Below are 288358 nucleotides of genomic sequence, written 5' to 3' on the forward strand. Positions count from 1 at the left end.
CGCATTCTAGTGTCTTGGGGTTCAGCTAGCCTCACTAGCCAATTCGGGATTGGCCCAGTGAATCTATTGTCTGAGATCATCGGGGTATTCATCTTTACCTCCCCAAATCTAACCATTTGTAATCCATGTGTACCTGGAACAAAAATATTTGCATCTCTGCAAGCTTTTATAGCATCATGAATAAAAATACTGAAAAACCTTTCACAAGGAATGTAAGAACTCCTTGTTTTATCCACTTGAGCTTGAACCAGATCCCACAAGAGTTCTGCATAATCTGGGTTTTCCACTCGTGTGAATGAGTAGAAAAGCTTAAGCATTGGCACTGTCAAGCTATCTGATCCACTCCTTGTCATCAGCAAACATCTATTGATGATCGAGAATATCACATACCACTGGGAGTGCATGTACTTCTTTTTCAACTTAGCCGGTGGAACATTATTAGTTCCACTATAATCAAGCTGAAATACTGAGCTCATAATCTACTGAGTAGATGGAAAAGCAGGAGCATTCTGTACAAGGGGAAGCTGAAAGATCCTCCTGAAATCAGCTTTTGTAATTCTCCTCAATCTTTGTACGCCTCTCAGCACGAATTCAAATCTAACAGGATCTCCCTGTGGATTAGCAGCTGTAGTTTGTGTAGTCTCAACAAACTTGATAGATCTGTACAGAAGTTCTAAGTCTGTAACTGGCACACTAACAGTTGAGCTTAGTGCAGGCCATAAAGTATGCCTCTCTAGAATTGCAATCCAGTAGTTACATGGAATGTTGGTTTCAGAATTGATAAAGTGATTGTTCGCCATTTAGCCCTATAAATAAGAAATAGAAGACCACAAGATTTTATCATAAAGCACATATCTATATTCTTATATCCTTTGAAATCCTTTGTATTTTTCAGATTTTAAGATTTTTATGGATTTTCTAATTTATAAAAACCTTTTATTCCAATTATGTACAAACATTTGACTAACATGATATTAAAATGAGGTTTAACACATTACAAAATCATCATGCATAATCAAATATGTAACATAGAGAATCAGAACAACACTTAGTTAATTTTCAAAACATGTCAAGCAGATTCGGTATTCATGAAATACTTCAGATTCGGTAACCAAAATTGCTTGTTCATTCATTTTAATGATCTAGAATAAGCATGCAAGTTTTTCCAATTCAAAAAACTATTTCAAAGTACCAAACACCAGACTCGGTATCAAGCCAAGAACAGATTCGGTAACTTCAAAATTCACAGATAATCACTTAAACATGCATATTCGGTCTCATAACATTCAAACTCATAACCAGAATCAATTAACAACTCAAATTAATTAGAAAAGCATGTTAGTTGTTTGAACAGACTCGGTACTGTAGCACGAACACATTCGGTATATACAGAATCCATCAAACCATCAATTAATCATGCAATCAGGCTCAGTCAATTGATAGATCAATCAATTTAACATAGGTTAGACAAGATTTCATGTCAATCAACCAAACTAATTGAGTTTAATCAAGGATTTAACTTTTCAGACTCAGATTCGGTATAATCAACATCATTTGAAAATTAAGTGTCAAAATCTTGTTGTGTTTGATCTTTTCTGGTTTATAATCATTCATTTATCTTATATCTACAACATGTGTATCTTAAACTTGATTATAACAAAGAAATACCGAAGATTTGAAGAAAGAGAAGGACGGACTCAGTAGATTAAGCAGATTCGGTAAGGTTTAATCAGACTCGGTAAGCAATTAACACAATGTGAGAGAAATTTTGACTTTGACCCTCCTATTTATAGATACCGAAGATATGTAAAACATTTGGGCCTTACCGAATGGACCTATTTTACCGAATGGACCTATTTTACCGAATGCAGTCCATTTTCAAAATTTAAACAATTTGACTTCAAATTTTGACAAACCTTTATCAAAAATTTTACAAGTTTATCATAATTTCAATGAAAAACATTTCTGAGACATTCTTGAAAGTTTTGAACTTACCGAATCTGCACTGTTGGTTGTCAGATTCGGTATAGTGCTAAAAATAGCATTTATTCAGTAAAATTCAATTCTTTTTGGATTTTATATTTTTCAATTTTTAAGAATTTTCTAAATTCAAGATTTGTACTTAGAAAATTTTTAAATATGTACGAAGTACAAATCTTCAATGATATCAATTTTAAAACGGGTTGCATACTGAGATGTATACAAGCCAAAGTGAATATTTTCAATTTAAAATATGAGATTTATGAATTCACTTTTTGAAAATCAATTTTTTTTTTAATTTTCTTCCTTTCTCCTCCTCAAAATGTGATATACAATGAAGTTAATCACCATTTTGATATTCCCATGAAAATTGCAATAACTCTCCCTTGAAATATGATATCAATCAGTTACCTCCCCCTTTCATAACTATTGAAAAATAAACTCAGGAAGTTATTAGAAACTTAAAGTCTCCCCCTTGAAAGATAATATCCAAAGCATATGGTATCAGTTGCTCCCCCTAGAAAAGTATAACTCCCCCTAAACACAAGATCCCAAGTGTAAGTCCCAATAGAGCTAAGGAATGTTAAGCACTATACTCTACCATGCCAATTTCCTTTATTAAGAACTTTAGCCTAAGTTCATCTAAGGGTTTAGTGAACATGTCAGCTAATTGCACTTTGGTAGGCACAAAGTATACTCTACATCTCTTTTTTCAACATGGTCCTTAATGAAATGATAACAAATATCTATGTGTTTAGTCTTAGAATGCTGGACCGGGTTGCTAGTAATGGCGATAGCACTTTGTGAATCACAGTATATCGAGGTCTTAGTGATCTTAAAGCCATAATCTAGGAGTTGAGTTTGCATCCACAAAACTTGTGAACAACAATGAGCTGCAGCAATATACTTAGACTCAGTAGTTGATAAAGAAACACAATTTGTTTCTTAGATGACCAACCAACTAACCTATTCCCCAACATCTGAATTGATCCAGATGTACTTTTTCTATCAACATGGCAACCGCCATGATCCGCATCAGTATAAGCAGTGAGATTGAAATCAGATCCATGTGGATACCAGATTCCAAGATCAGGAGTTCCTTTTAGGTACTGGAAAATCCTAACCACCGCTTTGGAGTGGGATTTCTTAGGGTTTGACTGAAAGCGGGCACAGATAGTTACAGCAAGTGTAATATCTGGTCTATTTGCATTCAAATACATTAAAGAGCCAACCATGCTTCGATAAAGCGTAATGTCAAAGGGTTCTTCATTAGCATCAGCATCTAGTAATGTCCTCATTGGGGTTGTCATTGGTTTTAAAACAGTCATTTTAAAACATTTTAGCATATCATTGATATACTTTGTTTTACTGATAAAAATCCCGTTTGATAATTGTTTTACTTGTAACCCCAAGAAGAAATTGAGCTGGTCAAGCATGCTCATTTAGAATTTGTTGGCCATAATGTCACCAAATTCTTTGCATAGGGCCGGGGACGTGGAACCAAAAATAATATCATCAACGTAAATTTGAACCAAGAGAATGTGACCGTGGTTTTTACGGATGAAGAGTGTTGTATCAATCGTTCCACGAAAGAAGCCATTATCTAGCAAGTACTTTGTCAAGGTCTCGTACCATGCACGTGGTGCTTGCTTCAAACCATACAAAGCTTTCTCCAAGTAGTATATGTGGTTTGGATGAATGGGATCGACAAAGCCTTCTGGTTGATCAACATACACTTCCTCTTGAAGATGACCATTCAGAAAAGCAGTTTTGACATCCATTTGAAACACCGTGAACTTCATATGAGAAGCAAATGCAAGGAATAGACGAATAGCCTTAATCCTAGTAACCGGAGCAAACGTTTTGTCATAATTAATACCCTCTTGTTGTCGATATCCCTTGGCCACAAGACGTGCTTTATTTCTAACCACAATTCCATCAGAATCCTTCTTGTTCTTGAAAATCCACTTAACCCCTATTGGTCATTGACCTGCTGGTCTTGGAACTAATCGCCATACTTTCAAACGTTCAAATTGATTGATCTCTTCTTGCATTGCTACCACCCAGTTCGGATCTAGTAAAGCTTGAGCAACCGTTGTTGGTTCAATCTTACTAAGAAAGGCAGTGTATAAACACATATTTCAAGTAGACCTTCGAGTTGAAACTAGAGTAGATGCATCACCAAAGATAAGATCAATTGGATGACTTTAGTCTATCGGTTGTTATGTGGAAGAGGTTGTACATCAGTGGTATCCATTAAAACATCAAACGTTGTTGACGTCGAGACATGATCCTCTTGTGTTGATGTGACATTGTCTAATAGATTCATTTGAGTATCTAGAGAAACAAATGGAATTGTATCCATGGATGTATCTTGAATTGGTTCAAGATGATCATCAGGAGGTGGGAGAGAGGATGAAGAAGCAACAGGTGAATCAGTTGGTGTTGTATCTTTATCATAGAGACTTGGTTATGTCTCCACAGTAGTTGACTGTGATGGTGTAATCGGTACGGCTTGAACATCTGAATTCCATTGAGGAGCATAAAGACTATCAAATAAGATATCTAGTTCCTCTGTTGTAATCGTCGGAACACCTTTCTTCAAGAAAATTGAATTTTGCACGGAAGAAGTAGTAGCCAGGTTAGGATCAGGTTTTGAACTGAGTTCTTCAAAAGCCATCCCCGATAACTCATCGAACTTGACATTGATGCTTTTCTTGATCGTCTTTGTCCTTTTGTGATAGACACGATAAGCAACTTTGTTCGAAGAATAACCGAGAAATATGGCTTGATCACCATGAGGATCAAACTTTCCGAGGCTATCAAAATCGTTAAGCACATAGCATATACAACCAAAGACACGGAAATATTTGACATTCGGGCGTCTACCATATAGTAACTCATAAGGAGTTTTTTCAAAATGTTTATTAATGATATAGCTATTTTGGGTATAACATACAGTTGAAATGGCCTCCCCCCACATTTTTGGAGGTAGATTGTAGTAGGAAAGCATTGTTCGAGCTACCTCGCACAACGTACGATTACGTCTTCGACTACTCCATTCTGTTGGGGGGTTCTTGCAGCAGAGAACTGATGTTCAATGCCTTCGTCTTTCAAATAATTATCAAACAAGTCATTCTTAAATTCCGTCCCATTATCAGTTCGGATGCTCGTAACATGTTTGTTAAAAGAGTGTTGAGTCTTTTTGATGAACTCAATGATAATGGTGGGTGGTTTCAGATTTAGTCCTCAATAGAAAAACCCATGTAAAATGTGTATAGTCATCTACAATGACAAACACATGTTTCCGGCCACCGAGGCTAGAAACTCTCATGGGTCCACATAAGTCCATGTGCAATAATTGCAAAGACGATGAAGTACTAGGGTGTTGCTTAATCGGATGATTAGTCCATTTCAGCTTACCCATCGCACATGATGGACACACATGATGCTTATCATATTGAAAGCTGGGAATACCATCAACTAAGTCTTTAGAGACTAGTCAATTAATACCCTTGTAATTCAAGTGTGACATCCGGTGATGCCATAACCACAAATTTTCTTTTGTAGAACAGGTAGCCACACACATGTTTCCATGTGATGGTGCATCATTGAGGTCAATAGTATATAGTGAACCACAACGTTTACCAACAAGGAGATCATTTCCATCGGTGGATTGCACCGAGCATTGATGACGTTCAAATAGAATTTTGAGATCTACGTCACAAAATTGGCTTACACTAAACAAACTGCACTCCAAACCCTCAACATAGGAGACCTGTTTGATCGTTACGCCATTTTTTTACATAATCTCCATAACCCGTTATCGCTGCAATCTTGTCATTTCCAAAAGTAACCGTTCCTAGGAATTTGTTAACAAAATTGACAAGCAAGGATTTATCGCCCGTCATGTGTCGAGAATAACCGAAGTTGATGTACCACACACAGACGTCGAAACCCTATCAAAGTTAATTTTCCTAGAGTTTAGGTACCCAAAGTTTCTTGAGTCCTCTACGGTTAGTACCAACAAAAAACTTTGGATCACAGATTAATGTATCACGTAAAGCAGCATGCAATTTAGACATTAAATCATGATCTAAAGCCACATTACATGAAGCATCACAAGCGATATCAAGTTTTACATCATCACCAGAAGTCTTTACACACAATTTATTCCAAGTAGATGTTTTGTTCACACAAGAGAATTGAAAAACATGCGATGACTTCCTAGGTCGACTAGCAGATTTCTTGGTTTGATTTGCTACTTTCTTAGTCGTGGACTTAGGAACCCATACAGACTTGTAATTCAAGTTAGTATTATAACCTGTGACACGAAAAACGCCTTTTTAGTGAGACGTCCAAACTTTTTAGTTGACATTCGAGTATTTTGATTTTACAAAATTTCCATTTTTATTATACGTTCCTTTGCATCATACTCACTCAAATCAGGTTTTGGACTCGTGTTTTGTATTGAAGACTTCTTTGATTTTGTTAAAAGACTTTCCTTTATATGTTTTGTCATTAACATCAGAGGAAGTTTTTCACTTGAACAAGAACCATCTGGATGATGTACCTTCTTCACAATGAATTGTGGTGAAGGTGTAACCTTTGAAACTCTTTTCTCAAATTGAGAACGTAAAGGATTTTTAAGAATACTAATGGGTTTTGAAGCTTTAGAAATATTTGATTGTGATTTACCCTTAACCTTCTTATCCATCCTGCCAGCACACTCAGACACAGTATTCATACACTTAGTAAGCATTTGTGATGTGTGTGCTTGCATAACAATCTGTTGTGTTGTTGCCTATTTTAGTTGAACAATCTTTCGATTCAAGCTTTAAATCTCAAGACATAAATCATCAGCAGACACTAAAACTTCACCTTCCTTAAATTCATAAGTGCATTCTTTCTTAGGAAGTTTAGGCAATTGTTCACACAATTCAAGCATTTGTTTCAAGTGTTTACATCTAAGTTGCAATTCTATGTTCTCTTTTTCAAGTATGTCAACTAGATGAAACAGATCTAATTCTTCAGGCTTTTCCTCTTTAGGTTCTACCTTAGGTTTAACTTTTGGTTCTACCTTAATATCAGAATCCGTTTGACCTAGTGATATTGACTCAAACAAGACAGTAAGTTCATGTGCTAGGTCTTCACAAATAAAATCATCAGAAATAGAACATGCAGGTAAAGTTGGTAGCATTGGTTTTACATCAAAAGTTGGTTCATTAAACACCTCATCTATGGTAATAATGCTAGAACTATGTTTGTTAAACACTTCATTCTCAAGCATTAAGATGTATTTCTCTAGCATGAGTGTACGAATATAAACCAATCTACGTTTATGCACATAGTTTGTATGTTGCATATTCCTTTCAGATTCAACAAGTTCCTTCAAGAAATCAGGATTTGATTTACCCATTTTAGCATTAACTTTCTCATACATTAAGCTAATTTGATGGTATTTTCTAGATTTGCGATTAACAATAATATCATCAAAATCAGCATCAGATGCATGCACAAAATGAGATGGTAACCCAGCTTGGAAATAATCAGAATAATATAATCCTGGAATATTTTTAGAAGCATCGTCTAAGATCTTAGGATCTTCATAACCCAACCCCCACTTATCACCATGAATCATTTTTCGTCTATTCATGAAAATTGTTTGTTTTAAAAGTTCCATATCAATGATAGCTTTAGATTGCTCTGTTCGATAGAGTTTTTCCTCATATCGAGCAAGTTGAGCTTTTATTCGAAGAGACTCTTTTGATAATGAATAAATTTCAGTGTTCTTCTCAATTATGGTGTCTTTCAATTGAATAATTTTCTTGTTTAGCTTTGAAAGTGTGGGTTCATGTTGGCTTTTTAAATCGGAAAGGTCCTTCTTTAAGAATTGAACTTTTTCTGCAAGACGTTCTGATTTTAGACGATAATCAGTTCGTTCAAATTTATTCGGATGAATTGATTTTTTAAGTTCTTCCAACTTAGTTTTCGTAGAGCTGAGTTGAACTTTCAATCTATTCATCTCCGATTGTGATTTAGATGATGAAGGTTTGGTCTTATTAAGTTTAATTTTATCTTTTAAAACCTTGTTTTCGAATTTTAAACCTTTGACTTCTTTTGACATTGAAACCAAATTCTTCATCAAGTCATTTTGCTTTTTGACAAAATTAGGTGAGATTTCAGTTGATTGTACCTCATCATCTTCATATGCTGAGTCAGAATTCTCCATTGCTTCCTTTGCTTTGATGAGCTTAGTCACCTTGCAGACATTTGCATATTCTACCTCTGAATCTTAATCGTCAGTCCAGGTAAACCAAGTATCATCAACCGGTTTCAGCCCTCCTCCAGTTTCCACAATCTTTGCCATCAACATTTTCTTCTTGTAGTAAGCTGCGTCTTTTTTCTTAGGCATCTTGCACTTACAAGAGTAATGACCAGCTTTGCCACAATTGAAACAGATTGAGTCATCCTTCTTGGAATCATCAGCATGTTTATGTTTTGATTGATCAGGTTTCTTGTAATAGGAGGAAGAAGATGAGTTCTTGCGTTGATTGCTTGATTTTCCTTTGAATTTGTGTTTGTTCAAGGCTTTGGTGAACATGGCTACCAGCTTGACTAATTCAAGGTGAGAATCATCAACATCAGAAAGATTCAACTCTTCAGAATCAGTTGATTCTTCAACAAGCACTTTCTTGGATAAGCTTTTGGAAGTAGTATACGATTTGCTCTTCTTTTTGGCAATGAGGGCAAGTGGATCACCTGGAGAAAACTCTTTCCATTCCTCTTGAAGTTTGGACACTGCCAGTTGATGATGCATAAGAACTCCAACAAGCTCATGAATAGTCATCTTGTCAATCTCTTTGGTAGATCGAATAATGGTTCCATAAGAAAGTCAATCAACATTGAGCTTTTTGAGGAACTTCATGTTGATTTCAGCGTTTACTTTTGTAATCTTGCACCTTTTCACCTCATTGAGAACACCATTGAAATGACCGTAGGTTTCCTTGAGTTGTTCTTCTGGTTCCTGCTTGAAATCTTCATAAGATCCCAGAGCCTTATTCAATTTAGTAACATCGGACATGTCATAGCCTCCTTATTGTCATTTGATCTCATCCCATATGTCTTTTGATGTGGTGCTGCTATCAACATTTTCAAACAACTCATATGGAATGGCTTGCATAACAATGTTCTTAGCTTCTATGTCACCTTGTGCTCTCTCACGTTTGTCTCCAGAAAATTCATAGACTGGAATTGGCATAGCGGTATCCGGATGATACTCTAAAATTGGACCATCTCTCAGAGAAGCCCGTATGTATTTTGCTTTTTCACCTTGTAGTCTATGTACTGAGTGATACGGTGGAGCCACTGAGTGTATTTGCCATCAAACGACACTGGAGGTCGGGAATCTGATCCAATGATCATTGTATCTTGGGTAGACATCTTAAAATTGAGGTAGATTCGGTAAAGATTCGGTATTACATAAATCTAAGATGAAGGTTTACAAAAATCTAACAAAAATGTCAGATTCGGTATTTGGTTCAGTACTGTAGCAGACTCGGTAAATGGTTCGGTACTGTAGCAGATTCAGTAAATATTCGATAAAACAGATTCTGTACCAGAAACTGATTAGTAACACAAGTATCACACCCAGATTCAGTATAGATTCGGTAACCACGAGACTTGAAGCCTTAGAACACTTAAAACCAAAGAATTAAGTGATACCGAGACTCTGGTTCGATATATGACTCGGTAGTCAAATTCTGTAAAACTTTGAACTCAAACACAATCCAATTCTTTTGAATTAGATTTGGTAATCTTGCTGCACAAGAAAACAAGTTAGTAACACACATAATATCAATGATACCGAATGTCAACTGTAGCAGTTGACAAACCGAGTCTAAGAATAGAACTTAGAAATTCAATCGAATCCTTTCTCAAACCACACCAATTAGCTGCATATGATCAAACCGAATGTGACAGAATCACTAACACACCACAATCTGCAACACTTAATATGAATTATCAACTTTGAAGCAGACTTGGTATGGCAGTTACGATACCGAGTGTTGATCGAATCTTCAAAACTTGAAGAATTGATGAAATTGAACCGTTAAAAATGTGATTAAAAACCCCCACGAACACAACTGAATCCAAAAACCTTAACTAAAATACAGAATCAAGCTGGAGTTGATCAATACCGAGAATCTTAGCCACGAACTCTAAAAATCAACTTGATTCTCCATAATTGTTGTTAAAAAGCTGTAATGATGATCGAAACTCTTTCTAATCAATCTAATAAACCTTCACTGTACTTATCCCATGAATCTGAACGTCAAATTATTAAATTCGAATATACCAAATGTGATTCAATCTAACCGAGAGTGTACAGATTCTGTAATCTTCAATCTCTGAATCGATATTGTGATGTAGAATCACTTCCTGTAAGCTCTGATACTAAATGATAATTCAGATCATAGTAAGATTAGAACATGTGATGAGTTAGAGTGAGACTCGGTAAGTGAAGAACAGATTCGGTATTATAGAGAATCGGTAAAATTACATTCCACAGCTTCTTAAACTCAGTTACAATGCAATGGCTATCTAATTAGGACTACTTAGGTTCCTTATATAGCCCTCTTCTAAGGAACCTTCATTTAGGCATGTTTTACATTAACACTATACATACATCGGGGTCCTAACAAAGGCATATAGACAAGTCAGTTATAATATCATAAGCATTAGTAAACAAACGGGCAGCATAACAGCTAGAAAATCAACACTTAGTAATATATTTCACTGCCAAAGACACTCGGTCGACTGTCAGAGATAGTCGGCCGGCTGTCTACACTCACTCGGCCGAGTGTCTAGTCACTCGATCGATGGTCTCTCACAGACAAACTCGGCCGTGGGTCTTACTCACTCGGTCGATGGTCGAGTCGGTCGGTCAAGTGTCAGGAGACACTCGGCCGACTGTCTTTTTCTGCAGGTGCTGAAGAACAAAGCTACGAGTTTCACCCAAAATCAACCAATTCTTGCTCTAGAGCTCGATTACGACCTCAAAACTGATCAAATCAAAGACAATAAACATGTAGAAACATAAACCCACAAGATTTTGACTCAAACAACATCAAATCTAACCATTTTGACCCAAATTACACACTTTGTAACATAAAAACCCAATTTTCTCCAAGACTAGAGCATGAAATGCTATGATTCTTACCTTGATAGAATCAGTAAATCACAAAGAACAAGATAGTGTAAAAGATTTGAGCTCAAGAACAAGGATTTAAGATTAGGGTTTGATGTAGGTGAGAGTGAAGATACGGTTGTGTGTGTGTGTGAATAATATGGAAGGATGGAGAAGAAAGGAATAAAACACAGCACTAGTCACTTAAGTGACGTTAATTCCTACACTGTGCAACACACGAGTATTTATCGATTATCTAATATCTTTCGTACGTCATTTGGTGACCCAAACGAAGTCCAAATTAAATAAACAAGCATGTTCTATGACCCTTGTCACAAACTTGTCCTAACCACATCATTACATAATAATAAATATTAAATAAAATAAAGCATAAAATAATGCAACACAAACTTAAGGGAAAACTAGTAATCTTACAGCTAGGTCCAATTGAGGATGTTACAAATATACCCCCTTAAGAAGATTCCGTCCTCGGAATCTGGACAAGGTCGAACAAATAGGGATAGAGCGCCCTCATTAACTCTTCGGTTTCCCACGTCATGTTGGCACCTAAACTGTGCCGCCACTCCACTAATACAATTGAGATCTGCTTGTTTCTTAACTTCGTGACTTTCTTGTCTACTATTCTAATCGGCTCTTCGACTAATTTCTTGCTCAAATCCACTTTCAAGTCATTCAATGGAAGAATTAAACTTTCATCATCTACTTTACACTTTCTCAAATAACACATATTGAACTTATTGTGAATTCCTACTAACTCTGAAGGAAGATCTAAAATAACGGTTTGATCATTTAAAATCTCTATGATCGGAAATGGTCCAATAAACCTCGGCGCTAGTTTACCACGTTTACCAAATCTGATCACTCCCTTCTATGGTGAAACTTTCAAATACACTCGATCACTTACATTAAATGTCACTGGTCATCTACGCGGATCAGCATACATCTTTTATCGGTCTCTAGCTACTTTTAATTTCTCACGTGCAATTTCAACCTTTTCTGCGGTTATCTAAACAATTTTGGGACTTGCGAATTATTTCTCACCTGCTTCTAGCCAACATGTAGGAGTTCTGCACTTAAGACCATACAATATTTCCTACGGCGACATTCCTATACTCGAATGATACGGATTGTTATAAGCAAACTCTATCAATGGAAGATGCGAATCCCAAGAACCACCATATTCTAAAACACACGCTTTCAATATATCTTCTAGTTTCTGAATAATTCGTTCACTCTGACCGTCTGTTTGTGGATGATAAGTTGTACTTAGATTCACACGTGTACCCAAATTCTGTTGTAAACTGTTCCAAAAGTTCGATACAAATCTAGTATCCCTGTCGGAAACTATTGATAATGGTACACCATGTCAACTAACGATCTCTTTCAAGTACAATTCTACCAAATCACTCAACGAAGCGGTTTCACGAGTAGCTAAGAAGTGAGCACTTTTTGTTAAATGATCCACTATCACCCAGATCATGTCGTGTCCTTTCTGGGTTCGGGGTAACTTGGTTACAAAATCCATCATTATATGTTCCCATTTCCATTGAGGAATTTCTAACTATCGTAGAGACCCATACGTCTTCTGATGTTTTGCTTTAACTTGCGCACAAATATGACATTTCTCAACGCAACTTAAAACATCTGTCTTCATTGTCGGCCACCAATATAATGTTTTCAAATCTCTATACATCTTTGTACTACCTGGATGTACTGTCAGTCTAGATTTATGCGCTTCTGTAAGGATTGAATCCCTCAAATCTCCAAGCAAAGGCACCCAAATTCGGTCTTTATAGGTCTTTATTCCTCTAGAATAATTGCAAAGGTCAAATTTTCTTTTGGTCACGTGCTCAGACTTTAGGTTTTCATCATTCAATGCTGCTAACTGAAAGGTTTTCAATCGATCGATCAAGTCTGAAACTATCTCAATTCACATAAATCTGACATTTTCGACTGTTTTCTTGCGACTCAAAGCATCTGCGACCACATTTGCCTTTCCTGTATGGTATTTAATCTTACAATCATAATATTTAATCTGTTCCTGCCATCGTCATTGACGCATAATTAATTCTTTCTGTGAAAAGATATACTGAAGACTCTTATGATCTATAAAGATTTCACAATGCGTATCATACAGATAGTGTCTCCAAAGCTTCAAGGCAAACACAACGGTAGCTAACTCTAAATCATGAGTAGGGTAGTTTCGTTCATGATCTTTCAACTATCGTAAAGCATACACTATAACTTTATTTCTCTGCATCAAAACACAACCCAGACCAGCGCATGACGCATCACAATAGACCATAAAATCATCTGATCCCTCTGGTAACGCTAAAATCGGCATTTGACATAACAATTGTTTAAGAGTCTAAAAAGCCTTTTCTTGTTCATCAGTCCATCGAAAGGCTACATCTTTTCTGGTTAACTTATTCAGTGGACCTGCTATTTTAGAAAAATATTTGATAAACCGGCAGTAATAACCTGCTAAAGCCAGAAAACTTTTGAATTCTGTCGGCATTTTCGGCGATTTCCAAATCATTACAGCCTCTATCTTAGACTGATCTACTTAAACACCATGTTCACAAATTACATGGCCCAGAAACTGCACCTCCCGCAACCAGAATTCTCACTTGGAGAACTTAGCATACAATTGTTCCTATTTCATCAGTTCTAATAATAATCTCAAATGTGTAGCATGAACTTCCTCTGTTTTCGAATATATGAAAATATCATCTATGAAGAAAATCATAAACTTGTCGAGATATTGGCGACACACCCTATTCATTAGATCCATAAACACTGCTGGCGCGTTTGTTAACCCGGATGGCATAACTAGATATTCATAATGACCATATCTTGTTCTAAACGCTGTTTTTGGTATATCGGTCTCGGCAACACGTACCTAATGATACCCTGAACGTAGATCATTCTTTGAAAAATAGGAAGCACCCTGTAACTGATCGAATAAATCATCGCAATAACGAATACTTATTCTTCATTGTTCTCTTGTTTAAATCGTGGTAATATATACACATCCGAAGCGACCCATCTTTCTTTTTCACAAACAAAACAGGAGCACCCCACGATGAAGAATTTGGTCGAATAAACCCCTTATTTAAAAATTTTGAATCTGAGACATCATTTCTGAGCTAATCTGTAAAGAGCTTTTGCAACTGGCGTAGCGCCTGGAACTAAATCAATTTTATACTCTACTTCGCGTACTAGAGGTAACCCTGGTAAATCATCTGGAAACACTTCAGGAAATTCTGACACAACTGGAATGTCGGTCACCTGCTTCTTTTCTTTCTTAACATCAATTACATATGCTAAAAATGAATCACACCCTTTCGACATCACTTTCTGAGCTTTCATTAGGGAAACCATAGGAAAGTTAAATCCACCGCGCTCCCCCTAGCTATTACTCGGGACCCATCGGCTAAACGAAAAGAAATCATCTTCTTATGGCATTTAATATTAGCCCTATTAGAACTTAACCAATTCATGCCTATGACTACATCAAAGCTAGGTATAGGCATCAACAAACAGGTTAAAGGGAAAGGAGGGCTATCAATTTCGATGGTAACTTCAGGCACAGATGATGTGCATGGAACCGTTTTACTATCAGCTACTTCTATTCCTAAAGGCGCATCTAACATCCTAATAGGCAACTTCAACTTATCACAAAAGCCTAAGGACATAAAAGATCAATTCGCTCCTGAATCAAATAACACACGAGCTAGCAAGGAATTAACCAAGAACATACCGGTAATGACATCATCAGTAGCGATTGTAGCATCTACCATCATCTGAAATGCCCTTGCCTCTGCTGTTGGAGGGTTCTTTCTATTCTGCCCGGCAGTAGAAGCAGAAGATCCCCCAGAAGATACTGAGCTCGCCCTTGACCCTGCCTCAGAACTGGCTCTTGACGCAGATGGACAATTTGCTGATCTATGCCCTTCCTGATGAAAACTCCAACAAATATTAGATTTAAAAGAACAAGCTGTTGCTTCATGACCTAACACTCCACATTTCAGACATCTTCTAGTCATTGGAGAACTTGGGCCGACATGGGTTGACTTACAAACATTACACCAACCAGACTGACTAGAACCCGATCCACTCATACCCGACTTACTTATTTGTTTAAATCCACCTGACTTTTTACCACAAAAACCTGATTGCTTACTTGACTGTTGAGCAGAATGACCACCTGTTTGACCCTCCGATTTTCCCCCAAATGATTCACCTTTCGAACTTTCTCTTTTCGCTGCCATTACATCACCTTCAGTAACCTTGGCCATCTCATGAGCCTGCGCCAAGGTTGTTGTAAATCTCGCCACTGTTCTATATTTCGGCTTAATCACCCGCATAAAATGTTGAATCTTATCCTTCTCAGTCGGTACCCATTGTTGAACAAACCTGTAACAACCCAACCCGTTATCCAACCAATACACGCTTACTTTTTTTTTTTAAATCAAGTTTACAGGCAAATGGAGCGCCGCTCCATATAGGGGCGCGCCGCTCCGATCCCTGCTGTCCCATATGTCGTTTTCCCGCAAAAAGATCTCCCGCTTCCGGATACTTTTAGACGAAACGGTTTTCACAACATTTAATAATAGTTAAAACTAACACGTTTCAATAATAAAATGAGTTATACGACACCGGGCCCACATATGCCCAAATTACCCTTTAAGTACAAAATACAAGTTCGACCCCATGATTTTAATACAATATAAAGACTGAGCATGGTGATTGGGGATACACTACCCAATCCTAATCGATCCAAAAGCACATCCTCTAAAGCAAACTACGCATGTCCACTAGTCTCCACGCTTACCCGATCCATCGTCTCCATGCAATCTATAAAAAAGTAAACAACGAGAGGGTAACCTAACGCTTAGTGATTGAGAATATACTACATACATATATATACATAAAATGGACACGCCATGCAATAATAATCAAATAGCACATACCGGAGCATCCAAGCCTAAAGGCAAGCTAATCTAAGCATACCGTACGACCGCTATAAAACAAGCTAAAATATCAACAACGTAAGTTCACCTACGACGATATGAACAACGCCATCAAGCTACACCCGGAGGGTTAGCTACATCACAACAATACGACAAACATCGATGTTCACAACATCCACTAGTATTCAAGATCTCAAGGCTAGCCGAACGAATGGTACATCGAACTTAATTCCCATCCGTCCTAATAAATGCGGCATCGTCACATCGAACTTAAACCGACATATGAGATATCGTCAACATCGAACTTAAACCCTCATCGAATGAATTAATGTGGTATCATCAACATCGAACTTAAACCCACATATGAGGTATCGTCAACATCGAACTTAAACCCTCATCGAATGTCACTACAATAGTGGTATGGCTTCGTCAACATCGAACTTTAAATCCATACATGAGGTATCGTCAACATTGAACTTTAACCCTCATCTAAACAATCAAACAATTTACTCTAGGATATGGTATCGTCAACATCGAACTTTAACCCATACCCCACAAATAAATAAATCATATACATACATATATAATTATTCCACTCACAAGCCCATGTGATAACGTACACACGAAGTGTGCATCTCGCCAAAGGTGGTCAACCAAAACGCACAACCGTGCCAATTGAACATGTACACAAGTCCATCAAATCCACCTATATGTGAAGTGAGCTCTATAGCCGAGGATCACTTCACCTGACCCGCACCAATCCTACACATACATATGCACATAGGATATTAACACTCACCTTGTCGCCTTGATGAATGCCACTGAATAATCCGCAACTCGCCGATGGAATGTACCTATTCCATTTATCACAATACATCAACGCAATTAGGGTGGATTTACAAATCAACCCAAATTGACAACTAGTGCAATTTCGACCCAAATGCACTTCCAAGCACAAACCGCGCCCAAACTAACCAATAATCACTAACACAAGTGAAAATGGTCCTAATACACCGATTGAACACGAACACAAGTGTTAAACACGTGTCTCACCCATTTTGACACCAAAACCCTAATTTTGACCCATTTACACAACTTTACTCTTGCAATCATCCAATCGCTATAGCTTATCAACTTCCACCTAGTCACTCATGTACCTAAGGGTTTCTCTCCGGTACCCTAAGTACAATGTAACCGTAACACAATCGGAGTCGAATACTACGCTAGTAGGCATGAAAGAGGCACCTAACGTCGCGTCATGTAGACCCATTTACCAACATACATCGAGACCAAACACTCGATCTCAAGGGTTTCATCCACCTGACAAACCTCATGGTTCATCGACTTTAACACAAGAGCGAACACGCTCTAACATCCGAACACCAAAGCCCACACACATGGCTTGGTAGAAACATTTCCCAAATACTAAGGAATGCTTGGTTGCACCAAGTCTTACGCCCTTCGCCCGTCAATCAGAACGTCACCATAGGGTACTTCCATTAGGAACGTCACCCATAACAATAACATGCACTACCAATGCATTTAACAAAGCCAAACTCAAACGGCACATAATAAATAATCAAAGGACGTATTTATCAAAACAAAACACACCTTAACGTCTCCTTACCGCACCCGTCCCCGCTAACTCGGGACACTCCTACTTACGATGTCCTTCTTCTTGGCAATTGAAGCACACCGTGCCATCACCCTTTGGCACCGAACATTCCCAAGACTTGTGACCCCTCACGCTACAATTGTAACACCTAGATGCACTAGAATCAGATATACTCGTCCGTGCACCACCTATGCTCACATTTGCACCCTTACTTGGAGCACCATGCGAAACAACCCTTCTCTTATTTGAAGGTTCACCAATCTTTGATCGCGAATACGATTCGAAACCCCTAGCCACCGCGAATAACTCCACAAACGACTTCGCGTAACCCCGGCTAATTTTATTCTTCAAGTCATCATTCAAAGTCCGATAGAAATCTTCCATCAACAAACGATCATTCCCCATATACTCCAGGCAAAAACGAGCCTTCGCCATAAAGGTCGTCTTGAGAGTATTCAAATCCATAGAACCCTGTTGCAAATTTCGAAACTCATTACGCAATTTCGAAAAATTGACTGAAGTTCGGAATTCCTCGAAGAATTCCTTCTTAAACTCGTCCCACGATAACGCCATAAACGGTTCACCACCGACAAGATCAATCTTACCATCCAACCAATCCTTCGTTCTACCCCGCAACAAGCTAGTAGCGAGTCTTGTCCTCTTCTTGGGAGGGCAATCAATAGTACGAAAACACCCTTCGACATCCGAGATCTAAGTTGTGCTTACCAAAGGATCCGGTTTCCCGTCATACATCGGGGGTTTAGACCTCATGAAGCTCTTAAGACAACGCTCCATTTCCCCACTACTTTGAAGTTCAGAATACTTCCTATCCATTTCTTCTCGAAACGCACTCATTTGCTCCACAACGGCTGCCGCAACTCTAGCGTTAAAATCAACGTCATTCGTCTTGATCTCGTTTCGCATCGTCATTTTAAAGAATGCAAAACGATTAGTCCACGAACGTATAAATCCACATGCACAACACCGCCCCATCTACTAAACACTCGTCGTACATCACTTGTTAGACACGATTTGCACCCGTAATAAGGTTTTCAAGTCCTTATTACGCACACACACCGTATTAACTTGTTTGTACAACGACCGCCTCGCTCGATGATATAAACCAATACAATAAAAATTTTGTGCGATATAACATACGCAAGAATTATATCACAACACAAGCCAAAAATCCAAGTTAGTCCACCTACACGCTATGGCACTAACCAAGTTCCCATTCCGACCCGTACACCTACAAGTCCCGCAACAAATAAGCACACACACAAAAGTCTAAGTCTAGGCACCTATCTCAAGTCACCTAAATCCCTTAGACCATGCTCTGATACCACTTGTAACAACCCAACCCGTTATCCAACCAATACACGCTTACTTTTTTTATATTTAAAAATTAAGTTTACAGGCAAATGGAGCGCCGCTCCATATAGGGGGGCGCCGCTCCGATCCCTGCTGTCCCACATGTCATTTTCCCGCAAAAAAATCTCCCGCTTCCTGACACTTTTAGACGAAACGGTTTTCACAACATTTAATAATAGTTAAAACTAACACGTTTCAATAACAAAATGAGTTATATGACACCGGGCCCACATATGCCCAAATTACCCTTTAAGTAAAAAATACAAGTTCGACCCCATGATTTTAATACAATATAAAGACCGAGCATGGTGATTGGGGATACACTACCCAATCCTAATCGATCCAAAAGCACATCCTCTAAATCAAACTACGCAAGTCCACTAGTCCCCACGCTTACCCAATCCATCGTCTCCATGCAATCTATAAAAATGTAAACAACGAGAGGGTAAGCTAAAGCTTAGTGAGTGAGAATATACTACATACATATATATACATAAAATGGACACGCCACGCAATAATAATCAAATAGCACATACCGGAGCATCCAAGCCTAAAGGCAAGCTAATCTAAGCATACCGTACGACCGCTATACAACAAGCTAAAATATCAACAACGTAAGTTCACCTACGATGATATGAACAACGCCATCAAGCTACACTCGGAGGGTTAGCTACATTACAACAATACGACAAACATCGATGTTCACAACATCCACTAGTATTCAAGATCTCAAGGCTAGCCCAACGAATGGTATCGTCAACATCGAACTTAATTCCCGTCCGTCCTAATAATTGTGGTATCGTCCACATCGAACTTAAACCCACATATGAGGTATCGTCAACATTGAACTTAAACCCTCATCGAATGAATTAATGTGGTAACGTTAACATCGAACTTAAACCCACATATGAGGTATCGTCAACATCGAGCTTAAACCCTCATCGAATGTCACTACAATAGTGGTATGGCTTCGTCAACATCGAACTTTAAATCCATACATGAGGTATCGTCAACATCGAACTTTAACCCTCATCTAAACAATCAAACAATTTATTCTAGGATATGGTATCGTCAACATCGAACTTTAACCCATACCCCATAAATAAATAAATCATATACATACATATATAATTATTCCACTCATAAGCCCATGTGATAACGTACACACGAAGTGTGAACCTCGCCAAAGGTGGTCAACCAAAATGCACAACCGTGCCAATTGAACATGTACACAAGTCCATCAAATCCACCTATATGTGAAGTGAGCTCTATAGCCGAGGATCACTTCACCCGACCCGCACCCATCCTACACATACATATGCACATAGGATATTAACACTCACCTTGTCGCCTTGATGAATGCCACTGAATAATCCACAACTCGCCGATGGAATGTACCTATTCCATTTATCACAATACATCAACACAATTAGGGTGGATTTACAAATCAACCCAAATTGACAACTAGTGCAATTTCGACCCAAATGCACTTCCAAGCACAAACCGCGCCCAAACTAACCGATAATCACTAACATAAGTGAAAATGGTCCTAATACACCGATTGAACACGAACACAAGTGTTAAACACGTGTCTCACCCATTTTGACACCAAAACCCTAATATTGACCCATTTCAAAATTAGTCAACCAAACACACCCAAAAGCGTTCCAACACTTCCATAATCACTAAACCTAGTGACTAAACTCAAGATCAAAGCCTAATCAAGGCCAAATCGTCAACCAACCCAAAACCCGCCAAGTGACACGAATAACTAGTCACCATAAACCCATTTCATCGTCTAAGAGGGTTTCGCAACAAATCAAACTCAAACCCTAACTTGAATATCAAATCTAACAAATGAAATTCGGAGTTTGAACTTACCAATACTACCACAACGTAGCTAGAAGCGAGATAAACAACTTTAAAACCCGAGCTTCGGTGAGAACCGGGCTTCTTCTTCCTAGATCGGAGCTTTCTCACACTAAAATCACCCTCTCTCACTAGAATATGTTGGGAGTATTTTGTGTGGGTGAGAATGAGCTCCAATTGAGTTCTAGATCAGTTTTGATGATCCCAAACCGACCCCAAATGAAAAGACCAAAGTACCCCTCATTTAAACCCTTTAAAAATGCTGAAAAACGCATCAGATGCAATCAGAGCATCGCTCCAAAGGGTGGAGCGCCGCTCAACCCTACAGGTACTGGTAACCGAGAAATAACAGTTTTTAGTAACTTGTTTTGGCCATAACTTTTTGACCGTAGCTCCATTTTCGATGAATCAAATATCGTTGGAAACGTAATAAGATATTCTTTCCAATGGTAAGGCTTTGAAACATCAACTCACACATTATTTGGAGTTGAAATGATATGTACACACCTTGTAACTTCAGACAACGTCCAATTTTCTTCGCCGTTCAAGCAAGCAATGCGTACATGCTTCGTATACTACATACACGCATCGTACACCATAAATACATTATGTACAATAAATATTTTGGTCTTACAAAACCTCAGCTTAGATGTAAAATCTCTGAAAACCACATCAATCATCATACTTTCCATCATCTTCATATTTAGACACTGTGTTTTCAATCTTTCTCTCAAACTCAGAACAATATTGTGCACGAACTTTAGCAGAAAATTGTTCCCAAGTGATTTGACTGATCTGTTCTCTGGGAAAATATGCTATAATAGAATCCCACCATTCCATTGCGTCACCTTTAAGAAGTCTACTAGCAAACAACACCGTGGATTCAGGTTCACAAAAACATGCTTCTAATGCCCGCTCCACTTATCTTAACCAATTATGTGTCATTGTAGGGTTTGTATGACCGCTGTACTCTGGAGGTTTGCAGTCTAGGAACTGTTTATATGTACACTTCTTTCTTGTCTCAGGGACTTGATAGGTAGTTTGAGGAAACTGTGACTGAGAACTGCCTCCAGCTTGTGTATAGAAGTTCGGAGGAAAAGTTGTGTTCAATGTGGTGGTATTAGGGTTCCATTGTGCCCGTTCTTGTTCCAGTTCTTTAATTTTTTATTTAGCCCCTAATAAATGACTTTGGAGATTTATAACTTCTTGTGAGATTTCCTCTTCTGAAGACACATGCCCATCTTCGTCACGGGCTCGGAAAGTTCCAGTTCCAGGGACAGTAGGGCTAGTAGCGTTAGCTTCATTATCTACCATTTATGCACTACCACAACACTCACACCAAAGCTTAGTATAAACTATGTTAGTACTAACAACTAACCCATCTCCTGTCCTAACACTCACTTAACCCGACCCCAGCATGTTATGTTTGACATGACTCTACTAAGTTTGGGAACATAGCATTTACATCACAATGTGCATGCTGCCAAACTATGCTCTGATACTAACTTGTAACACCGCTAAAAAAAAAAATTTAACATGGCGGAAGCATTATATTAAATCAACACGATATGATGGATATCTAACATTAATACTGTTCAAACCGATGTCACGTGTCATTATAACAAAATACATATTTAACCGGAAAAGACGTAATTACATTATGTTTACAAAAGAACACAGTTTAACAAGGTAAGACCACATCAGAGTTAAATCCTATCAAACATAACATCACTATGCCCGTTTGCTCCCCAAAAAGCGATATCTACAAAGGCTAACAACCTCCAGGGAGGAGATAGAGGGGAATTAGTACGAAACTAAGTGAGTACAACTAACTACAGGTAATAGCATACAAAACTGTCATACTAATCATGTCGCATAGTCTAACACATAAACATCACCCAATAGTGCAGTCGATAGAGACTCCAGCGGTTCGGCCAAACCATTAACCACCAGTTGATCGGGCTGGGGTTTACCAGAAGTTCCTCCTACATACTGTGCTGCATAAATCATCCACACGTGATTAACACATCATTCAAACATATACCACATGGATGCAAATATGCTACCACATGAGGAACCCAACCCGCAGATTGATCTCTCCTATCAAATTAGGCTACCACAGGATAGGGATGCACTGGGCTCCATCAACAAATAACAACTTGCACAGAATCATCTCAGTAATAACTAACAGTAGTAGCATGTTAATTCTAACAAACATGGCAATCATAAAATAACAAGCTACTCTATACTGTTAATCTCCAGTTAGTCCCACTCATCGATTACCAGCAAATGAGAAGGTGTTCAGCTATCTAATCACTAAACCTCCTCTTTATCCTTTTCTCCTAAGAAAGACATATACACAAGTCTGTTATAATATCATAAGCATCAGTAAATAAACGGGCAGCATAACGGCTAGAGAATCAACGCTTAGTAAAATATTTCACTGCCAAAGATACTCGGCCGACTGTCTACACTCACTCGGCTGAGTGTCTAGTCACTTGGTCGATGGTCTCTGACAGACACACTCGACTGTGGGTCTTACACACTCGGTCGATGGTTGAGTTGGTCGGTCGAGTGTCATGAGACACTCGGTTGACTATCTTTATCTGCAGGTGCTGAAGAACAAAGCTACGGGTTTCACCTAAAATCAACCAATTCTTGCTCTAGAGCTCGATTACGACCTCAAAACTGATCAAATCAAAGACACTAAACATGTAGAAACATAAACCCACAAGATTTTGACTCAAACAACATAAAATCTAACCATGTTGATCCAAATTACACACTTTGTAAAACCTAACATAAAACCCCAATTTTCTCAAAGATTAGAGCATGAAATGCTATCCTTGATAGAATCAGTAATCACAAAGAACAAGATAGTGTAAAGGATTTGAGCTCAAGAACAAGGATTTAAGATTAGGATTTGATGTAGGTGAGAGTGAAGATACGGTTGTGTGCGTGTGAATAATTTGGAAGGATGGGGAAGAAAGGAATAAAACACAGCACTAGTCACTTAAGTGAGGTTAATTCCTACACTGTGCAACACACGGGTACTTATCAGTTATCTGATATCTTTCGTACGTCATTTGGTGACCCAAACAAAGTCCAAATTAAATAAACAAACCTGTCTGTGACCCTTGTCACAAACTGGTCCTAACCACATCATTACATAATAATAAATATTAAATAAAATAAAGCATAAAATAACGCAACACAAACTTAAGGGCAAACTAGTAATCTTATAGCTAGGCCCAGTTGAGGATGTTATAGTTTAGTCGCAGTGTAAGACACCACATCTGTCGTAATGGGTATGTTTAGTCGCAATGTAAGACACCACCCAGGGGTTAGTGATACAAAGTATATGTACACTAATGGATGTTGTGAACATCGATGGTCATTCGCGAGTACCATTCCCTTATGCTATTAGTTAACCATGGTTGTGTGATTTTTGTATTAACATATTATATTGTGATGAATATATGCTTTTGGTAATGCTAGCTTGTTGTGTATCGTGATTATTTAGCTTTATACATTGTGATTGCATGCTAATTAGATTGCTAACTTGTATGTGGTATTTGTGTAAGTGTTTACCAGTTAGGTAAATTATATATGTATATGTATAATTATTGCATTCACTAAGCATAAGCTTACCCCTCATTGTTTTTACCTTTTTATAAGTACCGAATGTTAGGGAGAAGACTTCTAGTTGCTAGACAAGTTGCTTTTGGGTTGCTTGAGATTATGACGGGGTAGCTTTTGGATTTCAAACGTGGATTGGGGACTTGGTAAATCGCCAGAATTATGCTCTCGGTATCGGGTTGGGTTATCGAGTCTTAACCCGGATTTTTGTGTAAATGGCTCTTAATTACCCACTTGTTGTGTAACGGGTCGAAGTGAACATTTTGGACTTGGTCATATGTTAATCATGTGTTTTATTATATATTGGGCACATTAAAACTAGTGTTAAACGGATCGTGCATTTTGATGTATTTAACTCTATATATATATATATATATATATATATATATATATATATATATATATATATATATATATATATATATATATATATATTACCGTTTTTGGATAAACAAATTTGGGTCATTAAAAGTTGGTATCAGAGTATGGCATAAGGGATCTTGGTGACTTTGAGATATGTGCCTAGACTTAGACAGAATTGTGGACATATTGTGTGCGGGACTTGTAGGAATACTGGTCGAACCTGGAGACGTTAGTGCCTTAGCGTGTAGGTGAACAAACTAGGACTTGTGTTTGTCCAAAGTGTGACTAAGTGGGTTCTTATTTCGTATGTAAATTGGTGTCTTAGATAGCTAGTGCCTAATGTAAGTAGGAGGACTTGGGCGTTGTTTTGCTGCTAGTCGCCTAGGGAGTAGGTTGACTTTTTGTTGCATTGTACGTATATGTATATGTTATTAAACTATATATAGTGTACGGTGTCTGAGTGATGAGTTTGGTGGTGGGACTTGGGTACATGGGAGTTTTGGGTAGTGTAGTATAATGAAGGACTTCGATTGTTTGAAGGTACTAGTGGTATTGTGTTTTGTATTGTGTGAATCTTGCGTTAGTCCGGGTAAAGTACTTTGCGCGACCATGTGAAAATGGTAAGGTACCCAATTATAATATTGACTGATCACCATTATTACAAACGTATATCTTGACACCAAGCATGACATGACAAGTACCGAACAGAGGAAATGTGGCATGGTTGGGGTAGATTCGGGACAAATTAAGAATCATGTATTGGTTCCTAGGATATATTGGTCTCGGGTGATGTGCTTGTGTCACATCGGGTTCATTGTGAGTCGGGAAGTGTTACAGTAAATTTGGTTATCTGAGGTGAGTGGGCGAACTCACGAGTTTGGTGCGTGCTTAGTCACCTAAGTAGTGGGTGCACTATTGAGATTGTCATTGGTTGTAGTTACCCATCGTAACTAGGATGACCGATTAATGTATGTGTGTGTGTGCGACGAGGACTTAAATTCTGTAATGGGATGCGACAAGTCTAATGATTGTAGTATTGGGTTACACTCGGTAGAGGATGTGGTTGGAGAATCGTGTAAGGATTCCAGTTGTGAGTCCCCTTGGAATTGGCGAATCAAGGGCCTTCGGATCGTTAAACTCATGGGAGTGAAACCTGTATGACGATGATTGTGTTAGTTTGTTAGAGTGTTGGGACTCATAGGGTAACATTCCTAACGGAATTTCTCGTGTATTAATGGTTGCGTCGGTTTGCGGAAGGGTGTAAGACTCGGTGTTCCCGAGCATCTCCCTGGTGTTTGATGAAAGGTTTCGTTAGGCTATATCGTTTGGCCTTGTAAAAATTTTGAGTTGCGTGTGATCGCTAGGAACTTTTGTTAAGACAATAAACCGTAAGGTTTGTCGGGTAGGTATGACTTCAGGTCATTATTGTGGAGAGATGGGTGACATCAGGAGTATGGAACCCAAAGATCGAGTTTATAAATCTTGGTAGATTGTGGTGGGAGTGTGCATGACACTGTGTCAGGTATTATACCTGCTAGTGTAATGTTTAACTCCAGTAGCGATGTGATCACTTGTGCTTAGGGTGCTCGTGAGATACCCTTCGAAGCAATGGATATTACAATAGTTATCAACGAGTGATAGTAATTCGACGGTTGTGGAAGTCGAAGTTTAAGAGCATTGCGGTAAATACTTCTTATGAAGTGAAGGATGATGAAAGAACTTTCATTATCCTTGTTACGCGCAATCCGGAGTTGTGATGAATATCGCATGTTTGATGAGCTTATAGGGTGGGAGAATCTTGTTTCTCTTAAGTGATTGACGAATAAAGATGATCGGTGAGTTGGTGATGGACTAAATGTTTGGTTAGGCCGAAGGTTATGAAGTGTTGATATTGCGGTTGACGTAATTATTGTGTCGCATTGGTGACACTTCTCCATGAGAGTGAGCAATTGTTGATAAAGGTTCGTTGAGTAGAAGGTTGGGTGATCTTGACTGAGAAGCACGACGAATTAAGCGAAGTGGCATATGCCTAGGCTTGGAGGCGTATGTAGGACTGTGGTGTAGTTCGCTTTACAAACGATGAAGATCTGTTAATTGTGATTTGTGGTATGAAGGTGCAATTTCATCGTGTGTACGACATCTCAAGTGATTGTGTATGTCAGCTCTGAGATCCTGAAGTGAACTCGCGGTAATTTGGTGTATATGAGCAACGATGAGAATGGTCATGTGTTTCGTGGAATGACAATTCCGCGGGATGTTATCATCTTGGCGGCGAGAATGTGGAACTGAATCCTAAATGGGGGAGTTTTTACTGCCGCTCGAGGAAGCTTCGATGGAGTGTGTCTAGAGAAGTGTCGGAGTGTACCGTGATAGGCCTCAATAGGGATTTTGAGTTCCGAACGAGGAAGAGCGACGGGTTGTTGATTTTGACTCGAGATCGTGCGTTACGATTGTGAGTTATGATTTTTGATTGTTATGTGTAGATTTTATGATGATGGGATCAAATGAAGTGTAAGTCTTCTTAAGTAAGGTGGTCGTGTAGTACCAAATTGTGGTATGAGACCATATGTGAAACGTAAGATCCCAGAGTGAGAGAATGAATTAATCGTTGCGGGTGCTCTCTTAATGTAAATATGGGTTGATGTGAAACTCTGATAGTACTATTGAGTGGGTACGAGTTCAATATTGGGGTGGATACTTTATTTTCCCTATCAGGAAACGTGATCATGGAAATCATCAGTGGATTGTTCCACTTTATGGACGATTGTGAGGAAGGGCGTGCTGGTTCTGATTGTCTCAAATAGAGACACGCGGATGTTGTTTGTTTGCGAGGGTGTGTTCCCTAGTGATGCGACCCGTTGGTTGCATTAAAATGTCGAGGCCATCCTTAAAGGACGGTCTATGTAAGAGGATTCACCCGGTGTTGGTGGATATTTTGTGGGTCGTATAGCGAATTGCGAATTTGTTGTGATGATAATTCACTGTTGACAGGATTCTAGTATACGAAAAGTTTCCATGCTAGTACTAGGAAGTTGTCTTGTGTGGTTGTGTTGTAGGGTTTAGAAGAGAAACCCTATGTCAAGTGCTGATGTATTGTCTAACACGTGGCGTACTGTTGTTGTCCTGAATTAATTCAGAGACTGATGGTCGTGTGAGGATCGATTGATGGGAAAGTTTTTGTTCCTATTGTGATGATTTGGTGATACCGAAATTTCTTCGTTGAAGGAATAACCCGGTTGTTGTGATAGGGAAGTTGGTTCTTGAGTTAGAGAACATTCTTGATTGATCGGTGTTTATATGGATTATTGCCATAAGTGGAATTTCATTACAATAATAGCCTTGTGCTAAGTGTTGGAGAGCCATTGTAAGAAGTGCTCATCGGAGGAGTGTGTCGACTGCCCTGTTGGCATCGACTTATTAAATTAAGAATTATCGATTTTATGGGGTGGAAAACAAATGCTTGCGCATAAGCGGATGTGCGACCGGTTGAGTGGTGCGTTTATGAATCGATGAAGTATGAAGTTTTAAAGCGGCATGAATCCTTCTCGATTTGGATTAATGCAAGACTTGGTTCACGGCGTAGTGGACCTAGTAGATCGCATTTGGTGATATAGTTATGGACGTAGCTTATTGCTGGCTGTAGCACGATGTGAACTTGTAGGGATACATGGTGTTTTTCGTATTTCCTAATTGGGTGTTTTGGGCGTTGAGTGTAATAGATATCGCTTGTTGCCGTGATGCACTCTAGTGATTATTAGCGTGTGGTGAGATCTTCGGATTAACGGAAGATGTTATGGACATCGGGCTTGATTGGTTGTCAAAGGGTCGTAGAGCGTGGGTCAAGTTTGTAAAATGAAAAGGATCACGGGGACGTGATCCAGTGCAAGTGGGGGAGAGTTGTAAGACACTGATTTTCTAACAGGTTAGAGTGGCATTCCAGGTACAAGGAACCGCATTCCTAGAGCTAGAACGGTGTTTCAGTTTAGAGAACGACGTCGTGTAACAAGGGAAATTGCAAAACCGTAACGCAATGAGTCTAGAGGCCATTTGGGGAACGGTGTCCTTATTTATGGAACGACGTTCCATTTGTTCACAGGAACGACGTTCCTAAAGCTGAAGAACGGCGTTCCTGGTGCCTGACGGGTTTTGTTTTGTTATTTTTGTAAAATCAATGAGGTCAATTGGGTCTTTTCACATGGGGTCAGATTTATACCCCTAAACCATATATCATCTTCATTTATCACCAACCAAAAGCTTCTTAGAGAGAGAAAGGGATTTTCTAGTGAGAGGAAGCTCCAATGATGATAAAGATGGTGATTCTTGCCCAAATTAGAGTGAATTTTGGTTCTTCTTGATGTTTCCAGCTACTAGCGCGGTTTTGGAGTTGAGTTAATTCTTAGATCCAATTTTATTTACTTTGATTTTGATTTTATGTTAGGGTTTGAGTTAGTATTGGGTTATAAACCCCATATCTTATGAAATTGAGGGTTTTGTGGTATGTATTGTGTAATAAATCCGATTATTGTGAGTTTAGGTTTAAATGACGAATTTGGAAGTATTTGTCATGGTTTAGGTGTTAATCACTAGGTTACAAGTGTATTGGTGATTTTGATCTTCATAAGAACATGTTTGTTAGTCAAAATGGGTGTTGAACTTGATTTGGTGTCAAACTAGGATTTGAGGCTTGTGTTGGTTAGGGGTGTGCATGGTATGGGAAGAACCGAAGACCGTACCGGACCGAACCAATTTCGAACCGAACCGATCTTTTTCGGTCCGGTCCTTCGTCCATAATTTTACGGATTTTCTGTCTTCGATCCGGACCGAACTAGACTAAAACCGAAAAAAACACTAAAAGTACCCGAACCGTACATGTGATGGCCCCGTCAATACACTTAACGGCTCCGTTACTTGGTCCCACATTTTGATCGAACTTTAATGAATTTAATAAAAAACATTGCATTCTTTTATTCAAAAAGTTTCCCAAAAAGGAAATTTACCAAAATATGTAGTTTAAACAAACCCAACATATTAAATAACCAAAATTGACATAAAACATTGTCAACCAAACACCCACAAGTTTAAATATCCAAAAAGAGAATGCAATTTTAATGTTTCATAAATTGTTTAACAAAATCTGCCCATATGCATGCAGACACTTCTAACACAGCGAAAGCACCAAACAACTCAAGTACCTGTGAAACATGCGAGTAAACTGTCAACAAAAATGTTGAGTGAATTATAGGTTTAAATAAACGAATAAACTTTAGACCACAAGATTTAAAATGTTAGAAAACATAAAACATTATTCCATTATCAATGAGCTACCTGGTAACCACTTAATCATTTAATTACCCTTGCCAAACACAATATATATATATATATATATATATATATATATATATATATATATATATATATATATATATATATATATATATATATATATATATATATATATATATATATACACCGAACAAGTGTATCTTCAAATAAATACGAAGTACTAACGCATTCTGATTATAAATTGCTAGCACGACTAGCTCAAAATAGGGCTGTCAAGCCCGATAGATCTATCCATAGGATTCGCGTTCACCAGTAGAAACCATTGATTACAGTTATCAGACTAGGGAATATTTTTGTTCAACTCATAATGAATAATTTAAATTTAATTGCCACTTGTGTCTAAACGTAAAACAAAATGCATGTAATCACATCCCAAAAATATACTTTAAAAATTATGAAAAACGGGACTATAACTCACCTTAAAGAAAATGACGTAACCACACAAAAGCGAACAACAAATGAAGAAAAGTGATCAAGAATGACCACAACGCCGACCTATAAATAAAGCAGGTCGATATAAATAACTAACTTATGTCAAGTCTTAGTATAATAGCTAGTACTTGTTGCAAGTAGACATAGAACAACACACAACATGCTTCGGTTTGATCAGAACAGCGTAAGGACACGTACGTTCTATTTTTAGCAGGTTTCCATTTTTGGAAAGTTTCTATTTTACAAAAGTTTCTATTTTTGGAAAGTTTCTATTTTTGGAAAGTTTCCATATTTAGAAAGTTGCTATTTTTGAAAAGTTTATAAGTTAGGAAAGTTTCCTTAATTAGAAAGTCAACAAAAGTCAACCGAAAGTCAACTCAAAAGTCAACATTGGTCAAACATAGTCAACATTAAATTTTAAAGTATAAGTTATATTAATAATATAAGTTATAATGTTATTTAAAGTCATATATGTATAATTATGTCATATCATAAGTTTAATTAATTTAAAATGAATTATTAAAGTTAACATAAGTTTAAATGATATAATTAATATAACATAAGTATTTAATTAATTAATTAATTAAATATTAATCATAATATAAGTATTATTAATTAATAATAAATTTTAATCATATCATAAGTATTATTAATTAATAATGAGTTATTAATCATATCATAAGTTTTAATTAAAATTATTAAATCATAAGTATTTAATAATTAAATTATAATTAAATAATAATTAAGTATTATAATACTTAAAAAATTAATTAATCTTTATTATAAGTCTTATTATAATAATCTCATAACATAAGTTTAATACTTATCATAAGTATTTTTCATTAATAATAAAAGTATTATTAATCATAAGTTTAATTAAATGTTTATTTAATCAAAATGTAATTAATAAATGATATAATAAATATGTATATCATAAGTATTAAATTAAAATAATTACTTTTTACATCATAAGTAATTTATTAATAATGATAATCATTATTTATATCATAAGTATTATTTTATAACCATAAGTTTTAATTAGAAGTCCATTGGGTCATAACTTGAGCCCCGGGTGTCAGTTTTCGAAGAGTCTTATATATATCATCGCCTAACCAAACCACCTAACACATTAGTACACTCAAGAACACCCCAATAACATCCACCAAGTCATGACCAACAGCCCTGATTCAACTTGGAGCTTTAATCCGTTCAAAAACATGTTTTAGTCATAACGGGTGATCCGTGGCTCGGATTTCGATGACCCGAACATGAATGTTCATCCAATCATCACCTCTAACACACTAGTATACCTTAGAGACTCCAAAAATGGTCACAAAGTCGGATCAAACCTGAAACAATTCGTTTTTATATTTTGATTTCAATAAAACACCATTTTAATCATATCTAGAGCTCCGGGAATCGAAATAACATGAATCCGGAGTCTAAAATTAATGTCTCGATGTGATGAACACATATAAACACTTTAATTTAACATTTACATTATTTAATTTTACAAAAATGGTCGAATAAGCTGCTGTCCCAATTCAATCAAACTGAAATCATGCTATAACAAGTGTTTCTATGCATACAATCAACAATACAACAACATACAATCATCATACTATCATAATAACATATAAAAACAGAAAAATTAAAGAAAAATCAAAAAGTTAGGGTTAGGGTTTATACCCTAATCAAGAATTGAATGATATGAGCGTGTAGAGATCGAAGAGATGAACGCGATGATGATTAAAGCTTCTTGATCCAAGTAATATTTTGATTGATAATGATGATGATGATGTTGGGTGTGGTATTCGGTGGCCAAAGGAATAAAAAAGAAAGGGGAGAAAACTTGAGAGAAAATAGAAAGGTAGGTTAGTAGTGAAATGAAAATGAAAAGTGAGAAAATGGGAAAAAATAAAGGGCAAGGCCACCCCCTCTAAGGGGTTCGGCCGAAATTATCATGGGGGTGGGCGCCACTTATCCCAATTTTGTAATTTGATAAAATCCTTGTGGCCCGAATGCTCGAACGAAACCCGAAACTCGAAAATGCTATTACGCGATTAAATAATCGGAGAGATAACAAATACGCGACGAAAAATATATATAAACACTATATATAATCATATGACATTAAAATATCATATTAAAAATAATTTAGATTTAAAAATCCCAAAAGTTTGACCGTTGGCTTGAAAACCGAAAAGATTCGTCGGATAGAAATCCACGACACGTAGAAACGTATGATTTAAAATATGAATACAAATATTCATAAAACACATAATAATTAATATATTATTACTAATATAATAATATAGGTCATAGAAATTACGTGGCACGAATAAAAATTAACGATCGTTAAATAATAAACGGTAAAAGATAACGAAAAAAGTAGGGTCGTGACAGTACCGTACCGAACTGAACCGATAATATTTGGTCCGGTCCTCGGTCCATGTTTTTGCTTCAAATTGAGATTCGGGACGGAACCGAACCGAACAAGTTTGGTCCGGAACCGTACCATGCACACCTCTAGTGTTGGTGAAACAAGTACTTAAGTACTTGGTTTATGTTGTTAATTGGTGGTTTAAGGTATAATCACTAGCCATTAGTGAATTTGGGTTGAATTTGACGTAAGTCAAAGTAGGTTAAGTGTGATATGGGTTAATATTGCACGCATTGTAGTTTTGGTGTAAATGACATTTTGAAATGATCACTACCTAAGTAGTAATCTAGTGTCGGGACCTAGGTTGGTCAATTTGGTGTCAAGTATAATTTGGATTAAATTGTACTTTGTAGAGTGGGTTTGAATTACCACCCGAAGTGGTAATTGGATTGTACTTATTAGGTGTAAAATGGGCGAGTTATGGCAAGCAAGGTGTGATCCCTCGGCTAAGGGATGATTGTGTTAGATTCTCTTTTAGAGAATGTATATTTATGTGAATATTTTGCCTATGTGTGATATTGGTAACTACCTGCTCGGATTTGTGGACGGAGATTATATTACATGACTTGTGCGGGCATTACAAGGTGAGTGGAATAATTATACGTGTATGTATATAGTGTATTTACTTGTGTGGCATGTGATGTTAGTTTAAAGTTTGGGCGTCGATACCATATCATCATGTGTGCATGGGCGTGAAGTGTTATAACGACCCGTCCTAATCCATCTAGACGAATATATTACATTTGGTTACATCGTGAGGTACTTGACCTCTATTTGATACATTTTACAAACATTGCATTCGTTTTTAAAAAAGACAAACTTTCATTACATCGAAAGTTGACGGCATGCATACCATTTCCTAATTTATCCAACTATAATTGACTTAATAATAATCTTGATGAATTCAAAGACTCGAATGCAACGTCTTTTGAAATATGTCATGAATGATTCCAAGTAATATCTCTAAAATGAGCAAATGCACAGCGGAAGATTTCTTTCATACCTGAGAATAAACATGCTTTCAAGTGTCAACCAAAAGGTTGGTGAGTTCATAAGTTTATCATAAACAATAAAATTCATCATTTTGATAGACCACAAGATTTAAATACAGTACACCTATCTAGTGTACGAAACCATTTTTCATAATACTTAGCAGAGTAGGTTCGTATCCTTTTCTCCCCCGTAGGTTACCTCGCGATTTTTAAATAATCGTACACATATCTAGTGCACAAAACTAATACACATAACCTGTGTATAAAAATCATTCTCTCGATACATAACATTCATTTTGATTTCATTGCTCAACATCGTAACCGACCTTAACATATAATGCGCATCAATAATATCCCAAAAACAAAACATCTCGTCTGTATAATATATAAACTTCGAAGTACTAAATACCACGCCCACTAGCTCTTTCGTATAGTGAACATTCTGGGTGGAGGTGTTAAACCTGGTAGCTACCTTTAGGAATCGCGTGAATTAGGGCCATACCCGATTCTAATTCTTAGGTTACCAAGCAATAATAATCAGGGGAAATATTCACATCAATTGGTGGCAATTATCATGTCCATATAATTCAATAATAATCCACAGAACTTCTGTCTGTATAATAATTCATTCGAGGAATGTTTTGCTTGTGTCTATCTTGTCAAACATTTATAAAAGCATTTAATGTATTTGCAGTTTAAAATATATTTCAAAAGCATTTAATAAAGCAGTTATAAAAACAGCGCATGTATTCTCAGTCCCAAAAATGTAAAGAGTAAAAGGGAATCAATGAATTTACAATACGATATTTTCTAGTAAAAATATGCATACGACTGTACTGAACAATGCAAGGTTGGCCTCAGATTCACGAACCTATATCATTTGTATATATATTAACACACATAATTGTAATCGAACAAATGTACATATTATTATTCGTGATGTAATTTATATATATAATAAATTAATAAATTTCATTATCTATATATATATATATATATATATATATATATATATATATATATATATATATATATATATATATATATATATATATATATATATATATATGTTTTCATTTTATATAAAAATATTAACATAGTTAAGTTATGTATATTAAATATTAATGATACTTTGTGATATTGATAATAGTAATGATAATACTAACTTTAATAAACTGACAGATTTAAATAATGATAACAATAATAATAATACTGATAATAATAACTATGTATATAACAATTTTACTATTTATGATGTTAATGATAATAAGTTTAATAATAATGATACTAACTATCATATTAATAATAATAATGATAGTATTAATACTAATACCTATGTTAATAATAATAATAATACATACTAATCATAATATTTATAATAATAATAAATTGTATTGTTTTCATAATAATAACAATAATAATAATAATCATGTTTCTAATAATGATAATAACCATAATAATAATACTTAAGGCTAATACTTACCTGATAATAATATTATTAATAACAATATTAAAAGTAATTATAATTACTATAATCATAATAATAATGATAAATAATAATAATAATTATTATAATACTAATAATAATTTTAATAAAAATTTTGTCATAGAAAACTACCTTCCAAAGCTTTATAAAAAAAAAGTGCCCAGAACCGGGCTCTAACCCACGACCTCCCGCTTATATGTAAACGCCCAAGACCACTCCTCCATACTCGTTTTTCTGATTAAATACTCAGTCTAATTATAATTAACTTTCATTTATGTTCTTCCCTTTTTCTTCTTATTCTTACAAACATTCAATTCGACCTGAGGTTAAAACATTTGTTACATAAAGATATAGGATTGGTTTTGGGTCTTATAAAATAAATGGAAGCAGTTTATTTTGGTTGATTAATTGGAACAAATAAAAAAAAAAGAAACTGTGCAGTTCGTATGAACACAATATAACTCAAAATTGATTTTCGAATTGAAGACGGTTTTAGACAAAGATTATTACATGAAAAAGGTTCTAAATAGTTCGTGTAATCTTTATGAATCATCAATTTATTGTAAAAACATCAAAACGAATTCCAATTTCCTCAAGAACATCTCAGTTGACTTTTGTAATTAAATCTTCGACTCAAAAATTCTAAGCCGTTAATGGAAATTGAAAGTTGTAATTTTCCAGATAGTTTATATAAATGATTTCTAGTAACACTGCATTTATACATTTTAAAATTTCATTCGAATTCAAGTTATTGCAACTTACAGTCAAGAACACTATGAAGTCTAAATCAAATTTCACATTTTAGATTGTTTTAGGTTAAAATTATAACCTGAATTATGTTTTGGATCCTTACTAAAAACTTTAGGAAGCATTATTTAACCTGAAACATCAAAACCATTTTGAATTTCTTGATGAACAATTCTGTTGACTTTTTAACATTTATCTTTGACTCCAAAATTCGTATTCAATATGAAAATTTGACAAATGAAACTTTCCAAATTATTTAAACGAAGTATTTATAACAATACTGCATTAATACATTTTGAAATTCGTTAATAATTTGGACTGTTTGAAAAATCAAAGCAAGAACAGAGTATTACCTGTATTGTTCTAATTTTCTGATTTAATTCGATCAGTTAGGAGTTGTTAATGATCTCTGTGATTTATAAATGATAATGTGAGGTGGTATGGTATGGTATCAATTACAACTGGAGTCGATCGTTTTATAGCCCAATGAAGTTGACAGGGTTATTAATTAGTGATTAAAAATAAGAATAAAATAAAAAGTAGATAATGACTTCAAACTGATTTTGGATGTTATTGAATCCTGTTTGTACAAGTTTTGTGAAAAAAATAGTAGGATAGCAACATGAAACAGATTCGTACGTCCTTAATTTGTTTTGTAGTTTATAAAATATATTCTAATAATTATTAAATGTATTATTAATATTATTACTTATTTTAATAATAATAATAAATTATAATGATATAAATAATGATAAAAATGATAATAACCTTATTATTTATATTAATAACCATAAAATGTATTATTTTCTAATAAATTTTAACATTAACACTAATAGTTATTTTAATAATATTTATAATTATATTAGATAATAATAATGATACTAATAATAAAAATGGTAATGATCATATTATTCATAATACTAATAATATTACTAATTATAACAACATTAATATTATTAATGATAATAATAATAATAATAATAATAATAATAATAATAATATGACAATTTATATACATCAAACTTCATATTATATCATAGTGTTATTAATACAGATATTTATTTTAATAATAATGAAAGTAATAATTTTACTATATCAACTATATTTTGTTTTGTTTTAATATATATATATATATATATATATATATATATATATATATACACTATTACTTAGGTAATATTTAATAATCGTATATAATAAATTTTATTGAATATTTATTATTTATACATTATATATATATATATATATATATATATATATATATATTATATATATATATATATATATATATATATATATATATATATATATATATATATATATATATATATATATATATATAATACAATATAGAAATCATATATTTTTTATATATAACTTCATTTTAAATTACGCTTAGCTATTTTGTATCTTACTTTACATATTTAATTCTATTGTTTAAATTATATTTTATAATTTCAAATTATTAAATATACTTACATTTATATATGTATATATATATATATATATATATATATACATATTTATTTATAAACAGTTGTTCGTGAATCGTCGAGAGCAGTCGAAGGTCAATTGAATATATGAAACAGTTCAAACTTTTTGAGACTCAACCTAACAGATTTTGCTTATCGTGTCGAAATCCTATTAAGATTAGGTTTAAATTTGGTCGAAAATTTCCGGGTTGTCACAGTACCTACCCGTTAAAGAAATCTCATCCCCGAAATTTGATCGAGGTCGTCATGGCTAACAATAAGTATGTTTTCATGACGAATATGTGATGACCCAGAAATTTCCGACTAAATTTAAACTTAATATTTACATAATTCGACACGATAAGCCATGTTTGTAATGTTGAGGTCTAAAATTTTTGAACTGTGCTCATGTATTCGATTACCCTTCGACCATTCCCGACGATTCACGAACAACTTGTAAATAAATATGTATATATTTATATATATATAAATATATTGTAAAATAAAATAATAATAATTACTATCTATATAAATGAGTTATATAAATTCTAGAATTATTAAAAATGTATTTATGAGCTAAGTGTTAAATTTGAACACTTTTCATATTTTACCTAGAATTGAGCACGGACAATGATGTAATTTTATTTGGTAGTTAATAATCAAATTTTATACCATAACGACTAAAATAAAGATAATTAATGTAAAAATTTGAGACTTTTCAGAAAACTTTAATGTATAAACTGTTTAGCAAAGAAGCACGAAATCCAGTCCGTCAAATAAATCTTAAAAAAAATTGTCGGCAGCTTTGGATACCAATTCTCTCCATGTATGTGTGGTAATTATATTTATGTACTATAAAATATGGATCAGGAGTATTATATATATAGATATTTGGATAGTTGGTGATGGACAACTAACCCCACTCACATATCACTCGATTCATGCTCCATACTCAACACTAAACACATTATTTTCACTACTATTCTTTGTATACTAGAACACATACACACATGTTTCTTTTTCCCTTCTTGCATCCAATCTCTGTTGCTATTTGATCGAAGATGTTCATTGATCACACATGACCAAAACGAGCTATCGTCGATCAACCAACACGTGTATTGCATCTGGGGCTACTCGTTTCAAACCTTGACACACCACACGCCACAGCTGCACCTACTGTTTCGGTTTCCTAGTTCGAACCACCATCTACCCGACATCATGGCAATACCATCTTCCACCACTTGCTTGCTACTATTCGATGAAGAGCATCACCTTAAAACAACTATCACCAAACTCATTTTATTTGTTGTTCTAATCTTTTCTGCTCTTCTTGTTCAACACTCATCAAAGGCCATCACCATAATCCACCATCGACACCCCAACCATCGGTTACCCTCAATCTCTTGAAACCCACGATTAAAACACCATTATTGATACGTTTTCCTTGTTATATTTAAACCGAAACCAATCACTACACTAGCCTAAACCGCCAACCACAATCATCTTGTGCTACTATTTGTTACTATTCGATGAGGCACCCAAACAATCACCACTTGAAAAATCACCACCCTACTCAATCATCACCACTCACGGCCACCCCATGACCACCCTTGTAACACCATGAAGCCACAAACACCCGACACCACCGTGAACACCACCTCAACCACCCTCATCATCGACCACATACACTGCTACAATTAATATGTATGTATTTTTCTGTTCCGTTAAAAAATGCATAAACAACCCCACGTAGGCTGCTTCGATTATTTTGATAGAAGAAGAAAAGGACATGTTAGATGTTTGTATATGTTGTTTTTCAATTCTTAAGAAACTTCAATTAGTGGCCGACATTTAGGAGGTAGTGACACATATATGTATTTTTATATATATACTGATGAGGTCAATTCGATATATATATATATATATATATATATATATATATATATATATATATATATATATATATATATATATATATATATATATATATATATATATATATATATATATATATATATATATATATATATATATATATATATATATATATATATATATATATATTAATTCCTCTTCCTATACCGATCCTAGCTTGGGCCGTTTGATTCATTTTTTTTATTTTATTTATTTGGGCCGTAAAAGATCTATTGGGCCATGAGTTCATGTGTCTGTTGGGCCGTGACTTCATGTGACTAATGATCTAAGAAGTTGGCGTTGATAATAATGAATTCATGATGATGCCGAAATGTTGATGAAGATGATGGATCACGAAAACGTTGACGAGGATGAGTAAGCGATGTTGATGTTAATGAAGAAGAGGTAGAGTCAGAAAATGGGTTAAAAGAATTAGTTTGGTTACAAAAACAGAAAATATCAGACAGAAGGATGGTTGAGGTGTTTATGTTTAAACGAGAGGTCATGGGTTCAATCCCTGACTGTGGCATTTTTTTTAGAAAAAGAAGAAAATTGAAACAAATAGAAAATAAGAATAAATAGATTTAAGATGTGATTATATTCAGAAAAGTAAGTGACAGTGTAATGGTTGAGGAAGTTTGGTTTAAGCGAGAGTTCTCGGGTTCGAGACCTGTCTAAGACATTTTTTTTTTTGGAAAAAGCTTAAAGGTAGTTTATTTATTATTATTATTATTATTATTATTATTATTATTATTATTATTATTATTATTATTATTATTATTATTATTATTATTATTATTATTATTATTAATATTATTATTATCAGTATCACTAATAGTATCATTATTTTTAAATTTATCATTTTTATCAAAAATAATATTATTAATGAAATTAACATTTTATTAAAAAAATTAATATTTTTATTAAAATTATAATAATTATTATTATTAATAGAATTATCATAATTTTTATCATAATTAATATTATTTTTTTATCAATATTATTATTAGTATTATTAATATATTAAATAAAGATTTTCTGTATAAAAAGGTATTTATGACATAAGACATAACTATGATAATATCAATATTACATATTAAATAATAATTTAATGAGTAATTAGTATATTAAAATTTAATGTTATAAGTATTACTTATATAAAATATATAGATTAAATATAAATTTATCTATATAACATATAATATAACAAGTTATAATATATATAAACTTATTCGATTACTATTATGTCTTAATAGATATACAATTGATATAGGTTCGTGAATTTCGAGGTCAACCCTATAATTGTTCAATGTCGTCATATGTATTTTTACTACAAAATACATTAGGTGAGTTTCATTTGATCCCTTTTTAATTGCTTTTGCAATATATATTTTTGGGCTGAGAATACATGCGCTGCTTTTATGTTTGACGAAATAGACACAAGTACTTAAAATATATTCTACGTTGAGTTGTACCACCTTGCATATCTTCCCTAATAGCTTGGTAACTAATATTTACATGTTGGAAGAACATGTAAGCGCGAATCTTATTGATAGATCTATAAGGTTTGATCACCCCAACCGGGCTAGCTGCTCTAGTATCGTAAACGGTTGCATAGTACTTCATTTTTACTACACTTGGTACAGTGTAGGGAGATTTCATAATAAAGGGAATATGCCACATTAATTCTTAAGTATGGTTACCAAAGTGCTCAACAACTTATAGAATACTTTTATACACTTGCGAGTGTACATATATTTATAAACAGAAATCTTGTGGTCTATTAATATGTTGAAATGATTGTTATGATAAACCTATGAACTCACCAACCTTTTGGTTGACACTTTAAAGCATGTTTATTCTCAGGTATGAAAGAAATCTTCCGCTGTGCATTTGCTCATATTATATGGAATCGTTCATGGCATATAGAGGTCAGAACCTCGCAATGGGACCAACTGTTAAAGATATCGTCCAGATGGATTAGGCCGGGTCATGACAGGTGGTATCAGAGCGGTGGTCTTAGTGAACCAGGTCTTGCATTAGTGTGTCTAACTGATAGTTGTTAAGATGCATTAGTGAGTATGGACTTCGACCGTGTCTGCATGTCAAAAGTTTTGCTTATCATTTCATGTCGAAAATTACCTGCTTATCATCCTTAGAGAATTACCTGCTTATCATTCTTAGTCTAGACACATTTTACTGCATTGACTGCATAAAAATATATATAGACAAAATTCATATCTTAGCGTATCTGATAATTCATATCTTAGCGTATCTGTTACTGTAAACTTTTCCTGACATATTCCGTAAACTCCTCCGTAATCTACGAAATCTTTTGCACTATATATATAGATATTCTATGTAATTAGAATACCATTCGATAGCCGGAAAATCATTACATATCGAAAAATCCTTTATTCAATCGTACGAAATGGAACTCATCACTAGTTCAATTTCTTCGGAACCCGACAGCTATTCCGACATGGATGTTCACCTAAGCTCCGAAAGCAGCGTCACTAGAATGAATCAACCAATCAGCCATCCCCAATTCATTTGATAGGTTCGTAGTCGACTTAATCAATGGATACACGAAGAAGGTGATCCCTTCCACCAACCAAATCCACCTCTTGGCGATTAACCTGAAGAACATACCGGTAAACCAGTCCGAAACACCATATTCACCCTCATTTCTAGGATATCTCGCAATTATTATATGATATCCCAAATTCTAAACCTTATTTATCCGCTCGTTCCGACCGACAATCATCCCGGAATAATAGAAGAAGTCAACGAACTTCGCGCTCGAGTAATCAATTTGGAAAACATGGTGCAAAACGTACCAGCTTCAACAACATCCCCGACACCAACAGTACCATCAGCACCATAACCAGTACCACCAACAACTCAAGTATCAACAACCCACGTCTCAACATCTCTTTCTTTACCACGAGTATAATCATAGTTCTACGTATCGTTCTACATCAATTACCTTCGTTCTTCATGGCGATTATGTAATCTCTAATGTTTTAGAGATTATGTATTCTAGTTCTAACGGTAAATCAAATGAGATTAATATTATATTAACTCATTAAATCCATGATTACATCTGATGAAAATATATATGTAAGTATATATTCATAAAGATTGTAATTAAAAATTCTTTCGTACAAACTGTTAATGGAGAAAATATTTTAACGGGTAGGTAATACCCGAGGAATATTAGATTTCACATTAATAAGTTACACTGTACATTCTTCGAATCTAATTCAACAGTCATTTACTATCCTATTTACAACCACTGATATACATATCCGTTCACCGCAGAATAACCATTTTCATTCAATTTCATATTTGGATTTTGATCTATCAGAATCCAACAAGTGGCATAATGAAGAAAATATTGGACAAAATAAAATTTGTTAGAAACAAACAATTTAACTATGAGAAGAATTTTGTTAAGAATCCACGCTAACTGTTCCTAGCTAACTGGTTACATTTTATTTACCGCAATTTAATTATCGCAATTTTATTTATCGTCATTTAATTTCTGTTATTTATTTTACGTACTTTAAATACTGGGACACGTATACAAAGTTTTGACATATCATATCGATGCATGTATATACATTATTTGGAATAACCATAGACACTCTATATGGTGTAATGTTCGAGTTCACTATACAGGGTTGAGGTTGATTCTACAATAATATATATACCTTGAGTTGTGATCGAGTCGGAGACATGTACACGAATTCTGTAATTGTATATATGTATAATAATATTCTTGGTACATCCTAATACAATAAGTATACAATACGTTTTGATAAATCATAAGACAATACGTACACAATACGTCTTAGTTAATTCTAAGACAATACGTATACAATACGTCTCTGGGTTGATGCAAAGACAATACGTATACAATACGTCGTGGGATAATTCTAAGATTATATATATATATATAAATCGATTATTGGACTATCAACATTGGACAATTAAAAATGAATTAAAATATCAATTATAACATATGAAACTAAACAATTCTTCAAGTTTGCCACTTGATTTCATCTTAAATCTCAATTGTATCTTAACGATCACAATCTGCATTCAAACCTTTCATGATTCTTGAAAACACCTCGATTGAGAGAATAAACCAACCGCATTTCATCTACGGAAGGAAAGATTTATGCATATAGTTATGCACCTGAAAAAAAACTCTCGGAAATCGAGTAAACGTTTAACACGTAGCTGTGCTAATTCCTTTAGTGTTATTATTACCCAAAATAACTTTGCAGTTCTTCTTCAAAATAGCCAATTTTGTCACAGCTCCAGTAAGACAATTTCGACTTTTCGTTCGAAATAACCTTATTATAACTTTGACATATATGCGTGCTCTTTTATTGTTACCTGAGCACCTTTTATATTCCACCATATTACCATCAGCGTTTAATCATCTAAAAACACAATTCTCCTGAAACCACCTCGAATTGATAACCAATGATTCAGATATCGTTGCATTAAATGTAGAGGGAACAGCAAAATTGTAGATGACCTAAATGGCCAGGAGTTTAATTGTGACGACCCGGGAATTTTTGACCAAATTTAAACTTAATCTTTATTTGATTCCGACACGATATGCAAAGTCTGTTAAGTTAAATCTCAAATTTCTGAACTATTTCCATGAATGCATTTGACTTTGACCACTCTCGACGATTCACGAACAATTGTTGTAAATAAATATTTGTATTATCAATAATATAAATTCTAATGTGGGATATAAAGATATATAAATAAAATCTAATATGCATAAGTTGTTATATTACTATTATTGATATTATTATTATCATTAATAATATTAATATTATCATAACCAATAGGATTGTTATTATAGTATTTTTTTTTTTATGATTACAAAATTTGATTCATTATTATTATTAGAAACTAATACATTTCATTAGTATTAACATTAATAATACTATTATTATCTTTACTATTAATATTATTATTAATAATAATATATCTATTATTGTTATTATTACTTTGATATTATTAATATAATAAATGATAATATTATTTCTATTATTATTATTAGTAATTTTATTATTAGTAACAAAAAAATTAACATTTGTTTATCATTACCATACTTACATTCTGATATTGAATATAATAACCCATTAGGAATCACAAGTAGATTTAAGTGTTCCCTTAACTGCTCCATATCACGATCTCACAATCTTTTTTTTTGTTCTTTTTCTTATTTTCCTTCTCCCACTCAATTCTGTCAATCACCCTTCACAATCTAAATAATTGATCAATTTTTATTAATAACCTAACCTAAACGTTTATCCATCATCATTATTAAATACCAACTATAAACCCTTTTAACTCCTATCTGATTTAAATTTGACAGAATTAGTAAAAAAAGAAAAAGAAAGAGCTCGTAGCTCTGTTACAAACCGATTATACCAAAATCTCGAATTCAAATGAATTGGCAAAAAGTAAAAATGCAGTTTTGTTAGAAATTTAATACTCAATCTTTCTGCAAAAATTGAAGTCCCAATTCTTTTTATTGAATGTTAATTTTGAGGTCAAACTTTATCTTTTAAAAGTCAAATATTTTGTTCTTCCCCAAATTCGAATTCGTTTTTAAGATTTAAGTTAAATTGATGACTGAAAAAGTTTATAGGAAGTATTTAGAACATGTTTCATGTTATAAGTACGACCTATAAGTGAATGAAAATCAAAAATCAATATTTTGTTCTTCATTTTTCTTCGACGAGTAGCAGTAAGCTTTTCTGTTTATTTTTATTTTTTTTCTTCCATTTTCTATTAATACAAACATGAATATTGATTGTTTATAATTACTTTGAAGTATCAAAATCATGGTTGTGATGATTGGCGATGTTTTGGTCGATTATATTTTTTTTATAAAGAAGATGTAGAAGGTAATAGAGGTATTAGTTAAATAAATATGGGATGAGGATTAATCAGTAAAGTTTAAATGGAGTAGTTGGTTAGGATGCTGCCAGTGTAACTGGGTGATCGTGAGTTCGAGCCTGACTTGGGCCATTTTTTTTAAGAAAGTTCTCTAAGGTAGTTTTTATTAGCATTATTAGCATTATTATTGTTATTTTCTTTATTATTATTATTATTATTATTATTATTATTATTATTATTATTATTATTATTATTATTATTATTATTATTATTATTAATACTATTATAATCATTATGATTATCATTAATTAGTATTATTATTATTATGTTGAATATTATTATCAACAAAATGATTATTAAAATACTTTATGATATTATCATTAGAATTACAAGTATTATCATTTAAAAATTTATTAGTATTATCATTTCTAATATTATTGATATTATTAGCATTATTATTATTGTGTTATTATTGTTAGTCTTATTATTATGAATTTAAGGTTATTAAACATGTTAATATCACAATAATATAATAAAAGATGTTATATTAAAAATTAAGGAAATTGGTTATAATTATATGAAAACATGTAAAAATTATAATTGTGATTACAAATTAATGTTAAAAAGAAACTATCGTCATTAGTTATAAATTAAACACGAAAGTTATGATTATAACTATGATTATACAGGTTTTAAAAATATCGATAAGATAATAAATATAGAAATTTTCCTTATAAATATTATTATGGAAATGATTAGAATTTTAATTAAGCGTATGTTTTAATTGAATTATTAAAAGTCTTATAATTACTGTTATCATAATTATCTTTATAAAACTTAGTAGTACTGTTATTATTAATATCATAATTTTCTTTAACATTATTATTATCACTTTTATCATTATATAGTATCAATATTATTACTAACACTAGTATTAATATAATTATTAATTTCATAAATAAATGATCTTCAAATTAAAAAAAAATAATATATTTAATATACATAACTTAATTATATTAACATTACTATATATATATAAGATAAAGATATAAAGATAAGTAATGAAACATATAAATTATTAAAAATAACAATTATATCACTAATAATAATATATAAATTTGTTTGATTACAAATATACGTTTTAATATATATACAAATGGTATAGGTTCGTGAATCCGAGGCCAACCCTGCATTGTTCAATATTGTTATATGTATTTTTACTACAAAATACAGTATGGTGAGTTTCATTACTCCCTTTTTATATATTTTTGGGCTGAGAATACATGCGATGTTTTATAAATGTTTTACGAAATAGGCACAAGTACTAAAACTAATTCTATGTGGGTTTAAACTAGAAATATACCCTTAGCTTGGTAACATTAAACTACTTGTCTATGTACGGTAGGCGCGAATCCTAAAGATAGATCTATTGGGCCTGACAAACCCCATCGTGACTATGGGATGCTTTAGTACTTCGAGGTTATTTTAAACACACCTGATCTGGTGTACTTCAGAGGGTAAAAAATGAACATTAAGGATTGTTACCGGGTGCCTACAACTTATAGAATACTTTTATACACTTGCGAGTGTACATATATTCATAAACGGAAATCTTGTGGTCTATTAATATATTGAAACGATTGTTATGATAAACCTATGAACTCACCCACCTTTTGGTTGACACTTTTAAGGATGTTTATTCTCAGATATGAAAGAAACCTTCCGCTGTGCATTTGCTCATTTTAAGGACAATACTTGGAGTCGATCATTTCTCTGGGATCAAAGGTTGATGACTTCGTCCGGATGGATTAGTACGGGTCTTCACAGTTGGTATCAGAGCGGTGATATTAGTGAACCAGGTCTTGCATTAGTGTGTCTAACCGATAGTTATTTAGATGCATTAGTGGGTCTGAACTTCGATCGTGTCTGCATGTCAAAAGTTTTGCTTATCATTTAGTGTCAAAAATTAATTGCTTATCATCCTTAAAGTCTAGACACATCTTACTGCCTCTATTACCTAGATAGTGTATAGACAGAACTCATATCTTAGCATATCTGCTAATTCATATCTTAGTGTATCTGTTACTATTATCTTTGCCTGACAGCTTCCGTAGATTCCTCCGTAACTTATGGGATTTTAGTATTATATATGCATATGTAAATTATGTATTGCAGGGTACTAATCTACACCCTATAATCTATTTCTTATCGAAAATCCTTCATCTGATCGTACGAGATGAATCCCTCAACCAGTTCAAATTCCTCGAATTTCGACAGCTATTCCGATATGGAGTTTCGCCTAAGCTCCGAAAGCAGTGTCACCAGAATGAATCAATCAAGCAGCCGTCCCCAATTCATCTGATGGGTTCGTAGTCGACTTAATCAATGGAGACGCGAAGGAGGCGATCTTTTCCACCAACCAAATTGCCTCTTGGCGAAGAACCTGAAGCACTTATCGGCGAATCTATCCGAAACACCATTTTCAGCCTCAGTTCCAGAGTAGTTTGACACGATTACATTCTATCCACAATTCTTAACCTTATTCATCCGTTCGTTCGGACCGATAATCATCCCGGAATAATAGAAGGAGCCAATGAACTTCGCGCTCGAGTAATCAATTGGGAGAATATGATGCAAAATTTACCAGCTTCAACAATATCACCGGCACCAACAGTACCATCAGTAACAGCACCAGTACCATCAACAATCCATGCCTCAATATCTCATTCTGTACGTCGAGCATAATCTTCGTTTTACACCTTGTTCTACATCGATTAATTTTCGTTCTATCAAACGTTCTATATCATTTATCTTCACGGAACATGGCGATTATGTAATCACTAATGTTTCAGAGATTATATATTCTTGTTCTAACGGTAAATCAAATGAGATTAATATCACATTAGCTCATTAAATCCATGATTATATCTGAAGAAAATATATATGTATATATATTTTCATAAAGATTGTAATTAAAAATTCTTTTGTACAAACTGTTAATGATGAAAATATTTTAACGGGTAGGTAATACCAGAATATTTAGATTTCACAATAATAAGTTACATTATACATTCTTCGAATCTAATTCAACAATCATATACTATCTTATTTACAACCACCGATATACGTATCCGTACACCACAGAATAATCATTTTCATTCAATTTCATATTTAAATTTTGACCTATCAGAATCCAACAAGTGGCATAATGAAGAAAACACTGGACAAAATAAAACTTGTTAGAAACAAACAAATTAACTATGAGAAAAATGTTGTTAAGAATCCACGCTAACTGTTCCTAGCTAACTGTTCCTAGCTAACTGATTACATTTTATTTATCGCAATTTACATTCTCGCAATTTTACTTATCGTCATTTAATTTTTGTTATTTATTTTTACGCACTTTAAATATCGGGACACGTATACAAGGTTTTGACATATCATATCAACGCATCTATATATGTTATTTGGAATAACCATAGACACTCTATATGCAGTAATGCGGGAGTTAGCTATACAGGGTTGAGGTTGATTCTACAATAATATATATAGTTTGAGTTGTGATCGAGTCTGAGACGTATACGGGTCACGAAACGTATTAATTAATTCGAATATTATATATTAAACTATATATGAATTATTGGACTGTAACTGTGGACTATCGACTGTGGACTAATAATATTGGACAATTAAAATGAATTAAAATATTGATTATAACATATGAAATTAAACATTTCTTCAAGTTTGCCACTTGATTTCATTTTAAACTTCATTTGCATCTTGGTGATTTCAATCTGCGTTCAAACCTTTCATGATTCTTGAAAACACCTCAAACGAGAGGATAAACCAATCACACCTCATCCACGAAAGGAAAGAATGATGCCTATAGTTATGCATCTGAAAAACTCTCGGAAACTGAGTAAACGTTTAACAAGTAGCTGTGCTAATTCCTTTAGTGTTATTATTACCCAAAATAACTTTGCGATCCCTTTTCAAAGTAGTCAATTTTATCACAGCTCCAACAAATCAACTTCGACTTTTCAGTCAGACTAGCCTTACTATAACCTTGATATATATGCGTGCTCTTTTATTATTATCGGGAAACCTTTTATATTCCACCATATTACCAGCAGATATACCATCAACCTCGTCGCTCTTCAGTTTAAATCTCTCCGATAAATCACTATATTTATCTATTGAAGTCTCATCATCTACTCATCTGCATCTGATAAAAGAATTGTCGTACCAAATACCGAGAATCAGCAATCAGTATTTTGAAATCTCGCAGCATGTCTACATCAACAGTTATATGTAAACATATAAGATTTATCTCTTAGAATTATGATCTTCCATTCTGAAATTCTGAAAAGCACCCAGTCTACAAATCAATACTCTGAATGTTGAAAAAGCTAAATGAAGCAGCAGAAACTTTAAACAACCGTAAATGACCTTAACCATCAGAAGTTTGATGATAAAGAATGGAGTGTTAGGAACGCTCGATAGAAAATCTAGTATCGAAAAGTGGATTATGCGAAACTATGAAAGAAGCCGTGGACAAATCACAAAGAATAAGTTTGAATTCAAAGAATCTAAATGATTCAATGTCTGCTGAAGTCTTTAGCGAACATCTTGCTCCTTACTCTAAACTCTTTCGGACAGATTTTCTTCACCATCCTTCGAAATTAGAAATTCCAAGATATCATCATATCTTTTATTATAAATATCCTCCATATTTCTGAAGATATTTTCATAACTATTCTTATCTGAAATCATTAATCTCTTCATGATACCAGTGTTACATCATATGGAAACTGTTAGTTTCTACATTCTATAAACTTTCGAGCTTAAAATATGAATGTTATTGAAGTAATGTTGGGAACTGATGCATGAGTTAGTATAATATAATGACACTTGATCAACGTGATTATATTACAGTAAGTCATGCTGAGTTTCTAAATGGGACATGATGATTCACAGATTATAACGTCATCATGTGCCATGTTACACAACTCTTACATTTTATCTGATATAAAAACATATCAAGAACATATTTTCTTGATAGTTCTATCTTTCTCGGATATTCTGGTAATTTGACGAACCAAGATCGTGCTATTACCATTTCTTTCTTAGAATATTAACTATGTTCATTTCGAAGTTCATATCTATGAATTCTGGACTGTTGCTCGCTTTACTAGAGGTCGAGAGGATAATAAAAAGGCAAAGAGATCCAAAATATAAGAGAAAATATAAAGCCTAATGACAACACCGAAATTACAAACTGTGGATATCAGTACGTATAACAATATAAAGACACGGGAGGATTATAAATACAATAATCCCTAGAACATAATAGAAATAAACAGATTCTTCAGGTAGGAGTTGGAAAAGAAGAACGATCATGGCGATAGTTAGAATAAGAACAAGGATCATAACAGGGTTAAGCATTTTCATAAATCTTTTGAATTTGGGAATTGAGTATAGAAGTGGTGAAAACTAATGGAACGAAAATGGTAAATTTATAAAGGAAATATCGGACAAAGCAATCGAGGCAGGTGGTCGCATTTAATTAAAGAGATCCTAATTTCCTTACTCGCCGAAGAATCAGATCTTATAGATTTCCAAGATTTTCTCTTAAATCCCTTGAACTCCGGAAATCAATCCTACCTACGTCAAGAGATATGACGAATCTACATTTACTCATTTCACTCTTTTATGATAGCTTCATTCGTACTCCTCGATAATCGAATTGTTTTATCCATATTGCTCAATGATGATAAACCTCTATTTATCAACTCATATTCGTCATGAAAACATTTTTATAGTTATTTATGACGACCTCACTCAAATTTCTGGACGAAATTTCTTTAACGGGTAGGTACTGTGACGACCCGGGAATTTTCGACCAAATTTAAACTTAATCTTTATTTGATTCCGACACGATATGCAAAGTCTGTTAAGTTAAATCTCAAATTTCTGAACTATTTCCATGAATGCATTTGACTTTGACCACTCCTGACGATTCACGAACAATTGTTGTAAATAAATATTTGTATTATCAATAATATAAATTCTAATGTTGGATATAAAGATATATAAATAAAATCTAATATGCATAAGTTGTTATATTACAATTATTGATATTATTATTATCATTAATAATATTAATATTATCATAACCAATAGGATTGTTATTATAGTATTTTTTTTATGATTACAAAATTTGATTCATTATTATTATTAGAAACTAATACATTTCATTAGTATTTCATTAATAATACTATTATTATCTTTACTATTAATATTATTATTAATAATAATATATCTATTATTGTTATTATTACTTTGATATTATTAATATAATAAATGATAATATTATTTCTATTATTATTGTTAGTAATTTTATTATTAGTAACAAAAAAATTAACATTTGTTTATCATTACCATACTTACATTATGATATTGAATATAATAACCCATTAAGAATCACAAGTAGATTTAAGTGTTCCCTTAACTGCTCCATATCAAGATCTCACAATCTTTTATTTGTTCTTTTTCTTATTTTCCTTCTCCCACTCAATTCTGTCAATCATCCTTCACAATCTAAATAATTGATCAATTTTTATTAATAATCTAACCTAAACGTTTATCCATCACCATTATTAAATACCAACTATAAACCCTTTTAACTCCTATCTGATTTAAATTTGACAGAATTAGTAAAAAAAAAAAAAAGAGCTCGTAGCTCTGTTACAAACCGATTATACCAAAATCTCGAATTCAAATGAATTGGCAAAAAGTAAAAATGCCGTTTTCTTAGAAATTTAATACTCAATCTTTCTGCAAAAATTGAAGTCCCAATTCTTTTTATTGAATGTTAATTTTGAGGTCAAACTTTATCTTTTAAAAGTCAAATATTTTTTTCTTCCCCAAATTCGAATTCGTTTTTAAGATTTAAGTTAAATTGATGACTGAAAATGTTTATAGGAAGCATTTAGAACATGTTTCATGTTGTAAGTACGACCTATAAGTGTATGAAAATCAAAAATCAATATTTTGTTCTTCATTTTTCTTCGACGAGTAGCAGTAAGCTTTTCTGTTTATTTTTATTTTTTTTCTTCCATTTTCTATTAATACAAACATGAATATTGATTGTTTATAATTACTTTGAAGTATCAAAATCATGGTTGTGATGATTGGCGATGTTTTGGTCGATTATATTTTTTTTATAAAGAAGATGTAGAAGGTAATAGAGGTATTAGTTAAATAAATATGGGAGGAGGATTAATCAGTAAAGTTTAAATGGAGCAGTTGGTTAGGATGCTGCCAGTGTAACTGGGTGATCGTGAGTTCGAGCGTGACTTGGGCCATTTTTTTTAAGAGAGTTCTCTAAGGTAGTTTTTATTAGCATTATTATTATTATTATTGTTATTTTCTTTATTATTATTATTATTATTATTATTATTATTATTATTATTATTATTATTATTATTATTATTATTATTATTATTATTATTATTATTATTATTAATACTATTATAATCATTATGATTATCATTAATTAGTATTATTATTATTATTATGTTGAATATTATTATCAACAAAACGATTATTAAAATACTTTATGATATTATCATTAGAATTACTAGTATTATCATTTAAAAATTTATTAGTATTATCATTTCTAATATTATTGATATTATTAGCATTATTATTAATGCGTTATTATTATTAGTCTTATTATTATGAATTTAAGGTTATTAAACATGTTAATATCACAATAATATAATAAAAGATGTTATATTAAAAATTAAGGAAATTGGTTATAATTATATGAAAACATGTAAAAATTATAATTATGATTACAAATTAATGTTAAAAAGAAACTATCGTCATTAGTTATAAATTAAACACGAAAGTTATGATTATAACTATGATTATACAGGTTTTAAAAATATCGATAAGATAATAAATATAGAAATTTTGGATATAAATATTATTATGGAAATGATTAGAATTTTAATTAAGCGTATGTTTTAATTGAATTATTAAAAGTCTTATAATTACTGTTATCATAATTATCTTTATAAAACTTAGTAGTACTGTTATTATTAATATCATAATTTTCTTTAACGTTATTATTATTATTATCACTTTTATCATTATATAGTATCAATATTATTACTAACAATAGTATTAATATAATTATTAATTTCATAAATAAATGATCTTCAAATTAAAAAAAAATAATATATTTAATATACATAACTTAATTATATTAACATTACTATATATATATATAAGATAAAGATATAAAGATAAGTAATGAAACATATAAATTATTAAAAATAACAATTATATCACTAATAATAATATATAAATTTGTTCGATTACAAATATACGTTTTAATATATATACAAATGGTATAGGTTCGTGAATCCGAGGCCAACCCTGCATTGTTCAATATTGTTATATGTATTTTTACTACAAAATACAGTATGGTGAGTTTCATTACTCCCTTTTTATATATTTTTGGGCTGAGAATACATGCGCTGGTTTATAAATGTTTTACGAAATAGGCACAAGTACTAAAACTAATTCTATGTGGGTTTAAACCAGAAATATACCCTTAGCTTGGTAACATTAAACTACTTGTCTATGTACGGTAGGCGCGAATCCTAAAGATAGATCTATTGGGCCTGACAAACCCCATCGTTACTATGGGATGCTTTAGTACTTCGAGGTTATTTTAAACACACCTGATCTGGTGTACTTCAGAGGGTAAAACATGAACGTTAAGGCTTGTTACCGGGTGCCTACAACTTATAGAATACTTTTATACAATTGCGAGTGTACATATATTCATAAACGGAAATCTTGTGGTCTATTAATATATTGAAACGATTGTTATGATAAACCTATGAACTCACCAACCTTTTGGTTGACACTTTTAAGCATGTTTATTCTCATATATGAAAGAAACCTTCCGCTGTGCATTTGCTCATTTTAAGGACAATACTTGGAGTTGATCATTGCTTTGGGATCAAAGGTTGATGATTTCGTCCGGATGGATTAGGACGGGTCTTCACATTAATGGTAAAGAATGGACTGTTGGGAACGCTCGATAGAAAATTTGATACTGAAAAATGGATTGAGAAAACCCTGAAAGAGACCAAGGACAAATACAAGGACCAAACCCTATATTCAAAGAATCCAGGTAATTCTGGATCCGCCAAAATCTTTAGAGAATATCCTGTTCCGAAGTCATGTTAAAATCTTGCGAAAAATTTTGCTTTATCAACCTTCGAACTTAGAAATTCCAAAATATCATCATAAATATCTTCGATATTTCTGAGGATATTTTCATAAATATTCTTGTCCGAAAGTATCTACCTCTTCATGTTTTCTGTATCCCATTATATTGGAAAATTCTGTAAAATCTAAGTATAAACTATGAATGAATTGTAGAGAAGTGTTGGGAATTGAAGAATGAGTTAGTATAATATAATGGCGCTTGGCTAACGTGATTATATTACAGTAAGTCATGCTGAGTTTCTATTGGAACATGATGATTCACAGATCATAACGTCATCATATGCCATGTTACATAACTCTTTCATTCTACTTAACTTCTAAACATATCAAGAAAATGTATTCTTGATAGTTCTATCTTCTGTAATTTTGATAAATTTGAAAATAAAATCGTGCTATCACGTTCCACCCTGCTTAGAACATCATAATCATTCAAAACTCTATATCTACGAATTCTGGACCATTATTCGCTTGACTTAAAGTCGGGAAGAGAAAATAAGAGCATGGAGCTCCGAAAAATAAAGGAAAATATAAAGCCGATCACAAACACAGGAATTATAAATCGTGTATATCAATGTTTATCGCAACATAAAGACACGGGAGAATTAAAAACATTATAAACCCAAGGGCGAAGTAGAAGAAAACAGGTTCCTCCGGTGCTAATTGGAAAAGGAGAATGATTGTTGCGATAGTGAGGATAAGAACTGGAATCAGAACTGGATTAAGCATTTTCACAATCTTTTGAATTTAAGAATTGAGTATAGAAGTGGTGAAAACTAATGGAACGGGAAAGGTAAATTTATACTGGAAATATCAGACGTAGTAATCGGGACAGATCATCGCATTTAATTAAAGAGATCTTAATTTCCTTATTCGCCAAAGAATCAAATCTTTTAGATTTCGAAGTTTTCTTTAAATCCCTTGAATTCTGGAATTCAAACGTGACTACGTCAAAAGATGTGACGAATCTATACCTACTCAATTCACTCTTTTTGTGATAACTTCACTCGTACTCTGCAAGTAGTCGAATTATCTTATTCATATTACTCAATAGTAATAAATCTCTATTTATCAGTTCATACTCGTCAGAAAAACATTCTTATTGTTAACCATGATGATCTCACTCAAATTTTGGGACGAAATTTCTTTAACAGGTAGGTACTGTGACGACCCGAAAATTTCTGACTAAATTTAAACTTAATCTTTACATAATTTGACATGATAAGCCATGTTTGTAATGTTGAAGTCTAAAAATTTTGAACTGTGCTCATGTATTCAATTACCCTTCGACCATTCCCGACGATTCACGAACAACTTGTAAATAAATATGTATATATTTATATATATATATATATATATATATATATATATATATATATATATATATATATATATATATATATATACAATAATTTGAAATATAAATTGAAATATTATCTGATGTAATTGTTAGAATTAATATTGTAAAATAAAATAATAATAATTACTATCTATATAAATGAGTTATATAAATTCAAGAATTATTAAAAATGTATTTATGAGCTAAGTGTTAAATTTGAACACTTTTCATATTTTACCTGGAATCGAGCACGGACAATGATGTAATTTTATTTGGTAGTTAATAATCAAATTTTATACCATAACGACTAAAATAAATAAAAATAATTAATGTAAAAATTTGAGACTTTTCAGAAAACTTTTATGTATAAACTGTTTAGCAAAGAAGCACGAAATCCAGTCCGTCAAATAAATCTTAAAAAAAAATTTGTCGGCAGCTTTGGATACCAATTCTCTTCATGCATGTGTGGTAATTATATTTATGTACTATAAAATATGGATCAGGAGTATTATATATATAGATATTTAGATAGTTGGTGATGGACAACTAACCCCACTCACATATCACTCGATTCATGCTCCATACTCAACACTAAACACATTATTTTCACTACTATTCTTTGCATACTAGAACACATACACACATGTTTCTTTTTCCCTTCTTGCTTCCAATATCTATTGCTATTTGATCGAATACGTTCATTGATCGCACATGAACAAAACGAGCTATCATCGATCAATCAACACGTGTATTGCATCTGGGGTTACTCATTTCAAACCGTGACACACCACACGCCACAGCTGATGTGCGAAATGTGGTATATGAATTATTGTATGGAAAATACCGGTTTTAAAGATTACACACACTAACGGGCAGTGTACCCGATCGTGTAGTAGTATAGATAATGGTAAAATCCGTGTATCGTTCCAAGGACAGTTATATGTGCAAGTTAAGATTGCATAAACTAAATTGAGTTTTAACTAGATAAAATGAAATCAAACAAATACAAGATATTGGGTTGCCGTTTAACGATGGATAAATCAATAAAGGAATAAGTTTAAAGGACAATATTTTTGGTATTTTAGATTTATAAAAATGAAAAGATAGTTTTTATATCAAATTAAACAAATATGCTCGTCTAGACTTTTTAACCTCGAATGTTGATTGTTGTTTTAGGATTAAGACTGGATTGATTCACTACGTACGAGAACTAATTAATTGGTTTACCAAGAGTAGTCTTGTGCAAACACTCAAACGGGATTACACGACGCAAGTGATGTTCTTGTCATCTAAGACCTCCTATTTGTAATCAATTAATTCAACTAGCCTAAAGACTTGAATGATGATCATGCCAATGATGTGTTGATCTTGATCCACTCCTATGTTAACTAATGGTTTAGCTTAGTTCATTCCCTTGGTCCGGTTAAATGCCCAATTTATCCAACCCAAGTAATCAATTTAATGTAGCAATAGGATCCTTATAAATGTCACTAGATAAGGCAAATTACTAATACCTATTAGTTATATGGAATTAAGTAATGAAAATATGTATAACAGATTCTAGGGAATTGATCATTCTCCTAGACAACTGCACATATCAATTAAGCTATCCGAAAGTATCTACAAGAGTCGTTCTTACATTCCTATAGAGATTAACCGTTTGAACGCAACTTACCCCTTTTGGTCAAAGACGGGCAAACACTTGTCACTAGGTGTAAACCTATATACTAAATCAACAAGATGATGTTTCTTAGTTGAATAAGTATAATAACTAATTGAATCGAAAAGATTAAACTTAACAAGAATGGTTCTTTTATTCAAACATCAAACTATCATTCATAAGAACAATCAATCATCAAAAGTAAACAATCAACATCTCGGTTATTTATCTAGACAAGCATAAAAAGAACTAGCTAACAATCAAAATTAAAGACAATAACAAACTGGGATCAAAGATAGAATTCATTGAACTAACAAGAATCGACCTCTTGAAGCAATCTTGGATGATGATCCTGCTGATTCTTGATTCCGGATTGAAATGATGGATTAGGTGATCCTGGATTACTCCAAGGATCACCTTGAATCGTAACCTCTGCCTCTAAAAATGACTGTGTAGTGATGTCTCAAGAATGAAGCTGGAAAGGGGTTTAAAAAGGTTGAACAGTAGCTGGAAAGTAGGGTGCGCCGAGCGCACAAAAGCACGTGCGTGGCGCGCACTGTTCACCTACCACAATTCCACTTTACAGCTTGAGATGCACGTTCAGATCTGCTTTACACGTCAGAGTGCGCAGAGAAACTGCGCTGAGTGCACTCCTTGGCGCACTCTACTATTCATACTTTTTGACTTGTTTTCGATCCCAGAATTCTCGGATCAAAATTTGGACGAGTGAGCTGAGCGCACACCCGTGGCGCACTCCTTGGCGCACTCTACTATTCATCGACTTTTTAACTTGTTTTTGATCTCTGAGTAGTATCATCCAAAATCTTCCATATTTCTTCAATTACACAATGATTCTAACTATTTTACAATAAAATTGAATACAAACAAAAATACTATGTTTACACACAAAATAAACAACGATAGAACTTGATATTGCGACTAAAGATATGTCTAATTTGAGCAATATCAAATCCAACACACTTAACTCTTACTTGTCCTCAAGGAAGTCTTGTTTCAAAAATACTAATACAAAGCACAAAATAGAATACACACAAATTTATTGGAGAACACAATAATAGGAATCATACTCACACGATATAATACACAAGTTTACACTAGTCACACGAAGTACACGAAACACACACGTTCTTTTAGAACACCAAACTCACGCTATATGAAACACATAATACACAAATGGAATACTCACACGTTGAGGTACACACACAATTTATGAATCACACGTACACATTTGGATTTTTGGGAGAAACGAACTTTGGTGAAAGTTCTTAAAAATTTGGATCCTTAGGGAAAAGTGGATCTTGAAAAAACGTTTTAAGTTTTTTTTTTAAATGTCAATGCTAGTTTTAAACTAGACACGTTTTTCGGTTTTAACCTCAAATTCCGGTTGAGGGTAACTGAATATCGAAGTCTCAGTCGGCGATTAGCAAGCTATCCACCCCCATGATTGTAGTATCATGGAACTCTTAACCGGGCTCCCCCTGACGTGATATTAATATCAGTCTTTCATGAGAATTTGTACATTTTACTTCAACGGTTAAAACTGCGAAGACTAAGCTATCGCGTGGGACAGATCCTGCTCCAGCTTATTCACCGTAATCGGTCTTACACTGGATAGCGACTTGGATTTACCCTACCAAGTTTATTTTCGAGTTTGAAAGTTCAAGACTTTCCCTTCCCACTTTACCTTTATATCGTGAAATGATATTGGTATGAAATGATATAGTTTAGGAAGTTTGCTATATCAAGTAAGGTAACATTAGGAAGACTTTACTTCCTTCAAGGATGGACTAGATACATCCTTTAGGTTTAGTGACATTATTCTTTTTCCTTTCAAGCCAAAAGTATTTTAAACATTTTTCTTAGCAAAATTTGGTGATAGCAATTCGAAAAGATTAGTAAAATCCCCCACACTTGGCTTTTTCGTTAAGACTTTTATTTCAAAAAAATTTTAAAATTTCCCATTAAATTACGAAAATGAGCCAAGTTGAATACTGTTTGAATACCCACGAGAATTTATACCATCCCCCATACTTAAGATTAAGTAATGCCCTCATTACTTAAAATCAGTAAAATTTAAATTTGAGAGGACAATATTGAGAAAAAGGAGTTCGAAAAACCTAGGTTCAAAAACCGGAGATCGTGGAATATAGGTGAGCGATGGTGCATCCTTCATTCCTTGATCTTCATCACACAAATTCTAATTTGATAGGTACCTTACTGAATTTTAATGCTAGTGTCACTAAAACCTTTGAAAAACATCGTGCACTTTTATTAACGCGTCATGCACTTGACTGGACCCCAGAATTTAATGCCTAGTGGGATTAAAATCTTCCACACTTTATCGGACGAGACGTGAAGTCGGTGGAAAAAGTTCCACGAATCAGAATAGTGAGCCAATCATTTACACTTCGTGTGGTGTATATTATATGTGATAAATCCTTTTTTAGTTTCCCGAAAAAGGATGACCTAACCGGAGGGTTAACATACGAATCCTCTCCAAGTGCGGATTTCAGTAAAACTTTTATTCTTATTGGTGGATCTTGGTCAAATAGGTCTTTAAAGACTGTCTTCCCCAAATTGACATCCTCTGAAATAAGCGTGGACCTGCTGTGAATCTCAACTATTGAGCGGGGCTCAATTTACAGCTTTAATTCCTTTAATTCTTCAGTTGTAGGTTCATAACCATTAGCCATGAGAACGAGTAGCAAACCGTCTTCCTCCTTTACCACAATGTCATCTTTATAAGTAGAAGAGTAAGAATGTAACTCGGGGAAATCTTGCAAAAGCTCAAAAAGTGGATCTAAACGAGTACATTTTTCAACAACCAGTTCGTCTTGCAAAATAAGTTGTGAAGTTATAAGTTGTGGAGCTAGACTGGACTCTGTCACATTTGAATATTCCGGAAACAGAATCAATGGTGAATAATGATCGGTAGAGAGTTGCATAGTGGGTAGGGGACTCGAATGTTTTACTTCGGGATTCATGCAACATTGCCAGGACCCATAAAAACACGAGCAGAAACCTTCAACTATCATCCTCTCTTTCATAGACATGTTTTTAGTGTTAACCACAACTTCATCTTCTTCTTTCTCTTGTTACACCTCATTGGTAACACTAGGAGATAAATATAATTCGATTAGTTTCCTTCATTCTACTCTCATTCTCTCACCCATTGTCATATTCTTGTGGTCAACCATTTCCCTGCAACTGAAAAAAACTAGAAAAGAGTAAAAGCACCGACACTAAACAGTGATAAAAAATAATAAAAACTCTACAAAAAAAAAAATGATAAAATCTAAAAAATAATAATCACAACTTAGTTAACAATTCTTATCTTGACACAACTATCCCCGGCAGCGGCGCCAAAAACTTGATGTGCGAAACGTGGTATATGAATTGTTGTATGGAAAATACCGGTTTTAAAGATTACACACACTAACGGGCAGTGTACCCGATCGTGTAGTAGTATAGATAATGGTAAAATCCGTGTATCGTTTCAAGGACAGTTATATGTGCAAGTTAAGATTGCATAAACTAAATTGAGTTTTAACTAGATAAAATGAAATCAAACAAATACAAGATATTGGGTTTCCGTTTAACGATGGAAAAATCAATAAAGGAATAAGTTTAAAGGGCAATATTTTTGGTATTTTAGATTTATAAAAATGAAAAGATAGTTTTTATATCAAATTAAACAAATATGTTCGTCTAGACTTTTTAACCTCGAATGTTGATTGTTGTTTTAGGATTAAGACTGGATTGATTCACTACGTACGAGAACTAATTAATTGGTTTACCAAGAGGAGTCTTGTGCAAACACTCAAACGAGATTACACAACGCAAGTGATGGTCTTGTCATCTAAGACCTCCTATTTGTAATCAATTAATTCAACTAGCCTAAAGACTTGAATGATGATCATGCCAATGATGTGTTGATCATGATCCACTCCTATGTCAACTAATGGTTTAGCTTAGTTCATTCCCTTGGTCCGGTTAAATGCCCAATTTACCCAACCCAAGTAATCAATTTAATGTAGCAATAGGATCCTTATAAATGTCACTAGATAAGGCAAATTACTAACACCTATTAGTTATATGGAATTAAGTAATGAAAATATGTATAACAGATTCTAGGGAATTGATCGTTCTCCTAGACAACTACACATATCAATTAAGCTATCCGAAAGTATCTACAAGAGTCGTTCTTACATTCCTATAGAGATTAACCATTTGAACGCAACTTACCCCTTTTGGTCAAAGACGGGCAAACACTTGTCACTAGGTATAAACCGATATACTAAATCAACAAGATGATGTTTCTTAGTTGAATAAATATAATAACTAATTGAATCAAAAAGATTAAACTTAACAAGAATGGTTCTTTTATTCAAACATCAAACTATCATTCATAAGAACAATCAATCAACAAAAGTAAACAATCAACATCTCGGTTATTTATCTAGACAAGCATAAAAAGAACTAGCTAACAATCATAATTAAAGACAATAACAAACTGGAAATAAAGATAGAATTCATTGAACTAACAAGAATCGACCTCTTGTAGCAATCTTGGATGATGATCCTGCTGATTCTTGATTCCGGATTGAAATGATGGATTAGGTGATCCTGGATTACTCCAAGGATCACCTTGAATCGTAACCTCTGCCTCTGAAAATGACTGTGTAGTGGTGTCTCAAGAATGAAGCTGGAAAGGGGTTTAAAAAGGTTGAACAGTAGCTGGAAAGTAGGGTGCGCCGAGCGCACAAAAGCACGTACGTTGCGCGCACCGTTCACCTACCACAATTCCACTTTACAGCTCGAGTTGCACATTCAGATCTGCTTTACATGTCAGAGTCCGCGGAGAAAGTGCGCTGAGCGCACTCCTTGGCGCACTCTACTTTTCATGCTTTTTGACTTGTTTTCGATCCCAGAATTCTCTGATCAAAATTTGGACGAGTGAGCTGAGCTCACACCCGTGGCGCACTCCTTGGCGCACTCTACTATTCATCGACTTTTTGACTTGTTTTCAATCTCTGAGTAGTATCATCCAAAATCTTCCATATTTCTTCAATTGCACAATGTAACTAACTATTTTACAATAAAATGGAATCCAAACAAAAATACTATGTTTACACACGAAATAAATAACGATAGAACTTGATATTGCGACTAAAGATATGTCTAATTTGAGCAATATCAACAGCTGCACCTACTGTTTTGGTTTCCTAGTTCGAACCACCATCTACTTGACATCATGGCAACACCATCTTCCACCACTTGCTTGCTACTATTCGATGAATACCATCACCTTAAAACAACTATCACCGAACTCGTTTTATTTGTTGTTCTAATCTTTTCTGCTCTTCTTATTCAACACTCATCAAAGGCCATCACCATAATCCACCATCGACACCTCAACCGTCGGTTACCCTCACTCTCATGAAACCCATGATTAAAACACCATTGTTGATACGTTTTCCTTGTTATATTTAAACCGATACCAATCCCCACACTAGCCTAAACCGCCAACCACAATCATCTTGTGCTACTATTTGTTACTATTCGATGAGGCAAGCAAACAATCACCACTTGAAAAATCACCACCCTACTCAATCATCACCACTCACAGCCACACCCATGACCACCCTTGTAACACCATGAAGCCACAAACACCCGACACCACCGTGAACACCACCTCAAACACCCTCATCATCGACCACATACACTGCTACAATTAATATGTATGTATTTTTCTGTTCCGTTTAAAAATGCATAAACAACCCCACGTAGGCTGCTTCGATTATTTTGATAGAAGAAGAAAAGGACATGTTGGATGTTTGTATATGTTGTTTTTCAATTCTTGAGAAACTTCAATTAGTGGCCGACATTTAGGAGTAAAAGGAGGTAGTGACACATATATGTATTTTTATATATATACTGATGAGGTCAATTCGATATATATATATATTTTTTTAATTCCTCTTCCTATACCGATCCTAGCTTGGGCCGTTTGATTCATTTTTTTATTTTATTTGTTCAGGCCGTAAAAGATCTATTGGGCCATGAGTTCATGTGTCTGTTGGGCCGTGACTTCATGTGACTAATGATCTAAGAAGTTGGCGTTGATAATAATGAATTCATGATGATGCCGAAATGTTGATGAAGATGATGGATCACGAAAATGTTGACGAGGATGAGTAAGCGATGTTGATGTTAATGAAGAAGAGGTAGAGTCAGAAAATGGGTTAAAAGAATTAGTTTGGTTACAAAAACATAAAAGATCAGACAGAAGGATGGTTGAGGTGTTTATGTTTAAACGATAGGTCATGGGTTCAATCCCTGACTGTGGCATTTTTTTTAGAAAAAGAGGAAAATTGAAACAAACAGAAAATAAGAATAAATAGATTTAAGATGTGATTATATTCAGAAAAGTAAGTGACAGCATAATGGTTGAGGGAGTTTGGTTTAAGCGAGAGTTCTCGGGTTCGACACCTGTCTAAGACATTTTTTTTGGAAAAAGCTTAAAGGTAGTTTATTTATTTATTTATTATTATTATTATTATTATTATTATTATTATTATTATTATTATTATTAGTATTATTATTATTATTATTATTATTATTATTATTATTATTATTATTATTATTATTATTATTATTATTATTATTATTATTATTATCATTATTATTATTATTATTATTATTATTATTATTATTATTATTATCAGTATCACTAATAGTATCATTATTTTTAAATTTACCATTTTTATCAAAAATAATATTATTAATGAAATTAACATTTTATTAAAAAAATTAATATTTTTATTAAAATTATCATTATTATTATTATTAATAGAATTATCATGATTTTTATCATAATTAATATTATTTTTTTATCAATATTATTATTAGAATTATTAATATATCAAATAAAGATTTTCTATATAAAAAGGTATTTATGACATAAGACATAACTATGATAATATCAATATTACATATTAAATAATAATTTAATGAGTAATTAGTATATTAAAATTTAATGTTATAAGTATTACTTATATAAAATATATATATTAAATATAAATTTATCTATATAACATATAATATAACAAGTTATAATATATATAAACTTATTCGATTACTATTATGTCTTAATAGATATACAATTGATATAGGTTCGTGAATTCCGAGGTCAACCCTATAATTGTTCAATGTCGTCATATGTATTTTTACTACAAAATACATTAGGTGAGTTTCATTTGATCCCTTTTTAATTGCTTTTGCAATATATATTTTTAGGCTGAGAATACATTCGCTGCTTTTATGTTTGACGAAATAGACACAAGTATTTAAAATATATTCTACGTTGAGTTGTACCACCTTGCATATCTTCCCTAATAGCTTGGTAACTAATATTTACATGTTGGAAGAACATGTAAGCGCGAATCCTTGTAAGACCCTAATCAGTTTGTACAGCAGTGTAAATATGTTACATAGAGTGTGGGTGATGTTGTGCAGTTAAACAGAAGTCACTGAGTGAGCTGAGCCTAGTGCGCGTCGCGCACACTAAAGGCAGCGCGCCGCGCACCCTTACTGTAGCCGGGTTCCAGCTTTTTAAATCAGATATTTTGATGGGCATTTTGGTAAATTCACTTATGGACGGGTTAAAGACAGATAGGTCAGTTTATGGAGCACCATTACTCCATTATCAACAACCTTATCACTTTAACTTTAATTCTAGAGAGAGATTGTGATTTTTGAGAGAGAAAGCTTAAATCCAAGTGGAAGGAGCTTGTTTTGGGTTAAAGTTCAAGCATTAAAGTCATTCATCTTATCTCTAGCTTCGTTGTGGTAGTTGTGGTATGTTCTAATTTTATTTTCCTTACTTTGATTTAGTGTAAGGGTTAGGGTTTGAGTAAATGATGAACACAAAACCCATTATTGGTGATTTTGGGTGTTCTTGGGTAAAATTGAGTCTTGAATACAAATTGGTGACTAGACTAGGGTTTCAAAGTATTAAATGATGTTTATGAACCTTAATTGGTGAGTTAATTGCTAACACACCTAGTTATTTAGTAAATGGGTGTTGGTTAGTTAGTGGATGACCCGAAATGGGTGTGTTATCTTAAAATGGTTATTTGGGTAATAAATTGACCTAGTTTGGAAAGATGGGTATGAATTACCCTAATTATGTATTAGTTGGTGTTGTTGGACCTTAATCACTAGCTTTTAAGTGATTAGTGGTGGTCTTGACTTTAATTGGGCGGTTTTGGTATAAATGGGCGATTTAATACATTAAGTCATTAAATGCTCATGTGTAAGTGTTAGTATTGAGTCCACTTAGCTTGTGTGTTGATCAAGTACTTATTATATTAGGTACTTTGCTTTGAAGCTTGTGGAGGTTGAAATCGTCATCTAATTGTTAAGGTGAGTGGAATAATTATATGCGTATGTATATAATGTATCTATTTGTTGTAGCGTGAAAGGTGTAGTGTCGAGGTGTTAAGACACCACGTTTCACGTGAAGGGTGTAGCATCGAGGTGTTAAGATGCCACTCGGGTGTAGCATCGAGGTGTTAAGATGCCACCTAGGAGTGTAGTGTCGAGGTGTTAAGACACCACTCCGTAAAATAATGAGTGTTGCATCGAGGTGTTAAGATGCCACTCGGGGTGATGTGCCGAGGTGTTAAGGTGCCACCCTAGGGGTTAGTGGTGCGAGGTGTAGCGACCCCGACAAATCGTCAAGTGACGGCGTCGGCTACGTGGGTCCCATTACCTGATTATAAGTCTTTTAGATAACTTTTGACCAAAATATGTCGCCTTCATTTCAAAATAAAGATTGTTTCAAAGTTTACAAGAATTGTTCAACCAATAGTTAAGTTACAACGTTATAATACGAATGAAATCTAGGCGACACGGTTTAAAGTAAAGTCAAAAGACGCTCCATGAAATGCACGTATACTCGACATCCAATGCAAGTATCAAATAATGAGCGGAAGCATGTATCACATATCGTGCAAGACCTGAGAAAAACATAGAAATCTGTCAACGAAAACGTTAGTGAAATCATAGGTTTAAGTAAGTTTGTGAGTAAGAGTAAAGTAAGTCGAACCACAAGGTTTGCAAAGTTGAAATAATAGTAATACATTCTAAAAGTTAATATTCACGAGCACCCAATTATCAAAGCTTAACATTCCATCCATTGTATACCCCATCCATAGTGCTAGAACAAACACTGATTCTCGAAAATATATTTCATCCGTAGACGGTAGCGAACCGTCAAAGATGAGGGTTGTCAACCCATATGGCCATATAACATAAGTTCTCGCTTACACCCGTCAAGTGTAACTAATGATAATCGAATTGAGGATTTTTGTTCTAAACTCGTATGTAGAATGTTTGTTTTCCCGTTCTTGTGTTCACTTAGTTCAAAAGAATCGTTTATGTTTTCTCATCCCAAATATAAGTTCAAAAAGAGTAAAAGTGGCACTATGATCTCACCTTGAGTGCGAGAGTTATAAAAGTACTTCAACAAGTAAACGCGTGCAAAGACAAGGCTAGTCTTGACCTAAACATATAGGTTATATCAATAACGGTAAACACAAACGGTCAAAGATGTTCAATTAGTCCTATGGCTCGTTACAACTCGATTATATTAACATGTGAATCAACTAGTCAAGTTTCATGCAAGATACAAGTAAATAATCATGTTAGAAAGGTTGCATAAGTATTTGGTAAAGTTTGACAAAAAGTCAAACTTGGTCGGGTCAAAGTCAACGGAAAAGTCAACGGGGTCGGGTTGGGTATCCGACAATTTTTCTAAGTTATATAATCATATATGAGCATGTTAGCCAAGTTTCATGTTAATCGGAGGTCCGTAGCATAGTAAACATTTTACGTCAAAAGATCAAAGCAAACAGCTCATTTTAGTGTATCAGGACGGTGTCCCAAAAATCAGGACGGTGTCCTGATATGAAGAGTGGGACGGCGTCCCAAATATCAAGACGGCGTCCCAATATGAAGAGTGGGACGGCGTCCCAAATATCAGGACGGCGTCCCAATTGCCTTCCAGGCCCTGTTTGCTGAATTTCTCAAGTGCACGACCCAAACTTCAAACAATCACAATTTATGATCCGCAAACAATTAGAACATGTATTTTATATCATCGGAAAGCTATTTCGACAAGGAATACAACTAACCACATATCATAAATCAAAATCATCATTTAAGATAACAAAAACCTCGTCGAAAGTTCGTTAAACGTTCCAAATCAAGGTTTCAAGTTCATCAATTGCAATTTAAGTTTCGGGAATCCAATTTATACATATGATATGCCGTTTTGAAGGTAATGAAACATGTAATACAACTAAATACTTACTAACAACATTTCATGGCATTCAAATCATCAAAAGTTCATTTAAAGTCTATCAAACTCTAACGAAAATTCACAAAAATCAATAGTCATGAGTTTGATGTTTCCTTAATCAACCTATACATCAAAACGAAGCTAAAGATACTAGTAACACTTTTAAAACATGCACTTTAACAATCTAACAACATTTGATCATCCAAAATCAAGGATTTAGCAATAAATTTTCATATTGAACTAGTTACACCAAAAACAACGAATCGGGCATACAAATTACATACACGACATCACAATGAGCCATAGACACTAATTAACAACTTTATAAGTCAAGAACACGAATTTAAAGAAATCTAGTGTTTTAGAAATGTTACCCAAAATCGAAGTAGTTAGCATCAAATCGAAGAGGATGATGAGAGGATCAAGAATATGTAGTTTGTTTTGATGTTTACTTCCTTGGTGAGATTTGGATGATGATTTTATGTTTGAGAAATGAGAGAGTTTGAAAGTATCAAAAATGGAAAAAGGGAGGATGAATGAAAGGGATGAAGGAGGTTGACTCTTTGACCTAGTCAAAAGTTTGATACTTTGGCAAGTTTGGTCCCTCAACTTTGAATCGGGTGCGGAAAATAACCGAACGAATTATTTTAAGTTACACGGGAGTACGGGAGATATTAAAATCCGATAACGAAAATATTTAAAATGTTACATAACAAAGGATACGCAAATAGATACGAAGGGTATTATTTAAAAAGAAAAAGACGGGCGTTAAAATAATTTAACGGAAAAATGCGGGATGTTACATTATCCACACCTCAAAAGAAATTTCGTCCCGAAATTTAGTTGAAAGTAGTAGTCGATATCTCCTACTCGAGACTTTACGTTGTCAATGCTATGAATAAGTGAAAGTACGTCCTTGAGTGTTCTCATGAATTTGGATAGTCAGGGTTTTACGTTGTATTAAGGTTTGGTTTTACGATCCCCAGTTTCAACTGGTTTTCCCCTATGAAGAGAAGTTTGTCATCAATAGTTGATGTATCTAGCAGGATTGCACGTTCCTGTTCCGCAGGACACGTTTCTAAGTTTGTTACACGAAAAGTAGGGTAAACGGAAACTTAATTGCATCGGAAGTTCTAAACGGTAGGAAGCGGTTCCAATACGCCCCAAGGTTTCAAAAGGTTCAATATTGCAGATATAGCCTTTCTCGATTTCCTAAAATGGATTTCACCTTTCCAAGGTGCGGTTTCTCAATATTACGCGATTACACACTGGGATTTGTGAGGTTTTCATCTAAGTTTGGTATAACTCTTCTGGCGACCATGGGTTGTCTCTAGCCCTCCTCGGACTTGAACGATCTCAATTGTTGTTTCTTGATGGAGTTCAGATTCGGCGATTTGCTTGCCGCATGCTTTGGTTAAATGAACAGGGGTATGACATTAGCGGTCATATAGGGTTTCGGAAGTGCTGCGTTAATATACGAGTGATAGCTGTCGTCGTAAAAGGAACTACTAAAGGTGACAATACCAGTCTGTAACATGTCTTTCCAAGATTGAATCGTACGTTTTCTCGGTTCGTCGGTTATGGGAGATACGCGGTACGTATGTCCAAGTGGGTTTCCAAGGTTTCTTGCAAAACTAGAAGCGATACGAGTATTTTGATCCGAGGTAATTGGCAATGGTACACTGTGTTAGAATAGGATCTCTTAAGATATATTTGAACAAGTCAGTTAGGGTTCGAAAAAAAAATGTTCGTTAGGACTATTCACCCTCGTGGCGAATACTAAGGTAATATGAGGAATTTCTCTATCCATGGAGAAATGTTACAAGGAGTTCCCTTAAACGGAAGTGCGAGCGATAAAGATAGGAGTGAAACGAGGACTTAGAATAGGATGAGCTTACATCTCGAGGTTGCCATAACGTGCCTCTAGTTGTCAAAAAAAAAAAAAAATGAAGTCTGAAAGAGAAACGAGATAGTACACGTAATTGTATAGTTCGGGGTTGAATAATGGTTGGACGATTATCAGCAACGCAAGGGCGTTAAGTCAAAGAAGAGTGAAGTATCGTTGGATTGTGTGTTATCTTAAATTCCAGTAATATCAGACGGTAACGGTGAAATAACATAGGTATGTAGTGTGGTACGTGATGACGAGAAAGTTGATCGGATCCACAATTTAGTATTCGAATTCTTCGCGCAAAATAACGAATTTTAGTTACGTTGATTTTGAGTCGAGAGAGTATGCCTTTCGGCGTTCAAGTAGAAATATTTCCATGTTTGAGTTCCATCTAGTTCTATACGAATTTAGCTAGGAAGGTTGGTGTGAAGAATCACGTTCAAGGCTCAGACATGAAGAGGTTTAAAGTTGTGTAATACGAGAAAAGTCAGAAATGAATCTTCGGTAACAACCGGTGAGATCTAAGATTTTTACGAATACAAGTCTGAGTTGGGAGAGTTTCCTGATTACATGTGGCTTGATTTCGAGATTGATTGTAACGACCTGACCATAAACATCATGGTCTAGAAAATTGGACTTCGTTCAACAGAAATTCTCACTCAGAGACTTTGGTATAGAGTTGCTCTTTTCTCAAAAGTTCGAGCGGGAGATGGTGATGTTGTTCGTTTTCCTTCTTTACTTGGATAGGTCAAGATATCATCTATAAATACGATAACGAATTAGTCTATATGAATTTGCATACGCGGTTCGAGAGGTTTGTGGATACGGGCGTGCCTTGGATAAATCGAATGGTACCAAGAGAGATTTACAACTAACGTTGTGAGTTCGGAAGATGGCTTAGGAGACATCGTCTCCCTTAACCCCCAATTGGTGATAACCGGAACGGAGGTCGATTTGGAATACACACGAGTTTCACGCAAATAATCATGAGGTCATGGGTAAGAGGGAGAGGGTATCGGTTTCCAACCGAAAATTATTTAGTTCACAAAAATCCATACATAATTGTAGGAAAGAAAGAAAAAAAAAATTTCTCCTTAACGAATAGGTTTTGAGCTCCTTAGTTCTATAGGTGTCAAGTCATAATTCTTAACGTATATCCTCTGATAAAATTTATAGGCACACAATATATTCCGTTGGTCACTTAAATTGCCTAAGTAGTGTCTAGGGAAAAAGTGGAGTGCAAAGAGCACGAGTCAAAGACTTGGTTATAAAACGTCTAGCGGTAATGGAATCGAATAAGTATGAAGTATACGGTTTGTTGTGAAGAAACGTACCCGTTACTAGTCCATCGTCGTTCCGGGCATCCTAGGTGTCGATGTTGAAGGTTCAACGGCGTGCGTTGGGGTTGATTTTCTTATTTGGGCACACATTCCTAAAATGACCCAGTTGGCCACATTCGAAGCAAGCACCCGTTCTGTGTGCGTTGGGCATCTTTCGAGCGACGGGTCCTTGGCGCCGGTGGCGAAACCTGCCACATCCTTCAAAGTGATGCTTGTGGCATTCGTTACAAAAAGGTAGTTTTCCGGCATAGCCTTTCTTGTAGTTGGAGGTAAAAGGCTTCTTGGCGGGGTTGTTGTTATTGTTGTGGTTGCTTGATTGAGAGGCTTCCCATGTTCTTTTGTTGTTACTCGGGTGGTTCTCGACCATTGGTGCCGGTGCTTCCATTTTATTCACCGTTTCTAAGGCTTGGCGGGCCATTGTTAAAGCCTCTTGTAGGTTAGTGGGTTGAGATGTCATTACCTTGTGTTGAATGCTCTTAGGGAGGCCATCCATGTAAAGTTCGACTCTTAGGGATTCGGGAGTCATGAGATTTGGACACATCGAGACTAGTTCGGTAAATCGTTGATTATACGCTTCGAGGTCATTTCCGACCGTTTTTAAATTCCTTAGACCCTGTTCGAGCCTTCAAGTCTCGTCGCGCGGGAAGTATTCGGTGATCATTCTTTCTCTTAATTCGGTCCAAGAGAGTGTGTGGGCTTCATCGCTTCCCACTAATTGTACATACTTGTTCCACCATGAGAGAGCAATACCGGTGAAAGTGAGGGTGGAAAACTTGACCTTATCTTGGTCTCGACAACCGCTTGTGTTAAAAACGGTCTCCATTTGTTCAAACCATTGGGTGAGAGTAACCGGTCCCCCGGTTCCATCGAAAGTGGGAGGATTGTACTTCATGAAGTTCTTGTAGGAGCAACCTTCGATTGAATTACCGGCTCCATGATTGTTGTTGTTAGAAAAGTGATCGGCCACGGCCGTACCCACGGCGGTGGTTATCATTCGTTGAAGAGCTTGTTCTAGAGTTTCGAGAGGAGTATTGTGTTGACCTTGGTGAGCCATTGTTCCTTCATGAGACAAGAATATCGTTGGTTAGTATTTTCAACAATACTAACCGTGGCATGGAATAAGGATAGAGAGAAAATTTTCCTTGACTCGCCTTAAATTCTCTATGTCATAATGTCGGAACGTCCATGTGAATCACCGTAATATAATCCCGGAAATTATATTACCCTGATTCTCATGTGCATTTAACATTACTTCATAAAGTCAAGGTGGCGCATCAACAAAATTTATCAACGTAAGATCAAGATCGAATACGAGTTAGATATGATAGAAGAGTTCGAGTATAAATGCACAATTAGTCAAATAATTCCTACTTCAGTCTATATGCCGGTTGTAGTCTAGATTCACCTACGTACCCTATGACTCGGGGTGGACACAAATGAACTCTAAATTCCTACAACCAAGGCTCTGATACCACTTGTAGCGACCCCGACAAATCGTCAAGTGACGGCGTCGGCTACGTGGGTCCCATTACCTGATTATAAGTCTTTTAGATAACTTTTGACCAAAATATGTCGCCTTCATTTCAAAATAAAGATTGTTTCAAAGTTTACAAGAATTGTTCAACCAATAGTTAAGTTACAACGTTATAATACGAATGAAATCTAGGCGACACGGTTTAAAGTAAAGTCAAAAGACGCTCCATGAAATGCACGTATACTCGACATCCAATGCAAGTATCAAATAATGAGCGGAAGTATGTATCACATATCGTGCAAGACCTGAGAAAAACATAGAAATCTGTCAACGAAAACGTTGGTGAAATCATAGGTTTAAGTAAGTTTGTGAGTAAGAGTAAAGTAAGTTGAACCACAAGGTTTGCAAAGTTGAAATAATAGTAATACATTCTAAAAGTTAATATTCACGAGCACCCAATTATCAAAGCTTAACATTCCATCCATTGTATACCCCATCCATAGTGCTAGAACAAACACTGATTCTCGAAAATATATTTCATCCGTAGACGGTAGCGAACCGTCAAAGATGAGGGTTGTCAACCCATATGGCCATATAACATAAGTTCTCGCTTACACCCATCAAGTGTAACTAATGATAATCGAATTGAGGATTTTTGTTCTAAACTTGTATGTAGAATGTTTGTTTTCCCGTTCTTGTGTTCACTTAGTTCAAAAGAATCGTTTATCTTTTCTCATCCCAAATATAAGTTCAAAAAGAGTAAAAGTGGGACTATGATCTCACCTTGAGTGCGAGAGTTATAAAAGTACTTCAACAAGTAAACGCGTGAAAAGACAAGGCTAGTCTTGACCTAAACATATAGGTTATATCAATAACGGTAAACACAAACGGTCAAAGATGTTCAATTAGTCCTATGGCTCGTTACGACTCGATTATATTAACATGTGAATCAACTAGTCAAGTTTCATGCAAGATACAAGTAAATAATCATGTTAGAAAGGTTGCATAAGTATTTGGTTAAGTTTGACAAAAAGTCAAACTTGGTCGGGTCAAAGTCAACGGAAAAGTCAACGGGGTCGGGTTGGGTATCCGACAATTTTTCTAAGTTATATAATCATATATGAGCATGTTAGCCAAGTTTCATGTTAATCGGAGGTCCGTAGCATAGTAAACATTTTACGTCAAAAGATCAAAGCAAACAGCCCATTTTAGTGTATCAGGACGGTGTCCCAAAAATCAGGACGGTGTCCTGATATGAAGAGTGGGACGGCGTCCCAAATATCAAGACGGCGTCCCAATATGAAGAGTGGGACGGCGTCCCAAATATCAGGACGGCGTCCCAATTGCCTTCCAGGCCCTGTTTGCTGAATTTCTCAAGTGCAAGACCCAAACTTCAAACAATCACAATTTATGATCCGCAAACAATTAGAACATGTATTTTATATCATCGGAAAGCTATTTCGACAAGGAATACAACTAACCACATATCATAAATCAAAATCATCATTTAAGACAACAAAAACCTCGTCGAAAGTTCGTTAAACGTTCCAAATCAAGGTTTCAAGTTCATCAATTGCAATTTAAGTTTCGGGAATCCAATTTATACATATGATATGCCGTTTTGAAGGTAATGAAACATGTAATACAACTAAATACTTACTAACAACATTTCATGGCATTCAAATCATCAAAAGTTCATTTAAAGTCTATCAAACTCTAACGAAAATTCACAAAAATCAATAGTCATGAGTTTGATGTTTCCTTAATCAACCTATACATCAAAACGAAGCTAAAGATACTAGTAACACTTTTAAAACATGCACTATAACAATCTAACAACATTTGATCATCCAAAATCAAGGATTTAGCAATAAATTTTCATATTGAACTAGTTACACCAAAAACAACGAATCGGGCATACAAATTACATACACGACATCACAATGAGCCATAGACACTAATTAACAACTTTATAAGTCAAGAACACGAATTTAAAGAAATTTAGTGTTTTAGAAATGTTACCCAAAATCGAAGTAGTTAGCATCAAATCGAAGAGGATGATGAGAGGATCAAGAATATGTAGTTTGTTTTGATGTTTACTTCCTTGGTGAGATTTGGATGATGATTTTATGTTTGAGAAATGAGAGAGTTTGAAAGTATCAAAAATGGAAAAAGGGAGGATGAATGAAAGGGATGAAGGAGGGTGACTCTTTGACCTAGTCAAAAGTTTGATACTTTGGCAAGTTTGGTCCCTCAACTTTGAATCGGGTGCGGAAAATAACCGAACGAATTATTTTAAGTTACACGTGAGTACGGGAGATATTAAAATCCGATAACGAAAATATTTAAAATGTTACATAACAAAGGATACGAATTTAGATACGAAGGGTATTATTTAAAAAGAAAAAGACGGGCGTTAAAATAATTTAACGGAAAAATGCGGGATGTTACACGAGGTGTTAAGTGCCCTAATGGATGTTAAGAACACCGATGGCATTTTTGCGAGCGCCGTTCCCTTGTACTATTGGTCGACCATGGTTACTTGTGTTGTAAGCATATTATATCATTTCGAGTTATATTATTATGCGATTGTTGCTAGCTTGTGGTATTGGAGATTATAGCTTGTTAATGTGACGACAAGCTAATTGTGTTGCTAGCATGTTTGCGGTTTGTGTAAGGATATGCAAGTAGGTATAATTATATATGTATTCGTATAATTATTGCATTCACTAAGCTTTGTTTACCCTCTCGTTGTTTACCATTTTATAGGTTCGGTTTTGGACAAGGGTAAGGGCATCGTATTGGACTAGAGATCCCGCTTGATGCTAGGGGACGCTTTTGGCTTTAGTAGCTCTTGGAGTTTGACCGGTAGTTGGGTAGTTTAATCCCAAACGCCATGCTCATTGTGTAGTTTGGAACTTAAACTTTTGGTGGTCGAAACTCTAAACTTGTATTAAACTTGTATTTTGGGTCGTGTAGGCCCCGCTTGTAAAACATCATTTTTATGTTTGATTCGTGTTAGTTTTACATATATAAGTTTGTTGTGAAAAGCGTTCGGTCTAAAAATGTCGGGAAGTGGTCCATCTTTTTGTGTGTTAAAAATAGTTCGGACAGAAGCTGGAGTGCTCTGTGCGCGCCGCGCACTACAGGGGATGCGCGTCGCGCACTCCCCTGTCCAGCAGCTTTTAAAAAATTTTTTTTGGGGCTGTTTATGGTCGGTTATCGGGTTGGGTTGTTACAAGTGGTATCAGAGCATGGTCTAAGGGATTTAGGCGACTTGAGATAGGTGCCTAGACTTAGACTTTAATGTGTATGCGCTTTTTGCGGGACTTGTAGGAGACGGGTCGGACCGGGGATTTGGTTAGTGCTTAGGTCTATGTGAACTAACCTTGCACTAATCGTTTTGTGTTGTTTTAGCAATCATCAAGCGAGATAGACGTTGTACTAGTAAGTTAATGCGACGTGCTCGCGTAACAATGATTAGCTACCATTGTTACGGGTTCAAGACGTGTCAAACAAGCAATGTACGATGAGTATCAACCAAGATGGGGCGGTGTGGTATATGTATGTCGTTCCTTTTCGTTTCGTTGTTTAATCTATATGCATTCTTTAGAATGAAGACGGAAGATGGAACCGGAACGGACGCGCCTATTCATGAGGGGAAGGATGAGTTAACATTAAGGATTGAGGCGGAGTTCGAACGCTATATCTTGATTTTTGCCAACAAGGTTAAGCAAGTTCTCCAAGAGTCGTTCGAGGGAATAGTGACCGAGATGGTTCGAGACCGAGTGCCTAAGGTCGTGAAGGAAGAGTTAGAAAAGAGGTTTCCTAAACCTCAAGGTGACGGTGACGAAGGAGCAACTATGGGGATTGAATCTCATGCTTCAAAATTTGTTGATCACTCTTTGGGTAAGAGAAAGTTAGAATCAAGAGGTGCTCCTAGTAAAAGGGCGAGAAGTACGCCCGGAGTTGTTGAAAAAGTGAAGAAGAGGAGTAAGACAGGTTATGGGCCTACGTGCTTTCGGTGTGGAGGACGAGGTCATTTTGCACGGGATTGTACGAGTGTACCTTTAAGCACGATCAAGTGCTTTATTTGCCAAAAGAAGGGACACCGTAAGTCGGAGTGTTCCGAATCGTTTGTAGATAGGGTTAGGAGGTTAGAGCGTGACTATCTGATGATCAGTGGAGCGCAAGGGTCCAACGATGATGTTTCAGGTATTTTCGTCTTTGGTACAAATATGCCTTATTATTGTTTATTTGTGCCGATGGATTCGTGTATGTATTAGGGACTTAAACTTTGCTTCGAGATCTATTTTAGACTCAAGTAAACTCGGTGAAGATTCGGTTTGTTGATGGTTTTGATGATAGTGCACCAGGGTAGCGCCTGAGTCGTTGACTCGTGGAAACGCGCCCTGGGGACGAATGCATAGTGGTAATAGGTAGTATTGATGCGGGTGACATTCCTAATGGAAACACCCTATGATGACATTTGTATTGACGGACGAGGGCGTAAGACTTGGTGCAACCAAGCATTTCTTAGTGATAGGGTAAATGAATCCACTAAGCCATGAGAACGAACTTTGGGGTTAGGTTGTGAGCGCGTGTTCGCGTTTGTAGTGAAGTGGGTGAAACCCTTGAGAGCATGTGTGTATCGTTGACCGGATGCTTTCATAGTGGTAACGGGTAGAAAGGATTTGATAGTTGGAAAAGTCTACCTTGCAGGTAGCGGTAATTTCGTTCTAGAAGGATACGTGTTATGTGGACATTGTGTCATCACTTTAGTGGCGCAATCGGGTGACGGTAGACGCTAGTATTTATTATTATCGAATTGAGCTCTCTAGAATTCAGGAAGAGGGACCGACGCCAAGTATGGTCGTGTACGACGGTAAATGGCGAAATCGTTTGACTTTGTAATCTTGACGATTTGATTTAGGAACGAGGTTCTACGTTGGGAAGTTGGTAGTGTTACATCAAAGAAATTGTGTCAACTTTATTAGGATTTATATTCCTACCGAGGAAGCGTAATGGGATTTGAGAAAGGGTACGATGCCTCATTGTCGTATACTTTGGGTAGTAGTTACAAAATAGCCATTTTGTGTACTACGAGGAAATTAGAGATATGTGTTTATTTGGGGTCATCTCTCTGTTGACCGCGTTTGACTTGTGATAGGTAATGAGGGATATCCGGAAGGATTAACTCTTCGTTACCACCCTTGGTTGTGATGGATGGCAAGTGGCTCTCGGGAAGAACCGTTACTTGTATATTTACGATTTTAATTGCCCGTAGGAATTGTGCACATAGCCGTTTTGTGCACATGGTTGTGAGTAATAGTCGGTTTTACTCACACATTGGTATTAATAGTGCGGTAGCCGTGTTTCACACACATATTTTTGGTAGTGTTGCAATAGCCGTTTTTGCGCACTACGGATATATCACGATAGCCGTTTTTGTACACCTTGAGTTTTGTATTGAATAACCTTCTTATTGTTAGTATTGAAAACTACTGGTTGTATACGCCGGTGGTTCGGTCATGAGGACCATGTTGTGTGACTAGTGATACAATAGCCGTGTTCTGATCAAATACTTGTGGTAGATGCGTATTAGCCGTGTATGCGTACTAAGAGGGGTGTTAGGTGGAAGGTGTTATCCGTAAGGATTCATTTTTACTTGGCCTTCATCTTTTGGGTTGTTGACATTAGGTTGAGACTTGGTGGTTTTTAGCATTGTACTTGGTAAGGGTACGCTAGGGGATTGATATCTTGGCACGAGATCGGTTAAGTTCTTCCCGATATAAGGGATTGAGCAAACTTTGTACTCGGACTTGTGGACTTTAGTAAATTGCGGGTGACAATTTGGTTATTAATGTTGACTCTTAGAGAATGATTGCCTAGAGAAGTTGGAAGAATATGTGACGACTTCGCGTATTCTAAGTGATCATTATAGACTTCGGATGTTGTGTGTATTTCACGTTTCGGAATGCGTGCAAGTGTGCATTTAGTTATTGGAATAATCTTCGAATTAATGATTAATTGACGATTCGATTTCAATGGTGGTTTTGTGATTGTGTGGCGAGTGTTGTACGCTCTTGACGGCCACTCTTTTCTTTTATGATTTTGGGGGTGTACGCGGTGTGCCGTTCTAGAGGCATTTCCGTTAATCGCATTCGTGTGCGAGTAGAGTCTTGGTGGTTAACTATCCTTATATATGTAGGTAACCGGGTTAATGGTTAGGACCAAGTTGGAAAGGTGTAAGCCTTGGTGTTCCAAGCGCCTCCTTAGTGTTGAGATGGAATATAAGTAGACTAGCTATGCGGCCTAGGTGGATAGTGACTAGCAGGTGCCACTAGGAAGTCATGAGTGTCAAACCGTAAGGTTCGTTAGATTTGTGTGACCGCGTGTAGTTAGGTGACGTGTGACATCAGGAGTAGACCCCGTAAGGGTCGAGTCTGGGAGACTCGGTGTTAGTAATCGGAGTTGGATAACACAACGTCAGGTGCCTCCTTATACCTACTAGTGTAACTTTTGACCCCGATGATGTGATTGCTTTGATTTTGGGTACCGGTGAGAAACTCGAATTTACAACGGTGGTATAGTGTGATGTTTAGCGTGCGTTGACACTCAAATGATTTGAAAGACCGAGGTTCGAATATTTTATACCGAGTCCTTGGAAGGATTATTTAGTATGACCAACGCCGGAGAATGCGGAAAAGTTCCTATCTAGTAGACATGATGAGCGAACGGGTGTCGCTCATTTAGGAAAGGAAAGCTTCGATGGTCTTCAAAAAAGCCCCAAGTTGGACTTTGGAGTTAATTGCGAAGGTAGTTAGCGACGTGAGACGGTATGGCGAAGTTCCCGATAGAGGGATACGAGAGATTTTCGAAAAGTGTCGGGATGATTCCCGAATATTCCACGATTTATAGGCGTGACGACAATGATTGTCGGTGGATTGTACTACTTTTAGGATGATTGTGGAGTGTAGGGTACGAGTTTGGATACTCGGCGTAAGAGCAAACTGTTGTAGTTATTGGGTCTCGTGGGTTGGTTACCCGATATCGTGAAATGATAGAGTGCTATGGCTTTTGGAAAGATATATTATGATGTTTTCGCGGTTTATTTCCGAGTGAGTGGTGAGAATTTTGATCGAATGGAAGTGTGAAGTACGGTTGTTGTATTATGATGCGTTAGTGTACGAAGTGAGAACCCGAATGAGTGATTGCTACAAGTGTAATTCCGCGTTGGAGACGGAAATGTTCAAGATAGAGTGCTTAACTTCAAGTATTTGGTGCGGATCACGAGGACGTGATCCAATCTAAGTGGGGGAGAGTTGTAAGACCCTAATCAGTTTGTACAGCAGTGTAAATATGTTACATAGAGTGTGGGTGATGTTGTGCAGTTAAACAGAAGTCACTGAGTGAGCTGAGCCTAGTGCTCGCCGCGCACACTAAAGGGAGCGCGCCACGCACCCTTACTGTAGCCGGGTTCCAGCTTTTTTAAATCAGATATTTTGATGGGCATTTTGGTAAATTCACTTATGGACGGGTTAAAGACAGATAGGTCAGTTTGTGGAGCACCATTACTCCATTATCAACAACCTTATCACTTTAACTTTAATTCTAGAGAGAGATTGTGATTTTTGAGAGAGAAAGCTTAAATCCAAGAGGAAGGAGCTTGTTTTGGGTTAAAGTTCAAGCATTAAAGTCGTTCATCTTATCTCTAGCTTCGTTGTGGTAGTTGTGGTATGTTCTAATTTTATTTTCCTTACTTTGATTTAGTGTAAGGGTTATGGTTTGAGTAAATGATGAACACAAAACCCATTATTGGTGATTTTGGGTGTTCTTGGGTAAAATTGAGTCTTGAATACAAATTGGTGACTAGTCTAGGGTTTCAAAGTATTAAATGATGTTTATTAACCCTAATTGGTGAGTTAATTGCTAACACACCTAGTTATTTAGTAAATGGGTGTTGGTTAGTTAGTGGATGACCCGAAATGGGTGTGTTGTCTTAAAATGGTTATTTGGGTAATAAATTGACCTAGTTTGGAAAGATAGGTATGAATTACCCTAATTATGTATTAGTTGGTGTTGTTGGACCTTAATCACTAGCTTTTAAGTGATTAGTGGTGGTCTTGACTTTAATTGGGCGGTTTTGGTATAAATGGGCGATTTAATACATTAAGTCATTAAATGCTCATGTGTAAGTGTTAGTATTAAGTCCACTTAGCTTGTGTGTTGATCAAGTACTTATTATATTAGGTACTTTGCTTTGAAGCTTGTGGAGGTTGAAATCGTCATCTAATTGTTAAGGTGAGTGGAATAATTATATGCGTATGTATATAATGTATCTATTTGTTGTAGCGTGAAAGGTGTAGTGTCGAGGTGTTAAGACACCACGTTTCACGTGAAGGGTGTAGCATCGAGGTGTTAAGATGCCACTCGGGTGTAGCATCGAGGTGTTAAGATGCCACCTTGGAGTGTAGTGTCGAGGTGTTAAGACACCACTCCGTAAAATAATGAGTGTTGCATCGAGGTGTTAAGATGCCACTCGGGGTGATGTGCCGAGGTGTTAAGGTTCCACCCTAAGGGTTAGTGGTGCGAGGTGTTAAGTGCCCTAATGGATGTTATGAACACCGATGGCGTTTTCGCGAGGGCCGTTCCCTTGTACTATTGGTCGACCATGGTTACTTGTGTTGTAAGCATATTATATCATTTCGAGTTATATTATTATGCGGTTGTTGCTAGCTTGTGGTATTGGAGATTATAGCTTGTTAATGTGACGAGAAGCTAATTGTGTTGCTAGCATGTTTGCGGTTTGTGTAAGTGTATGCAAGTAGGTATAATTATATATGTATTCGTATAATTATTGCATTCACTAAGCTTTGCTTACCCTCTCGTTGTTTACCATTTTATAGGTTCGGTTTTGGACAAGGGTAAGGGCATCGTATTGGACTAGAGATCCCGCTTGATGCTAGGGGACGCTTTTGGCTTTAGTAGCTCTTGGAGTTTGACTGGTAGTTGGGTAGTTTAATCCCAAACGCCATGCTCATTGTGTAGTTTGGAACTTAAACTTTTGGTGGTCGAAACTCTAAACTTGTATTAAACTTGTATTTTGGGTCGTGTGGGCCCCGCTTGTAAAACATCATTTTTATGTTTGATTCGTGTTAGTTTTACATATATAAGTTTGTTGTGAAAAGCGTTCGGTCTAAAAATGTCGGGAAGTGGTCCATCTTTTTGTGTGTTAAAAACAGTTCGGACAGAAGCTGGAGCTTTTAAAAAAAAATTTTGGGGCTGTTTATGGTCGGTTATCGGGTTGGGTTGTTACAATCCTATTGATAGATCTATCAGGTTTGACCACCCCAACCGGGCTAGTCGCTCTAGTATCGTAAACGGTTGCATTGTACTTCGTTTTTACTATACTTGGTACAGTGTAGGGAGATTTCATAATAAAGGGAATATGCCACATTAATTGTTAAGTATGGTTACCGAAGCGCTCAACAACTTATAGAATACTTTTATACACTTGCGAGTGTACATATATTTATAAACGAAAATCTTGTGGTCTATTAATATGTTGAAATGATTGTTATGATAAACCTATGAACTCACCAACCTTTTGGTTGACACTTTAAAGCATGTTTATTCTCAGGTATGAAAGAAATCTTCCGCTGTGCATTTGCTCATATTGTATGAAATCGTTCATGGCATATAGAGGTCAGAACCTCGCAATGGGACCAAATGTTGAAGACTTCGTCCAGATGGATTAGGACGGGTCATGACAGAATATGAGTTGATAAATAAAGTTTTATCATCATTGAGTAATATAGATAAAACTATTTGATTTTGTGAAGAGTATGAGTGAAGCTATCACAAAAGAGTGAAATGAGTAAATGTAGGTTCGTCTTAACCGGTGACGTAGTCACAGTTGATTTCCAGAATTTAAGGAATTTAGGGGAAATCTTCGTAATAAGATTTGTTTCTTCGGTAATTAAGGAAATTAGAATCTTCTTTGGTTAAATGCGATGATCTATTTCAATTGCTCTATCGGATATTTTACTATAAATGCACTCCCTTCATTTCCTTTATATTTTGGAGTTCCATACTTTTGTTTTATCTTCCCGACTTTAAGTCAAGCGAATAATGGTCCAGAATTCGTAGGTATGATGTTTTAAATGAACATGATTAGTGTTCTAAGAGAGAAATTGTAATAGCACGATCTTGATTGGTTGAGTTACCAGAATTCAAGAGAAAAGATAGAACTATCAAGAAATTATGTTCTTGATATGTTTATATATTAGATAGAGTGTAAGAGTCGTGTAACATGGCACATGATGACGTTATGATCTGTGAATCATCACGTTCCATTAGAAACTCAGCATGACTTACTGTAATATAATCACGTTGATCAAGTGTCATTATATTATACTAACTCATGCATCCGTTTCCAACACTTTTTCAAAAACATTCATAAGTTAAACTTGAATTTCTCAGAAATTTGGAAACTAAAACAGTTTCTTTTATGATGTAATACAGATAGTGCGGAGAGGTAATTAATATCGGATCAGAATAGTTATGAAGATTTCTCCAGAAATATTGAGGATATTCATAATGAAAGATACGATAATATCTTAGAAATTTAGAATCATAGTGTGATGAAGAAATTCATTCACAATGATTTAGAGCAATTAAGGAGTAAGGTATTCGCTAAAGATTTCATCAGAAATAGAATCATCAGGATTCTTTAATTACAGAGTTTGGTCCTTGTAATTTGTCCACAGCCTCCTTCATGATTTGCTCAATCCATTTTCCAGTTCCACATTTCTGAGCTTTGCCAACATACAATTCGTTATCATCAAACTTTCGACTGTTAAGGTTGTTTACCGTTTTTGCTGCTTCATCAGCACTTTCCAAAATTCGGAGAACTAATTCGTAAACTGGGTGCTATTCAGACTTTCAGAATAGAAGATCATAATTCTAAGAGATAAATTTTATATGTATACATATAATTATTGATGTAGAAATGTTACGAGATTCAAAATACTGATTGCTAATTCCGGGTAATTGGTATGGTCATTCTCGTTATAAGGTGTGGATGAGTATATGATAAGGTTTCAATGAATATAATGATTCTTCGGAAAGTCAAGGATTAATGAAGTTGTGGGTAAGTTTTCTGCTAATGTGGCGAGATATAAAAGGTTCCCCGGTAACGATGATGAAAGGCAAACTTATATATCAAGGTTATAATAAAGTTAATCCGGATGAAAGTCGAAATTGCTTTGCTGGAGCTGTGACAAATTTGGCTAATTTGGAGAGGAATTTTAAAGTTATGTTCGGTAATAACAACGCCAATGGATCATAGGTTCGTGTTAAACTTCTACTTAGGTTCTGAGAGTTTTCCAGGTGCATAACTAGGTGCATAAATCTTTTCTCCCGTAGATAAAGTGCGGTTGGTTCATTCTCTCGATTGAGGTGTTTTCAAGACTCATGAAAAGTTTGAATGCAGATTGTAATCATCAAGATACAAACGAGGTTTAAGATGAGATCAAGTGGCAAACTTGAAGAAATGTTTAGTTTCATATGTTATAATCAATATTTTAATTCATTTTAATTGTCCAATGTTAGTAGTCTACAGTTAGTAGTCCACAGTTAGTAATTCAATAATTCATATATAGTTTAATATATAATATTCGAATTAATTAATACGTATCGTGACCCATTGTATACATGTCTCAGACTCGATCACAACTCAAAGTATATATGTTATTTTAGAATCAACCTTAACCCTGTATAGCTAACTCGATCATTACCGCATATAGAGTGTCTATAGTTATTCCAAATAATATATATAGATGCGTCGATATGATATGTCAAAACATTGTATACGTGTCCCGATATTTAAAATGCGTAAATAACAGTATTTAAATGACAATAAATAAAGCGCGTAAAATAAATAACAGAAATTAAATGACGACAAAGAAAATTGCGAGATTTAAAATTACGATAAATAAATTGTGATAATTAAATGTAATAAGGAAGTAACAGTTAGCTAGGAACAGTTAGCTAGGATTTTGTTAGCGTGGATTCTTAACAGAATTTCTCATAGTTAATTTATTTGTTTCTAACAAATTTTATTTTATCCAATGTTTTCTTCATTATGCCACTTGTTGGATTCTGGTAAGTCAAAATCTAAATATGAAATTGAATGAAAATGGTTATTCTGCGGTGAACGGATTCGTATATCTGTGGATGTAAGTAAGATAGTAATTGATTGTTAAATCAGATTCAAAGAATGTACAGTGTAACTTATTAATGTGAAATCTAAATATTCCTCGGGTATTACCTACCCGTTAAAATATTTTCACCATTAACAGTTTGTACGAAAGAATTTTTAATTACAATCTTTATGAAAATATACTTACATATATATTTTTTTCAGATGTAATCATGGATTTAATGAGTCAATTATGATATTAATCTCATTTGATTTACCTTTAGAACTAGAATACATAATCTCTAAAACATTAGAGATTATATAATCGTCATGTAGAACGAAGATAAATGATATAGAACGTCATGTAGAACGATGATTATTCTCGAGGTACAGAATGAAATGTTGAGGCATGTGATGTTGAAACTTAGGTTGTTGGTGGTACTTGTGCTAATGTTGGCGGTACTGTTGGTGCTGGTGATGTTGTTGAAGCTGGTAAGTTTTGCACCATATTATCCAAATTGATTACTCGAGCGCGAAGCTCGTTGACTTCTTTTATTACTCCGGGATGATTGTCGGTCGGTACGAGCGGATGAATAAGGTTTAGAATTGTGGATAGAATTTAACCGTGTTGAGCTACTCTAGAAATGAGACTAAAAATGGTGTTTCGGATAGGTTCGTCTGTAAGTGCTTCAGGTTCTTCACCAAGAGGTGAATTCGGTTGGTGGAAAGGATTACCTTCTACTCGTCTCCATTGATTAAGTCGACTATGAACATATCCCCAGTTCTTCCAGAATTGGAGATGACTAATTGGTTGATCCATTCCGGTTACACTGCTTTCGGAGTTCGGGTGGAAATCTATATCGGAATAACTGTCGGAATCCGAGGAATTTGAACTAGTGACAAGTTCCATTTCGTACAATTGAGTAAAGGGTTTTTCGGTATGAAATGATTTTCGGATATCGGATGGTATTCTAATTACATAGAATATCTATATACATAGAACATAAGATTTTGTAGACTACGGAGGAATTTACGGAATATGTCAGGCAAGTCTACAGTAACAGATACGCTAAGATGTGAATTTTTGTCTATACAATATTCATGCAATCAATGCAGTAAGATATGTCTAGACTAAGAATAGTAAGCAGGTACTTTCCTAAGGAGGATAAGCAGATGATTTTCGACTAGAAATGATAAGCAAAACTTTTGACATGCAGACACGGTCGAAGTCCAGACCCACTAATGCATCTAAATAACTATCAGTTAGACACACTAATGCAAGACCTGGTTCGCTAAGACCACCGCTCTGATACCACTTATTGAAATGCCCCGTCCTAATCCATCTGGATGAATACATTACATTTGGTTACATCGCGAGGTACTTGACCTCTATATGATACATTTTACAAACATTGCATTCGTTTTTAAAAAAAAGACAAACTTTCATTACATCGAAAGTTGACGGCATGCATACCATTTCATAATATATCCAACTATAATTGGCCTAGTAATAATCTTGATGAACTCGACGACTCGAATGCAACGTCCTTTGAAATATGTCATGAATGATTCCAAGTAATATCTCTAAAATGAGCAAATGCACAGCGGAAGATTTCTTTCATACCTGAGAATAAACATGCTTTAAAGTGTCAACCAAAAGGTTGGTGAGTTCATTAGTTTATCATAAACGATCATTTTCATCATTTTAATAGACCACAAGATTTCCATTTCTCATAAATATACGTCCCATGCATAGAGACAAAAATCATTCATATGGTGAACACCTGGTAACCGACCTTAACAAGATACATATAGAATATCCCCATCATTCCGGGACTCCCTTCGGACATGATAAATTCAAAGTATTAAAGCATCTGGTACTTTAGATGGGGCTTGTTGGGCCCAATAGATCTATCTTTAGGATTCGTGTCAATTAATGTGTCTGTTCCCTAATTCTTAGATTACCATACTAAAAAGGGGCATATTCGGTTTAATAATCCAGCCATAGAATGTAGTTTTCGATTACTTGTGTCTATTTCGTAAAACATTTATAAAAGCAGCGCATGTATTCTAAGTCCCTAAAATATATATTGCAAAAGCATTTAAAAAGGGAGTAAATGAAACTCACTGATAATGCTAAAAACGAACATATATTTCAAAGCATTATCCCTCAAGAAAGACAAGCTTTTAGTAGCAATTGTTCTATTTACAAGTAATATTCGTTTAAATAATAAAAGGTGAAGACAAAAGACAGATTCGACGAATTGAAGACGCAAACGACCAAAAAGCTCAAAAGTACATAGTACAATCAAAGTGGTTCAAATTATTGATGAGAAACGTCTCCAAATTACAAGAGTACAAGACGCAAAACGCAAAGTACAAGATATTAAATTGTACGCAAGGACGTTCGAAAATCCGGAACCGGTATCAAAGTCGACTCTCAACGCTCGACGCAACGGACTAAAAATTACAAGTCAACTATGCACATAAATATAATATAATATTTAAATAATTCTTAAAATTATTTCTATATTATATATTATATTTAAAAACCGTCGGCAGAAGAAAAAAGCTCATGTGAGCTGGAAAAGCAGGCCATGCGATCGCATGGCCTGGCAGTTATAAAGCCATGCGATCGCATGGTGAATAGTACCAGGCCACATTCCTATAAAAGCATGCTCTGGTCGACTGATATATCCATCCTATCTCTCTATCTATAAACGTATATATATATATATATATATATATATATATATATATATATATATATATATATATATATATATATATATATATATATATATATATATATATATATATATTTAATTTTAATTTTAATTTCTAATAATAAGGGTATGTTAGCGAATGTTGTAAGGGTATAAGTCGAAATTTTGTCCGTGTAATGCTACGCTATTTTTAATCACTGTAAGTTATGGTTAATGTTATTTTTAATTTAATGTCTCGTAGTTACGTTATTATTATGCTTATTTAATGCCGAAGTAATCATGATGTTAGGCTAGATACTAAAATTGGGTAATTGGGCTTTGGACCATAATTGGGGTTTGGACAAAAGAACGACACTTGTGGAAATTAGACTATGGGCTATTAATGGGTTTTATATTAACTAAACGACACCTCGTTAATTTAATATATAGACTTATAATTTGACGTATTTATATATAACCACATACGCTTGACTGGGTACGGTGGGCGGGATATCTATAAATACCAATAATTATTCATTTTACCGGACACGGGATTGGATTAATAGTTAATAGACTTGTTGAAACAGGGGTGGATTACATTCAAGGGTAATTGGTGTAATTGTTAACAAAGTAGTAAAACCTTGGTTTACACGCAGTCGATAACCTGGTGTATTCATTAAACAAAATATTAAGACCTTGTTACAATTCGAATCCCCAATTAGTTGGAATATTTGACTTCGGGAATAAGAATAATTTGACGAAGACTTTCGCACTTTATGATTTTAACTGATGGACTATTATGGACAAATCCGTATGGACATATCGAATAATCCAGGACAAAGGACAATTAACCCATGGGAATAAACTAAAAATCAACACGTCAAACATCATGATTATGGAAGTTTAAATATGCATAATTTTTTTATTTCATATTTAATTACACTTTTAATTATCGCACTTTTATTTATTGTCATTTTATTTAATTTCATTTTTAATTATTGTACTCTTTAACTATCGCAATTTTATTTTATCGCACTGTTATTTATCGCAATTTCATTATCGTTATTTACTTTACGTTTTAAATTAAGTCTTTTATATAATTAATATTTTACATTAGGTTTTAACTGCGACTAAAGTTTTAAAATCGACAATCCGGTCATTAAACGGTAAAAACTCCCTTTTTATAATAATAATATTACTTATATATTTTTGTATTTTTATATTTATAAGTTAAAAATATAGCGTTAAGCTTCTTTAAAAGTCTTCATGTGGAACGAACCGGACTTACTAAAAACTACACTACTGTACGATTAGGTACACTGCCTATAAGTGTTGTAGCAGGGTTTAGGTATATCCATTCTATAAATAAATAAATATCTTGTGTAAAATTGTATCGTATTTAATAGTATTTCGTTGTAAAAATAATACTATTTTATATACCCCTCGCATAACATCAAGTATTTTTGGCGCCGCTGCTGGGGACACTAAAACGCCGGAAGCGAAACGCTATATATAAAAAAAAAGATTTTTATTTTTCTTATAAAAATATACGTTTTTAAAAAATAATAATATATACAAAAATATAAAAAAAAATACAATATATATATATATATATATATATATATATATATATATATATATATATATATATATATTTTTAAGAATTTGTTACATATATATATATAAAATTATAAAGTTTCTTTATTTTTATTTTAGTTTTTAAAATACAAGTTTTTATTTATTTATATATTTATTAATATAAAACAAAAAACTGAAAAAAATAAAATAAAATTACTCGGCCCGTACTGTAGCAGCCCATATACTGGCCCGAAACCCTAGCCCATGCGATCGCATGAGCCCGAAGGTAAATATTCATGCGATCGCATGAGGGTACCTGACACGCCAGAGTTGACTAGTTCAGCAATTATTACGTAACTATTATTATTATAATTAAAACCCTAATTAGGGTTATATTTAATATTAATTTAGTTTAGTTTTTAGTATTTAATTTATATATTTAGTTTATTTAGTTTTAATAAATTATAACATTAATAGTTTTATAAAATAAATAATATAAAAATAATATTTTTATAAAATTGTACTTTTTGTATTTTTCGCTCGTATTTAATTTTTGTATTTTTCGCTCGTATTTAATTTTAAGTTATAGTTTTTGCCGTAGTTATTTTTATTTTTAGATTTTTAGGCTTTGCCGTAAAATCCCTTAAGTGCTTTTTCTTTAGACTAAGATTTAGGTGCTTTAGAATTTTGCGACGCCGTTTTATATATTTTAGTACCTTTTTAAGTTATTGCCATTTGGGATATATTTTTTCTTTTAAGCTTTAATATTTTTAGACGCAACTTTTAATTCTTAGTTTTTAGTTCCTTTTTAAGTTTCAACGCGCTACGTTCTTTTTATTATTTTTTGAAGCCTTTTATTTTTTGACGTTTTTCGACGCGCTCTTTTTCTTTCTTATTTTTCGCCACTCTAGTTTTTAAGACTTAGATTTTTTCTATTTCTTCTCTAAAATTTCTTTAAATTTCGACAAAAAATTATTTTAAGCGGTTAAATTGATAGACATCCAAATTTTCTGCTTCGTAGTAATAGTTGGATTTGTTAGTGGCTGAGTTGTGAGCTTCCGATTTAAAGGGTTCTGGCTCCCTGCTGCATCTATTGGATATTCGAGACGTGGGCAAAATCAGAAAAGTCTATTAATTTGATAACTTATATAATTTTTCTTATTTTTATAACTAATAGGATATTCAGTGAATGCACCGAGCAAAACGTTCACCACCTTTTGTACGTTCACCACCTCTAACTCGATCAAGACATCTAGCAAATATTGTCGCCGTTGATTTTTCTTTAGAATCGTCATCCAGTCGACCAAGTACTCCAATTCAAATTTCCGATAATCCATTTTTTGAACACAACCTCACAATTGAGAATCCGGAAGATATTCAGGGACAATTCAGAGATCCTGAACCATTAATTTTTCCTCCGAAACCACCAATCATTCAAACAGAGATTGTCGAGGAACAACCCATTAAATCAGATTCCTATAGTGATTCAGATTCAATAAATTCAATTATGGAGAATCTGGAACCTCTAAGTATGGAAGACCGAATGAGAGCTAATCGCACTGACCAAGGTCACGCAATTACTCAACCTGACATTAATGCGCCAGATTATGAAATCAAAGGACAAATCCTACACATGGTAACAAATCAATGCCAATTTAGTGGTGCACCGAAGGAAGATCCAAATGAACATCTTCGTACATTTAATAGGATCTGCACTCTATTTAAAATCCGAGAAGTAGAGGATGAACAGATATATCTCATGTTATTTCCCTGGACTTTAAAGGGAGAAGCCAAAGATTGGTTAGAATCGTTACCTGAAAGGGCGATTGATACATGGGACGTTTTAGTTAAAAAATTTCTTAAACAATTCGTTCCGGCATCTAAAGCCGTGAGACTTCAAGGAGAAATTGTTACGTTCACACAAAAACCAAATGAAACTTTATATGAAGCGTGGACAAGATTTGGAAAGTTATTAAGAGGATGTCCGCAACATGGTTTAGACACCTGTCAAATAGTACAAATATTCTACCAAGGATGCGACATCACTACAAGAAAAGACATAGATATAGCAGCTGGTGGTTCTATTATGAAGAAAACCGCAACTGACGCTTACAAAATTATTGATAACACTGCTTCCCACTCACATGAGTGGCACCAAGAAAAAGATATCGTTAGATCATCTAAAGCAGCAAGAGTCGATTCTAGCCATGACTTAGATTCCATTTCCGTAAAGATAGATGCTGTCGAGAGACGAATAGAAAAGATGACTAAGGATATTCACTCAATAAGAATTAGTTGTGAGCAGTGTGGAGGACCATATTTAACAAAAGATTGTCTCAGTATTGAACTAACAATGGAACAAAGAGAGAATGTTTCATACATAAACCAAAGGCCTGGAAATAATTATCAGAATAATTATCAACCGCCAAGACCCATCTACAATCAAAACCAGAATTATAACCGAAATGTTCCATACAACAATCAAGAAGGTCCTAGTAATCAAAAAGTATCCAACAATACTTACAATCAGCAAAGACCTATTTTTCCAATTAAAACACAACAAACCGATGATAAAAAGCCAAATTTAGAAGATATGATGTCAAAGCTAGTTGAATCTCAAACGCAATTTTTCACATCTCAGAAACAAACGAATGAACAAAATGCTCAAGCATTTAGAAATCAACAAGCTTCTATTCAAAATCTGGAACAAGAAGTGAGCAACCTAGCAAGGTTGATAGGTGAAAGAAAACCGGGAAGTCTACCTAGTGATACAAATGCTAACCCCCGGAATGAAACAGATAAAGCCATTACCACAAGAAGTGGTATTACACTTAAACCACCTGAAATACCTGTAATTTCTAATGAAGCTATTCCTACTCCACAAGAACCACAATTTGAACAAGATAAGGAAAAAGAACCGGTAGTTGAAAAGGTTAATGAAGATAACACAGTTAAGGCTAAACCTTATGTTAAACCATACCAACCACCACTTCCTTACCCTAGTAAAATGAGAAAAGAGAGACTTGAAGCCGAGCAATCCAAATTCTTGGATATGTTTAAACAAATAAATGTAAATCTTCCTTTCATTGATGTGATTTCAGGAATGCCTAGATATGCTAAATTCTTGAAAGATCTAATCACGAATAGAAAGAAAATGGAAGAACTCTCGGCTGTTACTATGAATGCTAATTGTTCTGCAGTGCTGTTGAATAAGATACCAGAAAAATTATCAGATCCAGGAAGTTTCACAATTCCATGTTTTCTGAGTAGTCTTAGTTCAATAGAATCATTGGCAGACTTAGGTGCTAGTATAAATCTAATGCCGTATTCACTATACGCTAAACTAGACCTTGGAGAATTAAAACCAACACGAATAAGCATACAACTAGCCGATCGATCAGTGAAATATCCTAGAGGGATAATGGAGAACATGCTAGTTAAAGTTGGTACTTTAGTATTTCCAGTAGATTTTGTTATTTTGGACATGGAAGAAGATTCTCGAGTACCTCTCATATTAGGAAGACCATTCTTAAACACGGATAAAGCAATAATAGACGTGTTTGGTAAGAAACTGACCCTAAGTATAGAGGACGAAAGTGTTACCTTTTCAGTTGATCGAGTAATGCAACAACCGCAATCTGCAGATGATACATGTTATTATATTCAAACTATAGATTCACATGCAGAATTGTTAGAAGAATTTCCAGAATTACAAGGAACAGGAGAATGTTCTTTAGGAGAAGGAACTGAACCAATTGATGAAACTGAAATGTTAACTACACTTATGGCTAATGGATATGAACCAAAAACAGAAGAAATTCAAATGCTAAAAGAAGAAGACAGGTATCGATATAAATCATCGATAGAAGAACCGCCGACATTAGAGTTAAAGCCACTTCCAAACCATTTGGAATATGCTTATTTACATGGTGAATCTGAATTACCTATAATAATATCGTCTTCTCTTACTGAAAATGAAAAATCTCAACTCATTTCTGTGCTAAAAGCTCATAAACCAGCCATTGCATGGAAAATTCATGATATTAAAGGAATAAGTCCTTCGTATTGCACACATAAAATCCTTATGGAAGAAGGTCATAAAACGTATTACAATGCCAAAGAAGACTAAATCCTAATATGCAAGATGTTGTTAAGAAAGAAATTATTAAACTGCTAGATGCAGGTTTAATTTATCCAATCTCTGATAGTCCATGGGTAAGCCCAGTTCAATGCGTACCTAAGAAGGGTGGCATGACTGTCATCACAAATGAAAAAAATGAGCTTATTCCTACTAGGACTGTAACAGGATGGCGTGTTTGTATTGACTATTGAAAATTAAATGACGCCACCAGAAAAGATCACTTTCCCTTACCTTTTATTGATCAAATGTTGGAAAGATTAGCCGGAAATAGTTACTATTGTTTTCTTGATGGTTTCTCCGGATACTTTCAAATTCCAATAGCACCCGAGGACCAAGAGAAAACTACATTCACGTGCCCTTATGGTACTTTTGCTTACAAACGCATGCCATTTGGACTCTGCAACGCCCCTGCAACCTTTCAAAGGTGCATGATGGCGATTTTTCACGACATGATAGAAGAATGCATCGAAGTTTTCATGGATGACTTTTCTGTCTTCGGTGATACATTTAAATCATGTCTAGTTAATCTTGAACGAATGCTTATTAGATGCGAACAGTCAAATCTAGTACTTAATTGGGAGAAATGCCATTTCATGGTTAAAGAAGGCATGGTTATTGGTCATAAAATTTCAAAGGAAGGAATTGAAGTGGATAGAGCTAAAGTAGATGTAATTGCTAAATTTTCACATCCCACCAATGTTAGAGGAGTTAGGAGTTTTCTAGGGCATGCCGGTTTTTACCGACGTTTCATAAAAGATTTTTCTAAAATATCCACTCCTATGAATAAACTCCTAGAAAAGGATGCTCCATTTATCTTTTCAGATGAATGCATCAAATCTTTTAATATTCTTAAAGAAAAACTCACTAATGCACCGATCATGATAACTCCAAATTGAAATCTACCGTTTGAACTTATGTGCGATGCAAGTGATTTTGCAATGGGAGCCGTTTTAGGACAAAGGATTGAAAAACGATTTCAACCTATTTATTATGCTAGTAAGACGTTACAAGGAGCACAAACGAATTATACAACTACTGAAAAATAACTCCTTGCTATTGTCTTTGCTTTTGACAAATTTCGTTCATATCTTGTTCTAGTTAAAACGGTGGTCTATACCGACCATTCTGCTCTTAGATACCTATTTTCAAAAAAAGATGCCAAACCAAGATTAATCCATTGGATCTTACTCTTACAAGAGTTCGATATTGAAATCCGAGACAAAAAGGGAGCAGAAAATCTCGCCGCTGATCATTTTTCTCGTCTTGAAAATCCTGAATTAGAAGTTCTAAATGAATCGGCCATACAAGACAACTTTCCTGATGAATATCTATTGAAGATCGATTATAATGAAATTCCATGGTTTGCAGACTATGCAAACTACTTAGTATGTGGATTCCTTGAAAAAGGATTATCGTACCAAAAATGAAAGAAATTCTTCAGTGATATAAAACACTATTTCTGGGAAGATCCACATTCATTTAAAAGTTGTCCCGATGGAATAATACGCCGATGTGTATTCGGAAATGAAGCTAGTCAAATCTTAAACCATTGTCACACAGGACCAACAGGAGGGCATTATGGGCCTCAACTAACAGCAAGAAAAGTTTATGATGCTGGATTCTATTGGCCTACAATTTTCAAAGACGCACACCTTCTTTGCAAATCCTGTGATGCTTGTCAAAGGGCCGGAAAAATAAGTCAACGTGATGAAATGCCACAAAATGTCATTCAAGTGTGTGAAGTATTTGACATTTGGGGTATTGACTTTATGGGTCCATTTCCAAAATCTCATAATAATCTTTACATTCTCGTTGCTATTGATTATGTATCTAAATGGGCGAAAGCACAAGCTCTCCCAACTAACGATGCACGAGTTGTAGTCAACTTTTTAAAACGTCTTTTTGCAAGGTTCGGAACACCGAAACCTTTAATAAGTGATCGGGGTACTCATTTTTGTAATAATCAACTTGAGAAAGTTCTCAAAAGATATGGAGTAACTCATAAAATCTCCACCGCATATCATCCACAAACAAGTGGACAAGTTGAAAATACCAACCGAGCATTAAAACGTATTCTAGAAAAAACCGTAGGATCAAATCCGAAGGAATGGTCCATGAAATTGGAGGATGCACTCTGGGCTTTTAGAACAACCTACAAAACTCCAATTGGAACCACACCTTTTAAACTCTTTTACGGAAAAGCATGTCATCTTCCAGTAGAAATTGAACACAAAGCATTTTGGGCTTTGAAGACATGTAATCTTGATTTACATGAAGCTGGACGTCTACAGTTAAGTCAATTAAACGAATTAGAAGAATTGAGACATGAAGCATACGAAAATTCATTAATCTATAAAGAAAGAACGAAGAAATGGCATGATAAAAGAATCAGAAGTTCAAAAGAATTTAAAGAAGGAGACAGAGTTCTTCTTTTCAATTCACGATTCAAGCTATTTCCTGGAAAATTGAAATCAAGATGGTCTGGACCATTTATAGTCAAAAGATTTTTTCCGTACGGAACAGTAGAATTAATAAATTCAAATGGGATTGAATTTAAATTAATGTTCACATAGTTAAACATTACATACATGGTCCGATGAAATTTGACAACGAAGTTAATCACAATTTCAACACCACATCTAACTAAGTGTGGGGAGGTTCGAATCTTTTTAGGGTAATATGTATTTCTGTTAGAATTAGATATTCTATTTTCGTGTAGTTCTCTAGAATGGAATCCGAATGGTCTTTCCCTAGCAGACCCTAAAGAACTAGTCTTCTCCCCCCATTCTGAATTTTTATTTTTTTAGGTTTTACGAGATGAAGACTTCCTGTGAATTAAACCATGGTCTAATGCTACACGCTTTGATCACTAAACGTAATAATGACACCCTTCCAAGTGAATTGGTATCATTAATCAGAGGTAAATTGGACGAAGTAAGAAAAGAATCCAGGAACGAAAATAATAAGTTACATTTTGGTAAAGGAAAATCAAAATCCGCAGCGAAAAGAAGAGCACGACACCTTGAAAGATGTCACAAATGTGGAAAATGGTCACACGAAGGAAAATGCTCGACGAATCAGACATATTCCAATACGGAATTCGTTACTTTATACAGAGATGGACCGTTCATATGTTTCGAAGAAAAAACGTTGAATGCTCGAGGTTACGCCTATGTAGCCATGGAAAACCAATTAGTCTGACTATCTTATGAGTAGGCTAAAGCAGGTCACTAAGAATTCTATTTCACAGGTAAGTATGTACAGTTTTTATTTTTATTTTATTGCTTTTAACCTTTTAATATTAAACGCTAAATTGTTCGCTATAAAGTATTAAATTGATACTCAATAAAATTAGGTTTTGTGACCGAAATTATTGATATCATACAAAAATTTATTACATCACTGCGAAATTTACCGTTTATTCTTAAGGTATAAATATCTTTAATCAATCAACCCAAAATATTTCAAAAATTCGTCAGGAGTAAAACTAGGTAAAATAGCCGAAATTAATTTATCGAAAAAAGGGGCGTATATTTTTGATAATATTTGATTGATTAAAGTGGGATAAAAGACCAAAAAGATTTTTAATTTTATTTTTACTTTGTTTTTAAAATTAATATATAAATATTAAATTAATATTATAAACTTTTTAAAATCAATATATTTAAATTTGTAAATATTTGAAAAATTAATATTTTTTTATATAAGTTTGTATGTATAAAAACAAAAATATAATATAAATTTGGTATGAATTTTTAATATTACTAATATGAATTTTTAATTTTATGCATTTTAAATTTAAGTTTGGTGTGAATTTAAAAACAAAAATTTACTCTATTTCGTTAAGTTAAAAATATGATTTTTAAAATTCGTCGTGAGTTGAAGACTAGGTCGTTGAACCGAAATTGCTCTACCCAAGGGAGGGACGAGAACTTTTATTATCATTATTTTTAATCTTATTGAATTAAAGTATGCCAAAAACATTTAAAAAACCCAAAAACCTTTGCTTTTAAAACTGCGCTTAAAATTGACAAATTTTAAAATTTTGTCGAGGGACGGACTAGGATAACGATCCGAAACGCCCTCATCCTAAAAAAAACAAAATTTTAATTTTTAATTAATTTTATGTTTTATTAAGTATAAGGTTTTTATAAAAAAAAAAAAAAAAAAAAAAACAAAAGTTACTGAACCCGTACGACGACATGAACTGGAACCCCTATCCAGATTGATATAGTTCCTGTTGGTGATTTCTATAATTTTTATCTTTTTATTATTTTTATTTGTTTATGTTTAAACATATGATATTGTGATACATTAATGTAATGTTTAATATTTTTATTATTTTGTACTAATATTTCATATTTGATTTGAAAGTGGGATTTTAAGTCCCATTTCAAATTAACATGCATGTTTATATTAGTATTGTATGTATGTATATTATCAATTATACACAACAGGGTAAAACAGCGCATTTTCAAAGACTGGCATTAAGTTTAGCAAAAGCTAGTACTTTTGACGACAAAACTAAAAACAAATGTGATGTAACAACAAGATGGAATGAACAAATGATGTGCACCATTTATCATTCAACAAACAAAGGCCAATATGTTTGGAAACTTTGGTAAAATTTAATCGTTTTTCTATGCTAATCACCCTCAATAATTTAAATTGTTACTGATTTCTTGCAAATGAGGGCATTGCAAGATCTTAAGTGTGGGAAGGGGTTAAATTCTTTCGTATTTTTAAAATTTTTGACTTATACACTTGGTTACCATTAAAATGCTAGTAACACAGTAGTTGTATTAGAATCTAGTGCTCTCTGATAATAAAGAACAACCCTAGTCTTATATACTGACTACCCAATTCTAGTAAAATTTTTCAAAATTTTTAATTAAATGAACATAAAATCATGTTTATACATATTTATGAACGATAAAACTAGGTGTTAATGCCGAAATAATTGTTACCTCGGAGAGAACATAAATGGAGAAACAACCCAAAATGTTAGAATTCATTTAAAATGGAATAAAGGAGAATAAAAAGGCAAAGAAATAAAATAAAAAGCTAAGTGTGGGAAGAATTTACCAAGTTCTTCAAAACATATATCACATATTTGTACAAGATTATTGCAGGTACTTTTGCTTTAGATGATTTTAATCAGTTTTACCTAATTTACTGTAATATATTTGAAAGAATAGATGGATCTACACGATGAATCAATTCCATCATTAAAAGGAAGTAAAGTCTTTCGAAAAAGAAACGCGCTTCTTGATTTAGGTCATGAAGTTGTCGTCCAGAGCAGCTGTAGGTTGACGAAAAATCTAGAAAAGTCATCACGAAAATCAGCAGGAAATCCACGGACCTCAGCATCAAACAGGGTTACCAAGTGGTCAGACTTATCCTAACCATGAGAGGATCTGTCTCATACAATGGGGAGGACGCCGTGCAAATTAGCTGGATAAGACTAATGAACCAGACCCCCAGAAAAGGATAATCTCCTTAAAAGATCAAAAATCAGCTTTTAAGCCTGATATTACTCAATCCTAGAGATTGACCTTAAAGATTGAGAATTACAAACTCATGGAATTCGATGATATCTAAACTCGAGCTTGAACTAGAAAATATTTTGATCAAAATTACAAACCGATTTGTTTTCTGAAAAACCCATTTTTAATGCGTTCATTACCATTGAACGTAAAATCCTAGGAATTCACCTGGAATTCATTAGGTCACCTGAACCAAATCGGGTGTCAACCGTAAGAACGGTGGTTGCATAACATGGTCAAAGACAGGACCTTGTGCCAGACCGAAAAAAACTATAGGTTGAGCTTTACTATTGCTCCTACAAAGGATAGTAATTGCATCCGACACGTTATAAACCATAATTAAAAGCATGTCAGGGGACAATGCCTTAACAGTTGCTTGTTCAACGCTTTCCTTTACAACCGGACGGTAGTTTACCGAAAGGTAATATACGGAGCAAGTATACTGGACGTGTTGCTTTCCCAATACAAGGTTAGCAAGTGGGTGACACAAAACCGCAAGTTTTGAGCTAAAATTTTCAAATCCGAAACCCACCAAACCCACAAAAATATTTTGCAAACACCGGTGAAGGGTTATTCCGAAAAACTTATCTAGGGTAAAAGCTAGATCGTATTTTCAAAAGATCAAATGTTTTTATAAAGATCCAATTTCCTTAAGGATCTAAATTTTTATAGTCATGTGGGACTGTAAACCACATCGTTATTACCATTGTTTATACCGCCGTATAGAAATCACTGATGTACAAAGTGTGAAGAATAAAGAAGTGATTCTAGTATTTTTATTTCAAGACTATATTGCTTGAGGACAAGCAACGCTCAAGTGTGGGAATATTTGATAATGCTAAAAACGAACATATATTTCATAGAATTATCCCTCAAGAAAGACAAGCTTTTAGTTTCAATTGTTCTATTTACAAGTAATATTCGTTTAAATAATAAAAGGTGAAGACAAAAGACAGATTCGACGAATTGAAGATGCAAACGACCAAAAAGCTCAAAAGTACAAAGTACAATCAAAGTGGTTCAAATTATTGATGAGAAACGTCTCCAAATTACAAGAGTACAAGACGCAAAACGTAAAGTACAAGATATTAAATTGTACGCAAGGACGTTCAAAAATCCGGAACCGGGACCAAAGTTAACTCTCAACGCTCGGCGCAACGGACTAAAAATTACAAGTCAACTATGCACATAAATATAATATAATATTTAAATAATTCTTAAAATTATTTATATATTATATATTATATTTAAAAATCGTCGGCAGAAGAAACAAGCTCATGTGAGCTGGAAAAGCAGGCCATGTGATCGCATGGCCTGGCAGTTATAAAGCCATGCGATCGCATGGTGAATAATACCAGGCCACATTCCTATAAAAGCATGCTCTGGTCGACTGATATATCCATCCTATCTCTCTATCTATATACGTGTATATATATATATATATATATATATATATATATATATATATATATATATATATATATATATTAATTTTAATTTTAATTTTAATTTTAATTTCTAATAGTAAGGGAATGTTAGCGAATGTTGTAAGGGTATAAGTCGAAATTATGTCCGTGTAACGCTACGCTATTTTTAATCACTGTAAGTTATGGTTAATGTTATTTTTAATTTAATATCTCGTAGCTAAGTTATTATTATACTTATTTAATGCCGAAGTAATCATGATGTTAGGCTAAATACTAAAATTGGGTAATTGGGCTTTGGACCATAATTAGGGTGTGGACAAAAGAACGACACTTGTGGAAATTAGACTATGGGCTATTAATGGGTTTTATATTAACTAAACGACACCTCGTTAATTTAATATATAGACTTGTAATTTGACGTATTTATATATAACCACATACGCTTGACTGGGTACGGTGGGAGGGATATCTATAAATACCAATAATTATTCATTTTACCAGACACGGGATTGGATTAATAGTTAATAGACTTGTTGAAACAGGGGTGGATTACATTCAAGGGTAATTGGTGTAATTGTTAACAAAGTAGTAAAACCTTGGTTTACACGCAGTCGATAACCTGGTGTATTCATTAAACAAAGTATTAAGACCTTGTTACAATTCGAATCCCCAATTAGTTGGAATATTTGACTTCGGGAATAAGAATAATTTGACGAAGACTTTCGCACTTTATGATTATGACTGATAGACTATTATGGACAAATCCGTATAGACATATCGAATAATCCAGGACAAAGGACAATTAACCCATGGGAATAAACTAAAAATCAACACGTCAAACATCATGATTATGGAAGTTTAAATAAGCATAATTCTTTTATTTCATATTTAATTGCACATTTAATTATCGCACTTTTATTTATTGTCATTTTATTTAATTGCATTTTTAATTATTGTACTCTTTAATTATCGCAATTTTATTTTATCGCACTGTTATTTATCGCAATTTCATTATCATTATTTACTTTACGTTTTAAATTAAGTCTTTTATATAATTAATATTTTACATTAGGTTTTAACTGCGACTAAAGTTTTAAAATCGAAAATCCGGTCATTAAACGGTAAAAACCCCCTTTTTATAATAATAATATTACTTATATATTTTTGTATTTTTACATTTATAAGTTAAAAATATAGCGTTAAGCTTGTTTAAAAGTCTCCCTATGGAACGAACCAGACTTACTAAAAACTACACTACTGTACGATTAGGTACACTGCCTATAAGTGTTGTAGCAAGGTTTAGGTATATCCATTCTATAAATAAGTAAATATCTTGTGTAAAATTGTATCGTATTTAATAGTATTTCGTTGTAAAAATAATACTATTTCCTAGTGCACCTCGCACACATCACTCACCTAATGTATTTTGTAGTAAAAATACATATGACGACATTGAACAAGTATAAGGTTGGCCTTGAATTCACGAACCTATATAATTTATATATATATCAACACACATAATTGTAATCGAACAAATTTATATATAGTTATACATAACTTATTAGTTATATCTTATTTATATTAATAATATATTTAGGTTTCATATATTCATTTTATATATGTAAAAAAAATACTTTGTTATGTTGTATGTGTTAAATATATTTATGTATATATATTTTGTTTGTTTATCAAAACAGTAGTTCTAATTATACTAAGTTAATATTAGTAAAGGTAAAAATAATGATAATAACCTTAATAATATACCTATGATAATAATACTAATATTTATGTAAGTACTAATAAATCGTATCATTTTTATAATAATATTACCATTGTTAATCATACTCATAATATTTATAATAATACTAAAATCGTGCGATTAATAATATTAATATTACTTATAATAATACAATTGATAATATTAATAATATTATTACTGAATAATAATACTAGTGATAATGATAATAATAGTAGTCATAATTGTAACTTTTACTTGTATTACTAATAATAAATGATAGCTTTTATTAGTAATGATGATAATAACAATAATAACTAATATTAACAATAATGATAATACTTATAATAATAATAATGTTAATACTAATAATTTCTAAATAATACTGCTAATAACAATAATAATAACAATAATACTTGTATTAATAACAATAATTAATAATACATAACAATAAAAATAGCAATAACAATAATAATAATAATAATAATAATAATAATAATAATAATAATAATAATAATAATAATAATAATAATAATAATAATAATAATAATAATAATAATAATAATAATAATGATTACTACCTTAAAAGCTCCAAAAAAATATCAAACCTCCCAAGCCGGGACTCGAACCCGCGACCTCCCTTAAACCCGCTAACACCTTGAACCATGGGGCTATGGACCGTTTTCTATTTTATAAACACATTTTAATTACTATAACCCGTAATTCAACTGCTGCCCTTTTCATCTTCTTCAACCCATCCAAATTTGACCAGAAACCATATTAATCATACTCGTGAATTGATTGTTAGATTTAGGTGCTTCTAATAGAAACATATACGTACAAGTTGTGTTTGTTTTGGATTAACAGAAAAAAATCAAAACAGCAATAGAAACACCTTCACAAAGAACATCTCAAACTCAATCATCAATTTCGAAATCTAGACAGTTTTGGATCTCATCTTCTTCATGAAATAGGTTTTAAATTCATCCTAGAAACTTTCTAAGTTATCAATTGAACTTGAAACGTCCAATTAATTACGAATTTCTTCAAGAACACAGCGTTTTGACTTTTTAAACCAAAGTTTGACTCGAAAATTAACACTTGTTAGGAAGAGTTGGGACTTCAACTTTTGCAGATAGTTGAAGTATAATAATCTTAACAAAGCTGCATTACCGGATTTTTAAGTTTAATACAAAAACGAGTTTTGAAAAATTTGAACCAAGAACATGGTCGTTTGGTTTAGTCTTCTGTTCCTGTTTTAAAAGTTAACTCACTTTGGACAGATGAACGTGATAATTGATATTGAGGAAGTGTAATTGTTTGAATGTGTCCAAACCTGAGTAATTCATTTATTTATCGAATTAATTGGTCGACAGAATAACAATCATCAGGTACACACAAAAATATAAAAATAAAAATAAAAAGCTGCCAAGAGTTGTTAGCAGAATCATTTGAGATTGTTTTCTAGCACGACAAGAGTACCAATTACGCATAGAATAAGAAGAAGAAAAATTAAAGCGATGGTGATAGTTAACAGAATACATATATGGCTGTAATTAGGTAAGTATATACTGTTTATATATAGATATATATATCTGTGTATGTCTTTAAATATATACATACTGTATTTTGTACATATATCTGATTATAATAAATATATACACGAATTATTAATAATATTAATACTATTAATAAGTAAATAAATAATATTAATATTAATAAAATTTATAATAATAACTCATAATTAATAATTACATAATTTAATAATAATACTAATTATAATATTAATAATGATTTTATTAATATAATTTAACAATTAAATAATACTGTTAATGATATTACTAATTATTAATGATAATGTTCATAGTAATATTAATAATGACATTGATAATGTTATTAGTAAATACTAATACAAATATTACAATAAAAGATTACTACTACTAATAATAATATTGTCTAAATATAAGACTGATATTAATCGTAATACTAACATCATAACTTTACTACTAGTTGAAATGATAATAATAAAAGTGTATCAAATTTCGGTATTATAATTTTAATAATATTACTAATACTAATATTAATTCTCATAATAATATAGTATCTATAGTTAAACTTGTAATTACATTTAATATTACAATTTATAAATTTTGTAATATCTAATACTTATATCATCTATTATATGAATACATCTATTTAACATTTATATGTTTTATATATGTTTCAACATAATACTTATTAATAGAAATCATTTATATATTTTTATCCTATGTAGATTCATAATAATATTATATATATTTTTTTATATATTCACTTCTAATAATAACTTTATTCCTCTGTTTATTATTTTACATTTTTAAATTTCAAATTGATTAAAGTGTATTTTTATTATTTCAAAACATTATATATACACTTATATTTATACATATATAACTTACATATTTATTTACACACAACTGTTCATGAATCGTCAAAAATCGGTTAAAGGTTAAATGAGTCCATGACATAGTTCAAAGTTTTTAAGATTCAGTTTAACAGACTTTGCTTATCGTGTCGAGATCATATAAAGATTTAAGTTTAAATTTGATCGGAAATTTCCAGGTCATCACAGTACCTACCCGTTAAAGAAATTCCGTCCCGAAATTTGAGTGGGGTCGTCATAGCTAACAATAAGAATGTTTTCCTGACGAATATGAGCTGATAAATAGAGTTTTATTATTGTGGAGTAATATAGATAAGATAATTCAATTACTCGAAGAGTATGAATGAAGCTATCACTAAATAGTGAAATGAGAAAGACATGTTTCATCATAACTTTTAACTAGTTATGGTTGAATTTAGAAAATAAGGTTCGTCTTAACTTTTGTTGTAGTTTTGGTTGAATTCCGGAATCCAAGGGATTTAAAGAAAATTTTCGAAATCTAAAATATTTGATTCTTCGGCGAATAAGGAAATTAAGATCTCTATAATTAAATACGGTGATCTGCCTCGATTACTCTGTCTGATATTTCCATTATAAATTAAACTCTTCCGTTCCATTATTCTCACCATTCCTATACTTTCTTTCTTAGTTCATACATCCAAAAGATGGTGAAAATGCTTAATCCCGTTCTAATGCTTGATATTTTCCTAATTATCATTTCTGTCATCCTTCTTTTTAATCTTCCACCAGAAAATCCGTTTACTTCTACTATTACCTTGGGGTGATACTATCGTGTCTTTATATTGCTATTCGTATTAATATCCACGGTTTGTAATCTTCGTGTTGTTATTGAGCTTTATATTTTCTCTTATATTTTGGAGCTCTTTTGCCTTTTTATTCTCTTCTCTACCTCTAGTAAAGCGAGTAATGGTCCAGAATTCGTAAGTATGGAGTTTCGAATGAACTTAATGTTCTAAACGAGAAAGAACGTAATAGCACGATTGATTTGTCAAATTACCAGAATCACTGAGAATAGAACTATCAAGAATATATTTTCTTGATATGTTCAGAAGTTAATCAGAATGAAAGAGTTATGTAACATGAAACATGATGACGTTATAATCTGTGAATCATCATGTTCCATTTAGAAACTCAGCATGACTTATTGTAATATAATCACGTTGATCAAGTGTCATTATATTATACTAACTCATGCATCAGTTACAAACATTACTTCAATAACATTCATATTTTTAAGCTCAAAAGTTTACAGAATATAGAAACTAACAGTTTCTATATGATGAAACACTGATAGCACGAAGAGATTAATGATTTTAGATAAGAATAGTTATGAAAATATCTTCAAAAATATGGAGGATATTTATAATGAAAGATACGATGATAACTTGGAATTTCTAATATCGAAGGATGGTGAAGAAAATTTTTGTCCGTAAGAGTTTGGAGTAAAAAGCAAGGTATTCCCTAAAGATTTCATCAGAAACAGAATCATCAGGATTCTTAATGTACAAGTTTAGTCCTTATGATTTGTTCAGAGACCCCTTCGTAGTTCGCTCAATCAGTTTTTCAGTTTCAAACTTTTTCCGAGCTTTGCCAACATACAATTCTTTATCATCAACTTTTGGATTTTTAGGTCGTTTACAGTTTTTGTTGCTTCATTCAACTTTTCAAAATTCAGAGTATTAATTCGCAGACTGGGTGCTTTTCAGAATTTCAGAATGGAAGATCATAGTTCTAAGAGATAAATGTTATATGGATACATATAACTGTTGATGTGGAAATGTTGCGAGACTCACAATACAGATTTACTGATTCTCGGTAATTGGTATGGCATTTCTCGTTACAAGATGCGGATGAGTTTCATGATAAGGCTTCAATAGATAAATATAGTGATTTGTTGGAGAGATTGAACCTAAGAGCAACGAGATTGCTGGTACGTCTGTTGGTAATATGGTGGAATATAAAAGTTTCCCCGGCAACGAAGGTGAAAAGACAACGTATATATCAAGGTTATAATAAGATTGTTTCGAACGAAAAGTTGAAGTTGACTTGTTGGAGCTGTGACAAAATTGGCTAATTTGAAAAAGGATCGTAAAGTTATTTTCGGTAATAACAATGCCAAAAGAGCTAGCACAGATACTTGTTAAACGTTTACTCAGGTTCCGTGTGTTTTCAAATGCATAACTATACACATCAATCTCTTCTTATGTAGATGAAGTGCGGTTGGTTCATCCTCTCGGTTGAGGTGTTTTCGAGAATTATAAAATGTTTGAATGCAGATTGGAATTGTCAAGATACAAATGAGGTTTAAGATGAAATCAAGTGGCAAACTTGAAGAATTATTTAGTTCCAAATGTTATAATCAATATTTTAATTCATTTTAATTGTCCAATGTTATTAGTCCACAGTCGATAGTCCACAGTTAACAGTCCAATAATTCATATATAATTTAATATATAATATTCGAATTAATTAATACGTATCGTGACCCGTGTTCATGTCTCAGACTCGATCACAACTCAAAGTATATATATTATTGTATAATCAACCTCAACCCTGTATAGCTAACTCGATCATTACTGCATATAGAGTGTCTATGGTTATTCCAAATAATATATATAGATGCGCTGATATGATATGTCAAAACCTTGTATACGTGTCCCGATATTTAAAGTGTGTAAAATAAATAACAAAAATTAAATGACGATAAATAAAATTGCGAGAATTAAAATTGCGATAAATAAAATGCGATAAATAAATTGCGATAAATAAATTGCGATAAATAAAAGGTAATACGGAATTAACAGTTAGCTAGGATTTTGTTAGCGTGGATTCTTAACAAAATTTCTCATAGTTAATTGTTTGTTTCTAACAAATTTTATTTTGTCAATTGTTTTCTTCATTATGCCACTTGTTGGATTCTAATAAGTCAAAATCCAAATATGAAATTGAATGAAAATGGTTATTCTGTTGTGAACGGATACGTATATATGTGGATGTAAGTAGGATAGTAATTGACCGTTGAATCAGATTCGAAGAATGTACAGTGTAACTTATTAATGTGAAATCTAAATATTCCTCGGGTATTACCTGCCCGTTAAAATATTTTCACCATTAACAATTTGTACGAAAGAATTTTTAATTTACAATCTTTATGAAATTATATAAACATATATATTTTCTTAGATGTAATCATAGATTTAATGAGTTAATATGATATTAAACCCATTTGATTTACCGTTAGAATAAGAATATATAATCTATAAAACATTAGAGATTACATAATCGCCATGAAGAATGAAGATAATTGATGTAGAACGATACTTAGAACGATGATTATACTCGAGGTACAGACTGAGATGTTGAGGCATGGATTGTTAATGGTACGGGTGCTGTTACTGATGGTACTGTTAGTGCCGGTGATGTTACCGAAGCTGGTATGTTTTGCACCATATTTTCCAAGGCTACAACTCGGGCGCGAAGCTCGTTGCTTTATTACTCCGAGATGATTGTCGGTAGGAACGAGCGAATGAATAAGGTTTAGAATCTGACTTGTGATATAGTCGTGGTGAGATACTCTGTAAATGAAAGTGAAGATGGTGTTTCGAACTGGTTCGCCGGTAAGTGCTTCAGGTTCTTCGCCAGGAGGTGAATTCGATTGGTGGAAGGGATCGCCTTCTTTGCGCCTCCATTGATTAAGTCGACTACGAACTCATCAGATGAATTGGGGATGGATGATTGGTTGATTCATTCTGATGACGCTGCTTTTGGAGCTTAGGTGAACATCTATGTCGAAATAGCTGTTGGAATCCGAAGAACTTGAACTAGTGGCGAGTTCCATTTCGTACGATTGAGTAAAGGGTTTTTCGGTATGGAATGATTTTCGGCTATCGGATGGTATTCTAATTACATAGAATACTTATATATAGCATAAAGATTTCACAAATTACGGAGAAAATTTCGAAAGCTGTCAGGCAAAGGTAACAGTAACAAATACGCTATGATACGATTTTTATCTATACACTATCTATGCAATAGAGGCAGTAAGATGTGTCTAGACTAAGAATGATAAGCAAGTGATTCCCTAAGAATGATAAGTAGATAATTTTTGACACGAAATGATAAGCAAAACTTTTGACATGCACACACGGTCGAAGTCCAGACTCACTAATGCATCTAAACAACTATTAGTTAGACACACTAATGCAAGACTTGGTTCGCTAAGACCACCGCTCTGATACCAACTGAAATACAGTTGGGGACAACCACCGTCCTACCCAGTGCATTAACTATCCGGCGACCACTGAGTGTACCTCAGATACTGATTTTAGGACCTGCCTCTCGGCTACTGCCAACCCTCGTAAGGGATCGCAAGGAGTAAGAGCCAATGCTTCGCCACAGGTCACACTGTGAGAACCTCCTTTACAACTAACCCACTACACATGGATGCGGTTATACCAGCTCTGATACCAGCTGAAATGCCCCGTCCTAATCCATCTGGACGAATACATTACATTTGGTTACATCGCGAGGTACTTGACCTCTATATGATACATTTTACAAACATTGAATTCGTTTTTAAAAAAATACAAACTTTCATTACTTCAAAATTTGACGGCATGCATACCATTTCATAATATATCCAACTATAATTGACCAAGTAATAATATTGATGAACTCGACGACTCGTGAAACGACCCGTCCTTATCCTCCTGGACGAAGTCATCAACATTTGGTCCCATTGCGATGATCAACTCCAAGTAATGTCCTTAAAATGAGCTAATGCACAGCGGAAGACTTAATTCGTACCTGAGAATAAACATGCTTAAAAGTGTCAACCAAAAAGGTTGGTGAGTTCATAGGTTTATCATAATAATCATTTCAATATATTAATAGACCACAAGATTTTTGTTATCATAAACATAATACACTCGCAAGTGTATGTAAAGCATTCTAAGTGGTTGAGCACTTGGTAACCATACTTAACATTTAATCAACGTCGCATATTCCCTTTATTATGAAATCTCACTACACCGTACCAAATGTAGTCACCAAAACGAAGTACTGTGCAACCGTTGAATACTGGTCGTCCAGTCCGGTTGGGGTTGTCAGGCCCGATAGATCAATCAACAGGATTCGCGTTTACAATACCCACGTAAATAGTAGTTACCAACCTACAGGGAAATATGCCAGTAGTACAACTCAACGTAGAATATATTTTTAAGTACTTGTGTCTATTTCGTAAACATTTATAAAAGCAACGCATTTATTCTCAGCCCAAAAATATATTTTGCAAAAGCAATTAAAAAGGGAGCAAATGAAACTCACCATAATGTATTTTGTAGTAAAAATACATATGACTATATTGAACAAGTGTAGGGTTGGCCTCGAATTCACGAACCTATATCATATATATATATATATATATATATATATATATATATATATATATTAACACACATAATTGTAATTGAACAAATTTATATATTATTTGTTATTTTAGTAAATTACATGTTTTATTTATAACTTAATTAACTATTTTTATTCCATATACTTTAGATACATAGTATTTATTATAAAAATATTAATATAGTTATGTTATATGTATTTAATTATATTTTTATATAACAAATATTTATTTGGTAAGTTAATATTAATAATAATAAATAAAAGGTGTATTTGATTAATAATAATAATAATACTAATAATCATAATAATAATTATAGTGATAGTACTGTTAATAATAAAATGATGATCTTAATAAAAAAATAATACTTTTAATAATAGTAGTAGTTTTTAATAAAATGATAATGAAAATAATTAGTTTTGATAATAATACTTAATACTTAATAATAATAATAATAATAATAATAATAATAATAATAATAATAATAATAATAATAATAATAATAATAATAATAATAATAATAATAATAATAAAGTTAATAATAAAGATAATAATAATAAAAATAATAATAATAATTAATGATAATAATAATAAAATGATGAGGCTACCTTAATAAAAATCGACCTAAAAAGAATAGAGTCCGTCCAGGGACTCGAACCCCTAACATCTCGTTAACCATCCCAACACCCAAACCAGTCCCTCTGCTTTGCTTATCTGATTATTACCACAACCGATTTATATTTAAATTGTATTATTTCAGTGTCATGTTTCTCCTTCATTGATTTACACAGGCCAACGACTAGCCCATCAGGGTCTCGGCCCAACTGAATATTTGGCCCAACAGACATTACCTCAAGCCCAACCACAAATAAATTGGTCCATCATCAGTTTCTTTTAAAAAAAAGTATTGTGGTGTCCTGGGTTCGAACCTAGGACCTCACGTTCACTCATCAAACATCCAACCAACTGAGCCGATTCATTTATCTGTTTTATCACCCATTTGAATTTCTTTTAACTCATATCTGTTTTTCTCTCTTATCCTTCTATAAGTTAATCGATCATCGATCACCATCAACATTCTTTTACGTCTATACTTATATCGTTATCATTATTGTTACTCGCTGCAACAACCTCACTCATCATCACTATGTATGTATCATTATAATTATAAAAGAAGAATAACAAAACGTCACTTTAGGTGACCCATCTTGGTAGGCCATGAAACCCACTTTGTTCCACTTGCTATTTGAAAAAAAACGCCATATTTTAAATACTATGACCAAGTTGACAAAAACTATAGACTGTACCCTTTTCCATCCTTTTCATTCCGTTAAATAGCTCAACAGGGAAAGAAAGAAAAAAAAATATAGCGAGTGAGTGGAGATGGTTAGAGTCACGAAAAGAAGTAGCACAGCAGCAGTAAAATAGTAACGGTTTCTTTGATAGTAAGAACAGGTTTAACGGTGGTTTATGTGGTGTTTTATTTGATCGTGAAGAAGGATTCTGGCTGCACCAAAATAATCGGACATGTACAGAAATTTGTGGGTTTGTGTGGTTGTCAAAAATAGTGAAGCAAAAATAGAGTGGTAGTACAACAGCGTAAACTGCGATTTAATAGTGATGGAAAGTGATGAAGTGGTAGGAGTGATGGTAGCTGACGATTTCCTAATCAAGATTGAAGAGAGATAGATGAGAGAGAGATGACGAGATTGTTGTTTGTTATGTTGAACAGAAACCAGAAAGCAGCTGTAGCAGCGGTCGTGTATGGTGGTATTGATGGTTGTTCATGGCAACAGATGAACAGGAGGTTGTAGCAGCTGTGGTTGTCATAGGAAAAGAAAGGTTTCTATTAACTAGGATGTTCCATGGTGATGCTCGAATACCTTAACAGCGAGAAAGGAAAAGAAAACATAAATGTTTTATGGTGTTGGTGATTCAAGGTTGAATAATAAAGTGATGATGGTGTGAGTGGATGAAAGGTTAGGATGATGAAGATGGTCATAGGGTGAATCAAGATGGTGGTTTTGAACCGAGACATTATAATAGGTAAACGATGGTGGTGGTTAGAGTGAAAATGTTGGTGGGTTATAAACCGGAGAAGAAGGTGGCGGGTTTAGGTGATTCTTGGTGATTGGGTTGTTCATGGTGACCGGAAATGGTGGCGAGTTATGGTTGTAGTGGTGGTGATGGAATCATGGTGGTTGTAATGGCTGCCGAGTCCAAAAGGAAAGGAGAAGGAAGTTTGTGTTGGTGTGCAAGTAACAAAAGGTGATAAGAATGGTGATGAGTTTTCTCCTCTTGTAAATATGATAGTGTATATATATTAGATACGATAGTGGCCAGGTGGAAGCAATAACAAAAACAGTATAAACTCAAATCCCAACATGATGCATAATCAAGTCACGGATATATTTACTATTTATCAATTAAACATAATTTAAAATAGTAACCAGTAGAAGATAATAATAATATAATAATAATTATAAATCATATGATTTACGATATGCAACAGTTCATTTCATCAGCCCTTCTACCTAGAGTTTTGGTTTCAGATATTACATTGTGGTCGTTAAGGTATAAAATTTGATCATAACTTATTAAACAACATTAACTCACTGCTCACTCCCGATCCTGAGTAAAATATAAAAAGTGTTGAAATTTATTAATTAACTTCAAAATATATTTTTAATTCACATAATCACTTATTATATTTCAAATTTATATATGCACCTATTTACAATTAGTTGTTCGTGAATCGTCGGGAACAGTCGAAGGTCAATTGAATATATAAACATAGTTTCAAAAATTTCGAGACTCAACATTTCAGATTTTGCCTATCGTAGCGAAATCATATGAAGATTAAATTTAAATTTGGTCGAAAATTTCCGGGTCGTTACAGTACCCCCCCCCCGTTAAAGAAATTTCGTCCCCGAAATTTGAGTGAGGTCGTCATGGCTAACAATAAAAATGTTTTTTTTCACGACGAATATGAATAGTGTTTTATCATTTTCAATTAAGATGGATAAAACGATTCGATCATGTGAAGCGTACGAGTGAAGCTGTCACAAAAGAGTGAAATGAAGTGATTAGAGGTTCGTCTTAACTTCTGACATAGTCAAGGTTGATTTTCAGAATTCAAGGAATTTAAAGAAATTTTCTAATCAGAAAGAAGATGAAATAGCACGATTTATTAGTAAACTGTTGGAATTACGGAATAACAGAAATATCAAGGAATATTTCCGTGATATACATAGAGCTTAAGTAGAATGAAAGAGTCATGTAACATGACACATGATGTGGATAAGGTCTGTGAATCATCATTACCTTACATTAGAAATTTAGCATGACTTACTGTAATATAACCAGGTTGGCCCGGCGTCATTATATTATACTAACTCATGCTTCAATTCTCTACACTTCTCCAACAACATTCATAATTTTAACTCAAATTTTATAGAAGAATAGAAACTAAAACAGTTTCTTTTAGGATGTAACACAAATAGCACGAAGAGGTATATTATTTCGGACGAGAATATTTATGAAAATATCTTCAGAAGTATTGAAGATATTTATGATGATATTTTGGAATTTCTAAGTTCAAAAGTTGATAAGGAAAAATTTTCCGCAAGATCTTAACGTAGGTACGGAGCAAGATATTCTCTAAAGATTTCATTGGATCCAGATTTATCTGGGTTCTTGGAATATAGGGTTTGGTCCTTGTATTTGTCCTTGGTCTCCTTCATGGTTTGCTCAATCCGTTTTTCAGTACCAAATTTTCTATCGAGCATTCCTAACACTTCCTTCTTTATCATCAACTTTTGGCTTTTAAGACCATCTACAACATGCTGCTTCATCAGCATTTTCAAAGTTAACAGATATGGGTCATCGGTTATCAAACCGAGGTGTTTGCAGGAGAATTGTGTTTTTAGATGATTAAACGCTGATGGTAATATGGTGGTATATGAAAGGTTCTCTGGTAACAATAAATGAGCACGCATATATATATCAATGTTATAATAAGGCAAACCCGAATGAAAGTTGAAGTTGACTTGCTAGAGCTGTGACAAATTTGGCTACTTTAAAAAAGGATTGCAATGTTATCTTCGGTGATAACAATGCCAACGGAGCTAGCACAGATACGTGTTAAACGTTTAATCAGGTTCCGAGAGTTTTTCAGGTGCATAACTATATGCATAAATCTTTTCTTCCGTAGATGAAGTGCGGTTGGTTCAACCTCCCAATCGAGGTGTTTTCAAAAATCATGAAAGATTTGAACGCGGATTGTAATTGTTGAGGTACAAATGAGGTTTAAGATGAAATCAAGTGGCAAACTTAAAGAATTGTTTAGTTTTATATGTTATAATCAATATTTTAATTCATTTTAATTTTCCAAAGTTAGCAGTCCAATAGTCCAATTGTCCAATAGTCCAATATATTCATATATATATTTTTAATTCATTTTAATTTTCCAAAGTTAGCAGTCCAATAGTCCAATTGTCCAATAGTCCAATATATTCATATATAATTTAATATATAATATTCGAATTAATTAATACGTATCGTGACCCGTGTACCGATCTCAGTATTGATCACAACTCAAACCATATATATATTTTGGAATCAACCTCAACCCTGTATAGCCAACTCCAACATTCACATATAGAGTGTCTATGGTTGTTCCGAAATATATATATAGATGGGTCGATATGATATGTCGAAACCTTGTATACGTGTCCCGTTATTTAAAATGCGTAAAATAAATACAGAAATTAAATGACGATAAATAAAATTGCGAGAATGTAAATTGCGATAAATAAATTACGATAAATAAAATGTAATCAGTTAGCTAGGAACAGTTAGCTGGAACAGTTAGCGTGGATTCTTAACAAAATTTCAATTAGTTAATTCGTTTGTTTCTAACAAATTTTATTTTGTCCAATGTTTTCTTCATTATGCCACTTGTTAGATTTTGATAAGTCAAAATTCAAATATGAAATTGAATGAAAAGGGTTATTATGCGGTGAACGGATACGTATATCGGTGGATGTAAGTAGGATAGTAAATGACTGTTGAATCGGATTTGATGAATGTACAGTGTAACTTATTAATGTGAAACCCAAATATTTCTCGGGTATTACCTACCCGTTAACATATTTTCATCATTAATAGTTTGTACGAAAGAATTTTTAATTACAATCTTTATGAAAACATATATACGTATATATTTTCTTCAGCTGTAATCATGGATTTAATGAGTTAATATGACTTTAATCTCATTTGATTTATCGATAATACTAGATTACATAATCTCTAAAACTTTAGAAATTACATAATCGCCATGTAGAACGAAGATAAAGTAGATAGAACGATACGTAGAACGATGATTAAGCTCGAGGTATAGAAGGAGATGTTGAGGCATGTGATGTTGAAACTTGGGTTGTTGGTGGTACTGGTGTCGATGTTGGTGGTACTATTGGTGCCGGTGATGTTGATGGAGCTGTTAAGTTTTGCACCATATTCTCCAAAGCCACTACTCGAGCGCGAAGCTCGTTGACTTCTTCTATTATTCCGGGATGATTGTCGGTCGAAACAAGCGGATGAATAAGGTTTAGAATTTTAGATAGAAGATAATCGTGACGAGTTACCCTGGAGATGAGGCTAAAAATGGTGTTTCGGATAGGTTCACTGGTAAGTGCTTCAGGTTCTTCGCCGAGAGGAAAATTTAGTTGATGGAAAGGATCGCCTTCTTCTCGTCTCCATTGATTTAGTCGACTACGAACTCATCAGATGAATTGAGGATGGATGACTGGGTGATTCATTCTGGTGACGCTGCTTTCGGGGCTTAGGTGAAACTCCATGTCGGAATCTGAGGGACTTGAACTAGTGGTGAGTTCCATTGCGTACGATTGAATAAAGGATTTTTCGATATGAAATTATTTTCGGATATTGGATGGTATTCTAATTACATAGAATACCTATATTTAGTATAGAAGATCCCGTAGATTACGGAGGAAATTAAGGAAACGTGTCAGATAAAGTCTACAGTGACAGATACACTAAGATATGAATTTATCTATACACTATCTATCAAATAAGTGCAGGAAGTCATATCTAGACTTAGGAATAATAAGCAGGTAATTTTCCACTAGGAATGATAAACGATACTTATAATATGCAGCTAAGGTCGAAGTCCAGACTCGCTAATGCATCGTAACAACTATCAGTTAGACACACTAATGCAAGACCTGGTTCGCTAGGACCAACGCTCTGATACCACATGAAACGACCCGTCCTTATCCTCCTGGACGAAGTCATCAACATTTGGTCCCATTACGATGATCAACTCCAAGTAATGTCCTTAAAATGAGCTAATGCACAGAGGAAGACTTAATTCGTACCTGAGAATAAACATGCTTAAAAGTGTCAACCAAAAAGGTTGGTGAGTTCATAGGTTTATCATAATAATCATTTTAATATATTAATAGACCACAAGATTTTTGTTATCATAAACATAATACACTCGCAAGTGTATGTAAAGCATTCTAAGTGGTTGAGCACTTGGTAACCATACTTAACATTTAATCAACGTCGCATATTCCCTTTATTATGAAATCTCACTACACCGTACCAAATGTAGTCACCAAAACGAAGTACTGTGCAACCGTTGAATACTGGTCGTCCAGTCCGGTTGGGGTTGTCAGGCCCGATAGATCTATCAACAGGATTCGCGTTTACAATACCCACGTAAATAGTAGTTACCAAGCTACAGGGAAATATGCCAGTGGTACAACTCAACGTAGAATATATTTTTAAGTACTTGTGTCTATTTCGTAAACATTTATAAAAGCAGCGCATGTATTCTCAGCCCAAAAATATATTTTGCAAAAGCAATTAAAAAGGGAGCATATAAAACTCACCATAATATATTTTGTAGTAAAAATACATATGACTATATTGAACAAGTGTAGGGTTGGCCTCGGATTCACGAACCTATATCATTTATATATATATATATATATATATATATATATATATATATATATATATATATATATATATATATATATATATATATATATATATATATATATATATATATATTAACACACATAATTGTAATCGAACAAATTTATATATTATTTTTTATTTTAGTAAATTATATGTTTTATTTATAACTTAATTAACTATTTTTATTCCATATACTTTAGATACATAGTATTTATTATAAAAATATTAATATAGTTATGTTATATGTATTTAATTATATTTTTATATAACAAATATTTATTTGGTAAGTTAATATTTATAATAATAAATAAAAGGTGTATTTGATTAATAATAATAATACTAATAATCATAATAATAATTATAGTAATAGTACTGTTAATAATAAAATGATGATCTTAATAAAAAAAATAATACTTTTAATAATAGTAGTAGTTTTTAATAAAATGATAATGAAAATAATTAGTTTTGATAATAATACTTAATAATTAATAATAATAATAATAATAATAATAATAATAATAATAATAATAATAATAATAATAATAATAATAATAATAATAATAATAATAAATTTAATAATAAAGATAATAATAATAAAAATAATAATAATAATTAATGATAATAATAATAAAATGATGAGGCTACCTTAATAAAAATCGGCCTAAAAAGAATAGAGTCCGTCCAGGGACTCGAACCCCCAACATCTCGTTAACCATCCCAACTCCCAAACCAGTCCCTCTGCTTTGCTTATCTGATTATTACCACAACCGATTTATATTTAAATTGTATTATTTCAGTGTCATGTTTCTCCTTCATTGATTTACACAGGCCAACGACTAGCCCATCAGGGTCTCGGCCCAACTGAATATTTGGCCCAACAGACATTACCTCAAGCCCAACCACAAATAAATTGGTCCATCATCAGTTTCTTTTAAAAAAAAGTATTGTGGTGTCCTGGGTTCGAACCTAGGACCTCACGTTCACTCATCAAACATCCAACCAACTGAGCCGATTCATTTATCTGTTTTATCACCCATTTGAATTTCTTTTAACTCATATCTGTTTTTCTCTCTTATCCTTCTATAAGTTAATCGATCATCGATCACCATCAACATTCTTTTACATCTATACTTATATCGTTATCATTATTGTTACTCGCTGCAACAACCTCACTCATCATCACTATGTATGTATCATTATAATTATAAAAGAAGAACAACAAAACGCCACTTTAGGTGACCCATCTTGGTAGGCCATGAAACCCACTTTGTTCCACTTGCTATTTGAAAAAAAAATGCCATATTTTAAATACTATGACCAAGTTGACAAAAACTTTAGACTGTACCCTTTTCCATCCTTTTCATTCCGTTAAATAGCTCAACAGGGAAAGAAAGAAAAAAAATATAGCGAGTGAGTGGAGATGGTTAGAGTCACGAAAAGAAGTAGCACAGCAGCAGTAAAACAGTAACGGTTTCGTTGATAGTAAGAACAGGTTTAACGGTGGTTTATGTGGTGTTTTATTTGATCGTGAAGAAGGATTCCGGCTGCACCAAAATAATCGGACATGTACAGAAATTTGTGGGTTTGTGTGGTTGTCGAAAATAGTGAAGCAAAAATAGAGTGGCAGTACAACAGCGTAAACTGCGATTTAATAGTGATGGAAAGTGATGAAGTGGTAGGAGTGATGGTAGCCGATGATTTCCTAATCAACATTGAAGAGAGATAGATGAGAGAGAGATGATGAGATTGTTGTGGGTTATGTTGAACAGAAACCAGAAAGCAGCTGTAGCAGCGGTCGTGTATTGTGGTATTGTTGGTTATTCATGGCAACATATGAACAGGAGGTTGTAGCAGCTGTGGTTCTCATAGGAAAAGAAAGGTTTTTGTTAACTAGGGTGTTCCATTTTGATGCTCGAATACCTTAACAGCGAGAAAGGAAAAGAAAACATAAATGTTTTATGGTGTTGGTGATTCAAGGTTGAATAATAAAGTGATGATGGTGTGAGTGGATGAAAGGTTAGGATGATGAAGGTGGTCGTAGGGTGAATCAAGATGGTGGTTTTGAACCGAGACATTATAATAGGTAAACGATGTTGGTGGTTAGAGTGAAGATGTTGGTGGGTTATAAACCGGAGAAGAAGGTGGCGGGTTTAGGTGATTCTTGGTGATTGGGTTGTTCATGGTGACCGGAAATGGTGGCGAGTTATGGTTGTAGTGGTGGTGATGGAATCATGGTGGTTGTAATGGCTGCCGAGTCCAAAAGGAAAGGAGAAGGAAGTTTGTGTTGGTGTGCAAGTAACAAAAGGTGATAAGAATGGTGATGAGTTTTCTCTTCTTGTAAATATGATAGTGTATATATATTAGATACGATAGTGGCCAGGTGGAAGCAATAACAAAAACAGTATAAACTCAAATCCCAACATGATGCATAATCAAGTCACGGATATATTTACTAGTTATCAATCAAACATAATTTAAAATAGTAACCGGTAGAAGATAATAATAATATAATAATAATTATAAATCATATGATTTACGATATGCAACGGTTCATTTCATCAACCCTTCTACCTAGAGTTTTGGTTTCAGATATTACATTGTGGTCGTTAAGGTATAAAATTTGATCATAACTTATTAAACAACATTAACTCACTGCTCACTCCCGATCCTGAGTAAAATATAAAAAGTGTTGAAATTTATTAATTAACTTCAAAATATATTTTTAATTCACATAATCACTTATTATATTTCAAATTTATATATGCACCAATTTACAATTAGTTGTTCGTGAATCGTCGGGAACAGTCGAAGGTCAATTGAATATATAAACATAGTTTCAAAAATTTCGAGACTCAACATTTCAGATTTTGCCTATCATAGCGAAATCATATGAAGATTAAATTTAAATTTGGTCGGAAATTTTCGGGTCGTTACAACTCGAATGCAACGTCCTTTGAAATATGTCATGAATGACTCCAAGTAATATCTCTAAAATGAACAAATCTACAGCGGAAGATTTCTTTCATACCTGAGAATAAACATGCTTTAAAGTGTCAACCAAAAGGTTGGTGAGTTCATTAGTTTATCATAAACAATCATTCTCATCATCTTAATAGACCACAAGATTTCCATTTCTCATAAATATATGTCTCATGCATAGAGACAAAAATCATTCATATGGTGAATACCTGGTAACCGACCTTAACAAGATGCATATAGAATATCCCCATCATTCCGGGACTCCCTTCGAACATGATAAATTCGAAGTACTAAAGCATCCGGTACTTTGGATGGGGCTTGTTGGGCCCAATAGATCTATCTTTAGGATTCGCGTCAATTAGGGTGTCTGTTCCCTAATTCTTAGATTACCAGACTAAAAAGGGGCATATTCGGTTTAATAATCCAGCCATAGAATGTAGTTTTCGATTACTTGTGTCTATTTCGTAAAACATTTTTAAAAGCAGCGCATGTATTCTCAGTCCCAAAAATATATATTGCAAAAGCATTTAAAAGGGGAGCAAATGAAACTCACCTAATGTATTTTGTAGTAAAAATACATATGACGACATTGAACAAGTATAAGGTTGGCCTCAAATTCACGAACCTATATCATTTGTATATATATCAACACACATAATTGTAATCGAACAAATTTATATATAGTTATACATAACTTATTAGTTATATCCTATTTATATTAATAATATATTTAGGTTTCATATATTCGTTTTATATATGTAAAAAAAATACTTTGTTATGTTGTATGTGTTAAATATATTTATGTATATATATTTCGTTTGTTTATCAAAACAGTAGTTCTAATTATACTAAGTTAATATTAGTAAAGGTAAAAATAATGATAATAACCTTAATAATATACTTATGATAATAATACTAATATTTATGTAAGTACTAATAAATCGTATCATTTTTATAATAATATTACCAATGTTAATCATACTCATAATATTTATAATAATACTAAAATCGTACGATTAATAATATTAATATTACTTATAATAATACAATTGATAATATTAATAATATTATTACTTAATAATAATTCTAGTGATAATGATAATAATAGTAGTCATAATTGTAACTTTTAATTGTATTAGTAATAATAAATGATAGCTTTTATTAGTAATGATGATAATAATAATAACTAATATTAACAATAATATTAACAATAATGATAATACTTATAGTAATAATAATGTTAATACTAATAATTTCTAAATAATACTGCTAATAACAATAATAATAACAATAATACTTGTATTAATAACAATAATTAATAATACATAACAATAACAATAACAATAACAATAACAATAAAAATAACAATAACAATAACAATAACAATAACAATAACAATAATAATTATAATAATTATAATAATAATAATAATAATAATAATAATAATAATAATAATAATAATAATAATAATAATAATAATAATAATAATAATAATAATAATGATGATGATGATGATGATGATGATGATGATGATGATGATGATGATGATGATGATGATTACTACCTTAAAAGCTCCAAAAAAAATATCAAACCGCCCAAGCCGAGACTCGAACCCGCACCTCCCGCTAACACCTTGAACCATGGGGCTGTGGACCGTTTTCGGTTTTATAAACACATTTTAATTACTATAACCCGTAATTCAACTGTTGCCCTTTTCATCTTCTTCAACCCATCCAAATTCGACCCGAAACCATATTATTCATACTCGTGAATTGATTGTTAGATTTAGGTGCTTCTAATAGAAACATATACGACCAAGTTGTGTTTGTTTTGGATTAAAAGAAAAAAAAATCATAACAGCAATAGAAACACCTTCACGAAGAACACCTCAAACTCAATCATCAATTTTGAAATCTAGACAGTTTTGGATCTCATCTTCTTCATGAAATAGGTTTTAAATTCATCCTAGAAACTTTCTAAGTTATCAATTGAACTTGAAACGTCCAATTGATTACGAATTTCTTCAAGAACACTACGTTTTGACTTTTTAAACCAAAGTTTGACTCAAAAATTAACACTTGTTAGGAAGAATTGGGACTTCAACTTTTGCAGATAGTTGAAGTATAATAATCTTAACAAAGTTGCATTACCAGATTTTGAAGTTTAATAAAAAACGAGTTTTGAAAAATTTGAACCAAGAACAGGGTCGTTTAGTTTAGTCTTCTGTTATTGTTTTAAAAGTTAACTCGATTTGGACAGATGAATGTGATAATTGATATTGAGGAAGTGTAATTGTTTGAATGTGTCCAAACCTGAGTAATTCGTTTATTTATCGAATAAATTGGTCGACAGAATAACATTCATCAGGTACACAAGAAAATATAAAAAAAAATAAAAAGCTGCCAAGAGTTGTTAGCAGAATCGCTTGAGATTGTTTTCTAGCACGACAAGAGTACCAATTACGCACAGAATAAGAAGAAAAAAAATTAAAGCGATGGTGATAGTTAACAGAATACATATACGGCTGTAATTAGGTAAGTATATACTGTTTATATATAGATATATATCTGTGTATGTCTTTAAATATATACATACTGTATTTTGTACATATATCTGATTATAATAAATATATACACGAATTATTAATAATATTAATACTATTAATAAGTAAATAAATAATATTAATATTAATAAAATTTATAATAATAACTCATAATTAATAATTACATAATTTAATAATAATACTAATGATAATATTAATAATGATTTTATTAATATAATTTAACAATTAAATAATACTGCTAATGATATTACTAATTATTAATGATAATGTTCATAGTAATATTAATAATGACATTGATAATGTTATTAGTAAATACTAATACAAATATTACAATAAAAGATTACTACTACTAATAATAATATTGTCTAAATATAAGACTGATATTAATCGTAATACTAACATCATAACTTTACTACTAGTTGAAATGATAATAATAAAAGTGTATCAAATTTCGGTATTATAATTTTAATAATATTACTAATACTAATATTAATTCTAATAATAATATAGTATCTATAGTTAAACTTGTAATTACATTTAATATTACAATTTATAAATTTTGTAATATCTAATACTTATATCATCTATTATATGAATACATCTATTTAACATTTATATGTTTTATATATGTTTCAACATAATACTTATTAATAGAAATCATTTATATATTTTTATCCTATGTAGATTCATAATAATATTATATATATATTTTTATATATTCACTTCTAATAATAACTTTATTCCTCTGTTTATTATTTTACATTTTTAAATTTCAAATTGATTAAAGTGTATTTTTATTGTTTCAAAACATTATATATACACTTATATTTATACATATATAATTTACATATTTATTTACACATAACTGTTCGTGAATCGTCGAAAATCGGTCAAAGGTTAAATGAGTCCATGACACAGTTCAAAGTTTTTAAGATTCAGTTTAACAGACTTTTCTTATCGTGTCGAGATCATATAAAGATTTAAGTTTAAATTTGATCGGAAATTTCCGGGTCATCACACCTATAACGACCCGTCCTAATCCATATGGACGAATTCATTACATTTGGTTACATCGCGAGGTTCTTGACCTCTATATGATACATTTTACAAACATTGCATTCGTTTTTAAAAAGACAAACTTTCTTTACATCGAAAGTTGATGGCATGCATACCATTTCCTAATATATCCAACTATAATTGACTTAATAATAATCTTGATAAACTCAACGACTCGAATGCAACGTCTTTTGAAATATGTCATGAATGATTCCAAGTATTATCTCTAAATGAGCAAATGCACAGCGGAAGATTTCTTTCATACCTGAGAATAAACATGCTTTCAAGTGTCAACCAAAAGGTTGGTGAGTTCATAAGTTTATCATAAACAATAAAATTCATCATTTTGATAGACCACAAGATTTAAATACAGTACACCTATATCGTGTATGAAACCATTTTTCATAATGCATAGCAGAGTATGTTCGTATCCTTTTCTCCCCCGTAAGTTGCCTCGTGATTTTTAAATAATCGTGCACATATCTTGTGCACAAAACTAATACACATAACCTGTGTATAAAAATCATTCTCTCGATACATAACATTCATTTCGATTTATTTGCTCAACATGGTAACCGACCTTAACATATAATGTGCATCAATAATATCCCCAAAACAGAACATCTCGTCTGTATAATATATAAACTTCGAAGTACTAAACACCACGCCCACTAGCTCTTCCGTCTAATGAACATTCTGGGTGGGAGTGTTAAACCCTGTAGCTACCTTTAGGATTCACGTGAATTAGGGCCATACCCGATTTTAATTCTTAGGTTACCAAGCAATAATAATCAGGGAAAAATATTCACATCAATTGGTGGCAATTATCATGTCCACATAATTCAATAATAATCCACAGAACTTCTGTCTGTATAATAATTCATTCGAGGAATGTTTTGCTTGTGTCTATCTCGTCAAACATTTATAAAAGCATTTCATGTTTTCGCTGTTCAAAATATATTTCAAAAGCATTTAATAAAGCAGTTATAAAAACAGCGCATGTATTCTCAGTCTCAAAAATGTAATGAATAAAAGGGAATCAAATGAACTCACAATACGATATTTTGTAGTAAAAATATCCATACGACTGAACTGAACAATTCAAGGTTGGCCTCGGATTCACGAACCTATATCATTTGTATATATATTAACACACATAATTGTAATCGAACAAATGTACATATTATTATTCGTGATGTAATTTATATATATATAATAAATTAATAAATTTCATTATATATATATATATATATATATATATATATATATATATATATATATATATATATATATATATATATATATGTTTTCATTTTATATAAAAATATTAACATAGTTAAGTTATGTATATTAAATATTAATGATACTTTATGATATTGATAATAGTAATGATAATACTAACTTTAATAAAGTGACAGATTTAAATAATGATACTTTTAATAATGATAATAATAATAATAATAATAATACTGATAATAATAACTATGTATATAACAATTTTACTATTTATGATGTTAATGATAATAAGTTTAATAATAATGATACTAACTATCATATTAATAATAATAATGATAGTATTAATACTAATACCTATGTTAATAATAATAATACTAATAATTATAAAATGATACTAATCATAATATTTATAATAATAATAAATTTTATTGTTTTCATAATAATAACAATAATAATAATAATCAAGTTTATAATAATGATAATAACCATAATAATAATACTTAAGGCTAATACTTACCTGATAATAATATTAGTAATAACAATATTAAAAGTAATTATAATTACTATAATCATAATAATAATGATATATAATAATAATAATAATTATAATACTAATAATAATACTAATAAAAATTTTGGCATAGAAAACTACCTTCCAAAGCTTTATAAAAAAAAAGTGCCCCGAACTGGGCTCGAACCCACGACCTCCCGCTTATATGTAAACACCCAAGACCACTCCTCCATACTCGTTTTTTTGATTAAATACTCAGTCTAATTATAATTAAATTTCATTTCTGTTCTTCCCTTTTTCTTCTTATTCTTACCAACATTCTATTCGACCTGAGGTTAAAACGTTTGTTACATTAAGATATAGGATTGGTTTTGGGTCTTATAAAATAAATGGAAACGGTTTATTTTGGTTGATTAATTGGAACAAAAAAAAAAGAAACTGTGCAGTTCGTATGAACACAATATAACTCAAAATCGATTTTCGAATTGAAGACGGTTTTAGACAAAGATTATTACATGAAAAAGGTTCTAAATAGTTTGTGTAATCTTTATGAATCATCAATTTATTCTAAAAACATCAAAATGAATTCCAATTTCCTCAAGAACATCTCAGTTGACTTTTGTAATTAAATTTTTGACTCAAAAATTCGAAGCCGTTAATGGAAATTGGAAGTTGTAATTTTCCAGATAGTTTATATAAATGATTTCTAGTAACACTGCATTTATAAATTTTAAAATTTCATTCGAATTCAAGTTATTGCAACTTACAGTCAAGAACACTATGAAGTCTAAATCAAATTTCACATTTTAGATTGTTTTAGGTTAAAATTATAACTTGAATTATGTTTTGGATCCTTACTAAAAACTTTAGGAAGAATTAATTTAACCTGAAACATCAAAACCGTTTCGAATTTCTTGATGAACAATTCTGTTGACTTTTTAACATTTATCTTTGACTCCAAAATTCGTATTCAATATGAAAATTTGACAAATGAAACTTTCCAGATTATTTAAACGAAGTATTTATAACAATACTAAAGTAATACATTTTGAAATTCATTAATAATTCAGACTGTTTGAAAAATCAAAGCAAGAACACAGTATTACCTGTATTGTTCCAATTTTCTGATTTAATTCGATCAGTTAGGAGTTGTTAATGATGTCTTTAATTTATAAATGATAATGTGAAGTGGTATGGTATCAATTACAACTGGAGTTGATCGTTTTATAGCCCAATGAAGTTGACAGGGTTATTAATCCGTGATTAAAAATAAAAAGAAAAAATAAAAAGTAGATAATGACTTCAAACTGATTTTGGATGTTATTGAATCCTGTTTGTACGAGTTTTGTGAAAAAAAATAGTAGGATAGCAACATGAAACAGGTTCGTACGTCCTTGATTTGTTTTGTAGTTTATAAAATATATTCTAATAATTATTAAATGTATTATTAATATTATTACTTATTTTAATAATAATAATAATAAATTATAATGATACTAATAATGATAAAAATGATAATAATCTTATTATTTATATTAATAACCATAAAATGTATTATTTTCTAATAAATTTTAACATTAACACTAATAGTTATTTTAATAATATTTAGAATTATATTAGATAATAATAATGATACTGATAATAAAAATGGTAATGATCATATTATTCATAATACTAATAATATTACTAATTATAACAACATTAATATTATTAATGATAATAATAATATTAATAATAATAATAATAATAATAATAATAATATTAATAATAATAATAATAATAATAATAATAATAATAATAATAATAATAATAATAATAATAATAATAATAATAATAATAATAATAATAATAATAATAATAATAATAATATGACAATTTATATACATCAAACTTCATATTATATCATAGTGTTATTAATACAGATATTTATTTTAATAATGATGAAAGTAATAATTTTACTATATCAACTATATTTTGGTTTGTTTTAATATATATATATATATATATATATATATATATATACTATTACTTAGGTAATATTTAATAATCATATATAATAACTTTTATTGAATATTTATTATTTATACATTATATATATATATATATATATATATATATATAATACAATATAGAAATCATATATTTTTTATATATAACTTCATTTTAAATTACGCTTAGCTATTTTGTATCTTACTTTACATATTTAATTCCATTGTTTAAATTATATTTTATAATTTCAAATTATTAAATATACTTACATTTATATATGTATATATATATATATACATATTTATTTACAAACAGTTGTTCGTGAATCGTCGAGAGCAGTCGAAGGTCAATTGAATATATGAAACAGTTCAAAATTTTTGAGACTCAACCTAACAGACTTTGCTTATCGTGTCGAAATCCTATTAAGATTTGGTTTAAATTTGTTCGGAAATTTCTGGGTCGTCACAAGTGTAGGTTTAGTCGTAGTGTAAGACACCACATTTTACGTTACGGGTGGGTTAGTCGCAGTGTAAGACACCACTTCGGGGTTAATGACGTGTGGGTTTAGTCACAGTGTAAGACACCACATCTGTCGTGATGGGTGGGTTTAGTCGTAGTGTAAGACACCACCCAGGGAGTTAGTGATACAAAGTGTATGTACACTAATGGATGTTGTGAACACCGATGGTCATTTGCGAGTACCATTCCCTTGTGCTATTGGTTAACTATGATTGTGTGATTTTTGTATTAACATATTATATTGTGATGAATATATGCTTTTGGCGATGCTAGCTAGTTGTGTATTGTGATTATTTAGCTTTATACATTGTGATTGTATGCTAATTAGATTGCTAACTCGTATGCGGTATTTGTGTAAGTGTTTACAAGTAAGTCAATTATATATGTATATGTATAATTATTGCATTCACTAAGCGTAAACTTACCCCTCGTTGTTTTTACCTTTTTATAAGTACCGATTGTTAGGGAGAAAGACTTCTAGTTGCTAGACTAGTTGCTTTTGGGTTGCTTGAGATTATGATTGGGTAGATTTTGGATTTCGGACGTGGATTGGGGACTTGGTAAATCCCCGGGATTATGCTCTTGGTATCGGGTTGGGTTATTGAGTCTTAACCCGGATTGTTGTGTAAATGGGTCTTAATTACTCACTTGTTGTGTAACGGGTCGAAAGGTGTCGAAGTGAACGTTTTGGACTTGGTCATATGTTAAACCTGTGTTTTATTGTATATTGGGCACGTTAAAACTAGTTTTAAACGGATCGTGCATTTTGTTGTATTTAACTCTGTATATATATATATATATATATATATATATATATATATATATATATATATATATATATATATATATATATATATATATATATATATATATATATATATATATATATATATATATATATAAATGTTATCTTTTTCAGATAAATGAATTTGGGTCGTTACAAGGCTGGTCAGTGATAGGAGCAAGTTGAAGTTGAGTTTGATTTGGTAATGGTGGGTGTTTAATAGAGGTGGGAGTGGTGGATGATATTGTTGGTAAGGTTGGTGAAGTAGGTAATGTCAAAGGGATTGGGAGTGTGGTGGATGTCGAAGGAGTCAACGGATCTTCAATTTCAAAAGGATTAAGGGTGATGGTTGGTTGAATCATTGATAGGTCATGAAGCTTAGAATAGTATGTTTGTCTTGTTTCAATGAAATATCATTTTCACAAAATCAAACATGACAAGATATGTAAATTTTGAAACTTACATATTCATAGCACTTATAAGCAGATGCGACAACGAGTATCTAAGAGACATACATGGGGTAGAGCGAGTTTGCAATTTAGATGTTGTGTATGGTCAAAACCAAGGAAAGCATAGACAACCAAACACTTTTAGGCGATTAAAGGATGGGCAACGGCGGAATAGTTTTTTGAGGGGTGTTTTGTTTTCAAGTGTAGGTGCAAGAAGTCGATTGATTAGGTAGGATGCATTAGTTACAGCGTATGAGCATAAGGATAGGGGTAAACCGACAAGTTGTAATAATGAACGAGTTGTGGTGACAAGTGTTCGACGTTGCCTTTCATCAAAGTTGTTATGCTCGGGTGTGTGGGGTAGTGTTGTGTAGTAAGAAATTCCACGGGAGTTAAGAAATGAGGCAAGGCTAATGTACTCACCACCGTTATCCGAGTAAAGGGTTGTGATGGGTTATTGACATTGTTTCACAACCAAGCATTTGAATTGTGGAAAAATGATTTTTATATCTGATTTTTCTTTAAGGTGTATAACCATGTATACTTTTAAAATTGATGAATAAAGGTCGCATAATATCTGGATGGGTCAAGTGAAGGGTCTGTTGGACCCCGACATCCAAAAATATAAGTTGAAGTGGTCTTGTGCTAACAATTGAAGACTTGCCAAATGGTAGTTTTTGTCTCTTATTACATTGACATGGAATACAACTTGAACTAACAGTATATAAAGAACATGATGCTATATTAGCATTTTTTTATAACACAAGATAAAATATGAGAAGAAGGGTTACCCAATCTATTATGCCACGTGTTATTCAATGTCACCGAATTGGCTTGAGGAGGATTCAATCGTGGGAGATAGTAGATATCGTTATGGCTTGATCCCCGAAGTAGAGGTGCCCCGTGCTCAGATCCTTCATGAGAAAATAAAATGGAAAGTATTACAAGGATACACTAATAGTACAACAAAATTTTGCAACAGAAATAAGATTTTTATGGTTAGTATGTACACATAGTATATTATTAATAAATGAACGAGAATTGGTATTGAGAGTGGTTTTGCCAAGATGTGAAATTGTTAAACCTGAACCTTTACCGAGTATTATCTCCTCAGGTAATCCATAGTCTGAGAAAGAGTAGAGATTATTTGTGTCAGAAATAACATGGTGAGAAGCTCCCGTGTCTAGGATCCTTGATGAGTTTGGAGACTGATGAGCAGTAGTGAAATTCTCCAACGGATTGATATCATGTTCTTTGAGAAACCGGCCCAAGATTCAACATTCTTTAACTCATTCCTTTTACAAATATATAGCAATAGGCATCACTATTATATGCACTAATTGGTCGAGATTTTGGAGAAGAATTAGGATACCTTTCATTTGATTGTGTTCTTGTAACCCTGTTGGATGTTTGAGATTGTTAACCTACACCAGGGGTTGTGATTTTCTGTTCATAGGTGGTTAAGCTCCACATTGAGTGTAGTTTGTGGCTGGTATGGTAGGGGTGACAAGCTTGGTAATTTGTTTTTGCTTTATCTCGTAATCAATTAAATTGTCATGGAGTTCGTCAAAAGAGATAGGCGTGTCTCGTGCACGCACAGCAGCACAGATTTCCTTGAAATCAAGACCTGATCGGTAAAGGATGTGGAGAATTAGGTCATCTTCATTGATTGGATTATCGAAAAGAACAAGATCATCTACAATTAATTGCATTTCTTACAGACTTGTCATCATAGGAGTTCTCCATGAGGCGTTGCTTGAGTGAAATGACTCGGGTATGAGATTTATTTGCGTATAGGACATTTAGGAGATCCGCGTCTATTTTGATGTCGAAACAGATGAGATATGGGTTTGATTATTGGGAGAACAGCTGCCTAGGATGGCGTTTAGAATAATTTGATTCTGTCGAGACCATCTTGTGTATTCTGGATTTGGTTTCCCGTTTAACACCTTTGGAGGTGATTTAATCGAGCCATCGACATACCCTATAATATTGTTGCCAATTAGGGTTGAGAACAATTTCTTGTGTCATACAGCAAAGTTCGGATTAGTTAACTTGGTAATGTTGATGCATAATCCCGAGTTCTATATTGTAATATGTTCTATTTGTATTAACGTTTACATTTCAGTCGTGTATGAACATTATCATTGATATTTGTGTTTGATATTGGTTATGCGATGATGTGAAATGGTTTAGAGCTGACTGGTTGGCAGCTGAGACCATCGACCGGTGGTAGGGACCATCGGTCGAGGGACAAACACCATCGGTCGAAGGTCAGTGACCACCGGCCGATGGACACTGTAAGTATATATAATTAGGGAAGTCGGGTTTCATTCTTAGGTTACAAACCCTACACCCTCTAGCCGACATTTATTATTCCTACAGTTGTCCTAGACCAAACCCCAACCGAATATACGTTCCTAGGCGTCGGTAACATCAACTCTTGTTGGTTTAATCGATCCCGAAGTGTCATAGTATTGGTTCACCCTAAAGATTAGTGTTTTCCGCCTCTAATCTTGTTAGTACGATTAATCTAAGATCCAATTACATCTACAAAGTGGTATCAAAGCCAGGTTGCTAATTCAATCGTTTTAAATCGTTCAAAGTGTTTTTGGTGTTTAGTGTTTTTGGTCAAAACGAGTTTGCTTCAAAAGTTGCAATTTTTATGTGTTTGTTTAGTGTTTTTGTGTTTAATTTAGTGTCTGGGTTTTTTGTCTAAGTTTCCATCGGTTTAGTTTGTGTTTTGGACGTCAAAATTGAAGTTTAAGTGAAAACCCTAGTATTTCCTGGCCAGATTTCGTAAGAACTGCCCTCGACCGATTGTCTCTGACCATCGACCAATCATCTCGACCATCGACCGTTAGTCAACCTTGTTACGACCGATCATCTCACACAGAACCGGAGGAAAGTTTGTCATACCTTAGAGCAGTTTGTCTATACCTACGGCCGTTCGTCTTAAGACCATCGACCGTTCGTCAGCTACCATCGACAGATTGTACCTTCCATCGATCGAAGGACTCATAACTGAAATACTGTTTGATCTTAACCTACAATCGACCGTAAGACTTAGTCCATCGGCTGACTGTCACTGACCATCGACCGATAGTCATTGTCCATCGACAGACAGTCTTTTAATACAGAATCAGTTATATCACACATAATTAATTAAAATGTCGGATACTAATGAACAATTGGCTAATGAATACAGTGCTTTAGTAATTTCACCTGGACTTCATAAATTAATTATTTCCGAGAATGAGACTGGAACTTCCAATAAGGTTCCCAAGCTTGATAATCTAAAGGACTTTTTGGACTGGAAGGCACGGTTTGTGATATATTTGAATGGTATCGACTCTAGACTATGGGAGTTTATTGAGACTGAATATTCCTGACCAAATGGAGCAGATGGTGAACCAAAGGAAACCTCACAGTTTAATCCAGCTGAGCGTGAACAGTATAACTTGGAGTGTAAGTGGTACGCTCAACTTACTCAGGAACTGTCCAAGGAAATCTCTTCCCAGTTCAAAAACAGGAATAAGACTTCGTAAACCCTTTGGCTCGCTCTTCAATCAGCCACAGAGGGTACAGCCACTTAACGTGCCACTTAGGGTAAGGTTCTAAAAGATGAATGGAGAGTGTTTGCTGCTCTTCCTTCCGAGACTCTTGGACAAACCTTGGAGAGATATCGTCTACTGGCTGCTAAAATAACAGATTATGGAATAGATATATCTGATGATAAAGCAGTCAGAGTTTTGAAAGATGGTCTTCCTGAGAAATGAGACAATGAAATTGACAAGATTCAGAACAGGTACATTGCATCAGGTCGTACGTTAACCTTGACGGCCTTTTACATCCAAGCTGATTGTGACACCGCTAAAATTTTTTTTTTTAAACGTACGTGGCGGAAGCATTATATTATTTAAATAAGATATCCACATTTGTACAAATCGATGTCACATGTCATTACAACAAATTCCATACGTAACTGGAAAAGACGTAAATACATTAAGTTTTCAAAAGAACATAGTTCAAACTATAAAAGACCACATCAGAGTTAACCCTGTCAAACATAACATCACCATGCCTGTCTTCTCCCAAAAAGCACTATCTACAAAAGCTGTCAACCTGCAGGGAGGAGATGGAGTGGAATTAGCACGAAGCTAAGTGAGTACGACTAACTACATACCATAGCATACATAAGTGTTATACTAATCATGTCACAATAGTCTAACACACAAACATCACCCAAGTGCCGTCTACAGAGACTCTGGCGGCTCGGCCAAACCATTAACCACGCGACGGATGCGTCATTCACATATATATACACCACGACTGTCTAGGCTACCACAGAGGAACCCAACCCGCAGGTTGATCTCTCCTACCGAGGCTACCACACAATAGGGACGCACTGGGCTCCAGCAGACAAGCATCAACTAACATGCAGTCATCACAACACTAACTAACCACAACAATAAGTATATCTAACAAGCATGGCAATCATAATATAACATGCTTCTATATAATATATTCTCCAGTTAGTCCCACTCACCAAATACCAGCAAACGAGAAGGTGTTCAGCTATCTAATCACTGAACCTTCTCTTTCTCCTTTTCTCCTGAGAAATACATATACACGAGTTAGTTTATGTCCATAAACACCAAATAACACAATACAGAAAATTTTGTCAGAAAACTGTCCGCTAAAAGTTTTCTGCTTAACATTTATGCACTTTCAAAATTTACATCCTAAACACCAAAATACAAACGGGCAGCATAACAGCTAAAAATCAACACTTAGGTAAAATATTTTGCCCTGGACACTCAGTCGGTCGACTAACTCTTAGAGTCAGTCGACGGCCGAAGGTAAATCTCAGTCGGTCGGTTCACTCAACAGTCGGTCGGTTGTCTTCGTCAATCAGTCAGTTCAACCCTCAGTCGGTCGACTGTCGACCGACAGTCGGTCGACTTTCGACCGACAGTCTGCCGAGTGTGTTCATCTTCATCAGAAACTGAACAAAGGCTACAGACTTCACGATGAAATCCTCAAATCTCGATCTAGAGCTCGTTTTAAACACTAAAATCGACCACAACTTGTTCACTACTTGTTATAGACTCAAAACCCACAACAATTTGACCATAACAACACTTAAATCATTTGTTTTGACACAAATTCAAGCTTTTTACAAAACTAACACAAAACCTTAAATTTCTCAAAGATTAGAGCATGGAAGCTTGTGATTCTTACCTTAAAAGAATCAGTGAATCACAAGGAACACAAAGATATGAACAATTTGAGCTCTAGGTAAAGATTAAGGATTAGGGTTTGATTGTAGGTGAGGAAGATGAAGAACGGGTGTGTTTTGGGAAGGATCTGGAAAATGCAAGAGAGAGACTGCCTAAGTCATCTAAAGTGGGTTTAATTCCCACACTGTGTGACACACGGGTATTTATCAGTTATCTGATATCTTTCGTACGTCAGTTGGCAATCCAAACGGAGTCCAAATTAAATAAACAAACCTGTTCTGTGACCCTTGTCACAAACTGGTCCTAACCACATCATTAAATAATACAACAACAACAACAACAATACCCAATCTCATATGAATGGGGTATGGGGGAGGTGGGATGTAGACAATCCTTCCTCTATCCTAGAATAAAGAGAAATCATTTCTCCACCCCGAGTTAAACACTCACAAGAGCGGAGAAAGTCCTCCCTCTCTCTATTCGACGGGTAAAGAGATTGCTTTCGAGGGGACCTCCGGCCATAAAAAAATGAGAAAAAAACCTAAAAAATAAATTAAAAAAAAACATGAAATAAATAGATAAATATATAAAAAATAGTAATATTAAATAAGAAAATAAAAAATAAAATAAAATAAAATAAACAGAGACGCCATGAAAATGGTAGAATCAAATTTTCATGGGTTTTACATCGTGCCTGGAGTTCAATTTAGGCTCTAAGCGGTAGCCAAATCGCCAATCAATCGACGCTTACTAAGCTTCGCTTAATAGAACCGTGTATGAGAGGAAAAAAAAACTAATAGTAAGAGTATATATATATATATATATATATATATATATATATATATATATATATATATATATATATATATATATATATATATATATATATATATATATATATATAAGGGAAAAAGAAGACGTACCTTAGACAGTAGGGCGAAGCTCCGGACAAAACGCGAGATGCTACAACTAAAAAACAAAAAACATATATGACCGCAAACAAGCAACCCTAAACAGAATAAGACATACAAACCTAGAAACACAGACCAGCAAACATACATACATACATACATACATACATACACACATACATACATACATACATACATACAAACATACATACATACATGCATACATACATACATACAAGCATACATACAAACATACAAGAAAACGTACGTAACCAAACAAAAAACATGAAAACCTGAAACGTACCCACGAGCATACATACAACCATATAATAATAGACCCACAAACGCATACAAACATACATACAGAAACCAACGTAACAAGCCCGCATATACAAAAAAAAAAAGAAAAAAAAACTAAATATAAATAAATGAGAGTACCTAATACAGCTGTGGCGGGCTCAAGACAAATAGAGAAATGCCACACTAAAAGAAAAAAAGAAAAAAGGAAAGGAAAAAAATAAAGAAAAAGAAAAGAGAAAAAAAGAAACAAAAATGACCACATACCAACAACCCCAGAAACACACCTAACCAAACATAACTACAAAACATAAACCTACATACATACATCCATACATCCACACATGCATTCATACATACATACATAAAACCGTAACTAAAAAAAAAATACAAACATGAAACATACATGCGTACATAAATACATACACACATATACGCATACATTCATACTCACTAACATACCTACAACCCTAAACATACAAAATATAGGAACAGATATAAGCATACTTACAAAGGCATACATACTTCCATACAAAACATACATACAAACAGTCAAAAACATACACCAAGCAAACATAAAAGCACGGAAAAACAACCATAAACATATATACCCAAAACATCCCAACCTAATCATGCAAGCATCCAGACCCGCAACCCTAAACATGCAAGCATCTTTACCTGAAACCTTAAACATGTGAACATACATACATAAACCTCCATACATAAGCAAACATTTCAGCACACACAAACATACCCAAACCAAGACGGGGTCCTGGTTAAATGCAAAGCGCGAGAATATACAATACAAGAAAATACATACGTACACAACATTCATACGAACATCACTATAAAAGAAGACACATACACACATTCACCCATGCCCACAAAACCACAAGCACCCCTACCCGCATAGATCCTACTCGTCTATTTTAATTCTAGCCCTCCACGCATTCCTATCAGAAGTCATGTCCTCGGTCAGTAAAAGCTCATTCAAGTCGAGCTTTATCCTATCCTCCCACCTACGTGTGGGTCTACCCCTTCTCCTTACACCGTCAACTGTAAGTGCCTCGACTCTCCTAACAGGAGCAGTAAGGGGTCGCCTCCTCACATGCCCAAACCATCAAAGTCGTTCTTCTCTTAGCTTGTCGACGATGCTTCTAACTTTCAGGTTCTCCCTAAAAACACTATTTGGAATCATATCCAACATCGTCTTACCGCATGTCCACCTAAGCATCCTCATCTCTGCCACCTCCATCCTTCTCTCTTGCGCCTTCGTCATTGGCCAACACTCTGATCCGTATAGCATGGCAGGTCTAATTGCTACCTTGAAGAATTTCCCTTTCAGCTTTAGGGGGATCTTCCTGTCGCATAAGACTCCGGTCGCCGCTCTCCACTTCACCCACCCTACTTTAATACGGTGAGACACGTCTTCATCTATCCTCCCCGATTTGTGGAGCATCGAGCCTAGGTACCTAAAAGAGGTTTTTAGATGCAAGACCTGTTCTCCAATGCAGATGTTCACTCCATCATCTTGTTCATCATTGTTTCTATCGAAATCACATCTAAGATATTCCGTCTTTTATCTACTAATTTGTAGACCATTAACTTCTAAGGCCATCCTCCATTGCTCTAGTCTTCTATTAAGTTCCTCCTTAGATTCAGAAACAAGCACAATATCATCTGCAAAAATTAAGCACCAAGGGATACTCTCTTGTATCCCTCGAGAAAGCTCATCAAGAATCAAAGTGAAAAGAAAAGGGCTAAGGGCCGAACCCTGATGCAGGCCAACTTCTATTGGGAAAAATTCGGTATTTCCCACCGGCGTTCGGACGCAAGACTTCGCCCCTTCGTACATATCCTTAATAGCACTAATATATCTACTCAGAATACTTCTATCTTTAAGGGTCTTCCAAATCAAATTTCGTAGGACGCAATTGTAGGCCTTTTCCAGGTCTATGAAAACCATCTTACGGTTCTTTTTCTTTTCTCTATACTTTTCCATAAGGTTCCTAATAATATGGATATCCTCTATCGAAGAGCGCCCTGGCATGAAACCAAATTGATTTTCTGTAACGTTGGTCAAGCGTCTAAGTCTAGTCTCGATCACTCTCTCCTAGAGTTTCATAGTATGACTAAGTAATTTTATACCTCTATAGTTACCGCAAGTTTGAGCATCCCCTTTGTTCTTATAGATGGGAATAATCTCGCTCACTCTCCATTCCATAGGCATTTTAGAGCTTCGATACGTCTTGTTGAAGAGGAAAGTCAACCACCTAACACCATCATCGCTGAGGCACCGCCACGCCTCAACGGGGATTTGGTCTGGTCCCGCGGCTTTATTTCTCTCCATCTTTCTTAGTGCCGATCTTACTTCCTCTTGGTTGATCATCCCACAATCTAAGTTGTTCCGAGATTGTTCTATATCAGAAGCTTGCTGATCTTCATGACATTCGGGTCTTCCTCCAGTGAAAAGGGATGAGAAATACCCTTCCCATCTTTTTCGAATTTCATCTTCCTTAACTAGGGTTTGACCAGCTTCATTTTTCATAAACTTGATGTTATCTAGGTCCCTGCGCCTTCGCTCCCTAGCTTTGGCTATCCTGTAGATATCATTTGCTCATTCTTTAGAGTCTAATTTCCTATATAAATCTTCATATGCCTTTTCTTTTGCACGGGCTACAGCCTTCTTAGCTTCTCTTTTGGCTTCTTTATATCTCTCTTAAACCCTAGTTCTACCTGCCGTAGTCCCCTCCCGACAAGTGATGAGATCCCTAAACCTTAGTTGCTTAAGCGCGACTTTGCTTTGAACCTCGTCACTAAGCCACCATGATTCTCTATCCGACCTATGTCCTCTCGATGTTCCTACTGCCACACCTAAGGCTTCCTTGGCTGCCTCTCTAATGGTGGATGCTAGAAAAGTCCACATCTGATCCGCCTAATCTTGAGATACCATTTCCACTTCTGCCTCAAGTCTTTCAACAACCAAAGTTTTAAAGGTCTCTGCCTTCTCTCCGTTCAACTTCTTCCATAGGATTTTAGGTTGGACGGGCCTTACGCTCTTGGTGACCCGTCTCTGGAGAACCAAATCCATGACCAACAATCTGTGCTGGGAGGACCACGTCAAGTCTGTCAGGGCCTTACAGTCCCCACATGTCCTAAGATCCCCTTTGCGAAGCAACAAATAGTCAATCTGGGTACTATTACCTCCGCTATGAAAAGTTTCTAGCTGAGCATTCGTTTTCTTGAAGAACGAATTCGCAACAACCAAATCGTGAGCCACATCAAAATCAAGAATAGAGAGCCCTTCCTCATTTCTTACACCGTACCCAAAGCCCCCATGGGCACCCGGGTAACCCTCGACATTCGTTCCTATATAACCATTTAGATCCCCCCCAATAAGTAATCGATGGTCCGAAGGGCACATCCTCACAACCTCGTCTAACGATTCCCATAAGTGTCTCTTTTCAGCTGCCCTAAGGCCCGCATGCGGCGCGTAAGCACTAATGATCGTGTAGGTCACCTCCTGGATAACTAACCTAACTGACATAATCCTATCGCACCATCTACTCACATCCACGAAATCATTAAATAATAATAAATATTAAATAGAAATAAAAGCATATAATAACGCAATACAAACTTAAGGGCAAAAATAGTAATCTTACAACTAGGCCCGATTGAGGATGTTACACTGATGGAGAAGGATATTCAGGTTGAAGCAAAAAGGAAGAGACTTGGTACAGTAGCTGGTTCATCCATTATTGGGTCATCTTCAGGAGGTCATGCTTCTCTGCAAATGGCTTTCATCTCAACCAAGGCGGCACAGACCTCGGCACCATAGTCAGAGTCTGGGTATTTCAATGCTAAGTCTCAAGCACAGAACTCGACTGCTAAACTGATTGAGTCATGCACTATTCAATAGACTCAGTCACCAGTGATAAAGACAGAAAATATCAAGAAGAGGCCTCTAGAGTTGATTCAGGAAGATATGGCTTTAGCAGCGATCATGGTTAAATCTTACAATGACATGATCAGTGGGCAGATAATTAATGGTCATCTGGAGAATGAAAACTATGATCGGATTGATGAAGATGAAATTGAGAGAATGGACATCTTGTATGCTATGGGCAGTGTTGTGAGATGTGCTAGAAAGTATTTGAAGAGGACAGGTCAGAGTACATTGAGTTTGAACCGCAATACGAAGTTTGATTTTGATATGTCCAAAGTAAGATGTCATAATTGTGATGAGCTTGGTCATTTCAAGAGAACATGTACACGACCTCTAAAGCCTGGTTTTCACAATTCGTTTCATACTTCTACAATTGAGGTGACTCCTGGACATACTGGTCCAACAGTAAACAAGGAAGTAACTTCCAGTGGTCAATCTAAAGCTTTGACTACTACCTATGCTGATGAAGTGTGTGACTAGTCGATCTCTGTTGATGCTGAGAAAGCTAATGTGGTGTTCGTGGGTAAGAGTGAACCTAAGATAGAAGAAGAGAGGGTTATCAGAAGAAATGCTGGTTGTATAGGTAAAGATGATCCTGCTTGCACATGCTATGTATGTAAATGTGACGGTAGTATGAAAAGGGTAGAAGCGGTAATGAAGATGTGTCTTAGGAAGAGAATCAGTGATAAGTTGTATGATAAGTTCTGCAAAGCTAAGGACTTGTCTGATCTTGAATTCACTACCGATTCCTCCGATGATGATGAATCCTCAGGAATACATATATATATATATATATATATATATATATATATATATATATATATATATATATATATATATATATATATATATATATATAGTTGTAATACGGATACCTGGTTTATAAAAGAGCTTGCACACTTGATCAAGGGTGATGTTGAAGGTACTGATGAGAAGATAGTCACGGTGAAGAGATCGGATAGTCCTGCTAAAGTTGAGGGAAAAGGAGGTTATGATGCTGATTATTCGGACAGTACAAGTTCAGAGTCAGAGTCAGAATTAGATGCAGATTCGCAGGTCAGTAGAAATAATTATCTGTTCATGGCTAACACGTCCAGCAATGATAAGGTATGTAATGATTCAGCTTCCTTTTATTCCAAATGCGTTGACCTTGAACAGGTTAATAGCTAGACTTGAATGTGTAGTTTCTAAGCTTAATGAGATACTCGCTACTTGTGAAACTGGTCCGAAACTTAGACTTGAACTTCAAAATTTGAGTCTAGAAAATCAGACACATAGGAAGAACTATGATGATGATCTTTACTACCTTAATAAGCAGAAAGAGTATGTTGATGTTATTAAGTCCTTAGAGAATCAGGTAGGTCATTTAAAATCAACTATTGTAGATGATGAGAAAGTGATTCACCTGTATTTGAGCCAGATAGAAGCACTTAAGGTAGAAAAAGATTCATACAAGTTAAAGTATGAATCAGAAAAGGCTAGGATTGATAATTGGCAGAGAATGTCATACGTGACACAAACCTTGAAATATCCTAAAACCAAGGGATAGGTTATAATCAGGTTGCACCACCGCTTATGGATGAGTATGTCAATAAGCCTGTTGAGAAGAGTAAGGATCAGGTTGTAGAACCGAAGTATGGTAAGTCTGAGAAAAGTCCTGTTAAGAGTAAATGTGAGGATGGTGAGAGCAAGAAACCCTTAGATGTTGTTTATGAAACGGAGTCTGACACTGATATCGACACTAAAAAAGACGGGAAACCTTTTGTACTTGTGACTAAGCCCATAACTATTTTAAAGAATCCAAAGAATGAGGCAAATAGGAGTGAGAGTCAGAAGACTCAGAAAAAGAGTGTTAAAAAACTAAAACAAATTAGGAAGAAAAACACTCAGCTCACTCTTGTTAAGTTTGTTAAGGATAGTAGTACTTTGAATTCTCAGGTTGTTGATCCTAAAGCTGAACATCCACCAAAAGGTGAGAGTTCCAATTCTGGAAGCATGACAAAATATGTTTCGCCTAATCGTCGACAAGCTATTAAACAACAAGTCTCGTCACCCCCTCTAACTAGGCAACAGACTACACCACCGAGGAGACAGTTTTCCCTACTAGGCGTCAATTGTTTAATGCAAATAATTTTAAAAATGTTAACTGTTTCAATTGTGGGATGTTAGGACACATGGTTGTGAATTGTAAACCTATTAGACAGACACCACATAGGAGAATTAATCTTAGTCCTAATCCTAAACGTGTTTTCAACAGAAGATCATCTTCACCCGTGTTCAATTCTATTTCTGTTCTATCAAAGGGAACTGAAGTTTTTCAAACAAATGATTATTACCGTAAACCATTATCAAAAAATGCTGTTTGGAAATGTAAAAGTGTAGTTCAAGGTGTCCAAAATTCTGAAGGTCCTTCCGGATCTAAGGGACAATAGGTGGAATTTCCAGTGGTTGGCGTTGATGGGAAACCCACTGCCATTAGGGCATTAGTAGCCCTTTCTAACTAATCTCCTTATGTTAATGTGCAGGTCGCCTACAATCCTCACTGCAATACATGGATTGTTGATAGTGGGGCATCCAGGTACATGACAGGGAACTTGTCCTTACTTTCTAATGTGAAAACAGTGGATGGAGGACCAGTTTCTTTAGCAGGTAGTGAAGGAGGTTTTATTACTGAACAAGGAGTGATTGCTAACGAGAACATAAGCTTTGATAAAGTCAATTTTGTGGAGCAAATGTCGAACAATTTGCTTTCAGTTTCACAGGTTGCTGACAAAAAGTATACGGTTACTTTTGATGATAAATTGTGTTACATTTTGAGGAAGGAGTTTATAATTCCGGAAGACGTGATTTTGATGACCGCGCCTAGGTGTAAGGATCTCTATATTCTTGACATGCGAAAGGTTCATGTTAAAGCAGCTATAGGCCATCAGGCTTTTGTTTCCAAAGCTACTAAACATGAGTCTATTATTTAGCACAAGCGTATGGGTCATCTGAGTCTAAGGAAGATGAATAATCTAGTTCACAATAGACTAGTTGATGGTGTTAATCTTAAGAGTTTTCATATTTCTAAAGGGTGTCTTCCGTGTAAGAAAGGGAAACAGACAAAGAAGTCTCATGCTACCAAGAAGCATCATTCTGTTAATGTTCCTTTGGAGTTGTTGCATATGGATCTCTTTGGTCCAGTTAATTGCAAGACTATCACTGGAGAGTTATATTTCTTGGTAGTTACGGATGAGTATTCACGTTTCTCTTGGGTTATGATGCTGAAGAATAAATCAGATACTTTCGAGCACATTAAAGTTTTGATTCTGAAGCTTGAAAGTTTGTATAAGTTGAAGGTTAGAAAGATTCATACCGACAATGGTACGGAGTTCAAGAATAATAAGATGCTGCTGTTTTGTAATGAAAATGGGATATAACAACAGTTCAGTCCTGCTTATACGCCACAATCAAATGGCGTAGCTGAATGGAAGAATATGACGTTAATTGAGACCACAAGAACTATGCTAGCAGATTCGTGTTTACCCATTATTTTCTGGGGTGAAGCGGTGAGCACTGCGTGCTATGTGATGAATAGAGTTCTAGTGATGAAAAGACATGGTAAAACGTGTTATGAACTGTTACATAAGAGAAAACCTAACATTAAACATCTTGAACCCTTTGGTGCTCCTTGTATTATTCTGGTACGAGACACAGGAGGAAAATCAATTCAAAGGTTGTCTCTGGTATCTTCTTGGGTTATGGGAATCCAAATAAGTGAGTGTACAATACTGAATCTAAGTGTGTTGAAGAACGTTTCGAGGTTGATATTCAGCGTAATGCTCCAGCTCGTGTTAGTAAAGGATTCGCATGGCAATTTGAATATGATAAACTTTTTGATTCTTTTAACTTTCCACTGGATGCTACAGACGATGAGGTACTTACTCAGATGTTGTATGATGCTCAGAATTCTACAGAGGATGTCATCTCAATTCTTAGCCAGACTCACGTCCAGACTCAATGTCCTCATCAGAGTCCGATTCAGAGTCCGCGGCAAAGTACCCAGAGTGACCATTCTAATGATGATCCTAATGTGGAAATAGTGTATGAGACAGATGAAGACAGTGATTTAGAAGAAGATGAGGGTGTTAATTGGACACGGTTGATAGAAGAGCATTTGAATCCTCTTTACAATCAACCTCCAACTGTAACAGGGACTGAACAGCCAACGGAGGCAGGAGGAGTACGTAGGTCAAATCGTGTTATCATGCCTCCAAATCGTTTAGATGATTATTACATTGATACAAGGGGCATTCCTCATATTGTCATTCCTCATGTCAAGACTAATGAAGCATCTATATCTGAAGTTCCTACTACATCTGATGTTCCTGTGGTGAGTAAAAGTCAATCGGCAGCAGAATATGTTGAATCATAGAGTGCAAATGTGGTAACAGCTTTCTATTCCTCGTTGAACAAGACAGGGAGAGTATTTGTTGTCACACCCCCAAATAGGGCCTGGGGTATTTGTGACTAATTATATCAAATCACAGTTGTAAAAACGAGAACGACTCTATATGAGACGTTTTATTGAGTTTTGCAGAGGAAGATAAATAGATTACATTGTATTTAGAGCATTAAATGTTTTTAAATGAATTGGTAAGTAATGCATGAAGACTCCAAGCATGGCAAGAAATCGTCATCAAAGCAGCAGATATACAGCGGAAGCAATATTTAAGTACCTGAGAATAAACATGCTTAAAAAGTCAACACGAGGTTGAGTGAGTTCATAGGTTTGTTACAAATAATGATTTCAGTAATAGATCACAAGATTTAATAAAAGATGATATATCATGTATATCAAAAATATGCCATGAGCGTATAATATCAAAACTAAACGATTTTACCCCGTAACAACACATATTGAATTGTCGAGATTATTATTATACCACCAATTGACCTGAGGTCAATAGTGTGGGACGTTACTCCCAATAGCGCTATTTATAATAATTCAATTTGCCTCTTAATTATCTAGCAATTAATGATATTACAAGGCAGGGTTTTGCATGTTTCAAATGAACACAATAAAAGTACTCATGTTGGTCGCATAATAGTTTGTACTTGTGTCTATCAGTTATAAAAATAGTGCATGTATTCTCAGCCCAAAAATATAGATAAAAACGGAGCTATGAAAACTCACGATACGATTCGATAGTTTGTAGTAAATATGCGTATGATGGCACTGAACAAGTGCAGAGTTGTCCTCGGATTCACGAACCTATATCAAGTATACATATTAACACATATACTCGTAATCGAATAAGTTTATATATTATATCTTAAATTATATATCTTATATATTTAATTTGTGTGTACAAAATGATTAATATTTATATGGTTATGTTAATATATATATATATATATATATATATATATATATATATATATATATATATATATAACCATATAAATATATATATGGTTATGTTAATATATATATATATATATATATATATATATATATATATATATATACACACACACACATATATATTGGATTAGTATTATATTAAAATATCTAACTTGTTATATTTGAATATTTATATAAAAATTGTTAATGTGATTATTACATGCTTTTATGTAATATTACTTATGAATATATACATAATATTTATTCGGTAAAATGCTATTAATAATAGTAGCTAAAAGTTGTATTTGATTATAATGATAATATTAATAATAACAACACTGATATAATAGTCATAATAGAAATAATAATAATAATGATACTAGTAGTAAAAATAATAATAATAATAATAATAATAATATAGTTTTAATGATAGCAAAGATGATAATTTTTGTAAAAATGATAATAATGATAATACTTTTTAATAATAATAATAGTAATAATCATACTAATAATAATAGTGATAATATTAATAATAGTATTTATGATAATAATAATAATAATAATAATCTTAATATTTAGGAAATGATACTAATACTAATATTTATGAAAATAATAATAAGTTGTTTTGTTTTCATAATAATAACAATAATAATAATTCTAATCATAATAATACATATATTAGTATTAATAATAATAATAATAATAGTAATAAAAATAATCATAATTGTAACTATAATCATAATAATAATAATGATTGATAATTAATACTTATAGTAGTAATAATAATAATTTTAATACTAGAAATAATAACAATAACAATAATAATAAATTTTTGATAAAGAAAACTACCTTTAGAAAGTTTATCAAAAAGAAATGTCCAAGACGGGGCTCAAACCCGAGACCTCTCGCTAACCCGACAAACACCCAAACCATCCTTCTGTCCTAGTTTTTCTGATTATAATTACAACTTAATTATATTAAACCCGCCTTTTCTGTTTCTTCTTCTTCTTCATGTGTAAATCGACAGAGACAAAATCATTCATAACATAAAGAAATTGAAATGGGTTTTAGGATTTAACAGGAACGATTAAATGGTGTGATTGAGACATAATAGAAAACAACAAAAAAATAAAAAAAATGAACAACAGCCTGATGCTGCTGTCGCATGATTAAATAAAAAAAATTTGATTTTTGAATTCCAGGTGTTTTTAGCTTATGATTATAACATGAATTATTTCGTAAATCATTCACTGAATCTTCCTAACTCATTAATTGGTCCAGAAACAGCAACACAGGCTCGAATTTTATGAAGAACACGATGGTTGGCTTTTTAGTTTTTAAACTTTGACTTCCAAATTCGAGATCAATCGATAAAATTAAGGATTGAAAACTTGCAGATACTTTGAACAAGGGTTCCTAACATATCTGCATTAATGGATTTTGAAAAATGATTCGGATTCGAGGTTTTGAAAAATGAAACAATAGCAGCGGTAGCGACGTGTTCTAAAAAAATGGATGTAATCGTTTGATAATGACGATGGATAGTTAAATGATTTATTCACTACACTGAGTAATTCGATAACTTTATAAGAATTGGAAATCGATAAGACAAATCTATAACCAGTAGAACAAATAAACAATAAAAAAAATCAAATGGTAATAAAAAAATTAAAGCTGGATCACTATGAAAATAAAAAAAATTAAAGCTAGATCACATTTTTAATAAAAAAAATAAAGACATTTATTATTAATACCTAATTTAGGTATATGTATATTCTTTTAATTTATTTAATATTACTAATTAATAATTATATTAATAATAATAATAATGTTAATAATAATAATAATAATTAATGTTATTAATGATAAATAATAAAAATAATAATACTTTTGATAATAATAATTGAATTAATAATAATAATAATAATAATAATAATAATAATAATAATAATAATAATAATAATAATAATAATAATAATAATAATAATAATAATAATAATCCTAATAATAATAATTATGTTAATAATGATAAAATAAAATAATAATAATAATGTTATTGGTGATAGTAATGAGAGATTGTATTAATAATATTGATAATATTAATAATAATAATTAATACAAATGTTAATAATAATATTAGTAATAATAATAATAATACTATTAATAATATTAGTAATGATAATACTTAAACGATAATACTAATAATAATGTTAACGATATATATTATGTTAATGATATTACTAACCATCATAATAGATGATAAATAATAATAATAATAATTTTGATAATAATAATAATATTTTTAATCATAATGACAATAATGATAATGATAATTGTAAATGAAAATAATTAATTATAATTTTGTTAAATATTATATTAATAATAATAATAATAATAATATTAATATAATAAATTAATACTGATGCATTATTATTTACAAATAATTGTTCGTAAATCGTCGGAATTGGTCGAAAGGTAATTGAATTCATGAAAACAGTTTAAAAATTTGATACGCAGGATAACAGACTATTCTTAATGTGTCAAATTCATATAAAGATTAGGTTTAATTTTAGTCGGAAATTTCCGGGTTGTTATAGTACCTACCCGTTAAAAGAAATTTCGTCCCGAAATTTGATTGTTGTCATCAATCGGCGTTGTTTGTAAACAGGTGAGGATATTTTCATTTTATTTAGTCTTCACGTTCCCTGGTATGCTCGGGGCCTTACATGAATTCCAACGAATAGAATATTGTTTTGTTTCTAGCGTTTAAATCTTACGATCCATAAATTCTACGAAGTGCATTTTATTATTAATGCGGAGGTTATCTAAAGGATTAACAAGAGTGTCATTGATTAGGTTTTCTCAGAAAGAACTAATGATGTTTTACAAGTCATTTCAGTAAATTGGATATATGAAATGCGTTATGAATAATATTGAGCTCATTTAAACCTTGAGTGTTTATGACGCAATATTAGAGCAGACAAAACAGAGAGGAGTTCGTGAAAATTACGGTCATGAAATTTGATAGAGATCGTCATTGTTGACAAGAAGAATATTTAATGATGAATATGAGTTGAAAAATAGAGTTTTATCACCTTTGAATAGTATGGATAAAACAATTCGATTATAGGAAGAGTATAAACGAAGCTATCGTAAAAGATTGAAATGAGGAAATTAAATGCTCGTCTTAACTTTTGATATGGTTAAAGTTGATTTCCGGAATTCAAGGAATAAAAGAAATCTTCGTAATCTTTATAAGATTCGATTCTCTGGTATAAGGAATTTAGGATTTTCTTTAATTAAATGCGGTGAATTGCCTCGATTGCTGTGTCTGAAATTTCGCTATAAATTAGCTTCTTCCATTTCATTATCTTCACCACTTCTATACTTTCTTCCTCAATTCATACTTCCAAAAGATTTGTTAATATGCTCAATCCCGTTCTTATTCTTGACCTTATATTGGTTATCGCCACAATCATCCTTCTTTTACAACTCCCACCAGAGGAGTCTGTTTACTTCTACTATGCTCTAGGGATTATAGTATTTATTATTCTTCCGTGTCTTTATATTGCTATACGCATTGATATACACGGTTTGTAATTTATGTGTTGTTGTCGGGCTTTATATTTTCCCTTATATGTCGGAGCTTCATGCTTTTGTAAAGAAAGTAATGGTCCAGAATTCGTAGGTATGAAGTTTCAAATGAACCTAATGTTCAAAGTAGAAAGGAACATAATGTCATGATTTGATTTGTTAAATTACCAAAATTACTGAGGATAGAACTATCAAGAATACATGTTCTTGATATGTTCAGAGGTTAAGTAGAATGTAAGAGTCGTGTAACATGGAAAATGATGACTATAAAGTCTATGAATCATCATCTTCCATTAGAAATTTAGCATGACTTACTGTAATATAATCACGTTGGCCTGACGTCATTATATTATACTAACTTATGCTTCAATTCCCAACACTACTTCAAATCATTCAAAATTTAAACTTGTATGTTACATAATATAGAAACTAAAACAATTTCCTTTATGATGTAATAAAGATATCGCAAAGAGATAACTAACTGCGAACAGGAATCGTTATGAAGATATCTTCAGAAATATAGAGGATATTTATAACGAAAGATACGATGATATCTTAGAATTTCTAAGATCAAATGATAATGAGAAAAATTCTTCTGTAAGGATTTAAGATAAGTAAGGAGCAGGGTAAATGCTAATGATTTCAGCAGATACTGAATCATCTAGATTCTTTGAATACAGGTTTAGTCTTTGTGATTTATCCACAGCTTCCTTTATGTTTTGCTCAATCTGTTTTTCAATACCAGATTTTCTTTGGAGCTTTTCCAACGCACCATTCTTTGCTATCAAGCTTCTGGTCATTAAGACCATCTACAGCTTTTGCTGCTTCATCAGCATTATTTGGGTTAACGAATCTGAATCGTTGGTTATATTCTAAGGTGTTTTCAAGGATTTTGAATTTGATCGTTAAACGCAGGATGTAACCTGTCAACAGATCTAACGGTTGACGAAGAAATGTTGTAAATTTCAAAAGTAATGAATGATAATTTCAGTGGTTTGATGTGATAATTCATCACAGAATACGAATGAATATAATTCATGAGAATCAGAATTGAAGAATATACAATGTAACATATTAATGTGAGATATAAATATTTCTCGGGTATTACCTGCCCGTTATAATATTTTCACAATTAACAGTTTGTACAAAAGATTTTTAATTACAGTCTTTAATCATGGATTTAATGAGTTAATATAATATTAAACTCATTTGATTTACGGTTGAAACGAGAATACATAATCTTCAAAACTTTAGATATTACATAATCGTCGCGGAATATTTTGAAGTTATGAATCAATACTTCATCATTCATTGTTATTGATATACCTCGGTGAATGATGTTGATGCTCGTGGAACCCTTGTGAACTTCACAAAGCACGAATAATGTTCTTCTAAAAAGTTTTGAGTACATCAAAATTGGAAGTATATAATCAATCATGTATTTGAATAATACACTTGGTTTATTATGAAATGAAGTTTATTGTGTTGAAGCACTGATTAATGATTGTTAAGTTATTAACGAAGGATGTACATCGTAGCATATTAGTGATATGAATTAACCGAGTAGTATTTACTAGTTAAGATTCACACGTAATAGCTTAGTACGAAAAGATTTATTATCGTTCCAATTCATATATATATATATATATATATATATATATATATATATATATATATATATATATATATATATATATATATATATATATATATTCTTCAGGAAGAATGAGTCAATACATCTTAATTCATTATTACTAATATTCCTTGATATCTAGGGGCGTATGATGTTGATGTTTGAGGTACTAAGTGGGATGCGAATGTTGTTGTTGGTGAAGCTGGTGCCGTTGGTGGTGATGCTGATGCTGGTGATGTTGTCTGTGCTGGTTATGCTGCTGGTGCTACTGATGGTTGTAGATTTCGCACCATATTTTCCAGAGCCACTATTCGAGCGCGAAGCTCGTTGACTTCTTCTATTATACCGGAATGATTGGCGATTAGAACAAGGGGGTGAATATGATCTAGGATCTTCGATATTATATAATCGTGACGGGATACCCTGGAAAGAAGAGAGAAAATGGTGTTTCAAACTGGTTCGCCGGTAAGCGCTTCAGGTTCTTCACCAAGAGGTGAATTCGGTTGGTGCAAGGGATCACCTTCTTCTTGTCTCCATTGATTAAGTCGACTACGAACCCATCCCCAATTCATCCAAAATAGATGATGGCTGATTGGTTCATTTGTTCCGTTACGCTGCCATTGGAGCTCGAGGAGTTCGAGAAATCCATATTATGTGTTTGGAATAGGGTTTGATATGAAATGGGTGTTGGATATTGAATGATATATTCGTTTCCTTGAATACGTATATATAGCAAAAAGATTTCCGTAATTTATGGAGGAAATTTAGGAAAAGTGTTAGACAAAGTCTATTGGGATAGATATGATAAGATATGATTTGTCTATACTCCATTTATGGAATAATTGCAGTATGACGTGTTGAGATTTAAAAATGATAAGTATGTAATCAGATAATCTTTCGATTAAAGACTTTCAATTCGTAATGGCCTATTCAGGTCAAGGGGCTTGAGCTATAGGATCCTTTAAATCGGTAATCCATACCCTTCCATTCTAGAGTTTCGTAGACGCCACTCGTCAAGAAAATTTAATGATCAAAAATAACAAGAAAGCAAAGATTTTGAAAGTAATGAATATGAATAGTATAGATTTCAAAAATCATGGATAACATTTCATGTAATACATATGTAATACACAAAATCATGATAGATGACAAAAGAATGTCGAGAATTTCATAAATCATAGTGTCGCACTTAAATATAGTGGCGGAATTTGATAGTACTTAGGAGAGTGAGCAGAATTCTTAGGTTGGCTTGGCATTCTAAGGAAGATTAAAGAATTTAATAAGTAAAGTTTCTAAGGTATAGTGTAGCATTTAACAATTAAAGGCAACAATTAAAGGCATTATAGTCAAGAAAAGTTGTAGTCCTACATTACTAAGGTACCTAATTGTATAAGGTACACATAAAATGCAATCCTGGTTCTCTACAACAAACTGCTCTGATACCAATCTGTCACACCCCCAAATAGGGCCTGGGGTATTTGTGACTAATTATATCAAATCACAGTTGTACAAACGAGAACGACTCTATATGAGACGTTTTATTGAGTTTTACAGTGGAAGATAAATAGATTACATTGTATTTAGAGCATTAAATGTTTTTAAATGAATTAGTAAGTAATGCATGAAGACTCCAAGCATGGCAAGAAATCATCATCAAAGCAGCAGATATACAGCGGAAGCAATATTTAAGTACCTGAGTATAAACATGCTTAAAAAGTCAACACGAGGTTGAGTGAGTTCATAGGTTTGTTACAAATAATGATTTCAGTAATAGATCACAAGATTTAATAAAAGACAATATATCATGTATATCAAAAGTATGCCATGAGCGTATAATATCAAAACTAAATGATTTTACCCCATAACAATACATATGTAATTGTCGAGATCATTATTATACCACCAATTGACTTGAGGTTAATAGTGCGGGACGTTACTCCCAATAGCGCTATTTATAATAATTCCGTTTGCCTCTTCATTATCTAGCAATTAATGATATTACAAAGCAGGGTTTTGCATGTTTCAAATGAACACAATAAAAGTACTCATGTTGGTCGCATAATATTTTGTACTTGTGTCTAGCAGTTATAAAAATAGTGCATGTATTCTCAGCCTAAAAATATAGATAAAAAGGGAGCTATGAAAACTCACGATACGATACGATAGTTTGTAGTAAATATACGTATGATGGCACTGAACAAGTGCAGAGTTGTCCTCGGATTCACGAACCTATATCAAGTATACATATTAACACATATACTCGTAATCGAATAAGTTTATATATTATATCTTAAATTATATATCTTATATATTTAATTTGTGTATACAAAATGATTACTATTTATATGGTTATGTTAATATATATATATATATATATATATATATATATATATATATATATATATATATATATATATATATATATATATATATATATATATATATATATATATATACATATATATTTGATTAGTATTATATTAAAATATCTAACTTGTTATATTTGAATATTTATATAAAAATTGTTAGTGTGATTATTACATACTTTTATTTAATATTACTTATGAATATATACATAATATTTATTTGGTAAAATTCTATTAATAATAGTAGCTAAAAGTTGTATTTGATTATAATGATAATATTAATAATAACAACACTGATATAATAGTCATAATAGAAATAATAATAATAATGATACTAGTAGTAGTAATAATAATAATAATAATAATAATAATAATAATAATAATAATAATAATACTAATAATAATAATAATAATAATAATAATAATAATAATAATAATAATAATAATAATAATAATATAGTTTTAATGATAGCAAATATGATAATTATTGTAAAAATGATAATAATGATAATACTTTTTAATAATAATAATAATAGTAATAATCATAATAATAATAATAATAGTGATAATATTAATAATAGTATTTATGATAATAATAATAATAATAATCTTAATATTTAGGAAACGATACTAATACTAATATTTATGAAAATAATAATAAGTTGTTTTGTTTTCATAATAATAACAATAATAATAATTCTAATCATAATAATACATATATTAGTATTAATAATAATAAAAGTAATAATAATAATCATAATTGTAACTATAATCATAATAATAATAATGATTGATAATTAATACTTATAGTAGTAATAATAATAATTTTAATACTAGAAATAATAACAATAATAATAATAATAATAAATTTTTGATAAAGAAAACTACCTTTAGAAAGTTTATCAAAAAGAAAAGCCCAAGACGGGGCTCGAACCCGAGACCTCTCACTAACCCGACAAACACCCAAACCATCCTTCTATCCTCATTTTTCTGATTATAATTACAACTTAATTATATTAAACTCGCCTTTTCTGTTTCTTCTTCTTCTTCATGTGTAAATCGACAGAGACAAAATCATTCGTAACATCAAGAAATTGAAATGGGTTTTAGGATTTAACAGGAATGATTAAATGGTGTGATTGAGACTTAACAGAAAACAACAACAACAAAAAAAATGAAGAAAAACATGATGTTACTGTCGCACGATTAAATAAAAGAAATTTTGATTTTTGAATTCCAGGTGTTTTTAGCTTATGATTATAACATGAATTATGTCGTAAATCATTCACTGAATCTTAGTAACTCGTTAATTGGTCCATAAACAACAACACAGACTCGAATTTTAAGAAGAACACGATGGTTGACTTTTTAGTTTTTAAACTTTGACTTCCAAATTCGAGATCAACCGATAAAATTAAGGATTGAAAACTTGCAGATAGTTTGAACAAGGGATTCCTAACATATCTGCATTAATGGATTTTGAAAAATGATTCGGATTCGAGGTTTTGAAAAATGGAACAATATCAGAGGTAGCGACATGTTCTAAACAAATGGCTATAATCGTTTGATAATGATGATGGATAGTTAAATGATTTATTCACTACACTGAGTAATTCGATAACTTTATAAGAATTGGAAATCGATAAGACAAATCTATAACCAGTAGAACAAATAAATAATAAAAAAAAATAATCAAATGGTAATAAAAAAAATTAAAGCTGGATCACTATGAAAAAAAAAATTAAAGGTAGATCACATTTTTAATAAAAAAAAATAAAGGCAGTTATTATTAATACCTAATTTAGGTATATGTCTATTCTTTTAATTTATTAATATTACTAATTAATAATTATATTAATAATAATAATATTAATAATAATAATAATAATTAATATTATTAATGATAAATAATAAAACTAATAATACTTTTGATAATAATAATTGAATTAATAATAATAATAATAACAATAATAATAATAATAATAATAATAATAATAATAATAATAATAATAATAATAATAATAATAATAATAATAATTATCCTAATAATAATAATTATGTTAATAATGATAAAATAAAATGATAGTAATAATATTATTAGTGATAGTAATAAAAGATTGTATTAATAATATTGATAATATTAATAATAATAATTAATACAAATGTTAATAATAATATTAATAACAATAATAATAATACTATTAATAATATTAGTAATGATAATACTTAAACGATAATACTAATAATAATGTTAACGATATATATTATGTTAATGATATTACTAACCATCATAATAGATGATAAATAATAATAATAATAATAATAATAATAATAATAATAATAATAATAATAATAATAATAATAATAATAATAATAATAATAATAATAATAATAATAATAATAATAATTTTGATAATAATAATATTAATAATAATATTTTTAATCATAATGACAATAATGATAATGATAATTGTAAATGATAATAATTAATTATAATTTTGTTAAATATTATATTAATAATAATAATAATAATATAATAAATTAATACTGATGCATTATTATTTACAAATAATTGTGCGTGAATCGTCGGAATTGGTCGAAAGGTAATTGAATTCATGAAAACAGTTTAAAAATTTGATACACAGGATAACAGGCTATGCTTAATGTGTCGAATTCATATAAAGAATAGGTTTAATTTTAGTAAGAAATTTTCGGGTTGTTATATTTGTGCATGCTCATTCATGTTATGTGTGTCAAATTAAATCGAAAGATGCCTTTGAAGCAATGAAATATGATGAGTGGGTTAGCGCTATGCAGGAAGAGCTGTTATAGTTTAAACATTTGATGGTTTGGAGACTAGTCAATCCACCACATGGTTGTGAACCTTATGGTCTTCGATGGGTGTTGAAGAATAAGAAAGATGAACAGGGTATCGTTATCAGAAACAAAGCTAGGTTGGTGGTAAAGGAATATCAACAAATCCCTGAGATTGACTATGATGAGGTCTTTGCTCCGGTTGCTAGACTGGAAGCAATTAGAATTTTCTTGGCTTTTGCGTCCTTCATGGGATTTAAAGTTTATCAGATGGATGTTAAAAGCGCATTTTTGTATGGAGAGATTAACGAGAAGGTCTATGTTGAACAACCACATCATTTTGAAGATCTGCATTTTCCAAAAAAGGTTTATCGACTTAAAAAGGCACTTTATGGTCTTCACCTAGCTCCTAGAGCGTGGTATGCCACATTGTCCAATTATATGCTTGAAAACGGTTTTAGGAGAGGTGTCATTGATCAGACACTTTTCATCAAGAAAAAGGGACAACATCTTATGTTGGTGCATGTTTATGTTGATGATATCATCTTCAGGTCAACGGATCAGGGAATGGTTGATGAGTTTGAGAAGGTCATGCAGCAGAAGTTCAAAATGAGTTCCATGGGAACTATAAAGTTTTTCTTAGGTTTGCAGGTAGCTCAGATGGATAAAGGCATCTTCTTGCATCAGACCAAGTATGTTGTTGATATTCTGAATAGATTTCAAGTGGAAGCAGAAAGACCAGCTAAGACTCCATTGTCAGTGAATCATGGGATCTCACCTGATTGTGAGGGTGCTAAAGTGGATCCTACATTATACAGAGCGATCATAGGTTCTCTAATGTATCTGACAGCTTCTCGACCAGATATTATGTTTGCAGTTTGCTTGTGTGCCTGTTATCAAGCGAATCCTAATGTTCATCATATGTTTATGGTTAAGAAGATTTTGAGGTATTTGAAAGATACACCGAGTTTAGGGTTATGGTATCCTTGTGAGGATGGTTTTGATCTCACAGCTTATAGTGATTCTGACTATGGCGGTTGCAAGAAAGATTTCAAGTCGACATCAAGAGGTTGTAAGTTCCTTGGTAGCAAGCTAGTTACTTGGCAGTGTAAGAAGCTGACAATAGTGTCACAGTCCACTTGTGAAGCAGAATATATTGCCACGGCCAGCTGTACATCACAGGTCATCTAGATTCAACAGCAACTACGTGACTACGGTTTGCACATTTCTAACACTCCTGTTTATGTTGATAATACTGCTGCTATAACTGTCACTAAAAATCCCGTAAATCACTCTAAAACGAAATATATAGGGATTAAATACCATTTCATTAGAGAATGCTATGAGAAAAAGTTAATAGATGTAGTGCAGATAGACACTACAACCCAACGGGATAATCTTTTCACTAAAGCTTTTGATAAATCACGTTTTGAGTTCTTTTTAAAAGAAATAGGTATTAAATTATTGACTGATGTGGTTCCTGAAACTGAGGTTCCTAACACAAAGGAACCTGACAAGGAGACTGAGTTGTGAATGCCTTTAAAACTGCATGTATCTTATGTATATCTTTGCATAGTAGTTTATAGGTCATTTGCATGTTTAATTCTCGTTTGCATGATAGATTATTCTTTTCTGATAGTGTTGCATACTAGTTTATGGTTTTAGTTTGTTTTTTATGTTTTTGTAGAGATAAAATCGAAAAGCCATAAAAATTATAAAACTAGAAACTCAAATAAAAAGTTGAAAAATAGAACATCAATAAAATTTGGAAAATCATGAAAATGAGTTGCTTATTCTATCTGTGAGGAAGTGATTGCAATTCTGCACTGACATGTAAACAGAATGATTGAAATTGTATTGGTAGACTTTATTGACCTAATTCTAGATAGAGATGATCATAATAACAACGCGTAAATATCATGATGAGGAAATCATGGAAAGGTTTACAGCGGTTGAGGGTAGTCACCTACTTATTACTGAATATGTATTGAGAAATGATTGTTCAGAAACTCAACAGATGGTTGAGGTCTCCCCTACTACGATTTATACTCGATAGCAAAGGATAAATTTGTGAATCCCCAAGGTGAGCATACTTTGTCTAGGATGCATACTTATTTCTATTTACCTTTATTGCTTGGACCGAAAGTCAACAACATACATGTCGGGTATCCAAAGGGAGGTATTCTCTCTAGATGGGTTGAGAAGTGCAATTTTGTATTACAGACATAGAATGATGTGTACGATGCAACATCATCGGGTTATAGACTTCAACATCACAAGATTGATTTTCCGTGCAGATACTACAAAAGTCAAAGACATTGGTGCATCATCATAAATAATTGTGTTTATTTTATTTTATTTGTGTAATCGAGCATGGAGAGAAGAGCAACATCAGAAAATCCAAAAAAAAAAAAATTGTGTTTCCTTATTCAAGTTGTAATTAAATTGATGCACCACATTATTGCAAGAGAATCATGGATCAAGAATTGAACTAATATTGAAGGATTCATACGCTATTTCCATCTGAGACAACAGATATTTCCATCCAAGAGCTGTTTGGAAGATTTAGTTATCTACATCTGAGGGGGAGAAATTTATCAGATCATCGGATATTGAGCAACTTAAATCATTCAGTGGTATGGGATTGTATCTTATTGGCCTGGATAGTGGGGAATATCGTCTGGAGGATACCTTAGCGTTCCATCACTCAAATATATGTCACTACCATTCATCCAACATCATACATCATACGATTTCCGTCCAAGTATGGGGTTTATAGCGACCGGTATGCGGCTTTTCAAAGTATGCAATAAATTTGAGATAAACAATGTTATCTGAAATGAAAAGTGAAAGTTTAAGGTAGAAGCTCATGGCTGACAGGGTTGCTAGAAACATCGTGAGATGGTTCTGTTCAATCGAATCGAAAGTACATTGATGTGATGAGAGGACAGCGTCAATATATTTGTGCTCAATTGTTCTACCTGAAACATCGTGTGATCTTAAATGAGGACTGACTTCGTGATCAAAATCTAACATTGAAAAATGTTGAAGTAATTAACTTAACGTGATCATCAAAGTCTAGGGTGAAAGTTGATAAATGTTTATTGATATATTTAAAAGTTATTCTTATATGCTTCATAAAACATGTAATAACATGTCAACATAGTTCAGTTCTGATCCCCGAAATCAAAAGATTAGATCAATTTGGTATGTCAACTCATAAAAATATGTGTTATGTTCTTCTTAGTGTTGTTATTGATAAACAGTATCATTTATTTTTATGATAATAACATCCGATTCCTGATTATGCAATTGATTGATGAAATTGATATTAAAAGCTGAATGATTGCAGACATGTGATGTTAAAGATTTGCTGAATATGTCTGTTATAATATTATTGATCATGACACACTGGATCTTGTATAGTAGTTTGCTTTATAGCTTTGCATGTGCATATATATATATATATATATATATATATATATATATATATATATATATATATATATATATATATATATATATATATATATATATATATATATCTGAAAAATCCAAAAAAATATTTGCGTTATTTGTTAGTTGCATGTGCATTTATGTTTTAATTATTAGGCCTGGCAACTCAGTTCTCTGAAAGGTTCACTGTGTAAGGAATCCTGTGTTTTTCTTTAAACCTGAAAATAAGTTTGTTTGAAGCTTAAAGGAACAAAGTGTGTTTAATTTTATACTGTAAAGATCACTCCCAGGGGGAGTGGATGTGAAAAAGAAGGTAAAAGTTGAAATTGAAATGCAGTAAGTTATAAAAATTTTCAAAATCAAGACCACCGGCCGACAGTCAAGGCCTTCGGCCGAAGGAAAAGCCGATCGACCGATTGTCTAGACCATCAGGCCGTAGGACTTGACCATTGACCGATGGTCACTGAAGGGGTATAAAAGGACCCAAAACACAACCGGGTCAGTCACTTGGTGTTTTTGAAGAAATTTTTCATCGATTTTTGATTGTTTAAGAAATGAGTTTTTGACCGATCGTTGTGTGCACTTTTTCTTCGTGATTCCAGCGCCACAATCCAGGTACTCTAATTCGATCTCAATTGTTAGTTTTCATAGATTTTAGGTTTGAAAAAGTTAAAACTTTTAAAGTCTAATTCGTTGATATTTTAGTCGTTTAGATTGAATTAATTGATATGTTAGTGTTAATCGGCATTGTCTGATGCTTATACGCGTGTTTCTTGATCAAAATATCATTGATTTGGTGAAAAAGCAAATTTTTGGGAAACAAATCTGATGAACTACCATCTGTAACGACCCGGAATTTTCCGATCGTTCTATACTTATGAGATTAATATTTACATAAATTAAACCTTACCAACATGATAAGCAATCCAAACTGTTGAGACTTATATTTTTGAAAAGAGTTTTACACAACGTTTGACCGTCCAATTTGACCGATGATATCACGAACTATATAACACACGATAATTATACAATTATGTATATGTACATATCTATACATATTTAACATGATTTAAGGATGGTTTAACATTTCATTGCGAACTAACAACAATGAGTTATAAGTATACTTTGAGACCACTAACTTAAGTTTTCAAAACGATAACTATATGTAACGTTCTTTGACATATATACTTACAATCTATAATGTGTTGTGATTTATGTCACCAATATGATTTAAGTGTGATGGGATTAATTTGTAACCAAAATAATCTTGATAAATATCGAACAAGTTTGGGGAAGTGTGGATTGCACACTTGTTTAAACTTATCTTGATTATGACGGGGGTTCGGGGGCAGCGCCCCCGATAAGCGGGGTCCAAGGGGTGCAACCCCTGGTGGGGTCCAAGGGCTAACATTGCTTTATTAAAAATGTCTTAAAATTTTATTTTTGGCCCGGTTGGACCCAAAATAAAAGCCCAATTTTGAGCTTCTTTTACCGTATCATACCCATCATCTATACGTATCTACTATTGGTAAATACACATCAAATCAATAATCATTATAAGAAAGTTTGATCAAGATTATTTTCTATCTTTTCCAGTAGCTTTATCCAAGTAACTTGAGGTAGTAACCTTATTCATAATCTTATTCGATTCATATTTATATAGCTATCTTATTTTGTGTTATAAAATTTTTAACAACAAGAACATAGTTTGAATGATTTCAAACCTGTTCGCAAACTAAATAGATCCTTCTAATTTGATTTTTAAAACACTTCAAAACCTGTAATATATCATATTATGACAAAATCAGATTAATCATATCTTGGCTAATTAACATAATATTTTATATATATTTACTTATGATTTGATTTTATATATTTCAGGACCACCCGTAAACAACACGAGAAGATTAATCATAAGACCTCATGATTGTACGCAACACGTCATCTGACAACACGGTACTTTATGTACGCAACACGTCATTTGACAACATGGTACCATGGGTCGAGATTAATTCTGATCAATACGAATACGATGGGGTCTTTATTTATTTTATTGAACAACTAATTGTGGACCATTAACAACAGACTGCTAACTACGGGCTAAGAAAATATTAAAAGTATTATAAGTATATATATATGTAACGATTACTTGAAAAGAAAATATGTTGATATATTATATATATGGTTAGGTTCGTGATATCTATCGGAGACCAAGTCGAGTTAAATACCTTCAAGGCAAAGGTGAGTATATAGTCCCACTTTTAAACTCTAAATATTTCGGGATGAGAATACATGCATTTTATGATTTACGTTATGGATACAAGTGATTAAAATTATATATTCTACGTTGAGTTGTACCACTAGCATATCTCCCTGTAACTTGGTAACTACTATTTACATGCGGTATTGTAAACGCGAATCCTGTTGATAGATCTATCGGGCCTGACAAACCCCAACCGGACTGGACGACCAGTATTCAATGGTTGCACAGTACTTCGTTTCGATGACTACACTTGGTATGGTGTAGTAAGATTTCACAATAAAGGGAATATGCGACGTTGATTAAATGTTAAGTATGGTTATCAAGTGCTCAACAACTTAGAATATTTTTATTAAAACGTTTATATATGAAATCTTGTGGTCTATATTTATAACGATGCCGGCATTAAACCTATATCTCACCAACTTTATGTTGACGTTTTAAGCATGTTTATTCTCAGGTGATAACTAAAAGCTTCCGCTGCAACATGTTGAATTTAAACAAGATCTTGAGTATGCATATTTGTGTCAAAAATAAAACTGCATATCGGAGGATTTGTAATGTAAAATATGTTGGAAGTCGTGTTGTTATTATCACATGTAAAGTTTGTAAGTCTAAGATTATCGCTAAACGATAATCATTATTATCTTGTTTAAACCTTGTATTTGTAATAAAAGTTATGGTTTGTATTGTAAAAACGAATGCAGTTTTTGAAAAACATCGCATATAGAGGTCAATACCTCGTGATGAAATCATATGTTATTGTATTCGTCCTTATAGTTAAGGTCGGGTTATGACACCATCGGTCGTAGGTCTCTGACCTTCGACCGATGGAGTCTTACATTCGGACGTAGGACTTCACCTTCGACCGTAGGTCCCAAAGAGAAACAGTTGGTGAAATTCTAGGAGTTTGTCTAGACAATCTGCCGTAGGTCTACACCATCGGACAGATGGTCTAGTCCATCGACCGATGGTCATTAGTTTGGACCGATGGTAAAGTGTTTATGTTTTAATAACATGATTTCTAGATGACTGATTGCTTATTTATGCCTATCTAATGTTAGTACTTGTAGTTTGTATAAGTATGTCAGGTAGTTCTTTTGTTGGATAATGGATGTTTGACATTGAGCGTAGGAGAATTCTTGCTAGGTATCGACGCATTCTAGTGGGAAAAAGGGTCATTGCGACTCAACAGACCTATGCTCCTTGGGAACAAATTGGGTGTCAAGCATTCTGATATTGCTAAAAACGAACATATATTTCATAGCATTATCCCTCAAGAAAGATAAGCTTTTAATTGCAATTTTTCTATTTACAAGTGATATTCGTTTAAATAATAAAAGGTGAAGACAACGGACAGATTCGACGAATTGAAGACGCAAACGACCAAAAAGCTCAAAAGTACAAAATACAATCAAAGAGGTTCCAATTATTGATAAGAAACGTCTCAGAATTACAAGTGTACAAGATTCAAAACGCAAAGTACAAGATATTAAATTGTACACAAGGACGTTCGAAAATCCGAAACCGGGACCATAGTCAACTCTCAACGCTCGACGCAACGGACTAAAAATTACAAGTTAACTATGTATATAAATATAATATAATATATAATTAATTATATAAATTACATATATATATATATATATATATATATATATATATATATATATTATATTTATATATTAAAACCGTCGGCAAAGAAGATCCAAAAAGGGATGAGCTGTAAAAGCAAACTCCGCGACTTGTGGAGTTTGAAGGGCAAAAATACCGCGACTCGCGGAGCCCCAAATTCTGAAAATGCCTATAAAAGCTCGCGCATTCTGAACGTTTTATATATCCTTTAATCTCTCTATCTAAACGTATATATATATATATATATATATATATATATATATATATATATATATATATATATATATATATATATATATATATATATATATATATATATATATATATATATTTATATTTATATTTTAATTTTAATTTTAATTTTAATTGTAATTTCTAATAATAAGGGTATGTTAGCGAATGTTGTAAGGGTGTAAGTCGAAATTCTGTCCGTGTAACGCTACGCTATTTTTAATCATTGTAAGTTATGTTCAACCTTTTTACATTAATGTCTCGTAGCTAAATTATTATTATGCTTATTTAAGACAAAGTAATCATGATGTTGAGCTAAAAATATTAAAATTGGGTAATTGGGCTTTGTACCATAATTGGGGTTTGGACAAAAGAACGACATTTGTGGAAATTAGACTATGGGCTATTAATGGGCTTTATATTTGTTTAACTAAATGATAGTTTATTAATTTTAATATAAAGATTTACAATTGGACGTCCCTATAAATAACCATATACACTCAATCGGACACGATGGGCGGGGTATTTATATGTACGAATAATCGTTCATTTAACCGGACACGGGAATGGATTAATAGTCACTAGAATTATTAAAACAGGGGTGAAATTATGTACAAGGACACTTGGCATAATTGATAACAAAGTATTAAAACCTTGGGTTACACACAGTTGATAACCTGGTGTAATTATTAAACAAAGTATTAAAATCTTGTTATAGTTTAAGTCCCCAATTAGTTGGAATATTTGACTTCGGGTATAAGGATAATTTGACGAGGATACTCGCACTTTATATTTATGACTGATGGACTGTTATGGACAAAAACCAGACGGACATATTAAATAATCCAGGGCAAAGGACAATTAACCCATGGGCATAAAACTAAAATCAACACGTCAAACATCATGATTACGAAAGTTTAAATAAGCATAATTCTTTTATTTCATATTTAATTTCCTTTATTTTATATTTAATTGCACTTCTAATTATCGCACTTTTATTTATTGTTATTTAATTGCACTTTTAATTATCGTACTTTTTAATTATCGCAATTTTATTTTATCGCACTTTTATTTATCGCAATTTCATTATCGTTATTTACTTTACGCTTTAAATTAAGTCTTGTATTTATTTTTAATATTTTACATTAGGTTTTAACTGCGACTAAAGTTTTAAAAATCGACAAACCGGTCATTAAACGGTAAAAACCCCCCTTTATAATAATAATATTACTTATTTATATATTTGTATTTTTATAAATTAAAACTAATATAGCGTTAAGCTTTGTTTAAAGATTTTCCCTGTGGAACGAACCGGACTTACTAAAAACTACACTACTGTACGATTAGGTACACTGCCTATAAGTGTTGTAGCAAGGTTTAAGTATATCTATTCTATAAATAAATAAATATCTTGTGTAAAATTGTATCGTATTTAATAGTTTTTCCTAGTAAAATATAAGCTATTTCATATACACCTCGCATAACATCAAGTATTTTTGGCGCTGCTGCCGGGGAACGCCGAAGCGAAACGCCACATAAAAAAAAGAGATTTTTATTAAGTTTTATTTAGTTTTTGTAAAAATACATTTTAAATAATAAAAAATTTAAAAATTTAAAAACTAAAAAAATATATATATATAAATCTGTTTTTAAGATTTTTATAAAATTATAAAGTATTTCTATTTTTATTTTAGTTTTTCAAATATAAGTTTTATTTAATTTATATAAATATTTTATATAAATATTAAAACAGAAAATTATATAAAATATAAATAAAAAAAATAATAATAATAAACTGAACCTATCGAAACTTGACCTGTCTCTTTTGAACTTGCAATCTCCGCGACTTGCGGGGGTATTGAACTGGGTTCACCGCGACTCGCGGAGCCGCCCAGACAGGTCACACAGAAGCCCTAATTCTGCATTAATTACGTGTAATTATTATTATTATTTAATTAAAAACCCTAATTAGGTTTTGTTAATTAATTAATTTAGTTTTGTTTTAATTATTTTATATATTTAGTTTAATTAGTTTAATTAAATTTTAAAATTAATAGTTTTATAAAATAAATAATATAAAAGTAATATTTTTATAAAAATTGTACTTTTTGCAACTTTTAATATATTTTTATATTTTGTACCTTTTTAATTGTTTTAGCGTAATATTTGTATTTTTATCGTTCGTAGCTAGTTTTAAGTTTTAGTATTTTGCCGTAGCTTATTTTTATTTCTAGATTTTTAGGCTTTGCCGTAAAATCCCTTAAGTGCTTTTTCTTTAGACTAAGATTTAGGTGCTTTAGAATTTTGCGACGCCGTTCTTCGCGCTACTTTCTTATTTTTATTTTTCGACGCCTTTTATTTTTCAACCCTTTTCTTTTTCGACCTTTTTCGACGCGCTCTTTTTCTTTCTTATTTCTCGCCATTCTAGTTTTTAGGACATAGATTTTTATTCTATTTCTTATCTAAATTTCTTTAAATTACGAAAATTTATTTTAAGTGGTTAAATTGATAGACATCAAAATTTTCTGGTACGTAGTAATAGTTAGATTTGTACGTGAACCGGGTTATTGGAGCCAAACAGTACTCAATTATATTGAGACCAAACGAATCATGCCCCTCTGCTGCATCTTTTGGCTATTCGAAACGTGGGCAAAATCAGAAAAGTCTATTAATTGGATAACTTATATAATTTTTCTTTCCTTTTAAAAACTAATAGGATATTCAGTGAATGCACCGAGCAAGACGTTCACCACCTTTTGTACGTTCACCACCTGTAACCAGATCAAGACATCTAGCAAATATTGTCGCCGTTGATTTTTCTTTAGAATCGTCATCCAGTCGACCAAGTACTCCAATTCAAATTTCCGATAATCCATTTTTTGAACCCGACCTCACAATTGAGAATCCGGAAAATATTCAGGGACGATTCATAGATCCTGAACCATTAATTTTTCCTCCGGAACCACTAATCATTCAAACAGAGATTGTTGAGGAACGAACCATTAAATCAGAATCCTCTAGTGATTCAGATTCAACAAATTCAATCATGGAGAATCTGGAACCTCTAAGTATGAAAGACCGAATACGAGCTAAACGCACTGGCCAAGGTCACGCAATTACTCATCCAGACATTAATGCGCCAGATTATGAAATCAAAGGACAAATTCTACATATGGTAACTAATCAATGCCAATTTAGTGGTGCGCCGAAGGAAGATCCAAATGAACATCTTCGTACCTTTAATAGGATCTGCACACTATTTAAAATCCGAGAAGTTGAGGATGAACAGATATATCTTATGTTATTTCCCTGGACTTTAAAGGGAGAAGCCAAAGATTGGTTGGAATCGTTACCTGAAGGGGCGATCGATACATGGGACGTTTTAGTTGAAAATTTTCTGAAACAATTCTTTCCGGCATCTAAAGCCGTAAGACTTCAAGGAGAAATTGTTACGTTCACACAGACACCGAATGAAACTCTATATGAGGCATGGACAAGATTTGGAAAGTTATTGAGAGGATGTCCGCAACATGGTTTAGACACCTGTCAAATAGTACAAATATTCTACCAAGGATGCGACATCACTACAAGAAAAGACATAGATATAGCAGCTGGTGGTTCCATTATGAAGAAAACAGAAACTGATGCTTATAAAATTATTGATAACACTGCTTCCCACTCACATGAGTGGCACCAAGAAAAAGATATCGTTAGATCATCTAAAGCAGCTAGAGCCGATTCTAGCCATGACTTAGATTCCATTTCTGCAAAGATAGATGCTGTCGAGAGATGAATGGAAAAGATGACTAAGGATATACACTCAATACGAATTAGTTGTGAGCAGTGTGGAGGACCACATTTGACAAAAGATTGTCTCAGTATTGAACTAAAAATGGAACAAAGAGAGAATATTTCATATCTAAACCAAAGGCCTGGAAATAATTATCAGAATAATTATCAACCGCCAAGACCAATTTACAATCAAAACCAGAATTATAATCGAAATGTTCCATACAACAACCAACAAGGTCCTAGCAATCAACAAGTATCCAACAATACTTACAATCAGCAAAGACCTAATTTTCAAAACAAACCACCACAACCCGATGATAAAAAGCCAAATTTAGAAGATATGATGACGAAGCTAGTTGAAACTCAAACACAGTTTTTCACATCTCAGAAACAAACCAATGAACAAAATGCTCAAGCATTTAGAAATCAACATGCTTCTATTCAAAATTTGGAATAAGAAGTAAGTAACCTAGCAAGGTTAATAGGTGAAAGAAAACCGGGAAGTTTACCTAGTGATACAAATGCTAACCCCCGAAATGAAACAGCTAAAGCTATTACCACAAGAAGTGGTATTACACTTAAACCACCTGAAATACCTGTAATTTCTGATGAAGCTATTCCTACTTCACAAGAACCACAACCTAAACAAGATAAGGAAAAAGAACCGGTAGTTGAAAAGGTTAATGAAGATAACACAGTTAAGGCTAAACCTTATGTTAAACCATACCAACCACCACTTCCTTACCCGAGTAAAATGAGAAAAGAGAAACTTGAAGCCGAGCAATCCAAATTCTTGGATATGTTTAAACAGATAAATGTAAATCTTCCTTTCATTGATGTAATTTCAGCAATGCCAAGATATGCTAAATTTCTAAAAGATCTAATCTCGAATAGAAAGAAAATGGAAGAACTCTCGGCTGTTACTATGAATGCTAATTGTTCTGCAGTGTTGTTGAATAAGATACCAGAAAAATTATCTGATCCAGGAAGTTTCACAATTCCATGTTTTCTGGGTAGTCTTAGTTCAATAGAAGCATTGGCAGATTTAGGTGCTAGTATAAATTTAATGCCGTATTCACTATACACTAAACTAGACCTTGGAGAATTGAAACCAACAAGAATAAGTATACAACTAGCCGATAGATCAATAAAATATCCTAGAGGGATAATGGAGAACATGCTAGTTAAAGTTGGTACTTTAGTATTTCCAGTAGATTTTGTTATTCTGGACATGGAAGAAGATTCTCGAGTTTCTCTCATATTAGGAAGACCATTCTTAAACACGGCTAAAGTAATAATAGACGTGTTTGGTAAGAAACTGACCCTAAGTATAGAGGACGAGAGTGTTACCTTTTCTGTTGATAGAGCCATGCAACAACCGCAATCTGCAGATGATACATGTTATTATATTCAAACTATAGATTCACATGCAGAATTGTTAGAAGAATTTCCAGAATTACAAGGAACAGGAGAATGTTATTTAGGAGAAGGAACTGAATCAATTGATGAAGCTGAAATGTTAGCCGCACTCATGACTAATGGATATGAACCAACAACAGAAGAAATTCAAATGCTAAAAGAAGAAGACAGATATCGATATAAATCATCGATAGAAGAACCACCGACATTAGAGTTAAAGCCACTTCCAAACCATTTGGAATACGCTTATTTACATGGTGAATCTGAATTACCTGTAATAATATCGTCTTTTCTTACTGAAAATGAAAAATCTCAACTCATTTCTGTATTAAAAGCTCATAAACCAGCCATTGCATGGAAGATTCATGATATTAAAGGAATAAGTCCTTCGTATTGCACACATAAAATCCTTATGGAAGAAGGTCATAAAACGTATGTGCAACGCCAACGAAGACTAAATCCTAATATGCAAGATGTTGTTAAAAAAGAAATTATTAAACTGCTTGATGCAGGTTTAATTTATCCAATCTCAGATAGTCCATGGGTAAGCCCAGTTCAATGCGTACCTAAGAAGGGTGGCATGACTGTCATCACAAATGAGAAAAATGAGCTTATTCCTACTAGGACTGTAACAGGATGGCGTGTATGTATTGATTATAGAAAATTAAATGACACCACCAGAAAAGATCACTTTCCCTTACCTTTTATTGATCAAATGTTGGAAAGATTAGCCGGAAACAGTTACTATTGTTTTCTAGATGGTTTTTCCGGATATTTTCAAATTCCAATAGCACCCGACGACCAAGAGAAAACCACATTCACGTGCTCTTATAGTACTTTTGCTTACAAACGCATGCCATTTGGACTTTGCAACGCCCCTGCAACCTTTCAAAGGTGCATGATGGCGATTTTTCATGACATGATAGAAGAATGCATGGAAGTTTTCATGGATGACTTTTCAGTCTTCGGTGATACATTTGAAACATGTTTAGTTAATCTGGAACAAATGCTTATTAGATGCGAACAATCAAATCTAGTACTTAATTGGGAGAAATGCCATTTCATGGTTAAAGAAGGCATCGTTCTTGGACATAAAATTTCAAAAGAAGGAATTGAAGTGGATAGAGCTAAAGTAGATGTAATTGTTAAACTTCCACATCCCACCAATGTTAGAGGAGTTAGGAGTTTTCTAGGGCATGCCGGTTTTTACCGACTTTTCATAAAAGATTTCTCTAAAATTGCCACTCCTATGAATAAACTCCTAGAAAAAGATGCTCCATTCATCTTTTCAGATGAATGTATCAAATCTTTTAATATTCTTAAAGAGAAACTCACTAATGCGCTGATCATGATAACTCCAAATTGGAATCTACCGTTTGAACTTATGTGCGATGCAAGTGATTTTGCAATGGGAGCCGTTTTAGGATAAAGGATTGAAAAACAATTTCAACCTATATATTATGCTAGTAAGATGTTACAAGGAGCACAAACAAATTACACAACTACTGAAAAAGAACTCCTTGCTATTGTCTTTGCTTTTGACAAATTTTGTTCATATCTCGTTCTAGCTAAAACGGTGGTCTATACCGACCATTCTGCTCTTAGATACCTATTTTCGAAACAAGATGCCAAACCAAGATTAATCCGTTGGATCTTACTCTTACAAGAATTCGATATTGAAATCCGAGATAAAAGAGGAGCAGAAAATCTCGCCGCTGATCATCTTTCTCGTCTTGAAAATCCTGATTTAGAAGTTCTAAATGAATCGGCCATACAAGACAACTTTTCTGATGAATATCTATTGAAGATAGATTATAATGATATACCATGGTTTGCAGGCTATGCAAACTACTTAGTATGTAGATTCCTTGAAAAAGGATTGTCGTACCAAAAATGAAAGAAATTCTTTAGTGATATAAAACACTATTTCTGGGAAGATCCACATTTGTTTAAAAGTTGTCCAGATGGAATAATACGCCGATGTGTATTCGGAGAGGAAGCCAATCAAATCTTAAACCATTGTCACACAGGACCAACAGGAGGGCATTATGGGCCTCAACTAACAGCAAGAAAAGTTTATGATGCTGGATTCTATTGTCCTACAATTTACAAAGACGCACACCTTCTTTGCAAATCCTGTTATGCATGTCAAAGGGCCGGAAAAATAAGTCAACGTGATGAAATGCCACAAAATGTCATTCAAGTATGTGAAGTATTTGTCATTTGGGGTATTGACTTTATGGGTCCATTTCTAAAATCTCATAATAATCTCAACATTCTCGTTGCCATTGATTATGTATCTAAATGGGCGGAAGCACAAGCTCTCCCAACTAACGATGCACGAGTTGTAGTCAACTTTTTAAAACGTCTTTTTGCAAGGTTTGGAACACCGAAAGCTTTAATAAGTGATCGGGGTACTCATTTCTGTAATAATCAACTTGAGAAAGTTCTCAAAAGATATGGAGTAACTCATAAAATCTCCAACGCATATCATCCACAAACAAGTGGACAAGTTGAAAATACCAACCGAGCTTTAAAACGTATTCTAGAGAAAACTGTAGGATCAAATCCGAAGGAATGGTCCATAAAATTGGAGGATGCACTCTGGGCTTTTAGAACAGCCTACAAAACTCCAATTGGAACCACACCTTTTAAACTCGTTTATTGAAAAGCATGTCATCTTCCAGTAGAAATTGAACACAAAGCATTTTGGGCTTTGAAGACATGTAATCTTGATTTACATGAAGCTGGACGTCTACAATTAAGTCAACTAAATGATTTAGAAGAATTAAGACAAGAAGCATACGAAAATTCATTAATCTATAAGGAAAGAACAAAGAAATGGCATGATAAAAGAATCAGAAGTTAAAAAGAATTTAAAGAAGGAGACGAAGTTCTTCTTTTCAATTCACGATTCAAGCTATTTCCTGGAAAATTGAAATCAAGATGGTCTGGACCATTCATAGTCAAAAGAGTTTTCCCATATGGAACAGTAGAATTAATAAATTCAAATGGGATTGAATTTAAGGTTAATAGTCACAGAGTTAAACACTACATAGATAGTCCGATGGAAGTTGACAACGAAGTTAATCACAATTTCAACACCACAGCTAACTAAGTGTGGGGAGAATCAAATCTTTAAAGGATAATATGTATTTCTGTTAGAGTTAGATTTTCTGTTTTCGTGTAGTTCTCGAAAATGGAACCCGAATGGTCTTTCCCTAGCAGACCCTAAAGAACTAGTCTTCTCCCCCCATTCTGAATTTTTTATTTTTTTAGGATTTACGAGATGAAGACTTCCTGTGAACTAAACCATGGTCTAATGCTACAAGCTTTTATCACTAAACGTAATAATGACACACTTTCAAGTGAAATAGTATCATTAATCAGAGAAAAATTGGACGGAGTAAGAAAAGAATCCAGATGCGAAGATAATAAGTTACAATTTGGTAAAGGAAAATCAAAATCCGCAGCGAAAAGTAGAGCACGGTACCTTGAAAGATGTCACAAATGCGGAAAATCGTCACACGAAGGTAAATGTTCAAATAATCAAACCTATTCAAACACCGAATTTGTTACTTTATGCAGAGATGGACCGTTCATATGTTTAGAAGAAAAAACATTAAATGCTCGAGGTTACGCCTATGTAGCCATGGAAAATCAATTAGTCCGACTATCTTATGAGTGGGCTAGAGCATATCACTAAGAAATCTATTTCACAGGTAAGTTTGTACAGTTTTTATTTTTATTTTTATTTTTAACCTTTTAATAATAAACGCTAATTTGTTCGCTATAAAGTATTAAATTAGTATTCGATGAAATTAGGTCTTACGACCGAAATTGTTGATATCATAAAAAAAAAATTTATTACATCACTGCGAAATTTAACGTTTATTCTTAAGGTATAAATATCTTTAATCAATCAACCCAAAATATTTCAAAAATTCGTCATGAGTTAAATTAGGTCATGGAACCGAAATTACTTTACCGAAAAGAGGGGCGCATATTTTTGATAATATTTGATTGATTAAAGTGGGATAAAAGCCAAAAAGATTTTTAATTTTATTTTTACCATATTTTTAAAATTAATATTAAATTAATATTGTGCAATTTTTAAAATTAATATATTTAAAATTGTAAATATTTGAAAAATTAATATTTTTAATATAAGTTTGTATGTATAAAAACAAAAATATAATTTAAGTTTGGTGTGAATTTTTAAAATATGAATTTTTAATTTTATGCATTTTAAATTTAAGTTTGGTGTGAATTTAAAAAACAAAAATTTACTTTATTTCGCTAAGTTAAAAATATGATTTTTAAAATTCGTCGTGAGTTGAAGACTAGGTCTTTGAACCGAAATTGCTTTACCCTAGGGAGAGACGAGAACTTTTATTATCATTATTTTTAATCTTATTAAATTAAAGTGCCAAAAACATTAAAAACCCATAAATCTTTGCTTTTAAAACCGCGCTTTAAATTGACAAATTTTAAAATTTTGTCGAGGGACGGACTAGGACATCATTCCGAAACGACCTCGCCCTAAATAACAAGGGAAACAAAATTTTAGAATTAATTAATTAATTGTTTTATAAGTTAAGGTTTTTATAAAAAAAATTAAATAAAAAATAACAAACACCGCGACTCGCGGAGTTTGCAAAATCTAGAAAAAAATAAAAACGGCCGAACAGATCAGTATCCACACAAACACCCCACAAAACTGCGAAAACAAACACGAAAAACACACACAAAATCGAATTTTTTCACCATTTTTCATCAAATCTTTCACAAAATCATATTGAGAAGGATGCTATCAAGGAATTACTCAAGGGAAACGGTAAATTTCTACACCAAAACACCCTTTAATCCGAAAATTTAGTGTTCTTGAACAAATTTATACCCAATTCGATTTTGATGCTTTTTAGTGTAATTATACTTAAATTGTTTATGTATTATGCTTGTATAACCTAGATTGATGCTATTTAACATGATTAGAAGCCTTAAACTTCAAATTTTGAGTAATCTAGGGTTTGTGTTCTTGAGCAATTTGGGGCTTTTTGATATAAACAGGTTATGGCCGATTTTTGTCATGAATTATTGATAAATTAAGTAGTGTAACATGTTTAGGTAGTTAAATGATCCAAACTTTGAACCTAAACATGATTTTTGAGAATTAAAGTGGACTTTTTCAAGTCTAAAATTCATGAACTTGATTTTTGAGAGATAATGCCATTTGAAACTTGTTTAATTGCTAATAATGATTATTTTGACATGTTATTTGAGTTGAATGCTTATGAACTTGGCGAACATTTTCGTATATGCTTATTTGAAAAAGTGTAGATTTGATAAAAATATGAAAATGGGCATAAGTTTGATATAAATTGAACATGTCATTATAATTTTTTTGATTGATGATTTTGCTGACACTAATGCATATTTTGATGCACAAAAATTGTGTTTGATGTGTTTTGCAGGCTGAAAGGGGTGAATCTTCATCCCAAGCTCGCATTGCTCCTCCTGAGAATGCGGAACAACAGGATGTTGATAACTATTACAAACAAGATATACCTCATCCAGTTATGACATTTTCATATATGCACGTGGAAGATTTGCACCCGAACTTGAGATTAGACAGACGTTGGATAGATTATCCAAAATACCAAAGGGGCTTGCACACTCTTCATTCTAAAGCTGTTTAAGTACCAAGGGTAATAGAATGGGAACCATTAGAGGTAGTGCAATTGGCCGAGCCAATTAGAGAATTACTTACACAGAGGTATGGTAATTCTACTTTTAACGATTGGGTACGATTATTCAACATGCGTAGACCTGTATATAAAGTATGGTGTGAAGAATTATTGTGTAGTATAGAAATAAATGATCGGGTAGCTAGTTTAACCGATCGAACTTTTATTAGATTTTTGTTAGGAGGTTCGATGCGCCACATGTCTCTACTAGACATGGCTCAGGCCTTACGTATATATACGCCTGAGGAGCTAGCATCTACCGATTGTCAAGGGTTGATATTAAATGGTAGGAAGATTGATGAAAATTTTGATACGCATGGTGTATGGAGTCAAATGACTAGCCATCACCGATTTAAAGGGGGAAATTACTCTTATCTTGATATTGATAGAGCTGAATTAAGAGTAATCCATAGGTTTCTAGCGAACTCGATTACAAAGCGAGGTAAAAATAAGGAAAAGGTAAATGAGCAAGATTTATTTTACCACATGTGTATTCGAGACCCACAAAGCGCTGTAAGTATACCTTATTGTGTGGGTTATTATTTATCGGCTATGGTTAGGGGGATGAGACCGCACAGTATAATAGGAGGTGGTATATTTATTACATTAATTGCTGAGTATCTCGATGTGGATATAAGTCGGGGGGATTATTAATCGAAGAACCAGAACCCCACGATACAATTGGTTTAAATGTATATCATGGTGCTAAGGTTTTGAAGAGATGAAATAACGCCGCAGTACAATATAATGGAAGACATCCACAGGTTGAAAGATATCAACAGCCAGGTAATGTGGGAGGGGGAAATGAAATGACAGAAATGCAAAGGTTTATAGCTTCACAAGAGTATGAAAATGCTAGACATCGAGCATTTGAAGATTGGCAAGTTCATCAAAACCACATCATAGCTCATTGCCAACATGTAGGTAGAAACTATATTCCTACTCCAAAGCCCATATTTCCTCCCTGGTCTATAGAAATCCAACCACCGTATCCTATTTATAACCCAGCTGAAGCATTTTATAACACATACAGTTATGCATGGAACCCCTACTGGTATCAGTATCAACCCTAGTTTATTTAGTTTTATTTATTTTATTTTTGTAATGTTACTACATTTAACACTTATGTTGATATTGTAATAGTTTTTATAATTTTCTAACTTTTATTATTAGATTTTAATAATTTTTGAATGTGGGGTAATATACCAAACTTCAAAAATATGTATATATGTTTGCAGTTTATCTTATGTACACAACAGGGTAAAACAACGCATTTTCAAAGACTGGCATTAAGTTCAGCAAAAGCAACTAATTTTGACGACAAGATGAAAAATAAATGTGATGTAACAACAAGACGGAATGAACAAATGATATGCACCATTTACCATTCAACACAAACAATAATATGTTTGGAAACTTTGGTAAAATTTAATCATTTTTCTACGCTAATCACCCTCAATAATTTAAATTGTTACTGATTTCTTGCAAATGAGGGTATTGCAAGATCTTAAGTGTGGAAAGGGGTTAAATTCTTTCGGATTTTTAAAATTTTTTATTTAAACACTTTGTTATCATTAGAAATACTAGTAAAGCAGTAGTTGTATTAGAATCTAGTGCTCTCTGATAATAAAGAACAACCCTAGTCTTATATACTGACTACCCAATTCTAGTAAAATTTTTCAAAATTTTCAATTAAATGAACTCAAAATCATGTTTATACATATTTATGAACGATAAAACTAGGTGTTAACACCGAAATTATTGTTACCTCAGAAAGGACATAAATTGATAAACAAACCAAAATGTTAGAATTCTTTTAAAATGGAATAGAGGACAATAAAAAGGAAAATAAAAGCCAAGTGTGGGAAAATTTACCAAGTTATTCAAAATATATATCACATATTTTTGTACAAATAATTGAAAATACTTTTGTTTTGGACGATAATTAACTGTTTTACCCAATGAAAGAAAAGAAGGGATGGATCTACACGATGAATCAATTCCATCATTAAAAGGAAGTAAAGTCTTCCGAAAAAGAAACGCGCTTCTTGATTTAGGTCAAGAAGTTGTCGTCCAGACCAGCTGTAGGTTGACGAAAAACCTAGAAAATTCATCACAAAAATCAGCAGGAAATCCACGGACTTCAGCATCAAACAGGGTTGACAAGTGGTCAGATTTATCCTAATCATGAGAAGGATTTATCTCGTAAAATGGGGAGGACGCCGTGCAAATTAGCTTGATAAGACTAATGAATCAGATCCCTAGAAAGGATAATCTCCTTAAAGATTAAAAATCAGCATTTAAGCCTGATATTACTCAATCCTAGAGATTGACCTTAAAGATTGAGAATTACAAACTCATGGAATTCAATGATATCTAAACTCGAGCTTGAACGAGAAAATATTTTGATCAAACTTACAAACCGATTTGTTTTCTGAAAACCCATTTTCAATGCGTTCATTACCATTGAACGTAAAATCCTAGGAATTCACCTGGAATTCATTAGGTCCCCTGAACCAAATCGGGTATCAACCGTAAAAACGGTGGTTGCATAGCATGGTTAAAGACAGGACCTTGTGCCAGACCGGAAAATTATAAGGGTGAGCTTTACTATTGCTCCTACCAAGGATAGTAATTGCGTCCGAAACGTTATAGACCATAATTAAAAGCATGTCAGGGGACATTGCCTTAACAGTTCTTGTTCATCGCTTTCCTTTACAACCGGACGGTAGTTTACCGAAAGGTAATATACGGAACAAGTAAACTGGATGTGTGCTTTCCGATACCGGGATAGTAGTGGATTACACGAGCCTAAAAGTTTTAGCCAAAATATTGATCCACAAATATATTTTGCAACACCGATGGTGGATCAAATCAGAAAACTTGTCTAGGGTAAAATCTAGCATGAATTTTCAAAAGATCAAATGTTTTCATAAAGATCCAATTTCCTAAAGGATCTAAATTTTTATAGTCATGTGAGACTGTAAACCACATCGTTACTACCATTGTTTATACCGCCGTAAAGAAATCACTGATGTACAAAGTGTGAAGAATAAAGAAGTGATTCAAGTATGTTTGTATTTCAAGACTATATTGATTGAGGACAAGCAATGCTCAAGTGTGGGAATATTTGATAATGCTAAAAACGAACATATATTTCATAGCATTATCCCTCAAGAAAGACAAGCTTTTAGTTGCAATTGTTCTATTTACAAGTGATATTCGTTTAAATAATAAAAGGTGAAGACAACGGACAGATTCGACGAATTGAAGACGCAAACGACCAAAAAGCTTAAAAGTACAAAATACAATCAAAGAGGTTCCAATTATTGATAAGAAACGTCTCAGAATTACAAGAGTACAAGATTCAAAACGCAAAGTACAAGATATTAAATTGTACGCAAGGACGTTCAAAAATTCAGAACCGGGACCAGAGTCAACTCTCAACGCTCGACGCAACGGACTAAAAATTACAAGTTAACTATGTATATAAATATAATATAATATATAATTAATTATATAAATTATATATATATTATATTTATATATTAAAACCGTCGGCAAAGAAGATCCAAAAAGGGATGAGCTGTAAAAGCAAACTCCGCGACTTTCGGAGTTTGAAGGGCAAAAATACCGCGTCTCGCGGAGCCCCAAATTCTGAAAATGCCTATAAAAGCTCGCGCATTCTGAACGTTTTATATATCCTTTAATCTCTCTATCTAAACGTATATATATATATATATATATATATATATATATATATATATATATATATATATATATATATATATATATATATATATATATATATATTTAATTTTAATTTTAATTTCTAATAATAAGGGTATGTTAGCGAATGTTGTAAGGGTGTAAGTCGAAATTATGTCCGTGTAACGCTACGCTATTTTTAATTATTGTAAGTTATGTTCAACATTTTACATTAATGTCTCGTAGCTAAATTATTATTATGCTTATTTAAGACGAAGTAATCATGATGTTGGGCTAAAAATATTAAAATTGGATAATTGGGCTTTGTACCATAATTGGGGTTTGGACAAAAGAACGACACTTGTGGAAATTAGACTATGGGCTATTAATGGGCTTTATATTTGTTTAACTAAATGATAGTTTGTTAATTTTAATATAAATATTTACAATTGGAACTCCCTATAAATAACCATATACACTCAATCGGACACGATGGGCGGGGTATTTATATGTACGAATAATCGTTCATTTAACCGGACACGGGAATGGATTAATAGTCACTAGAATTATTAAAACAGGGGTGAAATTATGTACAAGGACACTTGGTATAATTGATAACAAAGTATTAAAATCTTGGGTTACACGCAGTCGATAACCTGGTGTAATTATTAAACAAAGTATTAAAATCTTGTTACAGTTTAAGTCCCCAATTAGTTGGTATATTTGACTTCGGGTATAAGGATAATTTGACGAGGATACTCGCACTTTATATTTATGACTGATGGACTGTTATGGACAAAAACCAGACGGACATATTAAATAATGCAGGACAAAGGACAATTAACCCATGGGCATAAAACTAAAATCAACACGTCAAACATCATGATTACGGAAGTTTAAATAAGCATAATTCTTTTATTTCATATTTAATTTACTTTATTTTATATTTAATTGCACTTCTAATTATCGTACTTTTATTTATTGTTATTTAATTGCACTTTTAATTATCGTACTTTTTAATTATCGCAATTTTATTTTATCGCACTTTTATTTATCGCAATTTCATTATCGTTATTTACTTTACGCTTTAAATTAAGTCTTGTATTTATTTTTAATATTTTACATTAGGTTTTAACTGCGACTAAAGTTTTAAAAATCGACAGACCGGTCATTAAACGGTAAAAACCCCCCTTTATAATAATAATATTACTTATTTATATATTTGTATTTTTATAAATTAAAACTAATATAGCATTAAGCTTTGTTTAAAGATTTTCCCTGTGGAACGAACCGGACTTACTAAAAACTACACTACTGTACGATTAGGTACACTGCCTATAAGTATTGTAGCAAGGTTTAAGTATATCCATTCTATAAATAAATAAATATCTTGTGTAAAATTGTATCTTATTTAATAGTTTTTCCTAGTAAAATATAAGCTATTTCATATACACCTCGCATAACATCACATTCCTAGACATCGGGGATTACTTTTGTCCCAAATTGGTGAGTGAATTCTATGCCAATGTGGCCTTGGAAGACAGTAAGAGGAGGTTTGTTCACTCCAGCCTATTTGAGCAACAGTACAAATGGACCATGGAGGAATTTTCAAATTTGTTGAATGTTCCTCACACTGGTGTTAAGATACTGTATCCTAGCAAAGATCTAAGGAAGATTTCTAACAAGTTCAACCTATCTGATCTAATTGCAAAGATATGCAAGCCAGGGAGAGTAGCTAGTACTGGTAGGATTGAGGTTAGTGACGACGATGTGTTAAATCACTTGGAACTTCACCTAAGGATAATCAAGCGAAATGTCACTTTTAGGAGTTATGAAGACAATTTGTTGAGCGGTACTGAAGCCTTGTTACTGTATTGTTTACTTGAGGGAATTAAGGTTAACATGGGCCACTTTCTAATCAATGTGATGAAAGAATTTCTTGAGTTTGAAGAACCATTTCCTTATGCATCACTATTGCATAATATGTTTGAAAAACTCGGCGTGGTGCAATATGTCACCAGGCTAGTGCCAGAAGATCCCATTGTGGGATAAGTAATTATGTGTTTGTGGTTATGTAGTTTTTCCTGTTTAACTATACTTTCAGTTTGATATGTAATTTGATAATGCTAGCCTGTTAGCATTGATAAATTATTCTGAATCTGTAATAACTCTATTTAGGACATGTAATCGTATGATTGGGACAGTAATCTACTATGAATAACAATGTATTATATCTTGTGAAGATTACACTATGTTAACTGTTATGTCATGAATATGCATTATTGATTTGAATTGTGTTTGCAGTTATTTTCATAATGTCAGGTGTTCAAGTTGATCCAGAGATTGTTGCTCACGGATCCGATACTGAATCTTCGGGAGGTCCATTATCTGCTGATCTTCCAGGACTGAAGGCTAATAGTGGTTCCAATCTCACTGCGTATTTAAATGAGAAAGGCCCTAATGCTGGTAAATACAAGGGTGTGATCGAGTTTCTGAAATATTCCAGAGTTTATGCAGCCATCTCTTTATCGTGTACAGCATATTACTCACATCAGAGAGAGTTCTGGGAACATGCAAGGATTGAAAGCGAAAACGATAAGAAGGTGATTGTAAGCTCAGTCCTTGGGCAAGAGGTAAAAGTGTCTGAGGATACAATTCGGAACACGTTCTTGTTTGAAGATGAAGAAGACATGCCTAAGAAATTATCAAAGACCAAGATTACTGGGTGCATGCTGAGATGCAAATACGCTGGTGATATTTCGAGGGCTATAATCAAAAGAAGTGGATTCACTCCACCGTACATATACTTGTCTCTTGTTGTGCTACGGTGTTTAAGCCCGTTACAGGGTGGATTTGATGAGTTGAGTGAAGTTTATCAAGGGATGTTTGTTGCTTTGGTACTGAAGGCTAATTTTAACTTCTCTAGAGTCATCTTTGACTTGATGGTGGATAATGTGAACAGCAAGTTGTTTTTGATTTATCTGAGATTCTTGCAGATAATGATTAACCGTCAAACAATGGATCTACCGAGAGTGAAAAAGGATATTATCGAGCTGAAACATATTGTAACGACCCTGGATTTTCCAACGTTTATTTATTAATAATTGTTATTATTAATTCTTGTGAATTATTGAATGTATGTTATTACATTTACTCATTACCATGATTGATCATACATGACTTTTGAATGCCCGACACGTCTTTGTGACATACGTACACTACACGAATAATATTTTAAGATAGTATTTACATTCATGATTAAGTTTTATTAATCATTTTAATTAACTATGGTTACTAGTTAATTACTTGGGCTTTATTGGACTTACTTGTTAATTACTTGAACTTGGGCTTGAATTAGTGTTAATGGACTTAAAGAGCCCACCCTACTCACTTTAATGGACTTAATTAGCCCATCTTAATGTGTAAGTATCATTTAAGTTACAACTAGATGGATTAAATTCAAAGAGAGTCTGGTTACTTGTTCTTTCCATAAAAACCCCTCTTATAACCACCTTTAAGGACAATTACATGCAAGGACCCATTGAACTAATCCCTCCCCCTTTGTTCTTGAGCAGGCCGTCGGCCTAGGGATGGCATAAGGGGAGTTTTGTTTCAAATTTTTCATTATTTCTTACTTGCATTCTCTCATTTCAACAACACACTTTTACTTGCAACTTCATTTTCTCTCTTTTCTCTCTAGACTTTGTAAGTTACAAGCTTCATTTTCCTTCTCTTTTTCTCTCCAAAATCGTAGCATTATACATATACATAATCATCATTCACTTGTTTAAGACACTTGTTCTTTGTTATGATTTACTTACTTGATGTTGTTGTTACTTACTTACATGTTACAAGAATCAAACTCTTTAGTTTAATCCTTCATTTATCTTGTATTTACAAGAACACACTAGAACAAAACTCTCTAGTTTATGTTCTACATATTATATGTTTTAAAGAAAGTTCATGAGTTAAACCATACTTGTAATTCATGTTTGTAAACTTAAAGTTTACTTTCTAAAGATCAAGACTTAGGCTTGAATCTTTAAAAGTATGAAACACATGAACTTATTTCTTGTTTACTTAGTTTATTTTCTTATATTATGTACTTTAATTTCATGTTTGTTGGTTTAAATGGTCAAGTATTACAAGTTAGTCTTGATCTCATACTTTCTTGAACTAAAATTAACTTTAAAAGTTCAAGAACATGTAAGTAAGCTTTCTTTAATTATAACTTGGTACACTTATGTTAGATCTAGACTTTTGGGTCTAGGATCTTCAAGATCTAACTAAGAACTATGTTCTACAACTTAAGATCTTGGTTTTATAAGTTTATTTTCAAGTTGTAACTTAATATTAGTTTTAAAGTTCATGTATGTGTTAGATCTAAGACTTTGATGTAACTTTGGTTCATCAAACTTCATACAACCCTTAAGTGAGTTGTGCTACATGTCTTAGACCTACACTTGTGTCATAATAGTCAAAACTTGGTTAATATTACTTTTATAGTTCATGTATGTGTTAAATCTAAGACTTTGATGTAACTTTGGTTTATCAAAACACTTGCAACACCTAAATGAGTTGTGCTACATGTCTTGGACTTGCACAAGTGTTATGATGGTGAAACCTTGGTTAATATGATGCAAACACATCAACGAGTTATACACTTGAAGCTATATGCATCAAGGATGAGAACCGTGATAAGCATCAAACACCAAGAACCCACCAGACCTACTGTTTTACTGTTTCTGTGTCTGACCCATATTACCTGGGCTACTGTAAAGATGATTTTCAGATAGCTCTATTCAATTAGATAACTTTTCCTTTAGGACTCGTCTTAATCCGAGTTACGGTTTAGGATTTATGGCCCTCCGATCGTCACTATGTCTTTTAACGTTGTGCTGAAAAATTCTGACCTACTCGCACTTAGACCGTCGCCACGGTCAAACGAAGACGAGTTTGCTTCTGGAATTTTTACCACAATTAAAGGACTCATATACGGATCCATGGCCACTGGTCTCACCTTATTTCAGTAGGTATAGAGGCCTTGGTTACTGATCGAACTCAGCCTTTGTTTTAAACTCTTTTCATGAACGAAACTTACTTTACACCTTTTGTTTGATGATGAATGATGATGACCTTTAAGACCTTATTTACATAATTTTAAACCTATTCAGACGATTCACTGACTTAGTACTATTTGACCTAGGTTGAGGACTTTCCGGACCTACGTACTTGCTTATTTCCCGATTCGACTTTACCGCTACATTATCATTGTGAGTTATAGCATCCCTTTTTACTTTAACTATTTTGGGAACTGAGAATACATGTGCATTTTACGTTTTACATACTAGGCATGAGTACTTACACTTTATATATGTGTGGGTTATACAACGACATAAACATTCCCTTTAGCTCGGTAACGTTTAGTCATTGGTTTTTGAACCGGTGAACGCGAATCTTAGATATGGATCCATAGGGTTTGACATCCCCACTCGGGCTAGTCGCGCTAGTATTAAACGAGTGTTTAATACTTCGTAAACATACGCACTTGCCAAGTGTACTTTCAGGGGGTATAAACGTTAAGTTAGTTAACAAGTGCCCACGGTTAAACATATACTTTATCATACGGTTTTGAAACGCTCTTTGTAGCACTGAAATCTCGTGGCCTACCTTACATACTGTTATACTTAAACTATAGGTCACCAACCTTTGTGTTGACATTTTTAAGCATGTTTTTCTCAGCTGCTTAAGGTTGCTTCTGCTGTGTACTAGTCTTGCTGTAGATACCCGCGGCTCTAGAGTTATCACCGCATGAACTGTTTATCTTGCATTCAAACTTATTTACTTTTTGAACAATGATTTGTAACGACCTAAGGGTCACGCACTATTACTGATTGCTTCTATTAATTGAAGCATACTTTTGATGTAAAATATTTGGCATTAGTTATGACGTTACCTTTTATCATGAATGCAAACTTTTTTTGAAAACGCATATAGTGTTTGACCTTGTGATGATCCTGTTGTTAATGATTCGTACACGATGGTTTTGTACAGGGCATCACATTTGGTATCAGAGCATGGGTTGTAGGGAATTAGGTTGCATTAGTGAGTCTGGACCGACCCGAGTAGGATTCACTAATAGGACTAATCTACAACTTGCTAGTTTACTTGTTTCCGCTGAACTTACTGCATGCTGCTGCTTACTTTTACTACTATATGCCGTATGCTATTACATGATTTCACTACTGCATGCTAATGTCTGCTTTCGATTTCATGATACTTGTCGTTATTTCCATGCTATTTACCGTTATACATGATTTAGACTGTTGGCCTAATACGTGCTTGTTTTATGACTTACTGACATGGAAAATTTATTTTTCCTTGTTCAGATGTCGGATATTCCACCTGCTATCATTTTGGGCAGTTTAGACTCGTCAGCCACCACACCTATTGCTGCTGCCGACACATCAATCCCGTTACCTACGAGTGACCCCGGCGCTTCATCTTCCGGAGCTAGCAGCCATACACCGGCTCCAGTGGTTACTGTAGACGCAACCCAGGACCCTTCGGAGATTCCAGCTCCATCTGCCCCCGGACCCTCGGTGTCACTGCCCCGCTCCGGTGAGATTGTGATTCTCGCGGAATTCGGGGAGGGTCCATTCCGTAACCGGTATCTCCATTGGTGCCGACGCGCCGCTGATGGATGTCTCATTCCGATCGGACCCGCCTGTTACCGACAGATGATAGCCGCCCAAGGAGGGCCTCCCGTGCAGTCACCACCACATGATTCGGACGACCCATCATCCGATGACTCATCCACAGATGACTCGAGTGACGATGACTCCGACGAGGAGGACCCTGACGCACCTGTACAGCCACCCTCTACCCTGCCGAAGAAGCGGTATCGTTTCAACGGTACCATTATTCTGGGGATCAACGGAGGACGAGCATTCACTGACGCATTTGGTCGGCGTTGTAGGGTTACTGCCCGTAAACGGCTTGTGCCGCACCCTGCTGACCGACTCGTGCGTAAGGCACCCTGTTACGTATTGACTATTTCTGGAGCCGAACCGTCTACATCTGCACCATCGGCACCACCCGTACCACCTGCACCGCCTGCCCCACCATCTCCCACTGTCGAGGAATTGACAAGGGAGGTGGGGATCCTCCAAGCTCGAGTTACTGAGCTCGAGGACCAGATGTCCCATGTATTGGACATCCTACACCCACCATCACCGTAGGACTTTTGTATTTAGATTTCATTATGTAATCTAGTTGTAGTTTTATGTTTCACTTATGTATTGTACCAACTTATTCAGATGTATGCAACTTATTATTATTAATGAATGGAACTTTGTGTTATTTAATTCTTGCACGATTTTCTATTTACGTTACGATATGATGATTCTGTGGTATTTGTACCTAGATGCGTTATTTAATAAACATGTGATGTGTTGATTCCATGTTGGTTACCATATACTGTATTATTACTATTTGAATACTGGATTTTGACTTGAGTCAAAATTTTTGTTTAGAACACCATGGCCAACGGACGATCAACATCAACACCTACCACAGCCCAAATCGAGGAGATGATTGCTGAAAGGGTAGCCTCAGCCATTGCGGAAATGCAACCCCAAGCTCCACCGCCACCGCCACCGGTTATTCAACCCATTTGAAATGGGTGCACGTACAAAGAGTTTCAGAGCTGCAAACCTCACAACTTCAGTGGAACAGAGGGGCCGGTTGGTCTCACTAGATGGTTCGAGAAGTTAGAATCTGTGTTTCGAGTCAGTAACTGTTCAGAGGAGAATAAAACCAAGTTTGCTTCATGCACGCTGTCTGATGGCACACTAACGTGGTGGAACACGTTGGCTTAAGCAAAAGGTATCGATGAGGCATTTGATACTCCATGGGAGGAGTTCAAAGGGGGCCTGATTGAGGAATATTGCCCTAGGACCGAAATCCAGAGGATGGAAATGGAATTTATGCAGTTAAAGACCGTTGGGAACGACCTTTATAGCTACAACCGGAGATTTTTGGAACTAGCCCTGATGTGTCCTACCATGGTTACACCAGAGTTCAAACGAATGGAAAGGTACTTTTGGGGACTTCCTAAGAGCATTAAGGGAAATGTTACCTCGTCCAAACCACCCAATGTCCCGGAAGCGATGCACATGGTGCATACTTTAATGAATCAAATTATCATCGATGAACCGGAGAAGGCTAGATCTGAAGCGGGTAGTAGTGAGAAGCGAAAATGGGATAACAACAGCGGACCTATGAACAGAACCCGGCAAAACGACATGAGGGTTTCAGAGGAAACAACAATGGTGGAAACCCCAATCCGAACACCAACTCAAACTCAAACTACAAGGGAACCTTACCACAATGCAAGCGGTGCTACAAGCACCATACTGGGTATTGTAATGTTGTTTGCCAAAAGTGCCAACGGACTGGACATATCGGGAAGGACTGCAATGTCACCACTTTGAATGGGAAGCCGAATACCAATGGACCGAAAAAGTGCTACGAATGCGGACAGAAGGGCCATTTCCGAAATGCGTGCCCCAACAAAAGAAAAGACGGCGGACCACCCCGTGGCAGAGCTTTCAACGTTAATGCAAGGGACGCCAGAGAAAACCCCGACTTGGTGACATGTATATTCACTATCAATAATTTTTTAGCTTCTGTCCTATTTGATACTGGTGCCGATAGAAGTTATGTATGTAGACATTTTTGCGATAAGATTAATTGGTCATTAGTCCCGTTAAAAGAGAGTATGCTTGTCGAGGTCGCCAATGGAAAACTTGAGAAAGTTGACCATATTAGTCGAGGAGCTATTATCAACATAGCTGGTGCAGATTTCGAAATTGATTTGATACCCATCAAATTGGGAAGTTTTGACGTGATCGTCGGTATGGATTGGTTGAGCAAGATAAAGGCCGATATTATCTGTGGAGATAAAGCTCTTCGTGTACCCCACGGAGACGGTGAGCCACTGATCATTTACGGAGAGAGATGTACCTCGAAGCTGAACCTCATTAATTGTGTGAAAGTGCAAAAGATTATGAAGAATGGACGTCTTGCTGTCCTAGCGCATCCGAAAACGGTAGAAACTGAGGTGAAGAGCGTGAACGATGTTCGGATTGTGAACGAATTTTCCGATGTCTTCCCTAAAGAATTTCCTGGATTACCGCCGCCAAGAGTAGTAGAGTTTCAGATTGATTTAGTGCCAACAGCAGCACCTGTAGCTCGCGCACCTTATAGACTCGCACCTTCCGAGATGCAAGAATTACAAAGCCAACTACAAGAACTACTTGATCGAGGATTTATCCAACCAAGCTTCTCGCCTTGGGGCGCACCTGTTTTATTTGTGAAGAAGAAGGATGGATCCTTCCATATGTGTATCGACTACCGTGAATTCAACAAATTGACAATCAAGAATCGGTATCCTCTTCCCCGCATTGACGATCTTTTTGATCAACTACAAGGATTGAGTGTTTACTCTAAGATCGATTTGCGATCCGGTTATCACCAGTTGAGGGTGAAGGAAAGTGATGTGATGAAGACTGCATTCAGAACTCGTTATGGTCATTATGAGTTTCTCGTGATGCCATTCGGATTAACCAACACACCTGCCGTGTTCATGGACTTATGAATCGTGTCTGCAAGCCATACCTGGATAAGTTTGTTATCGTCTTCATAGATGATATCCTCATCTACTCTAAGTGCGAAGAAGTGCATGAGCAACACCTCCGACTAGTACTTGAACTCTTGAGACAAGAACAACTTTACGCCAAATTCTCCAAGTGTGAATTTTGGTTGAAAGAAGTCCAGTTTCTGGGTCATGTTATGAGCGACCAGGGTATCAAAGTTGATCCCGCCAAGATTGAAGCTATCAGCAAGTGGGAGACCCCCACTACTCCGACGCATATTCGCCAATTCCTAGGTCTCGCCGGTTATTACCGAAGGTTTATCGAAGGTTTCTCTCTGATTGCGCATCCTTTGACCGCACTGACTCACAAAGGCAAGAAGTTCATTTGAGAACCCGCACACGAATCAGCATTCCAAACTTTGAAGAAGAAGTTAACCACCGCACCTATCCTATCTCTTCCTGAAGGCAGTGACGATTTCGTCGTTTATTGCGATGCTTCGAAAAGTGGTTTTGGTTGTGTACTGATACAAAGATCAAAGGTTATTGCCTATGCCTCCCGTCAACTGAAGATTCACGAACAGAACTACACTACTCACGATCTCGAACTTGGAACCGTTGTCTTTGCGCTCAAATTGTGGAGACACTATTTGTATAGAACTAAGAGTACTATCTTCACCGATCACAAGAGTCTCCAGCACATCTTTGATCAGAAGAAATTAAATATGAGACAGCGTCGATGGATCGAGACGCTAAACGACTATGATTGTGAACTTCGCTATCATCCTGGCAAGGCCAATGTTGTAGCTGATGCCTTGAGCCCAAAGGAGGGGATGGCACCTCTTCGTGTTAGGGCTCTGAACATCACCATCCATTCGAACCTCAACAGCCAGATCAGAGTAGCCCAAGATGAGGCTCTCAAGGAGGAGAATATATTGTGACAACCCGGAAATTTCTAACCAAATTTAAACTTTATCTTTATATTATTCCGACACGATAAGCAAAGTTTGTTAAGTTAAATCTCAAGAATTTTAAATTGTGTTCATACATTCATTATAACCTCGACCAAATTCAGACGATTCACGAACCGTTATATATAAATAAATATGTATATATATGTATATATATATTATAACTTGAGAATATTAATAAAGTATTAAACGTATAATACTTTACATGAACGTATTTGTTTCAATATGTTTATCGATGGAATTAGAAGATAATATCAAATGATTGATTTATCAGATACATTATGATATGATTACGGGTCTATGTTGGATAAAGTGATAAAGTGATTTATAAGTAAGAACGTGAAGTGTAAATAACTTAGATGTTGGATATCGACAAGTTATGTAACTCGACATTTTTCATTAAGATGATTTCATACGTTTATTTAATCTTTGAACTTTATCCCATGCTTCACCAACAAACTGTAATTTAAAAACTTGAAACCTATTATGAATATATATGATTCTACTTTTCTAAAATATTTTATGATATAACGATTTCCATTATTTTAACCTTTAAACAAAATGATTCTTAAAAATATATTTGGTTTTGGAAAACAAAATTATTATATTTATTTGATTTAGTTTCAAACGTACAAAAACGTTTTCAGTTTAAAAAGAACTTTATTATTAAAACGTATATAACTTTTATAAATATCTAGAACCACTTTTGACAACTCATTACTTAACCAGTATGATAAAGATAACGATATTTATATTTTATTTTATTAAATATATATAACGATTTAAATTAATATTATATATATTTATACGCGTATTATACGTACATAGTTTTATACTTTTACTATACTTAAACTTTATCTTTACTTTATTTTTACTTTACTTTAACTTTAATAATTCACTTTAATAATTCATACTTTAATAATTCACTTTAATAATTCATACTTTAATAATTCACTTTAATAATTCATACTTTAATAATTCACTTTAATAATTCATACTTTAATAATTCACTTTAATAATTCATACTTTAATAATTCACTTTAATAATTTAAAAATCTATTATAAATAGAATTCAATAGGTTTCATTATTTCATAAGAAACTTGAAAATATTTTTCTCTAAACTCTCTCAATCGATTTACATATATATATTTACTCCGTATTATTTCAAGATATTATTAGTATACATAAAATATTACGTCAGAGTGCTGTCCGAGTGATTTTGAAATTGTTTTTCGAGTGGGATTGGATTAAGGAAATTATGGGTTATAGCTATGGAGGTGATTGGGTATGGTTCATGGGTATGCTCGTGAGGTCAATATAGTGTTTATCATCTCCGTTGAGTCTACGTACCTTTCCTGCAATATTGAATCTCAATATTGATACGTGAGTACTCATAATTTAACTTTTACATACTAATAGTGTATCCCTGACTAGTGCTCGAGTATATAGGATTATGCATGTTTGTACTTTTGATATTGCCTTTAGTTAGGTTATGTTGAATCCTGAATTAGTTATATATGCGACTGAGATAAGGTATAAGATATGCATGTCGTTGGAAAGCTAGCAAAAAATTAAGAACTTTTCATTTAGATATCGAATGATTTCGATGAACGGATTTGAAGTTATAGTCCATCGAATTTTTGTATTATTATTATTAAAAATGATTATTATTATCGTCGTTCTAGTTTTATCTTATTATTATTATTATTATCTTTATCAATAAAAGGATTTATCATTAAAAATTGTTATTTTTTTTTTATTATTACTATCGTTATTATCGTTAAAGTTATAATTAGTATTATTATTATTATCCAATTATTATTATTATTATTATTATTATTATTATTATTATTATTATTATTGGTATTATTATTATTATTATCATTATTAATATATATATATATATATATATATATATATATATATATATATATATATATATATATATATATATATATATATATATCATTATTTAAAAATAGTTATTGTTATTGTTATTATTATTATTACTAAATTATCATTAAGATAATTATTAGTATTATCGTTAATAATGTTATAGTAACTATCATTATTAATATTAGTGTAATTAAAATAAATATCTGTAACACCTAATTATTTTGATTACTATTATTATCATTATTACGAACACGATATAAAAGACGATTAAAAGCTATTAAACGAAACGATTAGGAAATAATGGGTAAGAGTATCATGATGAAATTAAAATATTATAAGATATTGATTTAGATAAAATTATCGTTCTTATTATTTTTATCATTACTATTATTATTAAAATTATCGCTAGTATTAAAACTATCATTTTAACAAAAATTATCATTTTAATAGAAATGTCATTGTTACTATAAAATATCATTAATATTATTATTATTTTAAATAGAATTATTATTTTAAAGATAATATTAAAAATCATCGTAAATATTAAAATTATCATAATTAGAATTATCGTTTTATCATAATGTCATCTTAGTAATTATAAATATTGATATTTTTATAATAATAATTGTTATTACAAAATAATACAACTTTACTTACTATCATTATAGATATTATTTTATCAAATAAATATTTGATACAAACATATTTTACTACGTGTAATAACTTACTTTAATAATACCTATCATATTATCTTTATAATAATAAATGAACCCTATAAATTTTATTACTTAATATATATAAAAGTATATTTTATTATATAAATATAATATAAAATTTTATTTATTAATAAATAAATTATATTATTTACTCTAATAAATCTTTTAAAAATATTTAAAAATATAAAACGACGATATTTAAACTATATATTAATCATGTATAGATTTTTGAAAATTATTTTGAGTCAAATTTACTTTTGTTGACTTTTGCATATTAGTCTCGAGCATTAGGATTGTGGTACACTATGACTTGACCTAATTTGTTAGACAAATATTGACCAACACATAAATATATATAATTAATTTAGGTTCGTGAATCCGAGGCCAACCTTGCACTTGTTCAATGACGTTATATGTATTTTTACTACGAAATACAGTATGGTGAGTTTCATTTGCTCCCTTTTTACTCATTACATTTTTGGGCTGAGAATACATGCAAATGCTTATTAACTGTTTTACAATATTTATATGCGTGAGTTTCATTTACCGTTTTACCCTTTATATTTTTGGGACTGAGAATACATGCGCTTTTATAAATGTTTGACGAAATAGACACAAGTAATTGAAAATACATTCTATGGTTGAATTATCGAAATCGAATATGCCCCTTTTTATTAAAGTCTGGTAATCTAAGAATTAGGGAACAGACACCCTAATTGACGCGAATCCTAAAGATAGATCTATTGGGCCTAACAAACCCCATCCAAAGTACCGGATGCTTTAGTACTTCGAAATTATATCATGTCCGAAGGAGGATCCCGGAATGATAGGGGATATTCTTATATGTATCTAGTTAATGTCGGTTACCAGGTGTTCACCATATGAATGATTATTTTTTTGTCTCTATGCATGGGACGTATATTTATGAGAACTGGAAATGAAATTCTTGTGGTCTATTAAAATGATGGAAATAAATGATTATGATAAACTAATGAACTCACCAACCTTTTGGTTGACACTTTAAAGCATGTTTATTCTCAGGTGTTAAAGAAATCTTCCGCTGTGCATTTGCTCATTTTAAAGATATTACTTGGAGTCTTTCATAGCATATTTCGAAGAACGTTGCATTCGAGTCATTGAGTTCATCAAAGATTATTATTAAATCAATTTATAGTTGAATAGTGGATATTATGAAATGGTATGCATGCCTGTCAATTTTTGATGTAAAGAAAGATTGTCTTTTAAAAACGAATGCAATGTTTGTAAAATGTATCATATAGAGGTCAAATACCTCGCAATGTAATCAACTATTGTGAATCGTTTATAATGTATATGAACGGGTCCTTTCAGTTGGTATCAGAGCGGTGGTCTTAGCGAACCAGGTCTGCATTAGTGTGTCTAACTGATAAGTCTTTAGGATGCATTAGTGAGTCTGGACTTCGACCGTGTCTGCATGTCAAAAGTTTTGCTTATCATTTCTAGTCAGAAATCATCTGCTTATCATCCACAGGAAATTACCTGCTTATCATTATTAGTCTAGACACATCTTGCTATATTAATTGCATGAGTAGTGTATAGACAAAATTCATATCTTAGCGTATCTGCTAAATCATATCTTATCGTATCTGTTACTTTAAACTTTGCCTGACATATCCCGCAAATTCCTCCGTAATCTATGAAATCTTTTGATCTCTATATATAGATATCCTATGTAAATAGAATACCACCCGATAGCCGAAAAATCATTTTATATCGAAAATCCTTTATCCAATCGTACGAACTGGAATTTGTCATCAGTACAAGTCACTCGGATTCCGAAATAGAATCTCACTCAAGCTCCGAAAGCAGTGTGACCGGAATGGATCAACCAATCAGTCATCACCTATTCTGGATGAATTGGGGATGAGTTCGTAGCCTCCTCAATCATTGGAAACAAGAAGAAGGCGATCCTTTCCATCCACCACATTGCCCTCTTGGCGAAGAACCTGAAGCACTTACCGGCGAACCTGTTCGAGACACCATTTTCTCTCTCATTTCCAGGGTATCTCGTCACGATTATATACTACATCAAATTCTATATTTTATTTATCCGCTCGTTCCGACCGACAATCATCCTGGAATAATAGAAGAAGTCAACGAAATTCGCGCTCGGGTAGTGGATTTGGAGAATATGGTGCAGAGATTACAAACACCAGCAGCAGCACCAGCAGCATAACCAGTACCACCATCATCAACACCAACAGTACCATTACCACCTCCAACCACAACTGCGTTGTAAACCTCAACTTCACAATCTATCCCACGAGCATCAACGTCATACGCACCATAGATACCAAGGAGTACCAACAACAATAACTGACGAAGTATTAATTCATAACTTCATTGGAGAAACATTCCGCGGCGATTATAAAATCTCTAAAGTCTTAGAGATTATCTAATCTAGCCCTAGCCATAAATCAGTTAAGCGAACCAAAATGATAGAAGGAAGAGTAGAAACCCTGACAAAAATGGTGTGTGATTAACAAGTTAAACTTGTTTTACCAACAGCATCAACAGTACCGTCAACGTCACCAGCATCGTCAGTACAGTCAATATCAGAATCAACAACACCTATAACATCACAAACTCCGTCAGTTCAAGAATCACTGTGGACATCATTACGAATCAATAACGTGTATATTGTATCAACAAGTTATGAAGAATTAACTCATTCCCTCTGAAGAAATTATATATATATTTTATATATATATATTTTGAAATAAAAAATAAATCTTTCCGTTCTAAGCTACTGTGTGTGAATCTTAACTACTCGGTTAATTCATATTACAAATATGCAATAATGTACGTCCCTCGCCCTCAACTTAACCATCGTTAACTACAATCTCTGTCTCAATTCAACAAGTTCCAATTCCTAATAAATCAAGTATATATTTGATTTTACACTTCATCATTGATGTAACCGAAACTTTTCAGATAACATCATTCGTACTTTGCGAAGTTCACAAGAATTTAACGAAAACCAACATCACATCTCAACAAATAACGAAGTATTGATTCATAATTTCAATATTATTGAAGAAATACTTATGTAACCTCTAAAGCCTTCAAGGAATTATTCAATTCTAGTTCCAACCGTAAATCGAATGAGTTTAATTTAGTATTAACTCATTAAAATCTATGTTACATCTGAGGAGAATATATACATATATATTTTCATAAAGACTGTAATAAAATTCTTATGTACAAAATATTAATTGTGAAAATTTTTTTAACGGGTAGGTAATACCCGAGAGATATATATAAATTCACAAATAATATGTTACATTCTTCAAATCAGATTAAGCAAATTATCAATTATACTTCCTACTTTCACAATAATATACATTCTTTCATAGAAATCAAAACAATCATACTCATTCAAACCCAATTACATATTCTGCTTTTAAAATCTCAGAATTCAATTCGAGATATAACCGGTACCATCACTTTTAGATTCCTACATCTTTCAAAGCTATACTTTGACTTCAAAAGTGTGTTAGAACATCAAATGTATACAAATGATTACAATCTGTGTTCAAACCCTTCGAAAATCTCTGAAGACACTTCAAATAATGAGCAATCGAGATGATGATCCAACCACATATTACCCACAGTTATGTACTTAAAAAGCTCTCGAAACCAAAGTCATAATTCAACACATATCTGTGTCAGATCTTTTGGCATTTATTAGCAAAAATAACCTTGCAATTCCTTTGCAAAGTAGCAAATTATATCACAGCTCCAGCAAGACAACTTCGATTTTTTCATTCGGAGTAGCCTTATCATAATTTTGATATATGTGATTACCCTTTTGTTACCGGAGAACCTTTCATATTCCACCACATTAGCAATAAACTTACCAACAACTTCACTGATCTTGGGCATTCCGAAGAATCTTTATATTTATCGAAACCTCATCATTTACTCATCTGCCTCTTGTAACGAGAATTGCCATACGAATCATTGGGAATTAGCAATCAGTATTTTGAAATCTCACAGCATGTTGACGCCAACAGTTATACATAACGTCTATTTCCAAGGCTTACATACTTCGAATGTGAAGTTTCTGAAAAACACTCTGAACCGCGAACTAGTTCTCGAAATGCTGATGAAGCAACAAAAACTGTAAACGACCTTAGCATTAAAAAGTTTGATGATAAAGATTAGTGTATTAACAAAGCTCAGAAATAGAGAAGTTTTGGAACTGGAAAACGGATTGAGCAAAGTATGAAGGAGGCTGTGGATAAATCACAAAGACTGAACCTGCCTTCAAAGAATCCAAATGATTCAGTGTCTGCTGAAGTCATTAACGAATACCTTGCTCCTGACACTAAACCCTTACAGACAATATTCTTCATCATCCTCTGATATTAGAAATTCTAAGATATCACCGTATCTTTCATTATAAATATCCTCCATATTTCTGAAGATATTTCCATAACTATTCTTATCTGGAATCATTTATCTCTTTGCGCTATCTGTATTACATCAAAAAGGAAACTGTTTAGTTCCTATACTCTGTAAACCTTTGAGTTTAAAATATGAATGTTTTTGAAGTAGTGTTGGAAACTGAAGCATGAGTTAGTATAATATAATGACACTTGATCAACGTGATTATATTACAGTAATTCATGCTGAGTTTCTAAATGGAACGTGATGATTCACAGATCATAACATCATCATGTGCCATGTTATACGACTCTTGTATTCTATTTAACCTCTAAAATATCAAGAAAATATTTCTTGATGATTAGACCTTTTTCAAGGTATTCTAGTAATTTGACAAGTCAAGATCGTGCTATCACAATTTTCTTCCTAGAACATTAACAATGTTCATTCCGAAATTTATATCTGTGAATTCTGGACCATTACAAGCGGTGCTTAATCGCAAGAAGAAGAAACAAAAGGACAAAACTCCGAAATAGAAATTGGGGTATAAATTGCAGCAAATAAAAGAGAGCATTAACTATGGATGACAATGATTATAGAAGATAGAAACAGAGACTTTGAAATATAAGGGAAGATATAAAGCCCAACGACAAACCAAAAATTATAAACCATATATATCGATGCATATAGCAATATAAAGACACGGGAGAACTAGAAACACTATAAACCCAAGAGTATAGTAGAAGTAAATAGATTCTTCCGGCGGTAGATGAAAAAGAAGAATGATCGATATGAAAGTTATAAGTATATCGAGAATCAGAACTGGATGGAGCATATTGATGCATACTTTAAAATATGAGTTGAGGGGAAAAGAATAGAAGGTGATGAAACATGACTAGGAACTTAGAAATCAACAGATTTAACTCACACAATGACGGAATAAGTGAATCAAACACTCTAGTAAATAGGTTAAGCTTTTTGGGATTAATTTAGTCATACCACAACTAAATCAAGTGTGATTAGATCAACACCTAGAGCTATTATTCACCACCTGGGTGATTTGGGTTGAGAGAGAATCGAAGGAGCTCAACAGATCTGAGTGTGTGTAACAAATGAGAGGCTTTACCTAAAATGAAGAACATAAGACTTTATATACCCCTACTGTTGACTCACCCGTACGATTCATCCATCACACATACGAGTTGGCTTCATCAGCCGTACGGGTGATCACTCACTCGTGTCTTCTCATTTAGGTTGTAATTGTGACTTAGCTCAGCATCAACCGTGCGTATGAGCCTGTCAGCCGTATGAGTGAGGTTTCACTCGGACGTCTGACTAAGTCTAACATAGTCAAACATCCAAATCTCGTTCCTGCAGTTGCTGTAACCACATACAAACACGGATAGGATAATAACGAACGATCATGGTGGCCTGTAAACTGTTGTACCTGCAATGGACGTGGGTAGATGTCTAGGGACTTGCATAAAATGCATCAACAGAAGGTGTGAGTTGTAAGAAAACGAAGGAGGTGAATTTATAAGAAAATCTCCGACAGAACAATTAAAATGGACGATCGCATTTAAAGCGGATCCTAATTCCTTTTGTTACCGGAGAATCAAATCTTATTACAAAGATTTTCTTCAAATTCCTTGAAATCTGGAAATCAATCACATCTACGTCAAATGATAAGATGAATCTACACTTACTCATTTCACTCTTCTATGTTAGCTTCATTTGTACTCTTCATATAAATGGATTGTTTATCCAAATTATTCGCTGATGATAAAACTCTAATTTTCAGCCTGTATGCATCATGAAAACATACTTATTATCATTCACGACCTTTCCACTCAAATTTCGGGACGAAATTTCTTTAACGGGTAGGTACTGTGACAACCCGGAAATTTCTAACCAAATTTAAACTTTATCTTTATATTATTCCGACACGATAAGCAAAGTTTGTTAAGTTAAATCTCAAGAATTTTAAATTGTGTTCATACATTCATTATAACCTCGACCAAATTCAGACGATTCACGAACCGTTATATATAAATAAATATGTATATATATGTATATATATATTATAACTTGAGAATATTAATAAAGTATTAAACGTATAATACTTTACATGAACGTATTTGTTTCAATATGTTTATCGATGGAATTAGAAGATAATATCAAATGATTGATTTATCAGATACATTATGATATGATTACGGGTCTATGTTATGAGGTCCACTGTGATTTAAGAAATCTATTCTTTTTGACAACATTCGGAAAATGATAAAGTGATTTATAAGTAAGAACGTGAAGTGTAAATAACTTAGATGTTGGATATCGACAAGTTATGTAACTCGACATTTTTCATTAAGATGATTTCATACGTTTATTTAATCTTTGAACTTTATCCGATGTTTCACCAACAAACTGTAATTTAAAAACTTGAAACCTATTATGAATATATATGATTCTACTTTTCTAAAATATTTTATGATATAACGATTTCCATTATTTTAACCTTTAAACAAAATGATTCTTAAAAATATATTTGGTTTTGGAAAACAAAATTATTATATTTATTTGATTTAGTTTCAAACGTACAAAAACGTTTTCAGTTTAAAAAGAACTTTATTATTAAAACGTATATAACTTTTATAAATATCTAGAACCACTTTTGACAACTCATTACTTAACCAGTATGATAAAGATAATGATATTTATATTTTATTTTATTAAATATATATAACGATTTAAATTAATATTATATATATTTATACGCGTATTATACGTACATAGTTTTATACTTTTACTATACTTAAACTTTATCTTTACTTTATTTTTACTTTACTTTAACTTTAATAATTCACTTTAATAATTCATACTTTAATAATTCACTTTAATAATTCATACTTTAATAATTCATACTTTAATAATTCACTTTAATAATTCATACTTTAATAATTCACTTTAATAATTCATACTTTAATAATTCACTTTAATAATTTAAAAATCTATTATAAATAGAATTCAATAGGTTTCATTATTTCATAAGAAACTTGAAAATATTTTTCTCTAAACTCTCTCAATCGATTTACATATATATATTTACTCCGTATTATTTCAAGATATTATTAGTATACATAAAATATTACGTCAGAGTGCTGTCCGAGTGATTTTGAAATTGTTTTTCGAGAGGGATTGGATTAAGGAAATTATGGGTTATAGCTATGGAGGTGATTGGGTATGGTTCATGGGTATGCTCGTGAGGTCAATATAGTGTTTATCATCTCCGTTGAGTCTACGTACCTTTCCTGCAATATTGAATCTCAATATTGATACGTGAGTACTCATAATTTAACTTTTACATACTAATAGTGTATCCCTGACTAGTGCTCGAGTATATAGGATTATGCATGTTTGTACTTTTGATATTGCCTTTAGTTAGGTTATGTTGAATCCTGAATTAGTTATATATGCGACTGAGATAAGGTATAAGATATGCATGTCGTTGGAAAGCTAGCGAAAAATTAAGAACTTTTCATTTAGATATCGAATGATTTCAATGAACGGATTTGAAGTTATAGTCCATCGAATTTTTGTATTATTATTAAAAATGATTATTATTATCGTCGTTATTATCGTCGTTCTAGTTTTATCTTATTATTATTATTATTATCTTTATCAATAAAAGGATTTATCATTAAAAATTGTTATTTTTTTTTTATTATTACTATCGTTATTATCGTTAAAGTTATAATTAGTATTATTATTATTATCCAATTATTATTATTATTATTATTATTATTATTATTATTATTATTATTATTATTATTATTATTATTATTATTATTATTGGTATTATTATTATTATTATCATTATTAATATATATATATATATATATATCATTATTTAAAAATAGTTATTGTTATTGTTATTATTATTATTACTAAATTATCATTAAGATAATTATTAGTATTATCGTTAATAATGTTATAGTAACTATCATTATTAATATTAGTGTAATTAAAATAAATATCTGTAACACCTAATTATTTTGATTACTATTATTATCATTATTACGAACACGATATAAAAGACGATTAAAAGCTATTAAACGAAACGATTAGGAAATAATGGGTAAGAGTATCATGATGAAATTAAAATATTATAAGATATTGATTTAGATAAAATTATCGTTCTTATTATTTTTATCATTACTATTATTATTAAAATTATCGCTAGTATTAAAACTATCATTTTAACAAAAATTATCATTTTAATAGAAATGTCATTGTTACTATAAAATATCATTAATATTATTATTATTTTAAATAGAATTATTATTTTAAAGATAATATTAAAAATCATCGTAAATATTAAAATTATCATAATTAGAATTATCGTTTTATCATAATGTCATCTTAGTAATTATAAATATTGATATTTTTATAATAATAATTATTATTACAAAATAATACAACTTTACTTACTATCATTATAGATATTATTTTATCAAATAAATATTTGATACAAACATATTTTACTACGTGTAATAACTTACTTTAATAATACCTATCATATTATCTTTATAATATTAAATGAACCCTATAAATTTTATTACTTAATATATATAAAAGTATATTTTATTATATAAATATAATATAAAATTTTATTTATTAATAAATAAATTATATTATTTACTCTAATAAATCTTTTAAAAATATTTAAAAATATAAAACGACGATATTTAAACTATATATTAATCATGTATAGATTTTTGAAAATTATTTTGAGTCAAATTTACTTTTGTTGACTTTTGCATATTAGTCTCGAGCATTAGGATTGTGGTACACTATGACTTGACCTAATTTGTTAGACAAATATTGACCAACACATAAATATATATAATTAATTTAGGTTCGTGAATCTGAGGCCAACCTTGCACTTGTTCAATGACGTTATATGTATTTTTACTACGAAATACAGTATGGTGAGTTTCATTTGCTCCCTTTTTACTCATTACATTTTTGGGCTGAGAATACATGCAAATGCTTATTAACTGTTTTACAATATTTATATGCGTGAGTTTCATTTACCTTTTTACCCTTTATATTTTTGGGACTGAGAATACATGCGCTTTTATAAATGTTTGACGAAATAGACACAAGTAATTGAAACTACATTCTATGGTTGAATTATCGAAATCGAATATGCCCCTTTTTATTAAAGTCTGGTAATCTAAGAATTAGGGAACAGACACCCTAATTGACGCGAATCCTAAAGATAGATCTATTGGGCCTAACAAACCCCATCCAAAGTACCGGATGCTTTAGTACTTCGAAATTATATCATGTCCGAAGGAGGATCCCGGAATGATAGGGGATATTCTTATATGTATCTAGTTAATGTCGGTTACCAGGTGTTCACCATATGAATGATTATTTTTTTGTCTCTATGCATGGGACGTATATTTATGAGAACTGGAAATGAAATTCTTGTGGTCTATTAAAATGATGGAAATAAATGATTATGATAAACTAATGAACTCACCAACCTTTTGGTTGACACTTTAAAGCATGTTTATTCTCAGGTGTTAAAGAAATCTTCCACTGTGCATTTGCTCATTTTAAAGATATTACTTGGAGTCTTTCATAGCATATTTCGAAGAACGTTGCATTCGAGTCATTGAGTTCATCAAAGATTATTATTAAATCAATTTATAGTTGAATAGTGGATATTATGAAATGGTATGCATGCCTGTCAATTTTTGATGTAAAGAAAGATTGTCTTTTAAAAACGAATGCAATGTTTGTAAAATGTATCATATAGAGGTCAAATATCTCGCAATGTAATCAACTATTGTGAATCGTTTATAATGTATATGAACGGGTCCTTTCATATATCTCACGAACATTTGAACATACTTGTCTCTCGATTCGAGGTTAGGGAGTTTGGACTCCGATGTTATGCCGGAAGAATTTGGGTACCTTATTATGGAGATCTACGGAACCTTATACTTGATGAAGCCCACAAGTCGAGTTATTCGATTCATCCCAGAGCGGGCAAAATGTACCACGATCTTAAGGAACAGTATTGGTGGCCGAATCTTAAGAAAGATGTTGCAACTTATGTTGGCAAGTGTTTGACTTGCTCGAAGGTTAAAGCCGAGCATCAAAGACCCTTTGGGTTACTTCAGCAACCGAAAATCCCAAAATGGAAGTGGGAAAGGATCATAATCGATTTCATCACCAAGCTACCAAAGACGGTGGGCGGATACGATACCATCTGGGTTATTGTTGACCGCCTTACTAAATCTGCACATTTCTTGGCTATGAAGGAAATGGATACGATGGAGAGACTTGCTCAATTATACATCAAAGAGGTTGTATCTCGTCATGGTGTACCTTTATAGATCATCTCAGATCGCGATCCCCGTTTTGCTTCTAGATTCTGGCCTTATTTACAAGAAGCCATGGGAACTCGTCTCGACATGAGTACTGCTTATCACCCACAGACCGATGGGCAAAGTGAACGAACTATTCAGACTTTGGAGGACATGTTGCGTGCATGTGTCATTCATTTCGGAAAGGCCTGGGAAAGGCATTTGCTGCTAGCCAAATTCTCGTACAACAACAGTTATCACTCGAGCATTAATGCCGCACCTTTTGAAGCGTTGTATGGCCGCAAGTGCCGATCTCCTATTTGTTGGGTCGAAGTAGGTGAAAAGCAAATCACCGAACCCGAGGTAGTCCATGAAACAACGGAGAAGATTGCTCAGATTCAAGCTAGACTTAAGACTGCTCGTGACCATCAAAAGAGTTATGCCGATCTTAAACGTAAAGACTTTGAATTCAACGTCAGTGACAGTGTAATGTTGAAGGTTGCACCTTGGAAAGATGTGATTCATTTTGGAAAACGTGGAAAGTTGAACCCATGATACATTGGTCCTTTTGAAATTTTGGAACGTGCTGGACCCGTTGCATACCTTTTAGATCTTCCAGCTCAATTGAGCTCAGTTCATCCTACCTTCCACGTGTCAAACTTGAAGAAGTGTCTTGCTGCACCTGAACTTATCATACCATTGGAAGAACTTACGATTGACGACAAACTCCACTTCGTGGAAGAGCCTGTTGAAATTATGGATCGTGAGATCAAAACTTTGAAACACAACAAGATTCCGATCGTCCGAGTGCGATGGAATGCCAAACGAGGACCTGAGTTTACTTGGGAGTGAGAGGATCAAATGATGCAGAAGTATCCTCACCTTTTCCCGACTCCTCCATCTACCTCAGCTTAAATTTCGAGACGAAATTTTCTTTAACAGGTGGGTAATGTAACGACCCTGGATTTTCCAACGTTTATTTATTAATAACTGTTATTATTAATACTTGTGAATTATTGAATGTATGTTATTACATTTACTCGTTACCATGATTGATCATACATGACTTTTGAATGCCCGACACGTCTTTGTGACATACGTACACTACACGAATAATATTTTAAGATATTATTTACATTCATGATTAAGTTTTATTAATCATTTTAATTAACTATGGTTACTAGTTAATTACTTGGGCTTTATTGGATTTACTTGTTAATTACTTGAACTTGGGCTTGAATTAGTGTTAATGGACTTAAAGAGCCCACCCTACTCACTTTAATGGACTTAATTAGCCCATATTAATGTGTAAGTATCATTTAAGTTACAACTAGATAGATTAAATTCAAAGAGAATCTAGTTACTTGTTCTTTCCATAAAAACCCCTCTTATAACCACCTTTAAGGACAATTACATGCAAGGACCCATTGAACTAATCCCTCCCCCTTTGTTCTTGAGCAGGCCGTCGGCCTAGGGATGGCATAAGGGGAGTTTTGTTTCAAATTTTTCATTATTTCTTACTTGCATTCTCTCATTTCAACAACACACTTTTACTTTCAACTTCATTTTCTCTCTTTTCTCTCTAGACTTTGTAAGTTACAAGCTTCATTTTCCTTCTCTTTTTCTCTCCAAAATCGTAGCATTATACATATACATAATCATCATTCACTTGTTTAAGACACTTGTTCTTTGTTATGATTTACTTACTTGATGTTGTTGTTACTTACTTACATGTTACAAGAATCAAACTCTTTAGTTTAATCCTTCATTTATCTTGTATTTACAAGAACACACTAGAACAAAACTCTCTAGTTTATGTTCTACATATTATATGTTTAAAAGAAAGTTCATGAGTTAAACCATACTTGTAATTCATGTTTGTAAACTTAAAGTTTACTTTCTAAAGATCAAGACTTAGGCTTGAATCTTTAAAAGTATGAAACACATGAACTTATTTCTTGTTTACTTAGTTTATTTTCTTATATTATGTACTTTAATTTCATGTTTGTTGGTTTAAATGGTCAAGTATTACAAGTTAGTCTTGATCTCATACTTTCTTGAACTAAAATTAACTTTAAAAGTTCAAGAACATGTAAGTAAGCTTTCTTTAATTATAACTTGGTACACTTATGTTAGATCTAGACTTTTGGGTCTAGGATCTTCAAGATCTAACTAAGAACTATGTTCTACAACTTAAGATCTTGGTTTTATAAGTTTATTTTCAAGTTGTAACTTAATATTAGTTTTAAAGTTCATGTATGTGTTAGATCTAAGACCTTGATGTAACTTTGGTTCATCAAACTTCATACAACCCTTAAGTGAGTTGTGCTACATGTCTTAGACCTACACTTGTGTCATAATAGTCAAAACTTGGTTAATATTACTTTTATAGTTCATGTATGTGTTAAATCTAAGACTTTGATGTAACTTTGGTTCATCAAAACACTTGCAACACTTAAATGAGTTGTGCTACATGTCTTGGACTTGCACAAGTGTTATGATGGTGAAACCTTGGTTAATATGATGCAAACACATCAACGAATTGTACACTTGAAGCTATATGCATCAAGGATGAGAACCGTGATAAGCATCAAACACCAAGAACCCACCAGACCTACTGTTTTACTGTTTCTGTGTCTGACCCATATGACCTGGGCTACTGTAAAGATGATATTCAGATAGCTCTATTCAATTAGATAACTTTTCCTTTAGGACTTGTCTTAATCCGAGTTACGGTTTAGGATTTATGGCCCTCCGATCGTCACTATGTCTTTTAACGTTGTGCTGAAAATTCTGACCTACTCGCACTTAGACCGTCGCCACGGTCAAACGAAGACGAGTTTGCTTCTGGAATTTTTACCACAATTAAAGGACTCATATACGGAGCCATGGCCACTGGTCTCACCTTATTTCAGTAGGTATAGAGGCCTTGGTTACTGATCGAACTCAGCCTTTGTTTTAAACTCTTTTCCTGAACGAAACTTATTTTACACCTTTTGTTTGATGATGAATGATGATGACCTTTAAGACCTTATTTACATACTTTTAAACCTATTCAGACGATTTACTGACTTAGTACTATTTGACCTAGGTTGAGGACTTTCCGGACCTACGTACTTGCTTATTTCCCGATTCGACTTTACCGCTACTTTATCATTGTGAGTTATAGCATCCCTTTTTACTTTAACTATTTTGGGAACTGAGAATACATGCGCATTTTACGTTTTACATAATAGGCACGAGTACTTAAACTTTATATATGTGTGGGTTATACAACGGCATAAACATACCCTTTAGCTCGGTAACGTTTAGTCATTGGTTTTTGAACCGGTGAACGCGAATCTTAGATATGGATCCATAAGGTTTGACATCCCCACTCGGGCTAATCGTGCTAGCATTTAACGAGTGTTTAATACTTCGTAAACATAGGCACTTGCCAAGTGTACTTTCCGGGGGTATAAACGTTAAGTTAGTTACCAAGTGCCCGCGGTTAAACATATACTTTATCATACTGTTTTGAAACGCTCTTTGTAGCACTGAAATCTCGTGGCCTACCTTACATACTGTTATACTTAAACTATAGCTCACCAACCTTTGTGTTGACGTTTTTAAGCATGTTTTTCTCAGGTGCTTAAGGTTGCTTCCGCTGTGTACTAGTCTTGCTGTAGATACCCGCTGCTCTAGAGTTATCGCCGCATGAACTGTTTATCTTGCATTCAAACTTATTTACTTTTTGAACAATGATTTGTAACGACCTAAGGGTCACGCACTATTACTAATTTCTTCGGTTCATTGAAGCATACTTTTGATGTAAAACATTTGGCGTTAGTTATGACGTTACCTTTTATCATGAATGCAAACTTGTTTTGAAAACGCATATAGTGTTTGACCTTGTGATGATCCTGTTGTTGATGATTCGTACACGATGGTTTTTTACGGGGCATCACACATATGACGGATCTTACCTTCAATAGACTAAACCAGAATAAAAGTGCAAGTGACGGTAAGCTTGTATGTCATCTTGCGAGAGAAAACTATCAGTGTCCTCCAGGTAAAAAGTGGAGAAATGAGAACAGTGTGTCTGATAGAGAACCAGATTTTGAGGAGGTTAACAGTGATGAAGAAGTGGATCAACCGATAAATCCTCAAGTTGATGGTGGATCTGATACTGGTGGGTTAGTTGATGAAACATGAGATGTTCGTCTTGAAGCTGGTGATGATAATGCCTCTAGAAGTTCAAAGAGGAGAATGATTGAAGATGAGAGTTCTCAGGTATCAACAAAGTTAAACTGAAAAAGAGGTTCTGCCTGGTTTATAAGGATGCTGGTGGATCATCTGCTGGAACTCAACCAGTGACACCACCATCTCAAACTCAAGGACAAAAACCATCTCAACAACAACGTCAATCAACACAACAATCGCCACCTGTGATTCAACAAGTCTCTCAAAAGACTGTGTCTACTCCTACTCCTGAAGTTCCTCTACATACCGGAACTGAGGGAGGTACTGGGTCATCGGCTCTCCGCACGTTAAATGATTTATATGTGCAAGCTATGGCTGATAATTTGAGGATGAGAAAGGAGATGGATGAGAAGTATGAGAAGCTTCAAGAAGATAACCGGGTTAAATCTGAAGATGTTGATCGGTTGACCATGCAGGTTGATTTGCTACAGAAAAAGGTGAGTGATCAATCTTTGCTGTTGACAGATGCAAAGAGAGAAGCAGCTGAAGCCAAGGAGTTGGCTGCATCAGCTATTAAGAGACTGAATGCTTGGGATGAGAAGTTTGAACTTATAGAGATGACAGACGATGAAACTGATAACAGGGTGGTGGAGGCTCCTGGTTCTTTACATGCTACAACACTGTCAGTAATTCCTCTCAATATTGATTACAGTTTTAGTGAATTCTTTTCTAAATAGGATGAGCTCAAGCATTCTGTTATTTATGATGATCTAGAAGAGGGAGAAATCCCTCACAACCTCTCTAGAGAAGAGCTGGACGAACCGGTGCATCTAGAGCAAGAGGAAGCTAGAGTAGCTGACGCACAGTCCGACGATCCTACATCTGAGGATGAATCTTTTGGTCCAGAGATCCCTGAGGATTTTAGTGATAGAGATGTGGATAATTTAGTTGAGGATGTGACTAATGAAGATTTTCCTACATAGCAGAATGATAAAAATGAAGATCTTCCTGGATTTGATGAATTGTTTAAAACTAATGATGAGCTTTTAGATCGAAAGTGTAAAGAGAAAGAACGAACTGAGGTTTTGCCTGAAGGTTTCTTGCCAGTCAAATATAATAAGGAAAGAATTGAAAAGTTGGAGGTTGATTGGAGGGATATTTTAAGAATTAGGAAGTATTGTGAGAAACCAAAACTTGAGCCAAAGTATTTGATGATGATAAACTTGAGAAAGAATGCGAAGGGAAGGATTCTAGCCTGGGCATACATTGAAGAATTCAACATGTTTGCAGTGAAATGAGAATTTGAAGTTGATTACTTTAAGCATGGTCATGAATTCAAATCGTTACCGTATTTTGAGCTGATGCAAATTGCCAGGTTGAGAATGTTATATTGTGGTATGAATGATCTATCTTCACTGTTGGTAAAGAAGATTCAAATTGCGTTTAATTCGAAGAATTGGGAAGGTTTTCAACCACAGTTTCCTAGGATTAGCTACAGGGTTGATCAGAGAACCGGTGAATCTAAACGAATTGTCAAGTACAAGCGAGCAAAGACTATGAAGAAAGTACCTTTGAGGAAATTACCGCAGAACTGGAGTCAGAGATTCAGATGGTGGTTTTATGATGACCGTGCGGAGGAAGCTGTGATCGTGCTTGATAAAGTGAATGAGAATGATATAGATTGCATTCGTGTATTGGATCCAATTTGGCTGCGAAACTATACCGAGGCTGATATTTTTATTTTGTACTGCAATCGAATGCTTTATAGGCGAGAGAACAAGGTGCAGGCTGAACAGTATGTGAAGGTGGCCAAGCTGTGTTATCTGAACAACATGGTGCTTGATCCGTTCGAATGAATCTGCTGACGACTGAAGACTTTTGATGCATAATCCCGAGTTCTATATTGTAATATGTTCTATTTGTATTAACGTTTACATTTCAGTCATGTATGAACATTATCGTTGATATTTGTGTTTGATATTGGTTATGCGATGATGTGAAATGGTTTAGAGCTGATTGGTTGGCAGCTCAGACCATCGACCGATGGTAGGGACCATCGATCGATGGTAGGGACCATCGATCGAGGGACAAACACCATCGGCCGAAGGTCAGAGACCACCGGCCGATGGACACTGTAAGTATATATAAATAGGGAAGTCGGGTTTCATTCTTAGGTTACAAACCCTACAACCTCTAGCCGACATTTATTGTTCCTGCAGTTGTCCTAGACCAAATCCCAGCCGAATACACGTTCCTAGGCATCGGTAGCATCAACTCTTGTTGGTTTAATCGATCCCGAAGTGTCGTAGTATTCGTTCACCCTAAAGATTAGTGTTTTCCGCCTCTAATCTTGTTAGTACGATTAATCTAAGATCCAATTACGTCTACAGATAGGCAAATGTGTTGAAGTTTGAAGTTGAAAAATATCTGATGAAGATGAAGCCATGAAGAATCCATGATATACAGGTTGATAATGAACTTTTGTTGGCACTTCTAAGTCGTAGTAGCTCTTGATACCATATAATGAAAGGAATAATTGATTGTATTGAATTGATTGTTTACAGTACATGCACGATATATATATATATATATATATATATATATATATATATATATATATATATATATATATATATATATATATATATATATATATATATATATATATATAGTGGTAGGATCAAGAGGGAAGTAACCATTCGGGGGGAAGCAAAAACTTTTTTTTTTCGTTTTTTGAAAAAACTTTATTCACGAACATTATAGATAAGATGAAAATATGAACATTTAGTAGAGACACTTTGTGATAAATGTTTTTATTTTGGCGAAAAAACGCTCGAAGAAGTAATATATAACAATTATCGTGTTTTTCGAGCGTATTTTGAGGTTTTAGCTATTGGGGTTTAGCTATTAGGGTTTAGATATTAGGGTTTATAGGGTTTAGATATTAGGGTTTAGAAATTTAGGGTTTAGGGTTTAGATTTAGGGTTTAGATTTAGGATTTATATTGAGTTTTTAACACGAACGGTTTAGAGTTTAGGGTTTAGGGTTTAGGGTATGGTGTTTTGGGTTTATGAAATAAACCCAAAACACCAAACCCTAAACCCTAAACCCTAAACTCTAAATCGGGCTAAATTTTACTTCACAAAACATGAAAAAAAAACGTTCATATTCTTCACGAACTATATTATCTTGAATGTTATTTTTGTCGATCGTTTTCCCGCATAAATAATAACATTCATCACGAAGTGTCTCTTCTAAATGTTCATATTTTCGTGTGATCTTGATGCCGGGAAAAAAAATTTCAAAAAAAAAACGAAATTTTTTTTTTTTTGTGCTTCCCCCCGCTTCCCCTGATGGGTTACTTCCCCATTCCCCATTGATCATGCCCTTATATATATATATATATATATATATATATATATATATATATATATATATATATATATATATATATATATATATATATATATATATATATATATATATATATATATATATATATATATATATATATATATTACAATTTGTGTAAATAACTAACTAGTAAATGGATGTACATTTGAACTAGTCAATAGACAAGGAAAGGAGAAGAGTTAGTTGATGTGTTGACCTAATAATCTGATTTAGGTAGATATACTGATACATTTAATCTCCTCTTATATTAGTTATAAACAATTTTTATATAAAAACGGTAAAGAAACCGATTTTTAAAAGAAAACGGCTCTCTTTTGTTATGGAAAGGAACGTGTTTTAATAATAAAGAGGTTTCTATATCAAGATTATGAACCTCTTTTCATTAAAAAAGCATGTTTTTAAAAATAGGCAAAGGAATTGATTTTAAAACCGGTTCTCTACATAAAGAACCCCTATCAAATAAACAAGTTCTAAAACTGGTTTCAAAGACTAAAAAGAGAGGTTCCCTTGGGCATTTTTTATAGTAGTGACCACTCTAGAAAACCTTTTTCACTCGGCTCACTGTATGTTCGAAGTAAACTCGAGTCGGCTTAACTCCATAAGAAACTAATGAGGAAGTGAAACCTTCGACTAAACTAATTACCATTCGTGCACTTTGCTCAGTGGTATTCCTAATATTCGAGTTTCGGAGGTTGCGACACGTCAGGCGTACGAACCTAATGGGGGTTTTACCATTTGGCTACGTTACCTAATGGGTATGGGTCCCGTGGTTTCTCCCGGCACGTGTATGGGATATGATCGGTGTAACTTCACTTCCGATAGGCCCCGTCATTGACTCATAACCACTGTTAAAAGATATGTAAACAAAAACAACTGCAAATGAAATAACGTGAAATGTAACTACCACTACTCTCTAGCATAATAATATGGATCATGGGATGCATGCATGAATCATGAATGTGTGAATGTAACATGGGATAACCATATACCAATAGAACTTCAAACGTAGTGCTCGTTTTATTTGTTAAATAGCTACTAGACTGATCTGCATTCCTTGGGTCATTACGAACAGGGCTGAAACTTGTGGGATTCACTTGCAATAAAGCACTGACTTTTGCTGGTTATGGATGGGCCTGTTATTGACAGTAATAACCTGGCCCGTGCTGCTATTACTGTACAGCACCTTAGCATCGACAATATGGGCTGACTTTTGTATATATGAATTCAAGAAACGACAAATCGTGCGCGTTGCTGCGTGATATGATTTCGCTCAATAACAAAAAATAATTTCGGTCAATAACTTAAACATTATTTCATTAGTAAATATGACTTGCGAATTGATTTTGAAAATCATTTTTAACAATACATGCTTCATTAGTAGAGATGCTTTGGGAATTGATTTTGAAAATCGTTTTTAAAAATACTTGGTTCCGTTATTTATATTCCGTTATTTATATGTATTCGGTAGTTTATAAATAAATATACATATTAAAAGTTGCTATATTTATAAATGAATAATAAGAAATTTTTAAAATGATATATTTTAATTTAAAAAAGGTAAAAATAAATAAATAAGTGTGGACCACACGTGGAGCTGAGGCCGCAATCTTGAGTATTATGGCCGCCATCTTGAATTATAGAAAGGGTCTTCTGTATGAAAGTTGTTACGCATAGCCGACGGCATTGGCTTTTTGGCCGCTAGCCTGAGCTATTTCTGAGATTTTTTTCCTTAATGTTTAAACGCAGAAATGATCATTTCTTTAATTATAGCCGGCGGCTTGAGTTTCTTAGTCGCCGTCCTGAGTTGTTTATGGAATCTTCTCAATTAAAGTCAAATAATTTCCTTATTGAGCTTTGCACGGAAACTTTTCTTCAGTGTGACTTTATTTTGAATTCTTTTTTACTTCAGTGAGGTCGCCGGCCTAAGATACTTGTGCACCGGCTTGAGTAATTTCTCAGGTTTTCTTTGGCTTAGGCGTGTTTTCTCTATATATGTTAGTAGCATTTGCTAATTTTCCCCCAATAAACGAAGGAATAGGTCATATTTGAGGAATAGGTCATATTTGTGTGAAAGTGAGGAAGAAAAAGGGTATAAAAATAATACTCCCTTCGTCCCATAGTGATAGTCCAGCATTACATTTTTGGTTGTTCCAAATTAATAGTCCACTTTCATATATAGATAAGAATAATAAAGTAAGGTTCTATTATGTCCTTAATATATGTGGATATGATTCAAAGATAAAGAAAAAGTAATAGTAAAACTGAAAAGTAAATATAAAGTACAGTACTCTTATGACATTTCTTTAAACTATGTATTTTTTGTATGTGTATGGGACGGAGTGAATAATAAATAATAGTGCTACTAAGTAATTATATTATACGCTATCTATTAGTCAACTAGAATGATGCCTTCTTATTGGTTGAAAACACTATTAATGTTCCCTCTAAAATATAATATTAATTTTTTTTAAGTAAATTATATACTATCTATTTACCACCCTTTCCCCCCCCCCCCCCTATCACCACCCTTTTTCCATTCAAACGCGCGCGCGCGCGCGCACATACACACACACACATACATATATATATATATATATATATATATATATATATATATATATATATATATATATATACCAACCTATATGCTTTTTTTTATTGGTTGGTTACACTATTCATATTTTTAATTTTTGGTATTTTTTTTAAATCCTTTTTTTTTATAAAATGTATACATGTATATATATTATCTTACTTTTATTGACAAAGCTATTAGGGATCTTCTCATTATTTTTTATTATTATTATTAGAAAATTTCTAATGACAGCCATAAGGCTGTCTTTAAGCCATTCTGTCACACCCCCTAAATGGGACCTGGGATAACTTTGACTAACCAATATCATAACACAAGTGTATAAGCGAGAACGAATCTAAATGAGACGTTTTTATTAAAACCATAAGTAAAGTTGCAGTGGAAATAAATAGTCGTTACAAATAAAAATCAAAAATGTAAATTGTAATTGTCCAAATGCATAAATGTAAATGATAATGCGGACTCGAAGTAGCAGCATAGCACCAAGTAGCAAAGCTAGTCATCACAAAAGCACGGCTCTTGGCATTACCAGTGTTACCCTTGTTCTTCGGACACTGATTACGAAAATGCCCCACCTCACCACAACCATAGCAAGTAGGAGTGGTTGTGTTACCCTTAGTTGCAGGATTAGCGGGGGTTTGAAATGTAGACCTGCAATACTTTGCTATGTGACCCACCTTCTTTCACTTAGACTACTCAGCCAAGCATTTTCCAAAGTGGTGCTTATCACAACGAGCACGGAGAGTTTTTGTTCCAGCATAGCCACTTCTTGAACTACCAGCAACCTTCTTGTTTGAACCCTGATTTGAAACTTGAGCTGGCTCAAACTTTCTCTTACCCTCATTAGCCTTTACCTCGGCTTGTTTGTTGGCAGTAGTCCTTCCCTCTTTTCCATCATTAAATTCTTTGCCATTAAAATTTCCCCATCAATAGTTCTTTACCAACCGTAATCTCTTCGGGAAGACCCTCCAAATACCTCTCAATCTTCTTTTGCTCGGCAGGTATCATATCCGGGCATAAGGTAGTCAACTCTAGAAATCGATTGGTGTAACTTTCAATATCAGTGCCATTGACCTTTACTTCCCAAAATTCAACTTCCATCTTTTAGAGCTGGTTCCTTGTGTAGAACTTATCTGTCGTCATCCTTTTCATGACAGGCCATGGGATAGCATTGGCAGCATCAATTCCCACGATTTGGGCATAAGCATTCCACCAAGTCAAGGCAATACCAGCTAAAGTGTTGGTGGCATACTTGAGCCGGTCAGCATCTCCACAATTACTAATTCGGAAAATAGATTCGAGTTTCTCGAACCATCGGGTTAGTTCAACAGCTTCTTCATTCCCCTTAAAAGTTGGGGGCTTACAGTTCATGAACTCTTAATAGGTGCATGAGTGAGGAGGATTTTGATTTCCCTGATTGTTCTTTTGATTGGTGTTGTTGCCTTGGAGGCAGTGAGGAGTTGTTGAAACTGTGCAGCGGTTAGAGTAACATTTGGAATGTTGGTTGTAGCACCACGTGCCATTTTTCTTCAATACATAAATAAAGTATTAGTTGAAGAGTTTATGATGCTAATAAGTTATAAGTTTGCGATTAAGTGCACAAGTGAAACAACCCAAACCGTAATCAAAACGACAAATTTTTTTTTAAAAATTAATTGACCATTAGCGCCCAATTAAACGGTTACATATAACCCATTTAAACAATATCACAATTTTAATGTTTACAAACGGCACAAAGGCCCTTAACAAATGTAACACAAGTTCGACCCATTCAAAATGATAGTTTTAATCCAAACGACACTTGAGCATGGTTTGGGGCTAAACTACCTGTAACACTAGGTCGACTTCCAAAAGCTTCATCCAAAGCATCCCCTATCAAAGCAAAGCGGGAGGCCACTAATCCAACCGAATACCCTTGCCTTTATCCAAGCCGGAGCCTAAAAAGGTAAACAACGAGAGGGTAAGCAAAACGCTTAGTGAATGCAATAATTATACACATACATATATAATATACTTACTTGCAAACACTTACACACATACCGCATACATACTAGCAACACAATTAGCTTATCACCTCAATACAAAGCTATTAACCTCCAATGCCCCAAGCTAGCATAACAATGGCATATATATATATATATATATATATATATATATATATATATATATATATATATATATATATATATATATAACTCGAACAATATAACATGCTTGCGCTACAACACAATAACCTCGGTTAACCAGTCGTACAAGGGAATGGCGCTCGCGAAAGGCCATCGGTGTTCATAACATCCGTTAGTGTACTTAACACCTCGTATCACTAAACCCTCGGGTGGCATCTTAACACCTCGATGCTTCACCCTTTATCTTACGGAGTGGTGCCTTAATACCTCGGCACTTCACTCCTAGGTGGCATCTTAACACCTCGATGCTTCACCCCGAGTGGCGTCTTAACACCTCGACGCTTCACTCGTCACGTGAAATGTGGTGTCTTAACACTTCGACACTTCACATCCCACGCTACAACAAATAAATACATTATATACCTACGCATATAATTATTCCACTCACATTGTCACGCTGGTGGTGATTAAACACTTCCTTAAGCTTCAAAGCAAGTACCTAATACATTAAGTACACATTCAATACACAACCTAGTTGGACTAACAACCAACATTTAACACTTGGACATTTAATGACCCGATTGCATTAAATGATTCATTTATACCAACGTTGCCCATTTAAGGTCAAACCTCACCATAAATCATTAAAAGCTAGTAACTAAGGTCTACTAACACCTACTAACACACTTTATGGGTATTTCATACTCATCTTACCCAACTAGGTCAACCATTAACCATTTGACCCATTTTAACATTTAGTTTTACAAGTTTTGGTCAAACTTAACCCATTAACAATCTTTCATCATTTTACAAGTGTATTAGTGACTAACAACACAATTAACACTTGAAATTCTCAATATTCATGACCAAACCCTAGATTAACACCATTTGGGTTTCCTTGCATCAAATTAACCCAAGTTCACCCATTAAGTCCCCAAATGGGTCTTACAAGTCTCAATTGACCAAACCTTAGCCATAAATTAACTAAAACTCAAAACATGGAGTTAAGACTTACCAACACTATTGGGTTGTAGCTTCGAATCTCAAGTCTTTACCTTCGAATCTCACTTTAAATCCAAATGGGTTTTGTGTTTTGGAAGAGAAAATGGAAAGAAAAGAGAAAAGAAAATGAATTAAATGGGATAAGTGGCTGATATTTGAGCCACAAATCTGATCCACGCGCGAAAAGATAGAAATACCCTCAAACCACTCCTTTTTAAATCAGAAAAACGATTCAGCATCCCAGTTGGGTCGCGGCGCGACCCCTTTTATCGGGGCGCGGCAATTAACAAGAATTTCGAGCTGTTTAATCTGGGCCTGATTCTGATATGCGTTCATTGTCGCCGCGGAGGTCCCCGCCGCGGCGCGGCCCTACGTCCATTTTTGTCCAGCTTTTGGTTTACAACTCAAAAGTCATAACCCGGCTCGTACGCCCCATTTACGCTTTGCATATACACTTATACTACACCATAAAGTCTCATTCGACTTAATACTCTCCTAAACCATGCATCTACTTACACGTACTTACATTCTTCAAGTATATATATATATATATATATATATATATATATATATATATATATATATATATATATATATATATATATATATATATATATATATCGTATACATCAAAAGAACGTCCTCGCGATCCAAGCCGCATGACAAGCCGGAAGATACACCAATACAAACTCTTCGGGTTCCCATGTAAACTCGGAACCTTTACTACGACTCCATTGGACTTTAAAAGTTATCACCTATTTATTTCTCAACCTCTTCACCTTTTCATCGAGTATAGCAATCGACTTCTCAACATACTCTAACTTGTTGTTTAGTTCAATCTCGTCTAATGGCACCCATGAAGAATCATCCGCAAGACACTTACGGAGATGGGAAACATGAAATGTATTATGGATCCCCGCAAGATCTTCGGGTAACTCCACTCGATACGCAACTTCACCAACACGAGCTAAGATCTTAAAAAGACCAATAAACCGAGGAGCTAATTTTCCTCGTTTTTAAAACCGAATAACACCTTTCCATGGCGAGACTTTAAGCATCACCATGTCACCTTCTAGAAACTCAATCGGTCTCCTTCGTTTATCGGCATACGACTTTTGTCTATCTTGGGCCTTTTTCAAATGAGCCCGAATCATCTCAATTTTGCTATTCGTCTCTAAAACCAAATTGGTACTCCCGATTTCTCTTTGTCCCACTTCACCCCAACATATAGGAATTCGACACCGACGCCCATAAAGCATCTCATACGGTGGCATTCCAATACTAGCATGATAGCTATTGTTGTACGAGAATTCCACCAAAGGTAAGTGCTCATCCCAACTACCACCGAAATCGATAATACACGCTCGTAACATATCCTCCAATGTTTGATTCGTACGTTCGGTTTGATCGTCCGTTTGAGGATGGTACACCGTGCTCAATTTCAATTGTGTACCCATATCTTCATGAAACGTTTCCCAAAACCGAGATGTGAAACGAGTGTCTCGATATGAAATAATAGATATAGGGACCACATGCCGTGATATCACTTCCTTGATAAACAATTTAGACAAAGTCTCCGATGATATCGCTTCCCGAATATGAAGAAACAAAGCACTTTTCGTCAATCGGTCAACTATCACCCAAATCGAATTAAATTGGGTCCTCGCCGTCTTTGGTAACTTCGTGATGAAATCCATGGTAATGTGCTCCCATTTCCATTTCGGGATTTCTAACGGTTGCAACATACCATACGGCTTTTGGTGTTCGACTTTAACTTGCAAACACGTGACGCATTGTTCAACATACTTAACAACATCATGTTTCATGCCTGGCCACCAATACTCCTTCCTTAAATCAAGATACATTTTTGTCGCGCCCGGATGAATGGAATACTTTGACTTATGTGCTTCATCAAGTAGCACTCATCGATAATCACCCATTTTAGGCACCCACACTCGTCCTTGAAAGGATAACAAACCATGGGGGCCTAAGGTAATAGACTCAGTTTGCCCCACGAGTCATTCTTCATGCTTATTATTAACATAAGCTTCAATTTGAATCTCACCAAGCTTTACAAGGAAATCGTTCATAATAATCATGCGTAACGATCCGACTCATATTGTCGGATGTTGACTTTTTCGACTTAACGCATCCGCGACCACATTCGCCTTGCCCGGATGATATAAGATTTCACAATCATAGTCTTTTACCACATCCATCCATCTACGTTGACGATAATTTAAATCTCTTTGATCAAAAAGATGCTTCAAACTCTTATGATCCTAATAAATCGTACACTTAACACCATACAAGTAATGGCGCCAAATTTTCAACGCATGCACAACCGCCGCCAACTCAAGATCATGAGTCGAATATCTCGTTTCGTGTTCCTTTAATTGTCGAGAGGCGTAAGCGATGACTTTACCTCTTTACATTAGAACACATCCGATCCCATTTAAAGTAGCATCACAATATACCATCATGTCTTTTACACCTTCCGGCAACACTAACACCGGAGCTTGACACAACTTCTCTTTTAATAATTGGAAAGCAATCTCTTGCTCATTCTCCCAATTAAATCTAGCATTCTTTCTCGTCAATTTCGTCAATGGAGAAGCAATCTTAGAAAAGTCTTGGATAAACCGACGATAATAACTGGCCAATCCGAGAAAACTCCAGATTTCTGTAGGCGTAGTCGATTGTCCCCAACTCTTCACCGTCTCTATCTTCCCCGGATCTACTTGTATACCTTCTTTATTCACAATATGACCAAGGAATTGAAATTCCATTAGCCAAAATTCACATTTGGAGAGTTTAGCATACAACTTCTCCTTCCGCAACTTCTTCAACACACCGCGCAAATGGTGTTCATGTTCCTTCATACTCTTCGAATAGACAAGTAGGTCGTCAATGAACACAATTACCGACTTATCCAACATAGGTTGGCACACTAGGTTCATAAGATCCATGAATCCCGCCAGTGCATTCATAAGACCAAAAGGCATAACTACAAACTCAAAATGCCCGTAAGGTGTTCGGAAAGCCGTTTTCTCAATGTCTTCCTCACGGACCCGCATTTGGTGATAGCCGGACCGAAGGTCAATCTTAGAGAAATACGTTGCACCTTGGAGTTGGTCAAACAAATCGTCAATCCGAGGCAATGGAAAATGATTCTTGATCGTCACTTTGTTCAACTCCCGATAATTGATGCACATCTGCATACTACCATCCTTCTTCTTCACGAATAAAATCGGAGCGCCCCATGGCGAAGTACTCGGTCGAATAAAACTCTTCTCGAGCAACTCTTGGGTTTAATTTAACAATTCTTGCATTTCGGTCGGTGCTAAACGATAAGGAGTTTTAGCAATGGGAGTAGCACCCGGAACCAACTCAATGCGAAATTCAACTTGCCTTTCCGCCGGAACACCCGGTAATTCATTCGGAAAAACATCTTCGAATTCATTAACTACCGGAATTTCACGAATGGATGGTGGCTCTTCACGAGTATCAACTACATGAGCAAGAAAATCCATGTCACCACTAGTAAGAAAACGGCGTGCCCGAGCAATAGTGCATAGTGGCACAAGTCTTCTCCGTCTCTCGCCATTAATAATTAACTCTCCCCCACTTGGGGTCTTCACACGGATAGACTTTTCATGGCATGCAATATCGGCTCTATAACGATCGAGCCAATCCATACCAATGACAATATCAAATTCACCCAATGTCATCAGGATAAGATCAATTTTAAGAGTTTCGGAACCAAACACAATATCACAATCTTTACAAACATCAACCCCTAGCACCGTCTTACCATCCGTTATTTCGACTTCTACTGGATGACTTAGCTTAGCTAGTGGTTTATCTAACTTAGGAGAAAATCTTGGAGACACAAACGATAAATTAGCACCACTATCAAAAAGTATCCTTGCCGGATTAGAGTTAACCATAAAAGTACCTAAGATGACTTCGTTGGATTATTTGGCCTCATCATTGGTCATTAAGTAGTTGCGACCCCTAGCCATACCCGCCGCCTTCTGTAGCCGCTAAACGTTATCATTGCGCAAATCGGGACACTCCCACTTTCGATGCCCTTCTTTATTACAATTGAAACAAGTGGGCTTGTTTCCTGAAGATGGGTTCTGACAATCGCGTGCCATATGACCCGTTTTTCCACAATTGTAACACGTATAAGAAATACCCCCGGAAGTGCCCTTCTTCACGCTATTAACACTTTCGGAACCCTTCTTGTTCCTGTTCTTTTTTTTCGAAAAGTTAGAATGACTAGAACCTTCAAACTTTCTCTTGGAAAAAGAGAAATCACTTCTTTTTGGAACTTCCGGTTCGAAACCCCGAGCCAATTCAAATAATTCATCAAAAGACTTAGCCATTCCCCGACTAATCTTACCCTTCAACTCATCGTTCATGGTACGGTAGAAATCTTGCTTCAACTTGTGATCATCACCAATATACTCTGGACAAAAACGAGTCTTTGCCAAGAAAGTAGACTTGAGAGTAACCAAGTCCATTGAACCTTGTCGCAAATTGTGCAACTCGTCCTGGATTTTATCAAGGTCAGAAGGAGTTCGGTATTCTTTAAAAAATTCCTTTTTAAACTCTTCCCACGTCAAGCTCATGCATTGCTCTTCCCCATATAATTAGATTTTATCATCCCACCACATCTTCGCCTCTTCACGCAACATGCTAGAACCGTACCTCGCTTTCTTCTCGGGAGGACATTCCGCAGTACGGAAGGCCCCCTCTATGTCAGAGATCCAACATGTACTTTTCACCGGGTCCCTCACTCTATTAAACATAGGAGGATGGTCATCTTTAAATTTTTGTAATGGAAGTCCCGTCTTCCATGTCCACCATTACCCTCACCACCTTCATCACGGGGATAAATATTTCTAGCATCAAGTGCCTCTTTGATGGTGGCCTTCATTCTTTCATTAATTAAATCGGTTACTTGCCCATCGACCGAATCTTGGAAGACCATTCGGACGTCCTCAAGAAAGTCCTCTTTTTCTTTTTAAAGATGGCCTCAACTTTGGCCATGAATTCGAGGTCCTCGCTCGTACCTCCGTCATTGTTTTCGGGTCCGTTTCTCGTTTTCATACTATAAAACAGATGTAGGTTAATCGATGAAACAAAAGGATGATACACCACATTCATATACACATCACCACCCCATCTTGCTCAACAATCATCGTACATCGCTTGTTTGACACGATTTGAACCCGTAACAATGGTAGCTAATCATTGTTATGCGAGCACGTTGCATTAACTCACTAGTACAATGTCTATCTCGCTTGATGATTAAAAAACACAACACAAAACAATTAGCGCATAATTAGATCACCTAAACCTAGGCTCTAACCAATCCCGGTCCGACCCGTCTCCTACAAGTCCCGCATAAAGCGCATACACAATATAGTCTAAGTCTAGGCACCAACCTCAAGTCGCCTAAATCCCTTAGACCATGCTCTGATACCACTTGAAACAACCCAAACCATAATCAATACGACAATTTTTTTTTAGAATTAATTAACCATTAGCGCACAATTAAACGGTTACATATAACCCATTTAAACAATATCACAAGTTTAATGTTTACAAACGGCACAAAGGCCCTTAACAAATGTAACACAAGTTCGACCCATTCAAAATAATAGTTTTAATCCAAACGACACTTAAGCATGGTTTGGGGCTAAACTACCCGTAACACTAGGTCGACTTCCAAAAGCTTCATCCAAAGCACCCCTTATCAAAATAGAGTGGGAGGCCACTAATCCAACCGAATACCCTTACCTTTATCCAAGCAGGAGCCTAAAAAGGTAAACAATGAGAGGGTAAGCAAAATGCTTAGTGAATGCAATAGTTATACACATACGTATATAATATACCTACTTGCAAACACTTACACACATACCGCATACATACTAGCAACACAATTAGCTTATCACCTCAATACAAAGCTATTAACCTCCAATGCCCCAAGCTAGCATAACAATGGCATATATATATATAAATAAATATATATATATATATATATATATATATATATATATATATATATATATATATATATATATATATATATATATATATATATATATATATATATATATATATAACTCGAACAATATAACATGCTTGCGCTATAACACAATAACCTCGGTTAACCAATCGTACAAGGGAATGGCGCTCGCGAAAGGCCATCGGTGTTTATAACATCCGTTAGTGTACTTAACACCTCGTATCACTAAACCCTCGGGTGGCATCTTAACACCTCGATGCTTCACCCTTTATCTTACGGAGTGGTGCCTTAACACCTCGGTACTTCACTCCTAGGTGGCATCTTAACACCTCGATGCTTCACCCTGAGTGGCGTCTTAGCACCTCGACGCTTCACTCGTCACTTGAAATGTGGTGTCTTAACACTTCGACACTTCACATCCCACGCTACAACAAATAAATACATTATATACCTACGTATATAATTATTCCACTCACCTTGTCACGCCGGTGGTGATTAAACACTTCCTTAAGCTTCAAAGCAAGTACCTAATACATTAAGTACACATTCAATACACAACCTAGTTGGACTAACCACCAACATTTAACACTTGGACATTTAATGATCCGATTGCATTAAATGATTCATTTATACCAACATTGCCCATTTAAGGTCAAACCTCACCATAAATCATTAAAAGCTAGTGACTAAGGTTTACTAACACCAACTAACATACTTTATGGGTATTTCATACTCATCTTACCCAACTAGGTCAACCATTAACCATTTGACCCATTTTAACATTTAGTTTTACAAGTTTTGGTCAAACTTAACCCATCAACAATCTTTCATCATTTTACAAGTGTATTAGTGACTAACAACACAATTAACACTTGAAATTCCCAATATTCATGACCAAACCCTAGATTAACACCATTTGGGTTTCCTTGCATCAAATTAACCCAAGTTCACCCATTAAGTCCCCAAATGCGTCTTACAAGTCTCAATTAACCAAACCTTAGTCATAAATTAACTAAAACTCAAAACATGGAGTTAAGACTTACCAACACTATTGGGTCGTAGCTAAGAAGGAGGAGAACAAATTTACTTCTTGGTCCAAAGATCAAATCGCAAGTCTTTACCTTCGAATCTCACTTTAAATCCAAATGGGTTTTGTGTTTTGGAAGAGAAAATGGAAAGAAAAGAGAAAAGAAAATGAATTAAATAGGATAAGTGGCTGATATTTGAGCCACAAATCTGGTCCACACGCAAAAAGATGGAAATACCCTCGAACCATTCCTTTTTAAATCAGAAAAATGATTCAGCATCCCAGTAGGGTCGCGGCGCGACCCCTTTTGTCGCGGCGTGGCAATTAACAAGAATTTCGAGCTATTTAATCTGGGGCCTGATTCTGATACCGCGGCGTGGCCCCACGCCCATTTTTGTCCAGCTTTTGGTTTACAACTCAAAAGTCATAACCCGGCTAGTACGCCCCATTCACGCTTCGCATATACACTTATACTACACCATAAAGTCTCATTCGACTTAATACTCTCCTAAACCATGCATCTACTTACACGTGCTTGCATTCTTCAAGTATATATGCATATATATATATATATATATATATATATATATATATATATATATATATATATATATATATATATATATATATATATATATATATATATATATATATATATGTATATGTATATATATATATCGTATACATCAACTAAACTTTAAATCATTCAATCACAAATGCAAACGGGAAAATAAACGTTCTAATGATTAATTATGTACCTTAAGACACGTATGAAGAAAACGGGGTGTTACAACAAGATTCACACAACACATAGTAAGATAGATAACAAGATATAACTAAATACTTAAATTCATTAAAATTTCACGAAGATAACTAATATCTTTTATTACACGGGGAAAAATAAACTACTATAGGCAAAAGCTTTTACAATGAATGAAACAAAAATGCATATACTAAAAGGACAAGATCCTATTGTTGCTTTTCAATTAAGGGAGTCTATGACGTCTTTAAAATCCTTATTCTTCTTTTCTTGGAGTTCCTTAATATCTGCCATGATTTTTTGCAACTGGTCTTGACTCTCCTCAACTTTAGCCAATCGACCATTAACAGATATTTCCTCCTTTTCCCAAAGTAGACCTTGGATGTACTTCATAAACTTTTCAACCACTTTATTCTTCTCGCCTTGATCCTTAAGAATAACTGCTAAGGTATCAAACATACTCTTTTGATCTATATCCAACTTGTCTTGTCATTCTACTATCATAGCCAAGTTGGTTGGGATTGGCTTCTTAGAGTAGTTGGGGATATCAACGGTTGGTGTCTCAGGTTCTTTCCTCTTAGGTGAATGGGCTATGGCAACAGGAGGCTCAGACTCCTCTTCGGGTTCAGATTCTTCCTTGGGTTCTACCTCAAAAGGTTCTTATTATTCTTTAACAATCTCCTCCACCTCCCATTCCTAGTTATCACCTTCAGTATCACCCTCATAAGCATCATATTCAATAGGAGATTTAGCCTTGGGTGAGTGAGGTGGCGTAGCCAGAGTGTAAACTGGAGAAGCAGACGGTGTCGCGGGAGTGTAGACAGGTGATGCTGGTGGAGTAGCAGGAACATAAACTGGTGATGCAGGTGTAGTAGCAGGAGTGTAAGTTGGTGAGTTGACTGATCCTTCATAATTGGATCCTTCGGAGTTAGAGATGATGATCGAATTATGGCTAGACATCCTAAAAGAAAGAAAGAAAGATGATTAGAATGATTCTAAGGAAAACGTAAAAGCACGAAGTAAGATATAAAGGAAAAGAACTTAAAACTAAGGCAGGAAAGGTTATAGTCCTAAAGATCACTAAGGCACCCTAACTAGCACATAAGTCACACATAAAATGCAACCCTGGTTCTCTATAACAACCTGGCTCTGATACCAATCTGTCACACCCCCTAAATGGGACCGGGGGTAAGTGACTAACTAATACCATAACACAAGTGTATAAGCGAGAATGACTCTAAATGAGACGTTTTTTATTAAAACCATAAGTAAAGTTGCAGCGGAAATAAATAGTCGTTACAATTGAAAATCCAAAATGTAAAAAGTAATTGTTCAAATGCATAAATATAAATGATAATGTGGACTCCATAGCTGCATTCAAAAGCATCAAGTAGCAAAGCTAATCATCACATGAAACAAAATATACTTAAAAGTGTCAACCAAAAAGGTTGGTGAATTCATAGGTTTATGGTAACATCCAAAGTTTTTAGACCACAAGATTTAGTTATAAAGCTTTAATATAAACATATCAGTTCGAAAGTAGTGCTGAAGTGTATGATATCGAGACTAAACAATTTACCCCATAACACTTTATTCGTTCGTGTCGTTAAATCATTATTATGTATCCAATGACCAACGGTTGTAATGACCCGAAAATTTTTGACAAATTTTAAACCGAACTCTCGATACGATTTAATATTTTTGACATGATAAGCTAAGTCTGTAATGTTGAGTCTCAAAATTTTTGAACTATTTACATGGATTCATTTAACTATTGACTACTCCCGACGATTCACGAACAGTTATGTGTAATATATATATATATATATATATATATATATATATATATATATATATATATATCCTACTATAAATTTATAAAATACACTTTAACCAATTTGAATTAAAATGTAAAATGATAAACAGAATAATTAAGTTATTATTAAAAGGAATATAACCATCCCAAGGTAGCCTAAGTGGTTGAGGCCCTGAGATCCTTGCAAGAGGTCTCAGGTTCAATTCTTGGGGTGGCCAGGGAAGGGTTGGAACTAGAGTATGGGGTCGGATTACTCGCCCTTCCCGGGTAACCCGAACAGGGAAAACCTTACAACTTTTTTATTAAAAGGAATATATAAATATATATATAGGATAGTATTATATATATATATATATATATATATATATATATATATATATATATATATATATATATATATATATGATTTCTATTAATAATTATTATATTATAATATTTATAAATTAAATTACAAGTTTAACTATAGTTGTTATATTAATATTATTATTAATAATTAGTATTATAAAAATTATTAAAATCATTATATACATTTGATTTATTATATTATTATTATTACTAATATTGTTGTTATCATTACTAATAACATTATTATTATAATTAGTAATAAAATTATAATCTTAGATATTATTTCATTATTATTATTATTTCTATTATTATTATTATTATTAGTATTTTTACTAATTCTAATATTAAAAACTGCATTATTATTATTATGAATGTATTAACATTAAATTAAATATATAATAGCAAATATACATGATTGAATTCTATTATGTATCACGATCATGCTTAATTACTTAATTGATAACAAAATCTTTAATTTGTACAAGCAATATGTATATGTTTTATTCTTCTTCTGATTCAAATTGATTCCATATGTCCGACTCCAATTCACTACAAAACAACTACAGAAACAATTCTGTTAGACATCGTGATCAACTTTATTCATTTTGATATATTTTTTTGATTCCTTCTTCTGCTCGATTCTTCCTGTCGATTCCATATCACCACTACAGACAATCTTGTTACTGTATCCATCGTATACTTACACTCTATAATATTCCCTTACTGCAATTAGAATGAAGGAGAAGAAAAGAAATCAAACAAACGGATACAAAATTGTTAGCTGTCAATAACAGTTAAAGCGTACGAATCCGTTGCAACTCTCTATCTATTTCTGCTTTCTTATTTCCTTCTCCTGTTCAAGATTCTTCGTCGACTTTAATTAAACACTACAAAATAGACAGATACAAAATTTTGAGATATTAATATCAAATGTAGTACGAATCTGTTAGCCATCCCTATCTAATTTATTTTTTATTTAAATCTCATGTACCTATTGTCGGATCTTGTTACCAGTTGACCTCAATAAGTACTACACAATAAACTGATCGATTATAAGTATTAACATTCATTCAATTACTCTCACCACTTTCTTTCCTGTGTTATAATTCAAACAAACACCTGAACCTCATCTTGTTAATATATAAACATATACATATGCATACATATAAAAACACGAACCTTTCTCTTGTTTGTGTTCGAATACCATCATCCTTATCAAACCTCCAATGCCATAAACGACTGCTATATATATTTTTGTCCGACCCATACAACCCCAACACCACTTCAACCTTCGAAAACCACTTCTTGTTTTCTTTTCTTTGTTTCTTTTTCGTGTACTTATTCCCATGAACACTACAACTTACGAGTTGTCGTTACTCATTTCCTATTTATTCGAACGAGCCAGAAACCACCATGAATACCTTAACAATCACCATAACCCTCTCCATTTACCATCGTCCAATAAACTTTGAGCTGTACCTATGTAGTATTTATTTGGAAATCTCGTGATAATAAAGGAGTGCATAAATTGAACTATTAGTGCGTATCACTTTTTTTTCTTTTTGGTCGACAACTTCACCTCTCCCACTTGAATTGTTTTATATTTCCAGCGAATCTTTTCTAAACCACTTATGCAACTTGAAAATTAATATTACGTTTGTTATTGTCTCCAGCTCCTGTTCATTTTCATTTTTATTACAAACTGAAATTCTTTCAGTTTAATTATATAAATTGAACCCCACCTTCACTTATATTACGGATAATAAGCTTAGCAAATGGATGGGTTTGTTTTGTTTTCTTCTTAGTGGCCGACCATTTGAGAGTTGGTGCATGCGTTTTTTTTAATGCTTCTACCATTTTAAAACTCATGATCAAGATTGGACCCCAAAATAACGGTTCTTTATTATTTTTTAAATGTAATAATGATGATATCAATTATTGCTGCTGCCTTTGGTTCGTTGTACAGCACATAATTCTATTTCAAACCTCAATTATTAATATCACAAGGTGATAGTGACACGTTAAAATTTAACTACCGCATGAAATTGTTTAAATTCGGTCAAAGTATTTGGTGGAAACAGAATAGGCCACACAAAAACTTAGTGGGTTTATTATATTGTTTAATGGGCTATTAAATCAATTTCCTTATTGGACGGAGACTTTGATTTAGCTAGTGGGCCGAGGTTTAAATTGAATGATGGGCCGAAGTTTAAATTAAATGTTGGGCCGAATATATTTGTTGTTGGGCCGAGACTAAAATCCTGCTGGGCCGAAAGAAGTGAGGCCACACGAGTTATATGATTTCGAATGGGTTACAATTCAGAAATGAGATGGCAAAAGGATGGTTGGGCATATTGGGTATAACCGAGAGGTCGGGGGTTCGAGCCTAGGCAGGGGCGTTATTTTTTTTTTAAAGCCTATTCCTTGAGGTAGCTAACTTATAATAATTATTATTATCATTATTATTATTATTATTATTATTATTATTATTATTATTATTATTATTATTATTATTATTATTATTATTATTATTATTATTATTATTATTATGGTTAAGATATCATTTTCATTATTAATAACCTTATTAGTATTACTTTTAACATTATCATTATTATCTTTATTAAACCTTATTATTATTAATATGATTATGATGATTATAATCATTATTAAGTATATTTACTATTATTATTATAAAATAATACAAAATTTTATCATTAATATTATCTTATCAAATAACTATTAAGTTATATAAAACTATATTTAATACATATAACATGACTATATTAACATTTTTATAATAAATACTACTTATTTAAAATAAATATATTTAAATTATTAATTAATATAACTTAAGATTTATTTTTTTGATTACAAGCATATATGTTAATATACATATCACTGATATAGGTTCGTGAATCCGAGGCCAACCCTGCATTGTTCAGTTCCGTCGTATGCATATTTTTACTACAAAATATCGTATTGTGAGTTTCATTTGCTCCCTTTTTAAATGCTTTTGCAATATATATATTTTTAGGACTGAGAATACATGCGCTGCTTTTATAAATGTTTTACGAAATAGACACAAGTAATTGAAACTACATTCTATGGCTGAATTATCTTATTGAATATCACCCTTTTTGCTTGGTAACCTAAGAATTAGTGAACGCCACTAATTGACGCGAATCCTGAAGATAGATCTATGGGCCTAACGAACCCCATCCAGATTATGGATGCTTTAGTACTTCGATTTTTATATACAGATGAGTGTACCTGTATATTTGGGGATATTCTATATGCATTTGTTAATGTCGGTTACCAGGTGTTCACCATACGAATGAATTTTTATGCAGATGAGTGTTCCTGTATTATAATTTTTGCAGATGAGTGTTCCTGCAGTTAAATATAAAAATTAAATCTTGTGGTCTATTAAAATTATGAAAATGATTGATTACGATAAACTAATGAACTCACCAACCTTTTGATTGACACTTGAAAGCATGTTTATTCTCAGGTATTAAGGAAATCTTCCACTGTGCATTTGCTCATTTTAAGGATATTACTTGGAGTCATTCATGACATATTTCAAAAGATGTTGCATTCAAGTCATTGAGTTCAATAGAGATTATTAATAAACAAATGACAGATTAGGTCATTTATAAGTTGGATATTATGAAATGGTATGCATGTCTGTCAACTTTCGATGTAATGAAAGTTTGTCTTTAAAAACAAATGCAATGTTTGTAAAATGTATCATATAGAGGTCAAATACCTCGCAATGTAACCATATGTTATTGTATTCGTCCTTATGGATTAGGACGGGTCGCTTCAACGGTCACCTGGATGGAGACGTCGCTCTCAAGAGGCCTACTCACAATAATCAAGTTTGCGTTTATACGAAGCAATTAACAATATCATGGCAGGGATTTAGCATGAAATATAGCATGGCAGCACAGTTATAGTTTGAGTACTTGTGTCTAAAGCGTAAAACAGTTTAAAAGCAAGCATGTGCCTCACCCCAAAAGTTGTAAAACAATTATAAAATAGTAAAAAGTTGGACTATGAAGTTCACCTTAACAGCAAGTGAAGTTATTCCACGAAAGAAGAATGAACGGGAGTAAACGACCGGGATCTCAACCTAGAAATATAAGTTTGGTCATTAGTTTGGTCATTAGTTTGTTCAATTCGACAAGTAAGAGTTCATAAGTAAACTTATGAGTTGTTATGTTTTTAAACATGTTTGTGTGTCCACCATAATCATGTTTAGATGTTGTACAACCTTGCCCAAACGTCGGTGCTATCAAGTAAGTCAAGAGATGACCAGATGCGGGGGTCAAGAACTTTCGGCTAGACTTAGTCTACAACCTTTCATTTTGTAACATCCCGCCTTTTTCCGTTTACTTTTCCGTTTAACTATTTAAGTTCCGTTATATGTTTATAACACATCCCGTTAATATGCGTTGAATTATCTCGTTTAGGTAATTCCCGCACCCGGTTTAAAGTTGAGGGACCAAACTTGCCAAAGGTTGAAACATTTGACTAGGTCAAAGAATCAACCCCTTTTCATCCATTCATTTCACCTCCTCTTCCTCTTTTTACTACTTTCAAATCCTCTCAACATTCAAACACAAATTCATCATCTAAATCCGGAATAAGGAGCTAGCAACAAAACAAAATACATATTCGTGATCCTCTCTTCATCCTCTTCGATTTGATACCAACTTCATCACTTTTGGGTAACATTTCTAAAACACTAGATTTCTTTAAATTCGTGTTCTTGACTTAAAAGTATGTTAATTAGTGTCTATGGCTCATTGTGATGTCGTGTATGTAATTTGTATGCTCGATTTGTTGTTTTTGGTGTAACTAGTTCATTATGAAAATTGCTTGCTAAATCCTTGATTTTGGATGATCAAATGTCGTTAGATTGTTAGAGTGCATGTTTTAAAAGTGTTACTAGCATCATTAGCTTCATGTTGATGTATAGGTTGATTAAAGAAACTTCATTAACATGATTATTGTTTTTGTGATGCTTGACTAGGGTTTGATAAGCTTTATATGAACTTTGATGCACCAAATGCTATGAAATATTGTAGATAAGAGTTTGGTTGCAATGTGTGTTTGATTACCTTCGAAACCGCATATCATACATGTAAATTGGTTTCCCGAATCATGAAATGCGTTTTAGAACTTGAAACTTTGATTATGAATGTTTAATACGGTTTTTGGTTGTTGTAAGTGTTGAATTGCTTGATGAAATGTGTCTAGGTATTTTCCTCGTCAATTTACCTTCCCGATGATATATGATACATGTTCTAAGTGTTTCTGGGTCATAAATTAGGTTAGTTTGATATTTGGTTCGTGCACTTAGGAAATACAGCAAACAGGGCCTGGAAACCGATCAGGACGCCGTCCAGATACTGGGGACGCCGTCCCACCTTTTGAACCTGGACACCGTCTAGGATATCAGGACGCCGTCCCACCCTTCATTTTGGGACGCCGTCTAGCCATTTGGGACGCCGTCCCATTGTACTAAAACTGGCTGTTTGGGTTGTCATTTGACGAAAAATGTTTGGGATGTTCTAGACCTCCAATTCACTTGCAACTTGTTTTAACATGCTTATATATGAATAACTAGCATAGAAAATTTGTCCGAGACCCGACCCGAACATGTTGACTTTTCCGTTGACTTTGACCCGACCAAGTTTGACTTTTTGTCAAACTTAACCAAATACTTATGCAACCTTTCTAGTATGATTATTTACTTGTAACTTGCATGAAACTTGACTAGTTGATTCACATGTTAATATAATCGAGTCGTAACGAGCCATAGGACTAATTGAACATCTTTGACCCTTCGTGACTATCGTTATTGATACAACCTATTTGTTTAGGTCAAGACTAGCATTGTTCTTTGCACACGTTACTTGTCGAAGTACTTTTTGGTTCGTGCATACAAGGTGAGATCATAGTCCCACTTTTACTCTTTTTGAACTTACTTTTGGGATGAGAAAACATAAACGTTCTTTTAAACTACGTGAACACAAGTACAGGAAAAACAAACATTCTACATACGAGTTTGAACACAAATCCTCAATTCGATTATCATTAGTTACATCAGATGGTGTAAGCGAGAACTTATGTTATATGGCCATATGGTTTTGACAAACCCTCACTTCGGACGGTTCGCTACCGTCTACGGGTGAAATATATTTTCGGGAAACAGTGTATGTTCTAACACTATTATTACGGGGTTCAACGGACGGAATGTTAAGCTTTGATAATTGAGTGCTCGTGAATATTAACTTTTAGAATGTACTATGACTTTATCAATGTTGCAAATCTTGTGGTTCAACTTACTTTTACTCACTTACTTATTTAAACCTATGATTTCACCAACGTTTTCGTTGACAGATTCTCTATGTTTTTCTCAGGTCCTTGAACTTAGGTGATATATGCTTCCGCTCATACTTTTTGATACTTGCATTGGATGTCGAGTATACTTGCATACGTGGAGCGTCTTTTTGACTACTTTTAATCGTGTCGCACGTGTTTCATACAAACTTTAAACATTGTTATGTACTTGTTATGGAAACTACTTTTGTAAACTTTGAAACACCCTTATTTATGAAATGAATGCGACATACTTTTCGGTCAAACTTTGTTATAAAGACTTACGACCATGTAATGGGACCATACGTAGATGACGCCGTCATTTGACGATTTGTCGGGGTCGCTACAAGTGGTATCAGAGCTTTGGTTGTAGGGATTTAGAGTTCATTGGTGTCAACCCCGAGTCATAGGGTACATTGGTGAGTCTAGACTACAACCGGCATATAGACTTGAAGTAGGAATTACTTGACTACTTGTGCATTTATACTCGAAATCTTCTACTCATATCTACTCTTAAATCATCTTAATCTCACGTTGTCTAATTTGATTGACACGCCACCTTGACTATATGAAATGATGTCGAATGCACATATGAATCAGGGTAATATAATTTCCGGGATTATATTACGGTGACTCATATGAACATTCCGACATTATGACATAAAGAATTTAAGGCGGGTCAAGGATAATTTTCTCTCTATCTTTATTCCATATCACGGTTAGTATTATTTAGAATACTAACCAACGGTATTCTTTTGTTTTGAAGGAACAATGGCTCCTCGTCGTGTACGCCGCAATGAAACTCCCGAACAAGCTCTCGAACGGATGATAGCTACCACCGTAGATGCGGCCATGGCCGGTCACTCTTCCAACAACAATAACAACAACAACAACAACAATGGGGCCGGTAACTCAAACGAGGGATGCTCCTACAAAGCTTTCATGGGGTGCAAACCTCACACTTATGATGGAACCGGGGGACCGGTTGTGCTTACTCGTTGGTTTGAACAAACCGAGGCTGTCTTTAGCATAAGCGGTTGTCGGGATCAAGACAAGGTCAAATACTCCACCCACACTTTCTCCGGAATTGCTCTAACATGGTGGAACACCTATGTTCAATCGGTGGGTACCGATGAAGCTCATGCCCTCTCTTGGGCCGATCTAAGGGAAAAGATGATTGTTGAATATTTTCCGCGCGAAGAAACCCGAAAGCTTGAGGAAGAACTAAGAGCTTTGAAAGCGGTCGGAAACGATCTTAAAGCTTATAATCAACGCTTCGCCGAACTATCCTTGATGTGTCCTAATCTTGTTAACCCCGAATCTCAAAGGATTGAGCTCTACATGCTCGGTCTTCCAAAAAGCATCAAACAAGGGGTGATGTCATCCAAACCCACTACTCATCAAGCCGCTATGAACATGGCTCGCCAACTAATTGAAACGGTTGACGAAGTCGTAGTGCCGGCTCCTAAAGCCGAGGACAAGTCGGGTGGCAACAAAAGGAAATGGGAAGCCACTCCATCAACCAACTACAACAACACCTTCACCAAAAAAGCCTTTCAACAACGACGGCAAGAAGGGTTATGTCGGAAACTTACCTTTTTGCAACAAATGCCACAAGCATCATCACGGCGAATGTAACAAGCTAGTTTGTCACCGTTGCCAAGGTGTTGGTCATAGGGCCAACAATTGCACAAGCGCCGCCCCCGTTGCTCGAAAGGGGCCCAATCCTCCAAAAACAGTCACTTGTTACGAATGTGGCCAAACGGGCCATTATAAGAACGAATGCCCGAAAAAGAAAGCCAACCCCAACAACCGAGGCCGAGCCTTTAACATCAACACCGAGGAAGCCCGAGATGACAATGAACTAGTCACGGGTACGTTTCTTCTCAACAACTCTTATGTTACTTGCTTATTCGATTCGGGTGCCGATAAATGTTTTGTGTCTAAGACTTTGGCTCCTACCCTTTGCACTCCACCACACCCTTTAGATACTACTTATTCCATCGAAGTGGCCGACGGAAAACTCTTAATTGCCGACACATATTACCGGGGGTGTACTTTGAACATTTTGGGTAAGGAATTTGAAATTGACTTGATACCCATGGAATTAGGGAGTTTTGATGTAATAATCGGTATGAATTGGATGGTCAAAAATAAATCTCACATTCTTTGCGATCTTCACGCAATCCGAATTCCTATCGAGAATGGTGAACCATTGATTGTCTATGGCGACAAAAATTGCACCGGACTCAATCTCGTTTCGTGCCTTAAAGTTCGAAAGCTACTTCGCAAGGGTTGTTTCGCGATTCTTGCTCACGTTAAGAAAGTTGAGGCCGATGAAAAGCGCATCGAAGATGTGCCAATTGTTAGTGACTTTTCCGATGTATTTCCCGACGAATTACCGGGTCTTCCACCTCATCGACCGGTTGAATTTCAAATCGATCTTATTCCAGGAGCCGCACCCGTAGCGCGTGCACCATATAGACTCGCTCCATCCGAATTGCAAGAATTACAAAGTCAAATCCAAGAGTTACTTGACCGTGGTTTCATTCAACCTAGCCATTCACCATGGGGCGCTCCGATTTTATTCGTCAAGAAGAAAGACGGATCCCTACGAATGTGCATTGATTATCGTGAACTAAACAAATTGACGGTTAAGAACCGATATCCCCTTCCTCGCATCGATGATCTCTTTGATCAACTACAAGGTTCTCGTGTATATTCAAAAATCGATCTCCGTTCGGGTTATCATCAACTAAGGGTTAAGGGGGAAGATGTCTCCAAAACCGCTTTCCGGACTCGTTATGGTAGTTATGAATTCCTTGTCATGCCTTTCGGTCTCACTAACGCACCGGCGGTGTTCATGGATCTCATGAACCGCGTGTGCAAACCTTACCTCGACAAATTCGTTATCGTGTTCATTGACGATATTTTGGTCTATTCTAAAAGCGAAGAGGAACACAAAGAACATCTCCGACTCGTGCTCGAGCTCTTAAGAAAAGAGCAACTATATGCCAAGTTCTCCAAGTGTGAATTTTGGTTAAAGGAAGTTCAATTTCTTGGTCATGTTGTAAGTGATCAAGGCATCAAAGTCGATCCCGCAAAAATCGAAGCCATTAGTAAATGGGAGACTCCTACTACTCCTACTCAAATTCGTCAATTCTTGGGTCTCGCCTGATACTATTGTAAATTCATCAAGGATTTCTCCCTAATCGCTCGTCCTTTAACCGCGTTAACTCACAAGGAACGAAAATTCGTTTGGACATCCGAACAAGAAACCGCTTTCCAAATCTTGAAAACTAAACTAACCACCGCTCCTATCTTGTCACTTCCCGAAGGCAATGATGATTTTGTTGTATATTGTGATGCCTCGAAAAACGGTTATGGGTGTGTACTAATGCAACGAAAGAAAGTCATTGCTTATGCCTCTCGACAACTCAAGGTTCACGAACGAAACTACACGACACATGATCTTGAACTCGGTGCCGTCATCTTTGCACTTAAGTTATGGAGACATCATCTTCTTGGTACCAAGAGTACTATCTTTACCGATCACAAAAGTCTCCAACATATCTTCGATCAAAAGCAACTAAACATGAGACAACGAAGGTGGATTGAGACCTTGAACGATTATAATTGCGAGCTTCGTTACCACCCCGGGAAGGCAAATGTAGTGGCCGATGCCTTAAGTCGAAAGGAAAGAGCGGTGCCTCTTCGTGTCCGAGCTTTGAATATCACCATCCACTCCAACCTTAATAGCCAAATTCGGGTAGCCCAAGATGAAGCTCTTAAGGACAACAACATCGCACGCGAACTTTTAAACATTCTCGTCTCCCGATTCGAAGTTAGGGAGACCGGACTTCGATATTACGCCGGAAAAATTTGGGTGCCTAGATATGGCGATCTACGAAACCTCATCCTAGACGAAGCCCACAAATCGCGATACTCGATTCATCCCGGCGCCAATAAGATGTACCATGACCTTAAAGAACAATATTGGTGGCCGAACATCAAAAAGGAGGTTGCTAGATATGTCGCCAATTGTTTGACTTGCGCTAAAGTCAAAGCCGAACACCAAAGACCGTCCGGGTTACTTCAACAACCCGAGATCCCGCAATGGAAGTGGGAAAGGATCACGATGGATTTTATCACCAAACTACCGAAAACGTCGGGCGGTTATGATACAATTTGGGTCATTGTTGACCGTCTCACCAAATCCGCGCACTTTCTCGCCATGAAAGAAACCGACAAAATGGAGAAACTTGCACGACTTTACATTAAAGAGATTGTAGCCCGACACGGAGTACCGTTATCGATTATCTCCGACCGAGATGGTCGTTTCGTTTCTAGATTTTGGCGTACGTTACAAGAAGCGTTGGGAACGCGTTTGGACATGAGCACCGCATATCATCCCCAAACCGATGGACAAAGTGAACGTACAATACAAACCTTAGAGGATATGTTACGAGCCTGCGTTGTTGATTTTAGAAAAGCTTGGGACAATCACTTACCTCTCGCCGAATTCTCTTACAATAATAGTTATCACGCGAGTATTAAGGCCGCACCTTTTGAAGCGTTATATGGTCGAAAATGTCGCTCTCCTCTTTGTTGGGCCGAAGTGGGTGACGTGCAAATTTCCGGGCCCGAACTCATTCACGAAACAACCTAAAAGATTCTTCAAATCCGAGGTAGGCTTCGGACGGCCCGGAGTCGTCAAAAATGCTATACCGACAAAAGACGCAAGGACCTCGAATTTCAAGTCGGTGACCGCGTCATGTTAAAAGTCGCACCTTGGAAAGGTGTCATCCGTTTTGGGAAACGTGGGAAACTAAATCCGCGGTACGTTGGTCCTTTCGAAATCTTAGAGCGTATTGGAACCGTTGCTTATCGTTTAAACCTTCCGCCTCAACTAAGCTCCGTCCATCCTACTTTTCATGTATCTAACTTGAAGAAGTGTCTCTCCGAGCCCGATATCGTCGTCCCTCTCGAGAAACTTACTATTAATGACAAACTCCATTTTGTGGAGGAACCGGTTGAAATTGTGGACTACGTCGAGAAGGAATTAAAACAAAGCCGGATCCCGATTGTTAAGGTCCGATGGAACGCCAAAAGGGGACCCGAGTTTACTTGGGAAAGAGAAGATCAAATGCGAAAGAAACACCCTAATCTATTCTCGGTCCCGGAAACGTCAGATTCCGAGGAAGAAACAACGACTACTACGCCTACCTACATTTCGGGACGAAATTTCTTTTAAGGTGTAGGTAATGTAACATCCCGCCTTTTTCCGTTTAACTATTTAAGTTCCGTTATATGTTTATAACACATCCCGTTAATATGCGTTGAATTATCTCGTTTAGGTAATTCCCGCACCCGGTTTAAAGTTGAGGGACCAAACTTGCCAAAGGTTGAAACATTTGACTAGGCCAAAGAATCAACCCCTTTTCATCCATTCATTTCACCTCCTCTTCCTCTTTTTACTACTTTCAAATCCTCTCAACATTCAAACACAAATTCATCATCTAAATCCGGAATAAGGAGCTAGCAACAAAACAAAATACATATTCGTGATCCTCTCTTCATCCTCTTCGATTTGATACCAACTTCATCACTTTTGGGTAACATTTCTAAAACACTAGATTTCTTTAAATTCGTGTTCTTGACTTAAAAGTATGTTAATTAGTGTCTATGGCTCATTGTGATGTCGTGTATGTAATTTGTATGCTCGATTTGTTATTTTTGGTGTAACTAGTTCATTATGAAAATTGCTTGCTAAATCCTTGATTTTGGATGATCAAATGTCGTTAGATTGTTAGAGTGCATGTTTTAAAAGTGTTACTAGCATCATTAGCTTCATGTTGATGTATAGGTTGATTAAAGAAACTTCATTAACATGATTATTGTTTTTGTGATGCTTGACTAGGGTTTGATAAGCTTTATATGAACTTTGATGCACCAAATGCTATGAAATATTGTAGATAAGAGTTTGGTTGCAATGTGTGTTTGATTACCTTCGAAACCGCATATCATACATGTAAATTGGTTTCCCGAATCATGAAATGCGTTTTAGAACTTGAAACTTTGATTATGAATGTTTAATACGGTTTTTGGTTGTTGTAAGTGTTGAATTGCTTGATGAAATGTGTCTAGGTGTTTTCCTCATCAATTTACCTTCCCGATGATATATGATACATGTTCTAAGTGTTTCCGGGTCATAAATTAGGTTAGTTTGATATTTGGTTCGTGCACTTAGGAAATACAGCAAACAGGGCCTGGAAACCGATCAGGACGCCGTCCAGATACTGGGGACGCCGTCCCACCTTTTGAACCTGGACGCCGTCTAGGATATCAGGACGCCATCCCACCCTTCATTTTGGGACGCCGTCTAGCCATTTGGGACGCCGTCCCATTGTACTAAAACTGGCTGTTTGGGTTGTCATTTGACGAAAAATGTTTGGGATGTTCTAGACCTCCAATTCACTTGCAACTTGTTTTAACATGCTTATATATGAATAACTAGCATAGAAAATTTGTCCGAGACCCGACCCGAACATGTTGACTTTTCCGTTGACTTTGACCCGACCAAGTTTGACTTTTTGTCAAACTTAACCAAATACTTATGCAACCTTTCTAGCATGATTATTTACTTGTAACTTGCATGAAACTTGACTAGTTGATTCACATGTTAATATAATCGAGTCGTAACGAGCCATAGGACTAATTGAACATCTTTGACCCTTCGTGACTATCGTTATTGATACAACCTATTTGTTTAGGTCAAGACTAGCATTGTTCTTTGCACACGTTACTTGTCGAAGTACTTTTTGGTTCGTGCATACAAGGTGAGATCATAGTCCCACTTTTACTCTTTTTGAACTTACTTTTGGGATGAGAAAACATAAACGTTCTTTTAAACTACGTGAACACAAGTACAGGAAAAACAAACATTCTACATACGAGTTTGAACACAAATCCTCAATTCGATTATCATTAGTTACATCAGATGGTGTAAGCGAGAACTTATGTTATATGGCCATATGGGTTTGACAAACCCTCACTTCGGACGGTTCGCTACCGTCTACGGGTGAAATATATTTTTGGGAAACAGTGTATGTTCTAACACTATTATTACGGGGTTCAACGGACGGAATGTTAAGCTTTGATAATTGAGTGCTCGTGAATATTAACTTTTAGAATGTACTATGACTTTATCGATGTTGCAAATCTTGTGGTTCAACTTACTTTTACTCACTTACTTATTTAAACCTATGATTTCACCAACGTTTTCGTTGACAGATTCTCTATGTTTTTCTCAGGTCCTTGAACTTAGGTGATATATGCTTCCGCTCATACTTTTTGATACTTGCATTGGATGTCGAGTATACTTGCATACGTGGAGCGTCTTTTTGACTACTTTTAATCGTGTCGCACGTGTTTCATACAAACTTTAAACATTGTTATGTACTTGTTATGGAAACTACTTTTGTAAACTTTAAAACACCCTTATTTATGAAATGAATGCGACATACTTTTCGGTCAAACTTTGTTATAAAGACTTACGACCATGTAATGGGACCATACGTAGATGACGCCGTCATTTAACGATTTGTCGGGGTCGCTACACATTTAATCCAAAACCTTATTCCCATAAGCCTCTGAGACATCATCCACATTACCATAAGTAGCGGCGAAGTTTGTATAAGTTATACGTCTACCGTTATGATTATAGCTTTCACCAGTTGCGTGTGTATAGGAATACAACACTTAAATAGATTACTTATACAATAAGTACATATACTATATTATATAAGTTTTAATATAGTTATAATTAATAATGTATTTTTATTATTAATTTAATTAAAGTTATTAATACAATAAAGGTATTATTAGTTTAATTATATGTTTAATTACTATACTAAAGTTATTAATCATAATTATAGTTCAAGTATTATTAATAATTAATAATATACTTAGTATTTATTATATAATATATATTAAATATAATTATCATGTTCCTTCATTTATTTTTTGTAATTATCTTATTCTATTTTTTGATTTTATCCATAACGACTTTAAATCTAGATAAAATTTGAAATTATCTCTAAAATAATATAATTTATTTTTTATAGATCTAGTTATATATAATAATCATATAAAAATTTTAGATAAAATTTTATCCTTTTAATTTATTTAAATTTTGGATTTACCTTTATATACATTATAAATCGTATAATAAATTAAATAAATATAATAAATGTACCAAAAATTTATATAACTTTACAAATATGTTCTAGGAACATATTTAAGTATTTTTCATGCATTTTATTCTGTGAAAAATGTTTTTATTCCAATTTATTAATTTTATTTATGTAAAGCAGTTTTTGACACAATTAAATAGAGAATAAATATATATAATGACAAATAAATTATATTTCGATTCTAATATTTATTATATGTTAATTTTAATTTGTAAAAATTTTTTTTACTATTTTTACTGATTTATTACAATTTATTTTGATTTTTCTATACATATATACAAGCCGATATATAAATAAATAAATAATAATTAATCAAATAAATATATAAAAATTATGATGTTCTCAGATCTAAAACATTACTAATTTTCATCAGTTAAAATTTATAAAAAATAAGTTTTTACATATTTTTATGTATTTTCTTGTTTATCGTTACACAATAACAATAATAAATACTTAATAATTCGTATTTATTATTTATAAAAATTATTTTCAATTAGTATTATATAGTATAAAGGTTAGGAAACCTGTAAAAATATTTTTCTTAAATTTAATATAGTTTTTACATATTTAAACATGTTTTAACCGTATATGTATTTATAATTCAATTTTAATAACAAATAAATATTAAATTCGTTTTTATAAAATATAAATTATTTTCCAGATCTTAAACATGTATTTTTTGATCTTTATAACATATTACATGTATTTATTTTCATTGTATATAATTTATAAAATAAAAAAAAGGAATCGGCTAATATTAAAAATAATAAAAGCTGAATAAAAAAATAAAAAGAAAGAAAAGAAAAACTTACAAAAGTATTTTCTATAGGAGAGAATGAGAGAGTTTTCTTCAAATTTTTGGTACAAGTTTTTATGAAAAATAGTAAGGTATTTACAGGTGAAAAAGATTGGATTTATCGATTAAAAAAATAAAAATAATATAAATAAAGATGATAATGCCGAGTTTTTCAAAAAAAAAAAGAGTTGATAAGATTTTTGGTTTTATATTGTTTAAAAAGAAAATGTATCTAGTCCCTTTTTTATTTAAATTAATTTATTAAATTTAAAAGAATACTTATCCTATTAAATATATATTCGGCTAATTTTTTTAATATAAATATATTTATTTTTATTTATTTTCATTCTTATCTCTTTTAAGAAGTTTCTAGATTTTTTTCACATTTTAATTATTTTGTTTTTCTTTATTTTTTAATTACCAAAATTAAATAAATATATTTAACTATTTTTGGCATTTTACATTTATTATTAATAATTATAATTTTTAATTTAATTAAATTTATTACCTTATAGTTTTATTAGTTTTATAAATGTCACAACATATTTTTAATACATTATATTATTTATAAGGTTAATTTTACATTTACATTTCATATAAGTTTCTTATTATATAATTACTTAATATATAATAATATGAACTTTTAATTATATCGTATTAATTTTGTTTCAAATAACAACCCTAGACATTAATACACATAACCAAGCAGAAACCCTAGGGATAAAATAGTCAATTCAGAAGTGAAAAAAGTGAGGGTTGTTATACATTCAGGCATGCATCAAATAATTGTAAACTCAATATAACTACCCACTTCTTAAGGAAAACCACCTTCATGTACCACTTATTTATGCATATATTTATTTCTTAATGATAACCCTTAGGGTTGTCATTAGAAAAATTCTTATTATTATTATTGTTTATTTATTATTTTTTTTCTAATGCATGTTGAAATGTCCCGTTCATATTGATTATAAACGTTTCATATTAATTGATTTCGTTGAGAGGTTTTGACCTCTATATGAGACGTTTTTCAAAGACTGCATTCATTTTTAAAAAAATTTTATCGATAAAGGTTTAAAAACCATAACGTAGATTATCAAGTAATGATAATCTAAAAGATAACGTTTTACACACGAACATTATATATTGGTTTACAATAATATTATACATCGATTTAAATCTCCGAATGCAGTTTTTAAACAATATATTACAAGCATGCTGACTCCAATTCTTGTCCTTAAATTAGCATGCAACAGCGGAAGCTCTTAACAATCACCTGAGAATAAACATGCTTAAAACGTCAACAAAAATATTGGTGAGTTATAGGTTTAACCTATATGTTATCAATTCATAATAATAATAGACCACAAGATTTCATTTTTCATAAGTAACATGCAGGCATAAAGCTATCTGTATAAAAATCATTCATATGGTGAACACCTGGCAACTGACATTAACAAGATGCATATAGAATATCCCCATCATTCTGGGACACCCATCGGACATGATAAACTCGAAGTACTAAAGAATTCCAAATTCCAGAATGGGGGTTGTTAGTTCCCGTAGATCTACCTTTAGGATTCGCGTCAATTATGGGCCAGTTCCCTAATTCTTAGGCTACCAAGCTAAAAGGGGCATATTCGATTTCGATCATTCAACCATAAAATGTAGTTTCACGTACTTGTGTCTATTTTATAAAACATTTATAAAACTGCATGTATTCTCATCCCAAAAATATTAGATTTTAAAAGTGGGACTATAACTCACTTTCACATATTTTTCCTTCGTCGGGAAATAAGACTTGGTCACGGGTCGATTCACGAATCTATAACAAATATTTACATATATATCAAAGTATGATCGAAATATATTCACAACATTTTTTATTACGTTTTAATGATTTAAGTTTATTAAGTTAGCTGTCCAACGTTAGTAGCCTACAACTAGTTGTCCACAGTTAGCAGTACAGAAATAAATCAATATAAATTATCTTGGATCAATCCACGACCCAGTGTATACAAGCCTCAGGCTAGATCACAACTCAAAGTATATATATTTTTGAAATCAACCTCAACCCTGTATAGCGAACTCGAGCATTACAGCATATAGAGTGTCTATGGTTGTTCTAAATAATATATATAGATGGGTCGATATGATATGTCAAAACATTGTATACGTGTCTATGGTATCTCAAGATTACATAATATATGTTAGAATACATGTATAATACAATATAAGTTAGCTAGGATATGATTAGTATAGATTTGTTACAATTTTCACGTAGCTAAAACTAGTAAAAATATCCAATTTTGTTTTACCCATAACTTCTTCGTTTTAAATCCGTTTTGAGTGATTCAAATTGCTATGGTTTCATAATGAACTGAAATTTATGAAATTAAAAAGAAAAAGTATAAGTTTATAGTCAGAAATACAGATTACAAGTCACTCTTGAAAGAGGTAGTCATTTCCGTCGAAAGAACGACATCTTGATGACCATTTTGAAAAACATACTTCCACTTTGAGTTTAACCATAATTTTTGGATATAGTTTCATGTTGTAAGACCCAAATATTTATTATACATAATGTATTTATGGTGTACGATGCGTGTATGAAGTGTACGAAGCATGTACGTGTTGCTTGCTCGAACATCGATGTAAACTGGACGTTGTCTGAAGTGACAAAGTGTGTACGTATATTTTCAACTCCAAATAAAGTTTTTGTTGGTGTTTCAAAGCCTTACCATTGGAAAGAAAATCTTATTACGTTTCCAACGATATTTGATTCATCGAAAACGGAGCTACGGTCAAAAAGTTATGGCCAAAACAAGTTTCTGAAAACTGACCTGCAGGTTGGAGCAGCGCTCCACCATTTGGCGCAGCGCTCCGATTGCTCCTGATGCAATTTTCAGCCTTTTTAAAAGGTTTAAATGAGGGGTACTTTGGTCTTTTCATTTAGGGTCGGTTTAGGGTCATCAAGAATGATCTAGAACTCCATTGGAGCTCATTTCTCACCCACACAAACACTCTCATCCACATCTAGAGAGAGAGAGGAAGAGTTCTAGAGTGAGAGAGCTTGATTTGGAGAAGAAGGAGTTGAATTCTAGCCAAAGCTCGGGTTTTAAAGTTGTTCATCTCGCTCCTAGCTATGTTTTGGTAGTATTGGTAAGTTCTAACTCCGGATTTCATTTGTTAGATTTGATATTCAAGTTAGGGTTTGAGATTGTTAGTTGTAAAACCCATTTGGTTGATGAAGAGGGTTTATGGAAACTTGCTATTTTGATATTTGGCGAGTTTTGGGTTGGTTAATGATTTAACCATGTTTAAGACTTGTAAATGGTGTATAATCACTAGTGTTAGTGATTATTGGTGTTTTGGAAACCATTAGGGTTCTTATGGTTGACTAATTTTGACTAGAGTCAAAATTAGGATTTGTTGATGATTATGACTCTATTGCCGATTTAATAAGGTTTATAAACTTAAAATGGATTAAGTTGAAGCATAGAACCGAGTTAAATATGTTCTGGTGTCAAAACTTGCTAATGGCGTGATATTGACTTCTTATGGGTCAAATTAGGGTTTAAGTGTCATTTTGGGCAAGATAGGTGTTTAACACCTATGATTGGGTTTTATTGGCATATTAGGACCATTCTCACTGGTGTTAGTTGTGAGGACCTCGACCTTATCCTCCCGGACGAAGTCATCAACAGTTGGTCCCATTGCGATGATCGACTCCAAGTAATGTCCTTAACATGAGCAAATGCACAGCGGAAGACTTAATTTGTACCTGAGAATAACATGCTTTTAAAAGTCAACATAATGTTGGTGAGATATATAGGTTTGATGCTAGCAGCGTTATAACTATGGACCACAAGATTTCATATTTATAAACATAATACACTCGCAAGTGTATAAAAAGCATTCCAAGCAGTGGGCACCCGGTAACTAGCCTTAACAAGAGTGTGTACCCCTGAGTTATAATAATATGTGCACCGAATCAAGTGCGTTCCGTTAACCTCGAAGTACTAAACACCCGTTCTTCTAGTTTAGTAGTGACTAGAACAACATCTGGGTGGGGGTGTAAAACCCGATAGATCTATCTTTAGGATTCGCGCCTACCAGTTCATAAACCAATAGTTAAAGTTACCAAGCTAGGGGATTTTTGATTCAAACCCATGTAGAACGTAATTTTAGTCACTTGTGTCCATAACGTAAATCATTTATAAAAATAGCGCATGTATTCTCAGCCCAAAAATATTTAAAGTTTAAAAGGGAACTATATACTCACCATACTGTATTTTGTAGTAAAAATACATATAACATCATTGAACAAATATAGGGTTGGCCTCGGATTCACGAACCTATAATATTTGTATATATATTAACACATATATTTGTAACCGAACAAGTTGTATATATAAATTATAATATATTATTAAATTGTATCTTATGTATATGTAATGTTTCAAAATTAATTTTTTTATATTATTATGTGTTTTATATATCATTTATATTATCTTAAAATATTTTATATATTATATGTAAATTAGTTATTATTATAATTACTAATATTTCGTATAAAAATATAATATATAGTATACTTTTATATATATAATCTCTTTTGTTTGTAAAATTAACAATTATAATAAAGATAATAATACTAATAATGAATCATGATATTTTTTACTAATAATAATTTCTAAATAATAATATAGTTGTGAAAATAATTAGTTTGTATTAACAATATTAATAATGATAATAATAATAATAATAATAATAATGTTAATAATTAAATTATACCTTAGAAATAAAAAAAAAAGAGGTTAAATTGCCTGGAACGGGACTCGAACCCGTGACCTCTCGCCCACATCTAACACTCTTACCCACTGAGCTACTAGTTCATTACTGTTTTAAACCCGATAATCTACCTATTATTATGTATGAATCTGTGTATCTTCTTTCTTCATCAACTTAAACATAAACTTCATTACTTATCATCATCTTCAGTCTATGATTTTATGTATCATTATCAATGTTATTAGTTATGTAACATTCACTTCATAACCGCAACCATTAACACTTGTATATCACCCCTTCGTCATCATCTTCAATATCTAAATATATTTTTTTTCCTAAACATCATCGTTATTCTTTGAATCGAAACATCTATCATTTTAATTATCATTCTCTATCAACAATTAGCAACCCAATGTTTGTCGACCCCAAACCAATGTGGTAACAGCGACTGGCAAATCAGTGGTTTGAATGAGCAGTCCACCAATATTGATCCAGTTCATCTATGCTTCGGCCCAACAGGATATAGGGACATGGCCCAACATACAACTCTTGGCCCAATCTGATCTCGTAAATAAAACAATACGGTGGTTATTGATTTAATAGCTAAATCGATTAAAAAAAACGTCCAGCTCATTACTACTGTAAAGTTTTTGTTCTCCTACTCAAACCCCACTTAATCTTGTCACCTTACTAATTATGATTTAATAACACAAGTCTTCTTCAACTTTATCTTTTTCTTTTTTTTTTAAAACCCATGACTTTTAGCTGTAATTTACGAAAATAATATCATCAACAGAAAAGTGGATTCGTGTTTAAGACCTGACAGAAACAAAGTGATACCTCTGCTGTAGTAGTTTATTAGTGACGGTAAGGGGTGGTTTGATGGCTCGTTGATGATGGATTTTTGAGTGGGTTCAAGGTGGTGGTGAAAGGTAATTGCTCATAAGATGTTCGATGATATTTATCAAAGTGGTTGTGGGTTTGGGTTTGTTCGTAACAGAAAAAGAATCGGAGACAGCAGTAGTCGAACAAATTTGAGTTATCACCCTCTGAATAGCAATAGTGACAAAAAAAAAATATGGATTTAGTTTTGGTGGTTGCTTCGAACAGGTTAATAGTAGAAACGAGATAACGTATGGCTATAGTAGCTATTTGCAGGTTGCAGGTTACATCTGTGGGTGTTCGCGTGTGTGGGACAAAATCATAAGGCGAGGAAGAAACAGTTATATGGATAGTTTACATGGTAATGGGTTGGTGGTGACGGTTATGATAGTGATTTATAGTGATGGAAGATAGTTCTTGGTTCAAGAGTAGAAGAAGAAAGATGAATAAATAAGGAAAGTGGTGTTGGATGATGATAGATGAAGAAGGTTCACGATGGTGGTGGTCCGGTTTGGAAGTGAGTGTTCTTGTGGTGGTGACCTCCCATGGTGGTTCATGGTGGTGATGAATTCAAGGTGGCTCGACGGTGGCGGTTATCAATATAAGGAGAAGAATAAGAGAGGGTGGTGATGGTGTTCTTGGATATTATTAAGAGAGAGAGAAAGAGATGAAGTAAGGGTGAAATTGGTTGTTCGATTGAATTCAATTTATGGTATGCAGAATTCACAAGCAATACAGGGATCATAGAAAAAGTTAAAAGGAAAATTAATAGTATAATTATAAAAGTGAAATAGATATATAACCGAATTTGGGGTTTAATGAATTGTCCTATATCTCTGAAAGATTCGACTAGTTAACTTAATAGACAAAACCTAAACAGTGTAATGGTAATCATTAATCTATCTCGTAGTGTTATATTTATATAATTTATAATACTAATGATAATAATATAATTGTATAAGAATATATAATCTTTGATAATGATAATATTTATAAGAAATAAACTAAAAATAATACCAGTATTAATAATAATACGTGTACACATCTATTGTTCGTGAATCGTCGAAACTGGTCAGAGGGTCATTGAATATATGCACAGAGATTTCAAAGCTTTCAAGACTTAACATTAAGGTTTTTTTTTTTTTTTTTGCTTATCGTGTCGGAAACATATAGAGTTTAAGGTTTAAATTTGGTCGGAAATTTCCGGGTCGTTACAGTACCCACCCGTTAAAGAAATTTCGTCCCCGAAATTTGGTAGAGGTGGTCATAAATAACAATAGGAATGTTTTCATGACGAATATGAGGTGATAATGGAGTTTTTATCATTAGTGAGAGATATAGATAAAACGTTTCGATCATGTGAAGCGTACGAGTGATGTTTATCATAAAAGAGTGAAATGAGTAAGTATGGATTTGTTCTAACCGATGACGTGGTTATGATTGATTTCCGAGATTTAAGGAATTTAAAGAAAATCTTACGTAATAAGATTTGGTTTTTCGGCGATTTAGGAAATAGTATCTCCTTTGATTAAATGCGGCAAATCTGTTTTGATTTCTCTGTCGGTTATTTCTCTACAAAACTACCCCCTTCGTTTCCTTATTTCCATATCCGACATCTTCTACTCTTTCTCCTTAACTCACACTTTAAAATATGCTTCATTCAATTCTGATTCTTGATTTACTCCTAATTTTCACATCTGTCATTCTTCTCTTTTATCTTCCACCAGAGGATTTTATTTACTTCTACTATTATCTTGGGGTTATAGTGTTTTTAATCTTCCCGTGCCTTTTCGTGGCAATACGTATTGATATGCATGGTTTGTAGTTTCGGGTTTGTTATCGGTTTTATATCTTCCCTTATACTTCGATGTCCCTACGTCTGTCTTCCATAATCATTGTCATTCACAGCTAATACTTTCTCCTATTTGCTGTGATTTATACTCCAATTTCTATTTTGGATTTTTGTCCTTTCGTTTTCTTTTTCCCGTCCTCGAGCCAAGCGAGTAATGGTCTGGAATTCGTAAGTATAAAATTTGGAATGAACATAACTAATACTCTTAGAAAGAAATGGTAATGGCACGATTTTGATTGGTCAAATTACCAGAATATTTCGGAAAAATAGAACTATCAAGATGATATGTTCTTGATATGTTTGGAGATTGAATAGAGTGTAAGAGCCGTGTAACATGGCACATGATGATGGTACTGTGAATCATCACATTCCATTAGAAACTTAACATGACTTACTGTAATATAATGAAGTTGATCAAGTTTCATTATATTATACTAATTCATGCATCAATTCCCAACACTACTTCAGAACATTCCTATTTTAAACTCGAAGGTTTCAGAATTTAGAAACTAATGCAGTTTCTTTTATATTGTAACGCGGATGTTACGAAGTGATAAATGATTTCAGATGGGAATAATATCTCCAGAAATTTGATTAATACGCATAACGGAAGATATGAAATATCTTATAATCTCTAAGATAAAATATTTATGAAGAATATCATCCGAAAAGGTTTAGAATAAGGAGTAGGGTTCTTACTAACGACTTCAGCAGGCACTGAATTCTTTGAAGTCGAGTTTAGTTTTCATGATTTGTTCATGGTTTCCTTCATACTTTACTCAATCCGTTTTCCAATTTCAACCCTTCTCTTTTTCTGAGCTTTTTCAACATACTTTACTTCATCGTAAACTTTTGACTGTTAAGGTCGTTTACAGTTTTTGCTGCTTCATCAGCATTTCAAGAACTAATCCGTAGTTCAGTGTGTTTTTCAGAAACTTCACATTCGAAGTATGAAATTCTTAGGGATAGACGTTCTAGGTATAACTGGAGATGTTCTGCGAGATTTTCAAAATACTGATTGTTGATTCTGCCTAAGGGATGACGAGCTGCTAGTATGTATGCTGATGACGTTACGGAATATAAAAGGTTCTCCAGTAATGACGGCGAAAGTATAACGTATATATCAAGATTATAATAAGAGTAGTGTTACTGAGAAGTCGAAGTGGAGCTGTGACAAAATTAGCTTCTCGAAAAGGAATTGTAGGGTTGTTTTTGCTAATAAATGATAAGGAATTCGACGCGGATAGGTTTTAACTATAACTTTGGTTTCGAAAGTTTTTCAGGTGCATAACTGTATGCATACATCTTTCTTCCGTAGACGAGGTGCAGCGGTTTCAACTTCTCGATCAAGATGTTTTTATGAATCATGAAAAGATTTGAATGCGAATTGTAACCGTCAAGATACGAATGAGGTTTAAGATAAAATCAAGTGGCAAGCTTGAAGAATTGTTTAGTTTCATATGTTATAATCAACATTTTAATTCATTTTAATTGTCCAAAGTTAGCAGTTCAATAGTCTGATGGTCCAATAAATTCATATATAAATTAGATATATAATATTCGAATTAGTTAATACGTATCGTGACCCGTGTACATGTCTCAGACTCGATCACAACTCAAACTATATATATAGATGGGTCGATATGATATGTCAAAACATTGTATACGTGTCCCGATATTTAGAATGCGTAAATAACAGAATGACGATAAATAAAGTGCGTAAAATAAATAACAGAAATTAAATGACGATAAATAAAATTGCGAGAATGTAAATTGCGAGAATGTAAATTGCGAGAATGTAAATTGCGAGAATGTAAATTGCGATAAATTAAATGTTAATCAGTTAGCTGGGAGCAGTTAGCCGGAACAGTTAGCGTGTAATCCTAACCAAATTTCAATTAGTTAATTCGTCTGTTTCTAACACTTTTTATTTTGTCCAATGTTTTCTTCGTTATGCCACTTGTTGGATTCTGATAGATCAAAATCCAAATATGAAATTTGAATGAAAAATGGTTATTCTGTGGTGAACGGATACGTATATCGATAGTTGTAAGTAGGATAGTAAATGATCGTTGAATCAGATTCGAAGAATGTACAGTGTAACTTATTAATGTGAATTCTAAATATTCCTCGGGTACTACCCACCCGTTAAAATATTTTCATCATTAACAGTTTGTACGAAAGAATTTTTAATTACGATCTTTATGAAAATATACTTGCATATATATTTTCTTCAGATGAAATTATGGATTTAATGAGTCAATAAGATATTAAACTCATTTGATTTATCGTTAATACTGGATTACATGATCTCTAAAACATTAGAGATTTCATAATCACCATGTCGAACGGAGATAAATGAGATTGAACGATACATAAGGCGAAGATAATCGATATAGAACGATATGTAGAACAAAGATCATACTCGAAGTACAGAATGAGATATTGAGGCGTGTGATGTTGATATCCGAGGTGTAGATTGAAATGTTGAGGTTTACGACGCGGTTGTGGTTGAGGGTGATAAGGGTACAGTCGGCGTTGATGATGGTGATACGAATTATGCTGCGGGTGCTGCTGCTGGTGTTTGCAACCTTCGCACCATGTTCTCCAAAGCCGTCACACGAGCGCGAAGTTCGTTAACTTTTGCTAGTACATCGGGATGATTGGCGGTTGGAGCGAGCGAATGAAATATGGGATAGTATGTAATCGTGACGAGGTACTCGGAAAAGGGGAGAGAAAATGGTTTCTCGAACTGGTTCGCCGGTAAGCGCTTCAGGTTCGCCGCCAAAAGAGCAATTCGGTGGATGAAAAGGATCTTCGTCGTGAAATGATTTTCGAATATAGGATGATATTCTAACTTCATAGAATATCTATGTATATAATACTAAAGATTTTGTAGACTACGGAGGAATATACGGCATATGTCAGGCAAATCTACAGATGCGCTAAGATAGGAATTATCAGATACGCTAAGATATGAATTTTGTCTATGCACTATCGATGCAGTAAATGCAGTATGACGTGTCTAGACTTATGAATGATAAGCAGGCAATTCCCTAAGGATGATAAGCAGATGGTTTCCGACTAGATTGATAAGCAAAACTTTTTGACATGTAGGCACGGTCAAAGTCCAGACTCACTAATGTATCCTAACAACTACTAGCCAGACACACTAATGCAAGGCCTGGTTCGCTAAGACCACCGCTCTGATACCACCTGTGAGGACCTCGACCTTATCCTCCTGGACGAAGTCATCAACAGTTGGTCCCATTGCGATGATCGACTCCAAGTAATGTCCTTAACATGAGCAAATGCACAGCGGAAGACTTAATTTGTACCTGAGAATAACATGCTTTTAAAAGTCAACATAATGTTGGTGAGATATATAGGTTTGATGCTAGCAGCGTTATAACTATGGACCACAAGATTTCATATTTATAAACATAATACACTCGCAAGTGTATAAAAAGCATTCCAAGCAGTGGGCACCCGGTAACTAGCCTTAACAAGAGTGTGTACCCCTGAGTTATAATAATATGTGCACCGAATCAAGTGCGTTCCGTTAACCTCGAAGTACTAAACACCCGTTCTTCTAGTTTAGTAGTGACTAGAACAACATCTGGGTGGGGGTGTAAAACCCGATAGATCTATCTTTAGGATTCGCGCCTACCAGTTCATAAACCAATAGTTAAAGTTACCAAGCTAGGGGATTTTTGATTCAAACCCATGTAGAACGTAATTTTAGTCACTTGTGTCCATAACGTAAATCATTTATAAAAATAGCGCATGTATTCTCAGCCCAAAAATATTTAAAGTTTAAAAGGGAACTATATACTCACCATACTGTATTTTGTAGTAAAAATACATATAACATCATTGAACAAATGTAGGGTTGGCCTCGGATTCACGAACCTATAATATTTGTATATATATTAACACATATATTTGTAACCGAACAAGTTGTATATATAAATTATAATATATTATTAAATTGTATCTTATGTATATGTAATGTTTCAAAATTAATTTTTTTATATTATTATGTGTTTTATATATCATTTATATTATCTTAAAATATTTGATATATTATATGTAAATTAGTTATTATTATAATTACTAATATTTCGTATAAAAATATAATATATAGTATACTTTTATATATATAATCTCTTTTGTTTGTAAAATTAACAATTATAATAAAGATAATAATACTAATAATGAATCATGATATTTTTTACTAATAATAATTTCTAAATAATAATATAGTTGTGAAAATAATTAGTTTGTATTAACAATATTAATAATGATAATAATAATAATAATAATAATAATGTTAATAATTAAATTATACCTTAGAAATAAAAAAAAAAGAGGTTAAATTGCCTGGAACGGGACTCGAACCCGTGACCTCTCGCCCACATCTAACACTCTTACCCACTGAGCTACTAGTTCATTACTGTTTTAAACCCGATAATCTACCTATTATTATGTATGAATCTGTGTATCTTCTTTCTTCATCAACTTAAACATAAACTTCATTACTTATCATCATCTTCAGTCTATGATTTTATGTATCATTATCAATGTTATTAGTTATGTAACATTCACTTCATAACCGCAACCATTAACACTTGTATATCACCCCTTCGTCATCATCTTCAATATCTAAATATTTTTTTTTCCCTAAACATCATCGTTATTCTTTGAATCGAAACATCTATCATTTTAATTATCATTCTCTATCAACAATTAGCAACCCAATGTTTGTCGACCCCAAACCAATGTGGTAACAGCGACTGGCAAATCAGTGGTTTGAATGAGCAGTCCACCAACATTGATCCAGTTCATCTATGCTTCGGCCCAACAGGATATAGGGACATGGCCCAACATACAACTCTTGGCCCAATCTGATCTCGTAAATAAAACAATACGGTGGTTATTGATTTAATAGCTAAATCGATTAAAAAAAAACGTCCAGCTCATTACTACTGTAAAGTTTTTGTTCTCCTACTCAAACCCCACTTAATCTTGTCACCTTACTAATTATGATTTAATAACACAAGTCTTCTTCAACTTTATCTTTTTCTTTTTTTTTTAAAACCCATGACTTTTAGCTGTAATTTACGAAAATAATATCATCAACAGAAAAGTGGATTCGTGTTTAAGACCTGACAGAAACAAAGTGATACCTCTGCTGTAGTAGTTTATTAGTGACGGTAAGGGGTGGTTTGATGGCTCGTTGATGATGGATTTTTGAGTGGGTTCAAGGTGGTGGTGAAAGGTAATTGCTCATAAGATGTTCGATGATATTTATCAAAGTGGTTGTGGGTTTGGGTTTGTTCGTAACAGAAAAAGAATCGGAGACAGCAGTAGTCGAACAAATTTGAGTTATCACCCTCTGAATAGCAATAGTGACAAACAAAAAAAAAATATGGATTTAGTTTTGGTGGTTGCTTCGAACAGGTTAATAGTAGAAACGAGATAACGTATGGCTATAGTAGCTATTTGCAGGTTGCAGGTTACATCCGTGGGTGTTCGCGTGTATGGGACAAAATCATACGGCGAGGAAGAAACAGTTATATGGATAGTTTACATGGTAATGGGTTGGTGGTGACGGTTATGATAGTGATTTATAGTGATGGAAGATAGTTCTTGGTTCAAGAGTAGAAGAAGAAAGATGAATAAATAAGGAAAGTGGTGTTGGATGATGATAGATGAAGAAGGTTCACGATGGTGGTGGTCCGGTTTGGAAGTGAGTGTTCTTGTGGTGGTGACCTCCCATGGTGGTTCATGGTGGTGATGAATTCAAGGTGGCTCGACGGTGGCGGTTATCAATATAAGGAGAAGAATAAGAGAGGGTGGTGATGGTGTTCTTGGATATTATTAAGAGAGAGAGAAAGAGATGAAGTGAGGGTGAAATTGGTTGTTCGATTGAATTCAATTTATGGTATGCAGAATTCACAAGCAATACAGGGATCATAGAAAAAGTTAAAAGGAAAATTAATAGTATAATTATAAAAGTGAAATAGATATATAACCGAATTTGGGGTTTAATGAATTGTCCTATATCTCTGAAAGATTCGACTAGTTAACTTAATAGACAAAACCTAAACAGTGTAATGGTAATCATTAATCTATCTCGTAGTGTTATATTTATATAATTTATAATACTAATGATAATAATATAATTGTATAAGAATATATAATCTTTGATAATGATAATATTTATAAGAAATAAACTAAAAATAATACCAGTATTAATAATAATACGTGTACACATCTATTGTTCGTGAATCGTCGAAACTGGTCAGAGGGTCATTGAATATATGCACAGAGATTTCAAAGCTTTCAAGACTTAACATTAAGGTTTTTTTTTTTTTGCTTATCGTGTCGGAAACATATAGAGTTTAAGGTTTAAATTTGGTCGGAAATTTCCGGGTCGTTACATTAGTGATTATTGATTAGTTTGGGCGCGGTTTGTGCTTGAAAGTGCATTTGGGTCGAAATTGCACTAGTTGTCAATTTGGGTTGATTTGTATATCCACCCTAATTGTGTTACTTGTTATGTGATAAATGGATTAGGTACATTCCATCAGCGATTGCGGATTTCGGTAGCATTCTTCAAGACGACAAGGTGATTGTTAATATCCTATATGCATATGTATGTGTAGGATGGGTGCTGGTCGGGTGAAGGGGTTCTCGCTTATAGAGCTCGCTTCTCGTATAGGTGGAATTGTTGGACTTGTGTATAGGTCCAATTGGCATGGTTGTGCGTTTTGGTTGACCACTTTCGCGAGGTGCACACTTTTTGTGTACGTTATCACATGGGCGTGTGATGTGGACTTATATAACCCCAATGACGAAGGGTTAATATAGTGAGTGGAATAATTATATGCGTAGGTATATAATGTATTTATTTGTTGTAGTGTGAGATGTGAAGTGTCGATGTGCTAAGACACCACATTTCACGTGACGAGTGAAGTGTCGATGTGCTAAGACACCACTCAAAGTAACGTGACGAGTGAAGTGTCGATATGCTAAGACACCACTCAAAGTAATGTGACGGGTGAAGTGTCGATGTGTTAAGACGCCACCCGGGGTGAAGTGTCGATGTGTTAAGACACCAACCGGAGTGAAGTATCGATGTGCTAAGATGCCACTCCAAGAGAATAACGGGTGAAGTGCCGATGTGTTAAGGCGCCACTCGAGGTGAAGTATCGACGTGTTAAGATGCCACCTCAAGTAAAAATGAAGAGTGAAGTGTCAAAGTGTTAAGACACCACTCGGGGTGAAGTATCGAAGTGTTAAGATGCCACCCGTGGGGTTAGTGTATGAAGTGTTAAGTGCACTAATGGTTGTTATGAACATCGATTACTTGTTTCGCGAAGTCATTCCCTTGCGAAGATTTGGTTAACCATGGTTATTGTGTTGTAAGCGTATGCAAATTATGTTATTCGAGATATATATATATATATATATATATATATATATATATATATATATATATATATATATATATATATTGTATACATATAATGTTGTATTGTCGTGATGTTGCTAACCCTCCGGATGTAGCTTATTGGCATTGTTCACATCGTTGTTGGTGAACTTATATTTTGTTGATGTATCTTTAGCTCGTTGCTTAGTGATCTTACGGTATGCTTAAACTAGCTTTCCTTTATGCTTGGATGCTCCGGTATGCGGTATTTGGTTTTGTGTGGCGTGTCCATTTTATGCACATATATGTATGTAGTATATTCTGACTCACTAAGCGTTAGCTTACCCTCTCGTTGTTTACCTTTTTATAGATTTGCATGGATGCGGTGGCTCGGTTAAGCGTGGGACTAGTGGACTCGCGTAGTTGCTTTAGAAGGCTTGCTTTTGGATTGATTAGGATTAGGTAGCGTATACCCAATCGCCATGCTCGGCTTTATTTGGTGTTACAAATCATGTGATTGAAAACTTGTATTTTCGTATGAAAGTCGTAAAACGGCCGATGTGGGCCCGGCCTCGTAAAACTTATTTTATGAATGGAACGTGTTAGTTTTTCATATATGAATAGGTTGTGAAAAGCGTTTTGTCTAAATACGTCGGGAAGTGGTCAAACATTTTCGCATTTCATGACTTTTTGGACAGGCCAGTTTGGCGCGTCGCGCGGCCATATGGCGCGCCGCGCCATATGCTGTTCCAGCAAAAAAAAAATTATTTGATATTTCCGCGTGATCGTTTGTATTACGGGTTAGGTTGTTACAAGTGGTATCAGAGCATGGTCTAAGGGATTTAGGTGACTTGAGATAGGAGCCTAGACTTAGACTTCTGTATGTGCTTAAATTGTTGCGGGACTTGTAGGATTACGGGTCGGAATGGGTTATAGTTAGTGCCTTGTTTGTAAGTGGACTAACGTTTATATTAGTAATGCGGATATTATTAATATATTATTGTGTTGTGATAATAATTCTCGCGTGTGTTTTTATCGCGTAGAATTTTGTTTGTGTTTGCTTATATCATCGAGCGAGGCGGTCGTTGTACTAACAAGTGGATACGGCGTGTATGCGTAATAAGGACTTGCAAACCTTATTACCGGTGCAAATCATGTCTAACAAGTGATGTATGATGAGTGTTTAGCAATATGGGGCAGTGTTGTGCGTATGGTTTATACGTTCGTGATCTAATCATTTGCATTCCTTAGAATGAAAATGAAAGATGGATGCGGAACGAGTGAGCCTATTCACGAAGGGAAGGATGAGTTAACGTTAAAGATTTAGGCCATGTTTGAACAATATGTCTCGGTTTTCACCGGCAAAGTTAGGGAAGTAACCAAGGAGTTGGTCGAAGGACAAATGACGAAAATGGTCCGAGACTAAGTGACTAAAGTTGTAAAGGAAGAGTTTGAAAAGAGGTTTCCCAAACCTCGAGGTAGTGATGATGAAGATGTACTTGCAAGGTTAGGATTACATGGTGCTCATGGTAAGAGGGCACGAAGTACGCCTGAAGGCGTCGAGAATGTGAAGAGTAAGAAGGGTTACAAGCTCACGTGCTTTAAGTGTGGGGAACGGGGTCATTTGGCACAAGATTGTACGGTGGTACCTTTAGGCTCAATCAGGTGTTTCATTTGCCGGATGGAGGGACACCGGAAGTCAGAGTGTTCCGAATCGCATGACGATCGGGTTAGGAGGTTAGAGCGTGAATACATGATGGGAAGTGGAGCACGGAAGCCCAAGAGTTCTACATCAGGTACTTTTAGTACGAAATTACATGTTGTTCGTTTGTAATAACATGCGGTATGTGCGTAAGTCTTAGTTAAACTTTATTCTCCGTTGGAGATAATTCGTAGCAAGCGGGCGGTTTACGTTTATGGCTCCGATTTGCTCTCAACAGAGTGTATAAGTGGTGTGTTGTGTGATGTTATGCGAGGTGTATATAAAATAGTTTATATTTTACTAGGAAAAACTATTAAATACGATACAATTTTACACAAGATATTTATTTATTTATAGAATGGATATACTTAAACCTTGCTACAACACTTATAGGCAGTGTACCTAATCGTACAGTAGTTTAGTTTTTAGTAAGTCCGGTTCGTTCCACGGGGAAAACAAGTGAAGTTTAACGCACACAGAAATATAAAAATATAAAATATATATATATATATATATATATATATATATATATATATATATATATATATATATATATATATATATATATATATATATATATATATATATATATATATATATATATATATATATATATATATATATATATATAGTAGTAGTATTATAATTATATAAAGGGGGTTTTTAACCGTTTAATGACCGGTTTGTCGATTTTAACGAAAGCGAAAATATAAATAACGGAAATTAAAGTGCGTAAAATAAATTGCGATAAAGTAAATGACAGAAAATAAAATGACAGAAAATAAAATAACAGTAAATAAAGGTACGGTGAAAAATACAATAAAACAATTATGCTTATTTAAACTTCCGTAATCATGATGTTTGACTTTTAGATTTTAGTTTAGTTCAATGGGTTAATTGTCCTTTGTCCTGGTTTATTTGATACCCAAATGGTTTTTATCCATAATAGTTCATCGGTTATAATTATAAAATGCTCGACAAATTATCCTTATACCCGAAGTCAAATATTCCAATTAATTAGGAATCCGAACTGTAACAAGGTCTTAATACTTTGTTTGATAATTACACCAGGTTATCGACTGCGTGTAATCCAAGGTTTTAATTCTTTGTTAACAATTACCCCAAGTTCCTTTGAAAGTAATCCACCCCTATTTTATTGGTCCATGAATATTAATTTATCCAATTGATCACTTTGAATAATCAATTACCCAACCCAAATAATTAATTAAACGATTGTAAAGGATATCGAATAAACGTCACAAAATAGGACATCCATAACCATTTTATTAATTATTAGATCAATTAATTTGAAGATAGGTTCGACAGGCTCTCATTAGTTGTCATCCAATTTAGACAATACCCCCCATCTATTAATTAAACATAAAGCCCATTAAAAGCCCATAGTTCCATTTCCACAAGTGTCGGTCTTTTATTCAAACCCCAATTATGGTCCAAAGTCCAATAGTCCCATATTTAGTCCAACATCACGATTACTTCGGTATTAAATAAGCATAATAACGGCTTAGCTACTAGACATTAAATTAAAAAGGAAAGACATAACTTACAGTGGGTATTAATATCGTAGTATTACACGGGCAGAGTCTTGACTTAAAACCCGTAAATCATTTGTTACAATACTAAACTAAATCATAATTATTAAAATTATAATTAAAATTATAATTATTTATTTATGTTATATGTTTACAGAGAAGGAAAAGAAAAAGATGTGTTTGAGTTCGTGCATAAACTGCCTTTTTATAGGCATTTGGCCAGATTTTTACTGCCATGCGACTCGCATGGGTTTATGCCTATTTGCCATGCGACTCGCATGGCCACGCTGGACAGCTCACATATCTTTTGTCTTCTTGTTCGTCGACATATTTATTAAATATATATAAAATATAAATAATTTTAATAATTATTTATATATTATATTATATTTATGTGCATAGTAGACTAGATATTTTTGGTCCATTGCGTCGGGCGTTTCTTCTTGGCTCGGGTCCCGGTTCCGGATTTTCGGACGTCCTTTCGTACTATTTTATATCGTGTACTTTGCGTTCCGTAACTTGTACTCTTGTCATTTTTAGACGTTCTTCATCAATAATTTGAACCTTTTTATTTGTATCTTGTATATTTGAGCTTTTTGGACCTTTGTGTCTTTAATTCGTCGTTTTCGCCTTTTGTCTTCGCACTTATTTAATATAAACGAATATCACTTGAAAATGGAACAATTGCAACTAAAATCTTGTCTTTCTTGGGGGATAATGGTATGAAATATATGTTCCTTTTTAGCCTTATCAATATCCCCACACTTGAGCGTTGCTTGTCCTCAAGCAATACAGTCTTGAAATATAAACACACGAATTACTTCTTTATTCTTCACACTTTGTACATGAGTGATTATGATAGAGCGGTATAAACAATGATAGTAACGATATGGTTCAAAGGTGGGTGTGTCTTTTATAGTTGCCTCGGGTTTAGGTCAACGACACTGCAATCAAATAGCCGATTTACTTTCGGTTTCCAAAGCAAAGTGCACATTTGAAAGGCGGTTTACAGTCCCACATGACTATAAAATTTTAGATCCTTAAGGAAATTGGATCTTTATGAAAACATTTGATCTTTTGAAAATTCATGCTAGATTTTTCCCTAGACAAGTTTTCTGATTTGATCCATCATCGGTGTTGCAAAATATATTTGTGGATCAATATTTTGGCTAAAAAATTTTAGGTTCGTGTAATCCACTGCTATCCCGGTATCGAATAGCACACATCCAGTTTACTTTTTCCGTATATTACCTTTCGGTAAACTACCGTCCGGTTGTAAAGGAAAGCGATGAACAAGAAACTGTTAAGGCAATGTCTAATGACATGCAGATTTTCATGGTCTTTTTTAACGTGTCGGATGCTAGAACTATCCTTGGTAGGAGCAATAGTAAAGATCATCCTATGATTTTTTCGGTCTGGCACAAGGTCCTGTCTCCGACCATGCTATGCAACCACCGTTCTTACGGTTGACACCCGATTTGGTTCAGGTGACCTAATGAATTCTAGGTGAATTCCTAGGATTTTACGTTCAATGGTAATGAACGCATTGAAAATGGGTTTTCAGAAAACAAATCGTTTTGTAATTTGATCAAAATATTTTCTCGTTCAAGCTCGAGTTTAGATATCATCGAATTCCATGAGTTTGAATTCTCAATCTTTAAGGTCAATCTCAAGGATTGAGTAATATCAGGCTTAAAAGCTGATTTTTAATCTTTAAGGAGATTATCCTTTCTGGGGATCTGATTCATTAGTCTTATCATGCTAATTTGCACGGTGCCCCCCCATTGTACGAGATAAATCCTTCTCATGGTTAGGATAAATCTGACCACTTGGCGACCCTGTTTGATGCTGAGGTCCGTGGATTTCCTGCTGATTTTAGAGATGACTTTTCTAGATTTTTCGTCAACCTACAGCTGGTCTGGACGACAACTTCATGACCTAAATCAAGAAGCGCGTATCTTTTTCGGAAGACTTTACTTCCTTTTAATGATGGAATTGATTCATCGTCTAGATCCATCTTTTCTTTCAAGTATATTACAATAAACCGGGTAAAACTGTTAATTAAGTCCAAAACAAAAGCACCTGCAATAACTTTACAGAAACATGTGATAGATAGTTTTTAATTGAATAACTTGGTACATTCTCCCCACACTTAGTTTCTTTCTTTGCCTTTTTATTCTTCTTTTTTCCTTTTTAAATGAATTCAAGCGTTTTGGGTTGTTTCTCAATTTATGTCCTCGAGGTAACGATAATTTCGGTATTAACACCTAGTTTTCATCGTTCATAAATATGTATAAACATGATTTTGACTTCATTTAATTGAAAATTTTGAAAAATTTTACTAGAAGTGGGTAGTCAGTATATAAGACTAGGGCTGTTCCTTGTTATCAGAGAGCACTAGATTCTAATACAACTACTGCGTTACTAGTATTTTAGTTGAAAATTTTTTAAATTTTCATGAAATTTGGCAATTAAACTAAGTATAAACCCGAGAGAATTTATAACCCTTCCCCACACTTGAGATCATGCAATGCCCTCATTTGCATGAAATCAGACTATAATTATAAATTCATGAGGGTGATTAGTGTAGAAAAGTGATTAAAAATACCGAGTTTGTAATTACAAAGCTCGTCGAATGATTGATGGCGCCTCATCGTTCATTCCTCCATTTGTTATATAACATTTGTTATTTTGCGTCTTGTCGTCAAAATTGGTACCTTTTGCTGAACTTTAATGACAGTCTTTGAAAGTGCGTTGTTTTACCCTGTTGTGTTCATGATATAAACTACAAACATATATACATATTTTTGAAGTTGGGTATATTTCCCCACGTTCAAAAATTTATAAAATATAATATTTTTTTTTGGCATACTTTAGATCAATAAAATTAAAAATAATGATAACAAAATTTTTCGCCCCGCTCTCGGGTAAAGCAATTTCGGCTCTATGACCTAGTCTTCAACTCACGACGAATTTTAGAAATCAATTTTTTTTAACTTAATGAAATAAAGTAAATTTTGTTTTTAAAATCACACAAAACTTAAATTTAAAAAGCATATTAATTTTTATATAAAACCTACAAAATAAAAAAAAAAATTCAGAATGGAGGGAGGAAACTAGTTCTTTAGTGTCTGCTAGCGGAAAAGACCAATCGGATTCCATTCTCGGAACTACACGAGAACAGAACAACTAACTCTAGATAGCATTTTTTTTTAGAACACTTAAATCTCCCCACACTTAGGTAGCTGTGGTGTTGAAATTGTGATTAACTTCATCGTTAATTTCTTTTGGTCCATAATCAACTTGCGTATCTGTGAATTTTTCTTTAAGCCATTGGTCGGATTCCTGTGTAATATCCACAATTTCAACTAGCTTCGCCTTTTCTTTAGGCGACAAATTGGATACTAACCGGTTACATAACTTGAAGTTCCCCTTACTTCTAGCATCGCGAATCCGTTTAATAAGTTTCTTCATTGAACTATTAATAACGGGATCATTTAATTTCGTATCAACAACGGGGTTCTTTGTTATCAGGTCATCATTAGGTGTTACTTCATTTTCCCCACACTTAGGCGTTTCATTATTGCTAAGCACTACCGTTGGAGTTGGTAAAACCACATGGTTATTACCAATCGTTTTTATCGGTTCAACGGTTTTGGTTGGTGGAGATTTAGACTTTCGAATCATAAAGGTGATCGATTTGTCACCACTTTTAAGTGTCATTCTTCCATTTCCTACATCAAATAACGCCCCGGTGGATGCTAAGAATGGTCGACCTAAAATTAGAGGAATGTTTGGGTCCTCTTCTATGTCAATGACAATGAATTCGACTAGAAAGGTTAAATTGCCTACTTGAATGGGTAGGTTGTCAGCGATTCCAACTGGGTGCTTAATGGTTTGATCAAAGAGTCGAACACTCATATCTGTTGGAGTTAACTCACCTACACCTAATCTCTTATATAAGGAAAGAGGCATAACACTCACACTTGCACCTAAATCTGCTAGTGCATCATACATAACACAATCACTAAGTAGACAAGGAACAATAAATTCACCCGGATCACCTACCCTAGGTGGAGGTTTTGGTGGAAATGTATTCACCGGGTTTATTTCTACGGTTTTTGTTTCTTGTACTTTCTTCTTCTTTTTCTTCTTCTTCTTTCCAGGATTATCACAATCTTTATTTCCTATCACTTGCTCATACTCAACTCTTTTTCTTGGAAATGGGATGGGTGGTTTGTATGGTGACACCACTGGCTTTACATACTCGGGTGGTGGTGATGGTGTAACTTCTTCATTGTTATTCTCATCTAAAACCTCCCCATCTTCTGGAGCTGGTTTTTTAGAATTTGTTGATACCATGTTAACATTCTCATTCCTAAGATTTACTTCAGTATTACTCGGTAGCTTTCCTTGTTCCCTTTCACTTATTAATCTAACAACAGTACCTACTTGTTTTTCTAGATTCAAAATGGAAGCTTGTTGAGTTCTAAGTGACTGATCAACCCTCTCATTCGTTTGGGTTTGAGATGTAATAAATTGTGTTTGAGATTCCACTAGCTTTACCATCATTTCTTCTAGATTTGGCTTTTTCTCTTCGGTTTGTTGTGGTGGTTTATACAAGCTAGGTCTTTGTTGATTGAAAGTGTTGTTTTGAGTCGGTTGGTTATTTGGACCTTGTTGGTTGTACGAGTTATTGTCGGGTCCTTTTGGATTGTAAAGAATGTATTGATTTCGATTAAAGTTTGGCCTTGGCGGTTGATAATTATTCTGGTAATCATTTCCCGGCCTTTGGTTCATATAGGAAACATTCTCTCGTTGTTCCATCGTTGGTTCAATGTAACAATCTTTCAATAAGTGTGGTCTACCGCATTGCTCACAACTGATTCGTATTGCGTGAATATCTTTATTCATCTTTTCCATTCGTCTTTCGAAAGCATCTATTTTTGCGGAAACAGAATCAAAGTTATGGCTAGAATCGGCTCTAGCCGCTTTAGATGATCTAACGATATCTTTTTCTTGGTGCCACTCATGTGAGTGGGATGCTGTGTTATCAATGATTTTGTAAGCTTCGGTTGCGGTTTTCTTCATAATGGAACCACCAGCTGTTATATCGATGTCCTTTCGTGTAGCAACGTTGACACCTTGGTAGAATATTTGTACTATTTGATAAGTATCTAAACCGTGTTGAGGACATCCTCTCAACATCCTTCCGAATCTTGTCCACGCCACATATAATGTTTCATTTGGCTTTTGCGCGAACGTAACAATTTCTCCTTGAAGTCTCACGGCTTTGGATGCCGGAAAGAATTGTTTAAGAAATTTTTCAACTAAAACATCCCATGTGTCAATCGCCCCTTCAGGTAACGATTCCAACCAATCTTTGGCTTCTCCCTTTAAAGTCCAGGGAAACAACATGAGATATATCTGTTCATCCTCCACTTCTCGGATTTTGAATAGTGTACAAATTCTATTAAATGTACGAAGGTGTTCGTTTGGATCTTCCTTCGGCGTACCACTATATTGGCACTGGTTAGTTACCATGTGTAGGATTTGTCCTTTGATTTCATAATCTGGAGCATTAACTTCCGGTTTAATAATGGCGTGACCTTGGCCGGTGCGTTTAGCACTCATTCGATCTTCCATGCTTAGAGGTTCTAGATTTTCCATAATTGGAAGTGTTGTATCTGAATCACTAGAGGATTAATGGTTTGGGGTTCAGGAGGATTGATTAGTGGTTCAGGAATATCCTATAAGTTATAAAAAAAATAAGAAAAACTTATATAAGTTGTCCAATTAATAGACTTTTCTGATTTTGCCCACGTTTCGAATAGCCAAAAGATGCAGCAGGAAGCCAGGACCCTTTAAATCGGAAGCCCACAACTTGCCACTAACAAATCCAACTATTACTACGAACCAGAAAAATGTCAACGTCTATTAATTTAACCACTTAGATAATTTCTCTTTCCGTTTAAGAAATATTAGATACGAAGTAGATAAAATACTATGTCCTATAACTAGAATGACGAGAAATAAGGAAGAAATAGATTGCGCGTCGAAAAGTGTCGAAAAAATAAAAAAGTCGAAAAATAGGCGTCAAAAAATAAAAATAAGAAAGTAGCACGAAAAATGGCGTCGCAAAATTCTAAAGCACCTAAATCTTAGTCTAAGGAATAAGCACTTAAGGGATTTTACGGCAATCCTAAAAATTCTAGAAATAAAAATAAAATTACGGCAAAAAAAAACTAGACTTAAAACTAAGCACGAATGATAAAAATACAAAAATTACGCTTAAAATGACTAAAAGATACAAAATATAAAATAAATAAAAAGTAAAAAAAAAATTATTAGTTTTTATAAAAATATTATTTTTATATTTTATATAATAAAAGTATTAATTTAAAACTAATAATAAGTAAATATAACTAATTAAATTAAAAACTAAATATAATAATTAATAATAAACTAGGGTTTAGATTAATAATAATATATATATTCCGTAATTAATGCAAATTTAGGTCAATTATGTGGCCTGTCTGTGACACTCATGCGAGTCGCATGGGGTCAAGCGAAAAGGTCATGCGAGTCGCATGACCTGCTGGTTCAGTTCAGATGACAGGTCAAATTGACAGGTTCACGTAATAATTTAATTATTTATTTTTTTATTTTCTGTTTTCTATAAATAAGATATTTATAAATATATAATTTAAATAAAAACTTAATTTTAAAAAAAAAACTAAAATAAAATAAAAACACTTTATAATTTTATAAATAAAAGAAAAACTTAAAGATAGATTTTAAAATAAATTTTTTTTTTTTTTCGGTTTTTATAGTTTTTTAATTTTTATATTTTTTTAAAATTTAAACAAAAATATATATATTTATTATAAACTAATTAAGACTTAAATATTTTTTTTTTTTTTTTTTATATATTGACGTTTCGCTTCGGCGTTCCCCGGCAGCGGCGCCAAAAATACTTGATGTTATGCGAGGTGTATATAAAATAGTTTATATTTTACTAGAAAAAACTATTAAATACGATACAATTTTACACAAGATATTTATTTATTTATAGAATGGATATACTTAAACCTTGCTACAACACTTATAGGCAGTGTACCTAATCGTACAGTAGTATAGTTTTTAGTAAGTCCGGTTCGTTCCACGGGGAAAACAAGTGAAGTTTAACGCACACAGAAATATAAAAATATATATATATATATATATATATATATATATATATATATATATATATATATATATATATATATATATATATATATATATATATATATATATATATATATATAGTTGTAGTATTATAATTATATAAAGGGGGTTTTTAACCGTTTAATGACCGGTTTGTCGATTTTAACGAAAGCGAAAATATAAATAACGGAAATTAAAGTGCGTAAAATAAATTGCGATAAAGTAAATGACAGAAAATAAAATGACAGAAAATAAAATAACAGTAAATAAAGGTACGGTGAAAAATACAATAAAACAATTATGCTTATTTAAACTTCCGTAATCATGATGTTTGACTTTTAGATTTTAGTTTAGTTCAATGGGTTAATTGTCCTTTGTCCTGGTTTATTTGATACCCAAATGGTTTTTATCCATAATAGTTCATCGGTTATAATTATAAAATGCTCGACAAATTATCCTTATACCCGAAGTCAAATATTCCAATTAATTAGGAATCCGAACTGTAACAAGGTCTTAATACTTTGTTTGATAATTACACCAGGTTATCGACTGCGTGTAATCCAAGGTTTTAATTCTTTGTTAACAATTACCCCAAGTTCCTTTGAAAGTAATCCACCCCTATTTTATTGGTCCATGAATATTAATTTATCCAATTGATCACTTTGAATAATCAATTACCCAACCCAAATAATTAATTAAACGATTGTAAAGGATATCGAATAAACGTCACAAAATAGGACATCCATAACCATTTTATTAATTATTAGATCAATTAATTTGAAGATAGGTTCGACAGGCTCTCATTAGTTGTCATCCAATTTAGACAATACCCCCCATCTATTAATTAAACATAAAGCCCATTAAAAGCCCATAGTCCCATTTCCACAAGTGTCGGTCTTTTATTCAAACCCCAATTATGGTCCAAAGTCCAATAGTCCCATATTTAGTCCAACATCACGATTACTTCGGTATTAAATAAGCATAATAACGGCTTAGCTACTAGACATTAAATTAAAAAGGAAAGACATAACTTACAGTGGGTATTAATATCGTAGTATTACACGGGCAGAGTCTTGACTTAAAACCCGTAAATCATTTGTTACAATACTAAACTAAATCATAATTATTAAAATTATAATTAAAATTATAATTATTTATTTATGTTATATGTTTACAGAGAAGGAAAAGAAAAAGATGTGTTTGAGTTCGTGCATAAACTGCCTTTTTATAGGCATTTGGCCAGATTTTTACTGCCATGCGACTCGCATGGCCACGCTGGACAGCTCACATATCTTTTGTCTTCTTGTTCGTCGACATATTTATTAAATATATATAAAATATAAATAATTTTAATAATTATTTATATATTATATTATATTTATGTGCATAGTAGACTAGATATTTTTGGTCCATTGCGTCGGGCGTTTCTTCTTGGCTCGGGTCCCGGTTCCGGATTTTTGGACGTCCTTTCGTACTATTTTATATCGTGTACTTTGCGTTCCGCAACTTGTACTCTTGTCATTTTTAGACGTTCTTCATCAATAATTTGAACCTTTTTATTTGTATCTTGTATATTTGAGCTTTTTGGACCTTTGTGTCTTTAATTCGTCGTTTTCGCCTTTTGTCTTCGCACTTATTTAATATAAACGAATATCACTTGAAAATGGAACAATTGCAACTAAAATCTTGTCTTTCTTGGGGGATAATGGTATGAAATATATGTTCCTTTTTAGCCTTATCATTGTGCCTTGATCCTATGGTGCGAATCCTTGGGTGCTTAAGCATTTTGGTTGGTATTGGGTCGTTAAGCTCGGTTGAGTGAGACCCTAAAAGTCTCAATGGTGTTGTGCATGTTATTGATATGGGTGACATTCCTAATGGAAGTACCCTATGGTGACGTTTGATTGTCGGGCGAAGGGCGTAAGACTTGGTGCAACCAAGCATTCCTTAGTATTTGGGAAATGTTTCTACCAAGCCATGGGAATGGGTTTTGGTGTTCGGTTGTTAAGCGCGTGTTTGCTTTTGTGTTGAAGTTGATGAACCATGAGGTTCGACGGGTGGGATGAAACCCGAGAAATCGAGTGTTGATCTCGATGTATGTTGGTAAAGGAGTCTACGTGACGCGACATTAGGTGCCTCTGTTATACCTATTAGCGTGGTGTTCGACTCCGATTGTGTTGCGGTTACATTGTACCTAGGGTACCGAGGAGAAACCCTTAGGTACATGAGTGACTAGGTGGAATTTGACAAACTAAAGCAATTGGATGATTGCGGGGGTATGGTTTATGTAATTGTGTTACACTTTTCGTTCGAAGTGTTTAAGGATTGATTGAAATCCTTCGGGTGCTCAAGATTAGAGCAAGATATGGTGATGGGTCGTGTGAATCCAATTGTTGGTAAAGTCTACTTTTGGTAGCATTGTACGAGTTGTGTATATGGAACGTAATTCCAACTGGGGGAGTTATACTCCCGCACGAGGGGACATTAGGGTGAGAATTCGGATAATGCTTATGGTAGATCCGAAACTTGTGTTGGGACCTAGTTTTGGTCGATTTGTGGTAGAGTACAATTGTGGTTAAATTGTACTTATGATTTTGGATTTGGAAATTATCACCGAGGTGGTAATGTGGTAAATCTCGTTGAGAGATAATGGACGTGTTTGGCGAGCAAGGTGAAATCCCTCGGTTAAGGGATGTGTGTGTCGGATTCTCTTTTAGAGAATTTTTGTTTTGTGCCTATGTTCGATATAGGTGGTTCTTGCTCGATTGTGTGAATGGTTAGTGGTATCCGTTAGGATTCACTATGGCGTAGCAGAGCACGATGTTACGCTACTCGTTGTTCGAGGCCAAAAGGGCGTTGATTGGTGAAGCATGACCTTCGGGGTCCGCTGACTTCATCATGGTATTGTTGATTGGTGAAGCATGACCTTCGGGGTCTGCTGACTTCATCATGGGTGTAGTGTTATATCGGTGAAGCATGACCGTTGACGGGGTCTGCTGACTTCATCCGGTGTTGAGTGATCTATCGGTTGTTTTATACACCGATGGTGGGTTCGTAAGGACCGTGTGGTGTGATCTATCGGTTGTTTTATACACCGATGGTGGGATCTTGAGGACCATGTTGTGAGATTGGTGATTGTGATAGTCGTGTTTCGCTCACATGTTGTTACGGGTGTGATAATAGTCGATTTTGGACACCTTAGGATTAGCGTTGCCATAGTCGTTTTGAGCGCTTTTGGTTTTAGCCGTTGCTTATGATGTTAGGATAGTGGCGTATTGGTTGTATTGCGCACTACAAAGGATGTTTACTGGTAAGTGTAATCCGTAAGGATTCATGTGGTTCGATCTTCCACGTTCGGATTGTTGACTTTAGGTTGAGACTTGGTCACTTTTAGCGTGGTCCTTGGTAAAGGTACGCTAAGGAATTGATATCTCGGTTCGAGATTGGTCGAGTTTTTCCCGATGTGAGGGATTGAGCAAGGTTTTAGTGCTCGGTTGGTGGATTTGATAAATCGCGGGTGACGATTTAGTTGTTAAAGGTGATTCATTGGGAAGAATTGTCCAGGAAAGTTCGGATTGGGACTTATAATTGAGGACCGTTGAGTAGGTCCGGATTGGTTAAGTGGAGAAGATCACGAGGACGTGATCGAGTTTAAGTGGGGGAGAGTTGTAAGACCCAAATATTTATTGTACATAATGTATTTATGGTCTACGATGCGTGTATGAAGTGTACGAAGCACGTACGTGTTGCTTGCTCGAACATCGAAGGAAACTGGACGTTGTCTGAAGTGACAAAGTGTGTACGTATCTTTTAAACCCCAAATAAAGTTTGTGTTGGTGTTTCAAAACCTTACCATTGTAAAGAAAATCTTATTACGTTTCCAACGATATTTGATTCATCGAAAACGGAGCTACAGTCAAAAAGTTATGGCCAAAACAAGTTTCTGAAAACTGACCTGCAGGTTGGAGCGGCGCTCCACCATTTGGCGCGGCGCTCCGATTGCTGCTGATGCAATTTTCAGCCTTTTTAAAAGGTTTAAATGAGGGGTACTTTGGTCTTTTCATTTAGGGTCGGTTTAGGGTCATCAAGAATGATCTAGAACTCCATTGGAGCTCATTTCTCACCCACACAAACACTCTCATCCACATCTAGAGAGAGAGGAAGAGTTCTAGAGTGAGAGAGCTTGATTTGGAGAAGAAGGAGTCGAATTCTAGCCAAAGCTCGGGTTTTAAAGTTGTTCATCTCGCTCCTAGCTATGTTTTGGTAGTATTGGTAAGTTCTAACTCCGAATTTCATTTGTTAGATTTGATATTCAAGTTAGGGTTTGAGATTGTTAGTTGTAAAACCCATTTGGTTGATGAGGAGGGTTTATGAAAACTTGCTATTTTGATATTTGGTGGGTTTTGGGTTGGTTAATGATTTAACCATGTTTAAGACTTGTAAATGGTGTATAATCACTAGTGTTAGTGATTATTGGTGTTTTGGAAACCATTAGGGTTCTTATGGTTGACTAATTTTGACTAGAGTTAAAATTAGGGTTTGTTAATGATTATGACTCAATTGCCGATTTAATAAGGTTTATAAACTTAAAATGGATTAAGTTGAAGCATAGAACCGAGTTAAATATGTTCTGATGTCAAAACTTGCTAATGGCGTGATATTGACTTCTTATGGGTCAAATTAGGGTTTAAGTGTCATTTTGGGCAAGATAGGTGTTTAACACCTATGATTGGGTTTGATTTGCATATTAGGACCATTCTCACTGGTGTTAGTGATTATTAGTTAGTTTGGGCTCGGTTTGTGCTTGGAAGTGCATTTGGGTCGAAATTGCACTAGTTGTCAATTTGGGTTGATTTGTATATCCACCCTGATTGTGTTACTTGTTATGTGATAAATGGATTAGGTACATTCCATCGGCGATTGCGGATTTTGGTAGCATTCTTCAAGACGACAAGGTGAGTGTTAATATCCTATATGCATATGTATGTGTAGGATGGGTGTGACGACCCGGAAATTTCTGACTAAATTTAAACTTAATTCGTATTTGATTTCGACACGATGAGAAAAGTCGGTAATGTTGAGTAACAAAGTTGTAAACTATATTCATAATATTATTTGACCTTTGACCAATCCCGACGATTCACGAAAAATTGTGTGTAAATAAAAACTTAAATATATATATATATATATATATATATATATATATATATATATATATATATATATATATATATATATATATATATATATATATATATTAAATATAAATATAAGGGTATAAATAATAATTGATTTAATTTTATTTAATAATTTTAAAAGAGTTAATGACCAGTTTTACATAATAATATTTAATTTAAAATTATGGGATTTTTCTAAGAACTTTTATCCGTCATTGATTAACCACGAACCCCGATATAGTATCCGTAATTAAAACTGTAGGTAGAAGAAACAAATGTATGATGGCTAACTTGTAACGACCCGGAAATTTCCGACCAAATTTAAATTTAATCTTCATATGATTTCGCTACGATAGGCAAAATCTGAAATGTTGAGTCTCGAAATTTTTGAAACTATGTTTATATATTCAATTGACCTTCGACTGTTCCCGACGATTCACGAACAACTAATTGTAAATAGGTGCATATATAAATTTGAAATATAATAAGTGATTATGTGAATTAAAAATATATTTTGAAGTTAATTAATAAATTTCAACACTTTTTATATTTTACTCAGGATCGGGAGTGAGCAGTGAGTTAATGTTGTTTAATAAGTTATGATCAAATTTTATACCTTAACGACCACAATGTAATATCTAAAACCAAAACTCTAGGTAGAAGGGCTGATGAAATGAACTGTTGCATATCGTAAATCATATGATTTATAATTATTATTATATTATTATTATCTTCTACCGGTTACTATTTTAAATTATGTTTGATTGATAAATAGTAAATATATCCGTGACTTGATTATGCATCATGTTGGGATTTGAGTTTATACTGTTTTTGTTATTGCTTCCACCTGGCCACTATCGTATCTAATATATATACACTATCATATTTACAAGAGGAGAAAACTCATCGCCATTCTTATCACCTTTTGTTACTTGCACACCAACACAAACTTCCTTCTCCTTTCCTTTTGGACTCGGCAGCCATTACAACCACCATGATTCCATCACCACCACTACAACCATAACTCGCCACCATTTCCGGTCACCATGAACAACCCAATCACCAAGAATCACCTAAACCTGCCACCTTCTTCTCTAGTTTATAACCCACCAACATCTTCACTCTAACCACCACCATCGTTTACCTATTATAATGTCTCGGTTCAAAACCACCATCTTGATTCACCCTACGACCACCTTCATCATCCTAACCTTTCATCCACTCACACCATCATCACTTTATTATTCAACCTTGAATCACCAACACCATAAAACATTTATGTTTTCTTTTCCTTTCTCGCTGTTAAGGTATTCGAGCATCACCATGGAACACCCTAGTTAACAGAAACCTTTCTTTTCCTCTGACAACCACAGCTGCTACAACCTCCTGTTCATCTGTTGCCATGAACAACCATCAACACCACCATACACGACCGCTGCTACAGCTGCTTTCTGGTTTCTGTTCAACATAACCCACAACAATCTCATCATCTCTTTCTCATCTATCTCTCTTCAATGTTGATTAGGAAATCGTCGGCTACCATCACTCCTACCACTTCATCACTTTCCATTACTATTAAATCGCAGTTTACGCTGTTGTACTGCCACTCTATTTTTGCTTCACTATTTTCGACAACCACACAAACCCACAAATTTCTGTACATGTCCGATTATTTTGGTGCAGCCGGAATCCTTCTTCACGATCAAATAAAACACCACATAAACCACCGTTAAACCTGTTCTTACTATCAAAGAAACCGTTACTATTTTACTGCTGCTGTGCTACTTCTTTTCGTGACTCTAACCATCTCCACTCACTCGCTATATTTTTTTCTTTCTTTCCCTGTTGAGCTATTTAACGGAATGAAAAGGATGGAAAAGGGTACAGTCTAAAGTTTTTGTCAACTTGGTCATAGTATTTAAAATATGGCGTTTTTTTTTTTCAAATAGCAAGTGGAACAAAGTGGGTTTCATGGCCTACCAAGATGGGTCACCTAAAGTGACATTTTGTTATTCTTCTTTTATAATTATAATGATACATATATAGTGATGATGAGTGAGGTTGTTGCAGCGAGTAACAATAATGATAACGATATAAGTATAGACGTAAAAGAATGTTGATGGTGATCGATGATCGATTAACTTATAGAAGGATAAGAGAGAAAAACAGATATGAGTTAAAAGAAATTCAAATGGGTGATAAAACAGATAAATGAATCGGCTCAGTTGGTTGGATGTTTGATGAGTGAACGTGAGGTCCTAGGTTCGAACCCAGGACACCACAATATTTTTTTTAAAAGAAACTGATGATGGACCAATTTATTTGTGGTTGGGCTTGAGGTAATGTCTGTTGGGCCAAATATTCAGTTGGGCCGAGACCCTGATGGGCTAGTCGTTGGCATGTGTAAATCAATGAAGGAGAAACATGACACTGAAATAATACAATTTAAATATAAATCGGTTGTGGTAATAATTAGATAAGCAAAGCAGAGGGACTGGTTTGGGTGTTGGGATGGTTAACGAGATGTTGGGGGTTCGAGTCCCTGGACGGACTCTATTTTTTTATGCCGATTTTTATTAAGGTAGCCTCATCATTTTATTATTATTATCATTAATTATTATTATTATTTTTATTATTATTATCTTTATTATTAACTTTATTATTATTATTATTATTATTATTATTATTATTATTATTATTATTATTATTATTATTATTATTATTATTATTAAGTATTAAGTATTATTATCAAAACTAATTATTTTCATTATCATTTTCTTAAAAACTACTACTATTATTAAAAGTATTATTTTTTTTATTAAGATCATCATTTTATTATTAACAGCACTATTACTATAATTATTATTATGATTATTAGTATTATTATTATTAATCAAATACACCTTTTATTTATTATTATTAATATTAACTTACCAAATAAATATTTGTTATATAAAAATATAATTAAATACATATAACATAACTATATTAATATTTTTATAATAAATACTATGTATCTAAAGTATATGGAATAAAAATAGTTAATTAAGTTATAAATAAAACATATAATTTACTAAAATAACAAATAATATATAAACTTGTTCGATTACAATTATGTGTGTTAATATATATATATATATATATATATATATATATATATATATATATATATATATATATATATATATATATATATATATATATATATATATAAATGATATAGGTTCGTGAATCCGAAGCCAACCCTACACTTGTTCAATATAGTCATATGTATTTTTACTACAAAATACATTATGGTGAGTTTCATTTGCTCCCTTTTTAATTGCTTTTGCAAAATATATTTTTGGGCTGAGAATACATGCGCTGCTTTTATAAATGTTTACGAACTAGACACAAGTACTTAAAAATATATTCTACGTTGAGTTGTACCACTGGCATATTTCCCTGTAGCTTGGTAACTACTATTTACGTGGGTATTGTAAACGCGAATCCTGTTGATAGATCTATCGGGCCTGACAACCCCAACCGGACTGGACGACCAGTATTCAACGGTTGCACAGTACTTCATTTTGGTGACTACATTTGGTACGGTCTAGTGAGATTTCATAATAAAGGGAATATGCGACGTTGATTAAATGTTAAGTATGGTTACCAAGTGCTCAACCACTTAGAATGCTTTACATACACTTGCGAGTGTATTATGTTTATGATAACAAAAATCTTGTGGTCTATTAATATATTGAAATGATTATTATGATAAACCTATGAACTCACCAACCTTTTTGGTTGACACTTTTAAGCATGTTTATTCTCAGATACGAATTAAGTCTTCCGCTGTGCATTAGCTCATTTTAAGGACATTACTTGGAGTTGATCATCGCAATGGGACCAAATGTTGATGACTTCGTCCAGGAGGATAAGGACGGGTCGTTTCATGTGGTATTAGAGCGTTGGTCCTAGCGAACCAGTTCTTGCATTGGTGTGTCAAACTGATAGTTGTTAAGATGCATTAGCGAGTCTGGACTTCGACCTTAGCTGCATATTATAAGTATCGTTTATCATTCCTAGTGGAAAATTACCTGCTTATTATTCCTAAGTCTAGATATGACTTCCTGCACTTATTTGATAGATAGTGTATAGATAAATTCATATCTTAGTGTATCTGTCACTGTAGACTTTATCTGACACGTTTCCTTAATTTCCTCCGTAATCTACGGGATCTTCTATACTAAATATAGGTATTCTATGTAATTAGAATACCATCCAATATCCGAAAATCATTTCATATCGAAAAATCCTTTATTCAATCGTACGCAATGGAACTCACCACTAGTTCAAGTCCCTCGGGTTCCGACATGGAGTTTCACCTAAGCCCTGAAAGCAGCGTCACCAGAATGAATCACCCAGTTATCCATCCTCAATTCATCTGATGAGTTTGTAGTCAACTAAATCAATGGAGACGAGAAGAAGGCGATCCTTTCCATCAACTAAATTTTCCTCTCGGCAAAGAACCTGAAGCACTTACAGGTGAACCTATTCCAAACACCATTTTTAGCCTCATCTCCAGGGTAACTCGTCACGATTATCTTCTATCTAAAATTCTAAACCTTATTCATCCGCTCGTTTCGACCGACAATCATCCCAGAATAATAGAAGAAGTCGACGAGCTTCGCGCTCGAGTAGTGGCTTTGGAGAATATGGTGTAAAACTTAACAGCTCCATCAACATCACCGGCACCAATAGTACCACCAACATCGACACCAGTACCACCAACAACCCAAGTTTCAACATCACATGCCTCAACATCTCCTTCTGTACCTCGAGCTTAATCATCATTCTACGTATCGTTCTATCTACTTTATCTTCGTTCTACATGGCGATTATGTAATTTCTAAAGTTTTAGAGATTATGTAATCTAGTATTATCGATAAATCAAATGAGATTAAAGTCATATTAACTCATTAAATCCATGATTACATCTGAAGAAAATATATATGTATATATGTTTTCATAAAGATTGTAATTAAAAATTCTTTCGTACAAACTATTAATGATGAAAATATGTTAACGGGTAGGTAATACCCGAGAAATATTTGGGTTTCACATTAATAAGTTACACTATACATTCTTCAAATCCGATTCAACAGTCATTTACTATCCTACTTACATCCACCGATATACGTATCCGTTCACCGCATAATAACCCTTTTCATTCAATTTCATATTTGAATTTTGACTTATCAAAATCTAACAAGTGGCATAATGAAGAAAACATTGGACAAAATAAAATTTGTTAGAAATAAACGAATTAACTAATTGAAATTTTGTTAAGAATCCACGCTAACTGTTCCAGCTAACTGATTACATTTTATTTATCGTAATTTATTTATCGCAATTTACATTCTCGCAATTTTATTTATCGTCATTTAATTTCTGTATTTATTTTACGCATTTTAAATAACGGGACACGTATACAAAGTTTCGACATATCATATCGACCCATCTATATATATATTTCGGAACAACCATAGACACTCTATATGTGAATGTTGGAGCTGGCTATACAGGGTTGAGGTTGATTCCAAAATATATATATATGGTTTGAGTTATGATCAATACTGAGACCGGTACACGGGTCACGATACGTATTAATTAATTCGAATATTATATATTAAATTATATATGAATATATTGGACTATTGGACAATTGGACTATTGGACTGCTAACTTTGGAAAATTAAAATGAATTAAAATATTGATTATAACATATAAAACTAAACAATTCTTTAAGTTTGCCACTTGATTTCATCTTAAACCTCATTTGTACCTCGACAATTACAATCCGCGTTCAAATCTTTCATGATTTTTGAAAACACCTCGATCGGGAGGTTGAACCAACCGCACTTCATCTACAGAAGAAAAGATTTATGCATATAGTTATGCACCTGAAAAACTCTCGGAACCTGATTAAACGTTTAACACGTATCTGTGCTAGCTCCGTTGGCATTGTTATCACCGAAGATAACATTGCAATCCTTTTTTAAAGTAGCCAATTTTGTCACAGCTCCAGCAAGTCAACTTCAACTTTCATTCGGGTTTGCCTTATTATAACATTGATATATATATATATATATATATATATGCGTGCTCATTTATTGTTACCAGAGAACCTTTCATATACCACCATATTACCATCAGCGTTTAATCATCTAGAAACACAATTCTCCTGCAAACACCTCGGTTTGATAACCGATGACCCATATCCGTTAACTTTGAAAATGCTGACGAAGCAGCATGTTGTAGATGGTCTTAATAGCCAAAAGTTGATGATAAAGAAGGAAGTGTTAGGAACGCTCGATAGAAAATTTGGTACTACAAAACGGATTGAGCAAACCATGAAGGAGACCAAGGACAAATACAAGGACCAAACCCTATATTCCAAGAACCCAGATAAATCTGGATCCAATGAAATCTTTAGAGAATATCTTGCTCCGTACCTACGTTAAGATCTTGCGGAAAATTTTTCCTTATCAACTTTTGAACTTAGAAATTCCAAAATATCATCATAAATATCTTCAATACTTCTGAAGATATTTTCATAAATATTCTCGTCCGAAATAATATACCTCTTCGTGCTATTTGTGTTACATCCTAAAAGAAACTGTTTTAGTTTCTATTCTTCTATAAAATTTGAGTTTAAATTATGAATGTTGTTGGAGAAGTGTAGGGAATTGAAGCATGAGTTAGTATAATATAATGACGCCTGGCCAACGTAGTTATATTACAGTAAGTCATGCTAAATTTCTAATGTAACGTAATGATGATTCACAGACCTTATCCTCATCATGTGTCATGTTACACGACTCTTTCATTCTACTTAAGCTCTATGTATATCACGGAAATATTCCTTGATATTTCTGTTATTCCGTAATTCCAACAGTTTACTAATAAATCGTGCTATTTCATCTTCTTTCTGATTAGAAAATTTCTTTAAATTCCTTGAATTCTGAAAATCAACATTGACTATGTCAGAAGTTAAGACGAACCTCTAATCACTTCATTTCACTCTTTTGTGACAGCTTCACTCGTACGCTTCACATGATCGAATCGTTTTATCCATCTTAATCGAAAATGATAAAACACTATTCATATTCGTCGTGAAAAAAAAACATTTTTATTGTTAGCCATGACGACCTCACTCAAATTTTGGTGACGAAATTTCTTTAACGGGGGGGGGGGGGGGGGGGGGGGGGGGTACTATAACGACCCGGAAATTTCCGACCAAATTTAAATTTAATCTTCATATGATTTCGCTACGATAGGCAAAATCTGAAATTTTGAGTCTCGAAATTTTTAAAACTATGTTTATATATTCAATTGATCTTCGACTGTTCCCGATGATTCACGAACAACTAATTGTAAATAGGTGCATATATAAATTTGAAATATAATAAGTGATTATGTGAATTAAAAATATATTTTGAAGTTAATTAATAAATTTCAACACTTTTTTTATTTTACTCAGGATCGGGAGTGAGCAGTGAGTTAATGTTGTTTAATAAGTTATGATCAAATTTTATACCTTAACGACCACAATGTAATATCTGAAACCAAAACTCTAGGTAGAAGGGCTGATGAAATGAACTATTGCATATCGTAAATCATATGATTTATAATTATTATTATATTATTATTATCTTCTACCGGTTACTATTTTAAATTATGTTTGATTGATAAATAGTAAATATATCCGTGACTTGATTATGCATCATGTTGGGATTTGAGTTTATACTGTTTTTGTTATTGCTTCCACCTGGCCACTATCGTATCTAATATATATACACTATCATATTTACAAGAGGAGAAAACTCATCACCATTCTTATCACCTTTTGTTACTTGCACACCAACACAAACTTCCTTCTCCTTTCCTTTTGGACTCGGCAGCCATTACAACCACCATGATTCCATCACCACCACTACAACCATAACTCGCCACCATTTCCGGTCACCATGAACAACCCAATCACCAAGAATCACCTAAACCCGCCACCTTCTTCTCCGGTTTATAACCCACCAACATCTCCACTCTAACCACCACCATCGTTTACCTATTATAATGTACCGGTTCAAAACCACCATCTTGATTCACCCTATGACCACCTTCATCATCCTAACCTTTCATCCACTCACACTATCATCACTTTATTATTCAACCTTGAATCACCAACACCATAAAACATTTATGTTTTCTTTTCCTTTCTCGCTGTTAAGGTATTCGATCATCACCATGGAACACCCTAGTTAACAGAAACCTTTCTTTTCCTATGACAACCACAGCTGCTACAACCTCCTGTTCATCTGTTGCCATGAACAACCATCAATACCATCATACACGACCGCTGCTATAGCTGCTTTCTGGTTTCTGTTCAACATAACCCACAACAATCTCGTCATCTCTCTCTCATCAATCTCTCTTCAATGTTGATTAGGAAATCATCGGCTACCATCACTCCTACCACTTCATCACTTTCCATCACTATTAAATCGCAGTTTACGCTGTTGTACTGCCACTCTATTTTTGCTTCACTATTTTCGACAACCACACAAACCCACAAATTTCTGTACATGTTCGATTATTTTGGTGCAGCCGGAATCCTTCTTCACAATCAAATAAAACACCACATAAACCACCGTTAAACCCGTTCTTACTATCAAAGAAACCGTTACTGTTTTACTGCTGCTGTGCTACTTCTTTTCGTGACTCTAACCATCTCCACTCACTCGCTATATTTTTTTTCTTTCTTTCCCTGTTGAGCTATTTAACGGAATGAAAAGGATGGAAAAGGGTACAGTATAAAGTTTTTGTCAACTTGGTCATAGTATTTAAAATATGGCATTTTTTTTTTCAAATAGCAAGTGGAACAAAGTGGGTTTCATGGCCTACCAAGATGGGTCACCTAAAGTGACGTTTTGTTATTCTTCTTTTATAATTATAATGATACATACATAGTGATGATGAGTGAGGTTGTTGCAGCGAGTAACAATAATGATAACGATATAACTATAGACGTAAAAGAATGTTGATGGTGATCGATGATCGATTAACTTATAGAAGGATAAGAGAGAAAAACAGATATGAGTTAAAAGAAATTCAAATGGGTGATAAAACAGATAAATGAATCGGCTCAGTTGGTTGGATGTTTGATGAGTGAACGTGAGGTCCTAGGTTCGAACCCAGGACACCACAATACTTTTTTTAAAAGAAACTGATGATGGACCAATTTATTTGTGGTTGGGCTTGAGGTAATGTCTGTTGGGCCAAATATTCAGTTGGGCCGAGACCCTGATGGGCTAGTCGTTGGCCTGTGTAAATCAATGAAGGAGAAACATGACACTGAAATAATACAATTTAAATATAAATCGGTTGTGGTAATAATCAGATAAGCAAAGCAGAGGGACTGGTTTGGTTGTTGGGATGGTTAACGAGATGTTGGGGGTTCGAGTCCCTGGACGGACTCTATTCTTTTTAGGCCGATTTTTATTAAGGTAGCCTCATCATTTTATTATTATTATCATTAATTATTATTATTATTTTTATTATTATTATCTTTATTATTAACTTTATTATTATTATTATTATTATTATTATTATTATTATTATTATTATTATTATTAAGTATTAAGTATTATTATCAAAACTAATTATTTTCATTATCATTTTATTAAAAACTACTACTATTATTAAAAGTATTATTTTTTTTATTAAGATCATCATTTTATTATTAACAGTACTATTACTATAATTATTATTATGATTATTAGTATTATTATTATTAATCAAATACACCTTTTATTTATTATTATTAATATTAACTTACCAAATAAATATTTGTTATATAAAAATATAATTAAATACATATAACATAACTATATTAATATTTTTATAATAAATACTATGTATCTAAAGTATATGGAATAAAAATAGTTAATTAAGTTATAAATAAAACATATAATTTACTAAAATAACAAATAATATATAAATTTGTTCGATTACAATTATGTGTGTTAATATATATATATATATATATATATATATATATATATATATATATATATATATATATATATATATATATATATATATATATATATATATATATATATATATATATAAATGATATAGGTTCGTGAATCTGAGGCCAACCCTACACTTGTTCAATATAGTCATATGTATTTTTACTACAAAATACATTATGGTGAGTTTCATTTGCTCCCTTTTTAATTGCTTTTGCAAAATATATTTTTGGGCTGAGAATACATGCGCTGCTTTTATAAATGTTTATGAAATAGACACAAGTACTTAAAAATATATTCTACGTTTAGTTGTACCACTGGCATATTTCCCTGTAGCTTGGTAACTACTATTTACGTGGGTATTGTAAACGCGAATCCTGTTGATAGATCTATCGGGCCTGACAACCCCAACCGGACTAGACGACCAGTATTCAACGGTTGCACAGTACTTCGTTTTGGTGACTACATTTGGTACAGTGTAGTGAGATTTCATAATAAAGGGAATATACGACGTTGATTAAATGTTAAGTATGGTTACCAAGTGCTCAACCACTTAGAATGCTTTACATACACTTGTGAGTGTATTATGTTTATGATAACAAAAATCTTGTGGTCTATTAATATATTGAAATGATTATTATGATAAACCTATGAACTCACCAACCTTTTTGGTTGACACTTTTAAGCATGTTTATTCTCAGGTACGAATTAAGTCTTCCGCTGTGCATTAGCTCATTTTAAGGACATTACTTGGAGTTGATCATCGCAATGGGACCAAATGTTGATGACTTCGTCCAGGAGGATAAGGACGGGTCGTTTCAGTTACCAAGTGCTCAACCACTTAGAATGCTTTACATACACTTGCGAGTGTATTATGTTTATGATAACAAAAATCTTGTGGTCTATTAATATATTGAAATGATTATTATGATAAACCTATGAACTCACCAACCTTTTTGGTTGACACTTTTAAGCATGTTTATTCTCAGGTACGAATTAAGTCTTCCGCTGTGCATTAGCTCATTTTAAGGACATTACTTGGAGTTGATCATCGCAATGGGACCAAATGTTGATGACTTCGTCCAGGAGGATAAGGACGGGTTGTTTCATGTGGTATCAGAGCGTTGGTCCTAGCAAACCAGGTCTTGCATTAGTGTGTCTAACTGATAGTTGTTAAGATGCATTAGCGAGTCTGGACTTCGACCTTAGCTGCATATTATAAGTATCGTTTATCATTCCTAGTGGAAAATTACCTGCTTATTATTCCTAAGTCTAGATATGACTTCCTGCACTTATTTAATAGATAGTGTATAGATAAATTCATATCTTAGTGTATCTGTCACTGTAGACTTTATCTGACACGTTTCCTTAATTTCCTCCGTAATCTACGGGATCTTCTATACTAAATATAGGTATTCTATGTAATTAGAATACCATCCAATATCTGAAAATCATTTCATATCGAAAAATCCTTTATTCAATCGTACGCAATGGAACTCACCACTAGTTCAAGTCCCTCGGATTCCGACATGGAGTTTCACCTAAGCCCCGAAAGCAGCGTCACCAGAATGAATCACCCAGTCATCCATCCTCAATTCATCTGATGAGTTCGTAGTCGACTAAATCAATGGAGACGAGAAGAAGGCGATCCTTTCCATCAACTAAATTTTCCTCTCGGCGAAGAACCTGAAGCACTTACTGGTGAACCTATCCGAAACACCATTTTTAGCCTCATCTCCAGGGTAACTCGTCACGATTATCTTCTATCTAAAATTCTAAACCTTATTCATCCGCTCGTTTCGACCGACAATCATCCCGGAATAATAGAAGAAGTCAACGAGCTTCGCGCTCGAGTAGTGGCTTTGGAGAATATGGTGCAAAACTTAACAGCTCCATCAACATCACCGGCACCAATAGTACCACCAACATTGACACCAGTACCACCAACAACCCAAGTTTCAACATCACATGCCTCAACATCTCCTTCTGTACCTCGAGCTTAATCATCGTTCTACGTATCGTTCTATCTACTTTATCTTCATTCTACATGGCGATTATGTAATTTCTAAAGTTTTAGAGATTATGTAATCTAGTATTATCGATAAATCAAATGAGATTAAAGTCATATTAACTCATTAAATCCATGATTACATCTGAAGAAAATATATATGTATATATGTTTTCATAAAGATTGTAATTAAAAATTCTTTCGTACAAACTATTAATGATGAAAATATGTTAACGGGTAGGTAATACCCGAGAAATATTTGGGTTTTACATTAATAAGTTACACTGTACATTCTTCAAATCCGATTCAATAGTCATTTACTATCCTACTTACATCCACCGATATACGTATCCGTTCACCGCATAATAACCCTTTTCATTCAATTTCATATTTGAATTTTGACTTATCAAAATCTAACAAGTGGCATAATGAAGAAAACATTGGACAAAATAAAATTTGTTAGAAACAAACGAATTAACTAATTGAAATTTTGTTAAGAATCCACGCTAACTGTTCCAGCTAACTGTTCCTAGCTAACTGATTACATTTTATTTATCGTAATTTATTTATCGCAATTTACATTCTCGCAATTTTATTTATCGTCATTTAATTTCTGTATTTATTTTACGCATTTTAAATAACGGGACACGTATACAAGGTTTCGACATATCATATCGACCCATCTATATATATATTTCGGAACAACCATAGACACTCTATATGTGAATATGGGAGTTGGCTATACAGGGTTGAGGTTGATTCCAAAATATATATATGGTTTGAGTTGTGATCAATACTGAGACCGGTACACGGGTCACGATACGTATTAATTAATTCGAATATTATATATTAAATTATATATGAATATTTTGGACTATTGGACAATTGGACTATTGGACTGCTAACTTTGGAAAATTAAAATGAATTAAAATATTGATTATAACATATAAAACTAAACAATTCTTTAAGTTTGCCACTTAATTTCATCTTAAACCTCATTTGTACCTCGACAATTACAATCCGCGTTCAAATCTTTCATGATTTTTGAAAACACCTCGATCGGGAGGTTGAACCAACCGCACTTCATCTACGAAAGAAAAGATTTATGCATATAGTTATGCACCTGAAAAACTCTCGGAACCTGATTAAACGTTTAACACGTATCTGTGCTATCTCCGTTGGCATTGTTATCACCGAAGATAACATTGCAATCTTTTTTTAAAGTAGCCAATTTTGTCACAGCTCCAGCAAGTCAACTTCAACTTTCATTCGGGTTTGCCTTATTATAACATTGATATATATATGCGTGCTCATTTATTGTTACCAGAGAACCTTTCATATACCACCATATTACCATCAGCGTTTAATCATCTAAAAACACAATTCTCCTGCAAACACCTCGGTTTGATAACCGATGACCCATATCCGTTAACTTTGAAAATGCTGACGAAGCAGCATGTTGTAGATGGTCTTAATAGCCAAAAGTTGATGATAAAGAAGGAAGTGTTAGGAACGCTCGATAGAAAATTTGGTACTAACAAACGGATTGAGCAAACCATGAAGGAGACCAAGGACAAATACAAGGACCAAACCCTATATTCCAAGAACCCAGATAAATCTGGATCCAATGAAATCTTTAGAGAATATCTTGCTCCGTACCTACGTTAAGATCTTGCGGAAAATTTTTCCTTATCAACTTTTGAACTTAGAAATTCCAAAATATTATCATAAATATCTTCAATACTTCTGAAGATATTTTCATAAATATTCTCGTCCGAAATAATATACCTCTTCGTGCTATTTGTGTTACATCCTAAAAGAAACTGTTTAATTTCTATTCTTCTATAAAATTTGAGTTTAAATTATGAATGTTGTTGGAGAAGTGTAGGGAATTGAAGCATGAGTTAGTATAATATAATGACGCCGGGCCAACGTGGTTATATTACAGTAAGTCATGCTAAATTTCTAATGTAACGTAATGATGATTCACAGACCTTATCCTCATCATGTGTCATGTTACACGACTCTTTCATTCTACTTAAGCTCTATGTATATCACGGAAATATTCCTTGATATTTCTGTTATTCCGTAATTCCAACAGTTTACTAATAAATCGTGCTATTTCATCTTCTTTCTGATTAGAAAATTTCTTTAAATTCCTTGAATTCTGAAAATCAACCTTGACTATGTCGGAAGTTAAGACGAACCTGTAATCACTTCATTTCACTCTTTTGTGACAGCTTCACTCGTACGCTTCACATGATCGAATCGTTTTATTCATCTTAATCGAAAATGATAAAACACTATTCATATTCGTCGTGAAAAAAAAACATTTTTATTGTTAGCCATGACGACCTCACTCAAATTTCGGGGACGAAATTTCTTTAACGGGGGGGTACTGTAACGACCCCGAAATTTCCGACCAAATTTAAATTTAATCTTCATATGATTTCGCTACGATAGGCAAAATCTGAAATGTTGAGTCTCGAAATTTTTGAAACTATGTTTATATATTCAATTGACCTTCGACTGTTCCCGACGATTCACGAACAACTAATTGTAAATAGGTGCATATATAAATTTGAAATATAATAAGTGATTATGTGAATTAAAAATATATTTTGAAGTTAATTAATAAATTTCAACACTTTTAATATTTTACTCAGGATCGGGAGTGAGCAGTGCGTTAATGTTGTTTAATAAGTTATGATCAAATTTTATACCTTAACGACCACAATGTAATATCTGAAACCAAAACTCTAGGTAGAAGGGCTGATGAAATGAACTGTTGCATATCGTAAATCATATGATTTATAATTATTATTATATTATTATTATCTTCTACCGGTTACTATTTTAAATTATGTTTGATTGATAAATAGTAAATATATCCGTGACTTGATTATGCATCATGTTGGGATTTGAGTTTATACTGTTTTTGTTATTGCTTCCACCTGGCCACTATCGTATCTAATATATATACACTATCATATTTACAAGAGGAGAAAACTCATCACCATTCTTATCACCTTTTGTTACTTGCACACCAACACAAACTTCCTTCTCCTTTCCTTTTGGACTCGGCAGCCATTACAACCACCATGATTCCATCACCAACACTACAACCATAACTCGCCACCATTTCCGGTCACCATGAACAACCCAATCACCAAGAATCACCTAAACCCGCCACCTTCTTCTCCGGTTTATAACCCACCAACATCTTCACTCTAACCACCACCATCGTTTACCTATTATAATGTCTCGGTTCAAAACCACCATCTTGATTCACCCTACGACCACCTTCATCATCCTAACCTTTCATCCACTCACACCATCATCACTTTATTATTCAACCTTGAATCACCAACACCATAAAACATTTATGTTTTCTTTTCCTTTCTCGCTGTTAAGGTATTCGAGCATCACCATGGAACACCCTAGTTAACAGAAACCTTTCTTTTCCTATGACAACCACAGCTGCTACAACCTCCTGTTCATCTGTTGCCATGAACAACCATCAATACCACCATACACGACCGCTGCTACAGCTGCTTTCTGGTTTCTGTTCAACATAACCCACAACAATCTCGTCATCTCTTTCTCATCTATCTCTCTTCAATGTTGATTAGGAAATCGTCGGCTACCATCACTCCTACCACTTCATTACTTTCCATCACTATTAAATCGTAGTTTACGCTGTTGTACTGCCACTCTATTTTTGCTTCACTATTTTCGACAACCACACAAACCCACAAATTTCTGTACATGTCCAATTATTTTGGTGCAGCCGGAATCCTTCTTCACAATCAAATAAAACACCACATAAACCACCGTTAAACCTGTTCTTACTATCAAAGAAACCGTTACTGTTTTACTGCTGCTGTGCTACTTCTTTTCGTGACTCTAACCATCTCCACTCACTCGCTATATTTTTTTTTCTTTCTTTCCCTGTTGAGCTATTTAACGAAATGAAAAGGATGGAAAAGGGTACAGTCTAAAGTTTTTGTCAACTTGGTCATAGTATTTAAAATATGGCATTTTTTTTTCAAATAGCAAGTGGAACAAAGTGGGTTTCATGGCCTACCAAGATGGGTCACCTAAAGTGACGTTTTGTTATTCTTCTTTTATAATTATAATGATACATACATAGTGATGATGAGTGAGGTTGTTGCAGCGAGTAACAATAATGATAATGATATAAGTATAGACGTAAAAGAATGTTGATGGTGATCGATGATCGATTAACTTATAGAAGGATAAGAGAGAAAAACAGATATGAGTTAAAAGAAATTCAAATGGGTGATAAATAGATAAATGAATCGGCTTAGTTGGTTGGATGTTTGATGCGTGAACGTGAGGTCCTAGGTTCTAACCCAGGACACCACAATACTTTTTTTTAAAAGAAACTGATGATGGACCAATTTATTTGTGGTTGGGCTTGAGGTAATGTCTGTTGGGCCAAATATTCAGTTGGGCCGAGACCCTGATAGGCTAGTCGTTGGCCTGTGTAAATCAATGAAGGAGAAACATGACACTGAAATAATACAATTTAAATATAAATTGGTTGTGGTAATAATCAGATAAGCAAAGCAGAGGGACTGGTTTGGGTGTTGGGATGGTTAACGAGATGTTGGGGGTTCGAGTCCCTGGACGGACTCTATTCTTTTTAGGCCGATTTTTATTAAGGTAGCCTCATCATTTTATTATTATTATCATTAATTATTATTATTATTTTTATTATTATTATCTTTATTATTAACTTTATTATTATTATTATTATTATTATTATTATTATTATTATTATTATTATTATTATTATTATTATTATTATTATTATTATTATTATTATTATTAAGTATTAAGTATTATTATCAAAACTAATTATTTTCATTATCATTTTATTAAAAACTACTACTATTATTAAAAGTATTATTTTTTTTATTAAGATCATCATTTTATTATTAA

The 288358-nt window shown here is 33.7% G+C and overlaps 1 protein-coding gene across 1 annotated transcript; it reads right to left on the minus strand.

The window, feature by feature from the left end:
- Positions 1-138854: 138854 nt before the first annotated feature.
- Positions 138855-139466, minus strand: LOC139874847 (uncharacterized). Its single transcript, XM_071862243.1, has one exon. It carries the CDS (start codon positions 139464-139466, stop codon positions 138855-138857), a length of 612 nt encoding a protein of 203 aa, XP_071718344.1.
- Between the last annotated feature and the right edge of the window lie 148892 nt (positions 139467-288358).

This window comes from Rutidosis leptorrhynchoides, chromosome 11 (genome assembly GCF_046630445.1).
Source record: "Rutidosis leptorrhynchoides isolate AG116_Rl617_1_P2 chromosome 11, CSIRO_AGI_Rlap_v1, whole genome shotgun sequence".
In the NCBI taxonomy this organism is placed as follows: Eukaryota; Viridiplantae; Streptophyta; class Magnoliopsida; order Asterales; family Asteraceae; genus Rutidosis; species Rutidosis leptorrhynchoides.

Bases quoted from the DNA above. Each gene is read 5' to 3' on its own strand.
- LOC139874847 (XM_071862243.1), bottom strand. From the start codon at position 139,466: ATGTCAGTTAGGTTAGTTATCCAGGAGGTGACCTACACGATCATTAGT.